The 288,358-nt window shown below is 41.4% G+C and overlaps 5 protein-coding genes and 1 non-coding gene across 20 annotated transcripts; 4 read left to right on the top strand and 2 right to left on the bottom strand.

Annotated features, from left to right (window-relative positions):
* Nucleotides 1–28,401: 28,401 nt before the first annotated feature.
* Nucleotides 28,402–40,123, top strand: HEY2 (hes related family bHLH transcription factor with YRPW motif 2). The gene is given in 10 exon segments (XM_066179257.1): nucleotides 28,402–28,420; nucleotides 28,423–28,574; nucleotides 28,576–28,620; nucleotides 28,622–28,636; nucleotides 28,638–28,760; nucleotides 28,762–28,928; nucleotides 30,109–30,187; nucleotides 30,293–30,376; nucleotides 33,025–33,106; nucleotides 37,898–40,123. Coding segments are annotated over 10 exon segments (1,449 nt in total). The 3' UTR covers nucleotides 38,581–40,123.
* Nucleotides 40,124–50,769: 10,646 nt separating this feature from the next.
* Nucleotides 50,770–50,841, bottom strand: TRNAE-CUC (transfer RNA glutamic acid (anticodon CUC)). Its single transcript has one exon. It is a non-coding gene; the product is annotated as a tRNA-Glu (tRNA).
* A 277-nt stretch (nucleotides 50,842–51,118) lies between these two features.
* NCOA7 (nuclear receptor coactivator 7) lies at nucleotides 51,119–137,619 on the top strand. Of its 12 annotated transcripts, none has more exons than XM_066179248.1 (17): nucleotides 51,119–51,187; nucleotides 53,335–53,515; nucleotides 76,156–76,287; nucleotides 96,312–96,565; nucleotides 112,961–113,040; nucleotides 113,858–113,965; nucleotides 114,731–114,829; nucleotides 115,888–116,013; nucleotides 118,212–118,396; nucleotides 119,805–120,871; nucleotides 122,262–122,430; nucleotides 129,287–129,434; nucleotides 132,712–132,840; nucleotides 132,959–133,111; nucleotides 133,630–133,725; nucleotides 134,373–134,446; nucleotides 135,308–137,619. In XM_066179248.1, exons 3-17 carry the CDS (start codon nucleotides 76,238–76,240, stop codon nucleotides 135,441–135,443), a joined length of 2,874 nt encoding a protein of 957 aa, XP_066035345.1. In that variant the 5' UTR covers nucleotides 51,119–51,187; nucleotides 53,335–53,515; nucleotides 76,156–76,237; the 3' UTR covers nucleotides 135,444–137,619. The 12 variants fall into 12 exon arrangements, with proteins under 12 accessions (XP_066035345.1, XP_066035344.1, XP_066035346.1 ...); XM_066179247.1 differs by having other exon boundaries at nucleotides 53,335–53,568; XM_066179249.1 differs by having other exon boundaries at nucleotides 53,335–53,572.
* Nucleotides 137,620–139,708: 2,089 nt separating this feature from the next.
* HINT3 (histidine triad nucleotide binding protein 3) lies at nucleotides 139,709–146,355 on the top strand. The gene is made up of 5 exons (XM_066179243.1): nucleotides 139,709–139,897; nucleotides 140,291–140,408; nucleotides 141,679–141,748; nucleotides 142,532–142,658; nucleotides 144,624–146,355. Exons 1-5 carry the CDS (start codon nucleotides 139,751–139,753, stop codon nucleotides 144,669–144,671), a joined length of 510 nt encoding a protein of 169 aa, XP_066035340.1. The 5' UTR covers nucleotides 139,709–139,750; the 3' UTR covers nucleotides 144,672–146,355.
* Nucleotides 146,356–149,910: 3,555 nt separating this feature from the next.
* LOC136287522 (uncharacterized) lies at nucleotides 149,911–154,570 on the bottom strand. Its single transcript, XM_066180305.1, has 3 exons — nucleotides 154,363–154,570; nucleotides 151,684–152,157; nucleotides 149,911–151,403 (listed from the first exon to the last, which is right to left on the bottom strand). The coding sequence occupies exons 1-3, from the start codon at nucleotides 154,568–154,570 to the stop codon at nucleotides 150,862–150,864; spliced, it is 1,224 nt and encodes a 407-aa protein (XP_066036402.1). The 3' UTR covers nucleotides 149,911–150,861.
* On the top strand, nucleotides 154,562–178,101 carry TRMT11 (tRNA methyltransferase 11 homolog). 4 transcript variants are annotated; one of them, XM_066179239.1, is made up of 13 exons: nucleotides 154,562–154,643; nucleotides 156,152–156,217; nucleotides 156,957–157,030; nucleotides 158,247–158,328; nucleotides 158,426–158,518; nucleotides 159,565–159,699; nucleotides 161,299–161,455; nucleotides 166,110–166,190; nucleotides 166,829–166,993; nucleotides 167,859–167,931; nucleotides 168,681–168,812; nucleotides 172,051–172,171; nucleotides 177,517–178,101. In XM_066179239.1, exons 1-13 carry the CDS (start codon nucleotides 154,569–154,571, stop codon nucleotides 177,646–177,648), a joined length of 1,386 nt encoding a protein of 461 aa, XP_066035336.1. In that variant the 5' UTR covers nucleotides 154,562–154,568; the 3' UTR covers nucleotides 177,649–178,101. The 4 variants fall into 4 exon arrangements, with proteins under 4 accessions (XP_066035336.1, XP_066035337.1, XP_066035338.1 ...); XM_066179240.1 differs by lacking the exons at nucleotides 154,562–154,643; nucleotides 156,957–157,030 and having other exon boundaries at nucleotides 156,199–156,217; XM_066179241.1 differs by lacking the exons at nucleotides 154,562–154,643; nucleotides 156,152–156,217; nucleotides 156,957–157,030; nucleotides 158,247–158,328; nucleotides 158,426–158,518 and adding an exon at nucleotides 161,102–161,178 and having other exon boundaries at nucleotides 159,629–159,699.
* The last annotated feature ends 110,257 nt before the right edge of the window (nucleotides 178,102–288,358 follow it).

The following is a 288,358-nucleotide window of genomic DNA, read 5'->3' as shown; positions in this document are numbered from 1 at the left end:
TGGCATCTGAAGCCCCTTCCAAGCACGTAAGGTACTTACCTTCAACAATTGCAGCCATCTAGTGGACAAATACCAGAAACAATCCCTAGTCTGTACAAATGTGGTCTTCCCTTGCTTTCAATTATTCACTGAGTGGACTGGTATTTGGTGTTTCATGGTTAACCAGGCAATACAAAATAAGTTTGTATCATGAGTTTGTATTACAGCGCAGTTGTCCTGGCCACTCTGCTAAGATCTTAGGACTGAGCACACCTGACTACCACAGAACATGACACTCCAGGGAGTCATTTGGGCATACAGATTTGTTCTCTTGCATCTCCAATACCTCAAAAGAGTTATGACTTTACTAATGCTGCCATACACTGACATGTGATAATGAATGAAACCAGAATGCTTTCTACAGTGGGACACACCACTGACTCACTTGGATACTTGACAAATGAGTGTGGAGGCAGAGTTTTGTGTGTCAAGGCCTTTACCCTACAGCAGTGATTCCCAACCTGTGCTACACCTGCCTGACTGATGTATTGATGACTCTGCCAAGGGGAACATCAGCAGCTGTTGATTATCCTCGATATAAATGTTTGCATTCACAGAAGGAAACTACATAGGCAATTACCACTTTTGCAAGTTCAATTAGCTCAATCAGCAAGGTAATGGCAATCCAACTGCATCTGCTTTTTGAAGTATGGGACTTATGGAAGGTAAATAGGTCAGCAGGCATGCATTTGGTGGAGGAGAGGGTTAAAAGTTGCAGAAAAAGAAAGAAAGGAATGTAGAAATATCTTGGCCTGTCAAGACCCAGCTCTGAAGACAGAAATTGTTGTTATTGTTTCTCTGTTAATTACCTCTTTTAGCATCAGTTGGGGTGGTATCCACGTACTCTATGACCACTAACTGCTTTGCTAAAGATTTTTTTATGCATATATGTCAGTCACAATTTGTACGTCATATAAAATAATGTGCTCCTTAAAGTCTGACTTTTGTTATTTTTTCAAATGGCCATATTAACATAGAGTGCATAACACACAAAAAATGCTTGTGTCACAAAAATGTCCACTTGGCAACATGATAATGATGATGTCTTTCTTTCCATGCCATCAGATCCAGCCAGAATGGATTTAGGAGGGGGAGGTCTTGCCTGACCAACCTGATCTCCTTTCATGATCAGGTGACCAGGCTGGTGAGTGTGGGGAAGGCTGTGGATGTTGTGTACCTGGACTTCACTTTAACAGTGTTTCCCACAGCACACTTCTGGAAAAGCTGTCAGCTCATGGCTTGGAGAGGTGTACCCTTCATTAAGTAAAGAACTGATTGGATGGCCAGGCCCAAAGAGAGGTGGTGAATGGCAGCTGGTCCCCAGTGGTGTCCCTAGGGATCAGTGTTTGGTCCAGTCCTGCTCAATATCTTTATTGATAAACTGGATGAGGGAATGGAGTCCACCATCAGCAAATTTGCAGATAATGCCAAATTGGGTGGGAGTGTCAATCTGCTGGAGGGTAGGAGGGTTCTGCAGAGGAACTTGGCTAGGCTGATCTCAACAGGCTGAGACCAATGGCATGAGGTTCAACAAGACCATATGCCAGGTCCTGCACTTTGGCCATAACAACCCCCTGCAGTGCTATAGGCTGGGGACAGAGTCACGGGCCAGCAGCCAGGCAGAAAGGGACCTGGGGGTGCTGACTGATGGTAGGCTGAACATGAGCCAGCAGTGTGCCCATAAGGCCAAGAAGGCCAAAGGCATCCTGGCCTGTATGAGGAATAGTGTGGCCAGCAGGATGAAGGAAGTGATTCTTCCCCTGTACTCAGCACTGTTTAGGCTGCACCTTCAGTCCTGTCTCCAGTTCTGGGCCCTTCAGTTTAGCAGATGTTGGAGCATGTCCAGAGGAGAGGAACAAGGCTGGTGAAGGTTCTGGAAGTCCCATGAGGAGTGGTTGAGGGAGCCTGGGATGTTTAGCCTGGAGAAAAAAAACACTCAGGAGAGACTGTATTGCTCAGTACAACTGCCTGCAAGAGGCTGTAGCCAGGTGGGGGTCAGACTCCTGACCCAGGCAGGCAGCAACAGGACAAGAGGATTCAGTCTTAAGCTACATCCGAAGAGGTTTAGGTTGGATGTGAGGAAGAATTTTTTCACAGAAATGGAGACTGGACATTGAAATGGGCTGCCCAGGAAGGTGGTGGAGTCACCACCCCTGGAGGTGTTAAAGAAAAGAGTGGTGTGGCACTTGGTGCCATGGTTTAGTTGATAAGGTGGTATTAAGTCATAGGTTGGACTCGATGATCTCAAAGGTCTTTTCCAACCCAGCTGACTCTCTTCTGTGAGAAGTCACCTTTTAAAATGCTGATACTTAAGGGCAAGGCATGACTATTTCATTTTGTTTGCTAGGAACTCACCAAAATCTTGATGATGTATGTATATGAGATACATATGTCTAAGGACCCTGAAGGAATGACTTGTTAGAAGCCTAGTGATTTCGTATTCTTTTAGGTATTGCCAGAAAACTTAATTGAACCCTAGCGGTTATTACCAATAATGAACCCCTACCATTATTACCAATATACAATGCAGGTACAATACAAAACCCTAGCTTTTGCACACTCTGCACATTTGCTAAGGGCGTTTCCAGGTGTTTTCATCATTGTCGTTATATGTCTGCAGTATTCCTGGACGTTAGGAATAAAAAATTGTAAACAGCATTTTTCTAGTGACATTCAGTTATTGCGCTTCCTGGAGACCACTGTTATGAAGCAGCATACAAAGGGAAGAGACAAGATAGGAGAGGATCAGACCAGAGGAAATATCAGGGTCTACCCAGTCCTCCATTATGATTAGCAAAGTTGCTGAAAATCCTGGAGCCAAACACCATTTGGACACTACAGTAACTACCTGGCTGATTCAGCACCAGAGTTAAGCAAACTGTTTGTAGCCAACAACATAACAATTCCAGCCATTTTCCCCATTCATAAGTTCTGTTGAAGTTCTGCATTGTTTCAATTTTTTTTTCACTTGCAAGAAATTTGCTGCAACAGTTTATTGAGGAATATGCTATTCATTTCATACCTAAGTCATAGGATATTATTTCTACAACCAGAAACTGAAACCATCCATCAGCAGACAGTGGAACTGAAGCAGTCATTTCTAATTGAATCTTTGAGCAAAGACAGACTTACATATACTTACAAAGAACAGCAGCCAATGTTTGCCTGTGTGCATGGCCTGGGGCAGCAGTTTTCAGAACTGAAACCCAATGAGATAGGACACAAGAGATAGGAAAACAGATGTGCCATGAAGTTCCCAGCACGAGCAGAGAATCCTCAGCTACACATTCTAGTGATCAATTCACCCCAAAGGGCTGACATCAAACTGGTGTTAGATTTATTTTACATTCCAGAACAGCAGCAATAATCCTAAATTACATAGATCTACACTTGACTTTAGTGCCTGGCAGTCATTTGTCAGCTGCAGTCTTGCTCTGCATGTACTCAGTCCCTGCAATATTTTAGCATGTTTCCTTTTGGAAGGAAGGATTAGGGAACTGGACATCCCCTGAGGAAGCCATAGGAAATATATATTGGTCTTGTGGTTAATTTAACAAAGCTCTTGATGTCATTATTATGTAGTGGAAACGTAGTCAAACACTTACTAAGCAGCCAAAATTTAAATAAATTCCCATGTTCTTAAGTGGTCATTTGAGTGTTTGACATAAAACGTACATCTGTGTTTAAGACATGGCATACACACATGAACTTCCACATCACTGTGGGTTTTAACATGCTGAAACGATTTGCAACTCTGCTTTAAAGTTATTGGCTTCCAAAACCAATGATGATAAGTAAAGTGAGATCTGGAACAAATTAATATATTTCCCAATAACTTGCGGGTTTCTCCAGGACTGCTCATAGTACTTAATTGGCAGCCAAGAGCTCCCCATAACAACAAGATGCAAACGAAGAAAAAACACTATGAATATTGATAAGGTGCAAAGTCAAGCACTGAAAATTTAGGAAGCATAAAACTATGATTCCCCACACAATGTTAATTCGGGATCCTCATATACATTTATTCTGATACAAATCTGATACTCAACTTTTTTCCACAGGATTTCTCTGTGGCTGGGGCAGACTGGAAAAACAGGAAGCAGAAGCAAAGTGCTGCTTTCCAAGTAGGACAGCTGGCTGTCAGCTAATGCCATGACAATGCCAGCTTCTCTGCCAGAGAAATAGAGGACTCCAGAGTAAATACAATGACTGACCAAGGTCCTTGTGCTTGTGCAGAGGCATTGGGTATGGAGGAAACAAGTTATATCCTCTATTTCCCACCTTTTCAGGAGGCAGTTAGGAGTGTATATAGCCCAGCTGGGTTGCCCAGGGGAGGCAGTTTCACCCTGCTTCCTCCTTCTCTTCCCTCTAACCCCACAGCTGGATTTGTCACCCGAGTTGGGGGATAGACAGACCCATGCCTGAAGCTAGCAGTCCCTTGAAAACAGAGGCTAATCAAGAAAAGATGGCCAGAATTGTTCCAGGAGTGCATACATTTTCTTGGCCATCATCTTCCCAGCCCAGGGATCTATGGGGAAGTGCCAAGTCGACTGGTCTAGTTCTGCCCCAAGCTGCAGACCAGTGATGGGAAAGGGGCTGCTCTCAGCTGAGCATTTCCCAGGGATACAGACCCAGGAAACAGGTATCCTAAAGCACAGGACCGGTAACAGCCTGCAGAGATCCTCAAATCACTTATAAATGAGCTACTGCAGGGAGGGAGATTTGATCCTGCAGGGGAGGTTTAGACTGGGTATTAGGAAAATTTCTTCATGGAAAGGGTTGTCAGGAACTGGAACAGGCTGCCCAGGGAAGTGTTTGAGTCACCATCCCCAGAGATATTTAAAAGATGTGTAGATATGGCACTTGCAGACATGGTTTAGTGATGGATTTGGCACTGCTGGGTAAATGGCTTGACTCGAAGATCTTAGAGGTCTTTCTTTTCCAACCTAAATGATTCTATGATCCTATGATTAATGCCATACTGTGCCCAGCCTAATGAGCTCTGATTCTTAACCTTACAATTCCTTTCCCCTTCTGTGTTTTTCTCTGTGTGGCTATTATATATTGGCCTTTTTTATTACACCAATTTTAAACTGAGAGAAAAGGATTTACAATCTGAACCCATTTTATTCTTCTTTTATCTTCTTTAAAGATGAACAAAAAAACCCCCAAACCAACATAACCCCAAACAAACAACCCCCAAAATCAAAACAAATAAACCCCCCAAACAAAACATATCAACAACAAAAACCAAACAAAGCCAACAAACAAACAAACAAACAAACAAAAAAAAGCCCAGCTCTGCCAGTTTGTCCAGTTTTGTACTTGGGCACTATAATGGTTCACATTAACAGCTGCAATATCTTTTATAGGAGGTAACTGGGAGTTCAGAGACACTGAGTGACCTCTCCATGCAGGAATAAACAAAAACCTTTATTTCCAGCTTCCTATTCTAGCAGCAAAGCTGCTCTCCCACACTCCCTACGGTTTAACAAAAATTGTCCCTTCTCTTTGAAATGTTTACTCCAAAATACCACAATGTGTCTTGGATTCCCACAAAGGTCAGAGTAGCAACACAACAGATCCCAAATGTGACAACACAGCTTCACCTCAGTGTTGTTGCTGTAGTTGAGATTTTGATTTAGCCACCTCTAGGCTGAGGCACCACCTGTATGGAGCACTCAGCCCCTTGCAAAGGAGGCAACAGTGAACTATGGGTGACAAACTGGCATATGGATTTGGGGACATAGAAGGACTAAGCTTTAAAACTGCAACCTTGGGAGAGAAGAGTGAAAAAATTTTCAAATTACCCCATACCTAAAATGTCAGAGTATTTCTTTCAAAGTCAGACAGTCTCATTCAAACAATACTGTTTCTTATGATTCAAATTTTCCACAGGCTCCACATTCCTAAGTATTCATCTGACTTCAGTATTTTTTAATGTAAAGCCAGATCAAGGCTCCTCAGCAGTATAGGCAAGAAGCAGTTTTGGTGGTAGAATGGGTCCAGGACATGGAGGACAAAAAATAAGGGACTTTGATATTTGCTGAAGAACCAGAACCGCTTTTATTGCCCTGTGAGAAGTGTGGTTCAAGGACTTTGAATTGGCTCAGAGCCTGATGCCAGGAAAGTATTTTTTAAAATCTTCCAGTTGCTAAAAGAGAAAGAGAAGATTTCTGCCTCTTGGAAGAGTGTACTTAAAAAGGGGTACACAGAGCGGTTCTCCATCTTGAAGAGAATATTTGCCTAAGTGGGACTGCAGAGCACAGGTTTTAATTCCCCACTGTGTTGAATTTCCTGGCCTTTTGCTAAACGTGGCATCCAAGTAGTGGCGCACACCATCCCAATGCAGGATTGGTGCACAATCCTTCTCTGTCACAGGGCGTGACACAGGGGAGGCTCAGGCACCACAGCTTCTAACAGGGTAGGGAATGGGAGGCTCTGCCTCTTGAGGGAAATGGCTCACCAGGGCCAAATCTGCAAAACCAACAATGCCATAGAGTACTTCTGATCACTGCATTATAGTCGGAATTTTGCCTTAGGGCTGTGGAGGGCTTTCTGTCTCTTACAACCAAAGTTTTACAACTCAAATTCATTGATTCACTTCATGAAAACTGCAAATTCACTCAACATTTGCTTGTAGTGGATATGCCTTGCCCTACTTCCCCATCACTCATGTCCTGCAAAGCATCATGTGGAAAAGCAAGAAGGAACTTAGACTCAAAGGCTGACTGCTGGACCCTCTGCTGACATCCTAAGGGAGATTGTGGTGTCCTCTGGTTGGCAGAAAAAGCAAAGTTAGTCCATTTCCTTTGTCAAATGTGTTAGTAGTCCTTCTGCTGCCCCAGAAAACTCTGGTTTCCAGGATCACTAGAAATTGCTTAATGAATCATCACAGTTCTACAAATCCATGGCTGCTTCTGAATAAAGGTGCCCTTCATGCATTGTGTTCATGGGCAACTTCTCCTCAAGAGGCTTGTGCAAGACTCCAAGTCTTTTGCTCGTCATAGAGTTTTCATGAGGTAAAAAATCAGGTTTTGCATAGCACTAATATGAGCAAATATTTATCATTGTGAGCTGAACTAACATGTAACTGTTCCTACCCCATTTCAACAAGGATTTTAACCTGCTGCCTGCTTAATGTGAGACATAGGCTTAAACAGTTTGCTGAATAAAAGCCAAAAGGAAGATAGATTGAAAGATTGGACAGGCATATATGATTGCATAAAATTTTCAAGCAAATTTTGAATTTTTTCCCCTTTACTTTTGATGTTTTATTGGTACTACTTTCCCAGTAGAATGTCAGTGCAGCTGTCATCTTTACAATAGAAAAGAAACAAAACTGAAGCAAAATTATATTTTCCCATTTAACTGAGTACCTGTTTTTAATGGGTGGAGTCAGGTCCAAATATAGAATTTCTCAGACAGACTCTGAATTCTTTATTTAATTTTCCACAAGCCTTGAGCTGTTCTGAAAATGTTTTATCTTGTAGTAATTAAATAAAAATCAATCACTTTGATATAATTTCAAATGATACATGGAGCATATGGGGGTATTGTAAACACAGAAAAACATTACATCTTTTATTATTAATGCTCTTTACTTTTTGCCAAGTTTATCCATGGTCCTGTTGAGTGAGGAAATCCTTCTGTTGATACAGGAATCAGATGATCAGAGTTAGGCTCACCAAGGAAGAGGCGACACAAGGATTCTTGATGAATTTCAAGACAGTGTAAAGGTCTTGTTTATATTTCTGTTATCAAAGAATAAGAGTGAAGGAGCTGTTGCCTGTGAATATGACCAAAAGGATCAACTGCCATATGAATCTCCTCGCCAGTGTGTTGTGATCTCCTGGGTAGCCTTAGCATTGGTGGATTTAATGTGGTGCATTGAAGATTCGTTATTGATCCTCAGTGGCTTGTAAACAGAGGCAGCATGTCCTGCATCACCCAGGTTCTGTTTATCCAAAATGCCACAATCACCTAAATTTATCCCAGAGATAGCATTGTTCAAGTACACCCTCTGTGATGCTGTTTCAGACAAGAAAAATATTTTTACAGTGCTGAAAACCTGGAAGTGAGAGGAACCAAATAAGGAATCATAGTAACGGTGCAAGACGAGATTGACAAGCTATTTGCATGTCAGTATGCAGAAAGCAGGGCTGTAGCATGCCATGCAAACATCTGCAGGATTGAACTGCAAGGTTTGAACCTCATGTTTCTGAAGGCTCAAATATGTTTTCTGTGACATTGATAAAGACTGGGAGAAAAAAAATTGTCACTGAAATCTCCAGGAAAAATGCATTCAATATACATACACACACATACAAAATTCCCACAATCTAAATCACTTCAGACCTGCCCCAGAGGGAGCTCCTCATCGTTTCTGCCTATTTCCACCCCATTTGTTTTATGCCATCTCTTTCTAATACAACCAGGGAAACTGATCAAACACATTCTATACATACCACCCAGCCCACAGTCTCAGCATCCCAGCTGTATTCCTAACCTCACAAATCCACAGTGAAACATCTCCAGGGTTTCAAAAGCATAGCAGCTTTCATGAAGGGAGGCAGTGGGAGCTCTCTTAATTAGCTCAGCTTCTTTGTGCATTTCTAGACATGTCTCCCTCTTTGTTCACCTTTAAGAGTTTAATGTCAGGGTAGAAATAGAAGATTTGTCCTTCATAAAGTAGCATCAAATTCTTCAGGATCTTCTTTTTTTCCTAGTAATGGTTCTCTCACTCAGAAAAGCAGTCAACATGGTCCCAAATATCTAAACAGAAAGATGTGAATTTTAACCAGTCTGTGCATTTAATGAGAACAGAGGAAAAGCTGGAAACCCAGCCAGTTAGGTGAGCACTTTTTATTAATAAAAAGTCCTTCACATGTTGTCCCTAAAACTCTGCAAAGGAAAATTCAAACATGAAACCATCATTAATGTAATTCAATCCTTTCTGGAAGTACAAGAAAATAAAATTCAGTCTTGATAGCTGAATTCTTTTAATATTTCCACTGGATATGTAACGTACCAACCTGGCAGTCATTTCTAGGATGCAGGGAAGGCAGCAGAACCATGAATTTTCTCACCAGTACCTTAAAGTAGAAGTTTATATAGAGAAGAGAGTTGAGAACAAAGCCATGGAAAGATGGGTTCCAACTTTACTGTGTCTCTTATTTCATTATTCTAGATTTGCAACACGTGATCCCCTAGAACATTCATCATGGGCTGTGACGCCCTGAAACAACAAATCACTCAAGAATGTGTCTAAATTACACAAATGAAGTTTTTTTAAGGAGATCCAGCATAGATCAAGTTAGATAACAATTTAAATCATTATCACCATTCCTCTCTGGCTACTTACAAAAAGGTTTGAAAACTGAGATTCCCCATTAAAATCTGCATAAATTCCAAAATCTGAATTAGTACACGGCTTAATAAGAGGTAGCAGTCAAATAAATTTGTATCCTCTGAGAATTTATACAAATAAATTTGTATATTCTGAGAATATTGCACACTGCAATATTTCTATTACTAGGGGACTGAAACAAAAAAGTTAAATTCTGGATATTGTCTAATTTTTATGCATTATCATGATGGCTTAAAAGAAGAATGAAAACATCAATGAAATTGAGAATTTTGAAGAATCCAAAAAATGCCCCTCCTCCTGCAAGTAAGGAGATTACAAACATCAATTTGTCTCCAGAAGTTTACTTGTTGTTGTGAAGAGGCTGTCCTTCCTACTAAGTAGGCTATAATTAAAGTATTTTGTAAAAGTCAGTTCAATATGAAGAAAAGTAAACTAATTCTGGTCTCAGAATAAATAAAAGAATAAATAAAGAAAAAAAACCCCTTAACTCTACCTCTCCTTCAAACCTCTCTGGACTAGTACTGGCAAAACATTCTGATCCATCTAACCGGTATCCTCATCAGTTTCCCCTTTAAAGCCCTCAAAGATGTCTCCTGATAATTAAAACACTCCTTTTATGCAAAAGAGGAGGCAATGATCTTATTAAGGACTACCTACCTTCTCAGTACATGCGCATTTGTACATTGTTCATCTTACTGCATGTGTGTCCTCTGTTTTTCCATGTAGTCCATCTCCTTTCTCACAGACAGCAAAGTTTATGGGGTTGGGTGTTACCTAAAATTACATTAGAAATTACATCAGCATTGCTTTGAAAACCTATATTAATAAACTACTTCAATGTCTGGAACAACTGTGCAACTCTCATTGCAAGGTCTTTGGTATTTTATTTTTCTGTTGCAAAATAAAGTCTTAGTTTTTATACAAAAACTTTGCAAAAGAGTCACATTTAAGTGTGACTTTGCATACTGTACACAATCCTACTGGTTTATAATTCTAGCATTTCAGAAGAGATATTTTGGCTATTTGGAGCTTGAATGTCAGCAAACCACCTGAACAACTACAAATACATATAGTTAATGCACAAAGCAAAGCATATATAAAATATTCACACTCATTGAGCCCAAGGGCTCTGCTCATCCTCAAGATATGTATTTTTACAAATCAACAACTTCATCCATATTTTTAATTCACTATAGTAAACATTTAGCTCTTAGAATGTTGCTGCATGGAATGGGATGAGAAAAGGTTCACAGGAATATACCCACAGTCAAATTTAGGCAACGAATCACATCTGCTCTTCCTGGATTCTGCCACTCATGGTAGCTTAACACAGTCCAAAACATCATCTCCCAACCATTCTGTTGAAAAAAGGTTACAGAACTTGCATACACCATGGAAAAAAAAAGCTCAATGGACTATGTGGCCAGCTATTCATGCTTGTTTCTTTACCCCGTAATATCTAACATGTTGATATATTTAACAAAAATTGAATTCATTGACATATTAGTCAATATATTGACATTGTTTGTTGATTAAGTTCTTGGGATTTTTTTTCCCAGTCATAAAGTGATCAAACTAAATCTCAGGCATTTTTTTCCATTGCTTTATTTTCTCAGATATTTTTTTAACTATAGTTTTCTGTAGGTAATTAGGTAATAGGAAAGGCTTCTGTAATTGTTATTTTTTGGATGGTCTCTTCTATGAATTCTTACTAGAGCATTTCTGCTGTTTGAAGAGACTGTGACCATCCCTTCTATTGAAGAGCTATACTCAAAGAAAACAATGAAATTCTACAGCCACCATGTACGGACTTCTCTTTATTTGTCTGAATAGGGCTTGGTCTGCAAGATCCTGGAGGGTAATTTTATGACTTTTTGGACAAGGCTTTACTGTCCTGCCTAAGCACAGCAGACTGTGGGGCACAGCTCAGTCACATCTGTGCTAGCAGACAATGACTCTGCTACTGCTTCTAATGTAGTCACTGAGAATTTTGCCATGAACTCATGTTACTGTAATTCAGATGTGCTACTGAAATAAATGTGATGTATATTTTCCATGATATGATTACTGGATTCAGTTCTGGTCAATTAAAGCTGCCTGCCCAGGGCTATCAACAGGGTAAGGATTAATGTCAATAAGCAACCCTTGCTCACATCTGCTGGCTGCCTATTAAAAAACCCAAAACAAACAAACCAACATTAAAAATGGGCAGTGACATTAATTTGTTGCCTTCAGCCTCGTTTAGACTAAGAATACTCAGCTGCATGGAGCTGAAGTATTGTGTCCATAAAGAAACTGGCAGAGGGAACATGTATTGCTAGGAAAGTGTCAGACCTGAATGACACTCTGAATGAGGCCCTGGTTCAAGGTGGAGAGTTCAGCTGGAGCGCTGCCCACATCACCTGTGAAAGGCCATGCAGCTGCACTCTGCCACTTCACAAGGCAGAGAAACTAGATGAAAGCCTCACAGCACAGGAAGAACAGACACAAAATGTAACACAGATGAAAGTCTCTCCCTCTCCCTCTCCCTCTCCCTCTCCCTCTCCCTCTCCCTCTCCCCCTCCCCCTCTCTCTCTCTCTCTCTGTGTGTGTGTGTGTGTGTGTGTGTGAGAGAGAACTTGGATGAGCACAGTTACAGCAAAATACCCACAAGTGCCACCCAGGACTTCGGGGTGTGCACAGTGGGCCCTGAGCACCAGCCCCGCAGAGGACAGAGTAAGAGCAGCTGGGTTTGGTCCCTGCTATGGAGGGAGCAATTCAGAACAGAAAAGCTCCTAGTGAACTTCTTGTGGGTCCCTGGCCCTCTCTGCTCTCCTTCCAGCCAGCACCTGATACACCCACACTCACCCTCAAAGCCACAGCAAACATGAGAGATCTTCCCTGTTCCCATCCTAGCTGGGCTTTCATCCCATGGGTTGCATCTCTGAAACAAAGGCACATCCTCACACTCCAGCTCCTCTCCTAGTTCTTTCTCCCATGGTTTTAATGCCACCCTAGGGACTAGGCTAAGCAGTTTGGGGAGCAAAGATGGGCATCTCTCATGCTCCATTGTTTTGAAGCAGAAAATGGCTGCAGAAAAGCCTCTTCTCAGTGCACACAGGCTGATGACATGGGACTGGTGGGATCCCTTCTGGTCAGAATATAACCCTCACTGGAACAATCAGCAATTTGGACATCCGAAAATTATTTTATTAAACAACAGTTGTTAATCAGTAGGAGGTCTTTTTCCACAGCCATTCTTTAAAGCCGAAACATTTCCATGTTTCCTGTAATGCTTGTGCTTAGTCACACATTGACAAATACAAGGAAAAAAACTCAGATCTGTATGACAGATTTTTGGAACCACCAAAATAATCCCTTTGAATTCTCCAGCCACTTGACAGCAGGAGTCCAGGAGAAGAGTGTTGAAAGCAAAAACTTGTATTTATTCACTGGAGTTTTTATAGCATTTTTCTTCCAGAACAGGATACCTATCATATTCTGCAAAAAAAATACATTGTCAAATGAACAGTTCACAGACCTGGTTAAACTTGAAAACTTTCCAGGTCCACTTTTTGCTACCCATCCTGTAAGCCTGACAGAGAGAAAAGGGATTGTCCTTTACACTTCAGTGAGAATTTAACACACTAAGCCAAAGGCTCTGCCAGAAGACATCTTCTCTAGAACATCCCCACCATCTTGCAACTCACATATTCACATGTGCAAAAGGTCTCTGGCTGAGTCTGCTCTTCCCTGCTGTAATGCATCACAATAAAAGAGATTCCTAGGTAAAAATTCCCAAAAAATTTAAACACTTGAGAAATATTAAGTACTCTAGTTAAGAGTAAGAGAGGAAGGATTGTGCTGGTTGGCCTCAAGGTCATGTAAGTCATTAAACTTTCCTCCTCCATGCCAGGCTGGCAATAGGTCTTTTTTTTTTTTTTTTTTTTTTTAATGTTCATCCCAAAAGGCCATGACTTCAGTGGAAGTGAAAGTGAATATCCTCTCCCACATCCATCAATTCTGAAGCATGAAAGGAACAAGCACTTCACGTCTAAGTAGATCTGTGGAGAAAGAGATAAGCCTGGCTGTTTTCCAAAGGACTGGCTGTAGCACAGGATTGGGACTGGGCATAAGCAGCTGGGAATGGCCATGGCCTGCAGAGAATGGAATGGAAGCCCTGTGATCTGCTCTGCTGGTGGCATGGGCCTGAGAAACTGGGTTTGCTCCTTTGCCTTGCGTGACCAGCACCTGCTGCTGGGGTCCTTGCTCCTTACACCAGGCATCCACCCCTGAGCAGGAGGAGCAGGCTGGGCTCACCCACAGTTCTCTGCCTCCCATTTGCACTGTCCTTCTCCCTCACAAAACCACCACAGCCCAGTCTCTCAATCACTTGCCTCAGACCAGGCTGGCTGTGTTGTTGAAAACTCCAAGCATGGGATGCTTTTGGGCTCTGCCTTGAGGGGAGAGCTTCAGTATGTGTCCCACAGCAGCCCAGCACCAGCACCAGAGATCCAAAAAGGCCTGGAGCTTGGATATCCCCATGGTGTGTCCTACTAGCCTGCTAAGCAACATGTACACATCATTTACATCCACTGCACATGACACTGCACATTCCAGAGTGGGATTGCTGTTCAGAGGCACTGTGCTCTCCCCATAACACGCCCGCATATCCTTGGGACCCCAGCTCAAAGACATGGGCTTTTCCAGCCAATGCTGAGAGTCCAAACTTCATTGTGCCATTGTGAATCTATTCTTTAGGCCAATCCATGCCCAGCTGTGTAACACAAAAAGCATTTTTCACCAGAGAAAACATTTCTGCATCTTGGAGGCATACAGTAAATAAAAAGCACATTAAAATACTTAATGTGCATAACTCTTTGTGTCTTTGAGGTCATTTTGCCATGATGGAATTACAGGTGCTATAAAGAAATGAGATTCCCTGCTGATCACCTTCATAGTGTACTCTCAGTCCTTCATAAATGGAATTAAAAGCAAGACTCTCCAACAAATACAGACTGATTATTGAGGCTTCACAAAGTCTCAATCACTAAAATCACAAATAATCTCACAATAAAAACAGTGTTGGTGCTAAAAACTGTGTTTAAAATAATTTTAACCAGGTGAACATAGGGCTGGCCACAAAGGAGTAAAACCATAGAAAGAAATCTCCTGGAGAAGCAAATAAGTAAATGTGCATGATTGGTGCAGCTGGGCACCACCAAGCTTTCATGGTGATCTCAGCAGGATGAGTAAGTTCATCCAGCATTTTCCATGAAGCAGAGAACAATATTTTTCACTTTGTAGCTTTCTTCTGAGGCTCCCAGGAGAGCAATTCATTTTTCCAGGCTGCGTGCAACTGCCATAGAGCTTCCCCCCAAAACTCTGTAACTCTTGCCTTATTAATACAAAAAAAGGAAGGAAGCATGAAATGTACAGAGTGACACGTTCAACCCTTTTTCTTCTTAACTAAAAATGTGGGAAATCTGTGGTGGTGGTAGTAGAAAGAGGTGAAAACACATCAGTGTGGCAAGGTGACGTGCCTTTACAAGCCTCCTGTCTCTCACTCCTCACCCCCTTCCATGGGCACAACCAGCCATCAACATGGATGAAGTAGCAGCAGCTGCTGCAGATTCCCCAGCTTGCCCCATTGTGTCTCCTGGTGGTTCCCCTTGATGCAGACCCCTTTGATCAGCGATACAGGGAAGATTAGAGCTGATCTAGATCATTAGATCACTCTGGGACAAGGCACATGTGGCTTCTGCCAGTCAGCGCTGCGACGTTCCACGTCCATGGGGCTACTGCATGAACCTAAGAGCGGCCATGCTGAGCTCCCACCATGCACAAAACTCATGTACTGAATTTTCCCTCTTTGCCTACAGCAATCCCTGTTCTGCTTCTTGCTAAGTCAATTAAAATCTGCCACACTAGCAGTAAAGGGCCCTTGGGAAAAAGGAAACCAGGGAGTAGGCTGGTTGTTCCTGATCTAGGCGTGCTCTCTGCCAATACAGCATATTTTCTAGAGTGTTTTTTACAATTCGGTTTAAATGACTCAGCTAAGGGGTTTTGTATAACTTCTGACCACAGCTTAACAGTTCTCACAGGAGGTAATATTTCCTAGTGTTTGGCATGAGCTTTCCTCCTTTTCATCTAAGCACTTGTGCTCCTTCAGCAATCCTTACCCACTTCTATCCTTTTTTCATGCTTACAGGCTACAACTTTGTAAGAGATTACTGGATCCCTCAACTTCCACTAAGCCCATCAACATGCAGTGCTGTATACCACATTCATTACTGTTATGAAAGTATTTAGACAGGCTTTATCTAGCTGTCCTAATCTTTCCCATAAACCAGTCTTTTAAGTCCAACAGTGGGCTGAGTTATTTTGTGTAAATTCCCTCCCATTTATCAACAGCAATCTGAAGAATTTTAATTTTTGAATCACTGGATTGTTGCAGTGCTGAAAAGGTGTGACCATTTTCTAAGTAATCAACTGCTCATTTGTTGCATATTAATAACTGCACTTAATTCTACCTCTGTCTTTTTTCCCGGTTTCATTATACTCTCCATATTACAATGTTGTGATAAGCAGCACCAGAAACAATTGGATTCTTAGTCTGACAGCAGCAAAGGTAATTGACATAAATATTTAAAACACAGCAAACTGTGATCTATGAAACAATTAAAACCCTTTCCAGAAGCATCCTCTCTCAAACCTAGTCTCCTGGTAAACTGAATTTAAGTGTCTGCAAAGCAACTGAACCAAAACATTGCCTTTCATTTCTATCAATGGGAAATATTCTCCATCTCTGCTCTACATTCTTAGTCCTCACAGAGTAGATATTTGATTAGGTACAGATTTAAACACAAAAAGATTTTCCAAGCCTTAGATCCAGTTCCAAGCAATTACACACTGGCTGGGTGTAACTCAATGCAAGATCACCCAACTGGAGAGCAGAACAGAGAAGACTTTTTACAAAGAAAAAGAAAAAAAAAATTATTCCAAGTGTTCCACCTCACACAGAATTCTTGAAAAATGTGTTTCTCCCCAGACATCTGGAGTTGTTTGTCTCATTTGAGGGCCGAGTATTTTCCTCTTGCTAGTAGACTGGCAAAGAAGTAGAGGGCTCAAGATGCAGGGTGAATGAAGAGCTGTCCTGAGCTGACACCAGATTTTCATGGGAACTCCTGAAGTCTGCACCTGTGCCGCCTAATTGTGCTGGCTGCTGGACACTGGACCCTTGTGTATCCTTTCAGCTGTAGTAAGAAGGATGTACTCACCTGTCTGCTCTGCAGCAGCATTGCAGCAAAACATCTTTGCAATCAGGACAAAAAGTCTGTCATGTGCTTTGGTCTGCTCCCAAAACAGTCTTTCTAAGAGAGAATATTGTTCTAAAGACTGGTAGTCTTCTAGTGATACTGTAATGCTGTGTCTGAGGAGCTCACCTGGAGAGAATAAGGGCTGGAATCCATCCTCTGGGTCTCAGATAATCAAGATGAAATGTGATTTTTTTTTAACACTAAAACCAAGTCTAGAACAAGAAACTAGCTAGCTCTGACTAGATGACACCAAGTGGTCACAGCAAAATTTACATTTATTATGATTTGAACATTTTGTAAATTTTTCACCCTTTGAACTGGAGTTTTGCAGCATTGCCATTTGAACAATTTTATTTATTATGTGGGAGCCACTCAGTCTGGATACTTTGAGTCTAGGAAGAGCACTCAATCTGTTAAAAAGTACAAGGGAAAGTTCAACATGGATTGCTACCATACTTAAAAGCCAACACTGTATATTAACAAGATGCAGATTTTAATGCACTAGTCATTCAGTAAATTAGTGGTTGATGAAGTGAATAATAACTAGACTATGTGATGGTGCTAATATAGAAATTAATGAAAATGTTCCTATTACCAAAATACCAGAGGTTTTTGTATACGGCATTATGTAGTCTTCTCAAATCTATTGAAGTATAAAATAGCAGCAGATTGGTTATTTCAGAACAAGTGATTATCATACCCTATGCTCTAAGGCTCATAATTGCTCTCACAAGAGGTATCAGAACATACCTTTACTGAACAACATGCTTACTGATGTAGGAAAAGAGATGTCCATGGTGCATTTTCTCATCCATTACAATTTTGTATGTGATGTAGGGTTATATTACAAGCAAGTACCAAAACATATTTTTAAAAGTTAGTAATCTGCTGGAATGTGTTCTGTTAGGATGTTTTCTTTTCTTCCTTAGATGACTCTGTGAAATACTTGCCTAGTCATTTTGCCAGCAACCATGAAACCCCAGCAAAATATCACAAGTCCAGCCAACTCAAGACTGAAAAACTGGCTACACTGAAAATTAACTCAACAGGTTCTCCCATTGTTTTCGAAGGGCTTAAATTTTTCCCAGCTAAAGAGTCTTAACCTCTGCAGGCACACATGAAAAAGGAGATGGGAGTTATAGGAAAGCAAATGCTCTCTATGCCCACAGGGAAGGGGAAGGTGAGAAACAGCTGTGTGGACAAAGGTGTGTTGTGGACGTGTACTTTGTACTACCCCTGACCCTGGCAATGAAATTCTGTTGTCTTTCTACACAGAGTTATCATTCCTCTAAATATTTCCTGTATTGACTCTGATACCTGCACAAAGCATGTTTTGAATTGAGAAACTCTGACTTGAACAAGAAGGCAAGGACGGCATGAAACACACAAAGGAGGGCAACCAGCACCAACCCCTTTCTTCTTGAGCCTTCCGACTGGGCTAAATGGCCTGTCTCTTCTCTGACATGACAGCATCTGGCTGCACCAGGAGGATTTATTCCCTTATGCAGGACTGCTCCACAAATGCAAAGCCATTCCACCAGCTGACCTACAGTGGCCATTTTATAGATGTGTTATGCTAAAAATACTCTGTGCCCTCCTGTTCACTGGAATGCACCCCTCTTCCTCATGACTTGCCTTGCTTGGACTGCGTTTCCTGAGCTCCTCAGGTTGCTTTCTCTCATGCTCATGCCTTATCTGCTGTTGCCAGATCTTCTAAATTTTAAATAAATTTATATGCTCTATTTAGCATCAGTCCTGTAGTCTCCTTACTTGCCATTTAAGATCAATACAGAAGAAATCAATGAGCTAAAAACAATTCCCTCAGATGGTCCTCTCTGCACCGTAATGCATTGCTGGCATCTCCTCTTTATAGCTGGTCTGTTAGCTGTCTTTCTGTCTTTACTGCAGGGCTTTTATCTGAGATTATCTTAATTAGAAGAAAGTTAAAATTCCTGGAGAAACTCTGCATGAAAGAGTGGCCCTGGAAATCTAAATATGTGTTACTTATGCTATATTATGTTTTACTGTATGAAACAAACGAGAGGCTGTTTTGTTAATGACACACATGATGGACTTCAGATGGTGCCATGGACTTACAGACACAAAGACTCTAGCCTTTCTGTAACCACAGCAAAAAATCTCTATATGAAGCTGTGCCCTGAGCCTCTGAACTCTGCAGGGTACCTGGTTTCAGAAGCAGAGAATACAAGTGACACAAGTGACACACACCCACTGTGTGGGTACTAACCAAATTCAAACAGGCAGGTGCTTGGTAACTGCCTCCAGCCTCCAGCAGGGCAATTGCTCTGCATTACAATTCCCTCTCCTTACTCAATATCAGCAAGAATATTTTTCCTTGTTCTCCTTACTGTCAGACTCCCTATCACAGCAGGAAGGTTTGTCCCCTCTGGCATCTGAGGAAGGGCAGCAGCAGGGAGGTTTCTGCAGCTCATCCCTCTCACCTCTTTCTTCCCTGACAGAGCCAGTGGGCTGCTGTGCCAGCTTGGAATTCCCCTGTCAGGAAAGAAAAATGCCCTCTGACTGCAGGAACTCAAATCTCTCACAGAGATGGATGGGTGATGGAGTTTAAGTGACACTGCTCTGACATGTCACCTCACAAAAAACACTTCATGCATGCTGAAGTACCTCAGTGTGGTTTCCAGACAGAAGGAGCTCCAAGGCTGAGGGGAACATTTTGACATCTTAGGGACATGGACATACCTTGTAATCCTGGGTGCACTCAGGGTTTACAGCACCTATACTTAGGCCCAGAGACAATTTAAAGAAATACAGGAGATAAACTAGCAATGCTATTGTAATATAAGTTGGAACAAATGGAGTTAGTCTGCACTGGGGAGCACCTACTGAGCCTGGAAAGTCAGTACGGTGAATCTGAGCAGATGTCACAGACAATCACCACAGCCCTCATGTTGGGAGCCCTGCACAGCTACTCCTAATCCTGAGAGGATCTGGAAAATCCACCAAAGAGCTTCAGAGACTCTGTACACACAAAATGGGGAAGGTAGGTAAGTCTGGACTTAGCAGACTACCAGAAGAAGGGAGGAGAGAATATGGTAAGAGAAAAGGCAGGGATGAGGGAGGGCTGGAGAAGGGCAAAGATATTAAAGGCAGGGTGTCTCAGGCAGAGTAGGAATGAGTGGTCCAGAGGGAGTGACAGGAGCAATGTGGCCAGAGCTATTAACCTGGAGGATTAACTGAACAGCTTTTCTAAAGGCCCAGAAACAAAGAGAGATGTGCTTGAGAAGCCAGGCAGGAACCTGAACGAAGTTTAGTCTACCTAGCAGAAAAGTCAGATTATCCTCTGCTTTTGTAGGAAGATCTGATAGCACTTGGAGACAACTTTCACATCTAGGCAAGCAAGAGGGCAGAGAAGGCACCAGCATTATGAGTCTTTCTCTCCAAGACTGAGAGAACTGATGTCCTCAGACTTGTTCAAGGAAGCAGAGAGACAAGAGCTTTAAGAAGGAAGAAGTTCAATGTTGACTGTGCAAAGGGCAAGGATGGGAGAAGGACATATGAAGAAGGAGAGTCTGTCAAAAGAGACATCATGTAAAAGCCATTCTGTGACTGGGAAGTCATTGCTAGAAAGTTCTGTGAGCTACAGTCCATAAGACATCATCAGGTTGTTCCCAGAGGAGCTGGCAAAAAGGAAGGGAGTATGTCTCATGAAGAGCAGTAGAAAATAAAGCATCAGAAAGAAAGCTAAGGAGAAAGGCTTGCAGAAGACCAGGGCAGCTTTCCAGGTAGGAGCAATGACCACAAAGAAGAGAAAGTTTCAGAGACCTGAGATTTGGCTCAGAAAATGAAGCTAAAGTCTTCAGTTAAAAAGGTGTTTTGTGGTCAAAACCAATATAAGAGTGGCTAAGTTGGGGGCTGGAGGGAGGAAACATGAAAGAGCAGCATCTGGTTTATCCTTTACAGCAGGATAAAAACACCCAGGCATCTCATGGTGATTTGGGAGGGAGAGCACCCATTTTCTGTAACTCAAGAAGGGTTACAAAACCACAGAAAGGATAAGGTCAGGCAGGACCACTGCATGTCATCTATTCCAACCCCCTAGCACAGGCAGGGTCCCCCAGGGCACATTACTTAGAATTGTGTCCAGACAGCTTTTGAATAAATCCAGGGAATGAAACTCCCAGGCTGAGGACCTGAGGAAGTGCTGCCAGCCACCTCCGGCCCTGTCATGGAGCGTGAAAAAGGAACAGCATAGGTCTGAAAATGGCAGCTCTGCTCCTTGCAAAGATGAGCACCAGCACTCACACAGAACCAGCAAGCACCAAAAGCAAACTGCTCTCACAGTAATTTTAAGTGTGCTTTGGATAACATCTGCCATAAAAAAATTAAACACAAGAAAACAACCTACCAAGCAAAGGAAAGCATTTAGCATTTTGGAAAGCCTTCAGTCTGCACAGAATTTTTTATCTCTTTTACCAGGAAGAACACTTTTTAAGTCACTGACAATGAACACATTTTTAAGTCTGACATGTCCTCAGAGCTGCAGAGCTTTCCTCTCAAAGTCTGATCTATCTTTGCTGTAATATGACATATTTATTTTCAACCACTTGTAACAAAAATATACACTGAATAAAATTAATTAGAAAGATGTTAAAATAAAATACTACCAAAGTGATGTAACATTTTGAAGGAGAGAAAAATATTTATCACTATAAATCAGAAATACCTTCACAAAATTGTTTTCTTTTAGAAGCAAGAAGAAAATTGGAATTATGCCCAGTTCCTGCAGAGAGAGCTTTTCAATTTCCTTCTTGAAGCAAAAGTCATATCCAGTCAACACAGGTTTTCCTGATTAGGCTCAGCAGGATCAAACACGATATTAACTAAAGAATCATGAAAATACTTGTTTAAGCACAGGCAGTTGTGAGACACAAGACTGATCAGAATGGAACAGAGACAACTTCTCTCCCTTGGACAGTTGCTGACAAAAGGGAGCTTCCTGTAGTTTAGATGAACTGTTCTCTACATGGACATACATTCATGGCAGTATGTAAAACATCCAGTGTGGGGAAAACCAGTTTCTCTTTGGCTGAAAATCCTGATCCAAACTCTTCTGCAGTGTAAGACCCTGGCTCTTGACTGAATTTATGCCTGTTTAATTTGTTTACAAATTTTACCAGTTGAATATTCGTGGTGACCCTACATGTTTTATTTCAGAGACTTGGAAGATATTTCCATTAATAATTTTTTTTATTTCCAGAGACCATAACTTATTTTACTGACAAGCAGATGTGTAGTGTGCTCTTTTACTTACCTAGGTTTGCAGGCTTCAAAGTCCCTTCCAAGTGCCAGTAAGGACTACTGTTACTGAGGAACTTTGCTAAAATACCATGGATCTATCCAGAATTTCTGGGGTTGTTTATTTCTATCACATGCACAGTCTATATAAAAGAGTATTTTTAGAGCATTAGATGAAGTGCTAGGTTTGAAATCTGGAGATGATACACTATTTTCTTTCATATGCAAATCTTGGATAAAACCTTAGCACTCCCTTAAAATTGTTTCCTTCTTAACTCTCTGGAAAGCATAGTTTGTTTTTGTGTTTTTTTTTCTTTTTTTTTTTCCTTTTTTTAATCTTAAAGGGGCAAGAATAAAACTCAAATAATGACAATTCTCCAGTTTTTGGCATCCAAAAAGCGCACAAAAAAAAAAGGTCCATTCAGCATGAAAAACATAAAAAAAATAAAGGAAAATGCTGTAAAAAGCTGACAAGGAAGAAGGAACTGAAAAAAAAAAAAGGAAAAAAAGAGATAGATTTGATTTAGTTCAAAACCCACCAAGTTTTTGTTACAAAAATTCAAGAAGGTCCCCATTTCTGACACAGGATGTGTTTATCTAGACTTCCCACATTTGCTAGTGAATTAAACCATGCTTCACTACTGTGAAAATTTATTTCAGCAGAAATAAGTTTCAGTGAGAAAGCTGTGATTATGTGCTCATTTTCACAAGTACTCTATTTCCATTATAATAGGATAGTTTTATTCTTGATACAGATCTTTGGATTTTAATAGCCTCTAAAATAGATTAAAAATTAAAGTTCATAATTCATGTTGTGCAAAAAAAACCCTGTGAGATTAGGTTCTGTATATTATTGTGAGGTAATTGAGTGGCCTGATTTCCTCTAGTAAAGGAAATGCCCTAGTTCCCTTTAACACCATTGAAGCCGTTCATTTAGAAGACTGAAGCTGGAGAGTTCTTAAATCTTGGCCCATAGTCTTTGAAGAAAACAGAGAGCCAAATCCAAGGAGATGTTCAGTGAAAGTCTAAAATCCACAAAGATGCCCTAATTCTCCGCTGTTGCATATCTCCCCTGGTCATGTACATCGGGGTACAGTCATTGTAAAATATTACCAGGCAAGAACTTTGCACACATATAGAAAACCAAGACCTGGCTTTTGCAGAACATATATGCCGAATATCGGGCAAAATGCTGTCATTACCAAGATCCTTCACACAATGACTTTAAAATTTAGCAGGCAATTGCTATTTCAATTTTACAGATAGGAGCCTAAAACAGAGGCACAAAGCAAACTAGCCTAAATGGAAATGCCCAGGAAAATCAACAGACTTAATATTTAGAGTGGGTTAGTTAAACCACAAGCAATTCTATGCAGACATCCATTCAAAATTAAAGCTGCTTTTATTCTATTCAATGTTATTTTATTCTGAAAGTGAATTAATTTAAATCAAATTGCAGCCAGTTCTGTTGTGAATAAGAGGATGCAAACTGAGTTTCAATACAGTTCACAGACACTTTTCATTTACACCTTTTGTTAATTTAATTAATTGTCCTGAGTGCCTGAGCTCATATAGGAAGTGTGCCAAGGTGCAAAGAGTTAAGAACAAGGCTCTCAACTGCAGGGTTTGTCCTCTCCAGCTGCCCTTCCTTGGGGTGCTGCTCAATCACCCTCGTTATCACCAGACAGTAGGAGCCAGAGGAGGTGTTCCCTGCCTGTCTGTGTCACCTACGACGACGTAGTGACAGCTCTCAGGGAGAGCATTTTATGCTCTGAATGGGAGGACTGGACAAACACGCAGCACCTATTGACTAGGGGTCAGGAGGAAGCACTCGACCCAGGAGGGTGCATTCATTGACCCCTGTAGGCACCAAAAGCAGAGAAGTAGTGTGACACGCTACAGGAGATGCAGTTACCTTTTCTGTGATCAGCCTAAAAACCCAACAGTCAACTTCACTACTTGACCAAGATCAGATTTGTGGAGGTGTAGCTCAGTGATAAACATAAAAAGTTGTTACTTAGAAAAGTCTGTAAATACTCACTGCATCTTCCTTCCTACTTTTTTCCCTTCATCACCTTCAGCTAGAAATTTATTGTAGCAAGTCTTTGTGCACTTTTTATCCTTCCCAAAACTAAGTGATCTACTGGAGTGATTGCATCCATCTCAGGGCATTGCAAATTTATCAGTATCTGTGGGGTTATTGTACTACAGCAGGAATCACCTGTGGATCAGGTCCTACTGTGATCCATGGGTAAAAATCCTACAAACCAGATCATAGTCAAATACTCCTTCACAATACAGACTTGCACGGAATGCCATGCATCCACTTCCACTCCTGTGTAGCCTCTGTCTAGGCAAAGCCACGTTTTAAAGTTTTTTTTGGGTTTTTTTTAGCATTATTTTCTTCAGCTGTCACACATAGTTTCCTCAGCTCTCTGCTCTTTCTTCAGTCTGTCCGTCCCATGTTGATAATGAATGTGGCCAGAAATAATTTTAACCATTTACTTACAATTGCATCAGACAAAAAAAAAAAAAAAAAAAAAAAAAAAAAAAAAAAAAAAAAAAAACCACAACCAAACAAAAAAAAAACCCCAAACAAAACCCAAAAAAGCGCGTCATGGTCCGCAGTCCATGAATGGGAATTACATTTCTTTCCTGTTAAGAGTTTCTTAATAATTAAAGTAACTTAAAAGTAGTAGTAGAAGTATCCCCAAGAGGCTGCTTACTGAGTAAAGGATATGGGATGCAAATTCTTTGTTTGTTTGTTTGTTTGTTTAAGAAGGAGAGAGTAAAGCATTTTTAAAAAAGTGCTCTGAGACTTAGAGTCTGAGTACCTACCATGTTCACTAAAGAAACTCGGGACAATCTTGAGCCCCCTTGAAGAGAGCTGCTGAGCAAAACTTCAGTTCCTTCAGAAGGCCACGCACATTTTTAAAATAGCCTTTAAACCCCCTAACTATTTAATCCTAAACGTCTCACAGCGACGTGTAAAATCCCGAGATCTCGGGGCATAGGAAACTTCATTTTCGGGGCCGGAGCAGACGAGAGTGGCTTCTCTACGGGAGCCAGCTCTCTGGACGTAGTAAGAAATGTGCTGCATCGCTTATCTGGCAGGCCGGTTCTGGGAGCGCCCCCAAGGCTCATCTCCTGTCGGGGGCCACGGGCCGGCCTTGTGTGACCCGCCAGGCCCCGCAGCCACTGCCAGCGCCGCGCTTGCCGAGAGGAAAAACAAGCAAACAAAACCCCCCGAACAACAAACGCGCGAGAAAGCAGAAAGGGGAGAGGCAGAGGGAGCTGCCTGCCCTGCCCTCGACCCCTTCGGCCGCGACAGGAAGCCTGCGGGCCGGGGAGCCTCCGGGGAGCCGCCGCCAACCCGCCGGCCGGGGCTGCTTCTCCCGGGAAAAAGCTGCTGGGGGAACCTCAGCCGTGGAGCGAGGGGCGCCAGCAGCTCTCCCTGCCGGCGGTGGGTGAGGGCGGGGGCTGTCTCGGGGCCTCCAGGCTGGCGGGAAGAGGCGAGTCCCCCCGGCTTTTTCCCTTTGGAGGGAGAAGCAACTGGTAACGGAGAAAGATGCATTTCTCTGTGCTTCGACTGCGTGGCTGTCAGCGCTGCGTGCTGCCAGCTGAGCGGGCAATCCCGCCGCAGCAAGTGTTCCCGGGATCCACGCTTTATGGGGCCACTGGAGAAAGAGAGACGTGTGCCACACCGCCGGGACCAAAGCACAACAAGAGGCTTGGCCCGTGGGTCGCGGGGCTGGTGCTGCGACACAGAGCCCCTGCCCTGTCGCAGCGCACCTGTCGCAGGGGCGAGCCCGAGACCTGGCAGAGGTGCGACCCGGGAAAGCCCGTAATTTCTCACTCAAGGAGCAGGTAGATCTCTCAAAAATATTTTTTAAAAACCAACAAAAAAGACCCCTCGTCTGGGCAAAATGAAAACAGAAGTTTCCCGGAGGAGAGATTTTAACGAGGCTGCCGGGAGGATTTAGCAGCCGGATCCACGACAAGCGACGCTGACATAAGCTCTGCTCGGGGAGGTAACCATAGGATAGCTCAGGTTTCTGTAGGAAAACAGCACGCGGGAGTTGTGCCCCAGGGAAAAAAAAAAATACCATAAAGCAGCAGGAGCTATTTCAGAGTGAGCAGAAATTACAAATCCAGTGGCACCGACGCGTGACATGAAAGATTTCTGTGCAAAACCCCGAGACAGCTCGGAAACGCACCAACATCCCCGGGTGATTCGCGTTCTTTAGCGGGGATTGGAACACCCACGCTCGAGCCTGTGTCCCCCTCCCGTGTTTGTAGGCGTCTCTCGAGCAGCTGCAGCCCAGGCCGGGTAACACGGACTTCATTCAACTCAGACCTACCAAACATCGCCCCGCTCTGAAAGGCGATGTCTGAGGCAGGGCAGCGTTTCCCAGCCGCTCCCGGGGCGCCCAGCACGAGGGTCCCGGACGGGAGCAGGCCCGGCTGTCTCAAGTCTCCCCGTGTAGTTACAGCACAGACAACGAAAGAGAATTTGGGGTGGGCTTGTTTGTTTGTTTATTGGGGTTTTTTAAGTATTCTAGAAACCCCCACGTCGAGCACTGAAACTGCTGAGTCTAATCCCAGATTTCTAAATCTTCTGTGCTTCAAATTGCAGTCGGGCGCCACAGGCTGCTCCCGCTAGTCCACTTAGTCCACTTCTTCCGAAAGATCACGATATTTTTTGGGTTGTTTGTTCGTGGGGATTTTTTCGTGGGGTTTTGGGTTAGGTTTTGTTTGCCTTTTTTTGGGGGGGGGGGGAGGGGTGGTGTATTTTGGTGGGTTTTTTTGTTTTGGTTTGGTTTGGGGTTTTTTTTCCAGATCCCATCAAAGGGGCCATTGTGGGGAATGTGTCTCAAGTTCCCGGGTGCTGTCTTCGCCATTCCCGCGGACGCTCGCTTCTGTTCTGAGTGAGCAGCCGCGGAGCTTTTAGCAACTCTGCAAACACGGGCATGAAAAGGATGTCCCGGTAGGGCAATGAGGCATGAAATCCCGCTGTTCCTTTACATAGTAGCAACATCCACATGAAAGGGCAAACACCCGACGTGCCACCAAATAGAATTGCAGAGATGGCGGATGTCGGCGTACAAAAGAGCTGGCGCCGGTTTCTCTTTCGCAACGGCACTTTGCCGCACGCACACCCGCGAACGAACCAAACCACCTGTACCTTCCACGGGATTTAACCGAGTGGAAAACTGAGTCATGGATACCATCGGATGCTAAATATAAAGCAGCCGGGGCAAACTCCGCCCGCAGGCAGAAGTGGCAGCGGCGCTGCTGAGCGGGGCCGCGCCGGGAAGATGCCCGCTCCCTCCGGCCCGTCGAGCTCGCAGCCTGCCACGAAAGGAAAGCCGGAGTCATCGGCCCCTCAGGCCCTTCCTTCCTCCCTCCCCGACCCGCCGTGCCTCCCTCCCTCTGTCCGGAGCAGCATCGTGCTGTCGGCGCCTGGAAACACGGAGAGGCGAGAGCAGGGCGGCCCCGATGCCACGGTGAGGGGCGCGGGGCCACGCCGCGCTGAAGGGGACACTCGTGGCCGCTCTGTCGTTTTGCGGCGACACCGGCAGCTGCTTCCCGCGTCTCTGCCCGGCAGGTGCTGTTCCCCGGAGCCCGGGTCGGGCAGCCGCAGCCCCGGGCGGCCAGGCGGGGCGGCGAGGGGGCTGCCCCTGTCCCGACAAGGCACCGAGTCGTAGCAAGGGCAGCCCCCTCGCCGCTAGCCTTCAAGTCCTCCGGGCTGCTGAGAGACCGCGGGTCCGTATGCCGCCGGGAACCAGGACAAGGCGGAGGTGTCCAAGCTGGTGCCGAGCCCTCCCCGCCCCGTCCCGGCCCCTCTCGGCCAGCGACCGACAGCAGGGGCGGGAGGAAAACGTTCCTAGGAAGGTGGCAAAGGGGACGGAGGGGGGAACAGGAAGACAGGGACAGTCACCACAGCTGAAAGTTTAAATTTTTTGCGGAGAACATACCGCTCCGAATGTATCTTGTCAGGAATCCGGAATTTGAAAACACAAACAAACGGGGTGGGGAAATCCCAAACAAAAGCAAAATAAAACCCGCCGGCTACAGATCCTCCGGTAAGCGAGACGCTAAACTTCCTCCCAAGTCGTTCCCAGCAGGGATTATCGCCGTGCTTGGCTCCCGGCCCTGCAAGCGCCCGCTAGCCCTCGGCGCGCCCGTGAAGCCCAGCGGGACGGGGCGGCTGGGAGGGATTTATACATTTCCCGGGATTTACACAACTCTCCAGCGACCTTTCATGTGCCCGATAACACAACTCGCGGCACCGCAAGAGAGGAGACCGAGGCGGCTACCACCGCCCGGGGCTCTGGAGCACTAGGCAGGGGGCTGATCCGGCTCGTGTATTACGGGCGGGGGGAGAGCAAGATCTTCCCAAATGCCCGGTGAGAAATGGACAGCGGGGCGACCCCGCCACCCCTCTTCGTCCGGGAGCATCGGAAGGCTGGGAACCCAGTGCCGCTCCTTCTCCCCGTAGGGAGATGAGGATGCTCGGGACTCCGCGCCCCTCCCTGCCCGGCCCCGTGCCGGCTCTGCTCCCCGCCCGCCGTGAGCCGAGGGCGGCGAGGCCCCCGCCGGGCTGCCGCCCGCTCCTCCGCACGGCTCCGCGCCCCGGCGGTGGGCGGCCCCCGCCCGTCACCCTCGGCAGGGCGGGCCTTGCCGGGGGCGGGCCGTCGGGCTTGAGGCTGTGCCGCGGCGTGGGAAAGCGCCTCAGAGAGGGTTTGCTCTGCTGGCAGTGCGGAGCCGTGCTGTGCCGTGCCGTGCCCAGCCGTGCCCGAAGCCTCCGCCCCCCCCCCCCCCGGATTTATTTATCTCTGCCTCCGCGCCGTGCACACGATGAAGCGACCTTGCGAGGAAAGTACCTCAGACAGCGATATGGACGAGACTATAGACGTGGGGAGCGAGAACAACTACTCGGGGTAAGTGGGGCACCCTCGGGGCCGCCGTCTCCGTCGGTGGCGCGGGCCGGGGTGCGCCCCGAGCTGGGGCAGGGCAATGGGGAGACCTGGACTCCCCCTTGGGATGGAGGTGGGGGGGACAGCGGCCCTCCGAGGCCAGAGGTGTAATGTCCCCCTCCAGGTCAGCTGGCAGCTCGTTCATAGCCCACCGAAAATTAGCCCCGCGCTTGGACTGCCCGAGCCTCGAAATTACGCGCAGCACTCCAGTAGCTTTGTGAGCCACCGGGCTGCGGTTCATTAGCTCCGCTTAATTTGCCATTTGCAATCAGACCTTTTCCAAAATCGCTCCTGATCAGGCCGAACAACCGAAGGGAACCGGCGCCAATGGGAAATGAGCCGTGGAAAGTATGATCCGTGGCAGGGATCCTCAGCAGCTGAACTTCAGCAAACCTGCCCTGCGAGCCGAGGGCGAGCAGTGGTGTTTGCCCAGGGAGGGTCGGGCCGGGCGCGCTGCCGGGACGCCGAGGGGCTTCAGGGCTGCTCCTGCCAATTTAGAGGTTCACGCGCCAGAGCCCCGTCTCGTCCTGATGATCTGTCGGAATGAGTATTAAAAGATACTGATTCTTTTTTGTGCACTCATGATGAAATAAAAGCAACTTCGTACTTGTGGGTAGTATAGTTTTAAAAGCAGATTTTGAATTCTGCTCCTGCTGCTGGACAGTGCAACAAAGCCAGGCTGGGCACCTGGCATCGTACTTGAACATCTACTGACTGTGTAGCAATGGGCAGCAACGTCAAACCCCAGCAGGCCTGGCAGAGGTTGTGTCATTGGGTATGTCCACTTACCACTGCTGTTGCCATATAGAGATAGTTCATGTGGATTTGGGCCTGGTTCTTCAGCCTGTACTTGGTAGGCAGAACTTTATATGCAAAGAAAATGAAATTTGTGCTGAACAGTGAACTGTCTCCAGAAAAGGATTTTATTTCCAACAGAGTGTTCTGTCAATTCAAAATGTATGCTAGGGCAGTCAAAACTGAAATATATCACTGTCTTCAAAAACACTGTGCAATGCAAGGCACATCTTAGAAGCATTGAAAATGGCATGAGAGGGACTATGCATACGTAATATGGTGACCTAAGGTTTCTTCAAAGAGAAGTGTCAAGTTGTGCAACACCTGATGTACTTTTATTGTTTCCCAGGCAAAGTAATAATTCTGTCATTCGATCAAATTCCCCAACAACAACATCTCAGATCATGGCCAGAAAGAAAAGAAGAGGGGTATGTTTCATTTAATTATTTTTGCATCTGACAGTTTGCATGTGTGCTGTGATTTTGCCCTTCATTTTTATAAACTTCATGTGTTTTGTTTTTTTTTGGGAATAGATTATAGAGAAAAGGCGCCGTGATCGTATAAATAACAGTTTATCAGAGCTGAGGAGGCTTGTGCCAACTGCTTTTGAAAAACAAGTAAGCTTTTTTTTTTTTTTTTTAATAAATTCTGTATCTCATCTGGCAGTGTTAGTTCTCTTGTAAATCTCATTAAAATAATACTGTATGTGTCCTGATCTGGCACAAAGCAGACATTTCAATAAAATGCTTTGTTGTGGCAAAACTATTAGAAACATAATTCATTATAAGGCTGAAAAACATTTCCATTCTTTGGCTTGTTTTTCCCTTAAGGGTAACTGTGTTCATGTTGCCTCTGTTCTTTCGATGAATTCCAGTAGTGGTTTTGTTAAAAATGTACTTTGCTCCATATTAAATGAAAATAAAAATACACAAATCCAACACAGCTCCCCAAACCTGTATGTAAACTAGCCTTCTGTCTAAATCTTTAAATATAATTTACTTTGCCGCTACTTTAAGAGACCTTTTTTTCAAATCTATACTTTCCATTGCAAACTAATCAGTTCAGTTTCCTGAAAAGGGAGCAGACAGTCTGGATTATTCATGTTTTAATATGGCTCTTTAGAACCAGTGCATTAGGAGGTGGAATAGGTCCATGTTGTGTGAGCTAGTGATGTCAGTGATATATTCAGATTTCCAGTGAGAAAGTATTTAGTAGGAAGTCTGGAAGGATCCAGTTAAGTTTGGCTCAGCTCCTTGATCATGAAATTACAGACCAAGAGCTTGGATTGCAATGTTTTGTTAAAAAAAAAAAAAAAAAAAAAAAAAAAAAAAAAAAAAAAAAAGGGCATTTTAGTTTTTCCGTTGAAATGAATTTTTTTCCGTATCTTGAATTTTATTTTTTGGGCTTTCGTTCAATATTTATCCTTGTTCCTGTTTTGCTAGAAGTGTCTGAAGATCTATGGATATGTGCAACTGACACTATGTTTCAATAAAAATGAAACATCTGAAAATAAATAATCTGACCTCCTTGTAAGAGTAAAAATAAAAAACACCAGAAAGTAAAATCTGAGAGTAGGATCGGGAGGTGCTGAATGTAAGTGGTGACTACGTGGCAAACACCGCACGGTGTTAGGCCTGTTTCAGTGCTGGCCTGAGCGAAAGACGGCAAAAAAATATTAACTTGAAGTATTGGTTGAGAGCATCACTTGTGTCACCTGCAATGTTTTTTAGTAACTGGTAGTTGTCACTGTGCCCCTGCATTGGTTCTGGCAAAACAGTGACAGGGATATTTTCAGCTAGATAAACAGGGGCAAAAGACAACAGTTGTTTGTCCCATTTTATTGTTTATTTCTTGAAAACCACAAACATTATAAAACAAGTCCTACAGAGCCTTTGGAAATTACCCAGCACCATGCAGTTTTTAGCTATTAGTCACTCTCACTGAGACAGCTTGTACTGTGTCTGTGGAAAAGATGAAGTCTGAGAAAACTACAGGATGTAGTTGCATGTAAAACGGGGAATTCTGACCAAAAATTCACACGCGCGTCAACCTTGGTATGAGGAAAGCGCTGAAAGCAATGCGCAGATTGAAAAAAAATCTTAATGCCATAAAAATGAGCATGTGCTGTATTTGAATCAGAAAGTCTCAGCATTTTCCTGCCATATGCCAAGGACAAAGTCATCAGTCCTCTCCCAGCTCCTTGACATTCAGCTCACTGGAGTTTCCAAGTTGGAGGTTTAGTTTCGCTTCCGCCTTCCTCCCTCTCCAAGGCACGGTGCTGCTCCCGAGCGTGGCAGAGATGAGCGCTCTGAAGTGGGGCTGCACACAGCACTGTGTAAGCGTTGCCCAACCCAAAAATGTGCAACCTGGGTGAAGCCAGCTGAGGCAGTGAGGTGGCCCAGATGATAACTAAGAGAAAAAATTTGGCTCGCAGGATGCGATCTGCTGATGGCTGCAGCTTGCACAGCCCTGATTTTAACTGATGCCAAGGGATGATCTCTTGCACTGGAATAACATTTGTGTTGTCTGGGTGTGATCCAGATATCAAGGAGAATGCTACCAAGCAAAATAGTTTTATTTATACACTGATACACTAATACTGTCTTTTGAGTTGTATTTTGTACTTTTCCAGTATCTCTTGTAGCTCTGTGAGCCGCTCTCATTGTCAGAAAAGATTTTCACTGACAGAGGAGCTACACTCTGCCACAGTATTTAGTCCTTGCAGAATAGGCCTCTTACTATTTGAAATCCTGTGGACTGTGTGGCAATTTTTTCAGTCAAAAAATTAGAATGGAAAATTCAACAACCAAATGACACGTTGAAAATGAACAGGCCATGGAGAGAGGGACAGTGCTGGGTGTGTGTCCGCAGGGACACCTACCGGTAATAGCACAAAAAATAACGTTGCAGCAGGGTCTTAATCTATGGCCACAGAGATCCCTCCTGCCAGCTCTCCACTTGTGTTTGTTGTTAAAAAGGAAATCCAGAAAGTTATGTATTTCTCTCATTTCATGAAGATGTCATCTCTACACTACCTTCAAGGCCAGAGCTGTGCTGAGATATAGCCCTAATAAAGGGAAATTAGGGAGATGGTATTAGTCCTTAGAAAAAGTCTGGGAAGCAGATGCTCACGAAAGAATTAAGCTGAGAATGTCCTAATGATAGGGGAAATTGAAACCATAAGGCTGAGCTCAGTGGAAAGTATATCAAATTAAAGTTTCTAGTACTCGTAAGCCTTTATTTATATGTGTCTCTTATCTCAAAGGGATCTGCCAAATTAGAAAAAGCGGAAATACTGCAAATGACAGTGGATCATCTGAAGATGCTGCAGGCAACAGGAGGGAAAGGTAAGGAGCCAACGATTTTTTTTTTCCTAATATTTGGGGAAATCTCATTAAAAAAAAGTGCTTTGAGGAGCTGTGATAGGCGTTTCCAGATTAAAGGAGTGGAAATCAATGCTAATGGCAGGATTGAACTCGTGGGAAAGAGCTACTGGGACAAAAGAAGCACTTGACCCTGGGCTTGTGTTTGCTTTCATAACACTGTGGGAGTAAAGGCTTCATTCACAGGCAGCCCAGTCAGAGATTTGTTTGGGGTTTCCAAAGAGCACTGAAATCTGCACAGGGAGACAAAACAAATACACAAACACCAAACATAAACAGGAGGTTTGTGGCAACAATTGTATAGCAAAAAACCTGATGCTAAACCTCATTATTGAGCCGCTATACCGAAGGAAGTGAACGGAGAAGAACTTTAATTTATGTTTAAATATTTTCTTTGATCAGGAAAGACTTTTCAGTTCCACGTTAGACCATCTCATTCAACAGAACAAAACCCAGACTTGCTCTGTGCAGCTCCAAGTATCTGATAAAGCCGACGGGCAGGCAATGCTCTGCACTCACATTTCTGTGCTACATTTGTGTGTCAGAGGCCGGCGTAGCTCCCTGTTAATGGGTGCTGGCATGACGCAGTGGCTGCACTCGCTGACCCATTAGATCAGCCGGGCGCCGGGAGTCGAGCGTACCTCGCTTGTGCAAGCTGACAGTCCCAAGGCTGGAAGCCAAATGGTTTCAGCCACCCACGAGGTGTTTGGTAGTCATGATTTTGGAACTTATTTGGAACGAAAAACTTGCTGGCATTCCGTAAGCACAGTCCCACATCCCATGCCATCAACCATGATCATGCTTTGAATTGTTGTAATGGAAACCAGCTGATTCTTCACGTGCCCACTATGCCATATAGGTAAAGGCTAGAAAAAACCTGCTGGTTTCTCTTTTTTTTTTTTTTTTTAATCAAAGTTTTTAGCCCAGAACTGAATTATGCTCCTCTCTGTACCTTGCAGCAATGAAAAAACTCAGCTTAGAATCAGTGCATGCCTAACAGCAGATGGCTACAGGAAAGCATGTTAAAGGCTGGTGTTTTGTTATTTGTGAAAATTAACACCAAGCTGACATACCATTTTTTAGGTGCTAAGGAGTTTTTGCTAGGAGTTCGTTCAAGCTTAAAATTTATGGGTAACTTGTTTGACATGCCTCTTGATTCCTCAGAAAATGTACAAAATTTAAAAAGAAAGTTCAAGTATTTATATAAAAAGTCCTTGAGAAAGCACTATAGTTGCTAAAGCTACGCTCTTGAAAGTTATGAAATGCATGAAACCAAATTGATCATGGTTGTGCAGTCTGTATTCAGATGATTTGGAACCTCTGTGTGTCTGAGTGATGGTGCCTTCTTTGAATGTGTGGTCGAGTGCTGGTGTTCCACGAGTTCTGTCTCCCTCGGTGCATGGAGCTCGGCTGCTGAGGGATTTGGTGGCTGTTTCGCTTCATCCTCCCTACACCACATGCAGCTCAGCTATCTCAGCCTGACCCCCACTTCACACTGCACATTGTTCCTCTGAGGAGCTGCAGCAGCTCTCACCCCTCTGATATTTGCACTGACAGCAGGACGGCCAGGAGGTGAACCCAAATGGAGACCTAATTTATCAGGAAGCTTCCTTGCCCTGCTTCCCCACCCGAAAAAAGTATGCAGGGGATTCTTTTATAAATGGGTTAGGTCGGGTGGCCAGGTGGGGCAGGGGATGAAATGCCTGGGATGGGAGCTGCGGGACAGAGAGAGATGTTGGTGGAGCCCAGCCTCTGGCTGCAGTTGGACAAGCTGGATGTTGTTAGTAGTCCCAGGTCTTGCAGTCTGCTCTCTTCCTTGGTTGGTCTCTGCTGCCATGTCTTTCCTGCCCGAGCTGACACCGGAAGACTTGTGGGAGAGCGGGGAAACATGAAGCTGTTGTAGTGTGGGGAGAGTCAATGCACGCTCATTTCTGCAAGTGCCTTTTTACTCCGTGATCCACAGTGGGTGGCCCATCACAATAACACCCAGTCGCTTCACAAATACTACAACTTTATCTGCTCCTTCTGTCCTAGAGATAAGAGTAATCTCACTGCACAGATTAAGAAACTGTAAGAAAAAGAGGTTTGAGAATTAGTACTGGGCAAAGTTTAAGCCTGCATTTCCTGCTCACCTAATGTTTTACTTTGCAATCTAACTAACAGTTTTAAATATAATTTCTTAAGGTATTTTAAAGTAGATTTTTTTTTTTTATTTGCAAGTATAGTTACTCCCATTTTTTACTTCATCTTGCAAGCCAGAGGGGTTTTTTTTTGTATCAGCAAAAAAAATGAGTTTCATCATTTTTACCAGGGGCAAACACTTATTACTGCAGAAAGGAGAAATGAGTCCTGATACCCATATGCTCCCCTGCATCTTCCTCACAGAGAAAAGAGGACATCCATGATGGGAATAGATGGGACTTGGCAAGTTGGGATGGGGTTGGCCACTGCTTAGCACACTGATCCTGAGGTGGGCACAATGGAAAAAAACCCGACATGGCTTCTGCCCCCTTCTCTATTTTTCAGAGCTGCCTGGGCAGGCGGGCAGATGCCTCTGAGGTCCTGTGCACACTCCGCGTTTCCGCCACCCTGATGCAGAGGTGTGGACAGTGGTCTCCTGTTCACATTGAATTATTCTTTTGGCCTAAGGCCAGGGCTTTTTGCTGATGGTGCAAGCAAGCACAAGGGAGGAGTGATTTGTCAACAGTGAGTTGCTTGCAAGGAGCTCAGTGTGGTTTTATTACAGCTCCACTACAAATTTATCTTGAGTGACACCTGGGTCAGTGCATGGGTTCACGTAGCTCAAGTGACCTGTGGCCTGCATCCAGCACAGGTGGGTTACCAGGACAGGTGAGGTAAAACCAAGAGTTCCTGTTCACTACAAAACACTGGCATGTGTGTCAGTGGTGGACAATGGTGGATGATATTCTTGAGTTGGGAAAGAAATGAGAAACAGCATTTTTAAGTCTCTCTCAGAAGGGGGAAGCCATTGAAGGGGAAACCGGGAAAAGATAACCATCAAAATATAATGGAGCCTGGGAGTCCCAGTCCCAGACCCTCTGTTTTCATGTCTCGGCCACCATAGGAGACTGAAAGTGAGCCAGGATCACTAGGGCTTTGGGATGGCTTGTCATAGAGCCAGCAGCTCAGACTCAGGGGAAGCTGGTGACAACCACATCCCCCACTTCTCTTCCAGTCCAGAGGGAGGGAGGCCGGGAAGCCCTGGCTTGAGCCGAGTGCTCTCAGGACTCCCAGGCTAGCTGACTCGTGGCCAGAGCTGGGAAGTGGTTTTGGCTGTGCGTCAGCCCCTCTGAAGCTGCTGGAGGTCCTGCAGCCTCCGGCACAGAAGCAATCCCCACACCAGGCTGACTGGCACCCGAGAAGGTACCCTGCTATCTCACCACTGCTGGCATGCCTGGCCTCTGTTTCTGAGGAGTTCACTCAAGCCTTTGGTTGCAGTGGACCTGGCAGGAAGAAAGCTGTGAGGAGTCAGCGCTTGTGGACAGGAGTCCTCAACTTGTCCTGCTCGTTCATCTGCTGGCCGAGCCAGAGTTTCTCTCAGGTTCAGATGAGCAAATAGGCCTGCAGCAAAAGTGCCATTGTGATTTGGCAAGATGGAGTGTATGGCGGGGAGGGGATTTGGAGCAACATGGATAAATGTGCCTGAGTTAATTCTATAATGTGGGCATGCAGTGGTGGAAACACTTCTTTCTAGCTTGAAATTTGATTCAAGTGAAAAAAACCATCTGAAGTGCTAATGTTTTTCAGAAAGGCAGAGATTATTTCATTACAGAGCACAAGGAATTGCTGCCACATTCCACCATAAGAGGGACACTTGATCTTTATATACTGACACATCACAGTCATGCATACCTAAAAATTTTCATTGAAAGTGAGAGGAAAAACACCATGCCAACTTGGGAGTGGATAGGATATTGTTCCTCCAAGGAGACAACATTTAAACTCAAATAAGAAAATTCCAAAAAGTAGAATAGGTTTTTGTGTTTGAAGAGCTGCAACTTAAACACAAGGTTTTAGAAAGGGAGTATGTTTTCATGTGCATTTAATAAGACTTTTTTTTTCAAATGCTTTTTTGTCCCAAGCCTGTGGAGCTCCAGTTGCTGTTTGTTGAAATACCTCATGGGCCATATGACTGTCAGTCTTCCATCTCCAAATTAGCAATGGCATTACATAAAACGTTTTCTCAGTAAAGCTTTTTATTGTGTGTGTGCAGAGTCATCACAAGATGTTTTTTGTTTGTAGTTAAGCAACACCGTATGTCATATTGTCTTAATGACTCTGTGAAGTAGAGGACCCCAGCAGCAGCTACAACTATCTCACAATGTCAAGAAATAGTTTGAAAGCGTTAGGATGAATGCCAGAGTTGGGAAGAAAAGGCAGGGTAGTACATGCAAGCTCTCTGATCTCCAGCCTGTTTCTTTGTGTGGATAAGCATCTCATTCACACATACAGGATCAAGACTGCACTGCAGCAGCTTGCTGAGGAATTTCAGGAGAGGCATCATGTATCTTTTAAGTGTCTTATGGACTTAATTCTTTTCATTTGTATATTGTCTGCATAAACAACTGCAGCCTATTACATTACAGGGATGGTCACAGAGATCATTTACAGACCAGAGAACAAACTTCTGTTGCACATCTTAACCCACAAATGGCAAACGGGAGATGCGGTGGCTGAGCCAGGACTGGGTTGGCCAGCTTCACATTCAACACATATTTTGCCCTCCCCTTGCAGGTTATTTTGACGCTCATTCCCTGGCCATGGATTTCATGAGCATTGGCTTCCGGGAGTGCTTGACAGAAGTCGCGAGGTACCTGACTTCGGTGGAAGGTCTCGACACATCCGACCCCCTGCGCGTTAGACTCGTGTCTCACCTGAGCACCTGTGCCTCTCAGAGGGAAGCTGCTGCCATGACCTCCTCCATGGCCCACCACCACCACCCCCTGCACCCTCACCACTGGGCCGCCGCCTTCCACCACCTCCCGGCCGCTCTGCTGCAGCCCAATGGACTCCACGCCTCCGATGGCGCCCCATGCAGACTCTCCTCGGACGTGCCCCCGCACGGCTCCGCCCTGCTCACCGCCACTTTCGCCCACGCCGATGCCGCCCTCAGAGTCCCCTCCGCTGGCAGCATCGCTCCCTGCGTCCCTCCTCTCTCTACCTCCCTCTTGTCCCTGTCGGCCACTGTTCACGCCGCGGCGGCAGCAGCCACAGCTGCAGCCCAGAGCTTCCCCCTCTCCTTCGCCGGCACCTTCCCTATGCTCCCTCCCAGCGCGGCCGCCGCCGCCGTCGCTGCGGCGACCGCCATCACCCCTCCGCTGGCCGTGTCAGCCGCTGCCAGCCCTCAGCAGGCTGGCACCGGCGGCGGCGGCACGAAACCCTACCGACCCTGGGGGACTGAAGTTGGAGCCTTCTAAGTCTCCCCCGCCACACACACACCCCTTCCTACTCCAGCTCCCTCCTCTCCCTCAGCACACGTGCATGTGGTCACAGCCGCGAGCCCACACAGCCCCGCACCCGCACCAGCCTCCGGGACTCGGCGTGTCCTCCCTGCTCAGCCTCGCCCTACGGGCCTGAGGGGCGCCGGCCAGCGCTCCGAGGGACGGCGCCATTATCCTCACTGCAGGTGTCGGAGAGGACATGGGGAGACGCCGCCGCCGCCTTCTTCTCCGTTTGTCTTGCTGGAGGCACCTTGAGGAAGCAGCAGTGGCTTTTGTAACAGTGTGACCATATCGGCATGTAGAGGTTTCCTGCAAAATACGTAGAGATACGTAGACATTAGAACTAATAGTTCTCCAGCTATGCATCCTTGTTTGGCAGAGAGGTGAGGGAACCCATCTACCAGGTCTCCCCAGGCTAGAAAAGGAGTTCCAGTTTCATAAGTGCCTGACATTGAAAAAATAATAAATAAATATATTTATATGTGTGTGTGTGTTCTGCTAAAACAAATAACATTGCACAGGTATGAAAATGGTATGGGAGAGAGGTGAAATTCTGCATTCAGCTTCAGAACTAGGATACTTTTCCATGGCAGAGTGTGCTCTTGGAGGGGAGAGGTTTTTTTAGCCAAAAGATTGCCGAGGAAGAATGTTTAGTTTGACAGGCCTAGTTCTCGCTTCCTTAGTTCACTTTCTTTGTACAGACTTGCCAAATTGTGACGTCTAGCATAGCATTGGCAAAAGCAATTATCTTATCAGTGCTGGGATTAATGAACGTTTCAGCATTGCCTGTGAGCCCCGAGGCACCCATTTTTATGGCTTAAACATGGTGCTAGCTCCTATCTGCACAAACAGTGAATTTGTCATGCACCCAGAAGTAACCACCTATTTAAAGTGTACACACTTGGATACAGTTGATTCATGCCAACACAACAGACTCAGTGTTGTAAGAGTTAACTTATTATCTGTATTTGGACATTTACTTTTAGCCAATTTTAGCAAGATCCCTCTTCTTTTCACTATCAACTTCTGGGAGAATGATCACTCTGGGTATGAATGAAGTTACGGTAGGGACGATTTTTAAATTGGCTATTAACACGCCAACATTGCAATGTGGGTTTGATTCCAAACCAAAATGAATGTATTAATGGGATGTGAGTAAATTATTTTGTCAATACCCAGAAAACTAGTGCTGCATAAAATGGTTTGCTTTCATTTTTTATTACAGTGACTTTAAGTAACCTAAGTATTTTAATACAACCAATCAAGAACTAGAGATTTTATGTAAAAAATAAAAAAGAAAATAAAAATAAAAACACAGCATGTATTATTATGCACTTGATTTCTCTGCTGTGTGGAGAAAGCAATAAGCATTGAAAATGTTAAACATTATGCAAAATATACTTTAAAATATTTGTTTTAAAAATACTGTACCTAGTCGGTCTTTTATGCATTACTTTGTTAACCTTTTTTCTATGCAAAAGTCTTTACATACCACTAATTAAATGAAGTCCTTTTTGACTGCGTTCTATGGATGATTTGTTGCAGTATTTGTTTGCTTTTGAGGAATACTTGTGGACTCAGAGTTGTTTTTTGCCCCTGGTAACAAGCTGATTGGCTGCTCTGTACTCTTCTGCTCCCCTTGTTCAGCCAGGAAGCCCATCTTGTCCAGCGTGCTCTGCAATAGGCAGGGAAAATAGGAAAGCAGCATTGATTTTCAGGCTTGCAAATTGGCTCTGCATTGATGGTATGCTTAATGATACAAGCATATCTGTCCATCCTGGAGAGCCCCAAAAATCACTGAGGTTTCTAGGTTCAGCTTTCCGTAGGGTTTAGAAGGTGAAAATGTTAGCCCAACAACATCATTAATCCACAAATATATGGAATGGGAGGAGGTAGTTTTAACTTCGAGTTCTGGTCTTCTAATTTGACAGTTCTCACTGAGGCAAGAGTTTGTTACTGTTTCATCAGGCCTGCTAAGTCCCTCAGTGGAAAGTGTAGAGAGCTCTGTTTTGTAAGGATAAGGACAAAGTCTTACATGTCTGAATGCCGAAATAACAGCTGGCAAAACTGAGGCACAGAAAAAGAGGGCCACACTATAGTCAGACACTTCCCCCATCATCAAAAGCCTCAGCAGCCTCAGCTTGGTGGTGCACTCCCTTATCATCCTTTCTCCCAAATATTAAACCTGGAACCCATCCCTGCCTCAATCAGCTGGTCTCCAGCATTTAAGTGAGTACGGGCTGTCATTCACCTGAAAAAATGGACAAAAAGGGGGGAAGAAGTCTTGCAACCCCTACACTGTTAATCAACCTTGATATTCTTTGAAGTAGTGTTGTTTGGGGGAACTATAACTTTTTTTGTTGTTGTTTTTAAGGGTAGAAATGCTGTACTAATGTTCTAGCATATTTAGCAGCATACCGATGAGGTATCATTCACTTTCTAAATGTGTGTTTTCAAGAAAAAAAGAGGACATTATTGGCTGGTAGATTAAAAAGGGGTTTATTTGCATGAAAGAGCAGGTTGCAGCCCTACTTCAATGTAAGCTGTTAACTAGTAACCTGCCCCCCAAAGAGCCTAGTAGGAGGTTTCCCAGGCATGTATCACCTTAAAAATAGGCACTCAATGACTTGGTTCTGGCTAAGGTCTTCAATCTAATTGATGTGCCTCAAACATCATTGGTTTCCCAAAATGCAATATTCTGACTCATTCTAAAAAAAAATGGCAGTTTCAAAAGACACTGATTAGATACACACCACGGATAGATTTGTGGAGCCTGTTTGTGCTTATCCCATTTTCACTTTCAAAAACCAGGCCAGATCCACACGTATTTCACATGTGCTGTTGGAAAGACATCAGAGGGTAATAGCTTCTGGTGGCTTTGGTTGTCACTGTGCCAACAGGTCAGAGCTGAAGGCATCTATGCAGTTTTTAAAACAGTCAGGTAAAGCTATTTCCTTGGCATAACCAAGATGCAAAAGTTAGGACTTGTGGCTGTGCACATGCAACCTTACTTCAGCCTTTTCTATCTTTATTGTCCATTAAATGATGAATGGACCTGGATGAAGAATAAAGTTAGTAATTTATATAATATAAGAGTAGATCATGGCACATACCACAAGAACACAAGTCAGGCTGCTTGTTCAACACTAAGCAGTTGGCTTTGACTAACTTTTCAATGGGTGGGTTTGCAACTTTAAATTCCAGTTATCAAGAGGATCAAAGCAGGTTATGCAACTTCCTAGAATGTTTTTCTTAAAAGGAAAAAAACTAAAAACCAATTCTGTCACTCAGCATTAGCAGCCTCGAAACCTTAGCCCTCAGCAATGCAAATAAAAAGCATTTAGGCTGCTAAGAGAAGATTATTACCCTAGAGAGGAGACAGGCAATTGAGAGGCGGTGCTGCCTGTCCTCCCTTTGCTGTGATTGCAAGTGGAGGAAATCCAGCATTTAGGTATTGCCTAGAAGAAAAACCGGCTACTGTGGCTGAGGGCTGAATGCATATATTCAAAGCAGAATAATCGTCTCCTGGCTGTGACTACCTCTGCCAGAACAACTGCCAGGGGCTGTCAGCTCATGCTGCTACCTCCTCAGTGTGAACCTTCAAAATGTTTGCAGCTATTCTGAAAGATGGTACTTCAATCAGGATGTCATGAGATAAGCCTGGGACATGGATTTTGGCAAATTCTTAGGGCTATTGTAAATGAGGAATCTCTTCTTTACAACAGGAAAAGGTCACAAGCATCTTTTAGTCAAAAGATGCAACATCAGAAAATACTGACATGTGAAATAGACTTCTTTTACCAGCTCCGTAGTCAGCAACCTCACTAGTCATCTGCTTCTGTAGGCAGGGATAGCCTGAGATCACACAGCTGAGGACCTGAGGGATTGAACAGGGAGTTTTGTTCAACTCCAAGAAAAAATGAAGGAATTGGTATAGCTTTGTTTGCAAGCTTCATGTATCCAAGCTTCATTCGTGTGAGGCCACTGCATGAACCTGAGTTAATCTTACTCAACACTGACCTTTCTATTTATGCTTTGTTTTTCTGCTTCATCATTTTACACAGCAAATCCTTGGACACTAGTGTGTAAAAGTCTCAAAGGAATGAGTGCAGCAACACATCTGATCATAACCAGAAATGATAAGCAGAGGAGCATCAGGCAGGTGCTAGAAATGCTGAGATCTCCACTCAAGGGTAAACTGAACCTCTCCTGATTTATAAATGAAATAGTATTTTGACAGATAATTTCCATAAAATATGTGGGATTTTCTATTTTGGGAGACGGTGTGGTTGGTTTTGATTTGTTTTTTTATCCTGGTAATTGCTACTGCTGGAAGTTGTAAAGTGCTATGAATGCGCAAACACAATCACTTAGTCATCATTCAGTTGTCTAAATGTTTGTTATGTCCTAAGTTGGGCTCCAACTATCACTTTGGAGGGGGTATGTCTCCCTTGTGTCCTGTGTCACCTCTGCCCATCCTGTGCAGACACCTGGGAAATGCAAGTTGCTTAAGCGGCACAATATATGTATGGCCAGGCAACTGAACTTCTCCCTATCTTACATCATCTTTGGGGATATAAGATTGGAAGCTTAATAATATTTTCACATATCTATTTTTTTTCAAAGAATCAGACTCCTTACCAGAAGAAACAATAGAACAGTATCAAAATCATTTGGTGATAATGCATTATCATCTATCACTCCCAAAAAACTAAGACCAATCAACACTAATTTTAGAAGTTCTCTTAATACTCTGACTTTAGCAGTGGTGGTGATTATAAGATGACGTCAATATAATTTGTTTTTAAAGGGATATTTTTTCTGCATTCATGGTGGCAGTGTAAATCTGGGACATATGAATTAATGTTGTACCCTAGATACTCAAATACCAGAAGCAAAAGGAAGTGATTGTGGGAAATAAAATGAAATATGTCTGGTTGAATTACTTGCAAGGTCTGAAGAGGCAGATTCCTTTTTTACAGATATACAACCATCAATATCGAATTCAAGCAAAGCTAAATGTTTTAGACCATGTTTGAACAGTGCTATGACTTATTCTACAGGAAAGTCCTTCTGAGTTAGTGACTGAATTTTGCTTTCCACTCAGTTAATTTTCAAGATTTTTATCTTCTATAGAGAAAGTTTTCAGGGTGAAAAAATATCTTGATGCAACACAGAAATTGTGGTTGCTAGGAAATTTTGAACCCTGCCTTCATGAACTGCAAGACCTCTGCACCCATTCCAGGAAACAGTGTCTCAATGGAAGATGTAAAGAAAACTGTTTTACCTGTAAAGAATACCCATAGATATTATGATGTGGTAAGTGAAAATCTAACAAATGACTACAAGGCAATATATAAACCCAGGGAGACAAAATTGTGGCTGTGTAAAGGCTTACACTTTCCCCCCCTTACTTTTAATTTAACTCAGAAAGCTGTATTTTTTTCATATCTCAGAGAGAAAAGTAACTTTAATTTTCTGGAGAAAAAGGACTCTTTCCCTCAAATAATTTAAAACAAAAGTCAAACATTTAAGGTACACTTTCACAATTTGATTAACAAGATGAAGTCTGTTGTGTGTGGATTGTTCGCATAGCTCTTCATCTCACTTGCCAGCACAACCCTTGGCTTTATTATACAAACCCTAAAATAAAGTAACATTGTTTTTTTTCCCCACCCCCCTTTCCCTCTGTTGCTTTCTAAATGTATTTTGGTGGAGGAGAAGGAAGTTTATTTTTCTTGGTTTTTCTGGGGTTTGTTTTTCTGAAGAGGCACCAGGGTGGCAAGGGCGAGCAGCAGCGGGGACGCTGGCTCCTTGGGCACTAAGAGCATCTCCTTCCCTCTGGGTAGGCAAAGTTTCTTCTTCTCCTTTTCCCTCCCCTGCCCTCTTTTTGGGCAGCTGTCCCACTAGTTGTCCCACTCCCTCCTTTCCCAGCAGAAAGGGAATGCAACCTTAGTGAAAGTTCCTTTTCAGGCAGCCGCCCCAGCAGGGGCTGGTGGCGAGGACCAGCTGCCAGCCTGTGGTTTCATGAGGCTGTTTTAGTCCCTCTTACCACACTTTTTCATTTTGTCAACCATAAAAGCTGAAGTGAATGTTTTCTGATAATTATCTCAGACCTTCAGCCGCAATCTACGGTGACCAATGTCTGTCTGCTTCCTCATGTTATCAAGAATCCGTTACCTGCCCAGCTAACAATGACTTTGACCCTTCAATTTATTATTGCAGTAAGTGAATAAAAATACTGCAAACAGGAATCTCAAAACAAAACAAATAAAACCATTTCTTGATACTGATGAAAACTGGCCTTCATGTGCCACCCTGTCCTCCTTCAAGGACTGCTAAACCGAAAAGAAAGATTCCCATTAGTAAATCACTATTGGATCATTAAACCTTTTTAAGGCAGTATGTGCCTTACCAAGAGAATGAGGATTACGACACAGCAGTTGCTGCTGCCCACCGACAATCATGGGAACCGACCTCAGTAATAAATCCATTAATTATCTGGCTCACTTTGACCGGTTCTCACGCCAGAGCCGCTTCTTTGATGTGACCGTTAAAACCCAAGGATGCCCAATAGCAGTGGCCACCAGCAAAACAAAAGAGAAGTAATAATTCAATATAAATATGTAAGACCTGCTTGCCCGTATGCCCAGCTTTTGCAGTGGAGTGTCTCCACAGTGTCTGTGGTTCAAACTGGAGGCAAAAAAAAATAAAAAGGGAAATAAAGATCTTTTTCTCCTGTATATAACCTTTAAAGTGAAGAAGAACTGGTCATGCTAGCGATATTTTTTAAGCTATTGTTGTCATGCATGACTTTTTCAGTCCCTGTATCTATTCAAAATCAGTGTTACAGTTCATCACCAATATGACTTAGGACTTGTCCTACGAAGGAACTAAGGATGTACTTCTGAGGGAAACAGAGGAACTGTTCCTCTTCAGTGTGGTTATTTGTATAAACAAAATTCTTTATGCTTTTAAGCCCTCTGCAGGATCAAAACTTTAGAGGATGCATTTTTGTCTGATTTTTAAAAGTTTTAGGTGTCAAGCTACTTTTGAGTGTTCAAATTCGTCAGAAATACAACTTGTTTGTTAGTTCACTTCTTCGCTACTCACCTGTAAAGCGGGAACAGTGTTAATTAATTCCTGTCCTTGATCTTGTCTAATTAGACCTCAGACCCCAGGGGAAAGATTAGCCCCTAACTCATCATGATCTTGGGAGCACTTTTAACTCAAGTTTCTATCCCTTACCATAAGCCTCTGGTTAACAGAAGACAGTAGCTCTCCTGGAACCCAGATGCTACTGAGGGAGGCAAATTTCTGATGGCATAATGGATGACATGTAAGAAAAGCCCCTTTGAATGCATGACCAGAAGAGAAGTAGGATTCATTAAATTACATTTAATCATTTGGCTTTTTACTTTCAAAGGAGGATCAGCAAACTGTAAAAAACAGTAGGTACAAAATATTTTAAGATACCTGGTTTTTCTTTAAGGTACCTGGATTTTGCCCACATCCACAGCAGAACCACCAGCCACCCAGCACTCCTTTCTCACCAAAGACACACTTGATGGTAAACCCAAGAGAGACCACCTCAGAACTGGGTTTGGCATGTACACACAAGCTCCCTATGAGCCTTGTAGCAGGCAGGGGAGTCATGGTGATAGAAGCTCAGGAGCTCCTATTTGTCTTCTCAGGTGCTTCACACTCTGCTTCATCCTGGGGACATGTACCTAATGTACATGAGTGCAGTGTGGTAGGAGGGATGAAAGGGCTTGCAGGCTACACAGGGAACTCCACTTTGATTGAACCAAGGCCACAGTCCCAACAAATATGAAACTGAGACTTACTATCTGGCTTGGGGTAGAGAATGAACAAACCGCAAAACTTCATCCTGATAGAATTAGGCAGGTAGTTTCTTATCTGAGCAGACAGGAAGATCATTCCTGTTTTTTCAATTATTTTGCTGGATCCCTTGTGCAGAACTGCAGCTTACACAATATCATTATGCCAGTTATGGAATACAGAGTTGTAATTTCTGTAAAAAAAATCCCTTGCAAAGGATGTAGGCACAGTTTGGGTGAACAGTCATGAAGGCACCCTGCTGTGGCCACCCTCCATCAGCCCAGCTGCCTTGTCCTTGTCTGGGTTGCTGCTATTCCCTGCTACACGCAGCAGACAGCACCACCAGCCAGAGCATGTGTTGTAATACCAATTTATAGTCTGTCATTATTTTCCTGCTTTGGGGGGGAGGCTGGCACCTCCCAGGTCTGTTTTTCTGCAAGCAAAACAAAAATTAGGCACAGCATAATAACGTTGTCAATATAGTTTGCTAAAGTGTGATTAATCTGAAGAGCACAAGGGAAACAAAGCATGGAAAGGCAGAAGGTAATGATTGACTGTAGCCACCAGGCAGTATAAAAAGGATCTAGAAAGCAGATTTGCAGCATGCAAAGGAAAAAGTTCAGACTTTTAAAAGGATCAGAGCTTTCATAATTTCATGATCAGAGTACTTCTTAATAGGACATGGCAGCTTCTCCTGTAAAAGGACTTGTTGGAAAATGGTCCTTGGACAGTATTATCTAGATCTGTGAGTGGTAATTAAATCTGAATTGAACTTTCAATAATGTTGCCTTAAATAAACTGCCTTGGTTTGCATAAAATAATTTTTCTTAAAACACAATTCAGAGTAAATTTTCCAACTGTAATTCTCAAGAAACAGTCCTAGGAGAATGTGCAGTGAGGCTTTTTTTTTTTTTTTTTTTTTTTTTTTTTCTTACTGTCCAGAACATGTTTCATAGTGAATCTGTAACTCTGGAAGAGATTTACAGTTATGTTTTAAGACATCAATATTATATTGATGAAAGAATATTTGGATAGATAATAGGATGGGGGAAAAAAGCCTGGAAAAAGGATTATGTGCCTGAAAAAAATCTTTTGGGTTTGTTTTTCCTTCCCCCCCACCAGTTTATTAAACACTTTGCCTTGTTTGTGTCTTTTGACTGCCATGGTGATAGCACTAATGTCGTAGCACAGGCTGCTCCCATGGCTCACCAGCCTTGTGAATCCATGCAGAAGGGAAGGGAATGAAACCGGACCTTATCTTGTGTCCTTGGGCAGCTGATGCCCTGGGATCCTGACCTGGGACGCAGAAATTGTGGTTCCCTTCTTCACCTTGGCACGAACTTTCTGCATGACCTTCAGTTCAAAATCTACAGGTAAAAAGCAGAGGTGCTGCTGATCCCTAACAGTGTCTGTGGGGGTGAACATGTTCAGAGACACGGGGTTCTTTGTCACTCTAGTAAAGTTATGTGTCATCACTGTATTAATGCCACAGACATGATGAGGTGATAGAGTCCGAGTCACGCTCCTTATAATACTTTGCGACTTTTTTTTTTAATGTTATAGTGAGACTGTTTAAAGACAACTTGTAAAGTTTCCATACACAGCATTCAACTCAGAAACCAGGCAGTGATTTGCCTTAATAAAAGCTTCATTTGTTATCATGAAATTGGCTTTATCATCAAATACAAATCCTTCATTACTCTGCAGCTCATTGGAATGAAACGGGCACCGCGTTAACTTACGGAACTGAGTTTCAAACCTCCAGAGGAGGGGCTGCTCCCGGAACCGCGGGTGGGTGGTGCAGACACAGGATCAGGATGCCACCTCGTGGCCTGTTCCGACCATATTTATATCAACAGGCAAAGGCTCGTTGCCTTGTGGAGGATACCACGGAGTCGTTTATGTCCACATTAAAACAAACAAAAAGGCGATAAGCGGCCAAGAGAATGTCCTGGGTACAGAATAATCTAACGACTGCATGACTCTATGTCCTTCAGACAGAAGTGAAATATGGGGGCGTGTAGAAAATATGCCTATTAAAAAAAAAAAAAGTGGGAACGTTAATTTTCCAAAGAATTGCTAGTTGTAAAAGTCATGCAAAATTTTATGTTCACTCATAGCCAAGATACTTCATATAAGATTAGAAAAATCTTACAAAATGGAACTAATGTAGGGCTATAACTTAAAGGAGGTAGCAAGAAAGGAAGTTGACTCAGCTGCTGGTTTAAGTTCATCTACAGTTAAGGTATTGTCTTCTTTATCATTCTCATTTCTTCTACAGTTCATTCCCATAAACCTTTGCTGTCACATGGAAAGCACTTGGTCACACTTTTGCGGAAGAACAGAAATGAAAGTGAAAGTACTTGTGAGCTAGTATCTTAAAATCTACCACAGTGAGAAGTGAATTCAGTTCCACTTTGAAAATGTTATTAATAATCTTATTTTTGTTTGAAATACCTGTACTCTAGCCAGATCACTTTTGTGATGTGCTTTTGATTGTACTGCCAGTCCTCTGTAAAACAGCCCACCTTTTCTGGGGCTTCAGCATGCTAGCATCATGAGTTACCTTTCATGTAAAACAAAAATATCAAAAAAAGCTCTAGGAAGGATGGTTCCTCTACCAGTTAAAAACAAGTACCCAGTTCCTTCCCTCCATCATTAAGGTCCAGGAACAAGGAATCAAAAACTGCTGTAACACTCTTCAACACATGCTCAAGGTGAACATTGATCTGGGCTCTTTTCATCCCAGACCATGACACCTTTCATCACAGTGGGACCTGAAGTGTAAGGACACCAGCCAAGAGGACTGGTGCCTACTCAGTGCTGGGTGGTTATTTGCTGTCTGTGCAAGGGTAAGTTTCAAGTCTGGCATCGGACTGAAAAGGGATTTTGAAGGCCATTAGACAGCTTCTTCAGAGATTATGCAGCATTCCTAAGTAAGTATTGGAAAGTACTCTTTCCTTGTGTGCAAGAGTGATTCTGGGGGTTTTACAAGTTTCTAAAATCTTACATGTGATTTTTTTTTTCTCAGATGACTCTAAAGCTGGTCTTAAAGCGCTAAGAGCATGCAAATGTCCTACTACAAAATGAGTTAAAGCAAAAGGAAATGCTTCTTTTGTTCCTATTAGGTGAAACCATATAATGTACCTTTTCTGGGAAGGTAGTCAGTATCTGAAATTTACTTTAGTTACCTCTAAAATTGCCCATCATTTTCAGATATAGAAAGCAGCAACTTCTTCCACCAACTTGGTAAGGCATTTCACTGAGATCAAAGAGGGCAAGAAGAATCTCAGAGCCCTAACACAGTTCTTATTAACAGCTAAACTGTTAATTATAGGGCAAAGTTCAGGATGAAATAATATAATTGTGACTTTCAGAATCTTAGGAGATCCACTGAGCCAATCCCCTTGCCCAGTCTGAGAGACTTGATAACTTGTCCAGCCCACTCTTAAGCCATAGGAATGCAATAATTCCTTGGGTGGCAACCTGTGGACCTGGTGTTTGACTATAATTTGGTGGCACCTTTTCTTTATATCCAAAGGGTGACAACAACCCTTTTGATTGTTTGCTTTCTGCCTTAGAGCAAAGGTGATCCCTTCCCTTTGCACCTCCTTGAAGTTTCTTTATCATAAAAAATATATCAGAGGATCCTTTCCCATGAGACATTCTTATCTGCAGCGGAGGGCAGCCTAGGCTCTGGCATACCCTGGGAAAGGCAGCCAAAGCCATTATTTCCAGTGGTGCTTTTGCATCAGGCACCACCAAGGAGAGCCTGGCTCTATCCTCTTGACACCTCACTTCAGGTACTTGTAGACATTGATGAGGTCCCCTCTCTGCTGTCTCGTTCTAGGCTGAACAGGTGTAGTTTCCTCACCCTTTCCTCATAAGAGAGATCCTCCAGCCCCTACTGGGTCCCTGCTGCCACGGTTCAAAGATTCGTGATAGCACTAAGTGACCATTCACCTGTGAGGGGGAAGGGGTGGGAACACCCAAAGCTGTTAGAGCAGACAGAAGGAAAAAAAGAAATCCCTATGGGTGGGCATGGGATATCTATGGGTAGTGTTGTGACAGAAAGATTTTCAGGCAGATTCTGCACCTGGCCAGGCTTCCCCTGCCACAAGCACAGGGCGCTGAGACTTTTTGCACGGCCTTTGTGCAGGATTCCTCCAAGTTGTCAGGGGCGTCTTACAACTCCCGCGCCTCCGGTTCGAACAGCAGCCGGCCAATGGTCCCAGAATTGTAAGAGCACAAGGAGAAAGCCGGAGAGAATCCAAAAACGAAGCAGAGATGAAGGGGAGGGTAAAAGGGAAAAAAAAAAGGCATTTCCCTGACCGGGAATCGAACCCGGGCCGCGGCGGTGAGAGCGCCGAATCCTAACCACTAGACCACCAGGGATGGTTGTCAACGAGTTACCACTTCTTTCTAAAGAACCAATAACAGAGCAATCTCCTCTCCACTGCGATGAGCCGCTGCTTTCTCCTTGTGCTCCCACTTTCCAGGCAGTACCAAGTCCTGGAATCAGCTACATGTGGAGACGGACGTTCTAGTCCACCCCACGGAAGAGAATCGCGGCGGGGTGGGGAGGAGAGCGGGCCGCCCAGGCGAGACTGGTGGAGGGCCCTCGCCGTGGGCGGGAGGCGGGATGGTGGTGGAGGGACGGAGCCTTGGACGGGAAGGATCGGCCAGCCCGGCGGTGCCGCAGCGGGAGCGAGGGTGTCCCCCACGGCCCCACAGGCAAGAGGTGCGCGGCCGCGCCACAGGCGGGGGCTCGCAGGAGGGCGCAGGCGGGCGGCACCGGGTGGCGCCGGGTCCCCCTCTCTCCTTCCGCCAGCGCTCTTGCCGCTGCCCCCAGCAGGCGCGGGCTTCGCGCGGTAGTTTCCCCTCATTTCGTGTCGCCTTTACAAGCCGGTCCTGACACCATCCTCCCCGTACGGCGTGTCGCTGTCAGGGCTGCAGGCGGGGCTTCGTCCGCCGAGCGCTCCGTAGCGCACATCCCGGCCGGCGGCTGCCGGCAGGGGAGGAACGTGGCGCTTCCCCCTTGCCGGCTTAGTCGCTCCCCGAGCAGGCTGTGGAAACACCTCCGCATGTCCGGGCTCCGGTGCTCGGCCTGCAGGGGAGAGCGGCTCCAAAGGCCTCTTTCAGGTGAGAGCCAGTGGCTCCACAGAGGGGATCGAGGTCGGTGTTTGCTTGCCTTGCGCTGCTGCGGCCTCCTCATATGATAGATATTAATTTGTGACCTTGATTTTTTTAGTAAGGTTTGTGTGAGGGAAATGATATGAAAACGCCCAGTGCTGTGGCTGACCTCTGTAAAAAGCTCTGTCCTCTGGCATGTTGTTTTCATGAGCATAGAAGATCTGGGAGCTGTACTAGTAAAAATAATTCTCCCTATTTAGGCAGTGTCCAACAATACAGGAGGGTTGGCTCTGCGCAAGGAAATTTCCCTGGTTTTCAAGCTTTTGCCTCTGAAATGCAAAAACGTTTCTGTGTTAAGATAGATAAGCTTCAGACTGTGTGCTTGTGGACTGTGTAAATATGCATTAGCTGATCTTTAAAAGCTTTAGAGTCTGAAAACAAACTTAAGGGGATCATTTTCTTCTGGAAGGAATGAAGGAGGTTGAAGGTGTTTGGTTTCCATCTCATCAGTATCCCTGTTCAGGCAATGTTTCATTTCATCACAAAACATTCACTGTAGCAGTCTTGAACAAAATGCGTGTCTTGATTGTGATGGAGCTTTCTTTGGTCTAAATTCAACAATTTCACTGTGCAGTGAGGGAGACAACAAATTGTGAGGTTAAAATCAGGCCCTCTTAGATATGATCTAATATCTTCCATATGCAGGAACAACTTTTCACGTGTGTGGGGATCAACAGCATCCCCTTTGGTAAGACCAAGGCATTTCTGGCCTTGAGGAGCCAAAGCTGTGTCGGGCTGGAGGCTGAGGTATCACTGTGGCCTGAGGCCACTGCAAAGAGGTGAGTGTGCTTAGGTGAGAGAGGTCAGCTGGTCCCAGCAGGTAATCCGTGCCCATTGTTGAGGAGAAAGGAGAAGTGGGACCTAGTTTCCTACAGAGTGGATCCTGCAAGGAACACCAGCCAGATACTGAGGTGGTTATACTGCAGTAACTGAGCTAGCCTGAAGAGTTTGTATACTCCACTAGGTCCACAGTGCTGTGTTTAAAGCATAGGCTTCTCCACTCTGGGTGCTTCTCAGGTGGGTTTTGGAGGGGTACTGACTTCTGTGGCTGTGATGTTAGCAGCACTGGAGACAGCTAGGTTAGAACTAGGCTAGGCCCACAGAGCTGCATTGGCAGGATTGAAGATAGATATTACCGAATGGTCATTGCCACTCTTAAGAGTATCTCTGTTATGTGACACCACAGAGGAAGGCAGGGGTGAGCCCCTTGATTCTTAAGCTGCCTCAGTGATGGAGACAAAATACTCCCCCTGACAATTTCAGAAAAGTAGCTGAGTCTGTAAAAAATGTGATCTTATGCTGATGGCAGGGTGGACAAATGTGTTTTGTACATTCCCTAGGAAGCTCTTAGATATAGAAACAAATCAATTCTGCTTTGTTGTGCTTGACAGTTAGCAAATCACTTTCTAAATGAGTAATATATCTTAGTAAATTTCTCTTGACCAGTGAAAGGGTTGTTGATTACAGCCACAGGAGCGGTGAAAACTAAGGTATGTACAAAAGAAATTTACTGAAATAGGAAATATTTTCCTTGATGTTAATCTAAGAGGTAAGGGCTGACCACTAGACCACCAGGAAAATAGCACTGAGAGTCATATGTTGCCTGGTTATTTTTAGAAATGGTTTTCTTTACTGTACAAGTCATGTGCACTGACAAAAGATTGTGCCTCTCCTCTGGCTTCCTGTATCCAATAGAGAAGTGCATCAGTGAAACTGTCAGCGATTCAGCCTCCTGCCAGCACAGAAGCAGCCAGTGCCTGTGCCTGCATCCCTGAGATGGTAGCTGGAGAGGAATGATCTTCCCAAAAGCACCAGGAAAGGAATGGCAGAGGCCGATGTTTCTTTTCACTTCACGCTGGTGTGCCTGTGAAATCGAGTGAGTAACATTCAGTGTTGGAGGCACCACTGTACCATGGCTGTCACAATTTGGTAGGTAAGGCTGAATTTTGGACCCTGAAAAATCAGAGTGATTCCTTTAAACGCAAGTTGCACAGCAGCATGCAATTAACTTGTCTGTTCCATATGAATACATTAGCTATTACTATTACTTTAATTTGACATGCTGATTGATGTGTAGGCTTACGATGTAAAAATGAGTAAGAATAACATCAAAGTAATGTGCTAAGTTATGGAAAGTATATAATTTGATATATTTGATATATTTAATATATATGTATGTACTATATAATGGTAAGTACAAATTTTCTTTAGTACCTGGGATACATGCTTCAGCTCTAGTGAAAACCCCTGATCTGCACAGAAACTGCTTTATCAGTCCTCTTTTTCCTCCAGCTGTGTATTTCATGTGGAAAGTCTTGGTATCAGATTTTCTTCTGTAAGTTTGCCTGATTTGTAATTGTACATCATCCCAGTTTCAAGGAAGTGGAAAGGAGAGGGAAGGAAGAGATGATGCACAGTCTTTTGCTATTTTAATTTCCATGTATGGTCAGATTGATGACCTAAGTGTTGGATTATAACGATTTTCTGGGGGGAAAATTCTTGTGTGGTTTGTACTTATTATATCTGCTTTAAGCGTGGTAGTGTTTTGATGGAAATAATGTGTGGAAAACCTGAAGTGGTGTTCTCCAGACGTTGCAGCTGTTGTGGTACTCCCAGCTCCAGGAGCACATTCCCGGCTGTGCGGGGACTGGTTCCCTGTGCCTGCAGTGTGGGGCTGGCGGCGCCAGGGGACGGGCAGCGCCGCGGCAGTCCTTGTCCTGGGGGATGATTTAATAATCCTGAAGAACGAGAAGGGGAGCAACCAGCAGTATTTTATAAATACTTTCACATGTTCTTGTATTCTTTTTCTTCAGCTTCCGTTCTTCCCCGGCATTTGATTGCATTTGACTTAGAAAAGCCTGCATCAGCTTCTTTTCCCCTTCAGCCCATGTTAAAATGCACGTGGTTCTGGGGTTTGGGATAAAACGTGGTGGTGAGGTGCTTCATCCAGTGCCCACTGAGCTACTTTAGTTGAAACAAATAGGACTTTTTTGTCACCTCCTCTTGTATCTCAGCAAATTCATTTTCTTTTTATAGTGTTTCTTTGGCTGAGCATTTTGGAAGGTACTTCTGGTTTGCTTTTCTAGACAGAGAAATAGGTGTACAGAATCAGCTGTTAGGGGAGAACTTCTTCTGAAAGTTTCAAGCTGCGGTTGCTTCCTCATTTTTGTAAAACTTGTGGAAAATTTCAGTACCTCAGTCACATTGAGTTATATCTAGACAATCAATTCAAAGTTAAAGGGTGAGCTGGGGACACTCTGAAAATTCATCATTACATAAACTGAAGAAACCAGGCTAAGAATAGCCCTCAGTGCAGTAGGATCAAGAAGAGCCTCAATTATGTATGCATAAAAGTCTGTCTGTATGAAACCTATTTTGTGACTACTTCATGTTGAATAATGGTAGGAGTAATAGGCAAAAACTGAAGGACTGATAACCGAAAAAAAGAAAAAGATTTGTGTCACCTTTACTTTTATATCTTTTCAAAACTGGACTGTTAGAGTACTCAAGGTTGTCAGTGCAATTCTTTGTGGCAGGTTGTCTTCTTTAAATATATGAGCTGTAAGCTAACAATTACAGATGTAAAAAAGAAACAAAAACTACATGAACTACAGGAGCAATACAGTATTTTTTTCTGTTAGTGTAAGCTGATCTGAATGCAGGCCATGAACATATTAGCATTTTTTTCTCTTGGATGTATTTGATTGTGTTAATGTACACTGAAGCAGAAATCAAAACCCAATTAAATGTAGTATTTCACTATCCCAAATCTGTTCTATCTTTCCTGTATGGTTATACACACGAGTTTGTGTGAGAAATCTTTTTCTAGGGTAAAAATTCACAATTTGGAGGTGATGAAAATAGCAAATCTATATTTTGTCTCCATCAAAATAATGCAGTGATAAAATAAATTCACCCAATCCTGAAATCAACAAGCAACATGAATTTAACATTTTCTCAGGTAAATATATTATAAGCATTGATACCACAAAGACAATGAATCAAGTGATGTTAGAGCATTTGTTTTCGAATGAATTGGCAAGGAGCATGTTGCCATGGGAAAGAGCAATCCATTCAGACTGTCTGTTATCCTCTGTACTGTAGAGAGACTAAAACTAAATTTTATTTCAAAGGTTATGTGTGTGTGTCTAATTTACCCATTATCTACCTCTCTCATGTTCATCGTTGCAACAGAAAGGCAGGCATTACTTAGTTCTTCAGAGTCAGTAAAATAAAAGGGTATATGACATCCCACTCACACAAGTTCTTCCAGTGACATGAAGTCTGTGGGTTGAGCCACAAGCAATAACCCACACTGCCATAACAAGAACTTGTACCGTGCTTCTGTCCCAGTCCTAGCCTGCTTATCCTGCTGCTCTGACAGGAATTTGAGTGATTTCTCCCCCATGCCAGCAGTCTAGAATATGTATTTGATATGCTCGGGGCAGCGTAAGTACTATAGGAATGTGTAGTTTCTTTGCTCTGTGGAGTTTTTGCATTGTCTTCATAGAGCTTTCTACACTGCACAGTAGAGGTGACTGTACTTGGAATGATGATGGACAGCAGACTGGTACATGAGGACAGGGATAACTTTTCTGGAGCTAAAATAAGGTGTTAGTCACTGTCATTGTGCAAGTGCGGCTAAGAGATGAATAGGGTTTCCACCACTTTGATGGATAGGGCTTTGTAGCTTCTGCGATTTGGCAAAGGAGGTTGGGTAAACAGTACTACTATTCTCATTCTTCTTTTTTTCCCCCAGTTTTGTTATCTAAGCACTGCTGGAAGAGTAATTGAGAGCAGGGCCCCTTTCTTCTGTGTGGTGGCAGAGAACCCTTGTGCCAGTGAAGTCTTTGAGATTTTAACCAAAGTAACTTTGTGTTTGTCCATCTTTTGCTGGGTAATCATAAGATGTAGTAACTGCGGTGCGTTATCAGAACATATCCTTTAAGGAACAGACTACATTTTAAAGAAAATCTGTCTTTTGTAAAAGAAACTGTTTTGGTTAAAAAAAAATCAGATGGAAACTTCAATTTTAGCTGAAAGTGCAGCAGCAAATTTAGTGGAGGAGTTGAGGCAGTTGTTGTTCCAGTAGTGACACTAAGTGGTAGCAAGCATATGCTCCAAGTAGGATAATGGCAATGGTGGGAGATGGCTGTGTCTGTATTGGAGATGCATTTGGTCCTGAAAATGACACATTTTTGAAATGATTTTTCTAAGCAGCTGTTAAATTAAAAAAATAAGCCTCTGACAAATCTCTTATTTAAAATTAAAACTCGATGAATTTGTACCCCTGTGCACCATTTGTTGACACACTCTTTTGGCATCTCGGTATATATGTGTACACTTTGTGTCACCTTTTCATTTATGCAGGTATCTGCCTGTATTGAGGCTTGAGTTTTTGTCTTGGAGAATTTAGAATTTAATAGTGTGACAATGCCTTTGTTACAATGCCTGAAAGACTGAAATCAGTCTTTCAGACGGATTACTAACCTAAGGAAGAAAAAAGAAGCTAGATCTTTTTTAGGCTAGCCACAAACGTCTGCGAGGGTTACCTGCAGTTATCTCGGGTAGAGAGTGGAGTTTCTGGTAAATATAGCGGGTGTTGTTTTCTGGGAATTGGGTGAAGAAGCCTACTGGCGGACAGCGTAGAAACAGCAGATGAGGTTTCTAGGCTTTTCAGTTTCCTACGGATCTAAAGGCTTTGGTTAACCTCAGTTTTCAGAACTGGCTGTTGTGTTTTTAGCATCGTCCTTGAGAAAACTCCCCTCCAGAGGAAGACCCCGGCGCTTGGGCTTTACGACTCGTAGGACTTCTGGCTCCGCACACCGATCCCTTTCCCCCGGACACGGCTTCAAGGCCACGAAGCGGCCCAGGAGCGCGGCCACCGGGCTCCGGCGGGGCCGGGCGGGGCCGGGGGGAGGCGGGGCGCCGGGCGGGGCGGAGCCCGGGGCGCGGCGGGGCCGGCGCTGCTGTGGCCGAGCGGGGAGCGGCGGGGGCGGTGGCGCTCTCGCAGAGCGCTCGGGGCGCAGCGCCGGGCCGGGCCCGCCATGCCGCCCGCCCGCAGGTCTGTCTGTGCGCGCCGGGCCGCGGGGCGGGCGGGGCTGCTCGGGCGCGGCCTTGTGCCCTGGCCGGGGGACGCGGAGCCCGGCGGGGCGGGGACGGTGCTGGTGCTGTGGGGGCGGAGGAGCTCTTTGCCCGCTCGCTGGTTCGCGGAGCTGGCGCGGCAGCGCAGCCCGGGAGGCGCGGGGCGGCCCCGCGGTCTGTCCGTGCGGGCCGGGGCGCGGGGCGGCTGCCGGGACCTCCCCGCCCGCCCCAGGGGCTGCTCCTGGGCACCCGCGGTGTGCTCCGCTGTGCCGCTGCCCAGCCCGGGCAGCCGAAATGGCTTTCGCGGCTTCGAGCCTCATTTATTTCCTCCCTCTCAGGGTCTCGGATGAAATACTGGAATGTTCCAGGCTCTCTCTGTCTCTGTATTAATTTATATAGCCTTAGGTTGTCGTGATTGCGAAGTGTTGCCGTGTTCCAAAGGTGCGTTAAAAATTGATTTTTGTCTTTTTAATCAGTGCAATGGACTTTCCTCTCTGTCCTTCATCATACAGTGCTTCAGAGTTGGTTTACGGGTGGAGTGGCATACTTGTATTTTGTGTGATGTGTGCAATATCGTGGTGCTAAAGGATGCAGTAACTGTTCATCCCCTAGGTGATGAAATGAGATGATGAACACTTGGATTCAGTAGGAGGCTTTTAGCCTGTGTTTACCTTACATGCTACAATTGCTGTTCTCCCATTAGGTAGTCATACATTTCTTGTATTAATGCACAATGGTGGACTTTTAAGATGGATAGGTGCCCATTAATCGATTATGGTTTGCTTCAAATGCTATGACCCAGTCTAAGGGCCTGTGTTTGTGTGATACTTAAAATGTGTGTTGATGAGCTCTGCCGGCATATTGTATCAGCCAGTGTTTACACTGTGTAGAAATAATAATTTCCTGATATTGTTCCATCTGATACTTACGTGTACACACACAGACTTTCAGAAAATTAACGGAGAAGGCAATAGAAAATGCCGAGAATATATGTATAAGTATGCATGAATATATACTTTCTGAATGAAAACGACTTTATCAGGAATATATATCTTTAAATGTAAGTCATGATAAAAAATATCTAAGTTGCAGTGCATTTTAGGCTGCCCTCTCTTTCATCCTTTTACCTGGAAAATGTCCATAAATATACACAAAATATTTTAAGGACCTAAATATTCAAGTAATGTTGATCCTCTGAACAGCTGTATTGAAATAGATGCTTGTAGCCAAAATGCTGTCTAATGGCTTTCCCTTTTTCTTTTTAAGTAGTGGATCAAAATCTTGACCTCATAGGGAGCGTCTTAGTCTTTATTGTTTTTTTCTTCCCTGTTACATACTATGTTATGGAAAAGAAACACTTCTGGAATACCTGATTTGTACGAGTTGGTTATGAGGCAGTCTCTGGGTTTCATTCCTTGGCTTTGCCCAGTGCCCTGTTCTCACTGCAGCAGTAGCCACACTCCCATTTGGATATGTCACGTCTGCTGCTGAAATGATAAGTGATTCCCTTTGGAGATGAAGTGAGTTAGAATTGATTGGAACAGTTCTTGTCTTATTAGGAATATGGCTTTGTTGCTTTGTGTATCCATGATTTTGAAAGAGAAGGTTAAAATTGGTTGGAGACTGGCTCTGGTAGATATTTGGCTACCTTACGGTCCTGACTTCAGGGGACAGCTTGCAAATCTCTTTTAAGTGTTAGGAATAAGCCCCTCTATTCAAACAGAAGTGAATTCACTTGAGAGTTTTGGAGGATTCACTTGAGATTTGGTTTGGAGGATAACATGTCTTCAGAAGGGTAATTTAAAAAATTGTGGGAATGCTGTGGCTAGTTCTGCAGCTATAGTGAGTCCCTGCAGTCACCCATTTGAGTGGGTATTTCAAAGGTGAGAACATAGTGTGAGCCTCTGCAGCAAGATCTGACACAAGAAATTGCTGCTCTAGGCAGCTGGAGCTGCTCACAAACAATAATTATGGAAATGAAGGACAAAGGGACTCAATTTCCCTTTGCTATCCAGTAGACGTGAAAGGAAAGCTAGAACATAACCAATGGTGAGAAAAATGGTAAAGCTCTCTGTCCAGCACCTGGCTTGTGCCCTCTGTGTCTCAGCAGGTGCCCAGTTCAGCAGCAGGCAGTCATGGTCCTCGGCTCAGCTGGCAGAAGAAATTCATTGTCATCACCCAAAAAACAGCTGACTGACAAACCTCTTCTTCATCGTGATCAATAAGCCAAACAAGTCAAAAGGCTTTATAGGTGTAGCTTTTGCTTTAGTGAGGTATCCACCTGCTGGTGGAGTTATTGGTGGTGGGCTTGGCTGCCTGCTGCAAAGCTGATGGCTTCTCACTCCCTCTTGTGAGTGATAGGCACCCTCGCAGGAGAAAGTGTCCAAGTCATGTTGCTGCCGCTTCTGCTGTGAGTTTGTCCTGGGGGTTAAGATTTCTTTCCCAGAGAGAGGAAATGTAATGTTACATTTCATGAGTCCAGTCATCAAGTGTGCTCACCCAGTCAAGTCGTTAAGAGTGCTCACTCAAGTGACCTCCTTTGACTAGGAAGGAAAGCAGAGTAGGAGAAACAAGTCGTCAGTTCTTTTTTCCTTCTCCTTTTTTTTTTCCTTTTAAATTCTTACTCCCTTGTCATTTTTCCTAGCCAGATTTATGAAACAATGAGTTAGTGACAAAATTCACAGCTGGCCAGAGGAATTATATTTCCCTCCCCAAACAAAATGTTTCAGATTGATATATTAAACACATAGAGAGAAGTTTTGTTGTTTTTGGTTTTTTTTTTTTTTTTTTTTCTTCCTGCTTTTCTTTGCAAACCCTTCTATTGTAGGTGGAAAGCTGTATGTCTTTGTTCCTGGCCAAAGTGTCAGGTGGGTGTGAGTGACTGTGCTGGTGCTGGAAGTTGTATGTTTGGAACTGTTTGTTCAGTTTTGGGCTCTGCAGCCTTGCATGGCATCGTGGCTGTGTATCTGCAGTCTCTCCCTAGCTTGCCTGCAAAGGCAGAGTACAGGAGGGCTTCGGGGGTTGTGGTGGTGCTGCCCAGTGGGTCGCAGTGCAGAAGGTCGTACTAAGTGGCCACAACCAGGTGCAATGCTTTGCTCTTGCGATGCTTTGCTCTTGCACCTGTGCTACTCCCAGTCTCTAATCCAAGCTTGCAGAAAGAGTACCAATATTTTAGCTCAGTACCATACAGTGTCCTCTTGACCTCCATATAGTCACTTGAGAATTAATGACTTGTCATGGAACCACAGTTCATACTTTAGGAAGACTTCTGGATTAGACTTGAATTTTTCAATGTGTAAAGTACTCATCATAATTTCAGTAAGCCTTTCTGATTATTATTTATCATGAGAGGTGAACTGTGCTTTCAGTTGCATGCCTCAAATTCCTGGTGCTGTGTGGTCCAGTGCCCCTGTCAGAGCTGGTGAAGCTGTTCCCTGCTCAGTTATTCTGTGCCCTGTAGTACTCCTGAACTGTAATTAAGCATTCGGCCTTCTCTGTGGTATGCTATGTGTAGATCCTATCAAGGTGCCATTTCTTCCCTGTTGTTGCTTTTCTTTCGGCTACTCTGTATGTTTTGCAGGGGATCTTTTCAACATCCTTCTTGAAATGCGGGTTGTATGAGTACCCATGTTTAAGTAATGGTAATATCAAACTGATTTACAGGAACAGAAAACACGCAAGTTTAGCAGGGAAATTATACCTGTTTATACAGGCAAGATATGTGTTTATCTTTTGGTTACCATGTCAAAATAGCATTGTTTATGTTTCATTTTGTGTTCACTTTAGGATTCAAAAGCTTTTTGTTAGTATTATTTCTAGAAAGGAAATTTCCTTCCTATACTCTCACTCATTAGTGACTGACTTTGGGGTCTTCTGGTAGTGTTTTTGAAGATATCTGAGGGCTGTTTCCTCAAAATCGGAGACACTGCAGGCAAGGATTGGTTCCAGTGCACCAGATAGAGGAAATCGCAGCTTTGTTTTAGAGAAGTTCACTGTGAGAGCTGTTGCTTCCTTGAACTCAGCCTTATCTTAAAGAAAGGTAATGTATTCCCTGACTCATTTTTTTCAAGTAAATTTAACCTTTTCTAGCAGTGCACTCTCTGTCTGCTCTTATTCCAGTCTATTTTTTTCTGCTTTCTGCCCCACATGCCATCTGTCTTATTTTCTAGTTTGTTTTCTTTTTAAGTATTCTAAGGTAATGTAGCAGATAGAAAAGCAGTATGAATATTGACAAAGCATCGCTGCCACCTTGATTCAGAGGGGAAGAAGTGTAGGTGGCTTTCTTCCAGATCAGGTGATGCTGTGATTGCAGAAAATCCTTGGGCCTGCCTATGTTGTTACTTTAGAGGAGATGCTGTGTGGGACAACTCGGTGTTGTCAGTGGCTTGACGCAGCTTCTGTGCTGTGTCAGTAGGCTTTTGCCGTAGTTAACTGTCTCATGGTTAAGTAGTGCCCCAGTCTGGTGGCAAGGGTTTTATTTTACTAACAACTTAAGAAGTATCATTTTTAGAATGCTTTTCAAGCTGCTGTACTGATGCCGAAGACCTGGGTACTTGTGATAAAGCTGAGTTTAATCTGTATGCAGATTTTGGTAGCTGCAGCAAACTCAGTAAAACTTTGTAGGCCAGAGAACGTCTTGAATTCTTTCTTCATACTTTCTCACAAAGGTTCAGAATTCAGGGAAGCATTGAAGTGAATAATAATTTTACACACAAGGATTTTTTTGCATGATATTTAGAATTTATATTAAAAAGAAATTCTTCTCTTATACAAGCAGTGTTTGGCATTTTGTATTCCCCTTTTTTCATCCTGGTTGCTGATCAAGCCTTTTGTAGTGAAGCTGCTGAAGACTCCTAAAGGTAGGAGCTGTGGTAATCCATGACATAAAATCTGGTCCATCCCTTCTGTCCCAGCTCCTAAAACTTCTGAAATGAGGTATTGTTTGGTAGCTGTGTGGTGTAAGCAGTGATACCTTGGTGACAATGGGTGAAGAACCAAGGAGATGAAACTTTTACTTTGTTATGGAACAGTGAGCTGAAATGTGGCCAGGCGTGTGGTGACAGATTGACTTTGCCTGCTGTGAGCCAGTCACTTGTGCAGATCCGGGCCAAATGATTAACGGCTGATGAGCATGAAAGTCCTCTTGCCACCCAAGTATTTGGGGTCAAGTGACAAGCTGCCTGGGTCGTTGTCAGGCCAGTTAGGAAACAAATTGAGAACCACAAAGGAATGACAAGGGTGGCTTTCTGCCAGTGCCATGAGTTGTTCTCCAGTCCTCGTGGTTAGGTATTGACTGAAGAAATTTCATTTGGTTTACAGATAATTTGGTTTTTGGTTTTGTTCTGTGATGTTGTTTTGGTTTTTTTAGTGTATGGTGCTGGGCAGTGTTGGTTAGGTGTGTCTTTTAGTTAGGGATGAATAGAGGAGAGCATCACATCAGTGTGCAGAGGCAAGGCAAGAACTTCCTGTGACATCTGCATTTGTGTCCTGCTACAGTCTTACTTACAGGATGGAAACGAAAATCTCCTTTGTTGGGCTTCTGCTGATGTGTTTGCTCGCATCACATATCAAACGTCCATTTGTTTCCTTTGATCAGGAATTCCAGATTCCTTAAAAAGGGTCTCTGCTGCTAACTGATCCCTCAGTGGACAAATTTTTGAGTGGGTTGTTTGTTTTGAAAATTGGATTCTGTTTGTAGTGCATAACTTCTGTTAGTACAAGTAACACACGGGTTGTCATGAAAAGAGATTAAGGAGATGAAGATTAGTTTGCTTTTCTCCTACACTGTTGACACTGTGCACCTGACCCTATTGCATGAGAAGTAAGTTTCAGTGTTTTGTCAACTAGTTGTGTCCTTTTCTAAGCCCTGCTCTGGTAGTTCCCAGTCCCAGGCTGACCCTGGCAGATAACAGGCAGTTTTTAGGGGTAGGGGACTAGAGACTGATATTGAAACCAAAATTGTACAGCGAAACCAAGAAATAATGAACCTTTTGCAGGGAAGCTGGAAAGAGCAAGGAGCAGGAACCCTAGGAATGAACCAGATCTTACGCACTGGCATGTGTTGGGGATGGTGAGCAGTGGGATAACGCTGCATCCAGGAGAGAAGTTCCTAGCCCTTCTGCTCAACTATGAGCACAATTCAAGTTAAGTTTATGAGAAGAGCAAGGCAGGTGTCTTAGTTTCTTTGTTTTCCTCCAGGGAAGGAGATGTAGGCTCAGACCTGGCAGAGCAGAGCGATACTGGTCCTTCAGAATGGGACCTTGCTGCATTAGGAATGAGCCGTGATTGAAGGCTGCTGTGTATGCAAATGTACGTGCAAATGCAAGAGGAAAGCCAAGGAGGTTTGCAAAGGAAAGGTGGTGCAGCTGAAGGAGCCACTTGCAGCACCAAACCTGACTTTGAAGGTGCATCTGAGGAGACATGTATTTCTTTTTACTTGGTAGCTGTCAGGTGTCCATTTTGTTGTGGACCAGTGTATAGTTTGGGATGTAAAGGCTTCAAGTTACAAGATTGATTTCTTGGGAAAAAGTGTCATCTCTTAGTAAATGGTAACAGTCCTTCAAAAGCCTCATTGTGGTTTCTTGTTTGTTTGTTTGTTTGTTTTCTTTGTTGTTGTTTTTCTGTGGTTTTTGTTTTGTTTTTCCATTTGTTTGCTTTGGTGTGGTTGTGGTCTTGGTTTGGATCTAGAAGCTTTGTACAGAATCAGACTTCCATGGATGTCACATGGAATCAGGACTTCACACTCAGTACTGAGTACAGTTTACAGATCTTAACTGCTTTGCTGTCAGCATTATATTGTAATTAAAATGAAAAGTTGTACAGTACTTGGTTTTACATCTGTTGTATAAGTTTTGATTTAATCTTCATGTCATGTACTGTTTTTTGTGAATTCTGTGAATGATTTTCTCACTGAAAGCCTCTAGGATGATAGAATCACGTTATAAATTGGAATCTACTTCATCTGGCCTTGAAACATATCTCTTTTCTTGCTTCTTTTCACTTATTTTTTTCCCCTTCTTTTTACTTCCCTGAGTTCAGCATGCAGATATCTCAGAAAAGCAGTTTTGATCTGTGGAAGCTGGACCTGTTCATGAGGTCAGCCTGGCCATCTGTTTGGGATTGGATGTATGAGTTTTAATCCTAGGTCATGTCAGAATTATTGGCAGGAACATGAGTAGGTTTATGGTTAAACTTGATGACCCTCAAGGTCTTTTTTAACCTAAATGATCCTTGATTCTGTAAATCTACCTCTGAGGTAATACCCTTTTCACAGGTAATGTGTCAGTCCTTTTTAACTACAAATCACTAATGCACCTCGATGGGGTAGGTGCAAACTGCTTTTTGTATTTTTTTTTTTTAAGTGTAGGTCTCTACCCAGTTTTAACAGATTTTCAAAGACAAAAATTTTTCCTTCCATTTTCCAAAAATGGAAGGACTGTGGCCCCCTCAGAAATAGGTACTTTAACATGGTAAAAAGCAAGGCCAAATCCAGAACTTACTAATGCATTAACTGCTTTGGCTGGCTTCAGCTTGAGAAGGGGCAGGCAGTTACATTGATGTAGCTATAAACAAGAGAATGCAAAGTTTTGTTTGAAACGTTAGCAGCTACATCAGGTATAACCTGTGGTGAACAGAAGTTTAGCAGCTTTCATCTTTGGACCCCAGCTGTCCACACATGTGCTTAGTTGTCACAAACATAATCTGTGTGAGTAGTCCCTCTGAAAGCACTTGGTACAGCAGTAGAGAGCTCAGAGTCTGTTGTGGCACCTGGTTGATGTGGCTGAGATGGATGGCTTTCATGAAAATGGAGCACTGGAGAAATTGAAGCTATTTGTCATTTTTCTGACTTCGTGGTGTTTGATTTTTTTTTTTCCCCCTCCAGCAAAAGGAAATATCTGGCTTCGGAATGCTGAGTTACTTTGCTGATACTATCAGTGTAAGATATTTGAATTTTAGTTGCAAAATTAGTCTGTTTTGTTCAACAAGAGAACCTCAGTTCTGTAGTAGTATTTAAAACACTTGAGTAATCTGAAATTAAAATATATACTGCTTCACCAGAAAACTTCTACACATCTGTTTTATGCAACAGTACTCAAGCTTAATTCAGGTGTATTTTTAACTTTTTTGTTGTTTAGTTAAGCCCTGAACCATCTCACTGATTGAACACATGCAGAGTTGAGCAAGTAAAAGCCCTATGAGATATGCTGCAGGAAGGATGGCATGTAACAATCTTGCATGAATCATAACATTGTTCTGTATTTTCTGCATACCTAGATATAGGGAACTTCACTTACCTGAATAATTTTGAGGAGTTAGCTGTGCACAAATGGTTAGAACACAGAAAAATATAAAGAGCTTGTCTGTTTCTGCTTCTGAAGAAGCAAGCAGCTCCTGAAAGAGTGGCTCTCTAATTAGCAGGTAAATGTGACTGCGCTCTGGTGTATAGCAAGGGGAATTCCATTTGAGAGGGGATGTTTTGCACTGCATATAGTGCAGGGTGACTCTGTACAAGGTCAGTAACTGTGTGTAGTGTTCCCAGGAATCTGAAGTGGAGGAAGGAAAAAAGGTAAGATAATAGAAGTTTTCAGGATGTTTCAGAAGGGCAAGAGAACTAAATAATCTTCTGTTACACAATGCCTGAAGGGATTTTGCTAGGAAAAAGGAAATAATTAGAAACATTGGTGCTTCTAAAGACAGGATTCAGTCTATGTGGTGTGAAGAGAGTTTGATTTATTGTTGATCATTGTAATTTTGATGCACCTTACACTGCCAGCATTGAAGCACCTGTGAAGATACGTAGGTGTAATACAAGGTCACACTCAACAGACTGCAATAAATTTCGCAGGTTAAGCAATTGAAGAGTAAATAAGGAAGGTTTCCAGTGTTAATTTTGTACATTACAAATGTACAGGATTTTGTGTTACAATTAAACTGTTCAACGCTGCTTAATATACAGTGTAAGCATGTGACACAGTTCAGGTTGCCATGGGAACCTGGCATTTTGGTTCTGTTAGCAGTGTTTTAGATAGGAAAACATTAGCATTGCATTACTGCTAGACTCCTTTCTGCCCCCACTCCTCAGCTTCTTTGCTTCTCAATGGGGAGGTAGATGACAGAAGCAGCGATGACCTGGAATTTGCATAAATCAGGGTCAATTGTAAAAAGAGGTTTTGAGCTGAAACTTAAAAAATATAATTTTACCTTCAAGCAGCTTTTGTGTCTAGTTGCTTTTTGAAGTAATGAAGTGTGTTAATACTTACCTTTCACAATTCACTGTCTCTGGGTTGATTTGAGGTTCTTTTTCTAAACAGCTGAAAATAATGGGGTACTTCTTAAAGAGAAGTTTCCTGTAATTTTTGCAGTATGATTTTGTAAATTGCTGGAAATGTGCTTGACATAAAAAACTGACCATTTCCAGTGCTTTCTGTTAGACTGACAGATTTGTTCATCATGGGTTTCTTGTTGCCTGGTCTTGTCCTGTAAAGCATTAAGAACATATTAATCAAGTCTCATTGAGTGCAATGGGAATATTTAATATAAACATTTGGGACCTAAACTAATTAGTAATTGTAAACAGAAAGTGATTTATGGTACCCGTGATTGACAATATAGGTGATTGTGCCAAGCATCAAGCCACATCTTTGTGATTTAGAGGTCTTGAAGCACCAGTCTCTTTCTGCTCTACCTCAGCTTTATTTACATTTCATATAAATGCCTTTGTTGTGTTGGTGAGAAAAGAGCTGAGAAGAGAGCAAGTTTGCTGTGAAGCTGAGGTCATGTATTTGTCTTTCGTAGTCTGTCATCCCGTGAATGCCGGCACTCATCTTTCCATGTGTGCTTGCTAATGCCCACAGAACAAAGTAGCTGCTGAGGGAGTCATGCTTAAGGTTTTCTGCCCAAACTTTCTGCTGCAGGTCTGTCTGATGTGGGGGTGTGCTTGTAACTCAGTCATGTGCAGCACAGCCTGCTGGAACGGGGTGTGAGCTGTGTGGTGGGATATAAAGTGAAATGCAGAGACAGAGCCGCTTCTGCTGAGTCTGCTGTGAGTCATTGGTGTAACTTTCGGTGGAGGAGTGTTACCAAGCAGCTGAAGTGGGCAAAGGGGAGAAAGGCAAAAGGGCAATAGTGCTTGAAACTGACAGCTGCTTGCTCCATGGACAGATTCTTAACAGCCTGACACAAGGGAAAGCCTAATTCTTTGGCTTGGCACTTTGGCTGGTCAGGGTCCCCTTGACCACCAAAGGATATTTGCTGTTCATCTGTCTGCTGCGATGCTGCTGTTTTGCCAGTGCAAATCCCACTTTGTGACCGGTGTAGGCTAATTCATAGAAGCAACTCTGGAGTGTGGCCAGGCCTGCAATATGTGACACTGGATCCACTGGCCTTTAGTAGCATTCTGAGCATGGGAAGAGGGGAATCTAAGGAGGACTTGATCATGGCCCTTGTAAACCTGGTAGAGAACCTGTAATTCATTGGGTCTGGGTGTGATGTGGTTGCTTGTATGTATCTTTCTTGACCTTATCAAAGCAGATATGCAGTGCTTTCTTTGAAATACTAAACAGATTATAAGCAAGGAACCTGATAGTGTTGACTGACAAAACAGCAAGGTAGTGCTAAGGGGATCGTCTAAATGCTGGTTGATGTGTTGAATGTTCATCAGTCTTTTGTATTTTAGAAAATTGCAAGTACTTGGTGTTTTAATTGAATGTGGAGGAGCACATACATGAAAATCTTTTGTGTATATGCCTACATGCTCCAGGCAGAGGTAACGGAGCAGTGATACCCATCTTACCCTTTCTGGGTATGGTACACTTCATCTTTCTATGGTTCATACAATCACAGAGTCATTAAGGGTGGAAAAAAACCTCTCAGATCATCAAATCCAATCTTCAGCTGAATCTGATGTCTGCTCATTTCTTGAGCACTTCCAGGAATGGTGACTCCACCACTTCCTTGGGGAGTACAATCCAATCCTTAACCACTATTCTAGCAAATAAATATTTCCTAATATCTACCCTGAACCTCCCCTCGCACAGTTTAAGTCCTTTCCTTGTGTCCTCTAGTTGCCTGGGAGAAGAGGCTGACTGCCTCTTCCCCACCTCTTCTTTTTGGTAGTTGTAGAGGGCAACACTCTGTATACCTGTACAACGTGAGTGTGAAAAACTGCAGGGTAAGAGGGCTTGGACTTGATGCTTTATTGAATTGGGGTAGGTTGAAACAGGAGGTACAGTAAGATGAAGGCATTAATTATTTTAAAACATCTGCAGCAGTGTTCTTGTTGACCTAAAAAGGAGAATCTTCCCAGGTGGCCTGATTTCCAACAGCACTGTACTTTTACATTTGGAAGAGCATAGCACTCTGCCTGTTAATAGTTTATGGTGTGTTTTGTAACCAGTTTCTGTCTAGCAACTGAAGCTGGATTAAACAGTGAAATGCATTGTTCTGTATGGAAAATGCATCTGGTGATATTCAGCTGCCAATGAGGAAAGATTAAATCTTGGTGTTTTTGTCTCATGATAACCTGACTGGTGATGTGGAATTTCTGGTAGTGCATTTGCTTCCTCTTACCCTGTGTGAAATATGACAGCCTGAGTTAGTGGGTTAAAGCCTTTTCCTGAGTAAGGCAGGAATAATTTGTCTGGAGAGTTCTTTGTAGCTGAATCAAGTTTTGTTATTGTTCTGTTTCGAAATCAGAAATGTGTCTGCCACACTGATTGCTGTTTATTTTATTTGAAGTTTGTTCATGTGGACAGTCTATTGGAAATCAGTAGGGGCACTGAAGGTGTTCTAAGCTTAAGCCTGTTCTTACTTCATCAGTAGGGAATAAAAATGCTTGAACTTTTAGTTTACTACACCACTGTAGGGGGGATAATAAACTCCTAAACACTGTATCCTGTTCCTCAAGAGCGAGGATGTTTGTTTTCTTTGCCTGTCTTATCTCCAGATCTTATCTTCACTGTCCTTGAGAGCCCACAGCATCCAAATAGCCACATTGTATCTCTTTATTTCTCTCTATTTGGAGACACGGAAACTGTGACTGTTCTGTGTTTAATATGAACAAGAAATCTAGAAATTGCTTCTGCTTGCACACTTGTTTTTGTATATTTATTTTTTGTGGATTTTAAGAGTGCACCCTTGTCATAAGAAACGTGGCAGGTGTAGTACTTCAAAGATGAAAGGCATAAAGAAGGGTTATTCACTTGAGCAAGGGCTGAGTGAACCTCAGGTGGAGTAGCTCTCCTGGGTTAGTTTAGCGACCTCTAGTTGTGTCGTGTACTGGAACTTCTTTGTAGAGCTTATTAATGGTTTAGAATTAACGGTACACTATACATTATAACTATGTAATTATATTAAAATAATTCCATATTTCACATAGCTTTAGAATAAACAATTTTTTTGTCCATTCTGTTGAGTGTATTAAGTTTGTGCTGTGTTTTACTTCCTTGTGTTAGGTACTTTTCTGAAAGCTTCCAATCTCACTTTTTCCTAGGTCATTCTGCCTAAAGAAAAGACTCAAAAAAGTTGTAGCTTACTCTCCTCTTTGCTGGCTGTGCATTTCTATTATGTTTCATCTTGCGGTGCTGTAGTGTTTATACAGAAACTTTTATCTTTTCTATTACACCTAGTAAAATATACTAGCAGAACCTAAAAGCAGTAGAACTCAGCCTGGTCAGTCCAGTCAGTGGGGCATTAATGAAATGCTGCAGAGTTTAGCATTTCTCATAAAGTACAAGTGTGCATTCACTTTCCTGGTTTTAAAAATGGGAGGTCTGTGGAAATGAATGCATGAGTTATTATTAGTGTTTTGGCTTGTAAAGCTTAATAATAGGCATTTAAATGACCAGTAGCAAATTAAAATGTTTCCTCTTCCATGTTAAACTTTCTGTTGCTTTATGTTTAAGGATAGTCTGTGTTTTTATTTATTTGCATCTGTACAGTGCTCTGGTAACTGCTTTGGGCTCATCAGAGGCACAGCTAGCAGCCCTCAAGGGTTCAATTTCAGATCTAAGACACCGAAACTACTTCCTTTCTATCTGTGATTTGTTCTACAATTTCTTACTCTTCCAGCTTGAGAGATCTTTTTAATATTGCTCTTGAAGTACTACAAGCATACCTTGTCTTTTTCTTGGTCTTAGTACTGGCTTGTTGGTGTAACCCTTGTCATATCTTGCGCTTGCATCTTTTAGGGGTCAGAATTGGCACGTGTACCCAGAAGATTTGTTTTTCATAAGAAGACACTGTTGCAGACTTAAGCCAGATCATTAGTAAGGCTTTGTGTCTGAATATGACCAGTTTTGGATGTTGGTGTTAGAGCAGGTGATGGGAAGCGTGCAGTGCTGTGAACAGATGTGTGTGGTGTTTGTAGTCTCAGGGGCAGGGGTATAATAGAGAAGCAAAAATAAAAAATTACTGTTGTCTGGGACACTGTACCAGAGAGCAGATGAGAGCTCTGACAGCATCCTGTTCCCTCAGCACAGTGGGGTCTCCCTGTTGCATCGTTCTGTGGCCATGTCTGCTGGGCTGTCTCACTGGGAGTCTTGTGCCTTCATCTGCTTTGCCTTCCTAACTGGAAAATTTGTGTGTAGACCTCTCATCTTCCTTGCTCGTTGTTTACAGTGTGATTGTTGCCACTGTCTCTTGCATTATGAGGCTCCTGCTAAGGTTTGGAATACACTACCCTTGACTTGGTTTTCCTAAAGTCAATTAATTGCTTTTTTTGCATACTTGTTCCTTGCTGAAGGAGTTTAGTGAGCTTGGATCCTTAGAGGAGTTAGAGTTAGCCTTTTTATTTTCTTCTGTGGATCTGAGCTATGATTCTTATGTATATTCCCACAGCACCAGATAAAATCGAGACTGTGCTATTGGTTTCCCAAGTTAACCAGTTTAAATTTCACAGAAAATAACAACTATCTCCTTGTGAAAGTAATCTCCTCCTGTGTTCTCACTGCTGCTGGTTATTGAGGCTGGATTAAAGCTACTGGGAGGATACTTGCACGCATTGCTCTTCCGCTCTCTTTTGAGCATGTGGAGGTCGTTCTGACAGTTCAGCTCCCCATTTGCAAAGCAGGGAATTGCATAATTTTCCTGCCTCATGAGAGGTTGAGAGATACTGGCTCTACAGGATCATTAAAAATATGTCTAGAGAATTGCACTATCTTGAATGTTTCTTTTCTCTGTATATTTTTCCAGGACTTGCAGTGGGCACAGATGGCCAGAGAAAAGCTATCAAGTCCACTGCATGTTCTAAAAATAATCAGATGCTTCATTGGCTTCTCCACTGCTGTGCTGTGGGATGTACTGTTGTTCATGTGCTCAGTTTTGGAAAGTAATGCTCACAGCTGAAAGATTGCTTGTTGATGCTTTAGAGTCAGCAGACAGGATTTCTGGTTGCTTACCCCAGAGCACAGCAAGCAGGACTTTTTCTTGTTTCATGAAAACGTGAACTGCTTAAACTGCAAGTAGCAAAGTACATTATTCTTCATGCATGAGAAGGGAAGGAAAAGGGAGAAAAAAGAATTCTGAAAAATTGATACATTTATCAGTCTTTAAAGGGTACTCTGTTCGCACACAAACTTATTTTTAATCTTCCTTTCCCTTTGTTTATCCTTGCACTTAGAGCATCTTCTGCTGCTAGTTTGAATGTACCAGTGCAGGAGGCTGCTGTCCTGCAGTGTCAGGTTGCAGGGGGGATAGCAGGACCTGGAAGCAGATTCTGGAGGTCTTGAGGATGTGGTGACAGTTGAAGTGGTGTGGGTATCCATGGTCAGGAGTTCAGTCTGTTCCGGTGATTATAACATTTTAAATTTTTGTGGCCTTGTTGGAGAATTCCCATCCTCATTACAAATTTTCTGTAACATCCCCAGAACTCCCTGGCAGCAAGACTAGATAGACAAAGCAAGTATCCAGAAATGAGTAAATATAAATTAAAATATCCAGAGCAGTAGTACTGAAATAAGAAGGAACAGTGTATGTTTATGTATTTTGTTCTTTTCTTTATGTAATTATCAGGTGCTGACACTGGCTAAATTTGGAGAGTGGCAATTTTTTAACAGGCTCCTTACTGAAATGCATTGTTTGGTTTGCCTTGAAAATGCCTAATTGAAGGATTAGGATTGATGTAGACAGGTAATATAAGCTTTTCAGTCTACTCCTGTTTCTGTGTGTAGAAAAGGTTAAACTGAGCCTGAAATTTATATAAAATCAGCTTTGTCATCCTTTGAGTTTGGACTGAACTCATGACATATGAGTAAGTTGTCTGTTTCTCAGCATATAAATATCCCCCGAATAGGTACATTTTTAATAGTCTGCTGATTCAGTATTCATCTGTACCAAAAAGGAGCTGCCAGGAAGCCAAGATTCATTTTAATCATATAGCCTTAATAACATTTTAAGCAGGTGATAAAGAATACCATGGATTTTTTTGTTCTTGTAAAATATCAAAGGACAGATAGGGGAGAAGCGTGGGGTAGGTTTGCCTTTTTTTGATACAACTTTAAATTGTCAGTGACATCCTATGAAGTAAATGTGGCTTTTGTGCTGTTACTGCTTTAAAAACTAAAATTGGAAAGCACCTCTCAGAAATGCTAAATACTAGTTTTCTGTAGCAATTACTGCCGGCTGTGCTATGTACCTCGTAGCTGTCAGGTTTTCTTTTTTTTTTTTTTTTTTCCTTTAAGGCAACTAGTGCAAAATTCCCAACAATACAAATAAACTCAGAACTTAAGAAGTCGGCATTCCTAATCCGTTTGCTATTTCTAGTACTATGTTTTCAAAGTATAATTTTGAGACTTTAATATGCCTTTCTGGAACAACACCACTGTTTCTTCTGAGAAGGTAAGCTAAGTAAGTTTTAGGTCAAGAGAGTGGAATCTGACATTAAATTATGTTATTATGAAAATTTACTATAATTGGTGACTGGATATTATATTACTGTATGTTTTTAGTGGTGAAAGAAAAAAATGACCTGAATGCCTTTGCTGTGTCTGGTCTGTGGATAACAGTCCAATTTTCTGAGTGGCCCATCTGTTATGAATATAATTATTTAATTTTTTTTAATCCTTGATTTGTTCCACCTCACCATGTGAAAGCATTTACCTAGTGTGAGAAGAGTGAGCTCCATACCCATGTTGGTATTGCTGGCTTTGTTTAGCACTGATGAAAGCAAACAGCAACCCTCACCCTTGGGGAGCTGAGCAGCGCCTCGCTGGTTTGGTGCTGGCATCTCCTGCAGCATCTGTGGTTAGGTCCAGGCTTAACCCCCTCTCCCCTTTTTTGTGCCCCTTTTTGCTGAAGCAGGGAGTGGCTGCTCTGGCACTGGGCCTGACAGGACTGTGGGCAGGCAGGGCTTTCTCCTCCTGGCTCCCTGGGTCATAGTTGCTCTCTTTGTCTGCCAGCCTGGAGCTGGGCAGGTGCTTCCCTGTTTGGGGATGTTAAATCCTGGGGGAGGAAGGGAATGAATGGAAAGAACATGCCACTGACTCTTGCATGGGATTGGACAGGGAGGACAGATCTTTATTGTCTCTGTTCATCCCTACTGATCTTGTTTCAGTGGGGTGAGGGACTCTTCTTCTTCTCATTCCCATGGGTCCTGCTGTCCTTGTGGTCATGGGTTTAATACTGTATTGCTGCTTTGGGGTTATTTGATAGTTCTTGGTGTCAGTGTGAGACTCAGCTCTGGTCTGTCAGTGCCCTCATGCCATATCACACGGTGTTGAAGGGGGAAAAGTGGTTCCTCTTTCTTTGAACTCTTTATAATTTGCTGTGGAGGTTGTAATCGTACACTTTGAAAGACTTACTGTAACTCTAAAGGCAGTGTTTATGAAGCCACCAGTTCTGATCCTCTAGAGATGTAGGAACCTGCCCCAGCAGGGAAGATAGAGATGCATCAGAATTCTCAGGAAGTATGTGGTATCTTCATACAGGCTGAATGTCTGGGCTGGCCAATTTGTTCTCATGCTGCTGTTATGCTTCTGTCATGTAGGTTTCTGTGTCCAGCTGAAGACTGCGTCACGTATTACCTTGCAGAGGTAAAACAGTATTCTCTTCATAAAGCTAAAGATGTCAGATATTTGCCATTTAAAGAGTACCTGTTACTGTAAGACTATCCAATGTGTAAAAAGGAGAGCAGCTTGATTCTTGCTGATGCACTGGCTGTATTCAAAACTAATGAGTTAGAAAAAATGCATTTTGAAGAAATGGGCTTCATATGCTATGGATTAATCATCCATCAATAAGGAGAGAAAATTTTGACAAGTATCTCTAGTAGACTCTAGCATGATTTGTTCCTGGGCTTTTCAAGTAGATTAGCCTGTCTTTGCTGCATCATCTCTTTTGTTGACATCTGGCAGTCTGTAGCTTGTGATCTTTTAATGCAGGGGAAAATAATGGGAACTGATTAGGTCCCAGAGGACTTTTCCTTCTTTTGCTATGAATCATAATTTATATGGCTTCCATTTCTTTGTTATGCAGCCCATTAGACTAAAATGTTTAGTAGTAACTTATGGTTTGAGTTTATTCTGAAATACTGATAAAAACTCTAAAGTTAACTTATTTTGTATGTGTACACAAGTCATCAGGGTATGTCAAATATATATTGAGGAGGGGAAAATGATAAAACATCTTGGCAGGGATCTTGGACAGCAGTTTATGTGGCATGTTGTTAATTATGGTAATTATAAAGCAGTTTGGAAATTCTCAGCTCCTGTTTTCCAGGTGCCTTGGTACAGCATTCTGCCAAGAGGTGGTGATTTTCATGGCAAAAACCAGTGTTACTGGTCTCCCTTTTTTTATTTTTTTTTTTAACTTCTCAGATAACCTAGATAACCTTCCCTAGTCCTACCTGTTTCAAGGTGATTGCATTTCCTCTGGAGAGCCAGAGATCCATGTTTTTCCCTGTATGGTTGTTTGAACTTGTATACTGGTCACAACAGTCAAACCTTGAACTGTTGAATAGAATGTAGATCACTCTTTTTTCCTTTACATTGTTTTAAAACTTTCAGATCTCTCAGAGTCTTACAGTATTTTTAGTAATTGAAAATTTAAATTTGAAGTGAGCATTGTATGTCTTAGTGGTTATTCTGTTTGTACTAGTTATTTCCAAAGCTTCACTTGATCTGCTTGTCTGGGAAATGCATGAGACCTAGAAGATGTTTGTTATGAACTTGAAAGTAGTGTAATCTTTCCAGAGTTTTAAAACATGATGCTGTTCTTCGGGTTACCTGCTTTGCTGAATGTCTCTTTCACTGCAGAGAAACTGGCCTGAGTGCATTTATTGGTTTGTCTTATTGTATACTAAATGGATACTACACGACAAACACTGGTTAAAGTTTTACTTCACTTTGTCACTGGTTGTATTTCCACAACCTCTTGGGTTTTGTAGGTGTTGTTGACATGTTGATTTATGGACTTCCTGTTTTTGACTGTTCTGTACAGGAGTCTCTGCCTGGATATGAGGTGCTGATGGGAAAAAGAGCATCACGCTTGGCTGCTCACCTTGCCCATTTGGCTGTGAATAATGGAGACCAAGGAGGAGAAGAAGGAACGGCGACCAGGCTATTTTGCTCGGTAATCTTACAGAGTTTATTTCAATGTTGATTAAAATACATGACTCCTTATTCTGCCTTTTTCACAAAGCTTTATGGTTTTTCAAGCGTGCATAAAAATGAAACCTACGCTGCAGTGTTTGTCCAGAAAGTGCTTTCCTTGCTGTATCTATGATGTTTAAGTGGTGATTTTTTTCTTTTCAGTAGCAGAGGAAACTTGAATTATAATTCTAATTTGTAATAATAAACTGTTCTTGGGTGTTTAGTTGCAAATTGCACTCCATTTGAGCTTCAAGCATTGAGTTCCTGGACAGTGTTGATAAAAACAAGAATATCTGAAACATATGTGTGTCTAAACCTGATGTTTATTTGATTTCAATAGAAGCACAGATTAAGTAGTATTATCTCACAGGGTAAGGCTAGCTAAGAAAGGGTGATCTGACTAAACTCTATCGTCTTGGTAAATAAAAGTAATGTTTTTTCTGTCAGTCGTTTTTATCATTTGGAATTCATGACTGGTGATTTTTAAGAAATAAGTGACATTGCTTTCTTAATAACTTGTCTTAGTTAATTTAGCAAGTTTCTAATCATCTCTGAGTTCTGATTTACAGGAAGAGCCAAAGCTCACTTACTCTTGGGAGGGGATAGGAAATAGGTTTATGAAATAAATCTTTGTCTCTAGGATGTTTTCTGTCCTGTTGAAGAGGAGAATTGTATCCTGTTTCCACTCAGTGCTAAATAACCGTAGCCTTAGTGCATTACAGGCATTTAGAGATATGCCTGTCACAACATTTAGAAGTAGTGTGGGGAAAAGTTGCTGCTTCTTTATTGCTATTCAGGTTCTATGTGGTGGTGGCTAAAGACTGGAGGAAGTTTTGGTCACGTGTTAATGTCTGGTGACATTTGGAGAAATGCAGTTATGTTGATATTGGCAGAATGTTGCATTTTGGGATTCTGAGAAGGGGAAATGGATAATGGCACCTAAAACAGAGGGGGCATTATGAAGGATAAAGCAGGAGTAGCTAAAGGGATTGTACTAAGGAACAAGTAATTTTGTGTTAAAGAAGACTCAGGCTTTGAGATGGATGTCTGAGTAAGATGCTTTGGTATTGAGAATGTTATGTGGTCTTTCTAAGTGCTGTCTGCTAAACAAGTGGAAAGCCTCAAGAGGCTTTCAGCAAAGTCCTTGACAATTGTATTTAATCTGCTTTCCTCTGTCATGTTGTGAGTGTTCTCTTCTAAAAATTCACAGGGGCAGCCTGTCTTATATGTGCATAGGACATTGAGTAAAGTTCAAAAAGATGTGAAATCGATTTGTAGCATTAGCACTTACCTGCTGTGTAACTTTGGGGAGGTTACCCGTCTCTTTCCCTCCCAGCTTGCATCTTTTTTCTTCATCTAGGTTGCAGACCCTTGAGTCTCCACTCTAAGCAAACTTGTGGATGACTTTTACGAGAATGTCCTTGCAGACCCTCAGGTCATGTGTTAATAGAATCCAAAGTCTGTCAGTAGGTGTCATGTCCAGCTTTCCTTCCTGTACACTGTGTGTGCAGTCAGGGACAGAAGCAGAACTGAATTTACAATTAGCATCCTAAGTGTAGCACACTTGCTGTAGTGGACAGGTGCCGCAGAGTCTTGCAGAGGAGCAGTTTAAATGCTTTGCACGATGACTCAGATAAATGTCATATGAATACCTGAAAATGGTAGGCAGATTATATTGCCTTTAATACAAAGACAGTTTCAACAATGTCCCTGTATTTTTTAAAAACTATTTAAAATTTTGACTTGATGTCAAATTTTGACTTGACACAGAAGTTACCAGATTAGGTGCCTCATATTGGGACACAGATAATTTAATCAGGTGCATGCTTTGGTGTTGCTATCAGTTTGGGTCATTTTGTACCTTAGAATCTGTAGAAACTTGTTCTGTCCTTAAATTTAAGTACCAAAGTTTGATAAGTTCTGGCTCTCATACAGTTTTGTGTGCTGCTTCAAACATGCTGCTTTTCCTGCCAGCTTGGGCTCACATTTAACTATGCTAAGAGGAACCATAGCTGGTTCTCAATCCCATGTGCCTCTGTACTTCCGCTGCTGATTTTTTTCCCTTTATGTCTTATTACTGTTCTGTTTTGTGAGTCTAAGGTGAGAGTAGTATTTACAAAATCCAAGTTTTTGTGGAACAAACATTCTCTTGAAGAAAGACTCTTCACTTCACCTTTACTTTAGTCTTGTTTTTGTGTGTGATCAGATGCTCATGGGAGAAGACTCTTCTGTTTACTACGGAAGAGAGCAGGAAATGGATTAGACTTCTTGCCAGCAGGAGGAAAATCTGTGTTTCTTGTCAGGGGGCTGGGGAAAAGGACTCCACTCAGGGCTGAGAAGAAGGATCCCTTTTGCTTATATTGTGATTATGCAGAGGAAGATGTTTACATTCAGTGCTGGTGGAATAAAATACTTAATATGGTCCACTAAGTAACTAAATGAAAATACACAAATTTTAATAGAAAATCTCCTTAATGTGAGGGGAAAGGTTATTATTACATTAACAAGTTCAAAAGCATTAACTGGAAAATGGGAGATGATGCTTTTTCTCTTAACTCCTGCTAACAGAAACCCAAGTTCTCTGTTGGCAGAGCTAGGGAACATGTGAACATGCGCAGTGGGACAAACAGTTACCTCACTGCCCTGCCATCATCTCAAAGTGTCTGACTTCCCATCAGTAGGTGTCTTTTGACCTTCAGGGTAGTGTAAGCTTGGTGCCTCCTGGGCAGCTTTTAGTAGGGGTGGTGCTCAGTGTCTGAGTGGTTATGTTTGCAATTCTTGGAAGGATTAGCTTGAGAGTCCCAAAATATGTGCTGACAAACCAGCTCTTGAATTGCAAGATCAAGATGAATATGAAATTGTCTGCATCTGTGTCTCCCAAATTTAGTCTTGTTTACACATTTATCTCTAAAATATTTGAAATTGCTCTATAGAGTGATTTCACTAGGTAACCCACTCAGCCATCATATTTTTTTCCACCACAGATAGTTATGGTCCTAGTGCCTCAGTTTTCCCAGGTCTTTCCTCATCCCTGTGGCAAGCTGAAATAAAACCTTCCCCATCCATTTTTGCTTCTTACCAAATGCAATTTTCCCCACTGTGTTTTGCGGTAAATGGCTTTTTTTTTTTGCCTTGATTGGCAGGAAACCAAAAAAGTGGTTTTTTTCAAACAAAGTAGAAATGTCTTCAAAACTTTTTTAAAGAGTGATTCTGTGTGTAGATAAAATATAGGAGTTTTAACAGGCAAGAAGTGAAAGTATAAGAGTAACATGTGAGCCTAAATTTCTCTTATGCAATAGGTCCTTATTTAACTGTTACTCCTACTTAAAGACTATTCTGTGTAGTTAAGTTTTCTTGCCTCCTTTTCCCAACTATGTTTTTCAGCTTTTCTGTTGCCTTTTGTGTCACTAGCTCCCCAATGGACCAATATCTGTACTGGTATTCAACAAGTCCAGAAATAGACAGCATAGTGTAGTGAATGTACATAGTAGCACATCTATGTATATTGACCCTACTGTGACATTTGATGCTTTTATTGTGATTATATTCCCATGAACAGATACAACTTCCTATTTGCCTCTGCCTGTGCATCTTCCTTCTCACAGAATGCAGAGCTTTCTGTTTTCCCTTGCCCGTTGCGTAGGCTTGAGTTCAGGGGTACTTCACCAATAAAATCAGTGGCCATTAAAATTTTAACTTAATTTAGAAAGAAACCGCCGAAATGTGTGTTGTGTTATCACATGGAAAGAATTGCCTTGGATATAAATTGGTAGTCTGGAAGGCTGAATGTACAGCTTGAAAGTGGAATTGATTTGCATATGGTATTATGTGAGACTGGATATCTTTGAGCAAGCAGTTGAAGGATATGAGAAATCATAAGGGAAGAGTTTGAAAATTTTTTTGAAAGAATGAGAAGAGGGTCTCTTTCAGGTTCAAGTTTTCTGGGTCTCAGCATTCATCACAGCAAGTTACTGAGCGTTTTCCATGCTTTGTACAATCCTGTGTCAAGTAGCTGTCTACTGCTGTCTTCGGGAGAATAAATAAGTATGCTGTATTTGAAAAAATGCTGCTTTTCTACAAGTTGTCCAAAACACATTAATTTATTAATTGCTATGTCTTCAGCTTGTGGTGACCTTAATCTGAACAATCTGTGTGGAGATGAACTGTAAAAACCATACTTACGTTGAATGATTAGTTTCAACATAAGTTGAAACTTAATAGTTTCCAGGCAAATTACGAATTTTAGTTTTCAGTTTCTTTTTGGTCACCACTGAGAACCAGATTTCAAGCCAAAAATGAAGCACTTGTATTAGGGAAAATATCCTCAGTGGGATTTGGGTGCTTTTGTGTTTTTTGAAGTTACATTGGTCCTGCTACCACCATTCTGTTGAGAAAACTACACAGATGTCAAGGACATACTCCAAAAGCCATCCCAGTAGGCAGAGACTCCCTTTAGCTTCAGGTTGTTAATACTTTTTCAGAACTTGAAGTCAGTTGCATAAATTGATGCTCACCTCCTGTTTCCTCATGATGTCAAATCTAAGGGAAGTGAAGGAATTCACAGCATGTTTTAAGTTCATTTAGGTTCTTAGCTTAGATACCTAAATTTACATCCATACAGAGGAAGGTTCATACATTAAACTCCAGATTTAAAGAAGATAAAAATAAGTGTTTACTGCAGTTGTTGTTCACATGTTACCAACTTGAATTTACAGCTTTTTTCCCCTTCTAATTATTTTTAATACTTAAAAATAAATAAAATCATACAACAAATGGTATATAGCTTTTCAGTCACGTAATTGGTTATGACCTAACCATAGATTTCCTTTTAAGTATTCACAATAGTTTGAACAGTAGGAATCATTGACACATAGCTACTGAGCTGTAAACAGTTAGAGTCTGGAAAGCTCGGGAAGGCATTGTATGTACTTGTCATGTTGTTATGGTTTTTCCCTGATCCTTGCTCTTGGCAGCTGTTGGTGGCAGGATGTTGGCGTGCACAGACCCTTGTTCTGACATGCCGTGGTCGTTCCCTTGGTCAGTCTGTTGCATATTGCAAGCTATCAGATTTGTCAGTATCTCATTTGGACTTTTCCTGCCTTCTGTTTTATTCCCATATTCAGTAATCGTGCACTGCATATTTTTTATACCTGTGAGTGTTAAGACACAGTGAGATGATGAAATAAAAATGCAGTAAGCACAGCGGGACTGTGTGGAAAAGGGCATTAGTGGTGGCTGGAACAGAGGAAACCCTAGATAAGAAATACATGCACAAAGATAGTTTCTTGAGGGCGTCCCATGCATGTGAGACCTTTTCATAAGTTTTTCTGTTAGGTGTGGTTCTTGTTGTCCACACTCATTATATCCACGTAACAGACTTCAAGTGTTGGGTGCTCCTCAGCTCACTATTCCTAATAGTGTTCTAATTGTTCTAATTCCAGCCTCCTTGCAATTGTTTTACTGAGCTGACGTTTTGATGTTTATTCAGGTTTCCTGTAGCACCCATAATTTATTTTTTGCTTTTAGGAGGAAAAGTTTTCCACACATTGTTTTTAAAACAAACCGTCACGGAGGTTTATCTTGGGTGTGAAGAGTAGTCAAGTCAAGATCCTGGAGATGCTTAAATATTTTTTAAATGGCTCTAGGAAATAATACATCATTTCAATTCATCTGTACAAGGAAAATATCGTAATTCTCCTTCCAGATATATAAACATTACCTCATATTCCGGTTACTGAAACTGAATAACAGTATCACATTCACATTGTTTCAGGCAATATCACGTATGCCTGAGGCATTCTATTTTTGTAAGAAAAGGCTGAATATATCACTACTTCAGATTTATGGGATGCAATGGTTATTATTTGCTCTGTTATTTAGGGGGTGTGTGTACAGGATGGTTGATTTGCTGTGGTGGATAGCTGGAAAAAACCTCATAAAATATTTTCTGAAAAATACAGTATTGCAATTTACCTTCCAGGTACTTATGCTTGAGGGGTTTCAATGTTTTTAGCAGACTTTCTGTCTTCTGTGCTGTAGGTCAGTATTTTAGTTGCCCTTTGCAACTGTCATAGTGTAAGGTATTAAAAAGTGTCTAGAGTTTCACAGACAGCATCATTGGGACCTGTTGGGTGGAGCTTTGGGAGATTGGTCAGGTCCTTCAGATGCTTGAGAGATGCTTGCTATTTGTTGCTTACAAACTTCTTAGTGTATATATACGTATAGTTTTCTTTTTCTCATGGGTGTAAATCTGGAGAATGAGGGTTGGGAAGGAAATTGAACCTGCTTTTTCTGAAGTGTTGCATGATAAAAGTTGAACAGCTGTTTATCTTGGGTACTGTTTCCTCATCTCACATTGGAGTTGCTTTCTAGAATCCGAAGTTTCTGTGTTTGCAGTGGTGTGATTCTGTGGTGCCGGATGGAGTTCAGCAGAAGAGCATGAATCATCATTTTCTGATTAGTCTTTAAATCACAAAATTATTCCCAATATGAGTGCTTCCTCTGGGAAACATAAACAAGAGAGTGATTTCTGCAGTCTTGGTTCTTTCCAGTGCTTTCATCCTCAGGAGTAGTAGAGTCATTTAGGATTGAAGAAAAATTTTGGTACTGGTAACAGAATTAGTGAAAGTATTTAATGAGGCCCTGAGGCTTTCCTCAGGCTTCTTTAAAACTTTCCAGAAATGCTGTTTATGGAGATACAAAGCTTATGTAAGACAGGAAATATGGTTAACCTTCTCACCCATTCACTTCCCTGCCTGTGAAGTGGGACTTGGGTAACAGTGTGGCCTCTGTATGAAGGGGCTTTTTTTAGGACAGAGAAGAGAGGTGGAATTTTGTGATCTTGATTTCTTTGGGAGCTGTATTGCAGACTAGGCAGAGAAAAGAGGGTAGTTAATCTTCAAATGTACTGTGTCACACCAGTAATTTCACAATTTTTCACCTTGCAAGGTTCTTGTAAGGTTGGATTGTTTGACAGGAGCATGCAATGACCTTAAGTTTACTTTTCCCAAAGGGACCTTTGGGTGTCTCTTATCAGCCTTTGAAAAGAAACTTATTTAGCCTTCTTTATAGAACATAAATAGTTACACGATGGGCCTTTTGTTGTAGACATCTGTGCAGATTTGATGAGAGTTGCTATTTACATCGTTGCAATGTAATTTGTCTTCCTTTACTTCCCTTGCCTGCAGCCTACAGCTGGGAATGCCGGGCACTGAGGGTTGTACTGGACGTTCCCGGTGGGCCATGCCATTTACCTTTTCACTCCTGGAGGGATTTAAACACTTACCTCAAAAATTATAAAATTTGTAGGCTTCACAAGGTGGCTTTCTGGATAGGTAAGATACAGGCTTCTTACTGTATCTGATATAATATTTTTAAATTGCACTGTTTCTGTAGTGTCTGCAGATATGTTCTTACCCCTTCAGCCTCCCAGGTGTGTGTTCTCTTCTGTTCTTAGGCTCTTTATATATCTACTGCATGAAGTTCTGCTTAACCCCAGTGAACTGTTTTAAAATTAAGTCTCGCTTAAACACTGGTGGAAATGTAGCATAGTACTTGGCAGAAGTGTGGTTGCATGGTCGATTTGAAAGTGTTATTGTTCAGATGTTACTGAAAGGAGGTGGTCACACTCAGCCATCTGCATTTGCCATGTCACTTACAGATGACAGAGCTGTCATCGCTGAGCTGCTCCAGCATGAAGGCGCCTTCCAGAAGCAGCCACCTAAAGAGATACCTAATGGTACCGACTTTTTAGTGGTGCTGTAATCATCTTCTGCTCATGCTCTGAGAAATAACAACTGCCTTACCTCCTTTTGGCAGCAGTCTTGGTCAGCTCTCCTGTGCTTTGTACCACGTGGTAGTAGGGAGTAGGCTGTCCAGTATTTTGAGGAGAACAGTCAGCACTGTAAGCTATGTTAGAGTTTGCTGGTTTGAAGAAAATCGGTTGATAAGAAGCTAGACATGCACCTTCAGGGAAGATGTTTCTGCCTCAAATAAAATTGCCTGCTTTTGTATCTGCTATTATTCAAGGCTTTTGCCTGTATGGTTTTAGCATGTCTATTTCTGGTAAGGGTGCCGCATGTTTAAGGGGAAAGGGATGAATGATATCAGCAGGAACAGGAAAGGGGCAGTTTCCCCCCTCTGTCTGAGAGATTGGAAAGCTCTGTATAGCTAACTAAGGGAATTCTGTTGGTAAGAGAGGAAATACTATAGATCCTCTCTGGGTACACAGGATATCTGCTTGCACTGTGTCTGAACTACTGGTTGTATATTCTGCAGTTTTTGCCCCATGCCTCTGGGCATTGGGCTCCCCACTCTTATCTCCCCAAGGAAATTAAGCTTTTTGCCTCTGCTCTGGGGCTTTGAACAGGGTAAGAGTCTGTGTGGATATTCCTGGTGGCCTTGGATTCCCCGTGGTAAACTCTAATGCCCTCAGTGTTAATCCAGTTCCCAGACTGTGTTTGGAAGGGATTTCTTCCAACCCACCCTGCGCCTGCCAATCTGATTATGTGGAGGTGAGCTGTAAGTGTAGGTTTTGGGTGTTTTTTTTCCGTCCTTACTCTGTAGTCTGAGCAAGGAGTGTTTCCTAGGATCATCTGAAATTTGAAGGTGTATTTTACCTATGCTTTAAGTGTTTCATGATATTCCACTGAGATCTGTGGGATTCCTCCTCTTGATTTATGTGAGAGAAAATCCCAAGGAGAGCTGCAGGAGTGGTTAGGAATTTGAGGAGCAGGGAGATAATTGTCCTTATGCTGGAAAACCTTTGTAATGTAAATGAGCCATAAATCAGCTCTCTGGGTGTCTTAATACACTGAGTGTTTTTCTGTGAGACAGCAGTTTCTGGCACAAAGAATGTGTCTTGTATAACACTTAATATACTGCTCATAACTTCAGGCTTTTGCTACTATTTTTCTGGACTGGCTGTTTTTATTTCAGTAGGTGTAAGCTTAACAGCTAGCCAATCACTGGTAAACTTAGTTTAAATTATATTATGGTTTTGGCATAACAGTGCATTTCTGTCATGGATTTTTACTTTTAGTAATGCTTCTATAAATAAATGGCTTGAAGGTGTTAATCACATGTTTCAATCAGACAGTCTTTAAAAGTCAAGTCTCCTCAAGCAGATTTATCTGTATGCTCACTGTTAGTAAACTGTATGTTAAAAAGATGATGCTTCTCTTTCCACCTGGACCACAGCAGGTGCTTCATGTAGCAGTTCTGCTTGCCTGAGGCTGAGAAGGAATTTTTGTTGTTACAGAAATGTTCTGTGTTTTAAATACTGCCAAAACTTTTTTTTTTGGCAGTCCAAAACTACAGCGTATGACTCTGGTCCCATGGTCGGATGCATTTGAGCAATTTATGCATGTGAAGAACCATACTGTTAGGTGTTAGAGAACAGTGAAAGCTGCTTGTAGGAGCTGAGCTGTCCAGGCACGAGTGGTGGGAGCAGGTCCAAAGCACTGTGGCTGCAGGGAGAAGTGCCAGAGCACTGGAGGGGAGGCCAGCAGCTCCCTATCCACCTGCCATAGCAGGGGTAGGACCCAGCATGCCAGGAAGCTTTCCTTCCCAGTCCAGAAGGGAATGGACTAGTGGACATAATGTCAGGCAGCAGGACAGAATGTCGCGGAGGACCTCCCTGTTCTGGCTTGGGCTGGCTGGATTTGGAAGGAGGTGATTGTCCTTGAAAATAGCAGGAGGCTGAAGATAGCTGCTGGCCTACTGTCCCCACCACCCTCCTGCTCTGCATCTGCGGGGGAGGAGGCGGCGGCGCTCAACCCCCCGGGTGTGCTGCTGCAGGAAGCGAGGGCGCCTGGTGTTAAGCAGAAGGGCTGCCTTGCAGCACTAAATTCAGGAGCACTGTAACTTCCTGGTTTCCTCAGCTTATTCTAGGTCAGCTACTGGCTCAAGTGCAGTGAGACCTCATGGACTTGCAAAGTCCAGAGAACATGGACGTAGAGCAGAGCCTCTTCTGTCTTCCTGTTGACCCATCTTCCATCATGCTGACAGAGGGCAAGGTTTACTTTCTGCTTTTTCGTTTTCCCTGAAGAAATTGTTTCTTCCCCTTCCAGCCATATACATTTTGACTGCAGGTTAAAAGTTTGAGCTGAAGTGAAAATGAAAAAAATGTGAACTATCCTTCAGGCATAAATAATATATTATTTGATATAAAATCCACAGAGGAGTTTTAAGATGTAATAATTAATACACATTTTATCTCTTTTGGGTGTAATTGAGGACCTACTACACTACTGTAATGGTGCAGCTGCTGGAAAATATCAGACTGTGTCAAATTCTCATTTTAAGGTTTATGCTTGTTAGAAGTTGCACTTGTATATGCCTGCCACGTGACTGTCTCACATAGGCAAGCTCTCCCGGCCTTGTCATCTTTATACCTGTGGTTAATAGTCTTTTCACTACGGTATTAAAAAGGTGGTGCCATATTATTTTGTATAAAAGATGATGCAGACCCCTGTTTGGAATGCAGATTGATCATGATTGTCACTTATGAAATATTGGTTCTATGAGACAGTATCAGCCATTACTTGAAACACTGAAATTACAAATTCTTTTTTTTTTTACCCCTCCATGTCAGTATGGCTGTGTGTCTTTTCAGAACTTTAGTCCATGTAACAAGATCATAAGTGCACTTGAACATTTCTTCTGTGCCGCATGCCAGTTCATGTGAAGTCTGTTCAGGAAAGGCATTAAACTACTCAACATGCAGAATAGGTTGCAAGTTGTTTGAGGACAATGAATGCAAACACAGAAATGAGATATGCAGTTGGTTGAGATTTGTTTTTAGCTCTTACTGAAATACTTTTAATAAAACCTTTTTTTACTCATGTTGCTGTTCTTTTTGCTGTAAATTTGTTCCTGAATGGATAAGTTTTCAACCTGTGCTTGTGCACAGCATCTCTTATACTGTGATCTCCAGCTGTTACTAACAGAATCCTTGAGAAATATCTGGTGACATCTGGATATTTTTGGTGTTATTATGAAAGTTAGATTTTTAGTTCCTTTAAAAAAAAACAACAACCTTCGCCTTGTCTATTAATAATAAAAAGGAAAAAGGGTAGGGGGTTTTTTTGTTTTTCTTTTGTAAACTACTTTTTTTAAAACTACTTTTGTTTACAGCCATATTAAATTGGTAGTTTGATTCTATAGAAATTGGTGAAGTGATGCAGAGCACCTCGACATTTAAATGGTAGTTTGCAAAGTAACTTTCTTAAGAAAAGCAAAGACTAATGCAAAGACAGGTACTTTAAATCCAAGTCCCCTCCTTCTCTAAGATATCTCTGTTATTAGTCACTTATATAAAGAAGCGGTTGAATTTTTTACTTTACTTTGGTCACTGACTTCTCAACCATAACCACTTTTGGATCACCCCAGCTCTTTTGGTCAGCAAACACTGACAGGTGCCTTCACTTACTGAGTTGCGTCAACTGACTCAACATTAAGATCTTTTTTATGGAGGAAACAATACTTTCGTCTCTCTCTGCTGCTGTTAGAGAAGCAGAGTCACTGTTTCCTTTCTGCAGCAGGGGAAGCTGCCCGTCTTGCAGCCCTCGGAGCACCAATGTTTTTCAAAATTTCCCATCATCAAAGCACCTTTTCCAGGTAAGTTGGAAGAATCTGCCATGACCACTTCAGTGCTTCTGTCCAGAGATCTGTTGGGCATGGTGTGGTGTGTGCCTGGTTTGGCTTTCTGGCATCATCTGTTTACTGATCTCAAGTAACCGAACAACGAAGGCTGTTCCGTGACGAGCCCTTCCATCTCAGCAAAGTGCCTGCTTGGAGGAGCAGTCTTGCCTCTGCTTACGGCCTTTTTCTTTTGTGTTGACACCAATGGTAGCAAGCCAAATGGGATCTAATGGGGGAGTGATCCAATTTTGAAAAATTCATGTACTGGTATTTTTGCTGGATTACCTTTAACCTACATAGTTTTCCAGATCTGGTCCCTGTGAAGCTGCAGCAAATGGGTTTGTGCAAGAATGGGGACAACTCCTGGGGCCAGAATCAGTGGTGAGCAGAGAGAGAGAGAGAGGCACCTTCTTTTGCTGACAGTAGTAGCTTACAGGTGCTGCTTTGAGCTACAGGCTTTGAAATAAGTCTCCTTTTCCTGGAATAGCCTTTTGCTCTGGAGGTTTGCTGTGCTTTTTGCCTCATTGCTGTTGCACTCACCATTCTTGATTTCTGCTGGGGGCTAGGAACTGATGCTCAAGAATGAGGGGTGGGGGAAAAAAAAAAGGAGTGCCTGCAGGTATCCTTCAAGAGTCTGGCCCTTCTAACAGTTTGCCATGTAGGTTCCTTCTGAGAAAACAAACAAATCCCTAAAACCAAAACAAACCAACCAAACCACCAAAACTGAAAGTCTGTATCCCTGTCAGTGTGTTCTCCATGGCCTTGCCATGATGAATTTTCATATTTGCCCTTTGTATCTTTTTATATCTTTGGCAAACAGCATGCCTAAGGTATTTATTTTTAGCTGCATTTCACTTTTATCTGAATGCAATTCTTGAAAGAATTTGATTTGGTGTCTTTGGTACTTCTCATATAAGAAATAATAAGATAGCATTCCTTAAGGTTTTGGGTTTTTTTTGTGGAGGTGGGTTCCAGCTGCATTACTGCTGCATGATGTGTGGCACATTTCCTGTGGGTTTTGCTTTAAATGACCATTGATTTTCACCTACTGTTTTATTGCTTCCTTGCAAATGTTTATTACCATTTGGGTCACTGAGCACTGCATTTCTTTCTGACTGTTTTCAGTCGTTTTAATCAATACTAAAACTGCTTTCTGTTATCAGGAAATTTTGTTACATAGGTGATCTGGGAAAGTGGGTGTTGAGCAACCCCTGTATGGAGCAGCCCACATCCCCAGAGCTTTCCATGTACCCTATTGTTGCTTTGGGGTTGTTCTCAATTCTTGCATTTTGTTTCCCTGTGTTAATTAAATATTAATTTTAAAGGGTCTTCCTCTTTTCTTCATGGAATTTAAGTTTTATGAAGAGTATTCGGTTGAGGCAGGGAGGGAGGAGTTTATCAAAGTTTTGGAGAAACTTGAGATGTGTGTCAGCCAGCCTTGTGAGCTTACTGTCCTCATCAAAATAAAAGAGTTTTACTCTGGTGTGACTTTCTATGCAGCTTCTCTGTAACATCCTCCTTTGCTGTGTAACTGCAGTTCCCTCCCTTTTTCTTGCAGTTTCACTCAGCTGATATGGAGGGGAGTGGTGGCTCGAGGGGCTGGCATTAAGTGGGGAAGAACAGCTGGGAGCCAGCGCTGTCTGGAGGTGACAGGGCAGGGCCATCCCTCCCTTGCCAGGGCTTCTGTGCAGGGAGAATGACTTGTTGAGCCACTTTTGGAAGAATTCCTAGCATGTGTAGGAGCCGTTTGGGGTGATGAATGAACACCACAGTAGGAGAGAGTATTGTCAGCCGAAGAAAGCAGGAGGAGCACGATGGGAGTGTGTTATGAATCAAGTTGGTATTTGTGACAAAATAGTTCTGTGGTGCTGCTCTAATTGAATAAGCCTATTAAGTGAACTTCTGGCAAAGTTACAGGAATCATCTGAAGGGAAAGATTTCTTCATTTTGCCTTCTGCCTAAGGCTGTTCTTTGAGAGCTTACAGTAACTAAGTTTATAAGGGACAGAATCAAATAGATGCCTAAAGCAAGCAAAATAGCTTTTCAGAATCCTTCTCCTATGGAAAAGATTTTATTAAACTGCTGTCATAGCAACAGAGTGCTAAATACATCATAACCTCTTTTGCTAAGTAAACGCAAAAGATAGAGATGCTTTTGCCTTTGAAAATGGAAAGTTTGTTAAGGGGGGAACATTGTAGTCTTAAAGTTAGGAAAATAAAAACTTCCTGGCAGCTCAAAACCCTCTTGAGATTATTGAGGGATTATTCCTGCCCCCTGAATAACATAAAATATGTTAGATGGGATGTTTAAAATTCCCTGATCTAAGTCAGAAAACTTGGCAGAGGAGATGAACATGTTTTACTTAATCTAGGAACTCATTTTACCAGAAAGTGTAGTGTCTTCAAAATTCCAGAACAACTTTACTACAAATCCTTCCCTCCACATTACAGATGATGAAACAGATGTAGTGACTTGGTTTTTAAGCTAATGGCGGTAATGGGAAGAAAATAGACATGCCCTGGATTGTCAGTACAGCACTTCACTCTCTGGAGCATGCCAGCTTTTTTGAGCGTTGCTGCTGGCTGACCATCTGTGAAGCCTGGTGCTGGTACTTGTTGTCAATTAGTAACAGGAGTTCCAATAAAAGTGGAAATTTCCAGCTTTGACCTGTGCTGCTAATATCAGAGCTTTCAGGAGTTGTTTTTTGTCCTTCAGAATGACCAGGTTATGGACACTTTTGAGTGTTTGCAACCACCATACTGGAACCACATGGTTGTCCTTGATAACTTTTTCAGAATTCCTTTTTTTTTTTTTGTAAGTTTTTTCCTTTCTGTGGTTAGTTCTTAAAATATCTGGCAAAAGATGTGTTCTTTCCCTTACATATGCCTTAATAGTCTGTTTTTATAGTAAACATATAGCCTTGTGGCTTGCTTGTTTCCAAAACAGGACATGTGCCAACCTGAAATGGCTAGTGTTCCATGAAGTGTGCTTCCTTGCAGGGTGGATGCTGTTCACGTTGAGGAAGATTTCTGAGGGTGAATGGGTTTGTGTTTGTTTCTGTGCTGATGTGAAAGTAGCTGCACTGGGGATGTCTGGGTGAAGTGTTACAGTCTGGCAAGCAAACTGACTTCCTTTGGCTTTGCAAGCAGCAATGGTTTATTTTGTCTAAGATTTGCTTATTCTTCAGGTTCCACCGCATGGGATGAGAGCACAGCCATGCCTGGAGCTGGCTGAGTCCTGCTGGCACTGGGCTGGGTGAAGGGGAAATGAGTGTTCTGTGCAGGCTGGAAGAGAATAGCTGATTAAGATCACACCAATGGGTGCCTAATGAAACTTTTTACTGTAAGATTTCTGTAGGTAAATATGGAGGGGGTTTGACATGAATTTGATTTATTTAGCTCTTCCAGATGGGTGGAAAGGCACAGAGAGTAGAAAGAAACTAGTATATATTATAATCAGTGCAGAGATTTAAATTAAAATTATTAATTCTGAAGTAAGTAATTGGGGTGCATATCATTTTTATGTAATGGAATCTTAATGGGGATAAAAATATTAAGGTGTGTGAAGTGTTTTAAAGGTTGGGGTTTTTTTTTTAGTCTTACTGTATATATGCATAAATAGATTGTAAAAAATTATATTTGAGGAGCCTGATTTGTTTGTGCTCTGCAGGATGTTAAGTATGATTGTATGCCAGATATCAAGGCACATTTTAGAGGATGCACATTGTGGAAAATTTCTAAAGGAAAACTTCAGCTTGTCAGCTGAAAGATAAAAAGATTGTTTCTCCCTTCCCCCTTCTTTTGTGTATATTTTTTGGAGGGCCACTTTATTAGATGCTTTTGTTTCTAAAGCAAGAATTGTACAGAGTATATGATCTTTGTTAATCTAATACATCATGAAAAACATGCCTGTCTATCACAGGAGTTTTTTAGAACATCCTATGGTATGGACCTAGTGCTCTTCGTCTGTGGTATTATGTATTGAATGAGATCCTACTGAATTGTCTGTTAGACACCTTTATTGAATAAATGTTAAGCAAAACAAAATGAAATTTCTAGGAAAAAAGTTACTGTCAGATTTCCGTGTCTATATTGTCTCAGTGTCATAGTTGCTTTACTGGTTGCTTATAGTTTCTGGTGGAAGTTGGGCGGATAACATCACCCCTCTTTTCTCTGAGCAGTTTTCCTTTTACCCTAAGTGCCTACCTTGTAAGTGTAATGGGAAGTTCAGGCTGTTTTATTCTAAAAACTGCTTGCCTTTCATAGACAGATAGAGTTGGATCTGGAAGATGAAGTAGGCCATTTCTTAGCATCTTTCCTAGCTCTTTTCCTGTAAGTCAGTGCCCAAGGTATTAAACAGTCAGTTGCAAATTAATTTAAGTATGCACAGCTAACCTTGCATTTTTACCTGCCTACTCTGAGATTGTGTCCATTTCAGATCATTAGTCTTCATTAAATTAAATGATCTTTGTATTGCACTAAGTTTTGCTTTTGCTGGTAAACTTTGTATTTGGACAAAGTTAGAAAATGGCTTATTGGTTGTTGCTCAGAAAGCATTTGTGGGGCTGGAAAAGGATCCCTCTGTATAAACTCAGAAGAAATGTTTTGCCTGTCAAAATCAATTAGCTTGAAAAATGTTATCTGGTGTCTAAATGAAATTACAGATGTGTAAGACTTTCTTCATAAACAGGAGTGTTTTTACAGATGTTTGTTTATCCTGCCCTCCCTATTTCTTTCTTTCTTTTCTTTTCCCCAGCAGCTTTCTTAGTGGAACACAATATATCCATCAACTGATACTGAAAACCACGCATTTTCTGCGGCAACACTTTATGATTCACTTTATACATCTTGTTTTGCCTGAAAGGCTGATTGAATTGCAGAACCTGATCAAACTGAGGGGTTTAATTTTTTGTTGTTGTCGTTGAATTCCCTCTTACGTTCATAGCTATTAGGACAAAACTGAATGTTGGATTTGTTTACAGACGTCCCCTTAAAAACTGAACAAACCCACTCAAAATCTTCCAAAGTAGTTGAGAAAAGAAATAATTCAACAAATTGTGTTCTTAAAACCATTGTCCATAGCAGCTCATGAAGGTTGGGAAATTACCTAAGAGCTGGGAGAAGAGTAGATTGGGCTTTCAGCCCCCACCTTCTTTAGGAGGTGACGTGTTTGAAATCTGAGCGGGAGAAGGACTGGCAGCTTGTCTGGGATATACAGGTCAGTGTGAGAGAAGGGTGAGTGGAGGCTGAAGGAGGTACCTCAGCGGGATGGAGTTGAAGATGCAGTAAACCCTCCAGCTGTGCTCTTCACAGCCCAGTCTCTGCTGCACTGTACCAGTGTGCATTAATAAGGAATTGTCTCGTGTGTGTACAGGTCTTTGCTTTACTGCGAGGGTGCATAATGTCAAAAAGCACAGTAGGTTTGAGGATGCTGTTACGGCTTTAAATGCTGTTGAAGGCTTGTTTTGGTTCCTTGGGATATTACAGGCAAGGCTTTTCAGGAGTAGTGAATTGGAAGGGTTTGGGTAATTTTTACTAGGCTTTAGAAACCTCTGGAAAAAGCATCTTACAAGCAGAAATTATAACCCTAGACAGAGTTGTAGTTACCCTGAGTCCTGTCTGGAATGTCATAAATACTTGGTTTTATTTAGTCTTTGTTCCTAGTGCCAATGTTACCACTTTCGGAGTTGGATGGTCATGGCCATGAAACAGAGCAGTGAGCAGGAGGAGTAAGCTTGGTACTATCTGAAAATCTGATACCTGCCATGGGAATGGAATAGAAATTATGGAGTGCCCAGATTCTTGATCACACCTGAAAGATGTCAGTGGCGCTGTCTATTCACATTAGCAGCAGCTGTGTGCTGTACATTGTGTAATGAGCCCCCAGTGTGCTGTGGTAGTGGGAATGCAGCAAACTTGAACACTGAGGACAAGAACTGGTCAGTTGCATTGCAGCGAGTCAGTTCAGACTCTGCTTTCCTTTTTTCTATCACTAGTGGACCAGTTCTGTTTTAGCACTTTATTCTAAAAGATGCCGGGGGCATCTTTGAAAACTCCAGTTCAAATGAGAATGTTTTAAGGAAAGTACTGACAGAAGCTGTTAATATTGTCACCAGGACTGTTGACCTCTAGAGAGGTTTTTCTCTTTATGCTTTTTTCCCCTCTGCCATAAAGGGTTTTGTGTTTCCATTAGTGGCCCTTTTGTTGTTTTGAGATACTACATTCGTACTACAGAAAGCTTACTTAACTGAGTTTGTGTTCAAAACAAATAGACTGTGAATCTGAAGACACTCATCTCTGATGTAGTGTGAGTAGAAATGGGGTGCCAGTGGATGCTTGTTAGTTCTTACCTACTGAAGCAGGTGATTTGGGTATCCTGTGATATACACACACACAGAAAGGTCATTGAGTGACTAGAGTCAAAAGTCAGGGATGTGGCTCATTTAGAAGTCTGGAATCGGGTATAACCATGGTAGGAATATGCCATTTCAGCATAGAGGGCTGCCTTGCCAAGATTTACACCAGAGATAAATATACACATTGTGCATGCAAAGTGTTTGTCATGTTTTATGATTGCTACAGCAGCCTTTCATAAGGGCTGTGGCTTATTAGTTGAAAATAAGCCTCCTTTGCATATGCAAATTTTCATTAGTCTTCTTTAACATGCAGTCAGTTTAAACACTTCATTTGTTATATAAATGTAGTCACTTTTATCTTTTATAAATCTCTGTATGATGCTTCTATATGTAGTCAGGACTGAATGCATAAATTTCATACACAGTAACTGTCTCTTTCTGGGTAGAGCATGAACTACTACTAGTGGTTGTCTTACAGATCTGTGGGTTTGAATGAATGGGGAACCACAGCATCCTGCACGATGTGAATCTTCCTATTTTGGGAAGCATTAAAGAAGTATGTATACATACAAGTGTGATAGACACAGTTTGTAAGACTGTATTTTGAAGTGTTTCACTGGAAAGTGTTGGTCACATGTAGTCTGAGAAATTGACTTTTCTCAGTCTAAACATTCTAAACTTGGAACTGGTTCTAATATTTTATTTTTTTAAAAAGTGTGTACCCTGAAATGTCTTCCTAAAATGTGCAGTTTCTCTGTGTATTTATTTTTATGTTGTAGCCTAAAAGAATACATGAAAAGCATATAAACATAGAAAGTGGAAGACAGAATCTCTGAAATTCCTGCATTACATTAATAACAATGTATTGAGTTTTCGCTTACGTAAGCTACTGCTGTGAGCTCATATAACCTTTTCCCATTTGTGGTGACTCACTGCTTGTCTGTATTTTCTATGCATAATTCTTCCTGTGCACAAAACTATTTTCTTGGCATCAACAAGATAAATATACTACTCATTCCCTTAGGTACCTCCTAACCAAGAAGTTAATGTACTGAAGAGATGGACCATTAGATAGATTAGATTTTCATTTTGTGTGCTATGAGTCAGTGATTAACTGGGAACTATTTTAGTGACAGTGACCCTCAACCCACAGTCAGTCTTCGCTCTTACTAAGCAAACTTGGTGCTGTAGATGGTGATTTAGCAGAAAATTCTGTGTTTGGATTCCTGAAGCATCTTTCTCACTTGAACTGTGCTTTAAGGAGTCTTCTAAAAAGATAATACTCTTGTTGCTATGGTGATAAGTTGGAAGATTTATAGGCAGCTCATTAAAATTTCTCTCAGAAGAAATCTAGGCAGCTGGAAAATGTTCTGGCGCAAGCAGTTTGTGACCACATTGATAATGTTGCAGAAGGAGCTGCTGCGTGACACTTGGAATACCAGCTGGTGTGGGCTGTGCCAGAGCAGCTGTGGAGTAGCATGAGTGGCTTCTAGGAGATAGCCTTGGACAAAAAGGAAAAAAGTAGAAAGTTTGTACGAGAACAGATGGTTTTATGAAGCAGGAGCAGTGGACTGTGGAATTGTTGTTAGCTGTTGTGTTATAGTACATTGTGAGCTGAGGATTTATTTTATACCGGGCTTTGTCTTGAAAGCATGAATTCAGTATCTTGTTTTTACATTTAGATGGATGGTCCTTTTAAAAACCCACAGCTTTTCAATGGTTTGTTTTCCCTGTTCCTTCTCCTCAATAAACAACAGTAAAAACTTTACTACCTTTTTTTTTGTTCTTGAGAAGATATCCTTGAGATTATGATATAATGGAAGAAAAGAGTATGGAGTGGGATCGTCTTAGTTACCAAGTTATTGATGCAAAGTGAGTGATTTTTAAAGGGTTGTAAGGAATTCTGATATTAAATTCATTTTTAAAAAGATCAATTTAGAAAGTAAATTAACTTGTCTCTAGAGGTTGACTAAGTCTTAATGTGGGTTTCTTTTCTTGATGCACAGTTTGAAAAAGAAAAGGCAAGTCAAACAAACCACCGAGGCTGTCTCTGCCAATTCCCCTGGATCTCCTGATTCCAAAACAGCTTCTGAGAAAGATGATGAAAGTAAAGTTATTTTGGAGCAAATCAGTTCCTCTGAAGACAACTGTAAATTTTCTGGGGAAAAGGAGACTGCTCCAGACAAAGAAAAGAAAAAGAAAAAGTACAATCAACTGAAAGACATCAGACGCACAGAACTTAAAAGATACTATAGTACTGGTGAGTTAATGTCAATGATGTAGTACTTTAAAATCTGTTTCTTTTGATAGCTTGCTAATGGATTTTTCTCATATTCTGTAGACCTTTGTTAAAAGGATAGTTAACTTTGTATATCCTTCCTATAAAAGCAAATGGAATTATATAGTTCAAAATACCTGCTATCAACATAAACCTTGCATTCTCACAAAAATACCTATATCTTGTTTCTCAGTTCCAAAAGTCAGTGTTGTTATAGGCAGCAGTTAGTTTATTATTGCATTTTATTTTAGTTATTTTTAAGATTAGTCTTCAATCTTTTGTGGGGTTCAGTGTTTTTGTCAGGGCTATTTCTTTCATAAATTGATGTATACTATTTAAGGCTTTAGTCCTAATTCATATTCATGCTTGTTGAAGTGTGAGGAAGTAAATAAATTAACTACATTTTTTTAAACAAGATGTCAAAGGGCTTGTGTGATGGCTTGTTTCCCCCTCATGCTCCCAGATGTCTAAGAAACTCATTTATTTATAAATTCCTTTTTAGATTTTTTTGCAAGTACTTCAGAAAAAAATAATTGTACATTAATAATATGAGATGAGTCATATACATATCTGTTTGCAGTTCTGGTTTCTAATTTGTTAGATATTCTTAATTGATTTTAGATATGATTTATGAAATACTTCTCATTCCAGATTTTGTCTCGGTATTTTGTTGGAATGAGTTCCTAGATTTGGAGAACTCTGGTTCCATCTTGGAAGGAATCCTTTCCCAAAGAGAAGAAATGGAACAGAAAACTATAGCTATCCTCAAAGCAGACTTCTTTGCTGCTCACACAGTGTGTGCATGGATGCCTGACTCCTAAGGAGTCCGCTTTAGGGTAAAAAAATCTGCAGTGAAAATGTTGTTATATGTTGAGTGGTTGTGCAGACCAGCCCACAGCCGAAGAGTGCCTTTTATGAGGCAGTATAGGCCTTGCCATAAAGAAGATAAACCTTGGAGTAATCCTTCCCGGCAAGCTCAAAGGTTTACAGTGATCAGGCTGCAACTTTTGGGAGACTTGAATGTGATGAGATCAATAATTTGAGAACTAAAAGAAAACTTTCTTCTCTCTCTCTGAAGTTCTGATCACACCGTTCTGGAAATAAAATTTGTAAAAGGCAAACTGGGGAACTGTTAATGAACAAACCTGTAAATTCTTACTGCTTTGGTAGTATGCCAATATAACAAAACCCCAATCATACCAAAATACAAACTTCTGCTGCATTCCTAGTAAAGTGCTTCTGCTAAAAGCACTTGTTGGTTTGTACCATTTAGAGGAATTTAGGGGTTTGTGAGGTAGCTGAATTTTGTTTCTCAAGTTTTTCTGGAGTTAAATTTAAAAATTCTGCAACAGTTGGCGCTTGGGGTGGTGAGATGGTGGGGCAATGGGATCACTCCCTGTCACTGAAGAATGTGACAGTGCTAGCTAAGGAGAATGTAAAGATGTCTTCGAGTTGTTTTTGACTTGTGATGCAACAGTCAGTACAAACTCAGGTTTTACTTACATCTGTTTCATAAGTGTTCCCTGGTTCATGTGAGCTGGCATCATTACAGGGTGACTTGAAATGCTACTGATCATCATGTAGGTGTGCGAAGTTCCTGGGTTCTGCAGAAATACAGAATTTCTGTTGAGAAATAATTTAATGCTGCTGTTGAGCTGAGCACAGACCCAACTGGCAAAATGCAGAGAGATAAAAACCTCCTTCTTGTTTAAATACCTTCTTTTGGTTGTTCCTAAAGGCTTTCACCCAACCAGAGCATCAAATTGCAGAAGTGAAAGTTCAAGTAGAGGCTGAAAAGAGATGATTGTGAAACAAGTGCAGTAACTCCATGTGCAACTTTCAAAATAAAGTCTTTTCAGTAGAATTGTTAGTTGCCATGGCACTAGACTACATGGCTTATACTGCCTTCACCCACTGCAGCTACCGCTCGCAGGGTTACCTGCTTAGCATTTGTTACTGCCGCTCTCCAGAAAGCTGCCACCTTTGTCAACATCTTCAGTAGTTTCTGAGAGCTGTCTGTACACCCACAGCAGTCTGAAACAGCTGGACTTGTTTAAGTAGTTTGTTTTTTACCTGCGTATGTTGTGGCAGAGGACAAACCCATCTGTCTCACTGAGCTGAGTTCTGCCAGGTGTATATTCAGCAGTTCTCTGCTGGAAGATGTGTCAGCTGCAGTGGTGGGAAGGTACTGCCAAATCTGTAAAGGCTTTATCTGTTCATTGTTGATATACTTCCATATGGAAGTGTCTGAGAGGGATTATCCATGCGTATATGTCTGTGTTAATTATTTAATGTCAGGGATACATATACCTCATTTCCCTCTCACCCCTTCCCCATCTTTTTTCCCCCTCTGACTTGTCCCATTAATGATGTTTCTGAAGTGCTCTTACTAAAAAGCATGCACTCTATCTCTGCTAACCATTTTTCTATTTATGTTTTCTGAAGGGCTTGGGAGTTTTGGTGTCTGTTTCTGCCCAACTATCCAGCTTTGACTAACGTCTAAAACATGTCAGGGAGGTTGGAGCTAGGTGATCTTTGAGGTACCTTTCAACTTCAACAGTTCTATAATTCTAACTTTATGAAAATCTGACATGGGAATTACTTCTTTATCAAAATGCTTCAAGTTTTCCTCAGAAGAAAAAATTGTTAAATGTAGCAACAGCCTTGCATATTCCCATGATACACCCAAGCTTTGTGGCTTAGTGGAAGTTCTGTCATTAGATGATTTGAGTTCAGAGGAGTTGTGTCTGCCAGTCTAACAGAATGAAGACCACTGTCCTCTGAATAATCTCCCTTTCATATTTTACAGGACAATAAATCCTTCTTTATTTATTGTGCTAAAAGATGGGGGAAGGAACATAACATCTCATTATGTTGTTCCTTGCACACCACATTCCTTTATTAGAGGCTTGTGAACGTGTTTGCCTTTTTGAATTTGTAAATGCCATGACATCCTGACTCCCACTTTGAATGCTGCGCTTTTTAGTAGATTCCTGCAGGCACCAATGCTGTTAGGAGGGTTTTGTTGACTCAGTAAATTCCTCTTCTCCGGTGGAAGGACTAATGCAGCTTCTGAAGGCTGTGCAGAACTGGAGGTGGTTATGCCTTCCAAACTTTGTATAGAAAAGTGTGGTTAAAAGACTTGAATTATTTGAGGAAGGTGGAAGCGCGGCGGTGCGGCTCCTCTCCTGCATCCCGGTGCGGCTTTGTGTTAATGCTGGCAGCCGGCGGGTGGCGCCGCCGAGCCGAGGAGGAGGAGGTGCGGCCGGGGCATCCTCTAGGAAGGGATACTCCAGCATCCCGGCCAAGACTGTTCACTACGGTATATCATCTTGCACTGTGGTGGCATCCTTACAAATAACCTGAAGGTACACAGGAAGGATCATTTTTCTTGAGGCACTGCTAAGTGGCTGAGTAGGTCCTACTGCCAGAAGGTTTCTCCAGTGTTGCCTTATAGCTTCTTTTCCTCTTAGCACTTGCACGGTTCTTCACTGCAAGTTCCATAATAATTTGCATCATTCAGTCTCCAAATCTCATCCTGCAAGACGTTGCCTGGCAGATACAGCCCTTGTTCTCTTGCCTTGAAACAAGAGATGCTAATACTGCTTGTTTTCTTTTTTTTTCTTCCTTTAGAGCAATGGAAATAACACTCCTTTCTCTATATTTTTGCCAAATCTTTTGTCTTATGTGGTAATCTGCTTTTTAACTTTGTCTTACTCTTTCTGCTGTGGTTGCTGCAGAAAACAGCTTTCAGACTTCTGAGGATATGTCTGTCTGGCACAATACAGTGGTTGTGTAGGTGCCCTGGCAGCTGTACTCGGTGCCCAGGATGCTCTCCTCTTCTTGGGATAAGCCAGCTGACCTGCTTTTGCAGCTTGGCTGCTTGGTTCTGACATGCTCTCTCTGGGAAACCTGTTTTTGTTAAAAGATGTTGATTTGACTCCTCTGAGATTAGGAAACAACAATTCCTGTCAGGAGTTGCAGAACTGGATGAAAACATTTGTGTTGTGGTGCTGAAGACACTGAAGCAAGTGAAAGTGTGAGCTTCCAAAAACAAGCAGTGTAACAGTGGTCAAAAATTACACTGAATTTCATCCTTATATTTACTCCAGCGTGATACAATGTATCTTTCTATCAGATGTCCATAATATTCCTAGATTCCACTGATTCTGCCTGAAAATCTAAGCAGGCAACATATGTGAGGAATTGGTCTCTATTAAAGAATATGTCATAAAGAAAAGTCTGGTTTAGGTGACTTGGCCCATATGGCAGAGTTACTTTTGTCAACAAAATAAAATCCACTTGACTAGCTTATCATTCTGCTGTGTAGTCATAAGGCCATCCTTTCCAATTCACTGCATCGTGTTCAGTTTTCTGCAGGAGTGGGAGGTGAGAGTAACAAAACTCCCTCTTATTGTAGGCCTGATTTACATCAAAACAAGCAGGAGTCCTAAACACCATGAGAAGGAAAGTGGTATACGTCCATTTAATGAGATAGTATGTCACATATTGAGCAGGAGGTGCCAGAGTATCTCCCTAGGGCTAGAAAACAGATTTCTTTTTTTCTTTTTTTTTTTTTTTTTTTTTTTTTTTTTTACTTGTTCTCCCTTCAATCCCTTGAGCAGGGAGTGATACAGAAGCAGTGCAGCATGTGTGCAGTTACCAAGCCTCTGAATGTTCTGGGTAAATGATCAAGAACAAATTTTAGTAAGTAAAGCAGAGAGGGCATAGCAATTTTCATTACTCATTACGTGGTGAGATTGCGCATGACTGGCACAGAAACAGCACAGGCAGCTCCCATGACACCGGAATTACTTTGTTTCAAAGATGAAAGTTGCTTGCAATGCAGTGAAAATTTATAGAGAATTTAAATGTAATTAAATGGTGGGACACTTACTGAACACACATTGCATGATAGGTCATCCGCTAAGTAGCCTTAATCTGAATGGGACTTTTCAATACAGACTGAGTTAAAAATGGAAACTTCATTCTGCTTATGAGTCCTGGTTTTGTCTTTTGTATTACCTGGTACAGAACAGTAAGATGCAGTTGAGGACCTAATTACGGTGTTATGTTACTCATAAAAAAAGAAGAAAACCCATATAAATTTTTGCTTGTAGCTAGCTAACTGTAATTAGCCCTCATCTCTGGGGGCTTGATTTGGTCAGCCCTATTAGTGTAGCAAAGTACTTCCTACTCTAAGTAATCCAAGTGGTTTATAAAGTGGGCTACTCAGTGTTAAGTTGCTTGATACAACAGTAAGAACAGGATCTAAATTCTCTCAGGTTTTGAGCCCTTGCCTTAATGTTTGTGCTTCAGGCCAAAAATGACTGTGGATATAAGGAGGGGTGAAAACGGAAATAGTATGTTTCTGTCAGAATGAAGATCTCAAACAAAATTGAAGCAGCGTTGGAAGTAGTCAATTTGGTTATAATTACCTGTGTAGAATACAGGGGGATTGGAATAACTTGTGTATGAGGGTAAACTGAAGGTACTGACTTGGGCAGTGCTGGTTGGGAAGCTTCGGGAAGCTGGTTTATTAGCCCTGGTTATAGAAACCATGTGGAAAGAATAAAGTGAGCAAATGACTGAAAGGCAGCTGTTTTCAGGTGACTTGTTTTGGAATGAGACAGAATGGTCTTGAATCCCAGTGGATCAGTGTTAAAGCCACCAGGTTATATTCAAGCTGTGCTATTAACAGATGTTTGCTCGAAACAGTTGCACAGGGAAAGGATGGCTTGTCCATAGGGAGGAGAATTCAATCTGAGCAGTAAGTACCAGTAGTGATGTTGTTAGCACTTAAGTTCTGAAAATTTGTGTGGAAATGTCTTAGCAGTGGGCAAGCTCCCCACGTGTGGCATCCTTTTCAAATTCTCATCTAAGCTTTTGTTTGTTGTTAAACTAAGTAAAAGATGCAAACAGTTCAAACCTGATGTTTTGTGTGTTCTGGGTAGGTATTGCCCATCAACACAACCTTGGCATTACTAGCACCATGCTCAAAGCAAATGTGCTAATCCTAGTGGCACACATGGCAACCAAATCTTGAGATTTGTTTTTAAGCTGTTTTAGGCTGTTTTTAAGTCTCCTGTTAGAAGGAAATGAAGCTATATGGATATAAAAAAACCAACTTGTGAACTCACCTGTTGATAGTCAGTAATCTGATGTATATTTCAAGTAGGAAGTAAGGGAATTGAATGGGAAAGTAAAGGACAGGACATGAAAACTGCCCAGGAACATAAAAGTTAAGAATTTTTTAACTCTATTAAGAACAAATGAGAAACTAAAAATAATTTTAGCTCAGTACGTGATACTAGCAGTTGAATTTTCAGTTATTTTCTGGTGCTTCTGACAGCAAGGAAGATGAAAGGAGAATTGATCTATTTATACACTGTGGTGTGATTTTCTTCACTCAGTTAGAAATGGAGGTAAACAGTAGCTTAATAGACACAATTATTTTTTTTAATTGACAGAGCTGTTTTTCACATAGGAATCCTGAGAGTTTATTGATGAATTTGTGATAGCTATTGTGGTTTATTTCAGTAAGCCTTTAAAAAAGGTTGATACAAGATTTTTATATTCCTTCTTAATTTTCAAATAGTCAAGGCAAATTGCATTTGTAAGCATTACATTGCTAATGTCATGTACTAGTATTTTGTGAGGCCCTTGAGTTTATATTCTAGAATCTCTCAACTTTAAAATTTAAATGGAAGGACCCTCTGGTAGGATGACCAAGGGTGTTTAGCGCTGAATGGGTCAGTAGCTTTCTGTGTGGTTTAACACTTTATAGGTGTGGGGGGAAGTGCCCATCAGGAGTTACCAATGCTGAGTTACTTGCATTGAGTGGTAACTTGAGTACAGGCAGATTACATGTTTAAAGGTAAGTTGTAGAACAAAGCTTTCCAGGATGAATGGCCTGTTAACTATGACAAATTACTTGGGTTACTTGATGTGCCTATTTACCTGACCATAAACTTGGAAAACATTTTGGAGGCAAAAAAAAAGAAAAAAAAAAAAAAGTACAGTTACTTGAAAGTTTTATGCGAGTAAGAAGGAATTACAGTGTGACTGTGTGACTGCTGCTGAGCCAGTGTATCCAAGCCTGGTGGTGTGTGTGATTCCAGGGTGAAGAAGTGCTAGAGGAGCAGTAGGAAAAGCCCATGCCGTTTCAGACCAGAGCCCATTTAGTGTAGCGTGTGTTCTCCCAGAAAGGCCACACCTGGATGTCTGGGGAAATGATGAACACAGTGAATTTTGTAAAAGCGTCCACATTACTGTCCTCTTCTGAGCTGGTCGTGGTTCATGCATTTAGAATGCTGCATCATATGCTTGTCTTGCCTCTCCCTGGGCCTGTGCACGTTTCTGCACTATCTTTTGGTGAAGAGTGCACAGGTTTGTTACCATTTTTTTGAAGAGCAATCTTGCTTTTGCTGGCTTTGTTGAGTGGCCTTGGGTTCTTGTATAAGAAACTGAACAGTCAATCCCTACTCACCATCTCCAAGACTCCTATGATTTTTCTTGTGCATTTCTTTGTTGTTTTCTGGCTGGCTGGTTGGGTTTTTGTTTGTTCTTTTCTCTGTAAAATATCCCTCTTCCCATAATTTCCTTTCCAGGCTAAAGATCTTCAGCATTCTTTACATGTAAGCTGTTTCATGGCTTTTCTTTTCCTTGTTAGCCTTCTCTGGACCTCCAAGACCCAGAATGCTGTAACAGGGGATGTTTTTGCTCTTAATTCAGGTTCTGTCATGGTTTACTGTGTGTTCTGTTTAGCACAACTCTGGGAAGAAGGAAGATGTTGAGAGACTAGAGGGAGTTGTCTCTCCCTTGAGACAGTGCTTCTTGAGGGAGAAAAAACCCAAGAGCCTTATCCTAAATTGTTTGTGTAATTGAAATATCATAGAAAAGAGCTTTGACAGGCTCAGCAGACCAGGACATGGAGAGAAACTACTAGTGGAAATTAGAAATCAGGGATACCTTTTTAACTGTGGTGTAAATTACTGAGGCAGAAAATTAAAAAGTGGTGTTTCTGTCATGGGGGAAAAATACCAAGATTTGCTATTTTACAAAGTTACATTCCACTATAGCAATTACTCAAAGTAAGATTTAAGGCAGTGACATCTTGTGATGTATTCTGGAAAGGTCAGACTAGAGAATGACAAGCTGGTGTTTGGTTAGCGAGAACTGATCTCACTGCTGAAAGACCCAGGTGTGCTTCCAAGGGCTGTCTGTCTTCCCAAGGCCTGACTTTTCAGAAGGAGTGAGCACTTATGTTCTTAATTATATTTAAACTCAGATGCACTTAACATCTCTGGAAAGTGGTCCCAGAGGAAGAGAGGAGGGGTGTGGAGCGATTGGTCCCATAGTCCATGGTGAAACTGTGACAGGTCTGCGTGTGCAGAAGGTGAAAAGGAAGCATGTCAGGAGAATTAATAAAAAGAGTTGTCATATCTGCCAGGGATAATGAAGGGAAATATGTCTTTGTGGTTAGCAAGTTTGTCATTTCCAGGATCCACTGGCTCATCATGCCTGGGCTAGTCTGGTTTTACTGGGCTGTGCCAGCTGTCTGCTGAGTCTTGTGCTTGCTGAGCACGGGTGCACTGTGAAGTTGGTCCTGAGTACCTGCAGGGCACGTGCAGCTCTTCGGAGGCAGTCTTGGTGGTGTATCCTGTGCTGGGGTAAAGAGTTGGACTCTTGACAGATCCTTCTCTTTCGTGTTTCCAATCATCCAGACAGATTGGATCCTTTGCCTCTTCCCCTACCCAGGCTTCCAGAACCCGTACCCTGAGGGCCTGCGGAGCAGCCCTCTGCAGCACCCACTTGTATCAGCTCTCTCCCCAGTGACTCACTTTCACTTTCTCTCTTGGGATTTCTGCCCTCAGGGAACAGGCAGAATATTCTCATTTTAGTTTTAGACATTCTTCTTTAAGACAGGAATATTCATAAGCCAACTATGAAAGGAGCACAATATAGTGCGTTTGAAATCATGTTGCAGATCTTTTGGCCTCCAAGCAGAGGCATGAGATAGTTAGTTATTTTTAGGGGATCTGCGTAACTCAGGCCTGGTATCCTCAAGGCAGGCTTTTAATTTCTCTTCTTCACCAAGTTTCCATATTGTACTTTAAAAACACTGTTGAAAGCTAATATAAATGTTTTGAAAAGCAGCACTCTCTTAACTTCCATTTAAATAATAATACAAAGTTAAGCCAGATCTTTTTGATTGTGTAATGCCCTCACTCCCAGCTTTCTCTACTGACTTTCCCTAATAGCTTCTCAGCCTGTTGGGACATGCTTAGGTTCAGCAGCATGTATAAACTGAGTTGCTCTTTTCTGTTGCTTGTGAGAATCTGTGTGATGAAGTGATGACAGCCAGCAGCACATCAGATGCTAATGTCATCTCCAGACATGAAAACAGGACATGTGCCCTGTATCTTCAGAATCTTTGTGATTTTCATCTCTCTTTTCAATCTTTGACCTTGTAAACATCAGTCAGTAGACAGGACAGTGCAGTGGTTGATTTGAGGAGACATTGTCCTGGCTGACTTAATGGCACAGCCTTCCCAGGTAACCTGTGGTGTGTTCAAGCAGCAAAATAAATGAAGGAAACCATCCATGTGTAGTGTTAAGAGTTTTCTAAAATGTCCATATTTTCTCTTGTGATGCCTAAGTATTCCTTCCTGCAGCTGTGCTTTGTTGACAGGCTGATTTTCCTCACTCTGTATTGTCCTTGAGTGCCTGATGTAGTGGATAGTCAGAAGTCTTATGGTGATACTTTAGTGAAAGATGTGTTTAGATTCTGACATGTTCCTGAACAGGGTTCACAAGTAATGCTGTCAGACCACAAAGGAGCTAATGCCACTTCTTGAGGAAGAAGTAAATAAAGAGGAAGTTTAAGTTTCTTTAAATATTTGCAGTTTTTCATGTAGAAACTGCAGTATGTGAATATTGTGTGAATATCAATAGTCAAATTTTTATTGAAGTGTGCCTAAAAATACCTAATAGCAGACGGAGTTACTACCTTTTTATGTCAGTTCTTTGAACTGATTGTCATTTTTTGTTGGGACTCTGTATTTTTTGGTAATCTCTTTATTCCTTTGAAAGAAATGCTTGAAAAATAATTAGTGGACAATCAGTTTTTATTGAGAATGGAGAAAAGTTGTTCAAGGCATAGATATTTCAGAATTATGTGTCTGGATTTGAACTGATCCGGGAACTGCTATTTTCCTATGTCAGGAGAAGTCTCACTAATGAAGGAGCACAAGTGTGGTTGTGATAGATGGCAGCTGCCCTTTTGTTTCAAGTGACTTCAGCAGTAGCGAAGGAGGAAGCCAATTGATATGATTTAGTAGAGTAAAAATATGCAGAAGTAAAGGTGAGGGCTTGTCAGGAGACTCTGGGGGAAGTGGATAGCAGAAAAGAAAAACAGATACCTGAGTTGGTGAGAAAGTGTAGGGATTTTTTTATTTCTCTTTTAACATGGTAGCAGTACACTATCCTACAAATCTGAGTAGGGAGTGTTTCTGTCTAACTTGCTGGCTGTCGTCAGGCACATAGGTCTGATCAGATGGCCAAAAAATGTTTTTATATGCCCCCTAACTGCTGCACCTGGCTAAAGGAGGGAATGGGGCTGGAGTGTCTTTCTCAGAGGCTGCTGCAACTGAAACGTCAGAGTGGGTGGAAGGTGTCCCAAACTAGGAATCTGGCCCCTGTGCTGGTGGGGTTCACCCACGCTTGACAGGAGCCAAAAGAAAGACTTTTAATTTAAAAATAGTAATTTTAATGTGAGTGCTATTCAGTTCATCACTTTGAGAGTCATGAGAAAAGCCTTTTTTAAAGCATCAGAAGGATGTTTTAAATCACAATTACATCATCCTATGCACAACTTTGCACATAGCAGAATTGCTGAAAGTTATTGAAATGTCAGGGGAGAAAGTAGGAATGGAAAAAATTGTTCAGATAAACTGATTTATCTTCCCCCTCTATCATCCCAGGAAGGTCTTTCATATTCTTGAGATCTCTCTGTTTAGAACCACTTAAGTGATACTTACAGTACTTCATCTCTGTCACCATAATTGGTATCAGGCCTCATTCACTGATACGGAAACTACTCCAGGAAGCTTTGTTTGCCTAATTTCTTATCCATACCCTGATTAGGTTACTCTGAGGGATAACTGTTCTCCCCTGAATTTGTTGTGTTTCAGATTCCTTTAAGCTACCTGTAGGTTTTCACTCCTTTGTCCTGGTGCTTGGCTAGACTACAGTAATATAATTTTATTGCTTTTAACAAATCTGTAGTAGAGATGTGGGACTTGAATGTCCTGAAACAGCAGTGATGTACTGAGCAGCGTGGAAAAATGATTAATGTGTGATGGGGAATAATGACTAGTATCACACAGGTTTAAGGAAACCCTCTTTTCTGTCACCAGCACAGGTTATTGGTTTTTTCATAGCTTAAAATTTGTGTTTGGTTTTACTTCCTGCACCTCAAAAAGGATGTAGTAGGAGAAAAAAAGCTAACAAGAAGTCCAGGCTGTGTGATCAGAGAAACAGGAGAGTCCAAAGTATCACAGTATTAGTCAACTGGAAAAAGTGAAGTAATTAAGAAAAGATGGTTGAAATCTGCGACGTCATGAATGATACGCAAAAGGTGAATAATGACTATTTGTTCACTCTTAAAATAGCATTAATTAGGATGCTTAGTGAAATTAATTACAAAATACAAGAAGGGAAGCACTGCTTTATGAGCACATCATGTTAGTGTGGGGTTCATTGGCATAGAGCTGGTGTGAAGCTCTTGAAGGAACAGAGCAGTTTAGTGAATGCTGTTACTCTGGGAAATCCGTGATTTCTACAAGCCAAGGAGCTAATCAGGGGAAAGATTTCCCTAGTTACATGCAGCTTAAATCTTTGGTAAGACAGAAATAATTGAGTGAAATGGACTTTTGCACCAAGTATGCCACTGCCTCTATCCTCTCAGGCTACAGAGTTTGTTTGCCGGGTGTGGAAAGTGGTCAGTCCTTTGTCCCCTTATTTGCTTCAGCATTCCTCCTGGCACTAGCAGACATGAGGCTGACTGGTGGCTCGGGACCTGCCCGGCGGGCTCAGCTGTCCCTGCCAGCGCTGCCACACCTGGCACTGATCTGGGCTGGGCAGGCTGGTCTGTGGCATGGGGGTGATGGTGATGGTATCATCCTGCAGTGGTGCTGGCCCGTCCTCTGTGTGGGCAGCCCAGGAGACTCCCAACTCTCCTTGACCTATTCTATCTACTTACCGAGCTATTTACACAGTTGCAGAGGTGTAATTCTCCTATCATGTGTCAAGGTCTTTTGGGTGATAAACTGATTGACCTCTTTATCATACTCCTTCAATAGTTGCTTTCCAAATTACTCTTAGGTAACTTTTTTTTTTTTTTTGTAAGGTTTCCTGTAACACTGCTAAACAAAAAGTCAAGAGTCTGCTAGGAAACTGAGATACAAATATATCATTAAGGGCAGAAAAATTCCCATTCTAGACCTGTCTGTTTTCAGTCAGCCTGTATTTTCTTTCCTGTTCTCACTTGGCATTCTTCTTCTCATTGCTTATTATTTTACTATTTTTACATACTTCTTCATTTACAAGTTTCTCAAAATCACAGAGAGGTTCAGTCCACCCACTCTGCACTTTGCCTAAAAATGCGGTGTGATCAAATTTGCATTAGCATCTAGTCACTTCTGTGGCTGTGCAATCCCATCTCCAGTATACATGCAGTGCAAGAATATTTGGGAGGCAGGGCCGTGAGTCATTTCACCACTAAGCAAATGTTCACGTTCAAAAGGTAGCCAAAGGCAGTTGTTTAAAGCCTGTGGAGCTCTTCATCTAGTTCTGACTAAAAGAAACTTGGTTCCTGAGGCTTCCATCATGCCTGCATGTGCTCTGGGTGCCTTTGTGGCTATATTAGAGCTACCTGCCTTCAGATCAGGTCAGAAAACGTTTGGTTTCCTGGAGGAGAAAGGAGAGAAAGCAAAGGGAACTGAAGAGACAGTTTATTGTGGTGTGTTGCTTTGCCAGGCTCTGGCAAACAGTTTACAGTTACTCTGCTGTAAACTCTTCATGTAGAGCATGATTTGTGACCTTGGCCTCACCAAGTGTGCAGTATGTGGGCTTACCAGTACCTGTCAAGTTTCATGGATTCATTGCAATTTTTTCTTCTCAAGGTCTGAAATTTTTCATTTATGATTTTAAATCTTTATATGCATAATTAAAAGCATAGACTACTTAAGAATTCACACTATTCAAATAATTAGGATGTGGTTTTGAATTGCCCGAAGCTGTCTGGTAGTTAGGCATGATGTATGGACAGTGTTCTCAACCCTTTGTTGATGGGATAGAAGAAAAAAGGGGGCACTAGGGGGTAGAAGAAAAAAGTATCCAAACACAAAATGTCAGATTTTGTTTTCAGAACAAATAAATTCGCAGACTGTGACTGCTTCTTTTAGCTTGTAGCTTAACAGACTATACAACACATATTCTTGCACATAGATGTGAAAGAAAAGTGTCTAATTGTTCAACTTATTTAGGATTTATTAACAATTATTGACAAAGCATGGTATTTTGTTTAATCTAAACTCAGCTTGTGTTTCAGACTTCTCTTTTTCTTGTCTTGCCGTTAGAGGTTTTCAACTATGTGTGCATATTTAGTTCACTCTTCTCTGTTGTACCACACTTGTGTTCAGGACCCTGCTAAACAAACAGGTTCACAGTCCTGACAACCAAGAACTAGAGCATACTATATATGTCCTGTGAATACAGTATTTCAGGTTATAACATTTTCCTAGATAGTATTTTTTCATCTCCAGACTTAGCAGGCAGTGCACTTAGGAGGATCTGGAAAATACTGATGTTTCCCAGAGGGAGAGGAACGTGTCCTACCTCCCAGGTAGGAAGCTGCAGGGGAGAAAGTTGTCTGTATTGCTCTTTTGTGGTCTTTTTGTGCCACAGTGGCCTAGGGGTTGCTGTTCCTGGTCAGCTCTCCATTTTCAAACACAAAGCTTTGGAACAAAAAATGTTAAGCTAATAGCAAATATTAAAAGCCCTTCAGAGAAACTGCTTTTATTGCATATCTTTATTTCTCCCATCTACACCCAGGCTTTAACTTTGTCGCATTCAGCAGGTGCAAAATCTCTCTCTCTCTCTCTCTCTCCCTCTCTCTCTCTCTCTCTCTCTCTCTCTCTCTCTCTCTCTCTCCCCATCTCTCTGGCCTACTTTATTTTTATTCCCACCCCTCCAAGGTCTTACTGGTGCATGTCTAGTAGTGTGAGATTGTTGCTCTTAACTGTTTCCTGCCATGTGTACTGTTTCAGAGATGAGTAAGGGTAGAATATCTGGAAACTTGTCTACTTTTTTCAGCTAGACCAAATAATTTACTAGAAGGTGAAGACTACCTTTCTTGTCTTTCTCCAGGGAGAGGTCACTGAAAGTTCAGGTAGTCTGCCTGCATGGGTGTGATATGCAGTTGTAATTATAGTTACCCTGGACTAGTTGAAGTGGTATCTCCTGGTAACACAAAGCACTGTGAACTCAGTAGCTGGCAGGGTTTCTTCAGGCAGGATTGTGCCATATTGGCAGTTTTATGTAGGTAATGGATAAAACATCCAGTATTTGTCAGGTTTTTTTGTCTGTCATGCTGTCATTGTATTTCTGATGGTTTAATACTGTGCGCTGCTAACGCTTCCATTACCTATTTTTCCACACACTGCTTTCACTTTGGTCAGCAGGTGGTGTGACTATGGTGAAAATACAAATGGTCAGAAAAACACAGTAAGAAAGCTAATTTAAAAAGTCTCAATGTGGGTGTCCAGTCTCAGAGATGAAGTGTCTGACATCAACTGATGCTATGTTTTGAAATGCTGTCAGGGAAAATCCAGCATCATCCTGATCTTCCTTCTGCTGTCCTTCATGCCATGTACACTATGTGCATGTACTTAAACTGTCTGTGTTTGGTTTCTACATGTTTCTGCCTCTGTTGTCTTATCTGTAGTGTGCCCAACCAATGCACTTCTCATGACTGCATCCCTGGCAGGTGGTGGGTGGGATGTGCCAGCAGTAACACCTGGATGCATGTTCAGGGCTCTTGTGAGTCTCTCCTGATGGAGGGAGCAGCACATTGAGGCAGCCCCACAGCATTCATCTTGCTGTGGACATGGGCCAGCAGAAGGGTCAGGTGCAGCACACCAGGCCCCTCCTTGTTTCTTGTGTACATTACAGTGTGGCAGGCCAGTCCTCGCCCTTCCTTTTACTATCTGCCTTCTGCTCTCTGGAAATAGCAAAGGTTGCAGCAAAGCCTGAATGCAAGTCAGAAGCCCTGTGCTGCCATTCCCAGTTCTTTGCTCCCTGATCTTCCAGAGCTGCCGGCTTGGACCACGGGAAGAGTCAGTTCTCCCAGGAGGGGCCAGCGTGTCTCTGCTCCTGGTCCTGGCTGCTGGTTTTGCTGGGCGCAGCCTTGCCTTGTCTTCTCTTCTTGCCTTTCCCCCCTTCATCTGGGCTGCAGCATCCTGCCAGAGGCAGCAGGACCTTTCTAAAAGCTTGGGGGCAGTCAGGCAGGGAGAGCCATGAATTGCCTCCTGGCACCCCATCCCCACTCCTGGAGCTGGGGCTGCATGCCGCCCTCGCCCCCCCCAGGTATGTGGATCTGGGCTCTGGGATTGGAGGGGATCCCCCTGGGGCTGGGGCTGGCTGGGCAGCTCCATCCTCCCTGAGCCTTGGCTTTGCTCACCCACTGCTGTCATAACAATTGGGAATCTCTACCCTGCTCTGGTGCTGACAGCTCGCCAGTACCTTTTGGGTCCTGCCTGCAAGGGTTTCTGCAGCTGCAGTAAGCTCTGTGTATTGCAGCTGATAGAAAAAGTCTTCTGCACGAAGTTTCTGCTTTCTCATGCTTGACTGTATACGTGCATGCTTTGCAGGACTCTTGGCACACTTTTACCTTCAGAGATTAAAGTAGTGTTTAAATATAATTTACTTGTGGTGAAGTGGTGATTAACCAATATTTGTTGTGGTTGTACCAGGGCAGTAGATGTGTGTATATTCACCGGATGGTACAAAGTACTTGTATCCAGCAGCTGAATTGTGTAGGAATCACAGAAGAAACCATGGCAGAAGTTGTGTATTGCTATGGTATCATATATACGCTACTCTTGCAGAGTTCCTGAAAAATTACTAAACTTGCTGTACTTGATGAAGTTTTCCTGCTTTACAATTCAATCTTAGGGCTTAATAGGCATTGTAATGTGTCCTCTTGTTCTTCTTCACAGCTGCAATTTGTGCATACTGTAGATCTCTTTCAAAACATGCTGAAAGGTGAACATCTTGACAGTCAACTACTTGAATTTCTTTTTTGCTCTTTAGATGACAATCAAAACAAAACCAATGAAAAGAAAGAGAAGAAAATGGTTTCTCAGAAGCCTCATGGTACCATAGAATATACAGTAAGTACTGGTGTGTGGTGTGTTCATGCTTGCTTTTTAAAAGTGGAGTTGTTGAGGTTGAGAGGGAAGCAGTGGCACAAAACTGTAAGCACTAATTCTTCCTCAGTTTGCACCTATCTCAATAGGGATTGCCCCTGTTGATGCCATTCAAATATCGCTGTATGGGGAGGGCTAGGGTCACATCCTGAATCTCTGTTCAACCCAGGATCTCTGCCTCTTGCAGCTGCAGTTCCATTTTTACTTCTGCATTATGGCTCTCTAGTAGAGGAATGGTTTTGTTACTCTGAAAAATACTCCTATTCTGCTTAAGTCATCAAGCAGTTGACCTGTGCTTGATGAGATCTGTTTCTCTAAGCTGGAGCAGGGCAGCAGTGCGTTAGCTCTGCCCAAAACGTCTGTGTGAGCCCTCAGGCTAAGTGCATTCCACTCCACCATACAGAGCCTCTGTGCAAGGTGGTGTCCCAGCTGGGAACTGCACAAATGCCTGACATGCTGTGGCTCCAGGAGGTGTAGTGAACTTTGCACTCAGTGTATGACCTTCTCCCCTTTGCCAGACCAGTTCTAAATACAGTTGTGCTGCCTTAAGGTTTTAAGAGAGAAGGAGAGGGACATCTGTAATCTGTTTATATTTCATCTACTGTATAGTGTGAAAGAATATTTCTGTCCTTTTTTTTATACTAGTTTATCACCTAAGCTATTAAATACATGGGGTGTTGAGGTCATCAAGTCTATCCTTGCAGACAGTCTGTGAAATGCGTTTTGTTCGTGTGTGGTGTTGTGTTCAGTATGGTATCTTAGTCATCAACTCTTTCTTCAGGCTGGAAATCAGGACACCATAAACAGCATAGCATTAAAGTTCAACATCACCCCAAACAAGCTTGTGGAGCTCAATAAGCTTTTCACACAGACAATTGTGCCAGGCCAGGTAAATCTTTTATTTATTTGGGGTTTTTTCAATACCTGAAACATAATTATTTGCTATGTATTTAGAAGTTTTTTACTACTTACATGTATCTTTTAGGTACTTGGATACAAGGATAATGGACAGTAATTTAAAGCCCTCCCTCAAAGTGAAACTCAATAGATTATTATTTGGAATTGGTGTGAGGGGGAAGCTTTGTAATTGCCATATCTGACTTGTTTTTTATGTACTGTCACTAAAGCTTGTAGATGACACTGAAGCTCAAGAAGATAATACAGCTGTTGCAGAGGAGTTGGATTATTGGGAAGTCTGGATAAATGCAATCTATAATGCATTAAAGAATTAAAGTTAGAGACAGAAATTGAAATGGCTTTGTGCCATTATGTTGGGTATGAGTCAGTCTCCTGTAAGATGAGAAATAAATGGAGAGAGACATTTTGGGAGAGTTCAGGACTGGAAATGCATGTGTACACCTGGTTCATAAAGAGCAGATCTTTACTTTTTACTTTTGCTTCACAACCATGAGGAGGTTGAACTGTCTTGATTTGCAGACAGGGAGACTGAGGCACACAGAGATGGTGTGACTTGCCTGAGAATACCCAGCAGACAAAAGCTGGAATAAGGAAATGAGTTTCATTTTTCTGAATATTTTTAAGGTGTACATAGCAGATAGGAGTGATCAGTATTGTGTTGTCTTTCTAGTAGAACATAGTTAATAACCTTTTAAAGCTTTTGCCTCACTGTTTTGAAATGCTTGTTTGTATTTAGATTCTCTTTGTGCCAGATACAAGTGCTGGGAGGCTGTCTTCTAGTCCTGGTGCTCCTGTTTCTCCTTCATCATCAGATGCTGAATATGATAAGCTCCCTGTAAGTCAAACATGGTTCAATGGACTTAAACTCTCAGAATATTTTCTGAGTCTGAAGCTGAGAATCAAGGCTGTGTAAATAGCATTTTTTTTTTTGAGTTTACAGTCCTTGTGTAGTGTCTTGTGTTAAATTAGTTTGCTGTACTACAAAATTTACCATTGTCTTAAAAATACTCCAAATAAAGGGAATTCTGAGTGTGGAAACCCATTACAAGTTCAGTTGGGCCCTAAGTCTATCTAAACTACTGAAAATAGTGTAGTGCATAATCTTTTAAGAATAGAAAGCTAAATATGAGAAATCATTTAGTGTTTTCTACTGGAGATTTTTATGCTGATCTACGGTGCAGAGCCTTGATCCCACACTGGCATCCTTGAACAGGGTGTCTGTTAGTTTAGTTTGAGCAGTCAGTTTCTTTCTAGTTAAACAACTTGTGGTGGTACTCATACAGACTTGTCTTTAGACAAGACCTATCTAGTCTTTGTGAAAGGCCTCAGATAGTTTATCTTTCAAGGGTGATTTGCCATGATGATTTTTAGATAATACCTTTAGGCAGTTTAGCTGTCTTTAGCATCTTTAACATCTGCTGAGGTTAAAAGTAATAAGTAATTTCAAATACATCACTAATCAAAAGTGGAGAGAAGCTTGGAGTGAATAATTATGTTTAACCTTACGCTTACGCCATCTGCATGGAGAATCACACTAGTGCTCTGTGAGCAAAGGTCTTCAGTGTAGATGATGTGTCGGGCCAGGCCCTCTCTCTAATTAGGGTGTATAATTGAATTTTGGTGAGTTGACCTGCCTTGGTCAGCTTGGTTTTTTAATTTCCTGCCTGTTATTTGTATGGAGTTTCTTGTAAGGTTTCAAGGGTTGGTTGGTTTGTTTGTTTGTTTTCTAATACATGATACAGTGGGAAGTGTACATATATACCTACATACATGACCTTTTCTTCCTTACGCAAATGGAAGATAATTGTTTGAACTTGGCCTTTTAGTTTTCAAAAATGTAGAAGTATATGATTCTGGTTCTGTTGCTCTGCATTGAACTTTTTCTTTTCTAAGGATGCTGATTTGGCAAGAAAGGCTTTCAAACCAGTGGAGAGAGTCCTGTCCTCTACTTCAGAAGAAGATGAGCCTGTGGTTGTTAAATTTTTAAAAATGAATTGTCGTTATTTCACAGATGGTAAGGTAGGTGGAACCTGAGTTTTGGGCATTGTTTGAGATTCTCTTTGGATAAGTGAGATATGAATACTGGATGAGTCAAATGTGCTTCATATTTTTAAAGAATGTAAAAGCTATGTTGGCTTTATCTGTAACTGCTGTGTTTGTTGGTACTGTGATATTATGGTATATAATTGTGTTCTTCTGCTTGTGTGTTGCTAGATAGACAGAACTGCGCTTCAGAGTTCTGACATGTCATGATTAGTTGTCCAGTTCCATCAAATTGAGCAACAGCCTTATAAAATGAGTACATGCCAGTCTATTTCATTTATGACTTGAAGATAAATTTTAACTGTGTCCAGAGCAGCGTTTCCAAATATGCTTCATGTTGCTTCTGCACTTGCTAATGAATGTTGTGCAAGCTTAATAAAAGGATAAATATTGCATTATACTATCTTTTCTTTCTGTTTCTTGTAACATACGCCAGGACTGCAATCCTAAATTACCGCAAGTGTTTGAGAAGCAAAGGCCCAAAGCTTGGGTAGTATTTTAGCCCTTTTCTCAAGGTTGCAAGACACTGTCTTCCTGAACTGCCTACTTTGATATATCTGTCCCTGTTGACTCTGGTTTCAGTTAGCTGTCTGCGTGTTTGGCTTTTCAGGTTCTCTGGAATTTATAACACTGGAGATGCTAATCATTGTAGTTGCAACATTTTTTTTTCCCTTAGTCCTGACTTTGTAAGATGGATGTGTTTACACGTACGGTTTCTGGCTGCTTTTTGCATTGAGTGGATGCAGACTGTATTTAACCACTCTGCAATTTTACAGTCTGCTGTTTTGTAGAACGTAATAGAGAACTACTTGATGTCTTGCATGTAAATTAGGGCAGTACTGTCACTTGCTATGTGATGCTTGTTAGGTGCAGAGGATATAGATTGCCAATTTTATGGCTGCAGGATGGAAAAAGTAATTTTCAGTCTGAGCAATCAAAAATGAGATGGCTTCTTTGCCAATGTAGCTGAAATCCCGTGTTGCCTGGCTTCCTGCAGTGGCTGGGTGGGAAGTATGGCCTACTGATGTGTTGCCTTCTGGCTTCTGGGAAAAGCCTCTGCACTTTGTTTTGATTCTGTCATCCACACACAAACCAAGCTTGTCAACTGAGTCATACAGGAGAAGCAAATGGGAAATATGGACAGACTTTGCTTTATAAAGGAGCAGGCATTTGTGTACTCATTTGCCAGCACCAGGCCATCAGCTTGATATCTTACTGATTTAAAGAAAAGCCCCACAAACCAAGCTTTTGGTCTTTTACCTGCCTATTTATGAGCCTTCCTTGGCTTGCCTTGCAGATGACCTTGGATAATTAGTAGTATCTGCAGTGTGGGTCATTCCAGTTGATCTGTGTCTCCCATTTATCAGATGTCATGATATTACTCACAGCTTCTGAGTTGGTCTGGTGAATTTTGTAGTTCATCTGGAGGAGAGGGTACAGAAGCAAGACAGTGAAAAATCTCTTTTTTAAACCTTGAAAAATGGTCAGTTGCCATGGAATTAATGTTGAATAATGGCTGATCCAGCAGCCTTTTATCAAATACATTGCTAGAGCACATTTAGAAGAATTAAATGAGCTTTCTGCAGCTGTGCAGAATATGCTTGGACCAATCATAGGAGCTGTTTCTAGGTTGGGAAGAAGCTGTCTCATATCAGATCCCTGTATGGAGAAGCTTTTTGCATGTACCTCTGGGAAAGCAGATCAAGGGGTCCTCTGATGTTAGCTTGGCATAGTAACATGGATGTTTCCATGAGTAAAAATGCACGCAGGTGTGTTGGTTGCATGTAAATGCATGGATCAAATGAAAGTAGCTGCACCCAGAATAAAATGCTATGTGGTTTATTTAAAAAATAAATGCCCTAATCTGTTTTGCCTGAGATTGATTGACAATCACATTTTTAGCTTGTAGCAATCAGCACTGAAAGCTGAATAGTTCGGATGTTCTTCCTTATCAGCCAGGAACTTGGATGTTATTAAGGATTTTTTTTTTTCTCTCCTTGCAATGTCTGACCTGGTGTAATTGGAAAGCAAAGTATTTTGCTAGCAAACACTGCATGATGCAGTATAAAGAGGCAGAAAAGTGGTTTTGCTTTTTAGGGTAGTAACCTAAAATCCAATGACTAATTATAAGTGCAATACGTGTGATGTGCTGACTCTTTCTTCTCCTGTTTTAGGGTGTCGTTGGAGGAGTCATGATAGTAACTCCAAACAATATCATGTTTGACCCACATAAGTCTGATCCTCTGGTAATTGAGAATGGCTGTGAAGAATATGGGCTCATCTGCCCCATGGAGGAGGTTGTCTCAATAGCTCTCTACAATGACATCTCTCACATGAAGATTAAAGATGCATTGCCATCGTAAGGAGTGTTCTTCCCTGAACTTACATTTGCAGATTTTCAGTAAGGGTCGTGGAAAAGGGGTGGGGGAAGGGGGAATGGAGGGGAAGAGTTTTAGTGCAGCAGAGTAGAGTGCCAGCGAAGGAATGATTCACTTGTCTTATTCTTTAGAACAACAACTTTCTCTTTAGAGCACTAAAGTGGCATTAAATACAAATAGGTCACAAATGTGAGAACCAAAGTGCAAAGGAGACCAGTACAAACCAGTAATTAATAAATGTGTTTGTAATATGCCATTGTCGGGCTCTTGCACTAACCTGTCTTTAGGGCTCTTTCAGTGGATATGAAAAGGTTTAGATTTTGACAGTTATTGTGTTACCAGGACTGTTCTCAGAGGAGTATTTGAAACTTTTGAAGATAACAGCACCTTAGCTGCCATCTTCAGGACTTACATTAACACCAGACTCTGGAGGACTTCTATCTCAGAACCCGAAACACATTGATAGTTATAATCTATAATACGTAATAGACTTTCTGCGGTGGACTACTTTCATTTATGCCCAGACCAGGCGCTGCTTATCTATTTGTTCTAAGCAGGGTTTTGTTCTTATAGGCAATACCTGTTTGAACAGTGAAATTCATTAAATCCACTCCTTTTTCTCATTTCAAGAAAAACTTTCCAGATGCTTGCTACACTCATTTCTGGAGTGTTTAATAACTTCTTAGTAATTATTAAGTGATGAGGATCTTGTATTCTCAGTCCCCTCAGAGTTTTAGCAGTAACAAAGAGCTCAAGTTCTATGCTGATACGTTTATTCAGAATTTTTCATTTTGAAATGTTTTATAATTGTCCTGCTTTAAAAAGATATATTTGGGAAGCCTGCATTCAAACAGTATGTTTGAATAATGGAGACAAATAAAAGAAGAGAGCTACTAACTGTGTTGCCTGTTACTGTTCTGCAGTAAGCATGTTCAAACAGGACATCTCTGAATTGTTTTTCTCAAAAATACTTTGTACTGACTAGGGAAGCATGGATGGTTGTAGATGTTGACTCATTGTCAGGTGTGGGAAGTTATAATATTAATATGATTTGAATTAAATTCCAGCAGCTAAATACACGTCCTCTGTTTTTTTGTTACGGAACTTCTGATGACTTGCACATTCTTACTCTGTGTTACATTTCTTCACCCACATGGCATATTCTGCCAAGTGGTTTACTCATTTTATTTTGATACTATACTTTCAGCATTTTTTCTTCATTGTCTTTAAAGTCACATATTTCCAGTACTGTATGTTTATTTTGGAGAAAGTTATTTTTCATCCAGTTTCATGGTTTAAGTTAAGTTGTTATTTAGTTTTTCTTTTCATTTTTTTCTGTTTCCATTTTGCTTTTAACATCATATGTACATCCATCATTTTCCTTGACAGTGACATACCAAAGGATCTTTGTCCTCTGTACAGGCCAGGAGAATGGGAAGACCTGTCGTCTGAGAAAGATATCAATCCTTTCAGCAAATTCAAATCCCTTAGCAAGGAAAAGAGGCAGCAGAATGGGGATGCATCTACTGCTCTGGGTGCCAAACAGATAAAACCTTCAGATAAGGAACAGTCTGCTGATTTTGAAGTTCTTCAGTCATCAGAGAGTACGGGCTCAATCAAATCAAAGTCTCTGGAATTCCCCAACAACATCACTGCCACTGAACATTTGGAAAAATTTGATGCAGACGCATGTACCAAGGACCCTTCCAGGGAAAAAAGTGCTTCAGATACCAAAACCAAAGAAAAATCCCTTCTCGGAGAAGGAGGGGGTGACTTCACTGAGCTGGAAAAGACGTTGTCTCGTATGGATAGAGGGTTGGACAGGAAAATCTCAGTAATGGAAGGCTTGCTGGCTGACCCCAGGGACTTGGGGAGAACTAAGCAGCAGGTAACCAAACCTACTACAGAAGTCCAGAAGCACTTGACAGTTGATTCCCTGGAAAAAAAGGACAGTGTTGAACCTAACGCTGACTTAGACTTAGAGCTGTGTGAAAAGCAAGATGTTATTCCAGAAGTAAACAAATGTGTCAGTACCCCGACAGGTAAGGTGGAGACTGAATTGGATACTAAGAAAGAGCTGGAGAAAGATAAACTTATTGAATTTTACCTCAATAAAGATGGAAATGGGTCTCAGTCATCTGAAGACTTACACAAGGCTGAAATCCAGAAAGGTGAAAACAATAAAGCAATTGGCATAGACCTTACACTTAGCTGTTCAAAGTCCCAAGCCAATGAAGTCCATACAGTTAAAAGTATGGAGCTTGATTCCTGCTGTGTTGAACGGAAAGCACCTTCATTAGAAATCAGCTCAGGAGCAGCAGAGGAAAAAGATCTGAAAGAGTCTGTGGACTCTTCATTAGTACCAGCTCTAGACAAGACCTGTCAAGAAACAGAGTTAGACAATCAATCAGAAATCAGACTGTGGCTGCTGCAGAAAATTCAAGTGCCAATTGAAGGTAGGTCTCTGGTTATCCTTGTTTCCTCTGAGACTTGGACAGCATTATGACGGTAACCTTTGAATTGACAGCCTTCTTTAAATTTCTTCTTTCTGTAATACCTGGTCTCTTTTTTGTTCTTTGTGTATTTCAGTTTTATATTACCTGCTATCTTCAAATTCTCTAAGCTTGTAGCTTGATAAGTAGCTTGTGTGCTCTTTCCACAATCAGTGATCACTGCTTATATAATCTTTACTTCTGTTTGCTGGCTTTAAGAAGGATAGTGAAATGTCATCCAGTTTCAGTACTGGCAGGGACACTTCATGGCCTAGGAATTGTCACTCTATGTTGGTTACCACTGCTGTCTCATTGAAGTCTGTCAGTTTTGTTTCTGATAGTATCCAAGGTAGTAGAGCATTGCTGTGGAGGGGGGCACCAAAGTGTTCTTGACAATATTTATGTGTGTCTGGTGTCTCTCATGCTATGGAAACCCTTAAAGAAGTGATAAATAGGAATACATGTATAGTCCTACTGACTGTTCACTTTTCTCCTGATTGGTCATTGCATTATCAGAAATAATTCAGGCTGTTCCAGGAAAGCACATACCGGAATGAAATCTCTGTTCAGAGCATGTGCACGCATATTACCATTTCTATGGCAGCCCAGTGCCTCTAAGCAATAGCCTGTCCTGGAGCACTGATGCTCCTCTCTGGGTAATTTAATCATCCCCCACCACCTGATGTGAATCAAGGCTATGTCCACTGGTTCATTAAAATGGAAGTCTTTATTTTAAGAACAGTTATTCTTAAAATGATTTTTCCTTTTTTTCCATAAGGGTTCGTATCTTGCTGGTCGTGTTTGGCAGTATGTGTACACCTAAAACAAAGAAGGCAACTTCAGTGTGATTGAGGCTATAGTTTAATAAGCAGGGGTTTTTGTCACACTAGCAATTTAAGGAGCTTAAACTGCTTTTAGGCTTTGACCTGTCTTGTGCAGGTAAAAGGTGCTTGTATGGCTGCGTGACTGATTGGGGTTTTTGTGTGTGTATGTGTGCAGGATTACCCTTCAGCCTGGATGGGTTTTTTGGAGCCGAACATGTCCACTTTATTTGCCTGATTTGTGTTGCAGGCAGCACTGAGCCTGGTCATCTTACCTATTTATTTACAGGGCTGCTGTGTACATGTACATAGCTGAATAGCTGAGGGGGATACAGGCTGTGATAAAATGGCCTCAATTTAGGATGAATGTGGTTTTACTAAACCAGTTGTGCTGTTGAAGTCAGGTGTAATTCTGTGTATGGTGCCTCTGAGTATTCCTTTGCACAAGATTATTAATCTTTGTCACAGTGTTTTATCAGCTGCAGTATTGGTACTTTCCTGTAAGCAGACTGTTTCTCTTGTGTCTTGTTCAGATATGCTTCCTTCAAAAGAGGAGAAGAGCAAGACTCCTCCAATGTTTCTGTGCATTAAAGTAGGCAAGCCCATGAGAAAGTCCTTTGTGTCTCAGAGCACGACCATGTCTCAGCAGTACAGTAAAAAGAAAAAGCAACCAGAGTACTGGTTTGCTGTTCCTCGGGAAAGGTAAGCTGCACTCCTGTTAGCACAGAAATATCTGTCTATTGCCTTTTAAAATGTGTAGTGCTTTCTAGAGCTGCATCTTACATTATCTACATGGTCCAAGGAGTGAAGTGCAGCAGGGATGCTGAGGGGTGCCCTCATTTCATTGCATGCCAATGGCATGAGGCAGTGTTTGTTGCTGGTCTAATATGGCTCTCAGTGGGAAGGAAAAAGGACTCAGGTGCCACTTGAAGATGGAAAGAGGGATATATGTGCAGCCAACATATGATAAAACAACTGCAAGGTGATCGGGGCTTCAGCTGTAATGTAGGAAGTGAGGGAAAGGGGAGCAGTGGCTGTAGGGGCATGGAATCCACTAAGCTGTCAGTGCTAAAAAAAAAGTACGTATTTCACATGAACAAAGGGCATCATGTGGGAAAAGGGAGACACTCCTAACTAAACAGGTGTGAGTATTTCTGTCTTTTATCCCATTAAAAATAATCCCATTGCAGTAAAATTGAGGAACATAAATGTTTTTCTCTAGGTATGTATTAATGCATAAATAGTACTCTAGAAAAAGCAAACCAACAAACTAGAGGCGTGGAGGTCTGTGATTTCCCACATAAATCACCCAAGAATTTTCACTGTCTGTGAAGAATCAAAAATATGATCCTTTTCTTGACAGAAGGCTAGTAGAGCAATTCTCTGGTCTGTTGATGAACCAAAATCAGTGATTCTGGTAAATTAGATGTCAGGAAGGAGGAATCTGAACTTGTGATCCATCTCAGAGGTGTCTCATTGAGATGCAGTCAACTTTTTTAAAAGAATTTTTATTTAGTAATTTTAATTTCAAATATGTAGCTTGTGTGTTGATTTAAGTGTTTATATTTTTTGTGGTTTAAAAAGAAATGTTTTGATTGTCAATAGTAGTGTGGAAGTTGCTGTCGTGGAACTCTTCCTGGAGCAGAGGGAGTGGTTTAATCCAGCTGGAATGTGGTCCTTGGGAGAGTAGCTGGATAGCTTTTGGTTTGCTTGCTATCTGTGGATCCCAGTCCTTGGCTTCTCAGGGATTGCAAAAGGGTGGGTTCAGAAAATTCTAGGTTGACGTTTGAGTAAATACTTCAAGGGATTGGAATGATGCTGTAGTACAACACAAGGTCAGTTAGTGCTTTGGGGATAGTGCAGCTAACAGTGAATGAAGCTGCTGAGCTGACTGAGGTCGTCTCTAATCACTGTCCTGTGCAACAGGTAAATCTGTCAAGCTTCTAACCACAGGCTTGGAAAACAGCTTTTCTACTGTAGTGGTTTGAAAGCAAAACAAATGAGAGGCTTCAAGTCAGAGATACAATTTAATAGGAAAAAAAGAAAGAAAGTAAAACAAAATAGATGCAATAATACAAAAGACCACTGACAGAGTCAGAATACAACCTGAGCGGAGTGATGGAAGCAGTCCAGATGAGGTGGTCTTCCTGAAGCAGTGATCCTGTAGAAAGGTCTCGTAGCTCGGGTCCTCTGGGAATCCAGTGGGTAAGCGCCCCTCTGGTGTTCAGAGTCTCAGCTTATATCCAGGCTGGAATGCTTGGTTCCTCCCTCTGGGCGGAGCATCTCACAATGGGATGGTGAGTCATGTGATAAGGCCTGATGGGCCCATTAACAGGAGGTAGTCCAGGAGGGGGTTATCTGTGAGCTGTGCAGCAAAGGTGCTGATGGGCCCATTAACAGAAGATAAGCCAGAGTGGAGGAGGCAGGGAGCACTGCCTCACCTGGTTTCAACAGTTCATGAAGATGGTGATAGAATATACTTCAACCCAGGACATCTACTTGTCCCTTTATGAGCAGAAACTTTCTGAATGGTGAACAGACCTAATCCATATATAAACTGCAGTTTTGACAACTATTTTGTACTTCAGTTTTCATAATGAGAAAAAAGTAACTTCCAGAGTGAGCTGCTGCAGCAGCACGTAGCCATGCTGGCTGACAGACCAGGTCTTTGACGTCAGGGCTGCTCGTTGGATCTTGATCAAAAGTAGTGGTGAATGATTGGTTGTAAGCTTGGGTCTTCTTGATGCTATTCATGCCTGTTTAACACCCCAGAACTGCATCACAGATCAAGTAGAACTTGGAGCAGAAATTAAATGTGAGACCTGCTCCTTGCATCTCACAAAATGCAAGGCATGTCCTTGCCTCTTGAACAAGATGGTGCTTTCTCCAAGCTCTTGGATGCTTTCCCAAAGCAAAACACAACACTTCCTGCCTTGTGGGGATATTCTTGCATCGGTATTGTGCGTATCAGTGTTGCATCTTAAGAGTGCCATGAACAGTAGGTTGTTTGGGATAGCTTTGCCATGTATTTTAGACAGAGTATGAGATAATTTGCTAAGTTTAAAACTACTTGGAATGCAATTTATATTTATGTGTGAAAATACCAAGAATACCACTCTCATCTTGTTGGCCACAAAGCAGCATAAATAAAATACATTCTTCAGTCCAGTCACAGTAGCTTGTGCAGCGTCTTAATGCTTTGTAATGATAAAAAAAACCTTAAAAAAAAACCCCTAAACAAAAAAACAAAACCAAAAACAAACCAAAAAACCCAAAACAAACAAAAAAAAGCAAACCACCACAAAAAACAACTGTCCAAACTTGGAATGAGATTGTGAAAAAAATTGGTCTACATGTCTGTATTTAGTGTAACTTAAATCTTCCTCTGATTTGCTTTCAGTTACATTTTTTCCATGGTCATAGTGTTCGCTGTTGAAACAGCTGCAGTTGTGAAAATACCTCAATTTCAACCTGGTCCCATCGCCCATAGCTCCCACAGCAGGGCTGCTCTTCCATGTGCAGGCTGCTGCTGCTTTCTGGGCCCAGAATTTTTACATTTATTTTTTTGTTGGAAGTCTGTGGAGACTTTACGAATACAGAAAGAAGACTTTTAGGCTGACGTTCTTTATAAAGGCACTAAATCTTCTGTCTCATTTGCCTTTTGTGCCTGCTGTAGGTGTTCTCTCTCCATGTGTGGCTTCCCAGGCGCCGTGTGTGTCCCCGCACACATTGCCCCGTGACCAGCACGGCATGGCTGAGTTAATCAGTGACTGCAGAACTGCTTTGTGCTTGCCTGCTTGGTCACAGCAGTGCTCACCTCAGCACACAGAGGGGGTGCTGGGCACCTTGAGTTGCCTTATATACAGATTGCTCAGTCTAGGGCAGCTTCTTGCCAGGTTCAGCTGAGCAGAGGGGCACCCATGCTTTTGGACACAAATAGAGATTGACTATTTTGCTGGGAAGTTTTGCAATGGGTATAGCTTACAGTATTAGAGGGTAAGTCTGTGCGTGCTCTTACTACGTGGATTTATGTTTAAATGGTATGTAGGTTTCCCACCCTAGTGGATTTTGAGTAGTAGTAGCTCAGTAATTAGGTCACACATTTGCTCAAGACCTTTTACAGGAAAATGCCTTGCTCCGAGACAGATATAGTAATGCAGAATTTCTTTCTTTGTAAATAATAGCATTGACAAGTTCCTCAGTCAAGAAGCAAAGCTCTTTAATTTTCCACAGTGTAAATTTTGCAAACAGGTTTGGTTTATGGATGTATAATTTACACTGAAGTTGGTGTAAAAGACACTGCACTGAGATTGTGCTGCTGAGAGGCCATCCACTTTTTTGCAAGATTCAGAAGAATCCTTTTGAATAAGCCTTTTTTAATAAAATACTCCTAGACTCCTGATAATAAAATATCAAACTGTACAGAGGGAATTTATGAAAATCTGTTTTTATCCATAGCTTAATCTCTTATAATGAGGGCTCATAGAAGTCTCTATAAGCTCATAAAAGCATATGAGGGCTTACAATACCTCAGCCCTCAAGATTTGTGAAGAATCATCATTTAGTCAAGCACATTTATAATAAAGTCATAGGATCCCTCTGGATTAATGTCTTTCTCTGGGCCAGGAGCAGTGGTTGGACTTAGAGCCTTTTGAATATTTTCTTTCTGAAGTTACTAATTTCAGGTTTCTATAGTTGTCTCTTTCCAAGTTCTTTGTTTTATTGATGTCTCTTTTTTAGTGCATGATACGCTCCTAAGCATGTGATCACCACAACAGCTATTGAGTTCTAGGATAAATTTTCTTGCTGTCAAGTTGGCTGTGAGAAAGTTCTTCAAGAAGTGGTTTTTTAATTTAAAAATTGGCTCAAATATTTTCAGTTTGGTAGCTTGGAAATACTGCTGTAGCATAATGTTAGAATTTTATTAGCAGAGCATCCCTTTTCAGAATGACATCAGCTCTGTATATCACCTATTTCTATTTTTTGCTGCTGCTTCTTAAATCTGGACTGTCTGGATTTATTTATCAACTGTCCATTGCAGAGGAAAACTTAGTTATGTACTACTTAAGTAAACCAAGCATATACAAACCCGTGGGGCCTGACAGGAAACGTTTTGATTATATTGAGGAGGTCAGTTCATGTTATTACAAAGCTGCTTTCTATCATCTTTTGAAAGGTTTTGTTCACCAGGAGTGTTCCTTTATAATTGGAAAGACAAATGCTGCAACCATTGTTCGAACAATCGAGAAGTATCTGTGGGAGCACAGGGCAGTCAGCTTCACCTCAGTCCCTGAGAAGCAAATCCTTATAGACACCACTTCCAAGCACACAGAGGGAAAGAAGTGATCAGGATCAGCTGTCACATATTTACCAGGGGCAAATTGCTTTTCTAATGACCAAATAACTTTTCTGTTTGAGCAAGGAGAACGCAAGGGATTGTTATTTTACCATCACATTACTACGGTTTTCAACACAATCTTCCATAGTATCCTTGTAGCCCAGTTGGAAAGATATGACCTGGACAGGTAGGCTGCAGGTGGTTGTAAAATTGACTGGACCATTGGACTCAAAGGGTTGGCAATTGGTCTGAGTTGGCAGCGAGGTACAAGTGGTATCCTTGGGGACTGATACTGCTTAATGCCTTCACTGGTGACATGGACATTGAGACAGAGCATACCTTGTCATTTTGGGGAATGACACAAAATTTGAAGGGTGCTTATAATTGGAAGGCAGGGCTACTGTTCAGAGGGGCCTTTATGACAGAAATGTCAGAAAGTTCAGGAAAGGCAAATGCAAAAGTCGGGCACCTGGGATGGAGCAGTTCCTGCAGCAGTAGGTGGGGACAGGCAGCCTGGGGAGTAGCTCTGTTGAAAAGGAGTTAGGGAAGTTGTGAGCAAACCCAACAAGTCAGTGGTGTGTGCTTGCAGTAGCGAAGGCTTTGCTTCTTGCTGGCTCAGGTAAGGAAGTATAGCCAGACAACTTGGGTGGTCATTATTCCACTCTTCCTTTTAGACACTTGGTTAAAAAATGGAGGGGACAAGAAACAGAAAATGGCACTAGGATGGTACCAGGCCCTTGTAGAATGGCACAGAGACCTTGTAGAATCACTGTTGGAGATCTTCCAACTCAAATGGACAAGGATGTGCAACCTCCTCTAACTTTGAAGTTAGCTCTGCTATAAGCAGGAGCTGGTGTAGATGATTTCCAGAGGTGGCTTAAAACATAAATATATTCTGTGATTCTGAGATACGAATGTGCTGCTCTTCTTCATCCACCTGCATAAATGTGGTTTCAAACTGATCTTAGCCAGACGGCAGAAACCACTACTTTTATTGCCTGCTTTCTTAGGGATTTGAAGGAATTAAGTAGTTAGCTTTCCAGAGTGGGACTACTGTACGTACAGTGTTTAAGTCAGTTGTCTCTTTCAGTTAAAGCTCAAATTAATGAGCAAAGAGCTAATCAGACTGCTTTTTCTGAAACCCCTGGAAGCAATGCTAATTTATTGCTTTTTCATTATTTCCACGATGAAGCGAAGTAAATCCTTTTTTTTTTTCTTTGTAGACTCATTTGAAAAAACCTGGAATTATGCTAGTGACCCTAACAAATGATAACAGTGCTGAAAGAGCATTTTAAGATTATTTGTGCATACATATAAATCCAAGTAACTTAAAATACGGGGGGAAATGTCTAAATTTCTGGAAGTTTTTTTCTGTTTTCTGTAGACCTAAGAGTTGCTGGATGTAACTTCCTGGTGAAAAGCTGGAAAAAGATCTGGTGTCATAAGCACTTATGATCTTTCTATCTGCCCTCATTACTGTGGGTCTGATTTTTTGTTGGCAATTCAACTTCTTGTATGGTGGATCTACTGTTGTATTCCTGTTTGAAATTGCATTTGTTCATTTTAAGATAGTACATAAATTCCTTCTTCAGAAATTGTTTTGTGATTTGTTATGGATGTTGTCAAGGAATATCTTTTTAAAGACAGTGGCTGAGAGCTGACTACATTTATGGAAGAGCATGTACTGCTGGTGCTATATCATTAGCAAACCTGTCAGTAACGGCTTATTTTCATAATGCTAATAGAATGAAGATTGTTTTGTGGTTAGCCTCTATAACTTCTAAAGGGCAGCTAAAACTGTAGTGTAGACTTCACTGATGATCTCATTGTTTCATGCTGGAGGTCAAACTGAATGGGTAATGTGAATGTTTTACAGAGTTAACTTTTGTGACTATGACCTAGTATCAGTTTGACTTCTTAATATGAACTGTGTGGGACTGGACAAGCCGCACTGTTTTGTCATGATGCTTTGGCTTTGCATATAGCAAACAGAGGAGGAAAATACATTGTGGAGAGTGAAAGCAGAGAAACCTTGAAGTGGTTCAGGCTGCCAGGTGGAGGGATCTGTTGCCTTGTATGGTCTGGGAGGGTGGAGGTACACGGGCATCCCGTTTGTATAGTTGTCCTTGCTTTGGCATTGGGCTAAACCTCTGTGCTACGTGACAGTGTTGGGTTCACGGACCACTGAGCAATGGTTGTCTCCTCATCTTCTCTTCACAGGGTGGATCACTTGTACACATTTTTTGTTCAGTGGTCACCAGAAATATATGGGAAAGATGCCAAAGAGCAAGGTTTTGTTGTGGTAGAAAAGGAGGAGCTTGACATGATTGACAACTTCTTTAGTGAGCCCACTACTAAAAGCTGGGAGGTGAGTGCTTTCTGCCTTTACATGAAGCATGTGCGTATGGAGTGTGTATCCTCTGCTAAGAACCTCAGCAGTTGTTTTTTTGAGGATTTTTACAATGTTTCTTTATAACAGTTGCTGCTTCCTATAGAGGACTCTTTAAGGCTTGTATCTGTCTCACAAATGTATTCATATTCCTTCAGTCTTCATTTCTTCTCTCCCTAGAAAGAGCAGGTAAACAACTGGAAGCTCTCTGGTATGCAACCAGCAGAAGTTGTGTAAATATTTTGACCATGTGATAGTAGTCTTTTGCAAAGCTGTACAGGTGTATGTGGTCAGCATAGCTAAATTCCTAATGTATTTATATACTACAGATAAAATCTTCAAAATGTGTATAGGCATGTAAACATCAGCCTAGAGTCCTGTGTGCTGGTTGAAATGGATTGGTTTGTGGTGATATGCCAGACCCTTGCTTCTCTGGTGCATACAGCTGTACTGTTTGAATATTGGGTGTAAGTGGGATAAGTTTATCATTGGACTTTGGCTTTTTCATGTGTGGTCTTCTGCAGTCTGCTTTAACACTTGGCATGCCTGTGCTTGCTATCTCTTTCTTCTGTGTACAAAGCCCAGTTTCTAAGGGAAATAAGCTTGCACACATTTTTAAAAATCATGTTCAGACACTTTCTGTGCTAAGGATATGGGATAATGAAACAGACACATTAATTCCAAAGTGGGAAATATCTTGATGGTGATTTAAGAAGATATCTGATTATTCATCTTAAACATAAACTTGTTTTCTTTAAATTCTACTACCTTCTTTTTTTTTTTTTTTAAGCATTTTTATCTTCACATTATGTTCTGTTGATAAATGGAGCTTGTAAGTGGGACTTGTAATTTGAAATGTAGCAACCTCTATTCCCAAGGAGCTAGTATTTTTACAGTTTTCTAGCTTCTCAATGTTGGTGCTTTGTGAGCTGAAAGATTAAAAAATAAAAGCCTTCCTTGCTTTGCTTAGAGCTGAGTGCAGTCATACATTTGCTCTAGATTTCACTGTTCAGTTATTTGCATGCCATTTTCATAAAACCTCAATGAAGGAGAGTCAGTGATCTGAAGACAGATGTAGGAGAGATCTGGCCACACTGGCAGCTTGTCTCTCACTGTTTTATTTAGATATTTATTGAAAGGAAGAAAAGCTGGAAACTGCTTTTAAAGGTGTGTCTCTTTTATTTGTAACATATCCCAGCTTCACCAATTTAAAGTAAGTCTGCCAGGAAACTCTATTGAATGAAGTCCAAATTTGGGCATGATGACTGTGAAAGTTTCACTCTCCCTTGCGGGGAAACAGAAACTCAAATTGTAGAGAAGCTTATAAGCAATTCTACCACAGCATGCCATGGCCAGTAGCTGTCTGTCAGTCTTGCGGCTGAGAACTCTCGCCACTAGAGCAGGGGTAGAGTAGTGGGTGCTGAAAATAAAACTGCTAGATGATGAAACAGAGACAAATGCCTTTGAATATTCGAATTATTTACTGTGCCAGACCGGACCAGGAGGAACCTTTTGTGGAGGTATGTTGAATTGTTTCTCGTTTGAACAGCATGGACCTGATGACAGATGAACTTCTGTCCTAGACAAAAATGTGCTCTGTACTCAGGTGGGGGGCATTTCCACTTCAGGTAGCTTCCTTTCTCAGCCCTTTAAAGTCTTGGAAAGACTTTGTAGAGCTGGTTTCTGTAGTGGTCGATTCTTTTCATCCATTTCTGCTTTTGTGTGGTCTGTAAATACCTGATCTTGCAGATGCCTCTTTCTGCAGTTGTTGACTGAACTTCATTCACATGCGCAGTTCAGAGACTGAATAAATGTGTATGCAGAGAAGAGGGAGGGCTTGTCTGTCTCTGGAGCCAATTTGCAATTTACAACTGTGTTAATAGGTTTTCTCTGGTTGCCTAAGTGAGTTTGCTTGTATTTTGCTACAGATACCTCTTGGTTGATTTGCTATTGGCTGATACTTTTCCCCCACTTCTGGAGGGGAGACTATTCCTATAAGAGAGTCCTCAAAAGGGGACTTGTGTACTTTTGATTTAAGGTCTAAAAGGTGTTAATCAAAACAAATATATATACAGTAATGGTCTAGGAGATGAGGAGGGAAGGCAAACCACTCAGAAGGTGCAAAAAGAACAATGACACAAGTAGAAAGATAGATAGTTTTCTTTGAACGGTTTGTTGAGGGCGGTTTTTTGATTTTTAATTACTATAATTTTGCAGTGCAAACCTTTCCTAAAATTGATCATATGAAAAATTTTCCAGCACAGGATTATCTACAGTCTCAGGAGAGGCTGGAGGGACGGCATGAAGCTGTAGGGCTCTTGCAGTATCATGGGCAGGAATACCTGCTAACTTCAGTAACTGCTCGGGTGTGCAGGGACACATAGCAGTGTTTGTTCTGTGAGCTGGATTTTGCCCTGTGATCCTGCCTTCCTCTCTCTTCCTGATCCTGCACTGGAGTGCCAGTGCCCAGGTGCCCTGCTCAGCTCCAAGCATCTGCAGGAGAGCGTGGGCTGGACATGAGTGGCATGCAGCAGATGTGCAGCTCTCATCCCACTGGGGATGCCCAACGTGACTGAGGGTATTAGGGCTGTGTGAGCTCCTCACCAGCCCTGGTTGTCATGAAAACTTCTGTGCTTTGTTGTGTGGTTAAATCCACACCTGGAGTCAGTCTAGCGCATTTGCTTTCTTGCCTGAGGGGGCAGGTGTGTGCAGGATCTCCAGACATCTCTTCCCAACTGTCTCGACTGGACTGTCGACAGCTTCTGCAAGTTCCAGCAGTGATCATGAAGGTGTGGAGGAATTATGCAAAACTTGATCCCTGTGTAACATGAAAGCCATTTGGAAGCCTTATTGGCAGCGAGGTGCATAGCAGAGCACTGTGGGCTCTGCAGCTGTGTCCTGGGATTTCTGCTCCAAGATAAGGCCACTGTGGTGATACACTCATGGAAGGAAAAGACGGTTTAAGGTTTCCTGTTTGTTTTGTAGCTAGGCCTCGTTGCTTCCCCTTTTCTTTCTCATCAGTTCCATTTCGGAGCTTTTCCTGTTTCTTCCTGTGTGCCATGGTGGCACCGAGCCCCAGCTAAAGATCTTCTCCATTTATTTAAGGGTACCTGTGCTTGATAAAATTTTCCCATATGGTGTTTTTTCTCCAAACAGTGTGACAGCTGAGGAGTAAGTTTTAAATTAATTGGCTTCAACAGAGGATTGATAGTGTAAGAGCTGTGCTTTAGGTTGGATATTTGTTCTTTTCACACAGATTATTACTGTAGAAGAAGCTAAACGACGAAAGAGCGTTTGCAGTTACTATGAAGAAGAAGAAGAAGATGATACTTTACCTATCCTAAAGCATCACAGTGCTCTGCTGGAGAACATGCACATAGAGCAGGTATGGCTGGGAAACCCTCAGGTGGTGCTGTCTCTGCCAAGTGTGAGAAAGAGATAGGCTGGGGCACTGCCTGTGCTGCTGGTGTAACCATTTCCCTCATTCCCTGCTCCCTGCCCAGCTGGCGCGGCGCTTGCCCGCGCGGGTGCAGGGCTACCCATGGCGCCTGGCGTACAGCACGCTGGAGCACGGCACCAGCCTCAAGACTCTGTACCGCAAATCGGCTTCTCTCGACAGCCCGGTTCTCCTCGTCATCAAGGACATGGACAACCAGGTAAGGAGTGCTCCTTCAGCGGGGCTTCAGCAGAAAGGGCAGCATTTGGGAAAATGATCGTTATGAAATGCTGGTGATACTGTGAAGTGATGTCGTACCAAAATAAGACATGGGTGTATTCTTTTGTATTTTCTACTGCCTAAACTAGAGTTACCACAGGAAAGTACTTCAGCACTAATAAAAGCTTCAGAGTTGCAGTGAGTGCAGTAGTGCCTTTGGAAATACCTTTCTTAGGTATCTCAGTTAGGAGCTGTCACAAGCAATGCCTCTCTGGAGGCCTCATCTTCAGTAGCTGCTAGAGTCAACGATGCTGCTGCCATTGTTGTCATCTGGCTTTTAACTTGCATGGTACAGAAGATGAGGAGGAATACTTGCATATCTGATACACTTCACTAGTTGGTTCTTTTAACTTGAAAATCAGCTCAGGTGTTCTTAGAAAGTATTTTCAAATGTTTGGGGGTTTTTCTCTTGAATTCTGCACTTTGCACAAAAGTAGTGTAATCGTTTTATTCTGACAGATATTTGGAGCATATGCTACACATCCCTTCAGGTTTAGTGACCATTACTATGGCACTGGTGAAACATTCCTCTACACATTCAGTCCACATTTCAAGGTAAGTTAGTGTCCACTTTCTGAAATAAGATTTTTGAGTTCCCCTTCTGAAACATTTAGGAGATTTTTATGATGATAGCATGTTTGAGTGTAGAAGATGTGCCAGATGTTGATGAATGCAGTTAATCATTCATTGCTTCAATGCAGTACTTTAAGCAAAAATGTAATTATCTAAAGAAAGGACAGTCTCTAGGGGTGAAGGAAGGGTTTTAAATGAATTGGAGGGGGAAACAGGAAGGAGTTAAGGAGTGGACTGTCAAAGACTCACCTTGGAAGGCAGTGACATCAAGAATAGGATATAATTTCATGCATTCTTCGGATCACAGTGACAACAAAACAGAGATAAGAGTGCTACTGAAATACCCCTCCATGCTCATGGCTTATGCATTTTCCCCGAATTGAATGCATTGTTCCTTTTACAGAGGGTACCACTTGATTTAGAGAGGGAAGCAGAATTTAAAGTAAGGATTAGGCTTTGTTCATAGTTTTAAATATTTATTAATCCTTTCCTTTCTACTTTACCTTTTCCCCTTTCAAGAAAAAATTTAAAATGACCACACCTCTTAGCTGCTAAGAGGAGGTACCCAGAGGTTTGAGATTACAAGAATCCTCACAGTCCAAATATGTTCATATTTTTTCCCCCCTCAGGTATTTAAATGGAGTGGAGAAAATACCTACTTCATCAACGGAGACACTACCTCTCTGGAGCTTGGAGGTGGAGGGTGAGTGACTGTTTGGTTTCCAAATCATATAGCCAGCTTTTGAAAAAAAAATTTAAATGGAAATAGGGACAATGGTAGGTGCAAGAAAAACTTACCAGTAAAGTGGCTGAACTTACTTTTAGTAAGCTGTTTAGTGGAGATACCTTAGCAATCTGATTTCTGTTACAGACTGAGAGCTATTTTGTTTGCTTAGAGTGACAGATGTTAGGCAAGTGGGGTTTGTTGCAGATTTGGGGTTGTTTTCAGCCAGGAAACAACAGATGTTTTGGGTAGATACATCACTCATTGCTGAAGTGGTTTGTCACTGGAAGATAATCCCTAATGGCAATTTTGCCATCAGTTTCTAGGGTTTATCACATGGTCCTCTCTAAGTTGTTGTTTTCCTGTTGATGCACTGAGCAAGGATACAGACAGGTATCAGGTCATGAGTTTCAAAGGTCAGTAGGTACAAAATCAAGGGCTAAGGCTGTACAACCAACTAAAGCTTACTTGGAGGTTGCACCTCCAAGTGGGACAGCTGGGTGTGGTTTGGATTTAGAGTGGATAACCAGAAGGTGCTCTGTCCACATCCAGCCAGCCAGGGAAGGGACCCCGAGGTCTGTGCCCTGGTGTAGCCACAGCTGGCCGTGTGAGCAGCCGGGGGACCCAGGGCTGCACTTGCAGGGTCCTACCAACTGTCCCACTCACTGGTGCAAACTGCTCCACTAGTTTCTTGGTGGGTGCTTTGCCAGGACTGAGCTCTTCACATGTGGCCTCAAAGTCACCAAGATTGCTCTGTATCACTTCTTTGACTGTTTATAGAGCTTTCAGTGCTTTTACTGCTCCTTGTAACACCAAATGTGTTGTCTGTTTCCTTTCTAGTGGCCGGTTTGGTTTATGGTTAGATGCAGATTTGTATCATGGGCGAAGCAACTCCTGCAGCACCTTCAATAATGACATCTTAACTAAGAAAGAAGATTTCATAGTACAAGATGTAGAAGTATGGACATTTGAGTGAAACACTGACTGCCTTAAGGACTGGATCCATTAGGCACTTAAAAGCTATCCAGAAGGTGCAGGCTGCCTCACAATGTTACACGCTTTTTCCTCAAGTTTGTACCAGAGCATGACTACGCAAAAAAACCAACCAAACAACCCAAGAATAAAAGAATTGGTTTTGAGAGGCAGTAAGAGACAGAACAGTAAGAGATCACTCTGAAGTGTTTTTTACTTCCTCTTCAGCACTCTTCCATTGAAGATACAATGCTTATGAAAACGTTCATGATGTAGAAGTTGAAAACTTTTTATGTAACTGTGAAAAAGATCCTGTGGAAGAACTATAACTGTCTAGTACATTCCATGCGTATTTATGTTCAACATGCAAATGCTGACCAAAAATAAAAGGTTACTTTACCAAAATCTACAGTATACTGTTTGCCATGGAAAAGAATCAGAAATAGGTGTACGCAGCACTTAAGGGAACATGTTTTTAAAATAATTTTATTTATTGTTACTGTATAGTAGACTTTTTTTTTGTAAATGTATTAGCTATGAGGTTTTTTGTTTAATGTTTCAAATCTCATTTTGATAATTACTGTTGGGGTAGGTTTCTTATGCGTTGGCATTTATTCTGAATCAATTTATTTGATTTCTGAAGTTAATTTTTATATTTTTATTTTGTAAATGAGATTTGGTTTTCATTTTACCCTAATTAGAGGGTTTGTTTTCCTGGCAGAAACAGTTGAGTGCATAATTCTGTTTCATTTTCTTTTTCTGAAATGAGGGAGAAGGGGGATAGTGCTCCTTCTTAACTCTGCTGTCACATTCCTGTTGATAGATTACTATTTTGGCAGCGTATGGAGACATTGGGCAACTGCCCCCTGGTGTAGACCGCATCAGTTGTGTTGCAGCCACAGAATTAGGATAGCATGCTCTGAGCACCTGCCCCAGTATTATTTGACTGTTTATGAGGGACATTTCTAAGAGAACTGGTTTTCTGCATCACCACCAAATGATAGAAAATAAGCCACCCATTGTGCTTTTATGAGCATTTCTTACAAATTGAAGAATTTAAGAAGAAAATACAATTGACATTTAGAGAAGAAAGTTCTTTTCCTAACAGGCCAGGTCATGTCAGTGTAAAACTTATTTTCCTAACAATTACATACATAATTTCCTTTAAAAAAATACTTCAAGCAGAAATCTGGTTTAGGATTTGACAGGCAACTAAGTATTTTTTTTGTTTTGTTTTTAATGAAATTATCATATACTTCCCCCTCCCCCGCTGCCAAAGCTGAAAAGACTCTATATTATGAATTTGTAAAATTTATTTTACGAATAAAATATATTACAAAATTATAAAACATTTGGTAAATGGGGAGAGTGTGAGAGAGGACTGGCAATCTTCACTGCTTGCTAAGGAATTCTGCTTTGCCATTAAGCTGTGGTTTTGTTTACACAGTCCAGGCCTAATATTAGGATGCTGTCCTGCCCTTGGACTTGAATGTTTCACTGTCCTGAGAAAGGCAGGTTTTAGAGACAGTAGCGTGCATTAAAACAGTACAGTCTAATGTTGGGATATTATTAACTGAGTAATACAACTCAATTTAGTTACTACTCTTTCCTTTTTGAATAGATTAAATAATAATAAAAAAGCCAAATGCTTTTCTTTCAAAAAGCATTTCTAAATCTTAATCCTGCACAGAAGTTTCACAGTCGAATAAAAACAATGCTATACACAGTAAGCCTGTAACATGCTGCACATGAGCTTTTCACACTTCCTTTCTTTGTGGTCTACTACAGCCATAAATAAAGTTCTTAATGCTTTGAAATATTTTGGAAGTTGTTAACAGCATAATGCTTTGAAGATACCCAGACTATCTAACACTCTTTGCTCTTTTAAATGGTGGCAGAAGACCACTTAATAGTTAAAAAGACCCAAACAAACACCCAACAAAAACCCCCACAACAAACAAAATGAAACCAAGTTCAACATTTTGCATACATTTCACTATTGCTACCTACAACTTACTCCATTATATTATCCTTGTCAAAACATATCTAAATGCTGTGGTCTATATTCAAAACAGTGTTGTTCAATCAAAATTCTGTGACCCTTGAAACTATGAATATTGAATATATGTAATGCAGTGCTATCACAATATTTTCAATAAAGGAATTTATGCATTCAGAAACTTGTTACAGATGCTTTCTCTTTTATTCACAAACTTTAGAACATTTTAAAGGTGAAAGGATGCAGCTTAAGTTACAGGTTATGCTGACATACCTGTGCCACCTCATAAAAGGAGAATTTCAGCAATACTGTATTTTACAAAAACAGATAAGGAAGTTGGAAATTGGGTGGGGTTGGTTTTGGGGTTTGGGTTTTTTGTGTGTAGTATGGTGCGTCTTTAAAGAGAGCTGTGGCTTGAATTCACTGTGAGACAGACTGTGACAAAGGACTAAGAAATGCCAGGAAACACTTAGCAGTTACCTGCTAGTTCTTGCTGCTGCTCTCAGCTGCGGTGAATGACGTGTATCCCCTTATCTTTTTTTGACCAACCTCTTCCCAGAAGTCAAAAATCCATGTGCATCATTTTTGTATGCAAAAAACTTTTCATATTTCCAAAACGTTCACCTATATTTTTATATCCAGGCAAGCAAAGCAAAAGGTGTCTTAAAAGTACCTGGTTCTTGGGTTTTATTGGTTTTCCTTGTATACAGCAGTGGTGTTAAAAGAAAACAAACTACACTAACATGAAATTGAACAAGCTTGCTACCCATGAGCCTTGCTCTGAGTGAAATGTGGCGGTAACAACTTTCCCAAAGTAACTGGAAAATTATGGTCACTAGTAATTTTTCTTCCGGGGAAAACAAGATCTTGCTCTTGCAATATCAAGTATGTGTTCCTTCAGTGGTACTTGGGTACAGATTTTTGATTCAGGGCCGTGTTCAAATAAATACAAATCAGGCTTGTCAGTACCCACGTAATTGCAGATGTTTTATTTGGTGCTGGTTTAAGTGCAGGTTTTGTGTTGGATGTTTTGCACAAAGGCTGGCTTTAGAGCAAAGGAAAGTCTAGTTACATTTGGAACAATATTCATTTGTAAACTAAAGATTTGATTTGCCTGTTCGTAACAGAGAAAAAGAGCAGGTTCGGTCATTGCAAAGGGACTGCCTTGCCTAGCACTGCAGGTTGGCACATCTGCCAAGTGAGCTGCTTCAGGTAGAACAGCCAACTATGTCCTGTTAGTACAGGCAAACCTTGCTTTTAAAAAATAAAAGCATTTTTGAAAATCTCAGTCCAAATTTTTCATCTCATTACCCTTTAAAACACTGTAGCCTGTCACCTGTGGGACAAGCACTTTGTGCCTTTCGAGCTGCATGAAGAATACATTTAGGTTGCAGGATCAGTGATTCTGCAGCTCTAGTCTAATGAACAGTGCAAATTATTTTAAATACAAACTATTAAGAAAACATTTTTAGAACTTGAAGGCAAACTACCACTAAAGAATACCCTCTGTTAGCTTCAGAAGTAGTTGATAGGAGGGTGATGAAACAGATTATCCAGGGAAGTTTTGGATGCCCCATTGCAGGAAGTACTCGAGGCCAGGCTGGATGGAGCCCCGAGCAATCTGGTCTCTTGGCAGGGACAGTTGTTGGAACGAGATGATCTTTAAGGTCCCTTCCAATCCAAACCATTCTGTGATTTTGTGAAATATCTTACTTTGGCTGTAAATTAGCGTAGCTGTCATGAGCAGGCATCAATTTCAGGGCTGTCAGCTTATGCAGTTAGAAGTAACACCAGATTTTTAGCCCTTACTGCTGGGAGTGTAGAAGAAAAAAATGTAGACTCAGTTGGAAAAAATCTCTGGAATTATATTAGTGACCCTGAATAAACTGCAGCAGTGTGGAAATGGTGTTTGAAGATTATTTGTGCACATATAAAAATCCAAGTAACTTGAACTAATGGGGCAAAATGTCTAAATTTCTCGAAAGTTTTTCTCGGTTTGTGTTGATCAATGAATTGCTGGACGTAACTTTCTGATGAAAAACAGAAAGATCCAGCATCATACCCTCTTTACTGCATATTTGATTTTTTTTTTCCCCCCCGCGGCAATTCGACTTTTAATGAACTCAGAATGCATTCACATGGTTTTGTTCCCCTCATTAAAAAAAAAAATAAAATAAAAAAGAGACAGCGAGCCCCGGTTTCGCTACGCGTGTTCCCGGCGGGAGGAGGCGGGCGGTGCCAGCGGGGCTCCGGGGCCGGGCGCTCACTCCCTCGGCGGGCGGGGCGCCGGCAGCGGGACCGGGAGCGGGGCCATGGCCGGGCCTCAGGCCGCGGGTGCTGCCGCCGCCGCTGAGGGGAGCGAAGCCGGGAATGGCGGCCGCGATGGCTACGACGGGAAGTGCGTGTTCTGCAGGATCGCCCGCCGGGAGGAGCCGGGCACGGCGCTGCTCCCCTGCGAGGTGGGTGAGGGGCGCCAGCATTCCGTCCCCGCTCCCCCACGGGCTGGCCCGGGGTCGCGGCTAAGGCTGGCGGGGCGCGGCGGCTCCGAGGGCCCTGAGCTCCTGCATGGACAGAGAGGGGCAGCATCGCTCGGGCGGAAAGCGCCGTGCCTCCCGTAAATGCCGGCACAGCAGCCGGAAGCCTCCCGCTGAGGAATCCTGACTGCGGAAGGTCAGCGGCGGAGGCGCACCGTGCCTGGAGGCTGCCTCCAAAAAACCCTCAGCGTTTGTTGCTAGTCGTGTCAGCTCCGACGTTTGGTATCGCATCGATGTGGGGCGTATGGACATTGTTACCTACTCTGTTGCCAGTATCCTCGTCCTAATCCATTTTAAAACGTTTGCACCCTTTTTTAGGATGAAGATCTTGTTTGCTTTAGAGATATAAAACCTGGTGCCCCGCACCACTACCTGGTGGTGCCCGTGAAGCACATGGGAAACTGCAAAACACTGAAGTCAGAGCACATACCTCTAGGTAAGGCTGCAAGTGTGTGCTTGACCTAAAGGAAGGTCGTTTTGCACAGCCTGAAATAAGGGGTTGTCAGGTAAATTACAATTTTGGACACTATTTGTAAACATGGAAATAGCTGATGTGAGTGAGTGTAGGTAGGGACTTACCCTTTCTCGGAACTTCTATGTGCTGGTCTAGAATGGCACTTCTTTTTTGTGCAGTTCTGGAAAAACATTGCGGTTTGCATGGATTATAGATGCTTCTGCACTTTGTTGGAAGTACAGCTGTATTTTTAAAGCATTTATTGCTGCTTCATTGCATTTTCTTAGATATGCATAGGCAATTCTAAAAGCTTACAGAAGAATTTAATAAAATGTATACTATCAGATACGTGCTTCATTATTTGTCAGGAAAAAAGGCAGTGACAGATGAAAAAGAGAAATGATGTTTCAATTAACTTCAAAAAATTTTGAAAAAATAAAATTCTGAAATGTTGAAGCCATTATTTATTGCTGCTAGGCTTATTTTGGGTTTTTTTCTCCTAAAGAAGACATTGTCCTGGAGTTTGTTTCACAAGATATGGCTAGGTAAGTGTGTTGAGTAACAGAAGAAACTGTAGCCATGAAGAAATTTCACCTTAACGATATTTACAGGTGATGCAAGAAAAGAGTTGTAGCGTTTTGCAAATCTTGCATCACTGTATTTCTCTTGTTAACATAGGGTGATTTTCTCCAGAAGAAAAACAAAACTTCTGTATGTGTTTGGCTTCAAGGCAATTCCTCTGATTTCTGCCTTGAGTTTTTGTATTAGCTTACTGGATTGTTCAGTGATAATGAAACTGTGTGCTAGTAATAAGAAAGACTGACAATTTTATTTCAATTTAAATTTATGTACCGTCTCTGAAATGTACTCCAGGTTTCACAGGACCTGGAGATCAAAGTCCTGTAGCTGTGTAGAGATACAACACTAGAATTAGTGCAGAGTCATCATTCTGACCAATCAGTACTTGTTGGGTTCTTTAATAAGAGTGTGGTGATAGCATGGCTCTGGCCAAAGTTCTTATTAATAATATCTATCACACTGGAGAGCACTGCAAGTGTGGAAGTTGGTATCAGTGGCAGTTTTCAAGTAAATCATTGCACACACTCTCGATTGTCTTTTGTTTAACTAGGAGTAGTTACAGTGTTTATATTTTGAAAAAACCCATGTCTGTGATCTCAATGTAGATTAGTCTGTTGAAGTTACTATTCTGAAGAATACCTTTTTAAAATGAAATTTATTTGTGTGTTAATAGTAAGGAGAATGATGGAAGTTGGAAAAGCTGTTCTCCAGAAGAATAATTTTAGTGACTTGGATGATGTCAGGTATGTAATAGAAACCTTCCATCTTTCTGTTGAGCGTGGTTTTTACTTTTCAGTATGTTACTTTAGAGATGGTGGCAGAACCTGCACTGTGATTTATGGAAGAAATCTGGTCTGCATTTCACTTATTGTGTGAATTCTCAATTAAAATCTACTCACATTGAATATAAACTTTTTTTTCTGGCATAAATTGGGTTCCAGCTCTGAGATTCTTTTTTGAACACATCTTGGAGAAGGGAGGGCACTTCAAACAACTTACCAAAGAGGCTGCTCTTTCATTATGTGCAGCAAATACGCTCTAAATCCTAGAGGCCAGAAGAGAGGTAAACTTCGACCTATTGAAGCAGGGCACTACATTGTGTTTCAGTCATACCAGAATCCCCTGGATTTTGGTGCTGGACACTTCAGTTTAAGGCCCCTGGTAGCTGAAATAAACTGTTACATCATTTAAGCACTGTAGAGAAGTAGGGAGCTGGCTCTTCATGATGAAAACTGATAGCTGGCTTTCCAGCTGAAAACTAGACAGGATACATTTTAGATACTTTTTCTTTTAAGTCCTTCTTTTAAAAATGTGTTTTAAATACAGAGATGTGAAGGAGGAGATTAATGAACTTTTGAAGAGCTTTTTGTGGTATAATGAAAGGGCATGTGTTTGTTCTTGCTTCTGCGTACAACGAAAATGCAATGAGTTCTTAGCTCTCTGGATCATGTTCAATAACCTGCAGTGTTCCACCTCTTCCTGAATTAACACCACCACTGTCTTGTGCTCCTTTTCCTTTTCTGAAGAATGGGTTTCCACTGGCCTCCATTCTGCTCCATAGCCCACCTGCATCTTCACGTCCTGGCCCCGGCCAGCCAGCTGGGCTTCTTATCCCGGATCTACTACAGGATCAATTCCTACTGGTTTATCACGGTAAGTGGAACCCACGTGGGCTTTGCCTTTGTAGGTTTTCACTTGTGAGCTGAAAATGCCATGTCTTTCTAACCTTTTAACTGTGTTCAAAAATTCTCTGACCAAGTATTTTTGTTGTTACTTTCTCACTTATATACATTTTGCATTAACTGAGGAAAAATAAAGGTAAACCCCTTAATGTTTATGCGTGTTAAGGGGAATGGATTGCTAATAACTAACAGCAAACAGTGGAGTAGTTCTGGATCTTGCCTGAAGCTCAGGGTCTGTGATGTGCTTCTGCGGACACTTGGTAGATATTTGGGTTTTAAAATAAAAGGCTATATTCAAATATGATGGACTGTTTTACACATAATCTGGTTAATCCTGTGTAGGTGGAAACATATCCACCTAATGACTGCATTTATCACTTCATGTGCTTTTTCTCACCTTGTCAAGACTAACCTAGTGCCTGCTTGACAAAAACATTATTTGTACTGATTTATGTCAGTAGAGATTAGCAATGAGACTGACACTGACTAAAGCACTTTGAAAATCTTTCTCTAGAGATCTAAACCTCATTCTCACTGCTTTGATACAGCAAAGCACCTGTCCTTGGTGCAGCATCCTGGTCTCATTGCACATCCCCAAATCAAAGTTGCTGAAAAGGGTCTAAAGATCCCATCTAAAGAATATAGACAGCTTCTTACTTGAAAGAGAAGAAACACAGCTGCTTCACAGTGGGACCTTGCTGAAGTTCACTCCTAGTTCAAAAAAGGCAGATGGGTCTGCTGTGTTATTAACCATCTTACAAATATTTGTCCCTCAAATACATATAGCTGTGTAGGTTTACTGCTTATTATCTTGGATTAGTTCAGGCAGATCCATACTAAGTCACTAAGCCTGGTTATCCAGTATGGATGCACTTTGGTATTTTGCCCTGGTGTCAGGTTGGAAAATGTTCTTGGGTTGGTGATGGTTTTGTTTTTTTTTTTTGTTTTGTTTTGGTTTGGTTTTTTTTAATTATTGTGTCTTGAATGTGGTACTTGTTTAAGAATGCAAAACAGGATTCAGATAATTTAATTTTCAGTTGCTGCATGCTTTATGTAGCTTTATTTGTAAATAAACTGCAGTAATTACTGAAGTCCTCTTGAGTTGCTCCTACCTGAAGTAGCTGGTTGCATTTTTACTGTCTGCATTTATAATATGCCAAGCTTAAGCTTTTTGCCTTTTAATGTAGTTCCTTTGGAGATCTTAATAAAGCCTCAAGCACTAGATCAAATTAAAAGATGAATTCAGTAGGACTGGCAAAAAAACCCAAAGGCTGACAGTAAACTGATTTTTTTTCAGAAGTGCCCCTGTTAGCCTCCACGTGCCCAGTCTGGCCTGCTTGTTGGCAGACTTCCTCCTGCCCTGAGCCTTCCTGAGGGCTCTGTGAGCTGGTGCTGTTACATGTACAAAGTACAAAGCTGTCCCAGACCAACCCATGATGCATAAATGATGATGACAAAAGCATGTGTTGGTGCAGTGATGTGGCCAAAGGATGAGGTAGTAGCTGGTGACAGGAGCCACACAGGTGAACGCCCTCCATCCCTCAGCAGCGTTTGTGGCTGGTGGTGCAGCTGAGTGGGTGATGAGCAGCCACAACAATTCTGGAGTGGCTCACAGAGAATCCCAGGCTTCACCACTTGGTTGTTCCGAGCACTTCTGAGGTCTCTGAAGTCACAGTGCTTTTACAGATCTGCTGTTTATTTGCTCAAACCTCCTCTGACCTCCATAGGTTATGTTTCCTCTCCCCGATCACCTGATGAGTGTTTGGTGGAAACTGTGAGTCTGCTGTTGAAAGGAATTGTATTCTGCTTCTCCTGTATACTTCATCTGTAAAAGTGCAAGGCAAATGCTCTGTTAGTGTCACTGTTTTTAAAATGGAATTTTCAGTAAACTGAAGGTCCATGGTGTAGTTAATGCATTACTTTCTCTCTTCCATAGGCTGAACAACTGATCGAGAGACTGCAAACTGAAAATGCTGCCAGCTGAAAGCTTGTGTTGTCAGCCAGTTTGGTCTTTGAGCTTTGATTTAAGGTTGCACAGTTTGATGTTGCCAATAATATCCCAGGATAAAAAAAGCTTTAGTTCCTTATGAGGAAATACACACAGAATTTGTAGCTGCTAACCTAATTCTTCCATTTGGATATGTCAGTCTGTATACTTCCCTGGCAATAGCGTGATGAATTTTAGTTATAATTTTATATTTGTGTAGATATATACATAATATACACACACAGGCACACAAGACAGAGAACTCTTCCTATTAAAAGGCAAAGTGTAGCAGCAGAATGCATTTCAACCAAGGCAAAGAGTTACAGCTAACAGCATGTGAATGGTACCAAAGGGAGTACTTGTTGTGGAATCAAGCTTTCATTTTCAAGATGCCTTGTTCTGGGATTGCAGGTAACATTTCAAACATTTGTTCCCATCTACATTTGTATGATATGTTACTTATGACTAGTGATGAGTAGGTACATTGCTGAAAGTACACTCTCTTTCTGATGCGAAACCACTTCAACGTTACCTGACTTGTTTGCATCACAGTGACACACTGAAAGTGAATACAATATGTGCCCAAAATGGGATAATGCTGTATAACATAGAATATAGTTTATGTGTAAATAGACCTAAAGATTTTTTTCCCCTTTTTTGTGCACAGTATTTGAAATTAGTTACTGTATGTTTACAAAGAATGTAAAGAGTTCAGAAGAATGGATTTAATATACTGCTCTTCTGCATGGCAGTAGATAGAAAACTCCAGATTTTCTGAGCTTATTCTCACTGGAAGTTCTTTGGAGATTACTAATGCCTTGGCCAAATTTGGATTCTAAATGAAGTCACAGGAGAAGCTGGTCTGAAATGCAGTGTGTGTATTTGTGGGGGGCAGACTTACATAAGAGCAATGTGATTTGACTTTGGGATAGCAGGGACTCGGCCCAAAATTGGAACATGCCAAGTTGCTTAAGGAACCTGCTGAACGTTTGCCTTCGCTGCATGACTCTAATCAGGAATGCTAGCACTTGTTTTTCAGTACCATAATAGGCAGACTCTTTGGCAAGTTAAAACTCCAGAACACATGGAGTGGATTTTCTTTGTTCACAGAGCTTGTCTTGGTGCCCAACTAACCAAGTGCCCTTGCCTGATGCATTCAGATGCAGCTGAGGTGAGAACATCTGTTGCACCTGCAAGCTTCCCTGAACATAATGTTCTGTGTTTTCCATGGATCCAGCACCTGTTGCCTTAGTGATATAACGTGTTGTAATATTCTTACAGTACTTCAGAGAGTCTGCACCCTTCTAAAGAGCTGCATTTTCTACCTGGCAGAATTTACACCTCTCTGTCTGTAAGATCTTCTTTCTAATGTCTTCTTATTCTCATTAGTGGGTACTCACATGGCATTTGCAGCCCTTTAGGGTTTTAATTTGTTACATTTGGTAGGAAAAGTGTGACTTAAAGTCACCAAACTTTGTGCAATAGATAAAGAGATTTGAGCTGGCTCCTAATTTAGTGAAATACCTGAATATTAAGGACTTCCAAGAGTTTATACTGTGTATGTCTTCTGATCTGTAATTAACTTATGTATCTGTACCGAACTGTGACATGTAATGTAATATTTAAAATAGCAACATAAACTGTTGTCAAAAAGGATTAATAAATGCTAATCTTGGGATGATTTTTCAGTGCAATGGAATAGTTGACTGTGGAAGTTGACCCTAGATGGGCCTTTGCTCACTCTTCATCCCTTAACCCAGTGGGGTGGGAAAACAGAACAAAATGAAAATACTCATAGGTTGAGATAAAGATAGTTTAATGTGGAAGAATAGAGGAAGAAAAAAGCAAAGGTAATCACTCATGACCTCCTACAGGCAGGCCAGTGGCAGTGGCCCCCACCCCCCCAAAAAGAGCCTTCTCTTCAGTTTTTATTCCAGACATAGTATGTCATGGAATATCCCTGCTGGCCAGTCAGTGTCAGGTGTGCAGGTTGTGCTCTCTCCAAGTTTTTTGCCCACTTTAGGGGGCAGAGCAGGAGAAAGAAGGCCCTGATATTGTATGTGCACTGCTCAGCAATCACCAGAACTGCTGTGTTACCAACACTTCAGTCACACCCAAAACCTGGGATGCTCTGAAGGAAGTTACTTCCATCCCAGCCAGACTCTCTGCGTTGCCAAATGTGTATGAAAGCACAAAGGCCAACTTCTAGATCTCAGCTTTGGAGAAGAGCCCCAGGAATGACAAGACTGGAAAGGTAAAAATCTGGGTATAATGTCACTTCCAGAATTTGCTGATGAGAAAGATGGGGAAATCCCATGTTGCCTGACAGCAACAGCCAGGCCTCAAAACAGCTGAAACGGCAAAGCATTAAGCAGAGGCACACTAATTACTGAGAGGAATGCTCAGCCTCTCGTTAGTGTTTTTCAGCACAGAACTGTGGTCTGTTTGCCTTCTGCATTGACAAGCATTCTTGGACTCTCCAGATAATTTTTTTAATTAGGTAAAGAAATACTTTCTGAAAAGCCTAACCTAATACTTCCAATACTGTTCTGAATTACTGGCTAGACCCTGGAAGAGACAGTGGGCAGATCCTATTAACTTTGTCACTGTCTTCTATAGAAGCTTTTAGTAATTTTAAAACTTCAGAAATCATGTGTAGAGCTTTCTAAGGAGCAAGGATCAATAAGGAGCATGAACTCAGAAGCTCTTACTTTCCAAGAGCCTGGAGAAGCAAAGGAAAGTTGTTCAGCCACTGCTGCTGGCTCTGTTCTTTGATCTAGTATTAGCAGTCTTGAGAAAAGCTGCTTTTTTGACCTCATGTTTAGGAATGACAAAGCTTTGTTTGTACTGTTTTGCTCAATTGTTTTACATAAACTCCCAACCTAACACGAACCCAGAGAATAATGCTTTTATGCTGAAAGGATGAAACAGATACACATAAAATGCTGTTAAAAATAAAAAGAATTTGTGCTTAAATTGGTAATAACTCCTCAGACTATTCCAAAGTCTTTTTAAGTGTGAATTGTAAAGAAAAGTAGGAGAGTGGAAGCAAACCTGTGAAAACTGTATTTTGAATTTGAGAAACTTGTAAATAATAAAATGCTGCATAAAAACTTGTCATTTCAAACTAATGTGCAACATTTATTGAAATGGTGACAGTGTCTTCAGTGTTTGACAAAACAAACCACAGATAATCCCTATATGATATACAGTCCAAAACAGATGCAGAGTTTACAGGCTTCGAGTGGAAGGAGAAGAAAGACTACTGAGGTAATCTGTCATAAAGTGAAGTTTAGGAGAGATTTAAACAGCTGAAAGATGCTTAGCAGGGCAAGAACACCTTTTAAAAGGTTGGAGTTTACTTACTACAAATAATCTGTTATACTAAAACACCTCACATGCTACAATTTTTGCAAAAATATTTTAATAAATTCTGTTCCACTTACTCTAATGGGAACCTGCTGAAAAAAAATAGTTGCACGTTGAAAAGTTTAAATTCCTGCTTCATCTGTAGATGTCAATCTAATCACAGATAAGCATAATTTTGTAAAACTTGTTGCTAAACTGAGTCATGTGCATTAGATATGATGCGTTCATGACTGTGCAGGCTTCAGGAGTAATTTTTTATTCTAGAGTGTACCAGTGGGCAAGCTGACCAGTTCTATTATCTTTTTGTCTTTTTTTGAAATACTGGCTATTGCTGGAAGCACAAGACTGGATTTGTCAACCTGGGTGCTGAGCCAGTTTGGCAGCTCCATGTTTATAGTCATTGCATGGGCACACAGATTTCAGTCACACTTGCCAGAATGCTCATCTAAAGCTGGCAGGTTGGAAACGTGGCTCTGTAACTGTTTAAAAAAAAAATCCCTGTCTAAATAATAGTTTTGTTATATAGTAATCCTTGGTTCTATTAAAAATATAATAATAGAGCAAGCTCTTTTTAGTTGCTTACAAAGTAGGTAAGACCATGTCATTAAGGTGACCGTGTCATCTCTGCTTCTGTTTTGATCAGAGGTGTAACTTAAAAGTGCTTGCAGATGTGCTCAAGCATCTACCACTTACATGGCAGTGACAGCCTAGATTGCTGATTTTTAACTATTTGAGCCAGCCTTAATTAAAATCTAATAAATTTCTGTGAACTGGACTTGCATCTTACAGTGCTCAGGCTACATACTGCCTCACATGTGTCTTGCAATGAATTATTTGTACAATGTCCAGCAATGTGTTGGCTTTCCTGATAGTGCCATCCTGTTAGTCAGGCTGGTGACATTTGAAGTGCCTGATGCCGCTTTCTGCAAATTATGAACTGACACTACAGCAGAACTGAGTGGATTTCAGAATTGTTAAACAAAACTCATTCCTTATCTGCACTATAAAAAGCTCAATTTGTGTTGAAATCTGAATGCATGTAAAGACTTCCTCTAACAGGAGCTGAAATACCCCGAGGTGTGTTCGTGTCTTTTGGCAAGAAATGCTTTTCCAAAAAGAAAAAAGCATTTTAAATATGTTAAGGTCACAAACTACATGTCTTCTTTTTCAGCTGCAAGATGTAGATTGGTTTAGAAAGAAGCAGTAGGTTTGAAACCTTAGGGAGCACACCCAACAGTGCCTGTGCAGCACATATTTCCCCTTTTCCAATGTGGCAAAATTGTGTGGTGATTAAAACCCATTCTCTACCTGCATCTGACTTTCCTGTTCCCCAGATATACTTATTTCAGCACATTATTTTTTTTTTTCTCTTTTCATTGTCCTTTCACAAGGGGAAAAAAAAAAAAAAAAAAAAAAAAAAAAGAAGCAGGGTAAAAATGAAATCCTCAGCCAAAGACTTAGTTTGGTGCAAATCCCCACTGGATGACAACATCAAAACAAAACCCCATTCTTTTAGGCTTTTTGCAATAGAAATTCTTTCATATAAACAGCATAAAATTACACATCACTTTTATCAAGTTCCAAATTTAAATTAAATTCTAATATCCTTTTGATGCAAGACAGTATCTTAATTTAAAGACTCATCAAGTAGTGTAGTTAACACAACACAGAAGCTTCTATTTGCACTGCTAAAAAAATAAAACTTTAGATTTCTAATTATACAGCTTTATTGGTGGGAACTACTGTAAATACAGCTCCTGATTATCTTTCATAGCACTATTACAACTATTTTATATAACCAATCCTTTATTTTTCTTTCTGAAGAGCTCACAACTGTGCTCTGAAACAGGTAAATGAGGTATAGGACTGTGCTGCTATTCTTTTATTTATGCATTTGGCACTACAGTATCTTTCCTCTTGTAAAAAAACATCGCTACATTGTGGTGAAGAGCCTTTTTGTCCTTATGAATGCACAGGTGCCCCAATACAGAGTTTCTGTTGACTTTTGCATCTTTACATTGTGGCACCCTACCTTCTATGAAGGGGTATAGCTGAATTCACCAAAAAGGCTGCAGAGCTTTGTGGACTTCTGAAATGTTAGAAGAACAGAAAAGGTAAAAATGGTGTGAGATAGAGAACAAAAAGAACAAGAGACACAGAAGGTTTGGAGAAGATATGACTGTAAGATTAGACTATTAAATACCAGAACTTTGCAGCTGCCCAAAATCCAAGCAAGATGCAACTAATTTAGGAACCAGCAAAAATCCATCCTGTGATATTTTTTTTTAAGTTTGGGAATTTCCATCTACTTCATGAAAATAACTTCCATTTATTTAGTTTAATCATGTGAGATTGTACCTAAACTTTTGCTATATACCAGGCTCTTTGTTTGAAGAAGTATATGAATTCCCACAGGAGTTTTCAATTCCATGTTTTACAAATCCCATTCTCCCATGCAGTAAGTATTTCAAAACCTGCAGGAATCAGTGTTGTAGGATAGCAAGTTAGTAATTAATACTTTCAGTAACCTAAAAGCAGTAGGCCAGCAGAGTTATTTGAAGAACCCTCATATACTTGGTAGTAGATGATAGTAAGGACAATCCAATATCAGCGTGATGGAGTAGCTCATAATCTGCAATTTATGTCCAAATCTCTACCATTTTTACAAAAATAGGCTTTATCCTTCTTGCCCGTTTCCTCTCCTGCTTGTGCCCCAGTAGGCTGAGTTGAAATTCTGTAACCAAAACCTGTGCAGATGGTATCTAGATATGTTTTTCCAAACAGAACCATGCAGCAAAGTTCATTCCAGGACAAAGCCTTATTGTAGTAAAGTGATGACCACATCATCATCTTTTCCTTGCCAAAGCATTTCACCTTCAAAATGAACCAGACCGTGTTTTCTGGCTCTTAACAAGATTCCCACTACTTTATTGGAAATAGTCACATACGTTTCAAACAGTTGCCCGAATGTCACGCTCACGTGTCCATCTTCTCCCACCTCTCCAGTTCTTCTGATGATCAAGCACAGCTCTTCTACTTCCTTACCCACGTGTGAGTGAGCATCTTTCCCTCTCTGCTCTGTCCGAGACCCTTCAGGGGGTCTCCCATAGGTAGGATCTCCTCTGTGAGTGTGTGCAGGTTTAGACGCAAGCCTATCGTCACTGCTGAACGGGTTCTTCCTCTGATACTCAATGTGATCCTCTGCCCAGGTCTGCCAGCTTTTCCTCAGGTCACCCACTGCACTGGTGGCTTTAGCACTTTGCCCTTGCTCTCCTTCCATTGCTGAAAATGTTTTATGGCACTCAAGCAGGAAATGAATAAGTGACTGGCCGTAACTGCGGTTCCTCTGTGCACTGTCAGCTGTGGAGGAAAAACAAAAATCAACCTGATATTTTTGGGAAGAGTTTTGCCCGAGTGAGAGGCAAGGCTGCTGAAAAAGAGGTTAAATATCTGAAGATTTTAAGTCCACTCATAATTCTACGGCAATGAAGAAAATAAAAGTGATTCAGATGAAATTCAGAAGTAATTTAGGACCACAGGGCAGTAAATCATGCTTACAAAGGTTACACGGTGCCCCACCGGTCCCGCAGTTACCGAACAAACACCGCAGCCTCCGTGCAAAACATAGTGCAGTACTCACTCTTCCTGCAATGACGCCTTTTCAAGAACTTTATCCTGGTACCCGGCAGCCTCGCTGACTTCCCAAACAATCTGATGCAGTGCCGGCTGAGCCGCGGAGAGAGCAAACCATCCCCGAGCGGCAGCAGCGGCACACCAACCCATGCACAGGGGTGGGAAGCCTCTCTCCCGCCTGAACGCTGATTAAAGGTGGACAAATTCACGCCGTGCCGACAAGGCTCCCTCAGACTGTCGAAGTTATTATGCACAGAAAATATTATCTGGAGCCGAAACGCCAATACATGGTGAGAGCAGGAAGGATTTTCCTCAGGCACTACAAGGAGAGGTAAAAATCCAGTTATCGAGCGCGTCTCTGCCTGCAACACCCTATTTAGTTCGGAAGACAAAGGCAGAATAGATTGCTCTCCCTTAAAAGGCTGTGCCGCGCGGCCATGGCTGCCGGCTACAGCCCCCGGGCAGGCAGCGCTGGAAGAGCCTCACACCGCTCCCGGTACGCGGGCTGCCCGCCACCTGTGGCATTCCCTGCGCTTGGATTATGGACTGTCTGTGCAGGACGTGGTTATTCTGGTGAATTAGGGACAGACTTTTATATCCCTACAGAGATGTGAATGGCTATAGCCATGTCTTTGCTGGGTCGTGTCGTTCACCTGTTGAAATATGCAAGCGGGAGTTTCCGAGTAGCACCTCAGTAGAGCTGATGCTTTTACCGACACCTGAAGTTAAAACACAGGATTAATGCTGGATTTTCTACGGGGAAATGGACAGAAATGCGAATTCTGAACAGTTTAACAGCTGTATTACAGATTGGGTATTTTGAAACAGTTATTGTTTTAAAAGTAGGATTTCATGGGCATTTGCCCTCATACATAGTTGGTGCTGTTGCACGTGAATCCATGAGCAGGGACAGGATTCCTTAAATTCCCCAAGCAGAACCTCCAAGTCAGTCAAAAAACACTTGCATTGCCTCTGGGTCTAGAAGAGTGCATGAGGTGAGCATAGAAGGGCAACACGATCGCCAGAGAAGGGAATTTGGACTAATAAGCAACAGCACACACGAAATAATGGGTTTTCATTCGTGATCTCTCACTTTTAAATTGAAACTCGTGATTGTTGTATATTAGCATTGGGGGGGTTTTTTGTTTGTTTTTGGTATTTTGGGTTGGTTTTTTTTTGTGTTTTTTTTTTTTTTTTTTTTTGTGTGTGAGACGAAGGTGGTTAATTCTAGCTTCTTGGACAAATTTCAAGTTGAGTAATTACACTTTGTGTATATAAAATTACCCTGAAGGGTATAAAAGCGCAATTTTTCTTCCTTTCCCTCCCTAGAAGAGTTAGGTAATGTTTTTAAGATGACTCCCCATATCCACACTAACTGCTCGATTCTTTTCAGTGGCATCACAGGAATGTATGTTCTGTTTCCAAACACAGCATCTGAGAAGCATTTTGTTTTTATGTCAGAATCAAATACTCCGTAAATTCACTTTCAAACTAAGTAGAGCGACATGTATACCCTGCCAGAGATTTTGCATGGATCCTCAAGTCAAAAGCAAGAAAAAAACAGGGCTTTTGTTAAAGTCTTCTGTAGGAAACTACCAGTGAAAAAGAGGTATTCACGTTCTGAGAACAGACAGCAATGCCCCAAGGTAAAAAGCAGTGCAGATAAAGTAAGCAAAAGCCAGTTTCAAAGAGATTAAGCTTAAAAATAATACCAACATCCCCTTCTAAGAAGTTTCTAAAATGGAAGCAATACAGCTAAGAAATTTCTAGTGAGACAGATTGGAAAAATAAAAGCAGACTTCTTTCACTAAAGCTCTCTCAGCAATTCCAAGATTTTCGAAGCAATCTCAGGCTCACAGGGTTTGTTAGCAGTTCAGCAAGACGTTTATGGCTAGGTCTCAGCACTCAACTACCGAGGTGAACAAGCCGGATCCACATCTACCTCTTTTCTTTCTCTTCTAGGAAAGCTCACGTTCAGGTGGCCGGTCTCTTTAGAATGTTTTCTTCTCAATCATCAGGGCTAAAGCTTCACAGTAACCTCAGTTTTGATTACTGCAGGAAGGGATAACTGGAGAAGCTGCAGGATGAGATTATGGAGATGCACGAAGGAGGTGTCCCGTGCAGTGCTCACACGTCATGAGCAAAATCTTAGCCATCTAGGGGGAAAAAAAAGCCAAAAAACAAACTGTCCAAGATCAGCACATAAAATACAGAACATGAGTTCAGTGCTGAGCTGGCCTGGTCCTAATAAACAGCTTACCAAAATCTGGGTAAGACGAACCTTTCAGATCAACACAACAGGGAGACCAGTGAGTACGAAATCACAATTATCAAGACTAGATATTAAAATAAAACGTAATCCGCAAGACAAACCGCTTTCTGCCCCTCTGCCGGACCATCACGCCTCTGCCCTTTTCCTGGGAATGTGTTTCTCTCCCTGCTGCGACACCCACGCCGCCGGCGCTGACCTCCTTCCCACGGAAAAAGGAACGCGACTCCTTTGGCACCTGTTAATTCTTAATGTTATTTAATGCTCCAGAGCCTTAAATGTGGCCGGCAGAGGCCGCAGCGCACCCCTGACAGTGAAACGCCCCTGGGCGAGCGTGTCCCCAGGATACACGGAGCTATTTATAAACCACAGGCAGGCACGGCTGCACTAACACGTGGCGTGCGTAATAAAGCACACCCAAAATATAACTGCAAGGAGGATGAGAAGGAGATGAAATGAGCGATGAGCGATAATGCCCGAAGACCCCACGCAGCCCCGAATCCCGCTCCGGACTCCTCAGGAGCCGCGGAGGTCTCTCCGCCGCACGTCCCTTCCCGGGCTCCTCCCGCTGCTCCCGCCCTTCCCTGCCGGCGGCGCATGCGGGAGGCGGGGCATGGTCGGACATGGCGCTGGCGGCTCCGGCGCTGCGGCGCTATTTGCTGCTGCTGGCGCAGGAGCACCTCGAGTTCCGCCTGCCGGTGAGCGCTGCGCGGGGCCGGGGCCGCGACCGGGGCTGCGGGCGGGACCGGGACCGGGACCGGGACCGGGACCGGGACCGGGACCGGGACCGGGACCGGGACCGGGGCCAGGGCCAGGGCCAGGGCCAGGACCAGGACCAGGACCAGGACCGAGTGAGGCACTGCCCGGCCCTCCCCTCTCCTCCGAGGCTCTCCCGGACAGCGCGGCCCCGGGGGAGCCGGGCCCCGGCGGGGGTCCCCTCTCTCCGGGAGCGCCGGGGGCTCGGAGCCCCGGGCGCCGCTCCCCTCGCCACTCCCCGCGTCCTGTGGGAAGGGACGCCTGGGGCGTGGGGCTCCATCTACCCCTCCTGCCCCAGGCTCATGGAGAGGCTCCCCGTGGTGGCTTTAAGGCAGCACTTTCCTTGCCGCTCGCTTTTCCACAGCCTCTGGCGCTAGGAGAGGTTGCCAGCAGAGTACCCGGGGCTCCGTGAGAGAAGCGGTAGCTGGGGTTGCAAAAATGCTTTCAAGTTCTTTGCTTTTGTGACTTTTGAAGTTTTATTTAAGTTACACGGCAGCTCCCGCCAGCGTGCCCTGGGTGCAGGAGAGGCTGGTGCTGCCAGGGTCCCTCTCGATGGACTGCCCAGGGAGCTGGTGGGTCACCGTCCCTGCAGGTGTCCAAGGAAAGTGCCCCTGGACGTGGCACTCAGTGCCTTGGTCTGTTTCACAGGATGATGTTCCCTCGTCGTTTGGACTGCTACATGTTTAAAATGTTTAATGTGCCCTGAAACATTTATTTTCCTCGTTTTCATTAATGTTTTCTCCTGTCCATTGCTTTTTCCTATCTGCTTTGTGGAACTGGAACCTGAGTTTAAGTGTTTATGGTCAACCCGATTTTTCCATCGGATGAAATAGAAAGAAGGTGGTACACATGTAACAGAAAGCTTTTCTTTTTATCGTCAGCACTTAGTTGATAAGGCTGCTGAAGAAAGTAGAGCCATTTCTCATTTCTTGTATTTTGATGACTGCTCAGCTTGTTTGGTTTTGTGATGAGCTGTGTTAGGGACATGATTTGTCAAAAACTTAATGGAACAAGCAAGGACGGATTTTTTAGGCAGATGATCTGCTGATCCTAGCCCTGGGTCAATGTTAGTAGTGAAACATCACTTTTATGAGACCTAGTCAGAAAAATATTTTAAGATGGGAGTGGATAATATTGTAAGAGGAATATCGTTGTGAGAGTGTAGGATTGAACAGTAAAGATTCTGATGAAGGAGAAAATGCAAAATGGTGGGGGTTGATTACTGAAATTTCCCTGACATTTGCCAATGAATTTTGAGAAAGATATTTTTATAGCAGGGAAGTCTTAATTTTCAGTTCATGAACAGTACATACAGTGTGAATTTACTTGTGAACTTCTGCCCTATCCACCATCTGCATTAGAATTTGTGTCATGTTGCCTTTTCTTTTGTCTTTCTGTTTATAACATTAGTTAATGATTCTAAAGCTTGACCTTTATAATTTCACTTTAGGAAATAACATCATTGCTCTCCCTTTGTGGTGGACAATTCAGTGGTGAGCAGGAAATTCGTGTAAATGTGAGTACCAAATATTTTACTTGAGTGTGTGTATGGTATCCAACTATATTCTTTACAGTATTTCTGTTAAATATAGGCAGCAGAATAAATATCGACGTTTCTTAGGAAAATCAGGAATCTTCCCAAAACAGAACTTTTCAATTTCAGTGTAGACTCAGAAAACTGAAAAAAAGATGCACAAAATGCACCTCAGGATGTCTTCACTTACCAGCATGAAAAGAAGCAGTGCCATCTGCTGGGAGGTTCTCTTTGCTTTTTAGGATATCTAAACCCCGAAAACACTCAACAGCAGTTTGAAAATTGGTGTTTGCCTCTAAATCAAATAGACAGAGGAGGAGTGCAGCTAGGAAGCCATATGATACTGGTCTCAGTGCTTGGTCAGAGAATGTTACTGGGATTTGGTTACTGCTTGTGTGTAACGAAGTGTTTCCAGTCTTTAGTGGGTGAATAATCAAGAGAAGTGTGAACAATATTCTGCCAAGTCAGTTATGTTGGAAAAATTAAATATGTAACAGAATTTCTCAGACATTCAAGCTGAGTAAACAATTTTGTCTCAAATTAATTATTTTATCCCCATGTTCTCTAAATTATTATTAAAGTTAACAGATTTATTATTTATTAATTTTTTTGATCTTCAGCGTGCATGGTCTCTTTTTATAGAACAGAACTGTGTAGTTGTGTAATTCATGTGACATCCGCCAGCTGGGTATTTGCTTCACTTACCTTCTCTTGATTGCAGTCTCCATTTTGGATTCTCAATATTCCTTCAGAAGATATGGCAAGGGGACTAATGAAGCGGACAGTATGTGCAAAGTAAGAGATGAAAGATCTTGTAAATAATAACATAAGCAGTGGAATTTTGTTCTGTTATGGCAAATACCAATTTTGTATGGAGTCATAAAATAAGGAGTCTCTGATTCCCTCTAGAATTCAGAAGGTATTACTGGAGCCTGCAGGACTCCTGTAGGACTGATTATGTAGCATGCCCATCCTCTTTACTCAGTGTATGATCAATTCAGGGTCTTGAAATGGTGTTCTTCACTCCAGAGAAGTTCTTGTAGTGTCATTCATGTTTTATGTGCCTTGTATAATGCTGAGTTAGTGGCTTGTTCTAAAATATGTATGAAATTGAAAGATAAAACCAGTGATAACGTGAAAACTGACAATCATGTTTGGAAGGGAAGAGTTGTGTCACCCTCCCTCAGTGCTGCCGTCTGAGCCTCCAGCCCCAACTGCTGCAGCAGAGATCCCTTCTGGGAAATTCAAAAGCACAGGAATATGCTGGAGAGTGACTATTCCAGCTGGTCCTTTTTAGCATAACATGCTTTCCAGTGAGGGGCATGAGACAGGCCTTGAAGTATGGTTCAGGGTGAGAAGCGGCATAGGTGTGTTATGTCTCTCTGACCATTCTAAATTTGTGGTGTCTGTGCTGTGATCTTCAGATCTTAGGCCCCCCTGCAGAGTGTTGCACAGACCCGTTGAGTGCTTGTTGTCTCGAGTATTCAGTTTTACCTACAGTGACTTGAGTTCTCCACTCTTGCCTACAGAATGGAGCACTGCACTTCACAAAGAAGCTGCAGGCAACTAGAAGTGGGAGTTCAATGTGACAAAACAGCTTGCAGATATTCTGCACGCCGTGCACTCTCAGCTAATGTATGCTAATTCTATGTACAAAACATAACTAGCCTGTGGCTTATTTTTCTGTTCTACTGCTGCTTGTGGGGAGATGTGTTAGTTTTAGAAAAAGATCACTGGAGTGCCTCCATTGCACTGTTAAGCAATATGAAAGGCTCTGAAGCTTTTGGTACATGTTGCCAAACAACGAAAAACATCAGTGAAATGTCAGCTTAGGATTAAAAATACTTGTTACAAACACAAATTAAAACATTTGTCAAGAATTAAATGCCACGCTAGTGCTCCATGAAGTAAAGCCTAAATATGTTGGCCAAGTAGGTTAAAAGGAATAAGTATCTGTGAGGCATTTTCCCTGCTTTGTGTGACTACACTCTCAAAAACTTTGTCATTTCAGGTCTATATTTGAACTGTGGGGCCATGGAAGATCTGCAGGGGAGCTCTATGCATCTTTGAAGAACTATCCAACAGACAAGATGGTATATGTATAAAGAATCTAGATAATATGGTTCCTTAAGCCCACTGAATAGCACTGTATCTGTACTACTTAAAGTGTCTTTGCCTTTTTTTTTTCAGCTTCCGTATCTACAGTCAGACTCTACTTACAAAATACATATTCATACATTTAATAAAACACTGACCCAAGCACAGAAAATAAAAAAGATTGATGTAAGTAGATAGTTAAGAATGTTGTTCTTGTTCCATGATATCAACCTATTTAAGTATCTTCAAGATGTTAAGGAAGTTTATGGCTTATGTCTTAGCAGGTCTAAATGAGATTTTTGTGTCTGAATTAGCATTCTCTCAAAGTTCACGACTTTTTTTTTTTTTTTTTTTTTTTTTTTCCCTTCTGTCACTATAAACTGACTGTTTAAGGCATGTACACACCCAAACAAATACCAGTGCTGATTTCAGCCCAGTGTGCTGGGGAAACTGAAGCTTATTGCTGAAAACTATAAGGTTCAAATGGCAAGAGTTAGGTGCTAGATTTTTGGAAAATCTGTTACTTGATCTCCTTATTAGGCTTTTATTGTTGCAGAATGTGGAACAAGTGACTTCAGCTGCAGGCTGTGGATTGTGTGCTGCTCTCGTGTTCTGTCATCACGTTCTTGTCTGTACTTGTGCTCCCCTCCTGACTATATCAGTATTTCATTTAGGAAATTTTTCCAAATTACTGTTTATTTCTGCTCTTCCACATTTTATTTTGGCACCTTTTTTATTCGATTTGCTTCATTTACAGAGACTGAAATTATCTGTGTTAGTAGTAGCTATTTTTCTGTTTTTTTAAGTTTTTGTGTACATGAAATAATGCTAAGTATGTAAACTGCTGTAGCTGCACATCACTGTAATTTCACATCCCATTGTTCATTGTCAGTGTTGTTTCCATAACCTGAAAATTGCATAATTGATATGCACAGTTAATTTCCTCTGAAGTTGAGTTCAGTTAATAAAAAGTATTATGGTTCCCATTTTCTAATCTGTAATCATTTGAGCTATTTTTGTTTAGAAGAAAGGCATTTCAAAAATCTAATGAGAATTGAATGAACTTTTTAATACTGATATACCATTTCTCACAAGTGAATTTGTGGGGGTTTTGCTGTTTTCGTGTTGGTTTGGTTTTGGTTTTTTTTCTTGGGGGGGGAAAGGTACCTATTTTAAAAAAAAATTGACCCTGTTTATTTTTGACTCTGTTTATTTTTTTCTTTATTGTATAGGCCCTTGAATTTCTACCATTCAAAGGAAAAGTAAATTTAAAGACTCCAGAACACATCTTTTGGATTTTGGAAGATTATGGAATGAACCCAAATGACGTTCCGGAAGAGCCCATTAATCTGTATTTTGGTAGATGGGTGCGTGAGCATGTTTGCTTCAGTTTTTACAAGCTTGTATTTTCAGGAGAGTGTGCTTCAGTTTAAATGTAAAAAGTGTTTTGACTTTTAATTGAAGCAGAAAATACTGAATTTGTAATTGCATAATACTCTGAAGGAAGTCCTTAGTGTGACTAGGAAAAAGGGGCTTTACTGAACAATTCAGAGGTGGAAAAAAAATTGTATCTGGGAACAGACCTTTGTCTTGCAGTCCCCTGAGAGAATTTAGCACAGCAGTGAGACTGCTCAGCTGGGGTGGTGTGTTACATTGTTTTGGACCTAGCTGCAGCTGAAAGCTCCTGTCTCAAACACATAGAGGGATGTACAGAACTGTAGATGGCTTGTGGCCCTGCTGAGTGGCATCAGGGAACATTCTGTAAGTGTTTCAAGTGATCCTGGCAGGCACCTCCGTGGAAAGGTGCAGACTGATCCCTGAGGCTTTGGACATCAGTGAATCCAGCCCACAGGCAGGTACCTGCCCAAGGGAACACCTAGAGTGCAGAAGGAACCAAGTACAAAAACTGTCTGGAGCCTGTCATCTGTGGTCTTCACAACAAATGTTCGTGCCTGCTGGCCATATGCACTCTGAACCTGCTGCATTATTAGGATATCCTGAGGAAATTTGGTCTAGTCTTTTATGTTTTTGTGAGGAAAAAGTGGCTCCTCCAAGGATGTCTCCCAGAATGCCACTAGCCACTGATGGGAATATGTGCTTGCAATGTCCTGGGTCAAGGGCAGCTGGAAGGTGGGAGAACCACTGCAGAGATTGTGTAGCTATAGTCAGTGCCTTGTGTACAGGGAAGTTAGATATCCAAGTGATGTGTTAGGGCCTGTGAATACTCTCCATACCTGTGGGTAATGTGTGAGCACCCTGCGTTATACCAATGCTGCAAAACATTGCAGCTGTTGTCCCATTTGTGCTGAATTCCTGAAGTGTTTAAAAATGAGTAAACCAACCTGAAAAAATAGGCAGATGTATTTTGTTAACCCAGTAAGCCTGATGCTGAGCAGAGATGGGGGTTAGTGTTGGATAGTGTTTGAATGTGTTTTATTCCTGATTGCTTTGGTCTTCTCCAGCATTCTTGGGAAGTCTTACGTAAAAATGCTGGCATTTGGTCTTTGTTTGCTTTTCCTTTAAATTCTCATCTGTCAGTGCTATCCTAAATTTAGATTTTGAGTGGGACAGAAACGCCAGTGAAGAAGGAAATTCTGTATGACCTTAAAATCCATGTGTGTGCACGCACGTGTTAACGTGCATTTCTAATCCTCATGTTTTTGAAATCCTTAACTCTGAATTAATAATAGCAAGGTTACTCTAATTGTAATTTCTTGGAAAGAAATTTCTCTCTAAAATGTTTGTACATTTTTAACCTCTGTCTCGAAGAATTTACCCAGGTGTTGAACCAAGATATCTGTTGCTTGGAAAGAAGTCTGTCATGTTTGCAGACATCAGAAAGCAAGGTGATGTGTTACAAAGTGGAGTTTACCTGGTTTTGGATAGTGTCACTTAAGCAAGTCCGTTAATGTGTCTGTTTATGTCTTGTATCCAGGACCTGACAGGGGTTTTGAATGTTTCTACAGATTGCAGATGGCCAAAGAGAGCTCATTGAATCCTACAGTGTGAAGAGGAGACACTTTATTGGAAATACGAGCATGGATGCCTGCCTCTCTTTCATCATGGCAAACCACGCCAGAGTAAAACCCAATGACATTGTATATGATCCCTTTGTTGGAACAGGTATATATTTTTTCTTTCAGCTGGTAGGAAAAACTGGAAGATATTAGTGCTTGTACCACTCTTCTACCTGGTGTCATGACTTCTGGTGCCCAGCTGATAATTTGAGATGATACCAAAGGCAAAATGGTGTTTATAAAATCAATGATTTGTTAACCTGAAAGAGATTTTGGGGGAAGCAGACCGACTTCCAAAGATGTAAACAGTTTATTTCACGCTGTTAAAAAATCTGTCTTCACTGTTGTGTTTAATGCCACACGGCCTAAACACCAATCCATTTGTGTCATGGACTGCTTAAGATCAAAGTGACCAAGAATTGGAACTGGGCTAAGCACTTCCTGCAGTCACTTTCAGGACATTACAAAGAGCAGCATTTCAGAGCTGGCTCTTCAGGGGTGTGCTGAGGGCACTTCTGGTCATAGAACACAACACGGCAATAGAGAGGTCATAGCAGCATTCTATGAGGAACACTTTGTTGTGCCATTACAGCCTATCTTCAGGATAATACTGCTCACACAAGGTACCCTTCCCCAGCTCAACTTTTCTTATCTTAGCCAGGAGGGGGAGCTTTTATTCCACATATTGCTGTGCATGGTATGGAAGTACTTTTTGCCTCAGGGAAACTCAGCTGTATGTGAAACAGCTGATCTATTGTGTCAGCTTGTGCCATATAATTATAGCAGAGTTTGTTGTGTTAAGCTTCCTATAGTAGTTTTTTCAAAAATGTAGCAAAGGCTGTGTTTCTGACCTAGAATAGAATCGTAGAGTATCTTGAGTTGGAAAGAGCCCACAAGGATCATCAGAGTTCAACTCCTGGTCCTGCGCAGGACACCCCAAGAGTCACAGCATGTGCCTGAGAGAAGTGTCTGATGTTTCTTGAACTCTGTCAGGCTTGGTGCTATGACCAGTTCCCTGGGGAGGCTGATCCAGTGCCCAACCACCTCTGGGTGAAAAACCTTTTTGTAATGAACCCAAACCTAAACCTTCCCTGAGACAACTTCAGGCCGTTCCTTTGGGTCATGTCACTGTTACCACAGAGAAGAGATCAGCGCCTGCCCCTCCTTTTCCCCTGGCAAGGAAGCTGTAAATTGCACTGTGGTCTCCCCTCAGTCTCCCCTTCTTCAGGCTGAACACACCAAATGTCCTCAGCTGCTCCTCATACAGCTTCCCCTCAATGCCCTTCACCATCTTTGTTTCCCTTCTTTGAACACTCTCTAATAGTTTAGTACCTTTCTGACACTGTGGCACCCAAAACTGCCCCCAGCACTTGAGGTGAGGCTGCCCTAGTGCAGAGCCGAGTGGGACAATCCCCTCCCTTGCCTGGCTGCAATGCTGTGCATGATGCCCGCAGGACATGCTTGGCCCTTCTCACTGCCAGGGCACTGCTGACTCATGCTCAACTTGCTAAACTTTAATCAAGGTGACCACATGTGAAATGCATAGATTAAAAAATACTTATATTAATGGGAAGATGAAGAAAAATCTCTGCAGAGAAGTTAGGGAGAGAGAAAACTGCACTAGTAGGATCACTATTAGGATAAATTCTTATTAGCATTTGTCTTCTCTGTACCATAGAAAAAGAGCATGGATGTAATATTTTCAGAAACAGAATGGTTTGGTAAACTCTTAAGTTTTTGTCTTAAATTTTGTTCATATAGGACCTGATTTTTTTCATGCATAATAGTATCTTAAGAAATTTTCTCCTCTTCCTTGAGCTTGTCCTTTGAAAGGTTCATGAAATCCCTTTACTTATCTCTTAGCATTTTCTTGTCTGTGGCTTTTTGTCTTATTATAAAACCTGCTGACTTAAATACAAAATGAGGTCTCTGAGAGTGTGCTTTCTCTTGGGAGTGAAAATTGAAGAAAAATAAAAAGGAAGGGTAAAGACAGAAGAAGAAAAAATCACATAAAAATGATGAAGCTGTAGAAATTCAAGATAAGTGTTGTTTTAGTTCAAAAGGTAGCATATACAAAATTCTCCCCAAATTGCTTTGTAGTCTGAATTACAATTTTTAAATTTTTTTGCTAGATGTTGTAATATAAAGACTAGAGATTAAAAGGTATAGTGGAGATACTGAGTGGCATGCCATTTGTCAGTAGAGTGCGTTTATGACTAAATAACAGTGACTTTTGCACTTACTTCTATTGAGTAAGCCTCAGGAATTTCAGTTGTCTCTTGAGGACCTTCAGAAGATTTTTAAGCTTGTCAGTACAACACTGTCCTGTCACTGGAGTTTCTGGGAAGTGGTTTGGAGTTGAGAGTGAAGCAGTGATTTTGAGCTTTGAGTGATTATGAGTTTGGAAAAATATATATTCAGGATCTGAGGGGCATTTTGAAGAACTGCAGTTCAGATTTCTTTATTGGTGCAGCTTTGATATCTGGCTGTGTTTCTGCCTGCTTTTTTACACTGAAAAAGTGAATAGTACCAAACCAGAATGATCTTGCAAAATGATTCTTGCTTGTTGCAAACAAACTGTTTTTTGCTGTATAAGCCAAATCACAAGTCTTTCACATTAGTGTAAGAATGGACAGTTGGCATTTTTCCTTGGAATATAAAGTGCTCTTTCACCAGGCTGGCATTTAGAGGACTTGGGTCCTCTTTTTATTGTCGAGCAGGATTGGAATGGCCAAGACTGTGTTTTTAACTTCCATCCATGTTTAGATATTGTTACCTCAGTGTTGGGTGGAAGGAAGCCTGGAAGCTTCTACAAGAATAAATCAAGTCTTGAATATTTTGTGCTTCCTCCTAGAAAGTCAGTTCAGGTTATCTCGGTAATCTTGTTCTTTTGGAAAATACTTGTGATACTGCATAGCTGCACGTGACAGGATGTTTTTCTTTGACATTCTGGAGGACCAGGCCTCATCTGTGCTGAAGAGGTGGAGGAATAGTGGGTGATGGAAAGGCATGAAGCTCTGTGCTATCATCATTCTGCTATAAGTCACCAAGGACAGAGCGATTCCCTGATTAACCCTTTGTTTGTGTCTGTTTCATACACTGATCAGAGGGCTGGCCATGTAAGAGTATGTAAGTATCCATGCACCACCTGTATGAACACAAATTGAGCTAGTAAAAGAAATTTATTAAAACCTGTAAATTCATGATTTCCTAGCTTCTCTTTTTTTTTTTTTTTTTTTTTTTTTTTTTTTTTTTTTTTTTTTTTTTTTTTTGCCTGTGATTAAGAATATTCTTCGATGGGCAAAGGACTCTCTTCTTACTTTTTTTGTAGGACTGGGTGGTATGCCATACTTGGGGTCAGGGCTAGCTAAATTTGTCTTGACCCTCTGGATGTACTGCCCATCTGTTCTGAGGGATTGCAGCCAAGAAGGGAAATGGGTGATTCCTTTGGGGTGAGTAACTTTGTTTTTCCCTGATCCATTTCACAAGAAGAAGCAGAGGGATTTTAAAAGGTTGTTGTTTTTTTTTTTTTCGTTCTCACTCACCTTTGGTTTTGGTAGAGTTTTTTACCATATGGTGCAGGAGTTTTCTGGTGCACACAGGGCACATTAGGGATCTGCTGGTGCGCAGTGGGTGGCTCAGGATAGTGCAGCCACCTGAGATGCTTCTTTCCATGCTCCTGGTGAATGGGAGAGCTGGTGTCACCCTCCCAGCCAGCTTGTGTGTTGTCAGCCCTTCATCCTGCAGCAGTCATCCCCTTTATTTAGCAGGACTGTTGACGTCAGTGAGGTTCACAGCCTTGTTCTCAGTTGCTGTTCTGTTCTAAACCAGTCTGGTAGCCACAGACCTCTTTATTAATAACTTGACCACGCAGGTATCTGTTCATCTCCTGCACTCTTATCTGTTGTTTCATTTGGAAGGTGTTAAAGAGATAATGTCATCTATTCTTTTCTGTGGGCTGTTCAGCTGTTATCAGTCTCAAGGGGAAATCACTTTTTTTTTTGGTAGGGTGTTATTTTCTTTTTTTATTAGGAAGATGGGTTGCAATAGCAGTAATCAAAAAAATTGGTTTTATTTCAGAATTGGTACATCGGTAAAACTACTGACAAAGTAGGTAGCCTACTCACAGACAAATGCATTTGTATGTCATTTTCACACTTGAACAGGATTACAGAAACTTTTTGATGTTTATGTTTACATTGAAGGTATTAACATTTGTAAGGCTCTTGACCGTTGTTTCTTACAACATGGGAATAGCCACCTTATAAAAGTTTGATTTTTAGACACCATTAAAGAAATTGGTTTTGAGAACAGACACAGGAGAACTGCTATTTGTTTGGTGATGATTTTTCCAGTTGTTTGATAACAGTTTTTAAATTCTGCTCCTTGCAAAGTAGAATAAAAAGTTTTCGTTCATGTAATGATTAAAAGTTCTTACTGCTTAAAGTACAGAAAGCCATAAACAAAACTCCTGAACCATCTCCAGAGATGAGGAGTGACACAGGGCATAGCAAGATAAGGAAAATCATGTAGAGCAGACAAAGGACTTAGTGTTACTATGTCTGATTATAATTACATAGTGATTCTAACTGGTTGATAGTTCTATGTCTTTTTTTAGTGTTTGTTTGGGGCTTTTTTTTCTTTTCCTTGGGTCTAGTGTGCTGCTGGTGTAGGCTCCTGAAGTTCCTGAGGAAAAAATTGTAACACAGGTGACATTTATGACAGAAGTTTGTACTTTTTCTCTTTTCTCCCCTGTGTAGGTGGCCTTCTAATCTCCTCAGCACATTTTGGGGCATATGTGTGTGGTACTGATATAGATTACAACACAATCCACGGATTAGGTACGTTACATATTTCAAAGCCACTGAAATCTTACCCTCTGGAATGTAAGAATACTGATGGTAGCAGATGATACTTAGTGGATTTTAAAGCAGCATTAATCTTTGCAGGATTTATTTGGTCATGCTTAATTTTGTTCACCAATTTATATGTATGCTAGTTAAGATATCTTGTTTTTAAGCAGGAAATATTTTTGAAAAAGAATAATGAAGACCAAAAAAAGTTCCAAATAATAATTACCACAGGTGTGTGCTCTTTTAACCTATGATGTGGGAAGCTCCTCAAAACCTAACCCAGGAACACGTATCTCATTCTTACTTCTCTGCAAATATGCAAGTTATATTTGACCTGGTGGACAGGGTTGTGACTGGTGGATGGAGAGAGCATCTTGCAAACCAACGTTTTTGTAAATGTGTTCTTCGACACCCTGTGCAGAGGGTGCAGCAGAACTTTTCTCGTGTATTTTCAGTTTTCCTTACTACTTACGAAGTTTATTGCAAGTACTTTTGACAAGGTTTTTTGTGACGTTTGATTATTTTCCTGTAATTTAAATGGTAGAGCATATGAAAGCTTTTCTTATATAATAGTTTCTTGTTCAGTATGCTTTTTTTTCCCCTTTCCATTCCCCTTTCCCTCCCAGGCAAGGCAAGCAGAAAGAACCAGAAATGGAGAGGGCCAGATGAAAATATCAGAGCTAATCTCCGACAGTATGGTCTAGAGAAATACTACCTCGATGCACTCGTTGCTGACTCTTCAAGACCAGTATGGAGAAAAGGGATGTTGTTTGATGCAATCATTACAGATCGTGAGTTTGTTACTGCCTTTTGTTGTCCAATAACAGTGACTAAAACATTATTGCCTGTGTAAATTGATTAAATGTCTGGATGAGTGCTCAGGTCTGCAGCTTCCATGTTTCCAGAGATGATTGTTGGGAGCAGCGCTATGGAAATTGCATCTGCATTTGATGTCTCTGCATTTATTTTAAGGATAGTTATTAATGTGTAACAAAGCTGGCAATGGCACTTCCTTCCATGGAGAGAATGTTATGTTCACCAGCAGAAATCAATATGGCTGAAAATCATCCTTTGAAGAAGTGTCCTTCAGTAAATCATGACATCATTGATGCATAGAGACTTCTTAGCAGAATGGTCTGTATTGCTGTTGGCAGCACATTGGAGTCTGCCGTGCATCTCTGATGGACTTCTGGAGACTTTTGTGTTAAGTGCTTAATGTAATGCTTCCAAAGAGAAATTTTAATGTGTTTCCAATAGACTTAGCTACTGGAAGCAGGAGCAGTTTGAAAGCATCCTCTGCTCTTTCGGAAACCTGTTAACTAAACATCATTTGTCTTGTATGAGAGGGAAAAGAAACCAAGGGGATAAATGAAAGACCTTGATACAGCAATTTCTAATCTCACGTGCTGGCATTTACAGTGACTTACAGCTGAAGGGATTTCCTTGGAACAGTTTTAAAACAACTTTAGAGCAAGAAACTTTCAGTAGATATTGAAGCAATGTCTCTTACTGACTTTTATTTTGTAAAGACTTTCCATTTTTTTAACCTTGTATAAGCCACAGTTCGTGCACTGTTGTGTATGTATAGTGTAATTGCATGTTATTTGGAGAGAGGGTTAGGTTCTCATCTCTGCATTTTGCTTTTGCTTTCTCTAGCACCATATGGTATCAGAGAAGCTCCTCGCAGAATGGGCTCACAAAAGGAAACAGTTAAGTCAGTTGAAAGAAGGTAGGGAAACTGTCTCTTCTGTTGTAGAATATAATAAATGTCTTCATGGAAACCCAGTTGCAGTTTTGGAATATTTATTACTTTTTGATTGGCTGTTAGAAATTAAAAAAATTGTAGCAGTTATAATTAAAGATGAAAAACCCTTTTTGTTCTGTTTGCAAACAACTGTGTCACTTCCTGAAAACTTCTTGGTTTTGTTCTCCCTCCTTATCTCCCTCCTTTGCGTGTGTTCAGATTTTGAATTCTATTTCTCACCTCTTTGGGCCATTATTACCATGTATTTCCTGTTCTCAGAAAGTTCTCTCTGGTCCCTGCAGGCTGCAAAATCACTCTAAAATGGAATCCCTGTAATTTTACCTTAAACATTTTTCTTTTGCATTTTCTACTGCTCCTTTATTTTCAGAGATATTGCATGGCTTCTCCACTGCCTGGCCTTCCTTGCCTTCTGACTCTAATTCCTTTAGAAAGATGCTGTGCAAAATAACTATTTCCAACATAACTGTGGTTCTTTAGACTCATCTTCAACACGTGTGCAAGTCAAAGAGACAGGAGGAACTTGAGAAGTTGTATTCCTCATAGTAGTAGCAGTACTCCATAGTACTCTTGGATTGTCTTAGGTAACTTTGCAAAGCTCAGAAAGTGCTTTTGTGGCTTAGTGTACTGTTTTTTTTCTTTTAATTACTGTAATTAAGTATTTAGGTTTTGCCTGTGCTCTTGTGTTTGCTTACCCTTGTACATTTTTTGTTCAGCACAGAAAATCACTTCTTCGTTTCATCCAGTTACCATCTAAGTGACATCTTCTTTGACCTCTTGAAGTTTGGGGCAGAGCATCTAGTGATGGGAGGAAGATTGGTTTACTGGCTGCCCACATACAGGCCTGAGTATGTACTGTTGGTTTCTGCTGCGTTGTGTGTCAGAATGGATGCTGCGTTCTCACTGTACTTTCCTTTGGGATGTAGTACAGCTGGAGCTTCCATAGTACCAGCACTTAAGAGTAATGCCCAGACTTTGTATTTTAAAACTTTGTATGAGGGAAATGTATGTTACATTTTGTAACACAGCTTTTGAACTGAGATGGTTCCTGACTGATACCAATCAGAAAATGCCTTTGCATATCATTGTACATGCATGTCCAGTGGGTTGAGGTTTAAGCTTAAAAAGTTAAGACTTTCAAGGTGCAGATGGATTTCCAAGAGAGTAGAAGTAAGGCTGGTATTAGTATGTGTTTCTGCTGGAGTAGTTGATAAAGGTGTGTAAAAATCACCCTTGATTGTTTGGGGTTTGGCACTACTGATTCAGCTTTCTTGTGAGAAATAAAAGTCGAGTGACCACGAGATGGCAGTGAGAGGCAGGAAGCATCCGAGAGCAGCCTGGTTAGGACGAGAGAGGCCAGCAGAGACTGTGGGATCCTGGCTGCTCAGTAGTGCAGCCTGGGATCAGAACTGAGTGTATAAGGAAAAACAGCTGTTTGCATGCCGTATTTCAGCATCTCTTCGATTAGGTTTGAGGGCTTTTTTTGTCTTGTTTTTGTGAAGATTTTTTACTGTAAAGTGAGGAGTTGATTTACAGTAGCTGTTTCAAGGCATCTCCCAGATACAGATGTGCTCTGAAGGTAGTGTCTACAATGTCAAATATTTCTGTGTACAGACAAACTATACTGTTATATAAAGTGGTGGTTCTCCCTGGTTTCACCATGGAAATGGCTTGTGATAGTCCAGTACATCTCATGCTGTTTTGAAAACTTGGACATCAAAAGGAGCCATTTCTGTTACATGCTTCTGTAACAGGAGAATGCACTTACAAGTTTGCATATTTTAGTAAATGATAAAATTGGTATTGTAGGTGTTTCCCCCCCCCCCATAAGACAATTCACAGACAAAGCAATGAATGCCATTCATAGTATTATAACTAATTTTCATGTCAATAAAATCTCTTTGGAATTATTGAATTTATTTTGTTCATGGAGATACCAGTGTTTTTCTTTCTGCTCACCAAACTTTGGTAAAAGCATGCTTCCTCACTACAACAGTGTAAAGTGTTTCACTTCAGGTAACTTGAGAACTGCGTATTTGGAATCAACTTTAGTTGATGTTTTGGGGAGGTCTAGTTGAGTTGCCTTTTTAAAAGTGAATTTGTACGTCCTACTATGACTTGAACTACTAAAGTTGCTAGAATTGGCATAGAATAGTAAGAGAGTCACTTTATTTTCGGCTGTAATAATGAACATGGGGCATTGAAGCAATTAAGTGGGGAGAAGGGAAGAGAAGATACTTTCTACTAACATGTTGCATTGTCAAATATCCCTTGGCAACACCTGCCTTGAGTTTCATTTTTTGAGATCTTTGTATATTACCTTAAATTAAAGCCGAAACTGTATTGTATTGGATGTCTGTTAAAATCATTGCTTCTGTATTTCTTACTTGACATGTTTCTGAGTTTTACCTGAAAGAATGTAGAAGTGCATTAATTAATGCTAACAGAAAAGGCTTTTTAACAAAGTGATAGTGATCTCTCCCTCTTCAAGATAGCATCTCGCTCCAGAGTTTACTCTTTCAATCAGACATTGAAATCATTGTTGAGTCCAAATTCTTCTAATTCCATTAAAGTCAGCCTTCTGTATGATTGTGGAGAGAAACTTTTAAAATGTTGTGGCAGGGTGCCTACCTTTGTAAAAAAAAGACAGTTTGGTGGTACTGGATGCATCAAAAGTCTTGTTTAATAGAAAAAGCAGTTGAGAATTAATTTCATGCTCCTTTGCCAAAAGCATGTTCTGACTTCACCTAGCAGAAGCAGATACTTGTTTCTACACAAGAAGTGACTGAAAGGTAGCTTTGCAATCTGGAAATTTTGGAGGACTACAAAGAGGCAGCACTGTTCGGGTTTTTTCTTATTTGCAGATCTGAATTTTGGAGTGAGTTACTTGTTTAACAGCTCTCTGTTATCTTAAGAAATGCCAAGTTTTCCACCAGCACCTAGATGGATCCTATTTTAATTCAGACCAACACCTTTATTTTTATTGAGAAAATCCACCTCTATACAGGGAAAATGTGAAGCTCCTCCTTTGTACTTTTTAAATTCAAGTCATAGGTATTAAGTTATTCAGTTTTGTGTTTCAGTGTCTGAATTCTGTTAACCCCCAAACACTGGAGAATCATAGGAGCAGGTGTTTTATACAAAATCATACCTAACAATACCAGAACCCATTTTCTGTGTTATCTTTTAATAACTATTACATGAAAGCTTATTACAAAATCTGGGAATAAATGACTGATCTATGTTTCAGTATATCGGAAGGATAGATCGTATTTATCATACTAGCTGGGTTAATTCTTCTTCTTGCTCTAGTCCCATGCAAAGCTCTTAAATCTTTAAATTTCTCTTTCAGCATTTGGAGAAATAGAAGAATTGAAGGCAATTTAGAGAAAGCACTTTCTATATAGAAAATAGTATGTTTATGAGGTGGTGCATTTAAAACACTGTAACTCTTGCTTATGGAGATAGCAGCAATGTTGGCTTATAATTAAATCCTGTTTAATGTTAAATGATGGTGGATTTTTTTTTTTTTTTTGCCATTAGAAAAAGTAGTTATAATGAGATAAATTTGTAATGCCAAATTTTGAAGTTCAGGAATGTTGCTGTCAAATAAGATGTGGCTTAATAAGATTTGAAATTGAAGCACAGTGATCTCCTTTAAGGGAGCCAGAGTAAAGTCTCTTATTCCAGCAACTTCATATGTGTTGACTGTGGAAAATATTTTTAAAATCTCAGCTCTGACTGGATAAGTTATTATTTCTGGTTGGCTGAGATATTTTCTGCTTGAAATTATACAGGCAGGCCCGTGTATACATACATTAACATCATTTAAATACATGCAGAAAATGGAGGGAGTGTCTCTTTACTGTGAGGTTTTAATTTATTCTACACGTTGCATGTCAAGATGATTGGAATATATGATGTCAAAACTCTGGATCAGCAATACCCGAATTTATTTAATCAGGTTAAAGGGCATAACAACTTTAAACTGTGAACCTTTTTGTGAAGAGTCTGTAAGAATTTTGTTTCAGATGCAGGTCTTCCACTTCATGAGCCTGCAGCACTAAGAGTGATTATTTCCTCCAGATACACAGAAGAGATCATTCCCCGCCATCCGTGCCTGAAACTTGTTAGCAACTGCGAGCAGATGCTTTCCAGCCACACATCAAGGCGCCTCATAACCATGGAAAAGGTGAAAGAATTCAAGGTAAGCTTGAATTCTTGATCATATTGTGTAAAATAGTAGCTGTTGTGTTTGTGATGAGTTTGTGCTATTCAGCATTTGATCCTTGTTTCTGTCACACCTTGGTTTTTATGATCATAGTTAGAGCTTTTGTAAAATTGATTTAAGGGACTGTTCTGGTTTTGGTTTCTTCATTTTTATTCTCAGTTTTTGGTTAACTCTTCATCCTGAAGAAGTCCCTTGATAGTGTGAAAAAGATCTTTGAACTTTCGGTTACTTGTGAATCCCATCCACAGAGGTTTTGCCATAATGCCCAAGTTTCCATTGATTTCAAAGTGTATCTCTATGCCCAAGTAAATACTAAATATCTTTGTGGGTCTTGCAGTACAGGTAAACCTTATTTAAATCTGTTACTTCATCTTTAGAGTGGTACATTTTAACTTTTGGATTAATATTGAAGTTGTGACAAGTACAGAAAAGCACACTGTCTCTCTTTTTTCTGTTTTTGTTTTGTGACCCACTAAGTGCCTCTCCTGAGGCATTGGTACCAGGGAATATTGCATTCAGGTCTCCTTTCCATTCCTGCTACTTCTCTCACTTAATACTGTTAAAAGAGATGCTAAACACATGTGAGGCAAATTCTTAATGAAAATGCACTCTGAGTTTTTAGTACATTCCTTGTCAGCTGGAAGAGCTGTTTCAGATGGCAGGAGATGCAGTCAGACTGCTGTGTCTGTGTGGTGCTTGCACTAATGACACATCACGGGTTCAGTGCTGTGTTCATAATGCTCGTGGTGACTGCAGTTCTCAAGCAACACCTGAACTTTTATAAACACTCTGTGTGGAGTTCAGCCTTGGAGCTGCCAACTTCACCAGTAGCAAACCAGGAGGGTAGATGATGAAAGTTTTTGCATCTCAGAGTGTTCAGGGAGGTTTTTGACAGCAGTTTTATTGCTACCAGTGCTGTAAGGTCACGTATTCTAACCTAAAAAATATATCAACCCTTCTGCAAACAGACTTGCGTCATTTGTTACTCTCCTCTTGTGCATCACCTGTTTTTCAGTTCGTGGTTTGACAGGTTTCTGTCTGGAAATGCTTAGCTCTGAGCACCTGAGACTAGCTGGCAGGCTTGCTGCTTAGATAAGACTCTGCAAGTGCTTACATTCAGTATTCCAGATGTTCTGTTAGATAATTTAAAGATCCCAGAACCCATGTGTGGTTTCTGATGATGCAAAACTTGTCTGGAGAACAAAATGCATGTTGAATCCTTAGCTACTGCCTGCTTGGTTTAGGACCTTGCTTCAGTGTCTAAGATTTCCCCACTCAGCATCCCTTACCCAGAACATGTTTTTTTTCAGTATTAATATCCTGAGCAACCTTTGAATTGGATACTTCTGACCTGCCAGATATGACCATAAAATTCAATAGTTACGCTTTCGTCTGCTTTTCTTTTTCCTAAGTGCAAGAGTGAATTTTTATGGATATGCCAAATGTTTATGTTTCCAGACAGTTCCTGTCTGCTTTACTAAACTGGTTTCTAACAGGCCCTCAATTGCCTTTTAATTCAACTTAGTGCAGCACTTGCAAATGGCTGAGAAATGTTACAAGTCATGTTACTGTTGTTATGCAGTTGTTTGGTTTCCCCAGTGTTTGCCACCAATAAGGAATTGCAGATTTTGCAGCAAATTTTGATTTCCCTTCTAACACTTTAAATAAACTCTTAACTGGGGGTGAATTCAGTCAGTTGCTAAAATTGGTGGTGCAATTTGATTGGAATTGTTTGTAATAAAAAGGAGACCGAAGTAAAGGCAAAAAGTGAGTATGTCTTGGTGAAGTATTGATCTATTACAAGAAATCATAAGCATGAAGATCATATGTTGAATTAAAAACCTCACAAATCTGGTTCATAACTCACTGTCTTGTAAGCATCCAGTCTGTTCTTTTTAAGTTTAAAGTGAAATTGTGCCAACTGGAAAAGGTTTCTTCCTGAACTCAGTGTTGATATGAATAGGCATTTCCAGCACATGCACAATAGAAGCAGAGGAGTTGTTTGTTTTTTTTAATTATCATTTCAGACAACTTTTGCCACTGTTCCTCCCAGCACAGCATTTACCCCAAAATGCACACTCCCCTCCTGCCTCCCCCACAGCACATCTGCACACTGTCCCCCCAAAACCCAGGGTGGGTGGGGCAGGAGCAACTGCAGCCTCAGCCCAGAGCCCTATGTTCCTCCCTCCCTGTGAGGCATCCCACTTTTTTAATGCCAAGAAAGATGCCTAGAAATTATATAGTAAGATGTAACAGAAAACTTGACTGAAGGATAGACTCTGGGCATATGATTGTCCAGGAAGGGACTGTGAGGCACCAGGCACACAAACCTACCGTGCTGAATGGCTCAAGCATTTCCATGTCACATGGTCACTCCAGAGTTGTTACGGGTGTAGAATTTTTCCTACTGAATTTAGCAGTGTCTGTTCCTGAGTATATGATCCTGCTGTCCCTGATTTGATAACTGCTCCCTTTTGTTTATAGCTGTATAACATTAGTACAAGTGGTTTCTGTAGCTACTGTCCAGCTCCAGATGTAGAGTGGTAGGAAGCAGTGGTAAGATTAGGAAGATTTTTTTTTTAAATGAAAACTAAATGTGTGCAATTACCTTGAAGCTGAACTGGAGTAAGCTAGATGAATAAAAATCTTTACAATGTCACTTAATATTTGCCAAGATTTAAAGAAAAACAAAGTTTTCTTGTTATCATTCAGCATCCTCTTCTCTTCCACCTCTTTGTTATTTATTAGAGATCTCTAAAATCTATTTTAGTGGTATCCTTAGAACCAATAAATTGTTAAGGGTTCTTTTACAAGTTACTTTCTCTCTAGAGTTAAATGAAGTCAATCTGTGGTGTTCAGATTCTTCCCATTCAGCTCCTTAATATAAAATACTTTAAGTTAGACTTTGTTTGGAAATCCTTAGTCTCTGAAATCCAAAAATTTCAGTTACTTTGATTAGTCCTCACACTCTGTATAAAATTTCTTTGACTAGTAAATCTCAACAGTGACTGGTATCTCTAGGTAGTTCAGGTTTTCTTATTTTCTTTTTCCCTTTTTAAGGAGCAATTTCCATTCTTGTTGGTGTTTGGGGTTTGTTGTTGTTGTTTTTTGTTGTTTTTTTTTTTGTTTGTTTGTTTTTTAAGCAATTGCCATCTTTATTAGACAGTCATGCCTGTGCAGGTGAGAGGTAGGGAATGGAACCTCTTAAACTGGAATTACTGTGATGTGGGCCAGAAACTTCTTTTGTAATCTCTCCTAAGAAATCCATGCCTGACTGCAGATTTCTCATTTAGCAAGCAGTGTTTGCAGAGCTCTTGATGAGGCCTGGATTTTCGAGATGAGATTCTGCTGTGGAGTGGTGCACCAAGGGTGTTTCCATCTGGTGCATGCAGGTGCCCCTATTACACCTGTGTTTTACTTGAAGTTTGTTCTTCTGCACAGCACATCCTCTCTTTTCCCTAACCAGCCTGGAGGTGGAGGAGAAGGTTGTTTCCTCCTTTCTCCCTTCCCCCCAAATCAGCATTTTGTTTCCTACTGAATCAAGATGAATGTTGTACACGTGTGACCTCTTAGAGGTTGTTGGGGTTATTTTTTATCTTAACGTGTTTTGATCTATATATCATTGTCCTTCAGGGTCAAATATCTTGTCCATTTCTCAAAACAAGTGAATTATGTAGCATTCTTGTTAAAACATCCCAATGATGTAAAAATGCATGTTTATGTCAAAGAAGGATTTTTGACCTGGAATTTCAAGAGCAGAAAAAGTGCTCTTTTCCAGTGAGTGGCTGGGACGTGGGTACAGGCTGGCTGTGAGAGCAATATGTCTTAAATCTTTTTTGTTTCCTGTCTTTAGTAATTTTGTAATTTTCAGGTTTTTTTCACAAACGTGCAAAGAGCCTGTTGTTTATCAGCCTGAGAATAGTCATGGAGATGGCAGTCTCTCACAGGTGACCAAAAAACAGTAGATAATACTGTGCCTGCATTGGATTTCCTGAAGTCATTTTCTTCTGCTATTTTCTAACAGTGCAGTATTTACATAGAGCTGCTGCTACTGGTGTACATGCTGTACATAATAGATATCTACATGGTACTGAACATTTAGCAAGCTAATTTAAGCTGGTGTCACATTCCTGATGTCTGCTGGTGTAGCAGGTGAGACCAACTTCCAAATAATATCTCATTGTGTCCAGAAGAGGGCTCTTCTACATGCACATAAGCATCTTGCTTTGTTGAAAAACCTTTTCTTTCACTCCTTCAGACTGCTTGTTAAGGTATCTGAAGCTAGGGGAGGTGTTGATCTTGGTAGGTGAAAACCTGGAAAGGCTACAAAAGAGCTGAAGGGAGAGATTGTCCACTAGGATTCTATGCATCCTTGCATTGTAATACTTTTGTAATATGAAAATACCGACTAAAATCTACTTCCATGTTCCTACTAATGCTAAAACATTCCACAGTAACTTTGTTTTCAAATATGAACAAATAACTATACGTTTTAAGGTAATGAACCGAATGTCTATGTTGCTGCATTGATTAAAAAAAAACTGAGAAGAAACACATGGTGGCATAGTTCTGTGCTTGCTTTTATCTGTTATGTGCTTGTTTTTATCTTCTCCTTGGCCATTCAGTTGTTCTGTGTGAGGCTGCTGGTCACTGTCCTTCCTACTTTTGAGCATAATAATAAACTGACATCACCCAGAAGCATAAAACTGTTTTTAGAAGTTGCCATCAGTTTTCTTTAACACTCAGATTAAAGTTTGATGTAATGTTTATCTTACAGCATTGCTAATGTTAGCTGACAAGTATCTTAATTGTATAAAGCCACAGTACATGATGAACTAAACCTTTGTATATATAGTGGGCCAATTTTCTAAACTGTGTTTTTGGCTGGTGTCAAATAGGTATTATGTGTAGGGATTTACTGTGTCAGCTGTAAATTACAGAAATACATGAATGCTGCACAGAAGAAAAACCTCTCTGAATGCGCGTCAGTAACTGTAGGAACTCATTTTAGCCATTTGTGTTCCTCTTCTGTTTTAACCTGCCTTCCACAGACCTCTGACTAACTGAATTCTACATTTCTGGAAAGAAGCCTGTGTGGCACCTGGTACCTGTACTCATTTGGTCATGTAAGGGTGGGATTCTGGTGATGTCAGCTGAAATGTTTTCAGTGACTTAAGTGCGTGCTGTTGAATTGTAAAACAAAAGCCTAACTACCTTACCCTTGCGCATAATGGTTTGGAAAAGTCTGGAGGCAGAGTGGTGGCAATACATGCTGAACACACTACCCTCAAGTCTAATGTTTGTCTTTTGATGCCATGCAGGATCAAGATGAGGACTCCTACTTGTTGGATGGTCAGTATTTGCCCTACAGGGGACACAATTCTTTCCGTGAGAAGTATTTCAGTGGTGTGACAAAGAGGATTGCCAAGGAAGAAAAGGACAATCAAAAGTAAAATATTATATAAACAGATTTAAAAAATGAGGAAAGAATGAAGACCATGTTTCTTTGTAAGGACATCTGGATGTGAACATTCGTTTGGATGCTTCAGAAAAATAAATACTGCTTTTAATTTTAAAGCAAGATGAAACCCACAACCCAGGTTGGGAGCTGTTCTTTTTAATTAGCTTTGTTTATAGCAGATTTTATTGTACAAGTTTTTTGAGTCTCATTTAATTTATATTTGTACTTTCAAGTATTCATGATGATTGACTAAAACCATTATTATTGTTCTTTCACCATTTACATTTGTAAGAAAGTAGTAGTATTATTTGGCTTCTTAAACTGTGAACATCTGGCTGTTTTAAAAACACGTGGTGGTGATCAAGGATTGCTAATTAAGACGATCATTTTCATTTGTTTTGTAAATGATGTACAATAAACCAAGGTTGGTGTGAGGTTTTTTTAATTGTTGCATGCAATAATTGCCCATATGAATTCCACTCACTCTGGCTGAGGTCACAAGTGTTCAAAACAAACAACACATGCAAAGAAACAACTGGGCTCATGCACACCCCACAAAAAGAAAAGCCTCTGTGACCTGACAAACTCTGGAGAGCCTATTAAACTCTCTAAAGCCTGTCTACATCTGAAGCTCATCTGTACCTTGGATTTGCTTTTGCATTCCTAAACCTTGACTCTTGGTCAAGCCAACTGTCTGCAATTTTTGGTTCAGAAATCGATAGTTAAACCAGTAACAACAACAGCATAAAGTCAGTAATGGTTCCCTAATGGTATTAAGCCTAATCAAATCTTTGAAACCAAAGCTGTATTTGTTAAAGGGCAAATACTTTGCTGAATCCACACCACGTCCATCATGAAAATACCTCATTTGAAAACCACTAAGCCCATTAATTCAGGATGTTAATGGCTCTTCTCATTTTGGTGGTCAAATATGGTCACAAATTCTTCTTGGTCTGCGCTCACCAAGCAGGGCCTTGGTGCATGCATCTGTGCTCTAGCCAGAGGAGCCCTGCTTCTCAGTTTGCTGCAGGTCGCTGACTGTGGTCATGTTAATGTCTTTGGAGATCATAATTTTTAAGTGCCTTTTGAGGGAAGGCACAGGTCATTGTGTGTATCTGATCGAGTTCATTAACTGAATTTGCTCTTCTGTGTATTGTGGTCCTCAGCTGCAGCGGGAAAGCTTACAAACTCAGTGACAACTTAGTCTGGTCTTCTGGCTCTAATCTGTGATGTGTTAAAAAGTGCTCAAATAGTGATTTATTTTCTGTGTCTCCATTATAAATCACTTTGTTTCGACACTTTTAATGTCAGCCATATAATAGTTTTTCTGGACTCAACTTGGAGTGAGATCAAAGCCCAGAAAATTTTTCAAAAGCAGAATTTGAATTGATCATTTTCAAATATTACATCAAAAACGTACTGCTTCTAAAAACCTGTCTTCATTTCAGCATTACAATTTAGCATTCAGCTTTTATTACTTAACAAATTAAAATTAATTTCTGTTCTTCATAAGCAAGGAATTTTTCTAGATGTATTTATTATGCACTTATAACTCCATTTTTGTGAAAGTTACCTTACATGTGATCTAAGTGGTTATACAAGAGGTAAGGTAGTGTGGCACATCTGGCTCTGCCTGTTCAACAAAAATGATTTCGTTTATTTCTCCTTTGCCTGGTCCAACTTCTAGTCCCTTCAGCAGTGGTGGTGTGGCCTTTGTTTAGCAGTCCATACATACCAGCTCTGTCATTACTGAAGGATACCATTTTGAACAGAAACTCTCACTGTATTTGGGGTACTGCGTCAACATTGGCTAATCAGAAATCATTTAGAATTGAAATCAGATGTTCAGTCTCTGCTGATCCCCAGCTTTAACGCTTTCATTTGGAAATGTTCCTCATCTTTAAATTTCTCCTTGCTTAGTCTGCACGCTCCAGCCCATTGTGCGTGCGGACTTCCAGAGCACAGGCGTTTATAGATCTAGAGCTGTGACACAGTCCTGGCTCTCCCTAGCGCAGCACGGCCGGGCGGCTGAGTTACCCTTTCGGCGGGATTTGGCCACCGGTGGCCGCGGCTTCTGGCACTTCCCTTCTCTCTGGTTCCATTCAGTCTCTTTCCGTGAGGTTCCAGTTTCCTGTCCCTGGCGGGGAACGTCAGTTCGTAAGCCCGCGCTGAACTCACGCCATTGTCATTCTCTCCTTTGGGGTGGTTTGTGCCATTTTCCAGTTTTTAAAAATAAATGTTATTTTTGGAGTGCTTTGTTGTGCTACAGCAAGTTGGATGGAGGGAGGAGCTGAAAGCGGCTGCGAGGTCATACAGGCAGAAGCTGTCTATTGCTGTAGATAGCAATTCGTTGAGGCAACAAAGGGAAAGAGCCGCTCTTTTTACAGGATCCCTTTATCTGGTGGTGTTGGTCTAGCTGCAAGCCTCCCACATATCTGTGGGAAGAGAAAGGGGAAAAGTAGTGGAAGTAGTTATTCCATGCATTTGCTCTGTACCCTACCTGCCATCCCTGTCTCATGTACTGGCCAGTTTGACCGAGTTTAACAGAAGTTCAAGGTTTGATGATGTCTTAGAGATAATGGAGCTACACTTTTGTTGAAATAGGCAGAGGGAGTGAAGAAGAAGACAATCTCTTCCAAGGAAAAGGCTGTAATATGAGTTCAACTCTCATTAAACATCAGAGAACCCACATGGAAACAAGACCTGGACAAAAGCTCTGACCAATTTTTTTGTTTCTGCTACTACAACCAGTGCTGGCGCTGCTGCTTCTTGCTTGATCTTCTCATTAAAACAAAGAGACACAAGTAAAAAGCATACAAAAAAGCTTTTTTAGTAGGAGCACAAGGGTCTTGGCTGAACTTCCAACTTCTACTCAAGCTATGAGGCAAACTTGCAGAAACTCAGACTCAGTAGTTTTTCCTTATCACTGAGAGGAGTCAAGCAGATGTGTCAGCTTGGTGGACTTCTCAAGGATAGTGCAGCTTTCCCTGTAAATCCTGTTTCTTCATCCTAAGAAACTGCAGTCTGTTAATGGATGACGTTTGGGTCCCTTCCAGTAAAGAGGCAATATCCCCTCACTGGACATGGGCTCTCCAACAGCAGCTCTTGATTGGTTTTGGTGGACCCTTTATTCCTCTCTGCCAGTTCTAGAGGCCTGGAAGGCTGTGGTGGAAGTCCTTAACAGTTCAGTGTCTCTTTCTGTTAGACAAGCACTCAGCGATGTGACTTAACAAGGTCATGGGTGATCATACACACCACAGCTGCCAGAAGGCAGTCAGATTTTTGTGAGTTGTCAGTCAAGGCTCACCCATCCAAAATTACTGAAAAATGATGCTAGGAAGATAAACCATGGGCCTTCAGGCTGCTTTGATATTGGTTAAAGGTAGAAATGTTATAGGGAGGAAATGCCTTAATAATTCTGAACCTTTGCTTTCCTTCTATCCCTGCTTTTTAAGATTTCTTCCTAATGTTTTTTTTTTTCTCAGTCTCTCCAGGACAATTCCACAGCTTCAAGGCCATAAGCCAGAGAAGAGTATCACAGAGTGGTGACCCTGTGACTTTGCACTGTCCTCCGGCCTCAGGTTTTCCAGAGACAAAAATGTCCAATTAGAGCAGGGAAGAGGGATGGGGATGATACACAGTGGTTGCAGGTTTCCCTGTTGAACAAGAAGAGCTCTGGGGTTAGTTGGCAGGCGGTTCAGCTGCTGGCTCAGCTCCCATCACCACCATGTTTTTCTTTTCTGGCTCTCCACCCCTTAATAGAAGCTGGGAAGAAAAATTGAATGTGTACTTTCTTTGCTGTTTAGTTTGGTTTGCAGTTTAAACTGAGGTCCAGAGTTGAACAAGGCTGGTTTTTCTGTCTGGAAACTTCTTCCTAAAAAAAACTAAGTTGCGGGTGCCCAGGAGAATGAAGAGACTGGTATCCCTCTCCAGCCTTCTTTTTTTGTTTGATATTTGCAAAAAACCACCTGTTTCTTTAACTTTATTCTCTCCTGTACTTGATTTTGGTGATCATGTAATTTTAAAAAGTAAAATATTGTACCTGCCCCTATGCTACCCCTTTAATATATTTCTCTGATGTTCTCTTACTGGCTCAGTGGGCTGTAAAAATCTGTGTTTATGTATGTATCCTCACAGCTGTTTTCATTATAGCTCTCTATCCTGGATGCTGTTATTTTGTGCACCGTATTTAGCATTTTGTACTGCCTCTCACCAGTTCCAGTTTTCCCAAGCCTGTAGGTGGGGAGGACACCACTCCAACGACATGAAAGCTCTCTGTTAGCTAAAGCACCTCATCAGACCCAAGATCCTGGAGAATGGACATTCTGCCTGACTGCACTGAGGGCACTGGACCTCGAGACAGGTTTGCCAAGTAAGATCTTTTATAACTCTTGTAGGTTGCATAAAGTGAGGTGGGAAGCTGAAAGGTAAAGTCCATTGATGGGAGGGAAATCTCAGTGTCTTTGCTGCTGCTCTTGGGATATTGGCTGACTGTGCACTCAGGGAGGTGCCCAGGAGGTGCTTCAGAGGCTGCTGAAAACCCACAGCAAATCAAGTCAAAGGGGATTTCACTGAGTGTGTCAGGTTTGACAAGGAGTACTTTGAGTAGCGAAGTAGGAACAGGATATTTTGCTTCATTTAAAACCCCTCAAAAGCTTTTTTTTTTTTTTTTTTTTTTTTTTTTTTTTAATTCAGTGTTTAGGTGCTGGAAAAAGCTGATTATGTGCAATGATATGTTAATGATCATCTGAGATTCTAATCCAAATTTTTGTTGCCTTACATAAAAGAGGTGAAAAAAAAAATCTAAACATGTTCAAAACAGCATAGTATTACTGTGGTAATTCTTTCCAAAGGGAAATGTTATCTGAAGTTTTTTTTCCAATGAAAATGCCACTGGATGTATAAATTCTGTTTTAAAATTTGTTCTTCATGGTTTCGTTCTAATAAATATTTCATTAATAAAGTGCATAATAACAGGTCCTGTTATTATATGTAATAGGATATGTAGTTAATTATAATCAAATACATAACTCCTAAAATTCTCATCTCATAAGAGATACTATTGGCAAAGTGGTCATAGTTAATCACAATATTTTCTTTTCTGGAGTCTGTCCCAGAAGATGGGATGTCTCTGACTGATGTCTAGGGATGGATGTTCAGTGCCTTGACTGGACAGCCCAGAGTGTCTGCTTTATCCTGAGACAATTATGAAAGGTTTCCACTAAACACTTGAGAATTATGCTGTGTATTTTGGAGGCAAAACTAATCCTTGTTCTATCTTCTATTGATGTAACACTAGAGGAAATGCAAGTGGGTGACTGCAGTACGGGATAAATTTAGTTATGAAAGTTCTTACCAACTAATAGACAAGGTTCCTTAAATACTATGATTTTTGGCTAGACATGAAACACAGCTGTGGAGAAAATCCTTTGAGTTAGTTGGATCTGTTACAGAATCACAGAATATGCTGAGTTGGAAGGGACCCATCACTATCATTGAGTGCACCTCCTGGCCCTGCACAGAATATCCCCAAGAAACCACACCATGTGCCTGAGAGTGTTGTCCAGATGCTTCTTGAGCTCTGTCAGGCTTGGTTTTCTGGGGAACCTGTTGCAGTGGCTTCCCTGGGGGAAGCCTCTTCCAGTGCTGTCTTGGTTTGGAAACTAAGACAAGTGCCCAAACACCCTCTGGGGGAAGGACCTTTTCCTGAAATCCAACTTAAAGTTCCCCCACCTCAGCTTCGTGCTGTTTGCTCGAGTCCCGTCACTAGACACCAGAGAGAAAAGACCAGTGCTTGCCCTTCCTCTTCTCACAAGGATGTTGATGACCTCAATGAGGTCTCCCCTCAGTTGTCTCCAGGCTGAAAAGACCCAAGTGACTTCAGCTGCTCCTCATAAGGCCTCACTTCCAGACCCTTCACCTGCCTCATGGCTCTTCTTCGGACACTCTCTAATAGCTTAATGTCTTTTTTATGTTGTGGCACCCCAAACTGCACACAATACTCAAGGTGAGGCCACCCCAGTGCAGAGCACAGCAGGACAATCCCCTCCCTTGCACAGCTGGCCATGCTGTGCCTGATGTCCCCCAGGACATGCTTGGCCCTCCTGGCTGCCAGGGCACTGCTGACTCATGTTCAACTCTTTTGGCCAGGACCCCGAGATCTCTTTCCACAACACTGCTTTCCAGCCTCTCATTCCCCAGTGTGATTCCCCAGTCTAGCTCCTTACATTTACAAACAGGCAGTCCTCTCCACTGAGTTGTTCATGGTTGTCTTCTTTGTGTGAATGTGTGTGATGGGTGGAATGATGCCTCTGTGGTTACAATTCATGCCTTTATAAATCAGGTTTGTTTTGAGGCAGTTGGCTTAAAACTCTGAGATCTGAGATTAGGAGTGCTAGGCAGGTCCAATGGGTTTATTGCAATAACAGCTGTGACAGAGACTAGGATAACCGGAATCACAAGCAGCGCCATAGGACATAAGCTTCTGTCCTTCAGGGAACCTTATGTCTCATTGATAAACAGACCCATAGCAATTTAGAAGCATTTTGGGAAGTTCCTACTCTCTCTTGAAAATGCATATGTGGCAGAGAGTACTTCTGTGCCCTTGCTCGAGCCTCATTCCTTAACACAACACTCCCTGGATAAATGAAATTACATGAGAAAAGGAGCTGGTTTGTTTAAGCAGTATTTGTCGAAGCTGGCATTTGCAAAATGTCATGTTTTAGCCTCCACAGCTTGGAACAGGAGCTGTCAGAGAAGTGTGTGTGCATCTCTGGTCCTTGCTGAGGAGCTGGTCCCAGGCAGTGTGGAGTGCTGGTGTTGACTGGGTGAACACACACAAACCCGAGGTACCACCTGTGCTTGTGTTTCCTCCCCGTTCTGGCGTTCCCACTGACAAGCTGCAGGCTGAACTCCTTAAACTACTGCTGTTTGCTACAGGGAATGACCTGCCAAAAATCTGCACAGCCCTGTGCCACTGGGGCCAGGGGAGCTGGCCCTCCCTGCTCACCCCCAGCCACCCTGCCTCTTTACAAAGCAAAGAAATTAATTCCATAATAATCTTAGAATGGCATTTTTAGCCTTATGTAAAAATGTCAAGGAGGACAAAGATAAGGATTATTTCTTAATTAAATACAGATTTTATTTTGGTTTTTGTTTTTACTCTAAAAGCAAACCAAAACAGGTTTGCGCCAAGAGCTGTTATAGCCCACCCCCTTCCTATTTTTTTAAAATTGTTTTTTTATATGCCTGGCAGAATTAATGATGAAAATCTCTTCAGCTGTGACTGCCAGAATCCCTTTCTGAAGCTCCTACTAATTTGGATTAAAACTGTATGGATGAAAGCCCCAAACAGCAAATCCTGGCAGTAGATTTGCTGAGGCCCCACAGTGTATACTTCTCCAACTGTTCTTATCTTCTGAGGAAAAAAAAAAAAAGAAAGAAAGAAAGAAAGAAAGAAAAAAGTTAACATAATTTTGTAGTTACACAGTTGTTAGTATTCTCCCTGCCTTTCACCTCCCTGGGCTGGGACACAGAGTCCCACCACCCCAGCAGCCTACTGGGGCTCCCCTTTGCAAGACAAACCCCTGACTTTTGCAGGGTGAAGTTTTAACTGCAGAATGGTGGGGATTTTAAACATTGTGTTGTACCAGCTACACTAAATATTAACAGTCAGCCTGGATTTTAGAGAGACTTGCTGCCCTAGGATGTAACAGTTCAGCATGGAAACTGTGGGTGTGCAAACCTGTCGTTGCAAGGATATGAAGCCACTAAGCTTCCTGAGTCCTGGCTGCTGGGTGTTCACCTCACTTGCTTAATTCTAGCAGCGTTGGCGCCGTGTTGTCTTACTGTCCAGGCTTCCTGGAGCCAGCAGCTGCAAGCTTTCCTGCTGCCTCAGACAATTAAATTAATTTCTTTAAATTGGACAAATCGATTTCTGGCAAGTGGCCCATGTTCCTGCTCCTCTTCCCTCTCTTCAGGAGAGTCTTCTGGAAACTTGTGAGCTTGCTAAGCTCTCACTCTGTGAGTTCCTCCCTCCATGGCCGTGCTGAGGCCAAGAAAAGGCAGTACTCTGAACATGGGCAGTGCTGTGGGATGTCGACAGCCTCTTCCCATGGCCTTGCCACAGGCTGCCCTCTTTACCAGCACAGCTCCTCCAGGTGCGAGGCTGCAGTTCACAAGGGCACCTGAAAGCTACTTGTGAGCATGTTGTCTTAGGTCCCAGTGCTTCCCAGAGGGGATGACAGGAGTTCCTTGTTGCAGATGCTCCAAGTGCCTTGCTGGCCTGCCTGGAGCACCTCCTGCACAGAGAAGGAACATGAATATTACCAGTTATATTTATGGCATAATTTGTTAGTCATTAGGAGCAACAACTTTCCTCACTTGCAATTTCTGGCAAATCTGTAGGTTGTGAAGGAGGTGGCCACTTCTCTAAAGCATTTTAGGAGATAGTGTAGGCACAGCAGCATCTCCTGTCTCCAGGCTATCCCTGCTGGCATGGAAAGACATGCAGTCCCTCTGTGAGAGACCTACTCTTCTGTGAAAGATCTACTCTTTCTGCTAATTTCCAGTGGGCCAAGAGCTTTGTTTTTATAGGGTGTGCTCCTTGTCCCCATTAGCTGCTGTTTTGCTCCATCACTGTTCAGCAAGTATGAGCTTGAGAGGCTGTCTCCAGCTGCTTTGAGCTTTTCTTTCCTTCTCAGGATGCCTTGAGCTAGGTGTGAGTGTAGTCTCGAGGCGCTTCATCTTTCATATCAGTGTCATATCTCAAGCAGTTGTGTTAGTCTTCTTCTAGTCAGTGGAGAGGGGTAAGTCCAGAGCACTTATCCATCTTCTCTTCTGGAGCTCTTGCCTGTGCACAACTCAGACTTGCTCATTTAGGAGCTACTCTAGTTGGTAATGCCTGTTTTTTTACTGAACTTCTTTGTTTACAGTGAGGCCAGTTAATTCACCATCATTTCATACATGCATATAAGCCCCTGCTTCTGTTATGCTGGATGAGAATATTTATGAAATAGTTTTGCCCTCTTCATTTTCACCCACTTTGTCCATCCAAAAATGAAACAATTTGGTTTTCATATACAAGAAAAACAAGAATTCAAGAAACACCCAGGAGAGCAAACACCCAAAGATCAGAATCTCCTGCTCTCTTGGCGGTCACAGAATTTATTTCCTTTTGTCCTTTTGTCCATCTTATCAGTTTTTGGCTCATGATTTCTATGAGCTGCTGCCTACTTCTCCTTTTATCATGGGTTATCTAAATATTTGTGCAGCTAATTTTATTTCCCTTTTCACTAGATTGTTACTTTATACGTACGATGCTTTGGGGAGCTAATGGGTAAGATACAAATCCTGCTTGGGGGTACTGGATTACACTTCATGAAAGGTTCTGCAGATGAATTATTGCTCCACAGCAAGTCCTCAGCTTGCGGTTTCACAAGCATGGATGCTAATGTGACAGTGCAGTGCTGCTGAAAGGAGTGGGGTTTGTGTCTTTTCCCTATTCCCTGGTCCTGGCTTTTCTCACCCTCTGCTCAGAAGAGTTACCCCTCTTACAGTGACCGTGATTCTTATTGGAGCATTTCCTGTGCCAGTTCAGCACTCTAAGCCAGCATAAAACTGGTTATTTTGCTGAAACAGATTAACCCAAGGGAATGAATTTCCACCTTCAGAGGTGAGCTCTTGGATCAGCTTGTTGTGGACATGAAGCTGTGGTTGCTGTCACATCACTCCTAGACCTCAGGCTGACTGTGGAGGCTGTGAAGCTCTTTGCTGAATTTCCCAAGGACCTCCTGGCAGAAGGAAAGCAGATCATGGTCTTTTATGTTACAGAGACCACAGCTTCATGACCACCATGAGCTGATCCAACAGCTCACCTCAGAAGAAGGAAATTCAGCCTTTGAGAAAAGGGAAGATACACTAAAGTGAGAAGGGTTGCTTTGGGGGTTGTTTATTCACTTGAGACTTAATGCTTTATTACATTTTCCCTTAAGTATGGGAAGGGCTATGCTGTGGGTGCTGAAAGCTTTCTTTCCTTCTTGTGATCCAGGGGCAAGGTGTGCTCAAAATTAACACAGAGGAACCATGAGAATTAGTAGTGGAGCTACGAATGGTCCTTGGGATTTACCACCTTGGAGAGGCATAAAGAGATTTGCACCCCTGCAGCATTTGTAGTCTCTTTGCAGATTTTGGAGGGTTTTAAGGTGTGGAGAAGTCCAACCACAGTATGTACCCTTGAGCAAAAATTGCCTTTTTGTGTGTGTGTGATTGTGGATATTTATTTATTCAGTGCTCTCTTTTTTAATACCTCCTAATTACTGCTTGTCTTTTCCTTTCAGAAATTCTCTCTCCAAGCTGATTTGGCTTATAAGAGTTTCCAACACTGTGAAAGAGGCCTTTTTGGAACACAATATGTTTCTGCTTTGGTCTTTGGCCTATTTAGATTTGCATCTTAGTGGCTACTGATTTTTCCTGAGAAATCAGTCCTTTCCTCTCAGTCTATCAGCTGAGGGGTATCCTGGGATTCCTTTCATTTAGATGCTGCAAGGTATTAACCCAAGCATTTCAAGAGCATGCCTGGGTAGCTGGTGTGAGGATGTGCTGGGTGGCTGTTGATTTTTTTCTCTCTGTGGTTTGGTGAGACAGTCCTTGTCTGTCTGGGTAAGGTCTGAGCAGCAGGACACAAGCCAGACTGAAGGTACGAGATCACTGACTGGTTAATCACACCCTGAAAAATATGAGGGAGCTGCAGTGTTGTGTAGCAGGTTGAGTCAGTTACCCAGCAAACAGCAGCCCGCAGAGGAGTTTTGGGAGGTGTTTGGACTGAGGCGCCACGTGGGGGTATTTGTACCATAAATGCTGAGATGATGAAGTGGTACAAGAGTGGCAGAGCAGCAGCTGTGACTGCAGCAGGTAACCCAGAGTTTCTACCCTGCCCGAAGCAGGAAGGAGGTTTCTGTGTGTGAAATGCAAGAACACATTCATCTCTGGGCTAGGGAACATCTTCCCATGTGGAACATCTGCCTTCAGGAAGGCAGGGTTAAGACACTTTGCTGTGGCCCTTCCTTCTGCAAATTATATGGGAACCCAGTACTCCTTATCCTGCAATGTTTCCAAATACAGAGCTTACAAAGTTACGTTATGTATTTAAGTAAACCACAAGTTGACAGGCTCTCAAGATAAGAAAGAAAAACATTGATTTGTTCAAGCAGGTCTAGAGGAAGCCACAAAGATGATCAGAGGGCTGGAGCACCTCTCCTAGGATGACAAACTGAGGGTTGAAGTTGTTCAGCCTGGAGAAGAGAAGGCCCAGAGAGACCTTCTGGCAGCCTTACAGTGCCTAAAGAGGAACTACAGTAAAGAGAAAGAGGGATTATTTATCAGGGAGTGTAGTGTTAGGACAAGGGTAAGAGTTTTAATTTGAAAGAGGGTAGGTTTAGATTAGATATTAGAGAGAAATTCTTCCCTGTGGGGTTGATGGGGCACTGGAACAGCTTTCCCAGAGAAGCTGTGGATGCCCCATGGGAGTGTTGAAAGCCAGACCGGATGCAACCTGAGCTCTGAGTAACCTGGTCTAGTGGAAGGTGTCCCTGCCTGTGGCAGGGGAGTTGGAATGAGATGGTCCTTAAGGCCCCTTCCAACCTAACCTTTCTATGATCCTATGGTTCTATGACTTGAGTGCCTTGCCTTCTTGAATACATTTGTCCTCAGAAGATCCTTATGAAATAGGCATTATTTCCATTTTAGAAATGTGACTTGCCCAAGGCCATACATGATGTCATAGTGGAGCAGGAAAATGAACATCTCCCAAGTCTCAGGCTAGCACCCAAACCACTCCACCAGCTTTTCTTCTAGGACTGATCACAACCAGCTCACAGTGCTGTACATCTGCTGAATTTTTTTTCTAAGATCAGGGAAGAAAAATCTTCTGGATCTCTAAATCGCAACCTGGATCTATGTGTGAAACTAGTAATTTTGTAGGGTCCTCTTTTAGCATTTAATATTTTAGAGCTTGTGGGCAACAATTACATTCATTTACTTTCTAACTGGAAAGAACCAATGATCCATAGGACTGTACTAAAAATACATGAAAGAAAGAATGATTTTAAAATTAGTGGGAAATTCATGGTGAAATCTAAAGTAGATATCCACTATATATGCATGTTCTCCTGAACAAAACTGTTTGGTACCATGAGAAACAATGCAAGTGAATTTGTCAATTACTGTTAAATTTTTTTGGACAATTAGTATGATCTTCAAGTAAAACTTCAAAGGTTGTAATCTGCACAGTTGGTTTCATTCACTCTGACTTGTCAGTTGTAAGAAAGCTACTCTTTATTTTGTACTAAACTACAGCAAACAGATCAAGACCTAGGAAACTGAGAAAATTAATCCTTTATTGTGGTAGTTATCTTCAAAGCTTGTCTGAAGGATTTTTTTCCACGAAAGCCCCATCTGTGTTAGGATTTCCAAAGTAAAAAAATTGATGTCTATGATTGCTGACATCAAGAAAGACTAATTTATCTATGGAGTATTGCTAGTCTGTGAGCACTGATGGTGCTGGGACTAAAACACACTCGTAGATTTTCATTAAAACTGGAATTGTTGCTTATCCTCCACATCTAAACCAAGTGTCTGCCTTATTTAAATCAGCATTGGGCTGAGATACTCAGTACGAGAGACACAAGGATAACATTTAATTTTTAAGAAAGCTTTCTGCTGATATTCATGGGAGTCATATGAGAGCGGAGATGTCATTTAAAACTTACTGTTCTTCCATGTCACCTTCAGGCACATTTTGCCAGATCTGAAATCTAGAGCAGTGTTGACACTATTCTCTCACTCCAGAGAGAATAGACCATTCAATCCTCCTCCATCACTCAGCAGAGCTGTGACAAGGTGAAGAGAAAAACATCACAACATTTCAGAGAGTCTGTCTTAGCCTTCTTCACAGGATGCAACACATCAGCACAAAGAAGAGGACGGGGTGGTGTGGTACCTCCAGCACATGCCTAGAAGATTATTTTCAAAGTTTTATGTTTGTTCTTCTAGAAATGAATTCCCATTCTATGATGATGGATATTTTCAGTCTTAAAGGTAAGGAACCAGACTATCAGATTACTGGCTACCAGATATGGATAACTGATCATGTTGGCTGTTCCAGGAGCCTGTGATTTTATGTCTGTGCTTAACTTTGCCTTTCTAGCCTTTGCTGTTACAGATGGATACTGGGCTGCTGTTCCTAAATTAAGTCAGAATAATAGACTCTAGAGATGGAAAAATACCTAATGGCCCATTTCCCTATAGCTGCCAAACAGACTTTATTAAAAAACAACATAGGCGAACGTCTTCCATGGCAATATTTTGCCATGAAATATTACACCCTCTTTATAGTCTGGGTGGAGAAAAAAAGACTTAACAGCTCCTTGGCTTAAGGTTTTGACAGTCTGTAACTTGGTACCCAAGAGCCTTCTGGTACCATTCCCCTTTTGCTTTGCAGATTTGGAGCATGTGGGAAGTCAGATAGGGCAGTTTGTAAAGTGTCCAACTAATCTGCTGTGCTAATACAATACTTCTGAAAAAGGAGATACAGAACATTTGTTGAATCACACATGTGAAGCACTCAGTCCCACAAGTTGTTTTATTTATAACAAAGCACAAGGACTGTAACTTTGCTGGAGTTCCTGCCATATCTGTAGGATGTGTTTGCAGCTACAATGGCTGGGTGTGCTTCACTTGGACTCATAGCTGCTCTAAGTTGGAAAACTTAGAGGGGGTGGCTTTCTTCAAAATGGTCCCCATCTGCTGACTGTCCTATTGCACACACAAGTGCACTGTAGTTTCTGAGTTTCCTCAGAAGTGATCTCAATATGTGGCTCTATAAACCAGGAGTTTCAATATTGAAAGGTGTGAGTGTTTGTGTGTTTTTGTAAATCTGGACTCTACAGAAGTAACTAAAATATCTCATTTAGGTTATCAAACCTGTAATGGAAAAAAATGTCCTGCAGACACTGTAATGGTTTAATTGGAATTCAATTGCTTGTACTCTTTCAGGCTTTTAAAGAAAAATATCAAAGAATGGACTGTAAAGCCAGATGTATATCTCCAGAGACTTAAATTGTCCAGTTTCCAGTGACATGCTTTAATTCTCCTCCCACTTAGTAATTTTTTGTTGGTGCAAGTTCTTTGGATAAGAAAGGGCAAGTGACCCCTCCAAAATTACTTTTCTTACATTGAGTTGGACACGATGAGATCTCACGAAATACCTAATCTCGTTAATTATGAGTGTATCTGCATTAATGTCTTGGAGGTGAGCCAGAGGAAGATCCAGTCTATGTAGTTTTGCACACACTTAGGTGCTTAGCCAGGTTTAGGAATTATTATAGGTACAGAATTACTGATGACCAAGTTTTTCCACTCCTTTCGCCATTCTTTCCCCTTTCCTTCCCCCACATTGTTACTTAAATTTCAGTTAGTTCAGGTGCTCTCTGTTACTCTGACACACATCTCTGTTATTGATGTGTGTCTGAAAAAAAAACCAAACCACAACAAAACCCAGCCCCCAAAAGCCCCACACTGAAATCTGGATTTTGGTTCCGAATGTGTTTATTTCAGACAGTCCTTGTAAGAAGGGGTTCCTGCTGCAGATGTCTTTGAGGCAATGTGCCAGCAGCCACTGCCAGGTCTCCTCTGAGCACTGCCCAGATGGTTGGTCAGAGAAGGGGATCTGTGACCAGGTGCCTCAAGCCACCACAGACCCCCATTCTCCCAAAGTCCCCTTCTCCCTCCTGCAGTGAGAAGTCAGTCACTTTTATTTTGTGCTGTCCAAACCTCTTCTGTCAAAGCAGGACCTTGTGCCTTGTGGTGCAGGGCTTGGAAGGACCAAAGTGTGCCATGTCCTTGTCTCTAAATGTGTCTGCTTTGTGTCAGTAAAACCATCCACCCCTTAGCAGGTGCAGAGCAGGGAGGCTCTTGGGCTGGCCACTGGTGACCTGGGTTCTCCTGGTGACTGCAGTTCTGGGAACACACTGTGCTTATCCAGTCAAGGAAATGGTTAGGGCCTCTACGTGTAGTGTGCAACACAGCAATAAGGTGGGGTAGGGATTTAAACCCAAAGGAATTAGCATCTCTTTATATGAATTGGAAGGGGGTTTGAAATGCAAAGGTCTCGTTCTGGTTTCTTTGTGGTTTCACCTTCCTCTTTACAGTTCATTTCTCATGACAGAATGAAGTTTATTGAGACCTTTCATTTTACTGTCTCCTGCCCCAGAAGCAGAAACTCAGGATGAGGTAGGATCTATGCCAGCCTCAGTTTCTTTTCTCTTCTCCAACAGTTGTCATCTGATTATTAACAGCCTTGAAATGCATATAATAAGATATATATTGGAGAAACAAAGTATGGTTTCTACTAAAATGATCAACTTATATATATTTATTATGGAAACCATGATCTTCCCTGTTATCATTGGTTTAAAATATGACTAATTGTTTGGAGAGACCAGCAGTTTAGTTGGATGGCTGGCTAAATACTGTAAGTTGTTTAAGACTGAAGTAGTTGATTCTGATGATAAAATATACTCAAATATTATTACAGTTGTGTGTTTGCATGAAAACCGAGGGGAAAGGTTTGGGGAGGGGTTTATTTCTTTTTTTGGCTGAGTTCTTGGTTTTCTTGGCCAACAAAATTGTTCCATTTCAATTTGATTTGCAAAGAAATTGTTCAATAGAGACCTGTAACAGCTTACTAGAGCCGCTGGGGTATTTTTGAGATCAATGATGTTTTGTTAGAGACAGAGGACAGAAATTGCTTTTATTCAAGGGTCTAACTAATAGAATGAACCTAAACTTGTTAATAATTCCACTTGCAAGAGAAGAAATTGGGAAACCACAAAATAGAAGGTCTATTCCAGGCTGTATATTCATTCAGCTCCATTTCTGTTGCAACAAGGATCTTGGGAGAGGTTGATCTGTCTGTTTTAAGGTTACATTTTTCCCTTCTTAATCTAACTTTGAAAATAATATGGCAGAGAATAGGGGGATTTGTAATATTATATGTCTGAATATTTTGAATAAGGGTAATATTTCTCAACCTTTCTTTATTGAAGAATGATATAGTCTTATAAAATCTAGGAACCTTTCTGTTGCCCTCTTTTTATTTGATAAAACAGTCAGTAATATGTAAGAAAATCATTGGGAATCCAGTTAATCACTGTACAAAATCCTAGCTTAATCTTGTAATCAGACAATTTGATTATATGTGTTGATAATAAAAATGTCTTTATGCCAGCCAATAGGTCCTGCCTTCCCATAAAAACTAGTGGCTGAGTGACTGGCCCCCACTGTTTTCTCCATCAGGTGGTGATGCTTCACAGCAAACCTCCTTAGAAACTGTGGTGTAATCATTTTACCAGCCACCTTCTGGTGTTGTAGAAACCCTGGTGGACCTTCAGCTGAGAAGCTGAAGAGATAAAAGTGAGCAGAGCTCTGACCTCTCACTTTTCTTGGTTTTTTCTCCTTGATAAAGTGTCTGCTTTTGAGCTTCATCTGGACAAAGCGGGGATGCATTTGTGCTGTTTCTTTACCAGGAATTGGGAAGCAAGTCCATTGTCTCCCAAAGAAAGAAAGGAGAACAATTCTAGAGCAGGAGAACAGTCTCCTTTCCTATATTTTGCTTGGGAAGATGATGAGCCTGAGCCTTGGAAAAAGTATGGGGAATATTGAAGGACCATGTTGAGAAGCATTCAGCATGCTGTTGTCCTCAGGCCATGGGGCCAGCTGCAGAAGTTGAAGAAATGCAGATTAACTTGTTCCACAAACCAAAGACTTTCAGGCTGCCTACAGTAGAGAACTCCAAGGTGCTTTTTCAGCTGATGGCAGCAGTACCATTCACACAGCTCTTAGTGTAAACTAGGAATCAGGGTTTCTAGAGCTGTGTTCAGAGATCGTGTGTTAGTCATCTTCCACAGACACAGGTTTTATACAGTCTTCAGCTGCCCTGACGAAATTATCTACTTTCTGTGACTCTTCCAATTGAAAAATGAAGTCTAAGTTGTTGCCTCTAGTGTGCTGTAGACCTAGAAGTAAAACTGGAGCTTTGAATGTGCATTTCTGCATATGTTCTGAACATAAGAAGAGACAAGTCCTGCAAATGAAGTTTACTGCTGGCTCAGTGTCTCAGTGGGGTTAAAAAGGAGGCATTACAGTAACCTACTATTTGGAGTCTGGCACTCTGACTATACTCATCATTTCTTAATCTGTTCCTGGGTCTGGTTATAATTTGCATCTTGAGCAATCGTATTGCACTCTGCATTTGCATTTGTGTTTTCTTTTTCTATTGTAAAACCTGTTTTCATCTTACACGTTTTCCATTCTTCTGCAGCCCATAGCCAGTGATAGATGACAAGGTTCAAATGCAGAAGGTCAATTAGATCATCCAGTCCATCTCTGCCAGCACAGGATTATTGTTTTTGTGGTCTATTTGCTGTTGTTTTGTCCAGCCAATTTTGTTTTGTCCAGCTAAATAGGCCCTGTGTGTTCGACAAAGTTTTGCCACCAATAATACCCCACATACCCTTAATTATGACAAGGGAGTAGTCTGGGGTACTGATGAGAGGTGGGAGGTGGTCTCCTATGGCCAGAAAAATTGTATATTTTTTGATTCTTTTTACTCAGCCCAGTTTGGGAACATTGTTCTAAAGCACATTCCATTAACTGGTAAGTCAAACTACATCACCAGCACTGTCCTGCTTATCTCAATCCTTTCAGTCTAGAATACCCACTTAGCAGAAAATGAGGTGGCTATTGGCATTCATCCTGATTAATTCAAAGGCTGTTTTGTTTGTTTCCTGCCTGTGCCTGCATGTTTACAGTCATTCTGGGCAAAGAGGTTTGCAGTTTGCTTCCCTGTGGTTTCAAATTGCCGTGGTTTATCTAGCAGGGAAGCGTGTCTTAAGGAGCTAGATAAGACTAATGAAAATTACTTGTCTGCAAAAGGAAAGGTTCACTGGCAGTCCCAGAGAGAGAAATCTCCTGGATCTGAGACTGGGAGTGATGCCATATTGAAAATGAGTTAGTGCACATTTATCTTAAATTTTAAAAAATCCTTAATACAAGTATAAAGCATATATAAATCACATCAGTTTCAAAATGGTGGGGTTTTTTTTGTTTTTGTTTTTGTTTGTGATTTTTGTTGGTTTTTTTAATGAGTTTAGATTGTCAAGATTATTCTTAATTGGAGAATAAGAAGTAGATTTTAATTATTTTAAAGCAGGTTTCTCTAGTGCCTGAAGGTTTGCATACCAACCAAAATCAGTGGAGAGGTTGCCTGCAAGCAGTATACAGCTGTCATAATTATAATATTACCTAAATAGATTCTGCTCATGTAGAAGCATTTTACTCTTAGCTGCAAAAATCGCATATATATTCTTTGGGATAGTTGTTTCTTGGATATATCAGCTGTTTTCACATTAATATTACTCTTATGCACTTAATAAGTGGGCATAAAGAGAAGGTCGATTTCTGACAGGGTTCTGATACAAAAGAAATATACAGCTGCACTTTTCTTCCTCGGGAGAACAGAGAGTTTATTCACAATGCAGCAAACGTAAGGGAAGATAACAAGAATCTGTCTGTCAGTTTTCCATGCCTAATACAGGGGTGAGAAAATCCTGACAAAGAGCTGGCTATGAAACTTCCTCATTAAGCTTTTACAAAGTTTATCTAGATCTGCACATTTCCTGTGGGTAATACAGGCAGCTATGGGATTGGTGTGTTACTGTCCGATGGGTGGATGTCTCAGGGCACCTAAGTCCTGATTTCTAGGCACACTTGAAAGGCCCTGCTGTCCACCCCAGCCTCTGTCTGTTGCCATGCTTATGGTAGCTGCAGCTGGCCTTTTCAGAGCCCCACTTATCTCCGAGTTTTTGCAGAGCAAGTTCTCAGATGGAGCACATCTTCCCCCAGCACAGCTGTTTGCTGGCCTTCGCACTTATCCTCAGACTGGCCCTTGCTTCTCCTTGCAGTTGCTGGGGGAGGGAGAGGGTGGGGGTGAGCCTGCTTTGATGTGACTGAGTGCTTGTGCAAGCAGCCGGCACCAAATCCTTGCTGCGGACCAGGCAGCATAGGAGTTTGAAGCAGGTTTTTCTTCTCTGATAAGAGTGACCTAGCTACTGAGATACTGGATGCAATGGGAGGTGAAGAAAAAAGCAAAGGATCTTTCTGTGACAAAGACTTGACTGGGCTTGAACTCTTTTCCTTCAGGGGTAAATTCAGGCTGAGCAGAGAGATATTTTTGCTGTATGTGACTGTGGTCCCATTCTGTTCTTCTGTGGTTTCTCCAGGGCTGTGTGAATAACTTCATACTCAGTGTGCTGATTTCTAGGAATACTCTTCTAAGGCACCTAATTCTCCCCGGGAACTGTATCTTAACTTTCTAATTCTTGGCTGAGGAGTGTGCTAGGCAACAGGAAATCTGCAAATTAAAACATTGCAACATCCAAGTTCCTGGCTGTACCCCAGCTTTGCTGGAGGACCAGTTTTCATCTGTTCGCCTATGAAAAAATACACTCAGATGCATATCATTTCTCTTCCATCATTTAAATGATTCCTCATGTTTCCCACTAGCTATTATTTTTATTACCCACATGCAGTCACTTTGCTGCTTATTTTGTTCATTGTAATGCAGCCAGTAGCACTCTTGTTTCCTGATCCCCCAAAACGTGTGGGGAAGGTCCCACATTAGCAAAAGCTGGTTGAAGTTAAGTGGGTGTAGCCCTCCAGCTTCTGCTACTTTGTGGTAGGAGCTGGACCAACTCATTTACTCAGTGCAGAGATGGACTCTCCATCCTGAGTTACTGGGCTGGATGGCTTCTCCCGTTCCCTAGTCTTTTCTTATAAAGATGTTGGAAGGGACTGTGCTCTGAGTCACTTGCTGACAGCTATCAATACGATGCTAGTCATCTTCACATCTTCTCCCATTTAGTGACCACTCCAGGATCCTCTCTTTATCAACCTGAGGAATATTTCTCTTCCTTCCCCCACAACATGAGCCCACAGCTCACTAAAAGCAACACTAACCTGGTGTCAGGAGGGAGCTTTGCTGCTAGCTGCATCCTCTTTGAGAAGACAGAGTAATCCATGGTTCCATGGCCAGAGCCAATAAATTGCAATATTTATCCCTAGGGATACTTTTTAGTGTGGCCACAAGTGTGTGTGCTCTCTCCTATTACTTGAGATCTCTGTCCTTCTGTAAGAGTATGATGCTCAGCACTAAACAAGTTTTTCTTTCAGATGACATGCAGGCAAAAATATGAGAGTGAATCACTGATATTCTTTCTCATTTTCTGATGTTGACACCGTAACCCTCATTGCTCTGGGGATCTTTCATCAACGTTCCACACCTGCATTTTAAAAACCTTACCAGAAAATCAGTGTTGATGTGCAGGACTTCTTGCCAATATACTATTGAGACCCTGGAGCGGGGAGCAGAGCACCTCTGCCTGAAGGTGTTTGGTCATCTGCTACACAGAGAATCAGTATTCAAAAACTGGCTCACTGGCTTACTTCTTACCTCTGACGGTAAAGTAAGGCACACCCTGAAGGACTGAGAAGGTATTTACAGAATCACAGAATTGTTTGGGTTGAAAGGGACCCTAAAGATCATCTAGTTCCATCCCTCCTGCCATGGTCAGGGACACTTTTCACTGGACCAGGTTGTCAAAGCCCCATCTAGCCTGCCCTTAAACACTTTCAGGATGGGGCATTCACAGATTCTCTGGGCAACCTGTTCCAGTGTCTCAGCACTTTAATGGTAAAAAACTTCTTTCTCATATCAAATCTAAACCTACCCTCTTTCAGTTCCAGCTCTACTGCTTACCCAGTCTGTGGGACACATGGTTTGAACACACACACACACCTTTACCAGGGAGAACCAGGGCTGTTTAACTCATCTCGTAGGAGAAGAGGGGTTAGAAAGCTTTGTAATTGCAGACTTCAATCTCCCCACTGCAGCTGTCATCCTTGGGCTCAAGGATTTAAATATCACATTCAGAGGAAGCAATGGAGAAGGTAAGGCTGTCTCTCCAGGATGCAAGACCTCTCTGGTGACCATGGAGATGTAGCTCCCACTCTCCTGCTGTATCAAATCTTTAAGACAAAGTAGGAACCCACTTCTCCCTCTCCCAGGTGACTGTCACAAATACTTCCTTATTCACATAAAGCAAGAGAACACGTGTGTGAGAGAATGGCCCACAGAAAGGAGGGAACACCCTGTTTTGGAGAGGGAGGATGTGGGAAGGGAGGAGACACTGAACTGAGAAGGTCAACATTTTGCAAGAGGAAGGTGAATCATATCTGTTTATATATAAAAATATATGCAGCCCATGCACACACAGTGTCACAGTGCAAAGCTAGACCTCTAGTCTGTATAGCTGGGAGACAGATAAATTCTGTATTTGGAAAGATTTGTCCTGAGCCACAAGAATAAAAGCTTGTTTACAGTGCACACGGTAAGATTTACTGAGCATTGTCACTATTAATAGCATGAACCTATGTAAGAATTTACTTCTTTCTAGATGACAGTTCCCTGGCCCAGGCTGAGAGTCCTGGACTGTCATCAAGGACTCTGTTATGGATAACATATTAACAGCATTGCTTCAGATGATTTCTGATTACAGCTCTCTCTTTGTTCCTTCCCAGTTTTCTTTTCCCAAGTCTGCTCATTTCCATTCTGCTTTCCTCTGTTTTTCTGGCTGTTCAGCTGCCAAATTTCTAGTCTGAGTGTGTTCTGCCCCGTAATCACTGCACCCAGGGCCAGCCATGAGATCCCAAAGAAAGGCAAATGCTGGGTTCCCACTTGGGTGGCACCACAAGCATCCCCAAGAGGAAAGGGAGCCACTGCCTCTCCAGGTCAAGAGGTGAAAGTCTGCCCCTGTATTTGTGTACCAGAGCTGCAGGCTCCTGGCTACTGTCACCAGGTGTTGAACCAACCAGGGAAACTTTACAATACATTGGCAGACAGTCTGCTTCAGAAATTGTGTTAGATTTAAGAGTAAGGAAATTCCTTCATTATTGGAATTCCCCAAACTTCAGCAGTCAGCAGATTTCATATGCTAATAATATTTGTGACAATAGGGAACCTATGTGGGGATTAAAATGAGGCTGGAGGTAGAATTAGCCCAAATTCCTGGCTTTTGTCAGTTACAAATAGTGCTGCACTATTGAAGTTTTCATCTTAAGGATTTTAAGAATCACAGGACAATAGCCAAAGGTGATGGGAGCAACCTTGCATTGCAATCCCACAAATTCAGCTGACTAAACTAGGAGGTCAAGCTGCATAATTAGATTTAATCTCTTCACAGAGTGGTGTGTAAGGTGCATTAGAAGAAATGGTTTTATTTCAGATGCCATCTAAAGCAACTGATTTTAATAATTGGACAAGTGCTGAGCCAAAGGCCTGGATTTTCTGTTTATCAGCAGTATTTTGCTACTTCATATGCAAATTTGATAATATAATGAGTGTTGAGACCTAGTTTGTCCTGGAGCATACGTGCAGAACTGGCTGACCCCAAGGATAGGAACAGCATACGTGCCTCCAAAGGCATCAGGGGGACGCTTCATTTACTTTACATAAATCTCAGTCTTTAGTGACTTGAGAGAGAATGCTCACATACTTAAATGAACATTATTCTTGAACATGAAGTTTTAATAGTGCACCTTTTAAGTTTGTCATCAAGCTGTATAAATTTATAGCAGATGAGAGTCCGTGCACAATGCATTAACTGCTCTGAAGTGAAAGCCTGTTCCATGACTGAGGAATCCACCCTCAGTTCACTAGATCCCAAAGAAATCCACTCCCCAGCTAGAACTTGCTGGGAGAAACTAATGAAGAGCAGGATGGATCAAAGTATTCCTACTGCAACTATGTGTATACACTTTAGGAGCAACAGCTTCAGCTTCCAGGGTAATTTTACTTTTAGCTTTCTGTCAGTATAATGAAGAAAGAAAAGTCTGTTTTTAACTACAGCATTAATTTTTTAGGCTAGATGTTAGTTGCCTGTCAAAACTGCAATCTTTGTTGGTGGAACTGACATATTCACTGGAGGCATTTGAAAGGCTTAGAATTCAAAACAATACCAAAATAGTTTAAGTATGTATTAAGTCAAATATACTTTCAATAGCATGAAATGTGTAATAGAGCCGCTTCTGGTTTGATTTCAAAACAGACAGCTTTTGTTTTCTGTCTGAAACCGCACACCGTTGTAGTTGGGTGACTTCCTCACAGGGTAGGATGGAAAGGAGCCATGGAAGCATAAAACCCCCCTTGCAGTCTCCTGTGAAACAGCCAATAAAGAAAATCCAAGCATGGATGATCTGAGGTGCTTCTGCTGTCTGTGGTGGGACACCTGTGGGGCCAGCCGGGACCGGGAGCAGGGATGCGTCCCTGGAAGTGCCTGTCTCTGGGTCACTGCAGCAGCTGAGCTGGGGCTAAATTGGAAACAGGAATCATTGTCATGTCACCCGGATGCTCTGCCTCCAGCCAAATGGCAGATGGAAAAAATGCTACCAGATGTTCTTATGTTATTAATATTGTTATTATTGTTATTATAAATAATATTCCATATTGGCTGGCGTTCAGTCCTAGCCCATCTGGAGTGCACATGCTCTGGAGGAGAGCCCCAGCAGCTTGTGGGTCCCCCAGTTCCCTGCACACCTGTAAAAGAGGCTGGGCAGGCCCCCCTCTCTGTGCTGGAGGACAGAGGATGCAGGGGCTGCCCTGTGACAGGGTGCTCCCTGCCCTGCTCCTCTCCCTCTGCTAGGTCTGCTGGCATCCCGGCAATGCTGTCACAGCCAGGCCTTTGTTCCACTTCCCTCTTTCCAGCAGGGTGGGATTCTTTCCCCCACAGCTCTGTTTTGGGAGCTTTGTATCCATATGCAACCCTGGGTTTATATGATGAAGTCAAGCTCTACTGATGTTCCCCTCACCGGACACGTTGCAGTAGCAGGTGCCAGCCTGATACTCCCATGGTCTGAAACACCTCTGGCCAAGGAGGCTAAGGTGCCCCTTCTGTGAAAAGTTCTCTGGCTAAACCTTCCTATCTAATGTTAGACCAGAAACTCTTTAAAAATGTTTCTAACTGCTCCTACTCCATATATACAAAAAAACCCCAACCAGCTCTGAAGGTGAATATGGAGAGTGTGGCATCATTCGAGTGTGGGTTTTGCCATAAACTTGGGCATATTCTCTGTCTCAAGGGTGCAGCAGCTACCAAGCACTGTCTAACAAAAGTGCCAAACTATTGCTGGAGTGGAAATTATCCCATTATACCCATTTAGGCCAACTGTCTAGGAATACAGGAATGAGAAAAAAAAATTACTGGACGAGTTGATGACAGCGGTTCATTAAAAAATAATAAAATGCTAGGATACTATTAAGTGTGGCATAGTAGTATTTGTATATATCTAAGCTGAGGAAAGAGAGATCCAGTATAACAAGATGGAATTTTATAAATGGACTTTTGTGGCCACACTAGCTGTGCAGCAAAATAATGTATTTTTAATTATTACATTGTGGCGACATACAGAATTGGTAAAGCACTTCCCAGGGATATTTGAAGATGTTGTGTCTGGCTAGATGTTTGCAAACCTTAGATGTTTGCAGCCACCAAAAAGTGAAGTACAATCTTCTGAAGGTCATGATTGCCTGAGAGGGCTGTACACACAGTACCTGTCCCTACATGTAGTTCTGTGCCCAGGGAGCTGAGGGCCGTGTGGCTCTCAGTCCCCCACCACAGGTCACAATTTCCAGCTAGGGGAGCACAGACCCACCTGTGGTCCTTGTACGCTTGGCTAGAAACAGGAGGAATGCAGATTCTGGCAAAGGGCAATGCCCACATTGGCTGGAGAGTCTCTTCCCATACGCAAACCTGGACCAGGACACCCTGGCCAAAACAACCAGCTGTGTTCTGGGTGAAATCTCAGTTGTTCTGCGCCCAGGAGCTAGCTACAAACACCACAAAACCAGTCATCACATCTGGCTTCAGCTGGTTTGGGTCTGTATTGAAGCAATTCCTTTGCCATAGCTTCAGTAGTGATCATCAAGTCTTTATCTCCCTTAGAGCAAGGCTCATCCTGTGCAATGAGATGTCCACGCAATCATGTTTTCCAGAGTGAGTCTCCTTTTCTGGCTGAAAGGTTTGTCTGGACAGAACAGAAGAGTTCTATGGCACTGGCCAGAGGTTTTCTGTCCATGACTACATGGAGATGTTTGGGCTTCTGAAAACACAAAATTGTAGGGAAAGGGCTGAGGTCGTGCACAGCCCCTCCATGCCCACCATGAGCTTCCCATGCAGGTCATACAGGTGCTGCCAGCCAGAGGCCCTTCGGGGAGCAGCAGAGGCCCTTGCAGGTCTGTAGCTGCAGCCTAAGATCCTCATTCCTCTACAGACTGGTATTTCTTCTGTCCTCCCACGCCCCTCCTTTTCCTTTTGCACCCCTGGGGACATGGAATCAACCAAGTATATATTGGTGGAAGTGGCTTTCTCAGACACCTCACATTCCCCCAGCATGCTGCTGGAAAACAAAAATGATGCTAGTCTGAATCCATAAGGAAACAGCAGGAAACCTTTTCTCTATGAAATCAACAAGGCATTGCCACTGATGTGAACAAGTCACAGACTTTATGCTCGACACCTGAGAGACAGCCACTCATCCCATGGAAAAGAGAGAAGCAATTAGCCTAAACTGAGGCAAATGAAAAGATTAGGGTGTTTTCCCTCTCTTGCTTTCCCCACTGTTTTAGAACCTAGCAGTTTTCTGCCCCAAGTAGAAAATAAGGATTATTTCTGTATTCAGCCTTGGTGGGGTTTTTTTGGTTTTTTTGGGTTTTTTTTCAGACACTTATAAATCTTGCTAATTAGCTGTAGAAATCATAAAAGCTCAGCATAGTGTTTTAATCATAAGCTCCTCAGGATACTGATGTTCATGTTGTTCCCTGGATCCTCATTTCCATGTACAAGTTACTGTGCCCATAACACTTTGGCAGCTCATCTCTCATGCCAAGGATATTTTCAACAGAATTATTATTTCAGTAACTAAGCCACAAGCTTACACCTGCAAAAAATAAAAATAAGAGAATAGCAACATGCAGTGGAAGGTCCCCCCTCCTTGTACTGGTGGAATATTAATGCTTCTTCAAAGTAATTAAACACAGGTTTCAAGAATAAAGCCTGGCCTACAGATCAATGAAACAATTTTCTCATTTCCAAGAAGCTAAAGAAAAGTTCTCCAGTCAGCAGCTGAGGAGGATAGGAATCCATAAGCAGCACACTTAGATACCAGTGCTAACACTTTGGGAATTTCTGGGGCAATACAACAGGTCCAAGGCATCATGGACACAGCTGTGAAATCAAACCTAGCTTCAATTCTTATCCCAATAACCACAAACGAGGTCTGCGTCTGCTAAGACACTGGATAATAATAGCTTGCTTAATTATACATTTTGCCTGTAATTTATTCCAGATCAACTTTCCTAGTGGCAATGAAGGCGGGTATTTTCCAGTTCTTTTATGTTCCTGTGATTAGTGAATAATGCCCTTGGTGTATGTGCATGCATCTAATTTTCACTTTGTACTTTAATGCAATTTAACATCATCAAAATAAATATTATTCTTCACTTTTCCAAATTTTCTTTCAGTGCTTGTAAAGTAAATATTTTGCTTAAGAATGTGGAAAGCCTGTGCCTGCTTACTGAAACTCTCTCTGATTGGGAGAGGAGCCAATCCCTCTATCTCAGCAGCTCAGGATCACCCAAAAGATGATGGTGCTTCTTTCAAGGTGGACAAGACTTTCCGAACATGTGGCAGAGGAGCAGAGTGGATATTCAGGGATATCTGCTTTAGCCACTCTATCAAATTCACCTTAGATTCAGCCCAAATAGGAAAGGATGAAGGGGTTAATGGGATAAAATCTTTAATTTTTTGTTCCTTTACATGAGTTGTCAGGCTGCACTTATCTTTGAACCACTAAACATCAGTCACATTCCTTTACTGTCTCCATGCTGACAATGTCAGTCAAATTCCTGAGCCGCTCAGAGCTCCTGTGCTGGGCATGACTGCAGAAAATTGAGCTGAGCCAAGCCTGACCTTTTGAAATCCCCCACCTCTGCAGTGGTGTGGCTGAGGTGTCACAGGCCTTTGGAGGTTATTTCTCATACACCTAAGACTGTTTGCTGGCAGTGAACATCATGGTTGAGAATAATATCTTGGTTTGCAGCTGCAATGGAAATATGGAAATAATGGGAGTATGGAAAGCACATAGGACGTGGTCTGCTCTGAGTGTGTGACTCCAGCCAATGCTGGGGGAGACTTAGGTGAGTCAAGGGAAGCTCTGTGACTGTTCCCTTGGTAAACAAAAGCACCCCTCAAGATAGATGAGTTACATTTGCTAAAAAAATTGGATGAAAAAGTCACTGATCATGAGTTTCTGGTTAAGTCTTATTTTCTGAGCTGTTTTCAAGCAAAAGTGAAAATTGGCAAACCTACAAGATCAATAGGGTTTACTTACATGACTCACCAATTAGCATGTCTGTGGCTTTTAGTAACATTGTATTCTTGCCAATCACACTGGTTTAAACTTTCCCTCATATAGAAATTACACACCCCAATTCATGACTCTTTCCTTGCCTTGCCTTGCCTTGCCTTTGCCCTTGCCCTTGCCCTGTCCTCCTTCTCTCCCTTTTTTCTCTTTTTTCCTTTCTTTTTTTCTTTACTTTTTTCTTCTCCTCCTTTCATCTGCTCTCATCTGTTCTCACCTCCTCTTCTCTCCACTGAATTTTCTATCCGATATCTCCAGGGAAGTCTGTCCAGCAGGTGGGGGGCAGTGTGTTTTGGGAACAGATGCCCTGCAGCACTGGTTGCAGGAGGACTGAAACAGAGATCGAGGAGAAGTCACCAATCTCCCTATGAGCTGTATAACTCATATATATATAATATTTCTTTTTTCAAGTTCAGTGGTCTGCAGGGAGTAAAGGGTCTTAATAAATGCATTTTTTTAAAGGATCAAGTGAGAGTGTGGTCAACACTGCTCTTGTGTCTCTGAGTCTGACTGGCAGAGCAAGCCTGTTGCTGTTTCGGAGTTAGCCCTAGCTCCTGTCACCCGTACCGTGTCCCTTGTGGCTCCCAGGAGGCTGGGGAGGGAAAGATGCAGGAGCAGCTGGTCTCACCACCTGGGTGGCTGGGCTGGGGTGCAGACCGGCCGTGCACCGATTAACTCGCACAGAGCCTCAGATCGAGTATAAATTCCCAGACTGAGCTGAAACATCTGCACATGGCTGGGAGCTTGCATGCTCGAGAGGCCTGTCCCCGTTCCTGACTCCGTGTGTGTTCATCCCTTCGCTACCCAGGAGAACCAGCCGCGGGCGCGGGCTCCTCCGGGAAGCTCCCGCTGCTTTCACCTTGGCGCTGGAGGCATGCAGCTGCCCTGCGCTGGTTTTGTGAGGTGGATGCGGCCACCGAGCAGCAGTTCCCCCGCTCGGGCCCGTCTGGCTCGGGAGGCCGGGATCGGGGCACCCGGGGCTGGCCGGGTGCGAGGCGGAGCCGCCCGGGAACTCGTTCTGCCGGGGAAAGCCGATCTTGTGTCTCAGCCCTTGCTCAGCCTGGAACACGCCGGGTTTGTTGACCTTACAGGCTCGCTGCAAACTACATTGTTCCTCACAGGCTTTTGCAGAGGTTATGAGTCTCGGGAACGTGGGGTTAAAATGGAACTAGGCCATGTATTTACATGGGTTTGTTTTATTCTTTTCCTCTCCTGGTGCAGCACATTATTTTATTTGTCGCAAAATTACCTTTGGCAATCAGATGGACGCTTTTCTGCGTGTGAGAAATTTAAAGAAAGTAAAAAGTCTTTGAGGGGCTTAAACACCATCTTGTGTTTAGCTAAGATGAAGCCTAACAACAACCTGGACTAAGATGAGTTTATACACAGGCACATAAAGCTCCAGGGTGGTCTTAGTGGGTCTGCTGAATGCACCCTTCATCTGCAGTGCTCCAGCCGCGTTTCCTGCCGTGAGTTTGCACAGGTGTCTGCATGACTTGGCTCCCAGTGCACTTATTTCTTGTGATGAGACACCAGACTGAAAAAAATCACATTACACCGGCTTAGCCTGAGAGCAGTTTGCTGGGCTGACAGTCAGGGGAAAACCTCTGGTGAACTGTGCGTATCTGACACTAGAGTGGGGAGATTGTCGGGCTCTGGAGCCCTCAGGACCATTTTTAGAGATGTGCTTTCCAGGCCTGACCTGCCCTGAGCATGACATAAGGGAGCCCACACAGTGAGTCAGTGTTGGAACCAAATTCCTGGCGCTCAGTCCTCTGCTCACTCTGCTAAACCACACTGAGATTAAACCAACAGAGGCAAAGAGGGAGCCTGGATATAAGGGAATTTAGCAGGGAACCTGCCTTGACTTATTAATGGAAACTTTTGAAAACAGGCAGCAGCAGTAATTTTATTATATTTTTTTCCCATGCTGAAACAATTTGTGTGCAGTAGAGTCATTCCCTGGAAAAACATTTCTTTAATTTATCTTCTTTAATTATCGCTCATCTTTAGCAGCATCTGGTTCTGATATTTTATTAGAAAGTTTGCATGTTTAAACCAGGTCTGGGTGGTATTTCATTTTTTCTTGTTTCCATTTTCTACTGTGCTGGTACTTCCTGTGGTGGGAAGAGATTGGCTTTGCTTTATTTCACAAGGTACAATAAATCATACGGCCATTCTATTTAACATCATTATTACCATGTAAGCATGCTCAGAGACATATCCTGCAGATTACGTGGTATATTTACTTGAGGTTAGAATGCCAAGCATTACAAACAGCAGGCTGGGTTCCTGTTGTGAAGAGATGCACGCTGCTTATGGCAAGATGTACTTTCTACTCAAGATCTTAGCATTTGACTGGTGGTGCTGAACAGCTTATGATGTCCAAAACAAAGACTGATTTTTGAGAGGACTCCTTAAAATTTGGCCCCTGTAATGTGTCTCAAGTTATCCTTCCAAAGTGTGAGGTACTCGACATCCTCCTTCCTGCTGAGATTTTAAACTGTAGTTTCTATGAGGGATTGTGGACAGAAGAAGAAAGATTGATGCTCTTATGGGCCAGTTCTTCCTTTGTGAGTAGTGCTTTTTGAGACTAGGTCCCTGGTAAGGGACAAGGTGCTGGTCAGGCTATCCAAGGTTCACAAACCTTTTGTTTCTGCTGCTAATTCTTTCTTCAGTTAAATGTCATTTTATGATCATATATGACCTTCTCTAAAGTAACTCACCAGTGTTGCTGGTGGATTGGTGAGAAATCATCTCTCAGATCAAGATTAATTCAACTGTAACAAGAAGATACCTGTTTTTCTGAACAGAAGAAAAATGTCTTTTAGAGAATTGCAGATAGAAGCTATCACCACTTTTTATCAGAAAGCATTAAAATGAGATCATGATGTCAGGTATTAAAGGAGAATTTAGAAATAAAGAGCAGATGTCAGTTGAAGGTTTTCAGCACCTTCAGTATATTGCATTTTCCTTCCTGTGACATGTGCTTACTTAACATATGGCGTATACTTAGTTTGTGGTCTGCCTGTTTTCCCTATCCTGCTATGTTTTCTTCTGGTTAGACGGAATTATGGTCTATGTGGTAAGGGTAAATTAAATACGACCTAGCAGTCACTTGTCCTCATATACATAAGCCAGTGAGTCTTTGCTGTTGTCCAGCAAGAGCTCTGTTCTTTCTTACTGGTGCGCAGCTATAATGCCCACAGGGGCCTTGATGAAATTTCATCTAAATTAGAAGGTTGGTTTTGGAAGAGAACTGCCCATCTTGAATGGCAACATGGACAGGGCAATGCTGTGCAGATATGGCTCAGATGATCATGAGGGGGGCATGCATTAGTACTTCTTGTTACTCCCCTGGAACTGGAAGGCAGGAGCTGAGCAGACCTGGCACATACTCTATTGCAATGTAATGCAAAATCACTAATATGCTGATAGGTTAAGTATGAATTCAGGTGACTTAAACAAGCCTAGTTTATGTATTTGCAGTGGAGCAGAGGATACTAGGCCCTGGCGAAGGGCATTACCATTTCCAGCACCAACAGCCAGTGCTTTCTCCCGGTGGTCAGAGCTTGCTCCATTGTGTGTGTTCAAGCCCTCAGAGGGCAGGACTGGCAGCACTTCTGCCCCTCTGGTGTCTGATGGGCCACAAAGCCCACAGGAGAAAAAGACAGGTTGGCTCAGACATCGGGCACTGTCTGATGCTCTCGTTGGCATGAGATACAGGGTGGAGACAAGTGCCAGCGTCTGAACTGTGGGGCTCACATCCATAGTTTCAGCAGAGTTTGTTGCTAGAAACTGGGTCTTGGCCTCACCTTGGACATTGAGCCTTGGCCAGCTGGGGCACATTTTGAGAGTCTGGGTCTCAACTTTCCTTGAGTTGCCAAGGATTGTAATACAGGAAAGAAAGGTTTCACCAAAAGCCATGTTTGGATGCCTGTGGACTTTCCCTCAAGGATAGTGTGACAAATGATGCCCACAAAATGTCAAAACTACTTTCTCAAAACTATAGTGTTGTTTCCTTTTCCAAAAAACATGTACAAAATGAGGAGTTCTTCCCCATCCTCCAAATTATCCACAGCTCTGTCCCTTTGGCAACTGAGGCAGGTCTCTGCTTCTGCAGACACTACAGCGAATGCCCGAGTCTCGGTCTGGTGCTCCTGAACAGCTCCCCAAGATCTCCTTGGCTCTGAAAAGAGAGTCCTGCTGATGCAGCCAGAGTTCATTTGTGCTCCTCGCTTGTCAGACTTTTGGCTCTGTCTCTCCCAACCAGTTCAGTAGGCCCTGCAGGAAGCTGAACCAGACTCCTGGGAGCCCATGACTTTCCCATTGTCCTATGTTAACTGCAGGGCTGGCTGAGTTCAACCCATTTTTCTTCCTTTCTGATTGTTTTCCTTACAGTCTGCTATTAAGCATAACCCAAATATTTGTGCAATGAACAGTTATTAGGCCAGTGCACACTGTTAAAATTATTGTGGGACAGCTCTGTGTCTGTCTCACCATGCCTGCTAAATATGCAGCAGGCTGCTCCTTGTCCATCTTGAAAGGACGGACACATGATCCCAGGACAGCAGTATGTGATGCAGCACAGTGAACTTAGAGCAACGCCTGCCCCGATACCTGTGCTCTTCTGGTCACACTAAGCAAGTTACATCTAGGGATATCTCCTAAAATGTTTTGTTATGAAGATTTGAACTGAGGCCATGTGGCAGCTCTAAGGTTTGGTCTTGGCTGGTTTTATCGTTTCACTGATTTTGGAACAAGGGTGAAGAGATCACTCAGCTCTGAGGTCAAGTACAAACAGGCAGCAGCTCAGTTTAATCAAGGATATAACACAAAAGCAGTGGAAGATTGTATTGATTTGTCCAATGGACTGTATCAGACAGATGAGATCAGTGTGTCATTACAGTGTCTAAAGACCATAATTGTTTTATCCAGGTAAGGAGAAAAACTCATCTGCAGACTCTTTGCTGGATCTTAACAGGTGACTGAAAAATAAGATTCACATGGAGACTAATGTGTTCTTCCATCTCTAGTTGAGTCCCATTCCTGCTCTCTTCTGGGAGGATGGTCCACTTTTTGTGGGGGTAGTTTTGTGGGGAATGTGGAGGCAGGAAGGTGTTATGGAGAGAATAGCAATCCCACTCAGGCTGAAAACAACCTGGCCTCCGACCCAGAGGGGACAAGAACTGCTCCAAGACACTCCCTCTGTACCAGCTACCCCATCTTGGGGAAAAAGAGACCTCATCTTCCTAGGATACAAAAAAATAAGTTTCTGCGTGGATAAATCCACTGAAATAGAAGGGGGAAAAGCCTCCCGCAGAAAGGTGTAAAATCATCATGCAATTATCAAGCTGTATTTCTTTTTTTCTCTGCTGTGTTCTTCGTCTGTCATGGATATAAACTTGGCCTTGTGGTTGAAATGGCAACAGCTGTAAACTTCAAAGAATAAATTCCTCCACGCTTTTTTAATAAGCGTCTACCCTCATCAGCAGACAATCTGCATGGTTCAGCTGAGATTCTAATTGTCCAGTACTTTCATGCACGAAGTAAACCTATGATTTCCCAGGCTTATTTTAGGGCACAGCACTCACCCATTAGAGGGAAATTTTTCCATATTGCTCACTGACAGGATATGGAAGGAGTGAATATTTTTCTGGAAAGACCTGGGGTTATTCCCTAACAAATTGAGTGTGGTATCTGTGGTTTGGCATGAACATCAGCACTGATTTATATCACTGTAGCCCAGAATCACCACGGGCTATCTGACTGCTTCAGCCAACACATACTTCCAGGTATTTTTTCTCTTGTGTTCTATTGATTCATTCCCAGGGGTATCCTATGACTGACCCTTAGTAAAGCTCACAGTCCTTTCTTGCTCTGCTTTTCTTTTCAGCCATTTTCAGCCTTTCTGTGTCTGAAATTAGGTGGAGAAAGGATTAAGTTAGGCCAGAGGTCTCTGGCTCATTTATGGCTTATTTGGCAAGCACCTGTTTTTAGTGTTGTACTTTCCTTTGCATTCCTTTTAATAATTTTCTCTCTTAAGCCTAAGTGATTGGGTGCTGCTGAATCCTGATTGTATTTCATTTGAGTCTTGGATCATACCTTGACAAAATTTGGGAAGAACCTTCTATGTCCTGGGCTTCCAGAAACAATAACAAACAAAAATAATTTTTGCATTAAATCTGAATGATGTGGCTTTGCTGAAGCTGACTTCAGGATCATAATTCCTGATTCGTGTCTGATCAGTGCCATGGCCTGTGATTTTGAATACACTGAAAAGCCATCAGAAACCAGCTGACAACCCACTGATGTACTGAGATACTTCTCTTGTTCTTGTGTCAATAGCAGTGGATTTCTTTTTCAAAGGGGCCACTTCCCACTTCTTCCTTATCCTCTTCTGAGTATTATGGGCAAAATAAAAGCATCAGCCTCAGCACTTGGGCATCTGATCCCAACAACCAGTACTTCTCTTTGTAACTGATAATAGAGATATAGTTCATTGCTTCAATAAAGTATCTTTTCAGATAATATGTAGGTGAGCTTGGGGAACCCAGCCATTTGGAAGGCTGGTGTGTTTTGAATTAATTTTCTTACCTTACTGTCCCTTAACATATGCATGGCTTGACCTTTATTAGAGATTTTTAAAAACAGATGCAACATATAGGCTCAGCTGTACTCAGCCTGCCTCATACTGGCCCATGGAATAAATGGCTTCTTGAGATCCCTTCCAGCTTTGTTTCTGGGATGTTTATGACTCTCGTTTTACTACAACATACTATGCAAAAATACTACCCTGTATTTTTTACGTATGCTGCCTGTGAGGCTCTTTGTTCAAGCGGGACCCCTCCCCAGGCAGGGCACTTCTGGGTGCTTCCAGTCTATATGTGTGGAATGTCCTCCAACTCAAATTGATTCTTTTATGCCTGCTGTACAGTTGTCTTTTAGTTGTTTTGTCTCCTTTTGGATGTCCTCTTGTGCATTTCGATATGCAAAATCAGCTTCTTATTTTCCTGGTTCTCTTTTTAGTTTAGTTGAACTGCAAGATGTCTTGTAGATCAGTTTGACAGTGCTGAATGAAAAAAAGGGAAAGCTTTTATGCAGGCCTCCTTTATTTCTCTGAATGTAACTACTTCTGGAGATCCAACTCTGCTGTTTTAGGCACTAATAATGGGTGGATTGTTCAAAAATACTATTTTTAATTTATGGATCAATGGGAGCCTGTACTGATGCAGTAAGGCTGCACAATGGCACGAATAATTGCCACGTCAATTGACCTGAGTTTCCATGTGGGGAAAAGTCTGGAGGGTTGCTTTGGAACTATTCTATGGATCAAGATAGAGATCTTGGGAATTTTTTTCCCCAAGTTGTGTCAAAGCCCTGGACAAATCTGCAAAAGGTGTGTTTAAAAGGCCTGTTCAGGAATATCTGTTCCTAAGGAGAAACAGCTCCTGCCCAAGGCAAGTGGTTGATGTACTTCAGGGGACAGACTCGGTTACTGGAGTATCAGTGATGTCTCATTTACTGAAAGGCTAGAATTATCTCCAAGTCGTGTAAAAAATATTAAATTTGTCTCTGAAATTTAGACAGCTGACTGAATGGATTACAAAACTCTCATTTTGAATGCCTTTATTTTGTGGAAAATTGTTTCATAGGGATGTTTCTACTTATGTCAAATAATTTTTATTGCTATTTGGTAGGGAAGCCAGATACCACTGTCTGCATAAGAAAATGCTAATTTTTTGGCACACTGGGATGCCAAGCAGACATATTAATATAGGGCTATATGTATACATTCTGGTATCAATAGTGGATGAAAATAATATAGATGTATTTACTGGAAAATCTTTGGATAATCAGAACATCTTTACCTTAAAAAAAAAAAAAAGGTTTAATTTTGCATTCTTGATCAATTAGAAATACAATCCAGATCCTCTGAAAGAAAAAAAGGACCAAATAAAACCCCAGCTCTATAAGAGCAGTGATTAAGCTGCAGCCTGTATTTTTTTCCTAAGGGAACACTGAATGAGATGTTGATAAATGCCTTCTCCTGGTCTGCTTCAGCCACAAATGCTGTGGGAGTGCAGGGAAAGTTAGCTCCAGGCACACACTCTCTGTTCCAGTCAAGGGAGCAGCAAGGGTGCTTTGCAATCACCTCCTGGGCCATAAGTCAGGGTTCCCACCACATGGTATGGAGGCAACTAGTCTGTAGCTGGTTCTGCTCTCAACATAGCAGTGGGTGTAGCCGGCATGAGCACCTGGGCAGAGGAGCTGCGAGGAGCTCCTGGGTCCTGCCAGACACACATGGGCAAAATGCCCGGTGCTCGTAAAGAGTTTTGGAGCAGGGATAGATGATAGATAGCAAATCTTGCATGTTTATTACTTACAAATTACCTTTCCAAAGACACGCTTCCTTCCCTTTAGCCAGCTGTTCTGCCTCAGCAGTCTTAGCTGGTATATCTCCAAAGCTGCAATGTGAGTTTAAAATAATTTATTGTAAAATCTTCCTCCTTGTTGCAGTCAATCAAATCTGCTGGGCTCTATAAAAAAAGATAGTTGAACTAAGATTATTTTCAACAATTCTTGTTTTATTTCATAACAAAACTCAATTGGAAAAAGACTGATCAGTCAAATATCTTCTTTGGCCTTTTCTGTCCATTGTTTGCTGTCAAAACAAAATGTTTTTGAGCATTTTTTCATTTGCATAACATGGGTTTAGGCAAGGGCTCAATCTAGTAGCTATCCCAGGCAAGAGTCCTTTCATCTACAGATTTGTGTGAGCATTGGATCAGCCCCTAACTGCCCATGTCTGTATTTTTGCCATGGAATTTGAAAGCTTAGAGCACCTAGATAAGACCCCTCACACAGGAGAAATAAATAGGGAAAATCCAAGGGATAGGTATGGGAAATGTACTTCAACAGCACCTTCACCCTTCTTCTATCTCTTAAAATCCACAGCAGTAAGTACTTTCAGTGCTCCCACTTACCCTGGTGGCTATCCCTATCCCTTTGTAAGACACCCGCGGTCCATGTGTGGATAATGTATGGTGGAGAGGGAGGACAGTCCTCAACCTGGCATGTAGGATAATGTGCTCAGTTTGCAGTGTTGTTAGTCTGCTTGTCTGATCATTCACACAAGTCTTTACATTTTTATATGCCTCACCTTCTTATAAACAAAATGGGAATAATAACATCTTGAGAAACAACCATAGTCTACTATGGCAAGCATCCATCCATCCATCCATCCATCCATCCATCCATCCATCCATCCATCCACCCATCCATCCATCCACCCACCCATGCATCCCATTATCTTCTCTTACCACCCAGTAGCAGATTCCCAAAGCAGGAATTCATGGTCACAGCGTTGGTGATTTATGTGGGAATTTTTAAAAGGTGATTGAAGATTTTTTTTTTTTTTTACTATGCCATCCCTTTTGCAGTCAAAGAGACATTAGGTTCCCTCCTCAGCTGTCATGACTCACAGCCTGGCATAGTAAGTTAAATCTTGTTCTCACTTCACCTTAGCCCCCTGTTCTGTGAGCTGCAGCAGATCAGTACTCTGACCCCTAGTCCCTGCTGCCTGATGGCTGGTGGGAGCAGTGACTTCTCCTGCCACTGCCACTAGATGTGACAAGGGCCATGAATCAGAATTCCAAAACCAGGGAAAGTCAGTGAATATCTCTGAACATCTCGCTGTGACTGCATGCCATGCCTGTGTGCACAGAATTCACACACAGCTTCTGTCTCCAGGTTATCTGCAGAACACAACCATCCCTGTGTAGTTTGGAAATGTTTAACCTTCCCAGTGTGATAATTTTATTCTTAATTAAAGACAATTGCTATGAAGCATCATGGATGAATTTATTTCTTAAAATGCCCTCTGCAGCTGTGCAATGCATTTATTTTAAAGTCTAATGGTTGTCCTTCGCTTCTCACTCTGCAATCTTTATTAGGTTCTTCCATGATTAATTTTGGAGCAGGAACACGAAAGGGGCAGATCTCCAAGAATGGCATTGTCTGTGTTCACCCTCAGGTTGTTTTTTTTTTTTAATTTATTTCTTTGTTAAAAGATATTTCATTCAGAGAATCCCCACTGAGCTTTTTATTGCAGAAAATTAGGGATCATAAATCGTCTCTCAGAAAACTATAAATCCAATACTATTGAAACATTCCATGGGCAGATCTTGGCTCTTTGATGAAATCACTCCTTTTTCTTGTATAATTTATGAGCTTTTTTTCAGCATGGGGGGATTTATGCTTTTAAATTGCTCACCAGGGTTTTATTGAATATAATTTGCTAGCAAATTTATATGAGCCAAATATATTGCATTTTATCCACAATTATGAGCAATAAAATTGATGGGGCTTTACTTTTCATTTTCTTCTGGCAAGCAGAGGAAACATGAGTTTATCCTGAACTTGGAGTGAGGTTTCTCAGGGATTCACATGTACAATTAAAAAAGAAAAGAGTGTAGTCAGCAAGGCAGAGGTGCCATTTTGGAAACTTTATTTGGTGTATGGGAGGGGGCAAGTTAAATTTCTCTTGCTCCAAAGGGACTGTAAAACACCAAGGAGCTGAGTTAAAACCACTGAAGCCTATGACACAAATCAACTTTTGCAGAGTTTGAATCACACTGTTGGGAGGTAAGGTGTAGATAATCTTTGTAAGAGCTGCGTGTCTTTCACAGTCCCCTTTGATCTCATTTTCCTGTGATATTCTGATTTTCATTTGATTCAACCTGGTATATTCAAAGGCACAAACAAAACCTCCAGTATGACTCTACCTATTATGATTAGTTTTATTTACTGTATCTGAACTGTGGTCATTCTGGTATCCCCATATCCCTTGAGGACTTTAATGACTGACAGAAGAGAGAAATAAAATTCCATATATCATTAATCTCTATCAGGCATAAGGAGCCACAAAAGTGTTCCATATCCTGGTTCTTAACAGGCTGTTATTTCCAAATACTGATTTCTCAAAATAAGACTTCTAATCCACAGTAACCATCACAGCACCATCAGAAGCAAATATTGCAGCTTGCTTCCAAGTCAATGTGTGTGAGTGCACTGGGGTAAGCATTTGGGATGCACCACACTGCTTAGGTGACAGGGTATGGAATAGGAAAAAAAATTCAGGTGCAGGACTTCACCTGGGCAAAACATCCCTTGGTGCAGGGGCTTACAGTGCTTTGAGCTTTGTTCCATAAACTCTCACCTGCTTTGGACTTCTCTGCCTGCCTTTATGTCCGTTTCTCTGTTAGCTCCATGGACTCTGAATCTTGTCCTTACAACATAGTCTTGTGGTCTGGGAGAAGAAATGTTTAATCCAATTTAGCTGAACTGGGGCAGGCTGGTTTGTAGACACACATTAAAGAGGAGTAAGGAAAAAGGCTGAATTTAGCTGCTCTAAAAATGGAAATAAGATGGTGGGCATTTCAAAAGCCGGGGAGCACCAGCCCGTGGTCCACACCCTGTGGCTGTCCAGGGGACAGGGGGCTGACCTCTTTCTGTCACCTCACTCCTCACAGGAGGGAAACCACCTTCTGTCCTGAGAGAAGTGTTTGGAGGAGAGGTCCCAGGGAGAATTCTTGTAACTTATCCCTCCTTTTCTGGCCTTCTGTTTCAGGTTTTACAGCAGCAGGGCTCATTTTGACACAGAGCAGGTACCTTGAGCTTTTCTTTGCACTAAAGGAAATTAAGGCTGCAAATTGAAATGGGCAAATCAAAGGAAATTCAAAGCGTAAGACCCACATAACTCTTTGAGCTATTTGTCGCACAAGAGCCCAAGCTGCTGGTTGGCCAGTGCTTTAACAGTGAATATCCTGTCTTGCTCATGCCCCCTTTTTTGCCATAGCTGTATTATTATTGTTATAACATTCTATAGGGTTTGGACTTAATGTACACAGGGTGATGATTGCTGGGGCCATAATAATGAAATATGACTTTCTTAATGAAATTTCAGTTCCAGCTCATTTCACTGCTGACATTGAGGTGACTGCAAATAAACACTTTCCAGAAGAGTCAGTTAAATGGCTGCATAAGCAATTTATCAAATACTGTAACATTTAAATAAATAGTAAAGAAGTATTCAAGTGTGCTATATTACTGCCTGTGGCTTTGTTCCCAATAACCTCACAACTTATCTTTCTACTAGTTAGATTCCCACTGACAGAAAACAAATCTCTCTCCAACTTGGAGAATTTTATCAGATTTATCTGAATGTCAGATCAATGTGTAGGAAACAAATGGAATCAGCAACATGATTTAAATTAGAAGGCTAACAATTTACAGTCTCCACTGGTTTCTCATAAACCTTATTAACATTTGGCATTGGGTACCAAGGAACTATAAATAACATTCCAAAAGAACATTTATATCTGGTTAGACTCTCGTTATATGTCTTCAACACAGCTTAAATAATGTCAGTAATACCTTCATCATGAACAGGAAATGAAAAAGTTGCCCCATACATGTTTTTGTCTTTTAATCAAATATTATTTTCTCCTTAGAACTGCAGAGCTGGTGGGTTGGGTTTTTTTATGTATTTTATTTATTCAAAGCTTCTGTCTTCAATTTCCACTTGTTTTTCTAGATCTCAGTAGGGTACAAAGTTCTCCCGTCCAAACAGAGCAGAACAATTTCTTCATATCTTTCATGCAATTCTTTCCTCCTAGCCCCTCACCTCAGCTGCTGTTAAAGGTTGGGCTCACTCCTCAAAGATGTGGGCAGGACAACACCGTGATGCCATGAGCTGCCTGTGGGAAGAGGCAGCACAAGGAACGAGAGTACTATCTAAAATAGGGTCTGATTGTAGCAGAGTAGGATATGAGATTTATAGACAGCCATCCCAAAATGCCCTCACTCTTTCCCCTTTCCTTTCCTTTCCTTTCCTTTCCTTTCCTTTCCTTTCCTTTCCTTTCCTTTCCTTTCCTTTCCTTCCCTTCCCTTCCCTTCCCTTCCCTTCCCTTCCCTTCCCTTCCCTTCCCTTCCCTTCCCTTCCCTTCCCTTCCCTTCCCTTCCCTTCCCTTCCCTTCCCTTCCCTTCCCTTCCCTTCCCTTCCCTTCCCTTCCCTTCCCTTCCCTTCCCTTCCCTTCCCTTCCCTTCCCTTCCCTTCCCCCCTTCCCCCCCTTCCCCCCTTCCCCCCCTTCCCCCTTCCCCCTTCCCTCTTCCCTCTTTCCTTCCCTTTCCTTTTCCCTTTACTTTTGTTCCCTTTTTCCCCTTTTTTTCCCTTTTTTTCCCTTTTTTCCCTCTCCTCTCCTCTCCTCTCCTCTCCTCTCCTCTCCTCTCCTCTCCTCTCCTCTCCTCTCCTCTCCTCTCCTCTCCTCTCCTCTCCTCTCCTCTCCTCTCCTCTCCTCTCCTCTCCTCTCCTCTCCTCTCCTCTCCTCTCCTCTCCTCTCCTCTCCTCTCCTCTCCTCTCCTCTCCTCTCCTCTCCTCTCCTCTCCTCTCCTCTCCTCTCCTCTCCTCTCCTCTCCTCTCCTCTCCTCTTTCCTTTCTCTCATTCTAGTTTTTTTCTCTTGTGCAAAGATTTCATTTCCTTCCTTAGAAGATTGAACCCAGATTTTCTTTTCCATCTACCATATCCAAACACTCCTGTCCAAAATTCAGTTCTGTTCTGAAGTAATCTGCCCCAGTCTGCTGTGTGGTCCTTGTTATTTTCATGAAATCATAGAATATCCTGAGTTGGAAGGGGCCCACAAGGATCCTTGAAGTCCAACCCCTGGCCCTGTACAGCACCACCCCCAAGAGTCACCCCATGTGCCTCAGAGTAGTGTCCAAACACTGCTTGAACTCTGTCAGGCTTAGTGCAGTGGCCACTTCCCTGGGGAGCCTGGACCAGTGCTCAGCCACCTTCTGGGTGGAAAGCCTTTTCCTGACATCCAATCTAATCCTCCCCTAATTAATCTTCATGCCATTTCCTTCAGTCCTGTTACTGGTCACACAAGTGAAAAGATTTGTACTTCCTACTTGCCCATTCACTTCCCCTTGTGAAGGAATTGTAGACTGCAGTGAGGTCTCCCCTCAGTCTTCTCCAGGCTGAACAGACCAAGTGTCCTCAGCTGCTCCTCATATGGCTTCCCCTCAAGGATCTTCCTCATCTTTGTTGCTCTCCTTTGGGCACTCTCTAATAATTTAATCTCTTTTTTATATTGTGGCACCCAAAACTGCCCCCAGCACTCAATGTGAGGCTGCCCCAGCTCAGAGCAGAGTGGAACAATCCTCTCCCTTGCCTGGCTGGCCATGCTATGCCTGATGTCCCCCAGGACAATTTTGCCCCTCCAGGGCACTGCTGACTCATGTTCATCTTTCTACTGACCAGGATTCCCAGGTCCCTTTATGTAGGGCTGCCCTCCAACATCTCATTTGCCAGTCTGGATGTACATTCAGGGTTGCCCCATGCCTGGTGCAGGATCTGGCACCTGTTTTTGTTAAACTTCAATTTGTCTCCCTGCAGGGCCTCTCTCCCTTCTACGGACTAAACAGCTCTTTCCGATTTAGTATCCCTTCCTTACTTAGTATCCCTTCCAGTCCTGCATCCAAGTTGTTAATGAATATGTTGAAGAGCATAAGGCCTAAGATGGAGCTCATGAGTGAGGAGTGAGGTGAGCTCGGTGGCTGGAGCAGAAAGGATGGTGCCATTTGTACTGTGCTGAGAGTGAGGACACCTTGACACATCACAGGGAGCAAAGAAATGGGCTGCATAGCTAGGACTTCATGGACACTGGTGCATCCACTCTCCTGGATGCCAAGTAGTATATGATGACTGAACCCATGTGATGGGAGAGAAACTGTGCTCACGTCCTACACACAGCATTTCCCTCCAGCCACTCCTTGTATGAGATCATGAAAGAGTTGCATCCTTGTAATTACCTCTAGCTTGTTTTCAGGTATCCAGACTCCAGGTCACCTGACCTGCTAGACCCTCATGATGGCCTCTTTCCCTTCCCACAGCACTCACAGTGCCTGCAGCTGGAGCCTGGAAACCCTCAGCCAGCCAACTTTGCAGGGTTGCTCTCTCCTTTGTGTCCTGCTCATCAGCCCCTGTCCACACATGTCTGTCTCTAGCTGTCCACTACGCCTCTTCCCACTCAGACTGTTACACCTGTGAAGCAAATTCCTGAGGCTGCATCTCCACCCAGCCACCCACACTCCCTCTCTCAGTCCTGTGGGACAGGTGAGACCCTTTCCTACAGTAAAAAGGAAGTCAGCACACAGTGGTGAAGCTTCACTTGCAATTTTTACTTTTAGCTTGGCTCCTAACAAGGCACTTATATTCAGAAGAGCCTTTGGAGCCAGAAAAAAAAAAAAAAAAAAAAAAAAAAAAAAGGAAAAAGAAGTGCCTAAGGCAGAAAAGGAAAGAATACAGACAAAAATTAAAAAGCCACAGAAATGCTTAAAAAAATATATCAAAGAGGTGGCAATTAGATTTAGCTCCTCAGAATGATGTGACAGATTCAAAGGCAAAAATATTTTACATTCAGTAGCATAAGAATTGGTGGAAAATTAATTCCAAGAACGTCTAGCCATGAAGCCAAATATCTCTTCACCTATGGAAGCCAACTAAAAATAAAACAGAACCTTTAACCTGACCTTCAAATAACAATTAGTGCTGATTTATTGACACGATTTTCCAGAACATGGACGATGCTTATGAAGGGATTGAGAAGACTGTATAATAAATTATATTTTCTTTGAGCTTCATGGGATGCAAGTAGTTTTCCACTTCAAACAAACTCTGCCAGGGTATCCTTTTGTTAAGTCTATGAATTCAATTCAAACAAAACAACAGCTTTATTGTAGCATGTGATTTAGCAATAGACCTGAGGCTACTATTCAATAAAGAAGAGGAATAATTACACACTTTGTTATGAAAATTACATGATAAGTTCCTTAAAAACCTCTCTGAAAATTAAGTTAAGTACACGGTAATTCAGCTTTTCCACTACCAAGTCAGTTCCTCACTGTGACTATTGGAGGGAAACTGTAAGTTGCAAGGTCCCATAGTTCCTTTAGTTGAGGGAAGGAGAAATTGAGTTACTTTTTATTTTTGAATGCCTTCTTTTTCCTTTTTCTCCAAGCATTGTGATTATTGGTAGCAGCCATCTCTAAAAGTGCCTCCAAAGTTATTGTGGCGCTCACAAAACTTGAGTTTAGGCTGCCAACATACATGTGAGATCTGTGTAATTTTTGTATGTTCCATTTTGGAAAGGGATTTGGGAACCTATGAGCCAAATCAACCACACAGCCCCTGCAGCATAGCAGGTTACCATGTGCTGCTAAGCTGCCTTTTCTCCCCGTGCGCCTGCTTTCAGTCTGTGGCAGCTCTGAATTTACCTCATAGCACCAGAGGTTTAAATTAGGTCAAATCACATTGTGCTTGTGTGCACCCAGACACTTACTGCCATTCAGCTCACGCACAACCTCTGGTAACTCCTGGATGGACAAGTTTGAGTGACCTGACCATGTGTTTGATCTCTAAGTATCACTCAAAATCACCAGGGCTTAGAAAAGAAGGTACTTTGAAAATTGTGCTCAGAAACTGGCAATTGCTGGTGAAGCACCCGTGTCTCCTTAACCCTGGAGTCAAGGAGATCCTAATAATTCTAGGAATACAAGAGTAGACAGCCTGTAAAAAGACAATACTTGCTGATGGAGCTGTTTGTCATGCGGTGGTTGGCATGGCATTGGCCCTTATGCTATGCTATACAATTGATTGTCCTTATATAGAGGTTTACTGCTTTATTTTTTTTTAATATTTTCTTTATGGAAAATAATTTGTGTGATGATGCAGATGAGGGGGAGGAATTTCATTCTTCGCAGGCCCACCAATAATCCCTGTCACGGAGCAGCACCCAGCCCCATGACGTGTAAGGAGACCTCAGCCCCAGAAACTTCTCCATACGCCGCCACCTGCTTGGATGACAATGCTGGAAACAAAACAAAACAAAACAAAACAAAACAAAACAAAACAAAACAAAACAAAACAAAACAAAACAAAACAAAACAAAACAAAACAAAACAAAACATTCTTCATCTCAGCACTGAGAGATGAGAATGAGAGAAGAAGTCCCTGGGGAGTGCCTGGGAGACCTGAGAGGAGCAAATATTTCCATGTGGTCGGTCACCTGTAAATTGCAAATTGTTTTCATGACACTTGTTTTCTGAATCGCTCGCATTCTGGACACTTCTCACTTTGCTGTAAGGAATCTGGGGAGCCCTTTCATAACCCCACCACTTTATGCAGACACAGCAGAGCAACAATGGTTGAAAAAAGTGAATGCCTGTGATTTGTGCAAGTGAAGTCATCCGAAGAAATCGCCAGAAAGTGGCTTTATTCAGAGACAGCTTATGCTGGAAAAATTTTCTTTTGCAGATACAATCAGGGGTTATTAAACCCCTACTGGCTCTATAAGATTTGGTAGTAGATCACAGATTTTAGCAATTCCCTACTGCCTTGCCACATTGTTTGACTGGATATTGAGCTCCCAGCTGTCCACAAATCCTGTATGAAGGCTGCTTGGCGCAAGTGGCAACAGTCAACCTGTACATTTGCCTAAGGATTCTTGCAGCTGGGATTTGTTGGACTTGCAGTAAACACTTCAATCAATTGCCATTAGAACTGGGCTGAAATCAGACTGTTCTGGATTGCCAGCAAAGGAAGGCCTCCTTATGTTGTCTATAGAGCACATGTACATCCTGATTCAAGCTGACTTTAATTCTGTATTGAAATAATAGAGACTAAGTATGAACTGATTCAAAGTGAACATCAAAGTTTTGTTTAGCTTTTACATAGTTGATTCTCAGTCCATGTTGGTGAAGCAGATTTATATTAGCATACTGCATTCTGAAATGGGGAAACTGATACAGACATTTAGGGCCAGTAACTTTTAGTTAAGTTGTTAGGTGAACACTTCAGGAGAAAAAAAAAAAATTGACTTTTTACAGCAATGTAAAGAGAAGGCTTACAGTGTCTCACACTAGCCAGAAGCTCAGCAGTCCTGCTAAAGGGCTGTTTTAAAAAATTGCTCTCGCTCAGCATCCAAAGCCACACAGGGAGTCAGTGAGAAGAGCCAGGTGAGAGCTGAAGAGTTTCTAATCACTGCTTGTGTTTTCCCACTTCTAACCCAAGCTTCTGGATTAAATATAAAGTGAGCTGTCAAGTAAATCATAGAATCATAGAATCGTTAGGTTGGAAAGGGCCTTTAAGATCACCAAGTCCAACCATTAAAGGCACTCGCACCATATGCTAGAAACATCACACAGCTTTGTTGGCCATATAAAAATTGCTGCACATGGGAACAATAACTCTTTCTTGAAAACCAAATAACTATTCTAATCTAAATCAATCAGATCTTAGAAAGACAGAAAATCCACCCCTTTCAGGATACGGTTATTGTGCAAGTGTTAGGATATAACAGAGACTTTGAAACACCACAGCCTCTGGCCCCTGCCCTTCTCAGAGCTATTGTTTTTAAGTGTGAACTGTAAGACCTCTTCTGCCAAGATTTTAGCCCAAAGGAAATATGCCTCTCAGTGATGTAACCCTTTACAGGTCAGAGTCCTTAACTGTAAGCTAGGCCTCCTGGCTGGTGGAGTGACAACTGCACAGCACATTTGACTGTCAGTCAAATCTTTTCTTGCACATTTTCTCCTTCTTTCTTCATTTTCACTGTATGATAACTTCAGAAATAAGAGCATTTGTAGAAAACTAGGCAATTACTGCTTTTTCATATGTGTAATGTAAAATCTAAAGATTACTGTATGTCTTCAAATTCAGTTTCTAACTGCAAGCTTATTTGAAAATATAAAGACATTTATGTCTGAGTACATCTGATTTGTTGTTTATATTTAAGTGGACCATCAGAGGCTTTTGAGCATGTTATTGTGTAAAAACCCCAGCAAGACACAGGAGGACAGCACATCAGAAAACTTCATGGAGAAATGACAGGGGTTTATACGGGGCAGGAATTTTAATTTTCATTTTCACACTACCTTCTGTGATGAGCATAACTGATTTCTGCCTAGGTCTCTCAAATGCAACAAAAATACAAGCCAACAAAAACAACAAGCTTCCTCTGTCTTGCCAAAGCATTTCCTGGTAGGACAGGGGTGCTAGGGGAGGAGGAACACAGGCTTTCTTGCAGTCCTCACCTGCATTTGGGTCACTCTGAGACCCATTTGTGAAGAGCTACCATGTCCCTACTGACACCCCAAATGAGCCCAGCTGGGGCCACAGCCACTCCATGTGGGATCTACATGGTTCCCTTTAAAAACACCTGGCTCCCCGTGGGCTGGAATGAACGAGTCTAACTCGCTGTGGATTGTATCCCATGGCTGAGCAGGCACCAGCCCTGACTGAGGCATCTCTGGGTCCTGCCCATGTGTGCTCTCTCCCAGCTGTGCTAAGGGCACCCTTTCCCTCCATGGGGCACGGGCCCCACAGCCAGCCTGGAGGACAGCCAGCACACAGCTCCGGAGGTGGCCTGAGTGGAATGAAAAGGCAGAAGATGAATATGCACATGGGTGGAGCGGCTGCAGGGTTTCCATGGCAGGCAGACAAAATGTTCAATGTTTATGCTTTCACATGTTACAAATGCATATGCAGTGATCTATGGGGGAAAATATGGAAGAGAGAAAAGGGGGTCATGATGTTATCTGGAAGAACACAGCAAAGTTAGAGAGGGGGTTGGATTTGCAGCCAGGCTCTTTGAGTTCAGCCACCAGTGTGGTTATCATTAAATGTCGCAAACAGAAGCCAAAATAGAATCGTGTGGCAGCAAAATTCAAATTTTAGAGATGATTTGGGTTTGTTTTCTTGTTTGTTTGTTCAGATACCATTGCAGTGCTTTATCCTTATCACTCTGCCTGAATACTTTGGGTAGATAGCAAAGCATCAACAAAAATCTTGCAGTCTGATCAAAGCCAGCAAAGGGAAAAGGTCAAAGCAGAGATTATAATGCATGCAGTGCCAGGGAGCTCTGTATCACATGTGCATGTCTGTATATAAACAAAATCCCCTCTCCATGATGCACTGACAGCAGATGAGAGTCATGGAGTGCACTAATCAGGAAGCAGCACTGTGTTGACAAAACTGCTTGGTGGCAGTGACATAAGCAGTGCAAAATGACCAGCTGCAGAGCAGAACCCTCCCAGGCAGGCTTGGATACTTGTCCCCATGCTGAGACCTGGATTTTGCAGCTATTTTGTCACATATGGAAAAAGTGCTGGAAAATGCTTCAGATTTTTCTTCAGCATATCTTGCTGGGTATGAGAGAAGGGCTTTAATTTCAAATATGAATTCATATATTCGGAGATTCATAAAGTGCAAGGCCAGCTGAAAGCATCCTGATAATTTGTTCTGACCTTCCTCACCCTGTGGGTTATGATGTACCATGTATATGTATATGTATATGTATATGTATATGTATATGTATATGTATATGTATATGTATACGTACACACACACACACATGCATATATCGCCAAGGGCCAGTTCATGGAGTTTCAATTACTTTATCTGATTAAAAAAATCGGATAGCCTATTCCTTATATTTTCATCTTCACTCCTTACAATCTGTATTCGGTTTCAGTGGACTTGCCCTTCTCAAACTTACCTCTGCATCCCTGTTAGGTTTCTGTGTGTGGATGTACCAAGGCCCAAGGTCTCCTGCCTGCCCAGCACCACGCAGAGTTTGCTTGGGGACTCCACCTAACCACACTTTGTGGCCGAGGCCAGCTAAGCTTGCTCCCCAGTACGAGCAGCTGCACTTTGCCTGTTTAATGTCATTGAAAAGAGTTGCTTGGGGAAACTCCAGGACTGGGAGTCTGCCTCTAGCTCTGCTTTACTGTTTCCTTCCCCAAAATTCCTTTCCTTCTTCTCCTTCTCCTTGTCTCTGTTCAGCCCTCAGTCACTGGCAATACATCCTCGTTTGCTGCCTTGACTCTACTGCTTGGATGTATTAGTGCTCAGCTACCTGATTACTTTTAATTCCTTTCTTCATTCTATTGATTTTGCCATAACTAAATCCATCTGCTGCATGTGATCAAAGGGAGGATGGGAAGGCTGTTTTTTGAAATGGCTTCTTTCCTCCTTAAAAGGGTGGTGTTTTACAGAACTCAGCATGAGAGTTTTGGTGCTGTCTAGAAATTTCCACAGAACATGTTCTGTATCATTTCATTACCACTCAGCTATTTACTGGCTATTATTAACAAATTTGATTATGGAAGGTCAAATCATATGTGAAATATACAGTGTTTCCTTTCCCTTGTTCCTCTGAATAGCTCTTTGTGCCAGTCATGTACCGTGCTTCAAGCCAGCGACAGTCCCACAACTGCCAAAACCACAGCTGGAGCAGGAGTCTCCCATATTTTCATCTTTCCATTTGGTGAGAGTGTCACAGTGACTTCCTCATAATACACTATACATCTCACAGAAGGTTTATTAGTATTTTTTTAAATGTGGATGCACTGAACAAAACTTCCTGCCTGATGGCCAGGCATAAACTTGAGGCCACGTGGAAAAAAATCAAAGCTCTGTTTCCACTGTTATTAACTGCCCTGAATATTGAGTTTGTGCATAACAGCAGGGGGTCCAACCCCTAGCCTGGGGGGAAGTTTTACATTTCAAGTTGCAGAAGGATCTAACACCTCTAATCTGCAGGTAGGACCAAAGAGTTGGCCATTGTGATCAATGACATGTCTGTTATGGCCTGTTCTTGTGTTCCTGTGAAAGAGGGTCAGTGATGAACCCCAGCAGATGTGCTGCCAGCTTTTTGCATCCTCCGATGCATGCAACAAACCTGCAGCTGTTCTCACCTCATGGTTTGTGGTAGTGAACACAGCCAAGGACAGTGTAAAGGTGGGTGAAGGTAGAGAGTGTTCAAAGATGATGCCAAAGTTAAGGGAACTTCTCCCAGGAAGTTAAGAGAGCATCTTAGTGCTTAAGAAAATGATCCAATATTGCTTTAGCCTTCTGGCTGACATTTTGATACAACATATAGGATAGAAATCAGCATCTTAATTTCTGCAATAACTGCCACAGTACAAAAGCATTTTTCAGAAATTTTCTATTACTGCCTGGAGTCTTAGTTTTTATGGTGCTATATATACATGTGCAGTATGGACAAGTTACAGTTGCCATGGGAATGTTAGTAATGAAATTCTTGAGTTCTCAACATTTAAAAAGCCTCAGATGGGTTATAAAAGAGATTTGTTTGCATTTCATTTCCTTTGTGAAAGGCAGAAAAAACCCATGGCCACAACCATTTTTGACAAAATTTGCCAAAGAACCCTCCATCTCAAAGCTTTTTTTTTTTTTTTTTTCCCCTAATTGTAGTGTCTCCAAAGACAAGGTGCCTCTGTTTATCCACCTTTTTGTTTCTGTTTTCGTTTTTTTTTTCCTGAGTCTGCTCAATACCAAGTCTGGAGTGCTACTGGAAGTCTGAATGAAGGTGAGGTAGGAAATTGGAAAAAATCCAAATTTTAATTCATTCCATGGAAGTCAGTTATGCCAGAATATGTCAACATCAGATCTGGTTTGGGAATTACAACTACAACGGAAAATCTTCCTTCTCACAAGTACGAAAATTTTCTGGGGTTGTAGGGATGAATGCAGTGTGTGAAATCATTACAGAAACTACAAAGTAATCCTTGGTTTCTATGTGAGGGGACACGCAACTCCTTAGAGCAATTTGCTGTCATTATAGCGCAACAGTATAATGGTCAGGGGTCCATGTGAAGGGGTTAAGATGGGCATTTGATATTAAGGAGATAGATAGATATATATATATAGATATAGGTAGATATAGATATAGATATAGATATAGATATAGATATAGATATAGATATAGATATAGATATAGATATAGATATATGTATATACATATATATATGTATATATATGTGTGTATATATATATAAAGGATATAAGGAAAAAGAAGGGATATAGAGGAGTTGTGGTAAGAGATGGAGGGAAAAGGGCATAGTCTGAAGTTAGTTGAGAAAAGATGAAGGGAAAGAAAAGACAAAAGAAAGAAAAATGCATAAACAAAAGACACTGAAAGGATTCAGAAAATGGATAAGAGAAGCTACAATAACATTGATCAATGCATTATATAGTCACTGTGACTAAGAATGAATAATTTGACAACAAACACATGTGCCTCCAATCCACTTTATCTTCCAGAACGGTCCTTTATGGACTTGAGCATTTTGGAAACATGGATGTACTGAGGAAACTGGTTGGGAAACTGGAAAGTAGATGTGTGTGCTGTCCCAACTCTACCAGATAGTCCGTGTAATCATCATCCAGTCTCGGATTCTGGAGAAGAAGCAGTCATTTTCAGGAAATAATTATGCAGGACTTGAGTGTGAAAGAAGGGTTTGGATGCAGCAGTATAAGAAGAGGGATCTGGTGATCAGATGATAGGAAGAAGACAACAGTAATCTTTTACCTTTCATTAATATAGTCTTATTTATTTACTTGATAGACTATAGTTCCATGTAATTGTTGGTTGCAGAACTGATTTGACACTGATTTAAGCAAAGGAAGTATCTTCAGCGAACCTTGTACTGACATTTTTTCTGGTCCAAATAAAAGGAGTACCTAAATTTAACTGCTTGTGTCTGATTCTTTATAAAATTGACAATGTATATATTGATATAAATATACATTTATATAAATATATTATTTTTTGATTTGCTGAAAATAGAGCAATCATAAAGGAGGGAAATTATTTCTAGAGGACACAACTAGGGTTAATTTCTAGAAAAGTTCACAACTTGCTTTAAAAATGAACTTGCATTTGAGAAAAATCAATACAGAGCCAGAGGAAGTAGAAGAGAGAATAATGAAAAAATACTGAATTACTCTATGAATAGCTTTGTTTAAATGAATTGTTTCATAACTATAAATCAGATGTTCTTTTTCTAATTATTCCCAACACATGTCCTGTACTGGACAGTGTTAATATTTAAGCTCAGAGAATATGTCATCTCCGTTTCAAATGCCCTCTGAATTCCTAGACCTCTAACCTTTTATACCTCTAATTACTTCTATCCAAGTTGACTGACTTTATGAATGGGGCCTACATGACTGGTTAGAGCAGTGAAATTTGGCTCAGTGTGGTAGATTCTTGGCTCTCAAACCTCAGGGGTACGGTGACAGCTCTGCCAGTCAAAGGCCTGACTCGTAAAATGCTCCTGGCTCAGACCCCTACAAAACGTTCTGTGCTGTCAACATTGTCTGAAGGTGCCAACAGCAGTGTTAGTCTGATACCTTGCACAATTGCTTAGCATCTCAAAAAACTGAGTCCTAAACTGATTTGGTAATCTTTGTTGTTATTGTGGTTGGTTGTTTGGTTTGTTTTGGGGTTTTTTTGGCTGTTTTCCTCTGTCTCCTGAAAAGTCACAGGAAAATTTGCAACAGTGCTGCCAAAGCTACTGCTAAAGCTCGAGGTGGGGCATAACCCACCCTACCCCCTCCCCCACAGTGATTCTGATAAAATGGAATGACATCCAAACCAACCCCAAGTTGTTTTTGTTTTTGCAGAACCAAAACCTGAGTGATGAGGTTTTGCAACATTTAAACCCAAACCACTCCAGTTTGTCCATTACAGACATGAGACTAAACTCAAACCCTTTTATCTGGGCTTTCTATCCCCTGTGGACTTGGGTGGTTTGGCTAAAAATGGAACCTGGATTCAAACCATCCCCAATGTGGGTTGTGCAAATCACAACCTGAATAGTGTAGTTCTTCAAAACCAAAACCATAACATGTTCTTCTTGTTCTATCCCTAATTAAATTAAATGTTTTTTGTCCAGAGCATAATGGAGACTGAAACGTACAGAAGAATGTTATCAGAATAACACAACCTTCTATTTTACTCATTCCCAAAGGGTCTGATCCTGAAATCACAAAGCCTCTCTCTGTCCTTGTGGGCACTTGATGAGATACTTCTGCTTTGAAGCGGGCTGTTACTGCTTTCTTTGAAAACAATGAATTAACCTTCATTGAATTCCAGAGAAATCTACCCTTTCTCACTTGTATTTTCTGGGTACTTTACTATTCCATATATTTGTAGATCATGAAATCTCTTCTGTTTCAGGAGAGGCTGAAGCAGAGCAGAAATGGCCATGGCCTTGCCATGATAAGAGAGCAGCTTTTGTTATTGAACAGTACTTTGGCTGTCTGACCTCATACAAGTCTTATGCCAGAGGAAACAGACCTCCCTGTATAGCATCTTCTGGAATTTCTGATAGACTCTATCCTGCTGTCGACCTTCCTCAGAAAGCATCTCCTGCTATAAAAGCAGCCACTGCAGATCCTCGGGCACTCCTAAGCAAGTTCTTTAAGGATTCTCTGTCAAACTTTGTCCATCTTGGAATTTTGTTTGTGATGGATGTAAGCTTTCTCAGCTTTGCCACTGTATCTGTCTTCCCTTGCTGCCACAAACAAGGGTCCAAGGGCAACGTTTTCTCTGTCTGTGGACTGCCTTGCAAAGGCCAGTAAATGGTAGGTAAGGAAAACAAGCCCTGTGGCAATAGGATATAAGGCAGTACCACGTATTCTGCCTCTCCAGCCTTGTATTTTAGGGGGGGTCTACAAATAAAGACGTGACTGGAAATCACCACCACAATTCACAAAGAAGTCTCCTCGAGATCTAGGAAGGGAGATATGTGCTGCCAAGAGCTTCAGCCTGGCTCCTGGAGGAGGCAGTGTCCCAGCTCCCCCACCCAGGACCTGTCATTTTCCCAGTGGCTATGCTAACAGAACAAGAATCTTTTTCTTCTAGATCTGTAAAAGCATTGCAGGTTAAACTTTAAAAAGTGCTTCACTTTATTTACTCAGCTGGAACCCATTCTCTGATAATTTCTTACAGGTAAGTTGTTAGTCCTCTGTTAGTGTTTTGCTGTCGCTGACGTTGTCTGATGAATGTTTCCCTTTTTTTTCATGTTTGCATTCCAGTAGGTAATTTAGAAGTAATAATCACAAAGGAGAATGTTTTAAGAGCAGCACATGCAGATCAAAACTACCCTACCTTTTAAATACTGAAACTCATGGATTTAACAGAAATAGTTCTCCTTGTCTCCTCCAAGTGCTAACATTTGTACTCTTTTCTGTACAGCTACTAGCTACTCTGAGGAGAAACACTCACAGAACTGGAGCAAGCTGGACATTTAACTAGATAGCTGGCAAAATTACAATTGTACCACAAGCAGCTTGGACTAATAAGTTGAATGAAACTCAAAGCCAAATGTCTCTTTTTGCCTTAAGGAATGACTTTTATCCAATATATTCTCTTAAAAAGAAACAGGCTAAAAGCTAAGGACATAAATGCAATCCTGTAAGTTAAGCAAGGAAACCTGTGCCAGCGGTGCCTCCTGACCCTGCCCGCGAGCCCCAGGGGAGGGGTTGTTATGTGTTCATCATTTCTTTTCATCCAAAGTGCAGGGCAGGAGGGAGAGGGAGTGTTTTTGTTTCATAAGAGCAAGAGAGGCATCTTCTTCCTTTCTCCTCTTCAAAGTCAGGAAGGAAATGGCAATGGAGATGGGAGTAAGGAAAGACAGGGAGGTCATGGCAGACTGTTGTACCTTCTCTTTGGCATCATAGACTCTCTCCAGAGAATCGCACCAGTTAGTTATTAAAACAAGTAAAACTCCCTTTTCCTGCATTGTATTTTCCTGTTGACCCAGAGCATCTCCCTCCGAGTCTTCATTTGGTACCACCAGCATATATGAACTTCAGCAGTCCCACCTGTTGGACAGCCTGCAGGGCTGGGGCAGAGCAGTAAATGTGCATGCCTTATGTCTGGGCTCTGTAATACTGCACATCTGGGTAGGTTTAAACAAAGCCAGGGGCGGGAAGTGCCAGTATAACAAATTGTATGAGCCTTAAGAGCTCAGTTGAGAACCTATACACATGTTTTCTATACTATTTTGAAGCAAACCTTTTCAGATTCATGCTCCACTGTCTTTTTGCAATGTCTAGAAATGATGTAACTCCAATGCCTTTCATCCTTTGGAGCACGCTGTTACTTGACCTATCTTGCCCAGACTGTTAAGACAAAACTGTTTGCAACTCAGACATTTTCCTGTCAGAGCAACTGTCCCTCTACAGCTTTTCATCCGGCTGCCACTGGATATTTACTCTGGTGTGAACCCAGAGCCAGACCTAGAGGTCTATGGAGGGAGAAGAGCTCAAAGCCAATGAGATTCCTCATATGGCCTTGGCATGGCTCCTCTGGAAGTGCTGGGCAGAGACAGGTGTGAATGTTTTGCTGCTTAAGACCCCAACAGGTCCCTGGGCTTAGATCCTGCTGAGATCTAAGTAAGATCAATTCCTGATAAAGAACTGAGCCCCAGTGACAGACTCAAAAGCATGGAAGGAAAAATTGCTCCAGAGATTTTTCTGTCTCCTGCCATCTCATGGCACCCAGTTACCCCTTCTGTGTGGGGAATAAGTTTGGCAAATGTTGAACCATGTGAAAATATTGCTGTTTCAAAACTTGCTTCTCTGGGGCAAAAGGAATGTAAAAACACTGGGAGATTTGTAGCAGCACTAAAACTGTATGTTTGTTTTACAGCATAATATCTTCCCACTTCCATATCTTCCACTTTTAGACAACATCAGGCAAAGCTCCAAAGGACACCCTCTGAATCTGACCTGCCAGCTCAACTCCATGGTTGTCCCATAGCTCTCCTTCTGTTGCCCACAGGTATGACCAAAGAGAAACTGAAGGAAGCATCACAAGATGAGGGAAATGAGGAAGACCATGATTGTCCTGAAGGACACTGATGTGGCAGGTCAGAGAGAAAAAGTTTTAGGGTTTGGGTGTTGCTATTTTTAGTGAGAGAGATTTTAAAAAAAGACAGAAAGAAAATGCTTGTGAGAAAATTCCCCTCCAAAGACAGTCATGGTGGAAATATTTTCAAGAAGCCCAGTCTTCCAGTCTGCTTACTACATTTGATTGAGTTGCACTGCACAGCTCAGTTCTCAAAAGTTGTTAAAAGCTTTTCTTCTAAGAAGGGCTATCCTCCCTCCTATTCATCTGCCATGAAAAACAGGTTTCCCACCATCAGAAGCAAAACCTTTGAGGCAGAACTGGCTTGAACTATAAAGTTAATAGCATGTCCATAAATAAGTGAATTATCCTCAGACATTTTGGTGGATCTCTTAAAATATTTACTTTTTAGGGGCGAGTTGGGTAATGGGTTTTCCTCAAACCCTTAAGTTTTAGTGGGCAACAAAGAATGCAGAATGGAAGCTGCTTACCAGATGTTCCACAGCCTGGAGAGATAAAAGGAGATTGTTTTTACAAGTATAAACGGTGACATAGTAGCCTGCACTGTGTAAAGTATGTATTTTTATTAAGTCATTATGCAGTTGGACAAATCATTTTCCATATTTCCCTGTCATAACCTGCCTTGTCCATGTTGAATATTTTGCCAGTTCTGACTGCTTTTTTTTCAGTTTACAATGCTGGCAAACTTGTTAGGGCTTGGTTGGCTTTTTTTTGTTTGTTTGTTTTGTTTCTTTTTTTTAAATTAAAAAATCCTCCTTAATTTTATTGCTTTAATCATTTAAAATTACTCCATCTGTTGAAACTTTAGATAAACGCAATAAAGCTCATCTCATTAATAGAGTGCAAGATAGCTCAATGCTCTAAAGTAATTAAAACAGCTTGGGGAAATTGCTTACTGCAGAAGACATATCCGAAGGCAACAGAGAATTCAGATCTGGACTCCTATAAATGAGCTTGTCTTGGTCAGCAGTGCTGCACTAATTTATTGGATGTTGTAGACCTGGTCCGTAATTTATAAGAGTCAAGCAATCAGAATAAATTAGGTGAAAGTCTTTTAAGGAGCAAAACAGCAAGAAGGTAAAGGTTTAGTTTCCCAGAGGACTGACCACATTTTTAATTTTTCCTACAATGTTCATGAAGTGAAAAATCTTGAAGTCTCGTCTCTGTTTCCCAATCATAGTAAGTAAAGAAATCTGAGGAAGAAGAAATGTGCTGTCATCAAATCACATGGGAGCTCTCCATGTATTCCTGTCTCAAACAGGATTCCTCAGAAGCTGGTTAACTTTTGGAGTCTGCAGGATTAGTCTGGTTGTGTGTGCTTCTCTGTGTGCATTTAGTTTTTTGAAGAAAAAAAAAAGAGAAAAAGAATAAGCAAAAGGTCTACATTTCTCTCATCACCTCCCCCGGGCAATTTTTTTTTTTTTTAACAGTCTTATATTTTCAGGATGCACAAATTTCTCTCTTTTCAAACAGGTTTTGTCCTACAGATGCTTTTGAGGGTTGCAGATGAATGTGGAAATCATTGCCTTTGTCCTGCAGAGGAGGGGTGACAGGAGTCCAAGCAGACAGATTAGTGATAAGATTTTGCAATAAGTCATCTTTTACAATGCACATAAGATACTTGCTTTTATCAAGCACTGGATTGAGGTGACAGACAAACCAGCCTGGCGTGGCTAACTTGCCTGTGTTCCTGGCTGCAAAGTGCAGGTTATTTCCAGAACTGGAGCTGACTAAACCAGTATGATGCTGAAGCACTTCTGATTTTTTTTTTTTTTTTTTTACTACTCTGGATGTGATCATACTTCATGAAGTCCCAGGAAACTTAGGGTAAAGTCTGCTTCCAAAGGATTTCTCATCTCGTGCTGTGAATTCTGTAGCTTTGAAAAGGCCTAGATTTGAGAATTAACCAAAACAGAACTGAAATGATAACTATCAAAGGGTAGTCTGTTGCTGGTGCTATGAATTAAAGCAATATTATGTGTAGTATATCCTTGTAGCCTACATGGCATCTGATTCATAAAAATTGCCAAAATGCCTTGTTGCTGAAAATACTTATCCTGTTTTCAACATTGTGAGACCATGCTACTTGGTTAGGGTGAGAACATTTGACTCTCAATTCAAATTTATAGTAAGAATTAAGATAAAATAATCCCGTAAAGTGCTAGATTAGACCACCTTAAGTGCACCGTCAAATGTAAACCCCAGTCATTTGAAACTTAGAGCTCTTTTTCCTGAACCTGAACCTGTGGGATTATACTCCTCAGATCTGACTACATTTGGGTCTGTGAGATTTAAAGCAATTCTGTGTTTTCTTTCTTTTCCTTTTTAATCTAAATGAGAAATAAAGCCATGGAAATAAATGGAGCATTATTCTTGGCTTTGGTTCAGTTTCAGATCCAGACCCTGAACCCCAGCTGAAATGTGCCATGCATCTTAAATGTTGCTTTCTTGAACTGCCTTTGGTTGGTCTCTGCTGCATTTCACATGGATCTGTTGCAGTTACTACCTCTGAATTTAATGCTTCAACAACAAATGGAGTTTTAAAAATCCAAACCTGTCTCAGTTATTGCAACCTGCACAAAAATATCACAATATATTACTTGTGAATATAATCTGTATAATTTTGAGTTCCTGCTAAAAATGAATGGCCAAAATATAAGGTCAATAAAGGAACCCTTCCTTTCTCCCAGTCAGTAAAAGAATTCACTTAAAGGTTTCACAAAGAACCAAAAAAAGTTGGGGAACAGCAGAAGAAAACTGGATTTCCTCCCATGAAAGCATGAAAAGAGGAGGAGAGATTTCATTCAGGAGAAAAAATAACCAACGAATATTTTTTATTGAAATGTAAATCCACTTGTATTTTCCACAGATATTTAAATGGGAGCCAGAGAAACTTTAACAAGCAGTGAAAGATAAAAATAAAAATATTAGAGACATCCTAAAATAATACCCAGACTTGTATCAGTGTTACATTTCAGCAGGGGGAAAAAAAGTCTGAGCAACAAAAGGAATTTAATTTACAATTTGAGAGATCTGTAAATAGCATTAGGAAAAATACATCTGCTTTGAAATTGCATATTAAATGACCCATGGGTGACGCAATTTTTGGCATATGATTCATGAGAAGGATCGTGTTTTAGAAGCTTTGTATTTTTCAGTCTTTTCTTTCCCTAGAGGAGGGTGTCATCAGCTCTTGCCTTGGTCACGGTGCCACATGTACAGCAATAAGTCCCACTGCTGCAGTAGCTGGTCTGTGGTGCAAGGCACTTCATTACTTTTATTGAACACTCCCGTGAAATAAATAAGCCTTTTAGCTTTGTTTCACTTCGGAAACTGCTGTGAAAGATGGATCCTCCTCCGTGAGTGAGGAAAAGTTGACTTGGGCAGAAGAATTCTCTTCATTAATTGAGCAACACTCAATACATTTGAGTTAGCAGTCTGATCTCATTTGTGTGCTGTCCTGCCGAAAATGCTTAGTAAGATGGTGTTTGGGTACAAGTCTAGCCTGAAGCTTTGTGTCAGAGGTGTGTGGAGGCTCCTGAATGACCACAGGGGATATCAAAACTCCAGCAGTGACATCCTCCTCCAGGAGGGTAGCATTTAGACAATATTTTATTTTACACAGTGACTCCATGTCCTGCTCCTCTAGTGGGTACATAATTGATCCGTGAGGCTCACAGTCACTGTAACACTGATGTGTTGCTTTTCATATTCCTCATTCACTGAACTCCACTGAAAGTCCTCCCAGTTGTTAAAATTTCCAGTGTTTTCTATTGTTTAAGTGCCTCAAAGGGCCCAGCCCCATTTGGAAACATGGAGGCATGGTATGTGCTGCACAGGAATTTTGTAGGAAATTCTATACATTGTAAGATATGTAACCTACTATATTAAATGTAGGTGGAATTCAGGCCCTGTGTACTTAAGCTATTGTTATGAATGGTGGTCCAGTGCCACAGCATCTCGGGGTTATTCAGCTGCTCTGCACAAACAGATGAAGGTGTTGTCAAACCAAGCCAACACCAAGAGGGCAGCCAGAGCAGCTCTCCAGGCTCCCCAGTGCTGTCTGCTTCCATGGACCTCAGGTGCTGCTGAAACTGGCCTCCTTTTTGTAAACACCAAAGGGTAAATTCAGCTGCTGTGTCTCCTGCTAGAGTGAGGTAACCAGACATCTCAGACTCCCTGCTTGGCCAGAAGACCTGCGATTTTTAATAGCCATTAAAAATATATTTATTTTTTGCTGTTCTTGGCTGATCTTCTCCTTTCATGCTGATTAACAATGCTCTGATCTTTTACTGCTGACTTTTAGTAACATAACAGCCTTCCAAGATGGAAGAAGGCCATGCTATTCCTCTAACTAGTGTTTATATACCCTGCAATAATTTTTCTTCCACAGTTGCTGCTCTTGATAGTTTTTTCAACATCTTAATCCACACATTTCATTTTAAATGTTGGGGTGTTTCTTTTAATTTTCCATAAGACCTTTTATTTGTTTAATTTAGAATTTTGTGCATTGCTTCTTTGCCTGCAATCCTTTCAGACATTTGAATTACCATCTGCAATTTTATAACATTGATAATAATTTCTCCTTTTGTTCTAAACGGAATATTCTATGATAGGTATTCTTTTGATTATTCTGATGTACTTTTCGGTTAACAAGAGACAGCATGGCTCAGGGAATAGGCAATGAGATATGAGAATGTTTGCCACTATCTTTTTGCTCCATGTCTAGACTGAGTAAGTTATCAAAATGGTTTTGTATGAGATGGGGTTTCTCTCTCTTTTAACTTACTTTTTTTTTTTTTTTTTGGCATTTGATTGCTCCAATTTGATCCTCAAGAAGTGATTTGAAGAGCTGTTATGAGTGTGACGTTGCTAATGAAAATGAACAGATTGTTTCTTAATTCTACAATAAAAATAAGTGCACATAGTGATGTTATTAAAGGAGAAATTCTGCATGTGTGATATTTCCCTTCCCTATATTCTGTTTCTTTATAGTGCAACAAAACAATTTACAGCTAAAATAAATGCAAGGAGCAAGCAGACTGTTTCAAATGAAATCAGATTTGTTCTTCCAGGTGGCACACCCTTACACCCACTTAAGTAGCAAACACATATATATGGATCCCTTTAATCTGCTTATCTTTTTAATGAAAAATCCTATATGGATGGAAACTTTTAAAAATGAACTTTAATCACTACAGAAATGCTTCAGCTTTTGCAGGTGAGTAGAGGAAATTCTACTTCACTGTATAAAGCACTTAAAATGTCTTGGCTTGCAAAGCTTCTAAACTCTGCTCCATGCAGCATCAAAGGATTATAAGTGTTATGCAAAGAGAGCATGGATTATAGCTATTAAATAGCAAGACTACCAGGGGTCACATCGCACAAACATGAAGAAGGCCATGTAGATGAAAGGATTTATGCAGTGGAAGATTCTTAGACTTCTCTTCATGAATTGATGCCTTCATAAAAGAAAAGAAAAAGCAATAAACACATCTCTCCAAAATAAGTTGTTGGTTATTGCTGCACTCAGTATTTTATCTCACATTGTCTTGGTTCAGCTTTGCATCAGTGAGTTTCAGTCCAGTTAAGACTTACTGCAGCTCGATGCTTTTGTTTTTATGAGAAAGAAGTTGTTATCTCAATACCTCTATTAATTTACTGTGTAATGACAAGGTCACAGTGCTGGGGAATATGGATTCTAGTGGAAGAAAGAGGCAGAGAGTAGTATTATCTCTAGAAAAACACATTTGAAAAGATCTTTGGAGTACTTTTGAGTCAGTCCTATTGGCAATGACCCTGGCTACGTTTGGAGTCATTTGGGGTACTTATCTGAAGCTAGCAAGCTACTGCTTCTGAAGGCTCAGAGAAGTTCTATTTTAAGGTCAATACTGAATGACAATTAAAATGTGTATTCTGTTTTGACTAACCATATGCTTGCTTCATGTTTATGAAGCCTTTGCCGGCACTGCAGCCTTGCTGGACTGAATATTGCACATGCCTAAAGAAAGTACTCTCAAGGCCTTGCAGATCAAAACAGACCCTACAGAGCATGGGACAAGGGAAATGTCTCTGTCTCTGGTCCTTCAAAATGCTTCTTGCTTTAAATACTGAGATCTGACTGAAATCAGTATAAGCCAAACACACAAGTGACTTGAGCATCTGAGATGTCAGTGCTGGGGCTGGCCTGAGATGGCACCGCTCAGTGGGGTGGAGGTGAGCTGGGCAGATCTAGTGGGGATGAAGGGTGGCTTGGCTTGTGGAGCAGCATCTCCGAGCCCACAGGAGTTCCTCTCCTTTATGCACCACCATTACCCTTTTCCTGTTGCCTTTTGGTCTTTGCATTTGGTGTTAGTTTTGGGGTTTTTTTTCAATCTTCAATGTAGTGTTAATGAAATCAGCAGGGTCATGTCTACTAACCTATATTGGCTTCCTAATGACTGGAACTTGGGCATTTAGGAAGCCTGGACCTGAGCCAAAGCCATGTGAGCTTCAGTGGTTATTCAGTCGCACTGTTCTGTGTCCTTTCTCTGTTCTTTCAGAAAACACTGTGCACGATGGTCCTTTGTGTCAATGCAGTTGTGTTCTCGGGATGTTTGTTTTTTTGGTTTTGGGTTTGTTTTTTTTTATAATATACTTCAACCCACAAAGTGTCTAATGCAGGCACGTGTGGACAATGACGTGTTTCAAAGCTGGGTGTCACAGCACAGGAGCAGTGAAAGGTCTGTTCCCAATCAGAACAGTCAGATCCACTGGCATCACTGGAGCTCACAGAAGCACTTCTGAGAGGGTTCCTGTGCTCTATTCACAAGGGTGTGCCATTAGTCAAAACCCAGATTAACTGTCAAAATCAAGCTAAGTGAGGACTCAAATGACCCCTGAACAAGAAAACATTTTCTCTGTGGGAATGAGTTTTGTCCCTGGTGAATAAATCTCACAGGATCAAACCTGTTGATAGTGAAAAGTAAATAAGAAGCTAGCAATTCACTTTAATGACATCAGACAGTTATTTGTAACAGAACAGGAGAAAAAATGGGACAAGTTATGCTATCTTTCTTTAGAAAGAAAATGAAAAGAAAAATTATTTCCATTTGCTTGAGTTGCTCTTTTCCTATCCCGCTGTCTTCATCTCTCAGCTGCCAAGGGCAGAATGATGTGATTCATAGACTTTTTAATTGAAATTGTACACAGCCAAATCATAGGGCTGCTGCTCCCTTGGAAGTCAATGGCAAAATTCCCACTGCTTTTTACAGAAGAAGCTTGGTCTATCAATGGGTAGAGAAAAGTACATCATCAACCTGGGTGACCCAGACAAGGAGTCGTTTACACTTGTGGAACCATGCCCTGGTTCATGTCCCCTGGTATGTCATTGGTTCTTGCATAGCTGCCGATCTTGTGGTTCCATCTGTCTCTTTTCAGAGCTTGAAATTCTGCCCAAGTGATTTTATAGTTAATTTCTGATGTTTAACCTAGATTTGTCATCTCAGTGTGTTAGGCTGTTCCAGCATGTCCTGTCCCTTTTGAAACAAGGACTATTTCCTTTTTGTTAATTCTGTGTTGAGTAAGATCTCTTAAAACATCTGGTTTGAAGGTTTTCTTTATTATCTTTAAAGATTACACCAGTGTAACTCTACTTCTGACCATCTTCAAATCATCTGTGATTTACCTACTTATCTCTGAATATCCATCACCTTTTTTTATCCTAAATGCAGCTCTGTGTCAGGTGTTGCACGTACAACTGCAGAATCCAAGTTTGCAATGCCAGGTCTTAGGTGGTGCTGAGTGGCTTGGTTTGCTCCAGCAAAGCACTTAAGAATTGCTCAAAAACAAAGCAAGTGAGTAATCCCAGAAGCAGAAGACATGCTTTATTGCTGAGTGGAATTCAATGGACTTGTCAGCCTCCAGCTAATGAATGGGAATGATTGCAGAGTAGCTGGCCACACCAGGGCTGTCAGACATACAAAGACTGAGGGACACCAAACAGCACTTTTATAACATTGACAGAAAGAGGACAATTTTTAAAAGAAGGATATGCTTCAGTTAGATGTGTGTTCAAAATCTACAGCTGGAGCTAATTATTTTGTCTCATTCTGAGTTTTATTCAGATGCCTGGCTGATCAGTCAGCCTGCTGGACTACTGTTGGTTATCTATGGGCAGTATAAATGGGTTATCAGCTCTTTTACCATTCAGGAAAGATGCCAGATTGATTAGTGCCAGAGACAGGCTCTCTAATACAGTCATTCTCAATTTCTTCCAGACTGTGACCACAACTCACAAAAAGAGGGGACTTTCAGAATTTGTCTTCTCTGATTCTCATAAAAGAAGGGTGTTTCTTGTACATGTGTATATATCCCTGGAGATTCATCACATCCACGAGACTGATTTTACTATTATTTTCTTGTTGAATGGATTAAGCATCCACAGCACTGCAAACATCATCTCTTTCACATCCACTTACTATGAAGTCCTCCATGGCTTTGTAAGCCAGTGATCTACAGATCTGCCTTGCTCTGTGCTTTTGCACCTCCCAGTCTGAAAGTTGCCTCTTCAGCTACTCTCTTTCTTCTTGGCTACTTTAAATGCGCTCTTCTGTTTAGAAGAGATATATCATCCTTGCCAGTTCTAGAGAAGAGGAGAGAGATGGTTCATATATTAAAAAAAAAAAAAGTTCCTGTAATGTTTATGTGAATAGGTTGTCTGATCAGAAAATGAATGCAAAATCAATTTGATTTTCATGAACCACTAGCTGCACACTCTAATTTTACATGATAAGAGATCTTTTCAGTGGGGACAGTTACAATTCCTACAAATTTTTTAGCACTATTGATCAGTTCCAGTGAAAACAATCAAGTTAGTTCTACCAAATCCTCCCCGCATGTACTTCTGATGAGCTGGGCAGCACTGTGCTGTTGAAGAGCACTGCACTTAACATCTGTGCAAATTTGTAAATGTAAAGGTTATTGCAGAGCAACAGATTTTCTCAGCAATAAGTGGAAATGGCAAAAAAAAAATACTATTATCTTCTAGATGAAAAATTCATTATAGGTCATCCATGTGTTCTTTTTTCCTCAATATTTGCTCACTTTATAGGTGTAATTTAGGCTATTTTGGTCAGAGACTTCACCATGCCATTTATTCTGGTCTGCTTCCTTTTCCCACAATTTCCATGTTTGAAGCGATTTTCCTTTAGAAAAGGTAAATTTTCCCATTTGTGAGCTAGAAACACAGACTGCAGACATCTGGGAGCAAAGTGGATTGGATTCAGCTAGTCTGAAGGGGGAGAGTTGGCACAGGAAGGGTTCTAGTCTTCCCTGTTCATTGTCTCATGACTTTTGGAACTGAGATGTTAAAAGAGTAGTGGCAAGCATCACAGAACAGCATATAGAGCTCAGTTATTCCCACTCTATCAGGGGATAGACCTTGGAGAGACTTGTCCTTGCTGACCATGGTGGCATTGCCAGGGGCACACTTCCTTCTCCTCACTCTTGAGTCCCATGGAGTAGCTTTGGGTAGACTCCAAGGTGTACTTTTGTTGTGTAGGAGCAAAGTGCATGGCAGCAAGCTAAAATTTCGAAACATTCCTTTCATGCCCTGCTCCTTTCCAAATTTCACGGTGGCATCAGCAGTGCTACATTCGTGATGGTATTGATCAAGGCACTTTATGGTGGTTGTGAAATTACATAGGGTTGCTCTAGTTGGTGTTGAAATTTCATGTTTTTGTTGTATACTATCTCACACAAGTAATATAGGACAGTTGTTGATCTCTTTTAACCAGGTAAACTCTCTCTGAAGTACTTTTCTGAGCATCTGTTCCACATGCAGTAAATAAATCACAAGGGAGAGGAGAATGATATTATTTTATCCTTTTATAAAATCCTAAACCAATTTCTAATGAAATTGGATCTACATGAAATTAAATCTACATTTATCGTACTATGCTGAATAGTGCAAGATTTTTCTCTGGTTTTCTTAAAGTTATCAATGGATCTATAGTGGACAGTGGCAAACCACTGTATCAGATCAAATGACAAGCAAAAATGGAGTTTTGACTGGAAAACTTCACAGTGGTTTTCTTTCCCCTCCTCCATCCAAGTTTTCAAACAATGCTTTGTAATTGACATTTCCCAGTTGACTGGGCAATAAATAACCTGTTCATCTGAGGTAAGTCTGATGCAAGGGAAAAGAGAGATGTGAGAAAAGATGCTTCTTGTGTGTATTCTAAAATGATGCTCCAAGGAGTTAAACAAACTTAGAAATTCAGATCTCACCAACATCTGGTTTGTATCAACAGAAACCAAAGCTTGTAGCAGTCTGGCTGGATCATTATTCCGTGTCTGTGAGCCTGTGTGTCTTAACTTTTTCTGACTTTACCTGAGAGAATACTGGACTGGAAACTGCTCAAGAAACTGGAAATATCTTCAAATATGCACACCAATATTAGGTGTATTCTAGTGTCAGTTGTGTGAACAGTACAACCTCTTATGGTCAGTCAGGTTACCTAATTTAGGCACCTACATCTTCCACTAAGAAAATAGCAGACTTTTGAGAAATAGTGGGTGCTAGTGTGTACTCAACCAGCTTGTCAGCATAACTTTCTTCTGAGGACAGGTACCTCATGGGACAGGGGAGCAGAGGGATGCTCCTTTCACACAGCAGTCACAGTGCTCTCACAGGCAGTGGGATGCCTTGAATGCCGAGTCCACTCAGCTGGAAAAGGACCAAACTTCTCTTTTCATCTCACAGATATAACTGAGCTGCAAGGTCATACTGTATCCCACCTGACATACAGTATGGCCCTGAGAGTATCCTTTCTGTTAAAGGTGAACCACAGGTAACAGCAGCAAGAGATGTGAGACTTCAGCTGAGTAGTTAGTTACCTGACTATGAAGAGGAGGTTAAGCCCTACTTCTTGGGAGGGTATGAATTTCCCTTCAGTTTGTCACTGCAATAGTTGTAGGTTAAAGAAAATGTGGAACAGACTTGGGAAAATGGGCTAGGTCTTAGCACCCTCTGCCTCCAAGAGGAGTACCCTAACCACTTGCTTGCAATGATATTCCTTGTTGCCTTTTCTCTGTGTGTGTAGCTCTTGCATGCCCAGCTGCACTGTGGCTCAGTTTCAAGGAGGACAAGGAGGAATGCTCTTCCTCACCAGCATACCCCATGATCTGGTGGTTAGAACACTTCTTAGAGAGTGAGTGCGCTTAATACCTCTTAGGCTGATCAGTCTCTTTTGCTTTCTGCTTTAACCCATTGCTATCCAGAGGCAGATGCCAACACTACTTCTGACTGTTTTTAATTCTTCATGTTCTCCTAAAGACTTGTGCAGTGCCCAGGTGCAGCAGTCATGCAGTGCAATGATCCTGCAGCAGAGTTTTGTGTGTCTATGTCTACAGGGAATGGCCTTAAAGACATAAAGGGAATAGAGATAGAAATGCCAAAGAACATTTAAGACAGGAACAGATTAATCTCAGTTAAATAGTAGAAAGAGGATTGGATTACCATTTGTGCAAACCTGTTTGTGCCTGCAGGTAAGATTTGAAGAACAGGTTGCCACCTTGATCATCTGCAGAATTTAACAGACAGTGCTGCTCAGGATGTCATCCTGAAGTGCTTTCCAGTCCTTGGGAGCAGCTGTCGCTGTTCCCTCAGGAACTCACACAAGTTCTTCGTGGTTTAAAAAGAGGTAGGACATACTTTGGAGACCTATTTCTGTATACCAGCAGCTTCACATGACTACACATCTTTGGTTTCTGATTTCCACTACTTCTATTGCATTTCCTTGTTTCAAGACTGGCAGGACTTTTGTTCACAACTTTCTTGTTTTTATTTCCTTGAAAATAAAAATTACAAGTGACCTGTGAATCTTCTGGGTCCTTATATCAATAAAAAGGCACATATGATCCTAAATCCATGATGTGCAATATGCTTCCAAAGTTCCCATGTAACTGGTCAGTTAAAATAAGTGCTAATGCACAATCTGAAAGTTTTTAACATCTTCTGTCCCAATATTTGCAAAATTAGTACTATAGCTTAGCCAAATAAAATCATCTTCTTATGTTTCAATGTGTTTTATTTTCTTTCTATCTTTGTACAAATGTTTATGGAATAATGAGCTGAGGGTGTCCTGATTAAATTGAACATCTTTGTACACAGATATCTTTTACAGCTAACAGCATTTCAAAGTTGTTTTCAGTTTTTCCCTTCTTTCAATGTGAAATATTCTTAAGATGCAATGTTCTGCTGGCAGTTGGAGAGACACATGTGAATGTGCTTCTACATCCCGGTGTCTTTTTTCCTACTTTTTTTCTTTAATCACTGTACTATTTCTCCTCCTTGTTGCCAGTTGTTTTACTTCTCATTTTTGTCTGCACTACTTTTCTAAAGATAGACAGAACCATAGGATCACAGGGTAGTTTGGATTGGAAGTGACCTATGAAGGTCATCTAGTTCCAACCTCACTTCCATGGGCAGGGACATCGTCCTCTAGATCCAGTTGTTCAAACTGCTATCCAACCTGCTGTTGAATGTTTCCAAGGATGGGGCATCTATCACTGCTCTGGGCAACCTCTTCCAGTGTTGCACCACCCTCACTATAAAAAAAAAATCCTCCTTATATCCAGGCTAAACTGACTGTTTTAAAATTTAAACTCATTACCCTTTGTCTTCTTGCTATTCCTGCAATCCAATACTGTGTTGTTGTGTGGAGAAGAAAATGTGATGAACTTAATTTTCTTGGAAACTCCTGCAATTTGGTTTCTAATATCAAAAAGATCTGATCAGTAAAAGCAAAACAGAATTTTTCAAAGCTTTTGAGACCTCTTTGAAGAGCCTCAGAGTAAGTTGATGGAAAGCAGGAAACATCCATTTCCTATCATACGTTTCTTCCAATTTCCAAAACATACATAATTATGGTCAATCCTGTTTAAATTATGCTCTGGGAAAAATATTTAAGTAGTAGAAGATTTCACTTCATTAGGACAAGCCTATAGTTGCATGGGAGAGGATGCTCTGTCTAGTTGTCTAGGAATGTGGTTGAAGTCCACACTGACCTTGCCAAAAGGGTAAGAAATCTGTCCTATGCTGTCTAGGTGGTATTTGCATACATTTGGTCAGGGGAATATTTACTGGGGAAGATAGAGAAGTAAAGAAGTAGGGGAATACCAGTGGCTAAGCTACAATATTTAGAATGGTGAAAGCAGATAACCAGCCTCCCTGGCACCTCTGTGATATAAGAAAGGGCCCATTTTGCACGTGTTTGACTAGAAAATACATGGGATTGTTCCCTTTCCAGTCCTTCAAAATATTTTAAAGAAATGTGAATGGAAAAATCATGTTTTTCAAGTGTTTCTCGTTTTTATTTCTTCATGAAATGTTTTGCCATTTCCCCACCCGTTCTCTTCTAAAGGGACAGGAATTTCTGAACCCTTCTCTCCTGTTAGCTTTAAGGGGGTGAAAACCCCAGATAGTAGCATTTTCATTAGTAGACTTACATCAAATAGATGATTGAAATAGTCCTGTTCTGACTAGATTTAAACAAAGAAATGTAGAAATGATTACTTCAGGGTTTTGGGGTTTTTTGGGGTTTTTTTGCTGGTTTTTTTTTTTTTTTTTTTTTTTTTTTGTTTGTTTGTTTGTTTTTTTCAGACCTACATATTAAATAGATATGGCAGTGCAGTAAAGACTCTCAGTTGGACACAAAAATATGACACAGATTATGTGGATGATTATGATTAGATTTATTGCTAATGCAATATTTAAATAAATACTGCCAATGCAATACATAATATAATCAGGTCTAAAGGGTTATAATACAAGCAGGTTCAGCTAGAAATGTATAGGTGTATGGCTTTTGGCTATGCAGAGTGCACAGGTGCACTCCGTGCAGGGATGACAGAGAGAGGATGTGTTTGTGTGTGTGTGTGTTGAGGATGCATGTGAAGACTCACTATATTATGTTGTGGCCATAGCAGAGCATAGGGAGTAAACTAGTTTCAAATGTAAGGACTTACCTGAGTCCCAACTACAGGTTCCTGTAGAGCTGTCACATTTTCAGAGATGAAGAGAAATCTTCCTTTTCTTTCTAGCAGGGCTTGGGATTCTCAGTCTCAAGAGTTCAAAGCATTGTCTGACTTTACTGGGGCTTCACACTTTTACCTGTTTACATATAAACTATGTCTGAGTGAAGGAAAATGGCTGGGGGTGGATGAGAATTGAGGCATGGGAATACTGATATGTTCCTTGTTCTCCCCAGGCAGAGATGATCATGCCGGGGAATCCCACAGCTGTTTGTTGACTCTGTGCTTTTCTGCTCCCAGGTTTATGCAGCATTTGGTGACATGTAATTTATACAGTACACAGATTATACCTATGATACTCCAGGTCTGGCCAGTGGCAGTCAGAGATTACGATGACTGATGACATTTGATATTTGGGTGAAATGATTAGCTCTTAGTCTAAATAAATCTGTCACAGCAGAGTCTTAGGGATAGCAAGGATGTGAGAGATGAGCTGGAGTTTGTGGTACTGCTCAGCCTGCTGTACGTGAGGTATTTTTGTGGGGTTTTGCCTGAGAAAAATCGATGCCATTTCTGCCACACTGGTACAGAGAGGCTTTTGGATATATCAGCTTTTTGTTCAGCTACCTTTAAGTTCTCGGATAAAACTCATTGATTTTGGCTAATAATATACTTAAGCAGAGGATGGCTCTTTGTGCTGGGCTGGATTGGTGCTATGAGGAGCACTAAATGGTTTGTATTCTTTCTCTTTCTCCTTTTTTAAAGTGTTCAATATTTTATTTTTAGAAAGAGCACAAAGGAAACAATGGTGAGAGGAAAGACGAAACTGGTCCCAGTACTAAAACTTTGATTTGAGTTGTGGGTATAATGATGAGATGAATTGCCTTTCCTAGATCTGTAGATTAATGATTGATTTACCAGGAAATGTGCTGTTATTATAAATGTGGGGCCTAATTTGGATTTTGTTGCTTGGGAGTTGCCTGGGTGGGGAAGGAAAATGAGATCCAGCCTTTATTTTTACTCCTTCTCTTAGCCTTGGGAATGTACATGTTCAAAAAACATCTGTCTCACTCCTTCTGCACAGTCTGCTCATCAATGCCTTTTGCTGGAGCAGACCAAACACTCTTGGCACAGGGGAGCCCAGACTGCACACTTACTCTGCCCTGTCAGGCAGTAGCTACATTTTAGAAGGAAACCACAGTACAAAAGTGGGATCTCAGGTTCCATGCAGTGTATGCAAAGCAGTTTCATTTAAAATGTCACGTTTACCTTGGCAGAGCCACTCTTTAGTAGGGATTAAGGCTGCAGAAACCACTGAATCATACTCTCTGTTTCTATATGTGTGCCAGGTCACAAACATAAATTGTAGTGTTGGCCCTCATCCGTCATCACATAACGCTCTGGCATATTTTTTCATTCCCTGAATATGAGTGGAATGAGAAGGTTACTTGGAAAGTCATCTGTCTGAGAAGCTGTCCTGTTATAATTAGAGGGCAATCTTGAATTTCATCTCTGGAAGATTATGAAGTGAAGAGGCTGGGGAGAGGGATGTGTATTGTAGGTTACCAGGGCCTCTGGTAAGCCAATCTGACCATGACTTGAAGGACTGAAGCAAAAAAATTTGCGAGAATCAGACAATGCTATTTTTTGAAACAAAAAGGTGTAAAGATGACCTCAAGCAGCCAAATCTGGATCTAGATATAGGTTTAAATTTCAAGCAGTTCTAAGCTTCAGGACTATTTAGAGGTGACAGTTTAGTTTGGCTCACATCTAGTACCAAAGATTCACTTTTTTGTCTAAAGGCTTCTTAGACACCAGAGTGAATGAAAGGCAGCTCAAGGTGGAGCCACAGAATAAGGGAAAATAGCAGACAACTGGATGGGGGTTGTAGCTGTCAATTAATCACAAAAAGTTAGCAATGATGACCTTGCAAGTTATCTGCAGTTATCGCCTTCCTCTTCACATCTGTACTACAAGTTAAGGGCTGTTGTCTTTAGCCCTGCTTCTCTCACAAAATCTGCATGTTTTGTACAGTCTGATCTGGCCAGATTTTTCAGGGACCTGCAACAGCCAACTTAAACCACCCTGGTGCTGTAGTAAGGCAAGGAGGACCTTTTTTCAAAGACTTATGTTTCTTTCAAATATGTGGAGGACATTATCCTTTCAACAGCTTTCAGACAGTCTGCTAAAAGAAACATCAGGCTTTTGTGATAAATATGTTCTCTCTCTCTCGTCTTCCTAGTCAGGAAATGTGTTACTATTTTTCCACCGGCTGTAGTGTGGGATATTAGATGCTCTGAGAGGAAAATAAATGCTTAAGGCTTCCTTCCTCTGGCACTTTATTAATGCCAAGAAGGAGGCTGGGTGGTGTTGCTTTAATTAACAGCCTTTTGCTAAAAGTAGTGGTTGAAACCACCTGATTGCAGTTTTACCCAGAAAAAGAAACACAAAAATTACTTCATAACAGAATTAAAATTTAAATTAAAAATTACTTACTAACAGAACGTTGCCTTTAGCAAGAGCAATGTTTATAATATTTTTGGCTATAAGCATCATGCTTCACAATTTTATTCTTGACTTCTGCTGGGGACTGACTTAGGCCTTGAAATGAGGATTGTGTTTCCTGTATGAACTACTTTAACTTCTTGGTGACTTGGCATCACTGACTTTTTTGGCCTCCTCTCTAAACCTCTGTATTGTGTAGACTTTTGTTCGACAGATTTATTTAGATTTTTTTTGTGAGAGTACAAATTCGAATATTTCTTATGGTGCTCTTAATTTTTCATTGCTTGCCCAGTTCTACCTGAATTGCTTTCCTTTTGTGTTTGCTATCAGTCTTTGCTCATATGAGGTAACACTGAATATCACAGTGTTTGGTCACTGACAGAGGAGTAGTGGTCTGAGTGAATATTATGTTTCATCTTGGATAATACCCACAGAATTTCACAGGTGTCCGGTGATGTGTGGACGAGCATGACTTGGCTGCATGGCAGGAATTTCTTTACCCATTGCCGTGGGGGATATTGTCAGTGTGCATACAAAGGCATTGCTTCATGTGTTGAGTATACATCTCTCTGTAAGGTACTTCTATAGCACATTGTTTCATGAGAGAACTTTATCCTGAACCCTGGAAGCAATGCCTGGGTTGCTTCCTGAAGTATGAAGCTCTCTGTTTCCTCTCTTTTTAAATTCTTACTATCATTATTGCTCATTTTTTAATTTATGTAATTCTGGTTTGAGTTCCCGTGAGCTCTTCCCCAACATTGTTCCAGTTTGTTTTGCAAGTACACATTAGGCAGCAAATTACAAAAGAACTGTTTCTAAATGGAGAGCATTTTGAACAAAAGAAGAAAACTGTAATTATTCCAATGAGGATTTGAGCAAGCCATCAGAATTAACAGTGCTGCTTTTCCCAATGTGCCACTGTTTTGATTAGCTTATGTGCTTATACAATCCCTGCCGTGGCAGTGACCATAACTGAATGCCTGTAACCGCAGGCAGAAAGCTATTAGGGCCCATCCACAAAAAAGCAGCTATTTCAGTTTTCTTCTCATCAAAAGCCGACAGTGTCGAAGTGATGCCAGCTAAGTGTTTGTTTCTGTGAGATTTTATCTCTTTATACCATTCAAAATACTTTTTTTTTTTTTTTTTAGAACAGTTTAAACTTGACCTATTAATGTTTGTAAAAAGTGTGTTCTTCAACACATTCTTTGGGCAGTGTCAGAAAACAACCCCTGAAGCCAAAAAAACAACCCTAAATTTGCTGACCACTTGAGGGAGGTGGTGTGTTGTCTGAATGGTGGAATTGAAACCAGTGTTGTGACTAGCTTGCAGGAGAAATAGCATCGGTTTAAGTCTTTTGTAGGCAAAAGGGAATACTGCACTTCAGCAGTGGCTGCTTTTGCTCACAAAGCCATTCCCCATGCAATGTATGATAATTCATTTGTGACTATCTCTGCTTTCTGAAGGGCATACTGTTTACAGAATAAAGAAAACTTAAGTCAGATCAAGTAAATGTCTTTGTTCTCACCAGAAACAAATTAAAAAAGCTGGCAGCAGAAAATGTGATTTTTCAATAGCTGTTCAACATTTTTCAGAATAAGGATGTTTACTGGCTGGCCTGGACTCAAGTAAAATTATGAATGCAAAAGTTCCTAATTCCCCTGAATGAGTTATGTGCAATACTTGGAGACCCGACCTTTTATCCCTTCCTCTGTCTCCCCTTCTGTCCCACGGATGTTTGGCCTGGCGGTGCTGCAGAACTGCTGAGGTAAAGACAATACAAATGTGACAGGACATTTTCCTATCTGAAGGGCTTGGAGGTGAGCCTAGAGTTCTGCAGAAATTAGGAACAGAAACATTTCAGAGCTAGTGTCTGATGTGGGGTTCGGGCCTAACTCCTCAAATGAAAATGAAAATACCCAAAAAAGCTATGCAAAATGAGCAGCCCAATGCCCTTCAGGGCACTGCAACAGCAGAGCAGCAGAGTGTGGAGGAATGGCAGAAGCCCTGCTCATTCTACATGTCCTCAACAACAGTGGCTGGCCCAATGTCTTCCGAAAACAATTCCAAAGTCTATAGTAAAAATCATCCTAGAAAATAGAGCTAGAGTGGATTGAGAAGTGGAGACACCAAAACTGGCTGAAGCAGAACAGCAGGTGTTATTTTCTGGGGAGAACAGAAGCTGCCTCATGTCTTTTCATATGTTTATAAGTCTTAGTTTAGTGTTTGGCCTGTCCAGAACAGGATGATGTGGCTGATTTATACTCAGCCAGCAGTGCTTTATAATCCTAGGATCCTCTTCTGTCCTTATCCACCCAACCAGTTCTACACTGAGCATCTGAGAAGCTGATTCCTCCTGGCCAAATGCAGAACTTTATGTTCTTCCTTCTTGAATACCATCCTGTTTTTGGTTATTCAGCTTCAGTTTTCAGCATGATTTTGGGCTTTTCAGCACATCTAAAGCTCCACCCTTCCTATTGTCTGCAGATTTAATAAGGACTTACTGTTTGCCATCACCTAGACTGCTCCTGAAAATACACTCACTGAAGGAGATTTCCCCCAAACCCTGGTTAACAGGGACTGGCTTAAATCTAAAACATATCCTATTGTTCTCATGAAGCTTTATGATTGCCTACTGTAGCTCAAGATATTCAGCATTTAATGTAAGCATTACAATTAGCTGAACTTTCTGAAATATATAGCACCATCTCTTCAAGAAAGAGGGTGTTGCAAACACGGGTAAACACCAAGGAAGTCCCTCTAACTGTGCATCATGTTTTCTAATAAGGTGAACTGTCCCTTATAGATCATCAGGCTTCCTACCTAAAGTACGCTAAATTTAGAAATCTGTGCTCAGTAGTTTGGGCTCTGTGGAAGCTTTCTGTCTCTTTCTGTTTATCTGGCACTGCTCTGCCCTCAAAAAGGGTTTGAACCTCAAAATAAAAACAACTGCATGAGTTTGCATATGATTAAGAAGCTGAAGTCAGCTGGGAAGCAAGGGCTCCAAGTGACAATTTTGACACAAATAATCTTCAGCCTCTGTATTAATAACAACATGCTGACAAAGTGTCAGAAACAATATCCTGTAGCTAAGTAAGTTACAATAGTCTTCTTTTCCTCACCAACAAAATAGATTTTATCCTACACACTTATGTCATGTTGACTGCTAATTTTGACAAAATCTCTGCTGCTCTACATTTAGCTGGAAGTATTTTAAGAAGCCACAAAGCCTCCTGTTTATTATCCTTTTTTGCTTTTTTCCCCTTCATCCTGTCTGCTTGACTGATATTTTCTTCCATTGAAGTCTTCTATGAGGCGCTCGTAGAAATCCATTTTCCATGTTAACCCAATCAACTATGACTGTTTTAAGTTCCTAAAATGCAATTCTCTGAAAATATTGAGAAGGGCTTGTTATTTTCATATGAAGGAGACAACAGTAAGTTAGATGACTGGCAATTAAAAAAAAACAAACCAAACCAAACCAAACCAAACCAAAATGTTTGATGATCTTCATACCAAAACCCCCAACAGATGAGCAGCTAATATGACTTTTAAAATAGACACAGTATTTATTACTTTTCAGTTTTAATCAAAAATTACAGAAAAGTTAGAAGAGGTGAAATACAATTAAATAGCTTGTAAATGACAATGGCACGTGCAGTATTTCCCAATGCACTGGGTTTTTTAGGATTCAGTTCTGATTTGTCAAATACGACACTTCTTATTAACAATTATTGTGTTTCTTTACTGTTGTGGTATTTTCAAGTGATGACTATTTTCATTGATGCTGAATTTATCTCTCAGGGATTTCTTGGGATTTGTTTTAGAAAACCAAAATGTCTGACCTCCCTAACTACTTAAGAAACAACTACTTTTTGCCATTCCTGGTAGGTCTAATGCTTAAATAATGCACCCATTTATGTTGAAAAATGATTTTTGGCTGTGGAAGTCCTTTGGTAGATATTAATAGGGAACTGATTAAAATATTAAGAATCCATTTTTTAGTGACATAATTTTTTCTTGCATTAAAACCAGGACAATAACAGAAGGTTGCACCTATGGAAGGTGAAGGCTTTAGGTGGCTTAGATCTTAATTCAAAAAATTACCAGCAAAACCACCTTAGCCAAGGAATTCTGTTGTAAATATGTCTGGGAGTGGCAATGTATTTTATAACAACTAATTTTTGATTAGTTTGTTCCCTTTTTATTCTTTGCTGGTGATCAAAACAGAAGTTATATTCACATCCACCCAAGCTAGTAGAGGGAAAACAGACACAGCAAAAGACTTCCGCTAGGAGCCTCAGTGTGGGGAGGTTGGTTACGCCAAACACAGGCAGGAGCATAAGCTGTTAAAATGCATTGCAGTGCACACTCTGTTTTCAGGAGTGATTGATGACATTTCCATATATAGTTAAGAGTAAAACATTGCTTTTGAAAATAGAATTAAAACTTTCCCTTTTTAGGAGCAAGCAGCACTTTGGCAAAATAACCATCCCCAAGTACATTAGTTCTTTTGGTCAAAACATTAACAGGGTACTTTGTTAACAAAATGTTCAGGTCATGATGAGTTCAAAGCATGGCCTGTGAGGCTTTTTATGAGCTAAATGTTTCCAAATAGTACTCTAAGTTGAAAGTGCTGAAATTAAAGCTTTTCTCCTATAAACAGGGTGTTGCTGAGCTGAGTATATGTTGTTTTTTTCAATTACTCAGCATAAGGTGAGGGACCTGCAACGACATATGTTTGTTGAGCAAAGACAGATGTCATCAGAAACATCTGGATGGTAGGAAGACTTCAAGGAAAAGATTATAGAGATGCATTCACATTGCCACTTTCTCTCCCTCTTTCCAACTTGGCAGACAATTGCCTGTTTTCCAAAATGAAAACTTTGAGCAACAACTCACTCTCTCATTTGTAGACATGAATCTGACATTCTGACCCAGTTAGCAAAATGACAACTTTTCCCCTTGTATTTTTGCTTCTCAGTTCAGGTCTAGTTTTGCAAATGCCCATAGACATACAGTCCCAGCAGGATGGGCTATTGGTAGGTGGAAGATCACCAGCTGAGCTGAAGGTGGGTAGTATGGCTACCCTGTGACATTCCCACGAAATGAAATTCCCATGAAATATTATTTTTAACATTGTTTTAATGTAGAAATTATTTCACTTTGTTGCCCAATTTTTAGTGACACATTTTGCAGTATGGAAAAGGTAGATCATAATTAAGATTTGAAGGACCTTTACAGGTTGGAGAGATGGGCAGAGAAAAACTGTCTGAAATTCAACAAAGGTAAATGCAGGGTCCTGCACCAGGGAAGGAATAACCCCAGACACCTGTGCAGGCTGGGGACCAAACTGCTGGAAAGCAGCGCTGTGGAGAAGGACCTGGGGATCCTGGTGGGAAACAAGATGTCCATGAGCCAGCACCGTACCCATGTGGCCAACAAGGCCAATGCTATCCTGGGGTGCACTAAGCAGAACATTCCCACCAGGACAAAGGAGGTGATCCTCCCCCTCTACTTAGCCCTGGTGAGGCCACATCTGGAGTGCTGTGTGCAGTTCTGGCATCCTCAGTACAAGATAGACATGGAGCTCCTGGAGCAGGTCCAGTGGAAGGCTACAGAGGTGATTAAGCAACTGGAGCATCTTTCTTATGGGAAAAGGCTGAGGCATCTGGGCCTATTCAGGCTCAGGACGAGCTGACTGAGAGAAGACCCCCACAAACAATTACAAATGTCTCAAGGGAGGGTGTTAAGGAGATGGATCCAAGCTCTTCTTAATGGTGCCAAGCAATAGGAAAGAGACAATGGGCAGAAACTCATGCACAAGAAGTTCCACTTGAATATGAGGAAGAACTTCACTGAGCAGTGACTGAGCACTGGAACAAGTTGCCGACAGGTTGCCTGTGCTGTCTCCCTCACAGGAGATATGCAAGGACCGTCTGGATGTAATCCTGTGCTATGAGCTCCAGGATGACCCTGACTGAGCTGGAGCTTGGACCAGATGAGCCACTGTGGTCCCTTCCAACCTGACACCCTCTGAGATTCTGTGAAAACTTACATAGTGCCTGTAAGAGTATAATATATAACTAAATCCACTGATTACTCCTCATAAGAACACAAAGTGGCAGCAACAGAGCAAGGTATCATTGTGAGATAATTTTGAAAAGACATGGCTGAAAGCATCTGAATTTTGAATAGAGAGAAATAGAAACAAATGCAACATCCTAAGCTCTGCAGGCCACGCTATCATCTATTCCAGATGTTTCCAAACTTGCAGGTGAATCTGTGCAAGCTTTAGCTACCCAAAAACATTCCAGGTTTTGTTTTGTTGTATGAAATGACTCAAACCATGGGGAATGCTTACCCAAATATTTTAATGCACGTTTTTCTACAAGCTTGAATGAAGAATGACAGTGTTAATGTTGAATACCCCAGAACTGCTGCTTGCATCCTGAAATGGTATATAAGTGCCTGTAATTTGCTTTGTACACAGGAGAAAACTGGGAGGAAAACTGTTGAAATAAATCTCATTGGAATAGAACTGAGCTGCAGGTTTTGCCTGTCAGGCTATCAGTGGCTTCACAACAGAAATTATGAGAAACTTCAGCCTCATGGTCTTAATAGACAGGATCACAGGTTTGGAGATTATGATGGGTTTTGTCATAAATGGTGAGGGTGAAGATTGCATGACATATAATTTGTGCAAGACAATGTTTTGAAGAATAAAATATGAAGTGGCAGTGCTGAGAGGAGAATAGTTTTTAAAATTGCATACACTTTATCATATAGTCTAGAGAGTTCTGTACCTAGTGTTTATTCTGCATTTAATCCACTATGTTTTAAGAATATAATGTTGGTAATATAAAAATCTGTTCTTGTGACTCAAATGCAATAACATTGCAAAAATGAGCTGAAAATAAATGTTTTCTACAGCTTATTTGTCATCTCCTAAATTAAAAGTAGCATATGGAATTGAAAACTACAATAAATCAAGGTAGTGTCAAATACAATTTTCAATTTATTGCAAAAACTGTCACAGCAGTTCAAACAAACTAAAATTAGACCTAGCTATAGTAAAAGTGTAATTCCATCCTGTCCTGATTCCTATGTACAAAATTATGTATTTCAAGGGGGATCTCATTTAATTTGAAAGAAAAAGATTGTGACACAGCATTCTAATTAAAAAAAAAAAAAAAAAAAAGCTTAGACAAAAGGGGGATCTGAGGAATCATTGGCAGAACCGTGCACAATGGAAGTGCCACCACGGATGAGATCACCGTGGGTCACCCCCAGAGATCACCCCCAGATTCTTTGGGGTCTCCATTTTTAACTACTACTTCAGTACATTATTTTGAGAAATTTACAAAGGCAATAGGGAAGAACTCCTTTTGGAATATACACCTGAATATAGCCAGGGGTGCATCCCTTTAGCTCAGATATCTACAGCTCCTCTCACAAGAGACATAGCTGTAGGGATATATTTTAATCTATCTATCTGTCTATCTACATATCTCCATGCTGACACAGCCAAGATACCAGTACATGTGGTAGCTGGATACGTGGGTCATGGCCAACCCACCACAGAAACACCAAGGAGAATTCCTGTATTTATAAAATCTGCACTTGCCAGATGCAGGTGTCTCCTCTGTCACCTAGCTCAGAGTGGGAAATGTGAGTGATTGTCAACCTGTGGTAATATGGTGAATTAGAGGGATAAAATTATATGGATACGATGGACCAGTCTTTATGCAGAATGAATGCTCAACGTTATTTCGGGATCTCAGGGATTAATTTCTGATAGTCCAGTTCTGGGTGAAAATATTCTTGTATTGCAGTTTGGGGCAGCAGAATAGCTACTGAACATCATGCCAGCTAGGGGCAGATTGTCTAACCTGTGCTCACAAATTGGGTCCTGAAAATCTGAGTCTAATATTAAAAAAATAAGAGAAGAGAAATAACGTAGTGAGATAACCTTAGCAATGCCTACTGATGAAAAATGTATGAACTGGATAGACAACCTACTGGAGCAGTTGAGCAAAAAGTTCCTACTGCAATTCAAAAGGAATGTTAAAGCTCTGTGTTACAATCAAGAATACATGCCTCCAAAACAATGGATCTTAAGGACCTTTTAAAGAGGTTTTTAAGTACAGGTCTAAACTAATGAATTTACCATGCTTTAGAGTCCTGTTATCCCTGTTGCTTCAAAGCAGTTCAGGAAGAAACAGAAGGAGTCTTTCTCATGCATTGGCCACAGAACACACACTCATCCTGTTTATGAAGTCTCACTACATCATTTTCACAGCAATTTGAGTAGAAAAATGCATTTGCAGTGTAAAGGAGAGATTTGCAAAACCTGTGACTGTTCTTGAGGACTGATAGACCAAAACTAGAAATGCCATCAACTAACTTTAGTTAATAACAGTATTTGATACTTGGTTTCCCAAGAGCTGCAAAGATTTGAGAAGAAGAAAACTTGATATGAAGAAACCAAGCTACCCAGAACAGAACAGACTTGAATAACTTCACACACTAAGTCCATGACAGGCTGAGGAACAGAAATATAACCTTCTTGGATGCTGTGGCTCTTGTTCCACACAATCACCAACTGAGAAACTGAGCAATAAACAATGAAATTAAATTATTTCCTCCTTGTTTCTCTAATGGAAGCCCAATGAACAGACCCAATGCTCTGCAGGCCCATGCCGGCTCTCTGCCAGCCTTTGCAAAGGCAGCATATTTTCTCTTCAAAACCTTTTCCTGCAAAGCACAGATTGTGGCTGTCAACATCTCCATCTACGGCATATCGAATATGAATTTTCAGCACATAAGGACTTCATTATGTATCACAGGCTTTGGTTTTCCACTCCCTCCGCCCTTGCCCTCCTCAGCGGTAGCTGAAGTTCAGACTAGATCTGTCACTGGCAGGATCACCTGGACCAGAACAGCAGAGGCAGGATTTCAGCACACTCACTCCCTTGTTTGCCACCCCTCCACGCCTGCTCCCCACCAGTGCCACAGGGCTTCACCACCCACAGCAGTGACTCAGCTCCTTCCTCCAGGTTATGGCCAGTGAGAGTCAAGAGGAAATAAAAGAGGAGACACCCTCCTCTGACAAAAGGGCCTCTCACAATGAATGGATCCTCTTTCAGAGCAGATGAAAAAAATAAGAAGAGGAGCTTCCTTATCAGTCAGCTCAGCCTGGAGGGATGGAGAATGAAAGCAACCTTTGAAACAACATTGTGAGGCAGGAGGTAAAGCTCGTGGGGACACTTCTAGCGCAGCTTGCACTCTCTCCTCAGGGTGAGATTGCTTGGAGCTGCGCATAGGTGCCAGAAGGTAGTGGTGTCTGCCTGACTGCAGGTGACTGACTGCTATTTTGTTTGGCACAGCACTGGGCAGTGGTGTGAAGAGCTCTCAGAAGGTGTAGCTTGCCCCGCACTGCCCCACCAAGCTGTACATCTGATTTCCAGGTCATCTTGTGTGTGGAGCTCAGTCTCCCCAGTTCTCACCTGAGAAACAGACAACTGATTTCTGCTCCTTTTCCCCATTCCCTGTGCATTTGGGTTTCTGCCAGAATTAAAGCAAGTCTTCCTAACAGAAATATCCAAACCTGTCTCCAAGCAGTGGACTGGAAGGCTGAATTCCTCTATCTGCTGGGATTTTCCTTTTCTTTCCATGAGCTAACATCTAAATCCCACAGCAAGGCATGAATAAACAAAAACTAGGAAGGATTAGGATGTACTATTTAGCGAATCATGACTAACACAGCCCTGTCTTGCTTCCTCTGAAAGCGTGCCACAAAAGTTCAACAAATATTATTGTGAAATGAACCACAAAATCTTTACACACTTTAGAAATGGCATCTTCACCCATTTTCTCTGGCAAAAACCAAATGGATTTAGTTTCTAGTTGATGGGAAAATCTCTAAATTTAAAACACTTGATAATTGACAGAAGACTGGAGTTTTTCAATTCTTTTCCTCCCTCCTACACCCTTCCTGTATGACAAATATAATTTAGCAGAAGATTCCAAAAGTCAGAGGGTTTTAATCAAGATGAGAGGCTACTTGCTTTGCCTTTTGCTACGAAAACACTCAGCAATAACTCCTTCTGTGAAGTGAAATGTTTCGAAATATCAGGACATGCACCTCTTGCGCACATAACTGCTGTAGATGTCAGGGGAAATGGAGAATATATAAAGAGATATTCTCTGGTGCACAAGAATACAAAAAAGAGAAATGCTTTCTTGTAACGTGGCCTGTGGTGTTGTGAGTGCTGGTGTATGAGTGCCTATATGTGTATGATGTTCTTCCGAAACACAGAGACGTGTATAGTTTTGAGATGTTTGCCATAAGCAGGTTTGATCTAAAAAACTATTGTCTTAGCCATTAGCCTTAGGATAAATTAAAAGACCCATTTCCAAAAAAGATCAGATAAATTGCTGGAAGATGAGGACAGGCTGCAGTTCTAAAATTGCTTATTGCAGTATTGCTTGTAAATATTTCATATAGTACCTTTAAAAAACCCAAATCCCCTAGGCAATACAGACAGATCCTTACCCATAAGGATCTACATAAATCTAAATAAAGACAGAAGGAAATAAAAAGCAATCATACCTGGTATTGCTGCAAACCAAATTCCTTTCAGTGATGAGGGTGCTATTATTCCATTCCTCTGGTGGCTATGGATAATTTTGAGATCCATGAAAATCAATCACAGGTTTTTAGCATTTTAGAAACTATGTCTGTGAGTCTCATGGTCTTTCAATATTGGGGAAAAGGCCTAGGAATTTTGGGTTTGCTCAGATATTGCCTACACTGCAGATGAGTATTTTTCTTTCACACATGGGATCAATTCCTTTGTGCTAACAAGGATCCACCCACTCCCATTTTTTGTTCCCTGGCTTAGTATGCACCTCAAATCCTCACAGGCGGTTCCTTGTGTCTGCAAGAACCAGATTTTGCAGAAGATAATCCTGAAGGATGGGAAATGTGAGACACTAGTGCTAAAAGTGGTGTAGCATAGAAGTTCTGGTTAAACCACTCATTCTCCCTGGAGCTTTAACTTTTCCAAATGTCAGAGCCTTACTCCAGGCTTGTTTCCTCTGGGTTTGGAGGAAAGTTGTTGCCCTTTCTTTCCACAAGAGGTATACAGTAACTACCTTCAAGCTCCATTTAACAGTAGCCCTTTTGCTATGCTAAGAAAAATTATTCCCTGTTCACAGCTCAAGAGAACCAGGGGACATTTTTTTGTTCTGATGACTCTGTTTTAAGTGAAAACACAATAAAAGACTGAAACAGATGGCAATTTATTTCTCTAAAGTTTTCATGTGTGTTCCATGACATTTTTATAAGACTTTAAAGATTCCTCTTTTTCGGTCATCAGTAATCTGAAATTGCTTTTTCCAATAAAATTAATCTGCTTGACTCTCAGTGATGTTTCAGAGAAGATAGCTGTCCTTTCTTCATAGTTTTGCTGTGCCAACAGAGTTGTTGTCTCTGTATGTTTTTTAAGACTGCTGCACTCATTGATGTGCAAGGGTTAGACCTGCACGCAGCACTCAACAAGGATTCATACAGTGGCTTAATGAAACTTTCTTCCCCCCCTCTATTGCTTGTGCCTGGAACACTGAGTAGACACTGCTGGAAAGCTCTTTGCATACTCACTCATTTAAAGAAATATTTAATTTTTGAGCTTGACTTTCACCAAGAAAAGCAGTTCTGAGTATTCCTTACTAAATCAAATCTTTCCATGTGGCTACTAAGTCAAGATTTTATTTCAGTTTCTATATTTTCCTCTATATAGAAATGAGACTTATTGATATATACTTCCCCAAATCATTCCTGATGGCTTAAAAATTGTATCACATTTGTTGCTTTCTGTTTCTTTGGGAAAGAGATTGATTTTAAGTGACAGATAACACATAACATTTTCACATTGACACGTGTGTTCTTTCAGAAAACCCGTGTGAACACCATCTGGTCCTTCTGATTTTCTACTTCTCATTTTATAAACTTCATTCAAAAATCTCTTCTGACAATGCAATTTAAAACAACCCATTAGATTCAGCCCTCTATAAAGAAAAGCTGTGGGGAAAACCTCTCTTACAAAGCAAAGATTTCATTAAGTTTTTCTTTAATGATCTTATCTTTCTGGAAAACTTCTTTTACAGCTGAATCTGTTGACTCTACAGGCTCTTTGCCACGCTTCTTGCTTTTGATGCATCTGAAACCTTGTTAAGTTTTTATTTCATTCCTTCCTCTATTTCATAAGAATTCCTGATTTGAGAGCTCCCATGAAACTTTAGAACTTATGTTAAGTATGCAGAAAAACATTGCATTTATGACAAGAAAAGCTTAAAAAAAAGACATGACAAAAAAGAGAATATGCTAATACCTTTTCTTCAAATCTAACTCAGTAGATTTTTTTTTAATAAACACTGTTAGTAATATACAAGGAATAATAACTCTACTGAGAAACTGCTAAAAATATTCATTCTTCACAAATAAAAAATAGTATTATTTGTTCTCCTCTTGGCTAACAAAACCAAGGGATTACAGATATCACTGTGTGTCATGCTCCATAAATGAAAATGTTCCTTTCCATATGCACTGCACATTACTTTAGTTTTGCAATTCATATATGAACTTTCTAGTTTGGCATTAGATCACATATATACTCAGACACACAGGCAAAAAGCTCGAATATAAATACACAGCTTTGCCCCTTTCCAAATGCAAATGCTGAAGGCTCTTCCAGCATCCATTGCAGCCAGTTTCAAAAGTAAGTGTTCTAGTTCACGGAGCTCAATTTGTCATCAAGGAAAATATTGGAGACTGTCATGGATGAGTGCTGTTATGGGAAGCTAATCTGACTTGGACAGAAGAGAAACTGAATATTAGCTTTTTGGTGTGAGAGAAGAAAGAAAACATACAGTTTATGTTGTTCCACTGCAAGATCTTCCCCATTAAACCCACTTTATCACGGATGTACCTCTAGACCAAAAAGATGAACTGCCAGGAACTCTATTTGGAGGCCACATGCAGGCTCACGGAAGGAGCTGGATCACAGCAGCTATATCCACAGACAGAGATTTATGAATCCTTCCCTCTGGTTTTATTGATTTAGCAAGTTTAGAGCAACTCTGACAATGTTACTGGCTGGAGTTCACAATTCCATCTTGCTTTGCAGCCTATAACCAGATCTAGACTTACTGACAAAGGAGATACCAGACAGAAGATTAAATGGTAAACATCAATTTAAATAACAATCAGTCATTGTAGAATTAGTTGCTCCCACAGGACTTAGGGAACAATTACAGAAGCAGATAAAAGAACAGATGTGGGGTTGCCTATTTACTTCCGGCGCTTCCTTGGATTATGAAGCCTGAAACAGCACCATGCCTTACACCTCTGTGCACTGCTCCAGCCCTGTGGCTCCACTCACAGCACCCACTGGGGTTACTTAGACATATTTTCTGCTATACCCACTATTGACATTTGGATTTGGTCCTTTTTAGCTGCACAACTACACTGCACACATAATACACATACACATACACAAAACCCCCTGGCTACCCGAGTTTTTCAATTATGGTCATACTGAAAAATAGTTCCCGGATTTAATAAGGGCCAATGTGCAAATTATAGAACCTAAATATTCTATCAGTGCTACCTCCAGGTATCTCACTATGAAGTGAGCTTTCCTATCATACAAGGTTATTATCAGCTTTTGGCATAGAACTGGCTGTTCTGGTAATATCAAAGACTGATGTAGGTAGATCCACAAATATGTTTCAGCCATAGTGTTTGCATATTTAATTTCAGTTTTCCAAAAGCAGAAATGACAAGTGTGAGATGCCTACATCTCACTAGTCCCACTCCCTCTGCCCCTGTCATCATTCTCCATTTTCTTCTTTCACTCCAAACAGCCATAAATGAAAAAATCCCTTCCTGGTTCAACACAAACGCTTTTTCTACCCTGGCCTTTCATATCTTATCCATCTAATCCCTCTCTGGGACAGATGTTGGAAACAGAGCATTTCTTCATGAACATTACCTAGACAGAAGATGGAACGGCAAAGAAAATCACAAGGTAAAGCAAAATTTTCTTATTATTTTTCATCTCTGGAAAACCTCATTTTTTCTTGACAATGGTCCAGCATTACTTTTGCATTCTGAGACAAATGGATTTGTGGAATAAAAAAGTTATGATTTTTGTTTGTAGAAGATAAAGTGTTAGGGAGGAAGTTGAAAACAAACATAAAAGAAGCCAGCTAATATTCAACCAGTTATCTATGATAAGCTCTAAAGATTTCTACTAGTCTCCATGTTGAAGATAAAGTGAGTCTTGAAAAGATGCCCTGTTTTCCCCAAGATTTTAATTTACCTATGCTCAACAAAATAACATGGATTTGAACTCTACTTACCAAGATGGTCCAGGTCTGTTTCAAAAGTCCTTTCTTTCCAATATTTATATCTATATTTCCAATATTTATATATATAAACACTATTTGTGTTATTTAGAGGTTGTATAAATAATGATTTAAGGTTTTCTCCTGGCTCATTGATAAAAACTGTTTACATTACAGGGCCATGAACTGATTTCTGTAGCCAGGGACAGCTCTTGCTGTTTCACTGCAGCAAGTGAAATAAATTTTGCTGTGCACTTCTGCATGTTCATAGGAATTCAGACCTGGGGAAATTAGTTTGTTTTACCTAAGTGGTACTACAGTAATGAAAATGCAAATCAATTAAAAGGTCATTTTTATATTTAGAGTTGATTTAAGAAGAGCAATCTTTTCAAATTTTTTAACAATAATGAAAATGTAATGCACTGTAGGAAGAAGAGGCTTAGGAGAAGGCAGTCAAGTAGTCACCCCGAATACTTAGAAGTCATGTCTGAAACTCAAAAGTCTCGTTTCTACATTTATTTTAATGTGTAATAAACATGTTCCATTCTCCAAAACAAAATCATTTGACTGGGGTCTTGGAGAAGAATGAATTTGATTAAAGAATCCCAAACCCCTGTGTTAACTTTGTTAACTAATGTATTTGTCCTAAATTTTTAACAACAATTTCAGGGCAATGTACTCTGAAAAGATGAAGCCGACAGACATTTACATTGTGAAAGGGGTATAAACAAATAAATGCTGATCAATTATATAATATTTCCTTTTTCTTTCTTTCTGTTATCCTATGTAACTGCGTAGTCCGGCCCTGTAATACACCCGCTTTTCTGAGACATCTGAACTCTCAACTCCTTTTCTTTGCTTCCAGCTTTGAAATTTCACTTGAAGTCGATTATCCAGAAATTAGTGCATTTAACCTGTATGCTTCCTATGCTGTAGTGCCTCAATGAAAAAGTTCCATGGTACTAAATCAAGTATCTCACCATGGAAATCATTTTAACCCTATAACTTTTATCAAAAAACCCCATAACTTTATTTTAAAAGTCTTTTGAGATAGGCTCATAGGAAAAGGCTATGCAATAAGAATTCCTCGGCCAGGTCTTCGTTTTTCTTAGGACTGAGGGGTAGCTTGCCAGGCCCACAGATACCTCGTCACCTTGTTTACCCTTTTGAGTAAGCCCATCAGATGGCACTGTTGCACATAATCTTGTAAATGCTCTCTCAGCCCATTTGAGCAAAATTTTAGCCCTGTAAGAAAAGGATTTTGTTGATTCTTTTTTCTCCCAGTTGTTGATTCTTTTTCCTCCCTGATCTATGCTCCCAATGGGATCCATGAGATGCAGTCACCGCTATTTCCGTTGGACTGTTTGCCACAGAAAGTCTTTCACCAGATAGAGCTATCTGACCTGGAGAATTAGGCACAGGCATCCGAACAGTGGTCCTTGAAAGGAAAGAAATTCTTGGAGTGGTATGCAGGTGTATTATAAACCTAGCTGCATTAAGACAGGATTGTGATACCATTGATAACACTAGCAAGGTTGCAAAGCCATTTTGAGAAGGAAAGCAATTCTCCCTTTCTTCACTTCTTCCACTCTTACATGCCATGTCAGTGGATCTCTGCCATACCAGTGGGCCAGTCTGCTCTTTCCAACCTCTGGGGACACATCCTCCCTGGATCAAGGAGGGGGTCAGAGTCTTGACTCAAGACAAACATGGAATATTAGATGCAAGAATCATGGAAAGAGATAGCAAGTTACAGCTCAGGAAAAAGTCTGATTTGTTCTATGTGCTTCCAGCCTTTTCCCTGTCTGTCTTAAACCAACTAGCATTGCATACATGTTCACTTTCTATGTGTTCTTTATGCTTTCTTTGTTATTTAAGGGAAGAGGCATTAAAAATTTATTAAAAAGTGCTGTATTAGCCACTGAGGAACACACAGAGCACTGTATCTTTGCCTATGCTGTTCAGAAATTCTATTATGTTAGAACTAAATCCAACAGCAAGTTAGTAAACAACCAATATGACCAGAGCAGTACTACTACCTGCTAGCAACATCTCCTTCTTAGGCTGCCTGTTCTTGGTTTCTTCACCACATGAAAGCAAACAGGCTTGAAATGTAACTAACAAAGATTCCAAATGTCCCACAAATTGAGTTCCTTTCCTAATAGAGTATTACACTGTTATGATTATAATACAACATTCTCTGCGGCAGATATTCAGCATCTCAAGAAAAATCCCAATCATGCAAGATCCTAAAATAAAACTGAGGAAATGATGTGTATGTATGCATGTGCACCATGAGTATATTGATCACTTTAGCCTGAACATTATATTTTAAATATCCATAATTTATTAATCCAATCCAAAGATCAGAGATTTATTTCTCTTTCTTATTTATTCTCAGGAAATATGCTGAGCTAGTTGGAGAAAGCACAAAAAATAACCTACACAGAAATTATTTATTCTGTCACAGGGGACTTCAACATTCTTCAAGTGAAGCCCTTGACTAGTTCGACAATGAATGACAGAGAAATTATAGTTGAAAATACTGGGTCAGTTCTTCACCAAGCAAAGTAAGTGTAATTATATGAACATAAACTGGGAAAGAACTGCTTTGCAGAATATATGACATACATAAAAATAGGCTTAACTGAGTGCAGTGGGTCAGACAGTAATATTACCATGGGTTTAGATAAAACAGCAGTCAGGCTCCTCCTAGTTAGACTTGCTTTAATCTGACTTTAACCATCACCTTCATCCATTTTTTTTCAAATTAATCAATTCTGGTTTACACCAGTGTGGCAGAAAGAACAGGTTCCTTGCTATGGCCAAACACTTCAGCAGTGAACTCCATGATGGATCACAGGGTTATTCTTAAGTAAGAAAACATTTATAAACCATTTGTGGCCCATTTTTTTTGTCTGTAGTCTTGAATTTAAATTAATTCCATGCTCCTCTGTGAAACACTCCTTGACCAGGAAGAGAAGTTTGAACTTTAAAATGATCCCCAACTACCCACTTCTACGTGGGAATTGTATTACTTGTAGCTGGAGGAAGATGTATCTAATTCACTTCTTTTCACCCTTGAGTTTAACAATGATCTTTCCATGTTGCCACTTTCACAGGCCAACGTGAATGCTCTTTTTTTATGATGCCTTCTTTGAAACAGAACTAGACTCTGAGAAGTCCCCTTGGAAACGTGAATGTGTCCTGTGACATGCTTTATGGGGAAGGAGGAACGCCAGGGTGACGGAACATTAGGTTTACATCTTAATGTAAAGGAACAGGCTTCCTGCAAAAGGGAACGGAGGAACAGGTTTTCTTCTTCCACATGTGGTCTGTTAGGAAAGGCTGGTTACAGTCTCACAGTAAACATGGATCACCCTCTTCCCACCAGCCCTTGAGAGCCCCTAAATCTCAAAACTGTGAATGCAGCAAATGAGTCACCACACATGAGTTCATGTTTCAGCAATCTCGCAGATGGGCCCCACAAGGACATGAGCAATGCATGGGGCAGGCACAATGCAGCCACCTCACTGGGTTCAGTGGAGCCCACAGTGTCCTACCCCAGTACCAGCCATTTTAAACTGACTGTGACCTGTAGATACGAGGTGCTCATTAGAGGCCTTAGTAGCCTAATATCATCAGTAGATTGAACCAAGCTGTTCTAGTCTTTGCCAGCACAAACATTAATAAAAGGGACCATGTCAATAAAACTTCCCAAGATGAACCCATAGAATGAGGCACTTATAGACTATTATAAACAATTTGCCCTTTGGTGGTTGTCCCTTATCAGGCCCAGTCAAAGCCTTGATAAGTCTTGCCTCTTTAGGAATCATTAATTTCCTTGGAAATTTAAACAGCTGTCACTTGTGATACTCTTCAGGTGTACATGTGGGAAAGATTAGCTAGTGTTTATAATCCAATCTGTTCATTAAGTGCCTGCCCATGTGGAACCTCCTTCACAAGGGAAGAGTCCTGCCTGCTAAGCTCCCACAGCTAATTGGAGGTGGCCATGAATTATGCGAATGAGCTGTCGACAAGAGGGATCATGAGGCCTTACTGGTATCAGCTGGTCTCAGGACAGCGTTTAATGACTTCTTGCAAACAAGATCTGGCCTCTCTGGGCCCATGTACTTAGTCCCCATTAATGAAGAGAGCCAGGCTGATGGCTTGGGCTGCTGTCCTTCCAGCTTGCTCCTGCTTTCTGAGATGGCATCTTCCCACAACACAGTGAAATGCCTCCTCCTGGAACCAGGGCCATATGAGGTCACCAACTGACCCTAGTGGCCCCAACTGGCCTCACTCAGGATGTTCACTCACATTTCCTCTGTGCAGGGGCTCTCTGTCCTGTCCTGAGCTAGGTGTGACTAGCTCCAGCCCTGCCTCCACAATGGGCTTTAGTCCTACTCTGTAGCTGGCTGGAGTTCCTCAGTCACATATTTCAGTTTATCTCCAACTCTGTCTGCAGCTCCTTCTCCTTTTACCCCTGACTGGAGCCCCTGGGTGGACCCTGGGACTCAGTTCACCCCTTATGTTAGGGGTTGTGCTACAGACCCTGTGGTATCATGGCCTGTTAGTGAGGGTGTGATCTGTACTGGAGTTGCCCTTGGCTGTTGATTTGTCCAACTCCACCTTACAATCCTGTTCTTGCCGCTCTTTGGTTGTATTCCCATGATGAGACACAATCTTCAGGCTTTGTCTGTGCTGCTTCATTGCAAGCACTCTTTCTTCCTCGGGAGACAAGAGATGAGCATCCCCTGGGTCATGCTCCAGTACTGAAAATGCTCCTGAAGGTGCTGGTTCTATGGCCATGGTCGCAGTCAAGGGGATGGGTGTCATCAGGTACCAGTGTTTTGTAAAACAGTGCCATAACTCATGGAGTCAGGGACTTGCACAACCACGTCCTTAAGAACCCAAGTACTTTTAAACACCTATTTATTTCCATTTTTGCTCGTTGTGCAATTCCACTTGGGCAGCCAGATCAGAAATCATCACAATAGTTGGCATATGACCATTTCGCTCATGCTAAATGATCAGTGTTTCAAATGGCACATGGTTTTGCTAAAGATGCAGGGAGCAGCTGGCAAAATACAGCCTCTCCCACTGAAGCTACTGAGAGTGGAAGCTGCTAAATGCTTTGCAGAGGATGCAAGTAATTTTCTCAATTTACTCCTTCTTCATTATTCTAAAAAGATAATTTTCATTTTCTCATTCTCTGCCCCTTACCCTTTCTCAAAGTTCCTAACAGTCAGCTTGAATACAATTGTCCTCATTTTCCTTCTGTTTCGCTGCTTATCTTTAAACCATTGCCATCATAATGAAAAGAGAGAGTGGATCTCATTTCAGGGTCCACCCAAGCCTGGTTTAGGCAGCCTGCAAGAACTGCTGGGCCTTCAGCCAAGGTTTCTCATCAAGGCCAGGGTGGAAAGTTTGGGTTTTCAGTGAGAGTTTTTGAAGGAATGGGTGGAGATGCATGTCAATACTTCCAAAAGTCATGCTCTGGCTTTGAAGTACTTTTCTGGAGATAAACTGATCCTGCATTTACCACACATTGATTCTGGAATTTGTGCTACTGTCTGACCTCCTTGACTAAGGATGATTTAGCTTTGATATTCAGATAGGCTCCCTTCTTATAGAAAAAGTCTTCTCTGACCCATCACATAGACCAGCACCATAAGTCTGCAAACTCTAAAGGCATGCCAAGTACTGGACTGGCTCAGAAATGCTCAGAAGGAATGAATTATTTTATTATTTTCTGTGATGTTCATATATTGAGGTAAATAAGTTTGTCACTGAAACATGAAACAGTGGACTCTGGGGTCTATCTCTGAAGAGCAGCCTAGGTTCTCTATGTTGTTACACTTACTGATTGATTTCAAACAATGGTTAGGTATTTATATTTTAGAGCAAGGACAGGATTTGACTCGGACAAAGGAGTGAATAAGGCAGACTGCACGTTGGACAACATGAAGAGCATCATGGCTAGCTAATTATGGAAAATTAGAATCAAACTTTACTTGAGGCTTGGGAGGCCATACCTGGGACACAGCATTTCATTTTAGCCCCAGTTCAAGGAGGAGAAACTGGAGGGAGACTAGAGGGGCTACCAAATATGTTAGGAGCCCAGAACACACCATCTCTGAGGAGAGATTGAGAGAGCTGGACTTGTTTCTTCCTGACAAAGAAAAACCTAAAGGGTGATTCCTAACAATAGAACTACAGTTGCAAAAATGTCAGAGCCAAACTTTTGTGGCATAGTACTTAAGTAGGATCAGTGGGCACAAAATATGGCTTGTGAGGACATTAGGAAAAAACTTTTTGACTAGGAGTGTAGAATAGAGGAACAAGATAGTGTGTTGAGAGCCAGATGCTTCCAATTAGTGCCCAGTGAAAGGACAAGAGGTAATAGGTGCAAACTGAAGTACAGAAAACTCTATTTAAGCACAGAAAAAGCTTTTTTTAATTGTAAGGATGATCAAACATTGGAACAGGTTGCCCAGAGAGGCTGTGGAATCATCAATCCTTGGAAATTTCAAAATCTGACTAGGGAAGGTTCTGGACAACCTGCTCTGACTTTTCTCTGAGCAGGGAGAGTAGACTAGATGATCGTAAAGGGTCACTTCAAACCTCTGTCTTCTGAACCCCTGAAGTTTTTGTGTTGTTGCTAGATTGGTCAGAATTTGGGACATTTTTTTTCCTCCTGGCATATCATGGATACAGTCAGTTTTTGACCATCCAAAGGAAATTTTCAGGTTGTGTATTAACTATGAAACTTGTGCAGAGACATCAAACCTATCTCAGTTCGAGTCAGAACAGTCTCTGAGTTTGTGTGGTGCCATACATCACTAAGCTGTGTTGGCACTACTTGAGTGACTTTTCTTGAACATATCTCAAAGCACAATCTGATAATTTGGATCATCTGTATTTTGACATTCTCTTGCTAGGACTAGTTCTGCTATAATCTTAAGACATTAAAATACACCATTATTTAAATCTCCCTGCCGATATTGAAACAGTTTGCTTAAAAATCAGTTTCTGTTGGCATCACATCTGATTTTCCTTCCCTACATTTATCAGATTATGTTCAGTTTTTATGAACACAATTTATGAAGGAAGCCATTTCTCTTAAGAGGATATAAAATGCAATCTATATTGTCGTCATTCTGAAACTCTTACCCGATTCTTCTCCCACGAGTACCAGTACTGTCACATATGTACCACAAAATGCTTCTGCTGAATTTTCCTGTAGTTTCTTAAACATAAAAGAAATAAGCTATGCAGTTTTACCTAGTCTTCAGTAATTCTATTTTCCCCTAGATTATTTAAATTTTAAGGTGCCCAGGTCCCTTTAAAATGTACTACTTTAACATTGCAGTATGCACCTGCTGAATTTTTGAAGCTGCAGTCTTGGGAAATTGCTCTTAGCGGGAAGACCTTCTGAGCCTGTAGCTATATAGTTATACTGCACGTATAACATAAAACACAAATCTCTACATATATATTGATGGCAATACAATGATATTGTACTACCTATTGGAAGGTATCTCATTAAAAAACAAAAAAGGTTCAGGGTAGCTAGAAAATAATTCGAGCATGGCCATTGTATTTGCATAAAGCAATTAATGCCAAATGTGAACAACTAGGAGGTTGAGCCCAACAACTCCCTTTGACCATGCGCAAACTAGTAGCCAACTTTCTCTCCACCACTAAAAAACAGTATCTTTCAGAAAAAGCAGCTTATATCAAATTACCTTAAGAAATCCCAGTTGCCTCCCAAGAGTAGCCACTTTTCTCTAGAGAGAAAACTTGCCTTAAACCCTGTTTACTTTAACAACAGTAAACAATTTATAAGAACAAGTGGGCTGAAAGAGGACCTAACTTTTCAAACACTGATGGTATCAGCGCATTTGCACTCAGTGGTGTTGCAGTTACTGACTTGGCTGCTCTGGGAAGATTCCATCCCAACCGGAACTCAGAGCTACATAAGTGTCACCTTTGGGTCTTTATTGAAGACTAGTAACTAACCTTGTGAATTGAAAGAGAGGAAAAGACACTACTTTACCACTTTATATTTTTTTCTAGATAGTGATTAGTAACTAGCCCATAAGAGCACAACATATTTAAGGCTTAAGTCAACCCTAATATAATGTCAGTGACTCAGCTGTATTACACTGATGGTTAAATGGTCTTCTACCTCACCTTCAGGGTCAGACTCCTCCAGGCTACATTAATCTTGTGATCTTTTATGTCCTTTGCCAGAACATCTAGAGGGAAAGCTGCTGCCAGCACTGGCCATGTTTTTGTGAGTAGCTGGCCATGCTGTGCTGCGTGCTGACCTCAGCACACTTACATGCGCTGGAAGCAGGCCGTAATGGACTGCAGCTGCAGAAAGACATCCTAATTTGTGCATCATGGTAGAGCATAAGTGAGAACATGCCTCACAGCTGAGGACCTGCTGTGACTATGCAGGCACTTAGGGAGCTTTAAGACAATGAAAAGGCATAACAGAGGTGCCCACTAAGTTTTACATGCCTCCATGATAAGGAACTGCTGAATAATAGCATTCTTGATCACTTTTCTTGGACGTAAGTTTTATCTACATTGCATTCAACCCAGCTGCTCTTGATCCTTCTAAACAAATTGGAACTTTTTTTTTTTTAATAAATGAGTTATATTTTTATACATTCAGTAAAGGAATTTTAATGAAATTTTGGAATTCTGTTTCCAGGATGAAGTCTGCAATATTGATGTATTTTCTTTTCAGTTCCTCCCTTTCCTTGGCAATCCCCTGCTAGCATTAGATTAAAGTATTTGCCTTTCTGAATTGTAGCCTAAATGGTTACAGCTGTTGAATCATCCCAGGCTAATCAGGATGAATGATGGCATCTGATATTTGAATAGACTAACCTCTCTCTTCACTTGGCTTTTTAAATCACTTTGCCTATGTCTACACAACCTTTGACACGAACCATGCTCATGGCATGCTCCCTGACACAGCTGCCTCTCAGGAGGCTCACAAACAGCTTGTCTGGGCAAACTAGGTGGTGAGACCAAGGCTGTGGAATGCCACCTGTTGGGATGGTTCTCCAAGATCACCTGGGGCTAGTCTCTCAGAATGGCTGTGTGTGGGAACTGTGGAGCTATGCTGTAATAGGCCACAGCAGGATTCTTCAGGCTGTGCTGGGAGCAGTGACGTCCAGTGACAGCAGCAGTCCAGAATATCTGAAACATCCATGTACAACCTTGTAAAAATGTTGAGTTTTGAACTCTGAGGTGCTGGAACTCTGCTGCTACATTTTTGTTTTAATTTATAGGCTACAGTGATATTCCTGGTGATACTCACACCTACGCATGACTCTGGACTGAATGAGGCAGACGAGCCTGTTTCTGCACTGCTTAAGTCTCAGCCATTTGGAAGGCTAGATTTTATCCTTGCTGCACATCAGTGGTGTGCACTGTCCTACAAGTACTACCTCTTCCTCCCTATCCTCACAGACACCATTGGACATGCTAATGAGTACCAGAGTCTTCACTCACCTAAGAAAGTTTGAACCCTGACTTGTGTGAGATGGAGAGAGAGAAACGTGCCAAAAGAACCAGGACTGGGATGGATGATGCTGCCTGCCCAACATGGACTGGCCCCAGTTGGTACTTAGATTTTTCATCCAAAAGAGCTTTAGTAAGCACTAAAGCAGAGAATGAGTGCAGACTATGCAGTGTTCAGGAGGAATGTGGAGCAGGCATAGGGATGTAGATTAGTGTTGCACAAATTGGTGCATAAGGTCCCAGAATTCCAGTGAGAGAAGGGCTCTGGCATGTATGTGCATTCAGTGCAGAACCCTGAAGTTCATCTGGGTCCCTCAGTTCTTGAGGTTGTGGCTTCATTTCTTCCCTCAGCTTCTCATTTACAACCTCCACACCTGAGGACCCACAAAGACACAAGACTTTATTGTCAAACTCTTCCTGGCCACTGTCTATGCTGACTGTTCACAGCTTCTACAGAAGGAAACTTGATAGGGTCTCGTGTTCTCTCACTCTGTCCTTTCATTTTGGGAAGAGTACCACTGAACTATGCAAATTCTTTTGCTTTGAGCTGGATGCCTTGAAGGAGTGGTGATAGTATCGGCATGCCCTGCCCCATCCACATGTTCTAGTTTTGACAGTTTCTTCCTCTTTGATCACTCTCACATTTTTGTTGATTTTTAAATTTCATTGTCCTTTGCTTTGGCAGGGTAGCTGGTATTAGACATGAATGAAGTATGTGGGGGAAATCCGTTGAAAGCAATGGTCATAAGCAGACGACTCAGGAAAAACAAGAACAGAGCAAGCAAATGAGTGTGCTATGAGGACTCCCAGTTTTATACAACTGCTGAGAGATTTCCAGAATCAGGTGTAGTTTCTATGCATTTAGTATTCTGTAAAGGATTTTTCTTCCATTACCTAGTGTAGTGCCCCCTCAAACACATCTGTGTACAATATCCACTACTGCCCATACTACAAGAAGACCCTCCCTGTCACATTTGTTTGGATCAGAATATGCAGTCTTCACTTGATGCCTTCCTGACTTTTCACTGGAGAAAGTAATGAGCACCTGATCCCTATTCCCCTCTGTGCCTCTTATAATTATGTAAACTTCTCTTATTTTCCTTTGGTGGTTTATTTTTCAGGATAAAGATGACTGGCCTACTCAGTCATTTCCTGTACCTGAGTTGCCATTTAAAACTATAAGGGCTATTGCTTACAAGCAATTTATACTTCATCTAGATAATAAATATTTTATGGATGTAGAGCCACCACTTTTAAATGCTATCTCCTTGTACTGACTATATTTACACAGAAAAATATGCCTAGCACTGTCACTTCAGAGGTAATAGTTTATGGGATCATTTGAACTGTCTTGTAAACAAGGACAACATGAATCTTTTATCCTCCATCACAGTGGCAGTCCTATTTCTACAAACTTGGAGGCTTCCTGTAAAACAATACAACAATTTCACAGTTTAATAGAGTTTTCAGTTTCACTGAAGCAACAAACCAGGAAAAAAAAGAGTTTGTCTAAAAAATCCTTGGAAGGTACAACCTGAGCTACGGTAAGCATAAGCCAAGCATCTACCAATGCTTACTTGTGTTGTTTCTCCTGCAGCAATTGTGCATGTGTATGTGAGCCTTCAGTGAGGCTTGTCCTGAAGGCTGCAGGAATGGTGGTTCAAGTGCTGCTGCCCATAAATAACATTGCCTCCCATGATTCAAGTTTGCTGGCTTTGAGACTTCTGCTCTGATTTTTACTCATTTGTAAATGTAAAGCCCACGCTGTCAAAGATAATCTATTAGGATACTCAAAGAGATTTTCTTAACCACAATAGGTTAGAGGATTCCTTTGGTATGATCAGACCTTTTTGTAAATGATGTTTCTTTTCATTGGCACATGAAACTCTCTTGCTTTTGTCCCTTTAATTATATGATGTGTAAATCATCTTGCTGATACCAGCATCCTAAGAACAAGTTATGTGGAAGAGCTTTTACAAATAATGCTTCTTGCCCTTTCACCGTTTAAAACCCAACCCAAACAAACAAAAAATCCTCCCGTAGCTAAGATGTGATCTGTTTAACTCAACAGGAGGTTTCCAGGACTTGGGTGAATTTTAACCATCCTTCTTGACATAAGTCAAGCTGTGCAAAGCAATGAAATTCTGATTGACGTGTGCTAGGATGACTGGATAGTGTTACAGTTCCCTCATTAGGAGGTACTGGAGTTAAGCAGGGGGAGTTGAACTTTCCTCTGTATTAAAACAACAAGTGTGGGAGACGAGGAGAGCAAGCTGAAGAACAGGAGTTCACCTTATAACAACAAAGACTTAACATGCAGTATATCAAGTCTCCTGAACTTTGTCCTGCTTGGTAGTTTATCAGACAACTAAGATGAACAAAACAGCAAAGAATGATTTAAATCGGTCGTGATTTCAATCTTCTGGCCTAATTTTCAACCTCATTCTTTTTCTGTTCTATCATTTCATTGTTCTGTGTTCCCCCTCCTCAAGAGACATTCACAGTTTATGTTAATCTTAGAGTTCAAAATATATATAGATCCCATTAGTGAAATAAAACACAGTGAAGATGGGTAAGATACAAGACAGAAGTTTTTCTAACCTAGTGATGGCTTTCCCCTTTTCAGCATTGTATCCAATTTACTCTAAAAATGAAATATGCCTCAAATGGTCTCTGCTAATTTTTTGTCAATGTTAACAGTATCTAACTACTGTTAAAATCCGTGGCAATACATTTGTGGCTTTTTTGAAACAGCAAAGATTTTTCATACCACCAAGATGAGAATAAACCCTATAATATGAACTGACACACTGAATCAAATTTTACAGAAAGTTTGTATGAAAATTGGAAGACATGACATTTCAGTTCACAAAGTTAAAATTAGGCTATCTTGATTGTGCGGGGTTGGTTCCAGAAAAAGACACCTCAACTCACAAGACCAACATTCAGCCTTGCTGAATTACTTAGAAGCAATCAGTCATAAATAGCTTGCCTTGGAAAAAAACAAGCAATTGAAGTCTTGATGTTGAGGCAAACCCAAGACACTGAGAAACACTTCTGCTGATTACAGCTGAAGAAGAGCAAGTCAAGGAAGATAATTATGCAGTAAGTGAGCAATGGAACTGTAAACCTTGGTTTCATAAGGAATTTTGCCCCAGGTTCTGTTCTACTCTCCCTGGGAATTGCAGCTCCCTTTTCAAACCTCCTTAGTTTTTCTTTTCCCTGTGCTCAGGCTCTGTTATGGCCATGTATACACTGACAGCTCCTCTACATGCACAGATTGATTAGGTAGAGCTGTAACAGTCTTTTTGCCAGAAACAGGACTAATTCAAGGGTTTGGAAATGCTTTTGCCAGGACAATAAAGTTAAAACACAGTGGGATACTGCAGTTTATACAGAGAAAATGGTAGAGAAAGGAAGGGAACCTGGTTCACTTACAGTGAGTATGAGTTCCAAACACTGTCAAAGCTTGAGCAAGGCACCAGTTTTCCCAGCCAGACTCTGTGACTTCCTAATGGTGCCTGCAACAGCCAGCAGCTCCAAGAGTCATTGATTCTTCTGTCCAGGGCCTTGAACAACACATACCTTTGTGTCTAAAATGTGCCATGGAGTTAGAATTCAGTAACAGAGGGCTGAAGAGCAGACTAGAGCACCATATTAATCAATCTTTTCTTCCAAGAAAAGAGAAAAAAATTGCTCAGTGATACTCCCTCAATGCTTGGAATCACTGTGTTTCCGAAACAACTTACTCACTTGTGGGTTAGATAGGCTAATGTCTGGGCTAATTGCCAGAGTTACAGGAGGAAAAAGCAGTCATTAACTTTATTTTTCCTTCCTAATTTTTCTGCTTTTTGATTTATCCTGGTAAGTGTTTCATTGTGGCAAATATATGTAGTTCTCCAACTACTTAGTCCTGGCGTGCAGTGCTTGGAGCAGAGACCTCAAGCTTCTGTATGGTGCCTAATTCAAAAGGGCATAAGATTAGCTTCAATTCCTGGATACTGCAGTAGCATAAATATTTAAATAAAATGTTACTCTATTATGCTGTATGTTTGAAGTTTGGCCCATGTACATCCTCTCAGCAGTCTGCAGAGTTTGTGCTGAGGAGGCAAATTAATATGTTTCTCCAACAGAACAAGAATGTATTCTCCATTGCCTTGGGTAACATCACCTGATAAATTCACTGCAAGAGTTTCCAAATGTATTGTGTGACTGGAGTTACTCGCAGTGTTACTAGGAAAAACAGAGAAATGTTTAGCCTGGATGCTTGACCTAGTAAATACTTACGACCTAACATAAGCCCCAATTCAACAAGGTACTTAAGCACATACCTAAATACCCACATGAATAAAGTCAGCCATGCTTTTAAGTGTCTTGTTGAACCTGGGCCATACAGAAGCTGAACACATCAAGCAACTACCCACATCAAGTCCCAGTAAAAGAAATTTGATTTCCAGAGTGTATTTCCTCTGACTGTTAGCACTGAAAAAGAGAGAAAAAATTTCTGCTGCTTGTCCTTCTAGGACAGGGACTGTGCATGTTCTTCTTTTCATTGAAATGTTTTCTCTCTGGTATCAAAAGTGATTTATGAATTTTTGGAACTAGGCCATATAATGGCAAACAAAAACCAAGTGAAACCATGTTTTTTGGTATTATTTAGTCCTTGAACCTTTCATAAGATCAGAAACAGTCCAGTAGCATAATTCTAATAAATTGAAATAAATAATGAAAGAGATGAAAATTTGTAACAGGAAAGCTTGTTGAATTGGGTTGAACTTTGTGGCATGTCTCTTCTCCAAGGGGTTTTGTGGTCAGTGGACTAAGTCTGACTTTTTATGTATGGAATCTAGAGCTTCAATAGTGGGGAAAAGCTGCCCTGGGATAAAATGGTTGGTTAGCCAGTGACTGGTCAATATTTTGATGTATGCTTTGTTGCCATTTTGAAAAATATCAGTGCGCTACAGTTGTCTAACTTGTCATTTACAAAAGCTTCATGGATGCAACCAGAAGACTCTATCTGTGGATCAACCATTTATCATACATTCAGAGATAACTTTGGACCTTTGGAACTTTGGACCACAGCCTTTTAAATTTTTTAAGGTAACAAAAGTTCTCTCTTAATGTACATTAAGTGCTATCTTGAGATTTATACTGGCACTATTGTTCTAGAGCACGAACACAGCAAAATCACTGCCTTTACTGAAATAATTACTTACACTGCATTATAAAATAGTCTATGTGAAATTGTTAATTCATAATGCCCTTCAGCTATTCTGTCTCCAATTAAACCTACTACTACATCAGATGATAGTGCTACTCTAACTTGCTCTAAGGAGCTCAGGGAAATCTTGCTATACAGCAGTGTAGAAAAATTCACAGTTACCAGGAACGCAACAGCACTACCACTGCAGTTTTATCTGCATTGTGATAGGGCCTATGGACTGGGGAATCATAATTCTCTGTTCTAGCCAAGTACAGTTGGATGTCAGTCCCTTCTCAAAAGGGTTTAATCATCCACTTAAAAGCAATGATTTAATCAGTGTGTTGAAAGCAGTGGTGATAGCAAAAGAAAAAAAAAAAGGTCGTATGGTTTCTTATGATATGCAATTTTTAAAAATGTGTAATCTAGACATAAAAAGCTAAAAGACATTAATGACTCTTTGGATGGGATGATATCCTGGTACCTTCAGAGATTTGATAACAGAGTGACCTTGTGGATCATGTGTATCTGCAAATGACTGCCTGAGAGAGAGGATTAAATGATTTGGACTGTAAAGATTGCAGGAAACACTCTTTTTCCACATGCCTTCAGAGGAAGTTCTGTTGCTTGGATCTCCTCAGTTATCTTCAGAGTGGCCCAAGCTATATCTATGCCTTCGTACTCACGCCTTTGAACTAAGCCACTCTTAAGCCATTCTTTTATCAACAACTGCAGGATAGCAATTCCTTATGTAGAACACAGCTGATCTTTACAGACACCCAAGGAACCAGAAGTATTTCCTCACTGGCAGCCAAGATGGACCTCATACCTTATTTCCCTTGTCTTAAACCAAACCTTAAGGGCTTCATTTCGTATCTTCTTGTTGACTCACTGGTCTAGGGAGATCATTTCTATGAGGGACCTTGTTTCTGCATTGAGCACTGGTAGCTATCATTGACTTTGAGAAACAGCAGCTTGGAAAACTGGAGTGCTGTGAGGCTGAGCAAGGACTTTGATCTCAGCTTGTCAAATAATGTTCATCCTTCTTGTTATGAAACCTGAGCACATTATTTAGTTTCCTGTTTTACAGTTATGCAATGTTTTCTTGAGACCATTATTCGAATCTTCCTCTCAGATGTCTGAGATGTGAATTAAAAGGTAATGCAAAGGTAACATCCATTTCACAACTTCCAGTGAACAGGAAGATTTCTGGACATGAAAGGAACTGGTCTCATATTTTTTGGCCAAGGAGTCCTGAAACCAGATGGTATAGATTTTGTACCTAAGCTTATTCAGCATTTACTGCTGGCTGCTGTATTAGTTCTGGCAGCTGCTTGTAAACCTCCTATCCCCCTGAAAATTAACACCTGGTTTCAGAAATACTGAAATACAAGTGATGGAAAAACTATCTACCGTCATAAAAGGAAAATTAATGAATTATTAAATGGAAATCTGTTAGCCCAGAAGTAACTCTGCTTCTAGAAGCAAAAGGCAAATCTGCTGAAAAAGATAACTTTTTCTCATGGAAGAAATATTCTAAAAAATAAGTAACTTTCAGGGTATCATTAAATACATTCGGGTAAATAAATATTACTGTTCAGGCTTTAAGTGTTTGGAATCTAAACACTAACTTAAAAAATGTTTTCAGACTTGGGCATCTATCACCACAGATCCAAAGTAATACTTCAAAGTTTTCAGTCCGGATAACATATTTGTTATTAAGTATATGTTCAGATTTTAGGCAGATGGTTTGGTCTTGATTTCTTAGAGTCAGTTACCTTGTCCACAAAATGAGGATCATGATTTCTGTTAACAACTTTACTGTAGTTCTGTGATGACTAGATACTTGCTTGCATGTGTCCCATTTAAAGCCATCAATGTATGCATACTGGGAAAAAAAAAAAAGGACTAGATTTTGTGAAAGGATTGAAACACATTCAATTCTTCTTATTTCAGGAGGAATTAATAACCATTCTGGATTTTTAGTATTTTCTTTATATGAATTTAGATCAGAATTAATCCCTCTTAATTTAAAATAAGTAGATTTTATGTATGTGCTTGTCTAATGTTTCTTTCTGAAATTCCATGTCCCTAAAATCTGCATGTTCTTCCACGCCTGCTCAGTGCCTCGCACTTCTCAAGGCAGCCCTGAAAAATGGTCAAGTGCAATGAATACCAAACTCATAGAGCCTGTGCCTCAGTGACTGTAAATATTTACAGGCTCCTCCTTGTCAGCTAATGTCCCTGTTATAACTCCAGCATTTTTTTTCAGCTCAACTTCCAGTTGTGGAATATGGGGCAAGGTCAGGTTTTATTGGTGCCTTGAGGGTGAGGAAATATCTTCTTTTGTCCTCCTTTCCTCTTTTTGCCTCATTCCCATGATTTATAGAATCACAGAATCAGAATGGTTTGGGCTGGAATGTACCTCAAAGATCATCTAGTTCCAACCCCCCTGCCATTGGCAGGGACACTTTCCACTAGACCAGGTTTCTTTAAGCCTGTCCTATGAACCACAGACTCTCTCTAGACAGAGATTTTTACAGTGCAGCACATATTCCTCACATGTCTTTTGGCAGGTAATAGAGCATTGTGACATTGTTTGGGTCCCCAGACTACTTTTTCTGAGTAGGTCGGCATCCACACTTCAGGCAGTGACTGAAATTTACAGATCTCTACACGACTTGATTTTGGACTAATCACTTTTAACTACTAATGTATGTCAAACAGCTAAGACTTCAGAAAACTTAAACACCACCACTAAATTCACATTGCCTACAGTTTGCAAAACTTAATGTGGTCAAGATCACGTTTAAAACACAGTTTCACCCCATAAATAAAGCTTTTAGATAACCCAGTAAGAAAAACACATGCTTTTTCATAGCAGCTGCAATTGTTCTTCCAGCTGTGCAATACATCCACACATTAATACAGGGTCTGGTGTTTGGCTCCGCATCTGTTTGCAGAAGCCACACACATTCCTGAGTTGCACTTGGGCAACATTTACTGAAATGTAGTTGAGCTGAGCATGAAAGCAACAGAGAAGGTGGAGTGTGGTACAGTTTTGTAGCACATATTTGCAAGAATGCCTTTCCAGCATTCTTGTCCTTGTGCTTCACTATGAACTATGTTGTCTGTTTTGGCTTTGACATGTGAATGAGTGCTAGTGCCAAATATTTTATTGATCTCTAGAGTAAGTGGACAGCTACTCAGGCAGCTATTGAGGATTCTTTTTTTAGCATTTTTGTTGTGCTTCAGTTGGAAGTCAATAGGAAGACATCTTGTAAAAGGCAAGATGTATTTATTTAACAAATGACACAGTGAAGATGTTTGTTTACAAAGATAATAGATGCTGAGGTTGCAACTAATCCTACAAAATTCAAAAAATGTCCTGATTTTTTTGTAGACTGTAGATTACTTTGAAGATGAGTAAAAAAAAAAAGACTGTTTGTATTTCAAACACAAACTTTATTAATGAAAAATGCAAGACATGATTGTGTACAAAACTTGTATCTCACTAACTTCTGATTGTGTTTCTTTACAGAACTGAAAAGACCCAAGTTTCTGAGACACGAAATTAGATGTCATGCATTTGATCTCTTAAATTATATTAATAGCTTTCATTGTTTGCTTCTAAGAGGAAAAGTTAAACATACGAAAAAAATATTGCAAATTATTAGAAACTACCCAATAAAATCTATCAATGCATTTTGTGATGGAAGAATTAATTGGGGAATGGAGAAGTTAGCCACTAGTAAAGTATCCTAGGTATCCTCATTGTGTTTTGCACAGGTACATGGTGAGAACTTCACTAATAATTTTCAGACACTTACTAAACTTTAAAGATTGGAGGAATATTTGTGATCACGTGATGTTCTTCATGTACTGAAAATTTTGTTAAAGTATTAAAATTTCATTGAGACTAAGAAAAGGATCTATATGCTTGGAGCAACAGTTTTCAGGAAGCATGCTAAGAAGAGGTTTTTCCTGTTCTTGTATGTATAGATTTATGGATCCAAGTAGATAATAGACAAATCAGGGCTGACACTTGAAAAATATTTAAGATATGCCAGAATCATGTTTATGAATCATAAGAATATGAATCATATTTATGATATGCCAGAAAACAGGTAATGCATTATTCATCTAGTTATGCATATAGCAAGTCATATTTCTGATAGATTCAGGCAGACTTTTTTCTATGCATAATACAGCAAATTCATATATTGGAAACTTCAAGCTACCAGAGAAATGCTGGAACTGGAAATATGGAATCAAATATTTCTCAAGATAGAACTTCCAAACCCCATCTTGTACTTTGTTATGAGTAGGCAATTATGGGTGCAAAATTCAGAAATCAAATTTAATTGTTAAATTCAGCTTTATATACATATGGAACAGAGTCTCCAGAGGAACACAATCTAAATCAAAACTTCAGGTCCAGACATTGCTGCTAGGAGAATTCAGATCTTTTGTATATACAGCTGTACAAATATATTTAACACATTCTCCTACAAATTTATGCTCAGACCTGTAGTCATTTAGTTGCAGGTTTAATTTTGTTGCTGTGCTATTGCACTGTTTCCCATTGGTGTAAGGAAAAATAAAATTTTGAAATTAAGCTGTTTCATAAAAGATTTGATACATTCCTTATCCTGTGCTTGCTCCCTGACATCAAGCAACTCTGAGTGCTCGACAACATAATTCGAAGTTCTGCTTAAAACCTGAGAACAGTCTAGTTCTACAACTGATACTGTCTAAATAAAACCATGGCAAAACAAGGAATGAATGAAAAATAATTCTTTACAATGGCTGAAGCACAGAGCAGAACCTGTGGACCAGACTCTGTATAATCAATTGCTAATGGGTGCTTTCTACATATTCATCTCTACAATACCTTTGTGGTGAGTATATTTGTCCCAGGGGAAGGATTTTCAGTGCATTTTCCCATTAAATTTTGGGGCTGAAGACTGCATTTCCCATCTCCCAGAAGCATACCACAAGGCTGTGGACATACAGAGATGCCTACTTCCCATTCTGCATGTTGAAATACTGTTGTTGTAGCAAACAGAGCATGATTAAAGACTAGAAAAAAAAAAGCACAAGTGGCTGATATTGAAGGCTAGTGGTCAGGACAGCCTCCAAGCATAGTGGAAATTCATACCTTGATCCTGGCTAGCTGGAGCATAAAACGAAACCCAAAAACAATCCTGACACGGAACAGACTCCTTATGAAATCTGACCATTGAGCTTTTCTAATTTTGACATACAACTTCTTGTGCAGGACTCTTAACATTCAGCCCCACTGACAAGTGCCACAATCATTGCTGCATTACTCCACACCTGCATTTACAGAACACTAAACTGGGGGCCAGGCACACAGTCTGGAGTGCAATAGTAGTAACTACTGTCTTTATAGCATGACAGCTGCTCTGTCTTTTAGCAGGCAGCAGCTCTGGTCTGAGACAAGAAGCCCTCTCCCAGCCAGCTCCTGGATACAGCCCAGAGGCCAGTGCATGGCATTGTCCCCAGCAGTGGGGACTGACTAGATCATCTTATATGTAGGGAGAATTTTGCCATAAGTACCTGAGCGTAGCATGCCTCTTGCTCTCAGATCTGTGACTGTGTCAAACACTACACTCATAAGTAGAGAGCTGGCCTACAAAGTCAAAAAGAAGCATTTTATTCTTGATGAACAATCAGATTCTGCTGGGCCTGCTAGAGGCTACTGCCTGCTACAGAAAGAACAGATTAAAAAGAAGTATAAAAGGTAACTATTTTAAATTGTTCTCTGTGCTGGGAATCATGTAGAAAAGGAGTAAGGCTGTGAACTACACATCTGGGTACTGATGTCTGTGGGTCTTTACACAAACAGATGTATTTCAGAACCACATTTCAGGCTTGTAGCTAAGGGCAAATAAAGGTTTGTCATCCATGTATAGAATTCACAAGTGTAAGAACTGTTAAATTGCAGAAGGCAATTGTTAAATTTATTTTGGAAGTAAAAATCAGTTTACTTCTTTGTAAAAAAAGTAATAGGCATGTACAATGCTGGTAATTATTGAAATCAGTGAGAGTACTGAGCTCACAAAGCACCCAAATTGGATTAATCTGCTCAAAATATAACATTCCAAAAAACATTTAAAGGATATGCATTTATGAACATATGTTTGTGTTGGGTCTAGCTGAGATGGAGTTCATTTTCCCATAACAGTCCTCACAGTGTTGTGCTCTGCATCGATAGTTTGAAAGGGGTTGATAACACACCAGGCTGTGAGTGGGCAAAATCCTGGGAGGGGACACAACTGGGGCAGCTGACACAAATTAACCAAAGGGATGTTCCATATCATATGACATAAGCTCCAGTATAAAAGCTAAGGAGAGGAGGAAGAGCTGGTGATGGTAGTAGTATTTGTTACTTCAGTGTTTGCTCTCCTGAGAAGCTGCCATGGGTGCTAAAGCCTTGCTTCCTGGGAAGTGGCTGGACTTGGCTGGCTCATGGGAAGTAGAGTATAAGAATATTGGGGGGGGGTTTTCTGATTGCTTTGTGCATGCAAAGATTTTTGTTTAGTAAACTGCTCATTTCAACCTAGGAGTCATTTTCCAGGAAAATTTTCCAGTTATTTTCTCTCCTCTGCCCAGCTGGGAAGGGGAAATGATAGAGTAGCTTGGCGGGCACGTGGTGCACCGCCAACATCAACCCCCTGCAGTCCTTTTTGACAACTAATGTGAGACATGACTACATGACCCTGGGATTAAGAGTTCCATGCTCAGCCAAGGCTGAGCTAATCAGGAATGATACTAAAGGCTCTCTGATAATGTATTTAGGAAGAAATCAGTTACTGTGCAGAAGTAATTGAGGCCAGAGAAGGAGCAGAGTGAGAACATGTGAGAGGAACAGCTTTGCAGACACCAAGGTCAGTGGAGAAGAAGGGGTAAGAGGTGCTCCAGGTGCTGAAGCTGTGTCCCTGTGGACCATGGATGACTATGGGGGTGCAGAGATCCACCTGCAGCCCCTAGAGGAGGCTGCACTGGAGCAGGTGGGTGCCTGAGAGGAGGCTGTGAACCTGTGGGAGGCTTATGCTGGGGCAGACTCCTGGCAGGGACCTATGGAAAGAGAAGCCCATGCTGGAGCAGGTTTCCTGGCTGGACTTGTGACCCTATGGGGAATCCACACTGGAGCAGGCTGTGCTAAAGGACTGCTCATCATGAAAAAGTGACCCCCATAGCAGCAGCTCATGGAGAACTGTTGCCCATGTTGGAGAAGGTTGTGGAGAACTGTTTCCTGTGGGAAGGACCCACGCTAGAGGTCTCCTCTCTCAAGGGAGGTAAGGACTCCTTTCCCTGAGCAGTGGCAGAAACAATGTGTGATGAACTGACCATACTGCCATTCCCTGTCTCCTTGTGCTGCTGGGTCAAGAGGTAGAGTTTGGGAAGGAGGGAGGGGTGGGAGGAAGGTGTGTGAAGGCTTTACTTCTCATTATCCTGCTTTGATTTTGTTAGAAATAAATTCAATTACTATCTCTAATTCAAGCCTGTTTTGTCCATGATAGTATTCAGTGGGTGACCTCTCTCTGTCCTTATCTCAACCTGTGAACCCTTTGTTATATTTTCTCTCCCCACTCCATTTTTGGAGGGAAGTGACAACAGTGGCTTTTGTAGGTACCTGGCATCCAGGCAGGGTCAACCCACTACAGTGTTCTACGGCTTTATTTTGTTTAATCTTCAGAGGCCTCTAAATTTAATTTTAGATGAACTGGCAAAATTTTGCCTGACTAAAGAATGCTAAATAAAGCCTAAAGCGGGATGGTTAGGATCAGAATGACTCCTTGTCTCCATCTACTTCATTCTGCACAGGTATTGTAAAGACGTTACAAATGCTGTTAAAGAACTAAGCTATCTTTATAGCTGTTTCACTTACTTGTAGTGCTGCAGAATAGCTGAGCTTACCAATGAGTACAGGCCTTCTGCTGAATGACTTTTACATCAGAAGTCCCCCATGAAAACTAGGCCATCTAGTTCCCATATTCTTTATATGCTTGGGTTTTTTCTCCTCATTCTCCTGTCCTGGCTCTCTTCCAGGACACTTTGCAGACAAGATTCAGCCTACTGACATCACAACAGCATCAAATAAAAGTGGAGAGAATGCTAGAGAAGTGCAAATGCGTATTTCAAAACAGCAAATATCTCTAGACCAGTTTGAAAAACATGCTGGAAAAAAATCTCCCAATGACAAGTATAAGCATATTTTTATTCCTGCTACAAAGAAGAGCATCATTCAGTATCAATGCATTACCCTTTAAAAAAATCCAACAAAAAACAAACTGAAAAAGCACATACCTGCCAAAGTTTTAGGCAAAGAGCTGTCTCTGAACAGCATTTTTATGCTTTTCATTGTGTTGCTCTATGGCAGCACTGACTAGTTGGTTTGTAAGGCGGCAAAGCACCATCAGTCAGGGTGCCAATGAGCAGCAGTGTGAGGCTATTGACCTGCTCCAAGGGAACCATTCTGTAGTACAACTGGTACTATTGGTGCATCACTGGTTATGTTAAGAAGCCATAGCTCCTGCCCAGGAGAAGGTACTTAAAAAAAATAACATATTGTTGCTATGACAAACGTCACTGTACACTAAAAAACAAAACTCTGCCACTATTCGGGCAAGGCAGCCAAAATACAAAATATAAAATACCTAGAGTAAAGATGAGAGATGTTAGAGCTGACTTCTGTTTTCCATGTGTCAGCTCACATTACAGTATGTTCCTTCCAAAAACTTTTGCATTTGTGTTATGATTCACTCTGTCTTTTTATGGCACTAGTTTTGTTGTATTTGTGCTGATGCAAGAGGTGTGGCTTTCAGCTTAAAATAGATATTTTTCTTAGCTTTGTGGTAGTTTAATTACCCTTTGTAAGCTCAGGTAGGGAGAGCCTCAATGTGGCTAGAAAATCAGTATTGTATCTCTGTTTCCTAAACCAGTTCTACTGTTTGTAGCGCTTCCACATACATTTATGTACTTCTTAACAACAGGCTTACACAGTTGCACAGGGCAGGGAGAAAAACTTGATATGGCTTCCCGTCCCCACAGTCACTATGGTTATTCTTGGGTGTAGTGGTTTAAGGCTCCGATTTCTTACAGCAGAAAGCAGCATCTTCCCTCTGTGCAAGGCTACAGCTGCTATCTTTTAGCTTTATTAACCTGAAGCATTGCACCCTCGCTGTTTTCCTTTGTGTCGAGCACTGTTTGAAGAAAGTGTATTTGTTCTGTACTGGAAGAAAAAGGTTGTATTAGCAGTTGTTTATTTACAAAACTGTGGTCACAGTTACATTTATTTAAGTAATACTTATGGCATTGTTTTACATTCAAAGAAGTATATACATGATCTTTCACTCTCTCAACTACCACTTCCATTTAATTACATTTGAAACTGCAAATGTTACTGTCCCCAGAAGGCAGAATGATTCTAAGCTACTGAATTTTTAGCTCAATGGATAATTAATCTTTGAAGCTTCTTTCTAAACATTATATAGCAAGATATTAAAAAAACTTCCAGATGCAAAACTACATTCCCAAGAATAAAATTAGCAGTTAATTAGCTGAAGGGAAAAGGATTTAGTAATTCCTGTACCTCACCATA

Source organism: Chamaea fasciata, unplaced genomic scaffold (genome assembly GCF_029207755.1).
Source record: "Chamaea fasciata isolate MVZ Bird 193981 ecotype frontalis unplaced genomic scaffold, bChaFas1.0.hap1 SCAF_3, whole genome shotgun sequence".
NCBI lineage: Eukaryota > Metazoa > Chordata > Aves > Passeriformes > Sylviidae > Chamaea > Chamaea fasciata.
This window is presented reverse-complemented; position numbering and strand designations above follow the sequence as displayed.

Bases quoted from the DNA above. Each gene is read 5' to 3' on its own strand.
- LOC136287522 (XM_066180305.1), bottom strand. From the start codon at position 154,570: ATGTCCGACCATGCCCCGCCTCCCGCATGCGCCGCCGGCAGGGAAGGG. The intron at 152,158-154,362 runs GTGTGCTTTATT...GAGCGGTGTGAG, and splicing joins TCCTTGCAGTTATATTTTGG to GCTCTTCCAGCGCTGCCTGC. The intron at 151,404-151,683 runs GTGAGTACTGCA...TTTCCTCCACAG, and splicing joins AAGGCGTCATTGCAGGAAGA to CTGACAGTGCACAGAGGAAC.
- HINT3 (XM_066179243.1), top strand. From the start codon at position 139,751: ATGGCCGGGCCTCAGGCCGCGGGTGCTGCCGCCGCCGCTGAGGGGAGC. The intron at 140,409-141,678 runs GTAAGGCTGCAA...GTGTGTTAATAG, and splicing joins GTCAGAGCACATACCTCTAG to TAAGGAGAATGATGGAAGTT. The intron at 142,659-144,623 runs GTAAGTGGAACC...TCTCTTCCATAG, and splicing joins ATTCCTACTGGTTTATCACG to GCTGAACAACTGATCGAGAG.
- TRMT11 (XM_066179239.1), top strand. From the start codon at position 154,569: ATGGCGCTGGCGGCTCCGGCGCTGCGGCGCTATTTGCTGCTGCTGGCG. The intron at 161,456-166,109 runs GTATATATTTTT...TCCCCTGTGTAG, and splicing joins TGATCCCTTTGTTGGAACAG to GTGGCCTTCTAATCTCCTCA. The intron at 166,994-167,858 runs GTGAGTTTGTTA...TGCTTTCTCTAG, and splicing joins TGATGCAATCATTACAGATC to CACCATATGGTATCAGAGAA.
- NCOA7 (XM_066179244.1), top strand. From the start codon at position 96,122: ATGGAAGAAAAGAGTATGGAGTGGGATCGTCTTAGTTACCAAGTTATT. The intron at 133,112-133,629 runs GTAAGGAGTGCT...TTATTCTGACAG, and splicing joins TCAAGGACATGGACAACCAG to ATATTTGGAGCATATGCTAC. The intron at 134,447-135,307 runs GTGAGTGACTGT...TTTCCTTTCTAG, and splicing joins CTGGAGCTTGGAGGTGGAGG to TGGCCGGTTTGGTTTATGGT.